This window comes from Pezoporus flaviventris, unplaced genomic scaffold, assembly GCF_033815535.1.
Source record: "Pezoporus flaviventris isolate CSIRO_AGI_PZ_B2104156 unplaced genomic scaffold, CSIRO_AGI_Pfla_v1 ptg000045l, whole genome shotgun sequence".
NCBI classification, from domain to species: Eukaryota; Metazoa; Chordata; class Aves; order Psittaciformes; family Psittacidae; genus Pezoporus; species Pezoporus flaviventris.
Window position 1 is genome coordinate 2,276,015 of NW_026892593.1, and position 243,956 is coordinate 2,519,970.

At 43.5% G+C, this 243,956-nt stretch overlaps 1 protein-coding gene across 4 annotated transcripts; it reads left to right on the forward strand.

Moving 5' to 3' along the window:
* The first annotated feature begins 1,648 nt into the window (after positions 1-1,648).
* On the forward strand, positions 1,649-224,203 carry CAMK1D (calcium/calmodulin dependent protein kinase ID). Of its 4 annotated transcripts, none has more exons than XM_061467236.1 (11): positions 1,651-2,443; positions 95,005-95,136; positions 132,782-132,856; positions 176,032-176,170; positions 179,369-179,495; positions 188,352-188,427; positions 198,630-198,742; positions 200,806-200,884; positions 210,654-210,741; positions 212,096-212,234; positions 215,912-224,203. In XM_061467236.1, the coding sequence occupies exons 1-11, from the start codon at positions 2,352-2,354 to the stop codon at positions 216,031-216,033; spliced, it is 1,182 nt and encodes a 393-aa protein (XP_061323220.1). In that variant the 5' UTR covers positions 1,651-2,351; the 3' UTR covers positions 216,034-224,203. The 4 variants fall into 4 exon arrangements, with proteins under 4 accessions (XP_061323223.1, XP_061323220.1, XP_061323221.1 ...); XM_061467237.1 differs by having other exon boundaries at positions 220,209-224,203; XM_061467238.1 differs by having other exon boundaries at positions 1,652-2,443; positions 220,235-224,203.
* Positions 224,204-243,956: the final 19,753 nt, after the last annotated feature.

A 243,956-nucleotide genomic window follows, 5' to 3' on the forward strand; every position in this document is an offset into this window, starting at 1 on the left:
CTGGATGATGAAGCTCTTTGGCTTCTGTCACTCTGGAGGTCAGGGCAGGGCAGATGATCACACTTGCCCTTTCTGGCCTCAAACTCTCTCGATCTTATCCAGAAGACAGGAGGTTAGCCCCACTCAGTAAGCCCAAATCACAGTGTAGCATTTTTGATACCGAGTGGCTTACGTGTGAAAAAGCGAGAAACTATCGAGGGGATGCAGGTTGAGGGGAAACTTGGATTTGGTGATCAATGACATCCTTTTAGCTCAATCATGGCTTTCATTTCCCAGGTGTGAAGTGGCATGGAAAGCCTGCCTGGGGACTTCTGGTGACACTACCATGGAGCAGGTCATGAGGATCAAGCAACAAAATAAAAAGCGTAGTGATACAATGGGAATAAGTCAGGAGCAGAAGGAAAGCTGTTCAAAACGCAGGTAAGCACCCGCTGTAGGACATCCCAAGCTCTTTGGTCTGCCCATGTTGCTGCACAGCCACAAAACATCAAAATAGAGAGGTGCGGCGCTGAATTGCGGGAGCTGGGACATGCAAAGCCGAGGGGCTCTGCCCAGCAGAGGGTAGCATTGCTCAGACACCCCAGCCTGTTCTCCAAGTTTAACACCTTCATGCACCTCCAAATTCCCACCTTTGCCACATCCTCTTTGAAGTGGGAGGCACAGCTCAGCCCAGACCCAGGGAAAGCCTCACAGGCTGATACCTTCTACATTCTTCCCATAAATTAAGGAAAATTTGGAAAAACAGCTTTGAAAGTAGAATTTTAAGGGGTCTGTTAAAGGACGCGATGCATGTTAAACAGGTATGTGTGTACAATCACATCTGCTTTTATTTATACAATAACATTAAGTAAATATTATTTAGCCGCTTATATTAGGATTTATTTCCAGGTACCTAATGTGATGGACAGGTTTGAAGCTGCCCCTGCGGCACAGGAGTGCCTGCACCTGCCAGCAGCAAGGCCTGTGCTTTAGTCGCTTGTGTCCCAAAAGAATTGCACTTTTTTAGTGCCCTTACATATTCTGAAACTGAAGGCTAAGCATTTATAAACTATAAATGTATATCTCAGTTAACCTAGGCTGTAATTTTCTCTGATGTTTCTGATGAATTCTGCCCATCACCACGCATCAGAGCTCAGCTGATGCCCGATGTGACAACACTAGAGGTCTCAGTGTCGCTGAGAAAAAGCTGCTTTTAGCAATAACCTCAGCGGGGCCATGAGTGTGTGCGTGCCAGGCCGATGTCCTGCCTGCCTCAGGACACGGTGCCGGGACTTGGGCTTCTTGACAAGGCTACACAGTGCCCATACACCTGCCTCCGGGCTTGGTGCTGCTCAAGGGGGTGACCCTGGGGTTTGGATGCCCCTTGCTTCTCTGATGGTGCTGGGTAAGGGGGGGTCCGTGAGAAGGGGCGAGGTTTTGCATCCCAGGAATGTGTGTATGTGTGTGCGCGAGGCAGGCTGGCACCATCACCTCCGCGCACCCCGGCGCATCCCTGCGCAGCGCCGCGCAGCGCCCATCCAGGCAGCGCGGCCGCTTGTGGTGTGGCTTTTTAAATTTTTTTCCCCTTGCTTTCCCTTTTTCCCCCCCTCTTCGCTTTCCCTCCCCTCCCGTTTGACGTGCGCGGTTTTGGTGCAATGCGAATTATCTTCAGTCATTCAGTCAGGAGGGGCAGCGCCAGGCAGCAGAGCAGCGGCGGGGCTGCCTCCTCCTTCTTCCTCCTCCTCCTCTTCCTTCTCCTCCTCCTCCTCCTCCCATTGCCATAACAACCGCGCACAGCCGCTGCGCCCGCGGTACCGGCGGCGCCGCTCCGCGCCGCTCCGCACCGCTCCGCGGCCGGGAGGCTGAGCATCCCCCGGGGCCCCGCAAGGGGGGTGGGGAAGAAAACAGTGGTATCCCTCCCCCCAAAAAGAGAAAAAAAAAAACAAAAGGGACTTTTTCGCTGGGTGGGTCTATCAGGAACCAAAGTGACCCCGACAGGCTGCGCGCAGCTGCTGTGCAGGGTGCGGAAAGAGGGAGGGACGGGGGAACCCCGCGAGTGACTCCGCGGGGCGGTGCGGAGGAGGGGAAAGAGGGGATAGAGGAGGGGGCGGCAGAGAAAGTTGGTAGGAAATAGCCCAGGAAAAGTGGCACTAGCGGAGCCCGCCGGAGCGCGGAGGAAATAAAAGCGGCGGCGGGCAGGAAGTGTGAGGAGGGGAAGGAAGGGGAGAAGAAGGAGGAGGAAGAAGAAGAAGAAGAAACAGCAACAGCAGCAGCAGCCGCCGCCGCGGCAGAAGAGAAAGCAAAAGCCGCGCACGGCTCGGTGCCGCTCGCGCCAGCATCCGCGGGGCTGCCCGGGGTTGCGCGCCGTGGCCATGGCCCGGGAGAACGGGGACGGTGGCGGCTCCTGGAAGAAGCAAGCGGAGGACATCAAGAAGATCTTCGAGTTCAAGGAGACGCTGGGGACGTAAGTGGCGGGGAGCGGCTGCGGGGGGTGGAGGGCGGTGGTGGTGTCCCTTCCCTGCGGGGATGCGCGGGGTCCCCTGCGGGTGGGTGCGTGTCTGTCTGTCTGTGTGTCTGTATGTCCTTGTGTGCACGCATTGGTGCTGCTCCGCGCACTGCTCATCCATCCGAGCAAGAAGTCAGGGTGATCTGGAAACACAGACAACTATATATATGTATATATATATATAATGAGGCAGGAGCGGGGCTGACACCCCTCCTCACCCCCCAAAAAAGAGAAAAAAAAAGGGCAAAAAAAGTGTTTGAAAATATTAACTGGGCGAGGAGATGGGGAAAGGCTTCTTCTTGGTAGTGCAATTGTAAATAAATGCGGTCTGACTTGCACGCTCTCCCCCAAAGCCGATGGCTGCATCTATTCGTGGACAGACAAGCAGAAATAATCGGAGTGGATTGGATGTCTTAACGGTTGTTGGGGTTTATTTCTGTTATTTATAGTGACGGGGCATGAAGATTAGTAAAACGTTAAGAGTTGTGGGTTTTTTTTTTCAGGAGGCTGAGAATAAACAGGCACAGATGGTGCAAGGGAGCGGGGTGCTGGCTGGTGCTTTTTTGGCTGAACGGAGAGTTTTATTTTTGTTAAAACAAATTTTCCCTTATAGGATATTGTAGAGGTAGAGAGCCGGGAGCGCTGAAGGAAGTAAGCATATAGGCTTCTGTACATATGTATGTTGTAATTAAAGTTCGGTTGTTTTGGGCATCCCCCTCGTTGCTCTGCCCCTCCTGCCTTAATTGCAACTTGAAGCACGTCTCAAACCGATGCGTTGTTAATCCCGAGTAGTGCTTTTCATACTCTGCGTGCCACTTTCAAAATACTGTGGAACAAGTTTTGACTGTAATAGTTTAGTTTCTTTCTGCTTCCAAGGGAGGGCTCCCTATAAACAGAGTATTTCTGGTTCGTGGGCTCACTGATTTCCTATGAACAGGCTGTGAGTAAGAATCAGGCTGGTGGTTTAATATGGAGGTGGTGGGTCACACAACTCTGTTGTGACAAGCACATAGAAAAACACTGACTTAGCAAATCAAATGCACGTCTGCCCAGGTCTTTGGAGAAGAGAAGTGCAGCAGAAGAACTGAGTGTTATGGTGTGTTCTCATCACCTTCATCAAATTTTTGCTGTCAGAATTCCATGCCAGGAGAGGTGTGGCCCTGCTTGTCACCTTAGGCATGCAGTTCCCTTCCTGAGAGGAGTGTTGAGGAGGAAAGTCTTAATGTGATTAGATTTGTTAGAGCAGCAGGACAGTTTGCTGTGGTTTCCGTTCTTCAACTCTGTCATCTTCCTGATTGTTGTGTATGAAGCCATCTGCAAGGGTTAATTTGTGCCACTGAAGAGGTCCAGAAAGGATTAATGTGGCCTTGATCTGTATCCCACTGAAGTTAATGGGAGCAGGTGTTGGTCCCAAGGAAGGTAAAGCTGATCAGAGTTAATAGTTATGGATATTAGCATGGTTGTTACAAATTAAATTCATTAAATATGGTCAATTAGTGTCTCAAACTATTAACCATTGTCTTAGCCTCACCACTGGGTTAGTAAGTCCTTAGATCTGAAGCAGTGAAATTCTTAAACTTGACTTTGTCAATCTGGAAAGTTTTAGAAAATGAAACTCCCTGGATCACAGACCTGTGCCTGTGTACAGAAAACAGAGCTGTTTTCCAGACATAACCATATTCATTATGAATGTATGTGCATTTATCAGCCTACACATCAGTTGTGCATTCCTTAGTTTCAGAGAGCAGGCTGATAATTAGGAGATTTGAATCTGAGTTTTGGTTCTGTCCTTGGCCACCCACCAGCGTAGCACCTGCAGTTCCTACCAGCTCTGGTGTAACTTACTGGGGTGTGAAACTGCTTAAAGATTTAGGCCATCACTGAGCAAATCATTAAAGTACTTGTTCCATTCCCACTGAAGGCATTGAAGGTCTGTTCACTGACTAAAGTAGCAGATGTACAGAGTGCAGGAGATGGGACACATCCTGAGTTATTGACAGTAAAGTACTTAAATAGGAGCTAAGCAAAAGTCTAAATACCTTCAAAGCATCTGGATCAAAATGTTTTCCTCTGGCATTATTTAGGAGGAGGGATAAAATCGGCTTTGATTCCTCCTGCACTGTAATGCTGAACCGTGTTGGACAGCCGTCGGCTGATCTCACCCTCTAATAGATTTTTCTCTAGCATGGGTGGGCTTGAAGTGAAAACCTTGGTGTGTCAGATGAGATGTACTGGATTAGTGTTGTAGCTGTATTTTGCATTTCTCTGCCACCTTCCATTTCAGGGTGCCAAAGTGCTAAAAGCATTTCTAACAGAAAAGCAGCCCTTTTTCATGCAGCAGTTTTAAATGCCTGAGGTAAAATTGGTTAGAAGAAAGAAAAGCATTAAATCAGGGAAGAAAGTGAAAGAGAAACTTTAAAAACATACTCTGTTTCAAGTGCATTGATTTGTGAATGTTAAATCCGTGTGTACAATCTATGGATGATTTGTTCTCTGAGAGGAGTCTTTAAACTGAATGAAAACTTTTCAGCAGATTTTTAACAAGGGAGAGTTGAAACTGCTGGAATTATTAAAAAGATCCCAGTTCAGTTAATCATGATATCATTTGGGCTTCAAGGAACCGCTAATGAGTACCAGCTCTCTCTTCCAGAGCTGGAAACAATTATTCACAGGTGCCTCTAAATCATGTCCAGCCACCCTGATACTGAAATAGGCATCTTGAATTGGATGTCATCTCCATGTGTAAGAAAACAAGTTTTTTCCACTCAAAGAATTGCTTCCTTTAATGGCTGAGGTCTGTGTTGTTTGCTCTGCTCAATGCTCTTGGGCAGTAGTGTTTTCCTAAAGCCTTTATCAGCAAGGCAGGGGCTGGTTCAGGTGGTACTTGGACGTGTATTTACTCTGTTCTGCATTTACACGTTTTCTAAGCATGTGCAATCTTAGTTTGTGGCTGCAATCTCTCAGATACCAGCATGTCAACAAAATATTTTGGTAATATTAAACAAGAAAATGTAATTTAAAAATACTTTGCATATTATTTTATATAAAATATATATAATGATCCATTCTTGGGCTGCTGCAGTTTGGTGGTGCCAGTCCATGCAGGACTGCAGGAACATGGTGATGAACTCTACATGTGTAGGTTTGGAAGGTCTCTCTCCTTGAAACTCAACCTGTTCACTACTGCGCCATTGAAAGCGAAATTACAGATCCTGAAAAAAAAGCTAAGAAGAATTCACAAAGTAAATCAAGGATAAATTAAAATCACAGCAGTGGGCCATATCCTCAGCTGATGCAATTTATAGTCCTATCCAAGTCAAGACAGGTGGGCTTGAGGAAAAAATAGGATTTATCTAACTGCTTATCCTTCTATGTTTCCGCAAATTTACCTGTTGTAGCTCTACTCAATCTGCAGGCCTGGAGAGGGGGATTTCTGCCCCAGCCCTTGTGAGATGTGAACTTTCACAATAGCAGGAATGTGCCAAGGAGTGACCACCGAAATATATGTTTTTTCCTCCTTATTTAAATGGTATTTTGTCTAAGGCATTTTAAACCTCAATTTTTGACGTTTCATGAAGTAACGAGATACACCATGTCATCCACCAGCTAAAGAGGAAAGCCTACAATCGTTTGGTCTGCCTAATCAGATCAGCCCCACATTTCTAAGGTGTCTGTCGTAGGCCTTCTTGACATTAGAGTTATGATGAAGCTAGAATATTTAGAAAGGCTGAAGCTTAGTAACTATGGAAATATTGGTGCTGTCCTCAAAAGTGATGCGGTGGTTTCCTGAAAGCTTAGTCATGATAACACAGTGTTGTATGGGTACCACAACGTGGTAAGAGCTGGGTGGGAAGACAAATACACTACTCCAGTACTTTCCTAAAATACTAAACAAAGTATTTATTTAGTATTTTATACTAAATACTAAAATACGGTACAGAGAAAACTTACATATGGTTCTGTTCTTCTCAGGAGCTCTACTGTAATGTTTGGTTCATCTATGTCCTGTGTCTCCACCATACTCTTCCTCTTTGATGGGTTCCTGGTACTGTTCATGGCTCTTCTACATTTCCATCTGTGCTTGTTCATGCTGTGGAATGAAGTAACTCCATGAACTGCTCTCACATCTATTTTCTTTCTCACACACACATTGTCACAAACTCTTATGTGCTGTCTCCTGTGTTCTTGTCCTCTCACATCTTTCCTGGTATCTTCCCCTGCATGCAGTCTCACACCAACACTCAGGCTTTTCATGAGGTGGCCCACCTCATGCTCTCATCTGTTCTCAGCTGCTCAGACCTTCATGGGGACAAGCCTACTAGAGATGACCTGCCTCAGTCCAGGCAGTCAGCCTTGACTTCCACCATCTAAGAAGATGCTTGTGGTAGGACAGGTCCTGGTGGATGTACCCTATGCATTTGAGTTGCTGTGTAGAGAGGAGGTGCTGGGAGGTACCATAAGGCTCAAGATCTGTTTGTCTCTGGTCAAAGATCTTCCCTTCTCATCGACAGGGTGCCAAAAACACTTGTGTTGGGTTAGACACAGTGAAACATCACTGTTTAGCTTGAGGCTTTATGCAAATTACTCAATTGTTTTTCCCTTTTGATTTTGGAAATTCTCAAGATGTAAAGGAACATGTTGGTGTGCTTCCTCTGGCTCCGCACCCCCTGTGAAGATTGAAGAGTCTGTCTGATTTTTGTGTTTCTGCTGACACTGCCAGCAATTTCTGCCTCTCTTTTACAACACCCCAGTGTGGCAGCAGTGGCTCTGTTAGAGTGTTTCATCCTGTCCTCAGTTCAGTGTTTTTTTGTTAAATTGCATTGAAGAAACATCATATTGAAAAGTGTCCTCAGGGAAGAATATAACCTTAGCCAAAGGGCTGAAGTTAAGGTACGTGATTTCAGGGGGAAGGCTGATGAACCACTCAAGCAAACTATGAAGGCGAGTGGTTCCCATCTCCTCTGGGATGATTTGCTGGGAGAAATCCTTTTGCCATCTGAAAGCTTTTGGGATTCATGCAGGAGTCACCAGGAAAGAGCCTCTTGTTCATGTTTACAGAAGGAGATGTTTCATGGTCATTTCTGACCTTCAGATCTGTAACTTGGGGAATCTTACCATCAAAACCATGTGGAGTTAGAGATAATTCATGTTAGGAGGTTCATGGTACCTACAGCACGCTTCTAGCATCTGTGGGAGGAGGAGGGAAGGCTGAGGTCCGGGTGTTAATGTTTAACTTAACACTGTGAAACAACTCAGATGTTTTAGTTTGTGTACTTTATACAGGGCAAGGAGGAAATTACTGTTAGGGCTCATTTAAGGTGACACGTTTGTTTTAAGCTAAGTTCGCTATCATGTGACATAGTTTACTATCCAGTATGATCTTGGAGGCTTAAAAATAGTGAGTCCCTACTATCTGCAACATGAATTGTAGTATCTTGTAACATAGATTGTTGGTCTTTCTTGAACAGTTACAGAAAATAACAGGTTTGAGTGTTCAGCTGGAATTGAAATGACAAAGAAAGAAAAGCAAGATGGCCAACGGATTTAAAGGCTGATGGAGAGGATTGGGAAAAAGTCTGCAGCCTTTGGTAAGGAGGGATTTTTGACAGCTCTCAAGTGTGGCTTATGTGTGTTTTGGACAGTGCTCATTTGAGGCAACAGTGTAACATAAAGGTCATTTTTCTTTCGTTGTCTGAAAATAAGATTGCAAAATACTCATCAATCAAAAGCTTTCAGATAAACACATCATTTTGGAGACGCCCAGTTTGCTGTGTTGTCAGCTCACATAAGTGCTCACTCTTTCTTCATGAGCCTTATTTTCTACTCGTTTTGATGCCTTACCTCTTTTTGCCCTGATTTATCTCTTTTTCCTGTGGCTGTTCTCTTCCAAGTGCATTTTTGTAGTGTCTGAGTTCCCTGCTGCTGGAGGATACCTGGTTACCTGCATGCCTGTGCAGCCAAGAAGTGTGCTTGACCGTCAGGGTGACAGTAAGATTTTTGGAATAGGGAATTTGGGCTTTTTTTCCCCCCTAATTTTTTGCTCAGGGCTGAGAAAAATGTGATCCTTGCCTAAGCCAAAACTCAGTGTGTTACTACTCAGGACCTCAGTATAACCAGTATTGAGTTTGCAATTGCTCTTTGTGTGAGCTGAGGGCAAAGCATGAATAAAAGTGTTTTTTGTCAGCTGCAGAGGTAGCTGATACCCTAAAGATTGCAACAAGGCAAACCTAGAGGGTCTGAAGACCTGGTGGAGAGGTAGTGGATGGAATTAAACCCAACTCTTTTGAGCCCTATAGTAATCCTTTAACCAAAAGTCTATTCTTCCCATCACAGCCACAACACAGTGGGTGTGAGAGCCTTCTTCGCCGCCGCTCCCGCCATCTGGAACAGCCTGTCTGCTTCCTTCACCCTCCATCTGCTTTCACATAGGAGCTGAAATATCTCTTTCTGTATTTTTTCCTTCCTTTTTGTCTCTTTTTCTCTCTACCTTGGTGATCGACCTCAATTTGTTGCAGTCCACAATTCTCCTGACTATGTGCAGAATATTAGTTGGAGTTATTTAATCCGTTCAAGCATCCAAGGGTGCAATTAATATTGAATAAAGTTGTATTGTTTTGGTTCACTTGACAACAGCAAACATTTATAATAGGGTTCTGAATTTATTGCCAGTAATGGTATTCACTTAACCTGTGAGTCACAGTTTATATTCATGATTACTTAATAGGACCTAATTTTCTAGTCATTTTAGATAGCATGAAAACAAGTTGGAACTAAACGGGTACTGTTAATAAACAGGTAATGAGTAGAAGGAGGGATAAAAAGTTTCTTGGGGCAGCGATCTATCACTTTCATTGGAATTCAAACCATCTTACTTGTCAGTGCTTTTCTGTGAATAATAACTAACAACAATAACAATAATTTGCAAACATGTGTGCGATTGGGCTGCTCATGAATGACAAATGGCTTAGGAATGAGGGTATCAAACTGTTCCTTAAAACTTTCTATCAAGTCTTAACACTGATGTTTTTTTGTTGCCCGACTTGGCGGTTCCTGTAATTTGCCTCTGAATGTTGTGTCAATCGTATTTTAAAAAGATAACTATAAATAACAGTTTGTTAATAAACTTTTCAAGGCCTTTCGCTGATGTTTTCATGTTGAAATCTGTATATTAAGTTTTATGCCAGAATTACTCACCAGACAGATTGTATGAGGTTCAATTAAAATAATACTCTGTAGCAGATTTTTTTTTTTTTTCTGAGTAAAAAGCCTTTTTTAGGGATTTTCTTATTTTTTTTAACACTGGATATTATAAGAGAAAGCTACTCGGAAGCTCTGTTTTGGATCTGATCTGTGTGTAGAACAGCCAAGCACAGGGCTGGAGGTCCCCTGTAATACTAGATCACTGATTTTGCTTGCTCTCTTCCTGGGCAGTGTCAAATGTCACATTTAAAATATCAACATTTTGGACAAGTGGACTACACAGCCATGAAGATAGTTCTTAAAATACCTTTTTCAAGAGCTGCAGGGGGAGAAGCGCTTGGGAGAAAACAAGCTGGCTTCCATCTACTGAGGATTGTTGTTGATTTTCTTATATTCCCAAATGGAGATAAACTAAACAGTTTCAGTCTTCTTACAGTTTCCAGGAGGAATGAAAGAGAGGTGCTTTTAATAATGCAAATTAACACGATCATTTGCCATCAGCAGCAATAAGGTGCAGCACTATGTATGGCATGTCTCTCCTAGACCCTTTGCCTTTGAACTTCAGTTCACTAAGGATTCTTGTGTTCTTGTCATTGTCCTGCTCTTATCTATCTCCCTAATTTATGCTGAGTATTTGAAGGTATGTTTTTATAAGCCTGAGTGCCCAGAATTTGGGCACACAAGCTTTGAGATTTAGATCCGATGCTCAGTTGTGAGAGTATAAAGAACATAGAAGTTTCATCTGTGGCAGACAGGAATAAATCAAGGTCAGGAGCCATGGAAAGTCTGAGGTCCAGGAGCCTTTAACCTCTGTGCTTGTTTTGGTGAGGGTTGGTGTGGCAGTTTGGAGGGTAAGGAGAGTAGTAGCATCCTCATTTGTCAGCTGTGGGGTATGAAGGTTTGCAGGTCTTCCTCAGAGCTCCAAATGAAGGGTTCCTCAGATGTCACAAGTATCTCCCTTAGGACAAGTATCTCCTGTGCTGCAGCGTCATTCTGTGACATTGGTGTGTTCTACCTGGGCAGTGTTTAAAGCTTGCCTGCTGACCTGATGGCAAGTGCACTTGAGAAATATGGCCACCCTCCTTCCACCAGCTATGGTTGCTTGTCACAGAAATGGATGGACTTTTGAGGGTAGTACAAAATAAAACAGCACAGCTTCTCATGCTTAAATGTAGATTTGCAAAGGCTGAAAAGCTGGTGTGTATTTGAGGGTTGGACACTAGCAAGTGAAATGTGAAGGGTCTAAAATACTTGGGGCTTTTATGACTGTGTCATTTATTGGCCTCAAATGAGATCAGGCGCTGTTGAGCTAGGACTATTACAAACACCAGAGTAAAAGACTGTTTGCACCCAGAAGGAGTTATACTCTAAATAAATGAGGCAAAAATGCTAACAGTTTTGTTAAAGACAAGAAAGTGTGTCACTTGTAAACCCAGAGCTGAGCCTGAATGTTAACTCCAGTGTTATGCAGTAGATTGTCCTGCTTCTTTTAATAGCAGGCACTGTGTCAGCACCGCTGTCTTCAAAAAGTACGTATTTATATGTGATTCACCCATGGTCATCACATATAATTAGTTTTCACTAGTTAAGGTTTGAAGATGCAAAGTGCTGTCTGTATGCTGTTGGGAGCAGCGCAAGCGCTTTATTACTGTGTTGTTTCTTAGGTGCTTGGAGTAATTGCAGTCTTTTCAGAGCTGAAAAGAGTTGGAGCAGACCAGGTGGTTCTTGGGGCAATGTGGGATTTCTCCAGTGGGATCCCATCCTCTCAGCCTGGTTTAAATAATTCAAGGGATCTGTTTTCAACCAGGCTTCAGCTTTCCAACCAAACTCATTAGCTGTGACCCCGTCACCCCCCCTGTGATGGGCAAGGGTTGACATGAGGGAAACTATTGGAAGAAAAACAGTGGAAAAACTGAAATGACACAGAAAAACACAAACAACATGGGAAGTTGCTGGGGGAGGGAGGAAGAAGAGCACTTAGAGGATTTGCAGCCATGTGGAAGACTCCTCTGGGAAAGGCACAGGTTGCTAATCAAATTCATCTGTAGCTGAGAGACTGGAGCATCCCTGGGTAATCCTTCACTGTTAGGTTGAGTTGGCCTGGAGATTTCCTCCCACTTCTGCTTCTCAGCATAAGTAAATCACTGCAATGTGCCCAGCCATGAAGCCTGCAGGATTTGAGAGATTTCAGGCACAGCAGAGTGCTTGGTATGCGCAGAAGATCCTGTGAACTAAACTTGTTTCATGCTCCCTACCCTGTTTTCCTGCAGAATACCTGAACAGGTTCAAAGGCTTTGTCTTTTACTTCAGGACACTTTGTAGCGGTGGCCTGAAGTAGCTGAAAGACTATCTAAAGCTCTGGGATCCTCATCCCATCCCATCATCACCAGCCTCATGCCTCTGCAACAATGGTATTTCTTGCCATAGGGGTGTAATTTATTTGTACAAGAGACACAATGTTTTTGAGGGGAAGATCTGACACTGTTGAGTTTCTCCATGGGCTGCTGCTGCTGCTCATCATAAAGACACCACCTCCTCCTCTGAGTCCAGGCCGTGGTATTTGAGATACCTTCTCTAGCATAATTACATAGCAACCTGAATATTGCAAAGCAAACAAGCTCTCCTTCCCAACAGAAAATGCTCCCAGACATTAAAAACACGCCCACAAAGCAGCACAAAAAGCCCTACTAGATGACTGCTGCACTTGTGTGCCTTTCTTTAAGGAGAGAAGAAGGAATCAAACAACATGTGGCTTGTTAGCCAAGTTGCTTGATGAACCACGAGAAGGTGCTTAGATAAAAACATTTATGGAGCAGAATAATGGTGTGACTTCTGTTGGCTGAATGACCCAGGCACTGGGGTACAAGAGGAGTAACTTAGAAAAAAGGGAAATGACTTATGTCACAGATTTGACTTATGGCTTATGTGTTTTAGGAAGCAGGAGGCTCCCCCAGCATCTAGCTGGGGGAGAATGTACCAGAAATAAGCTGAAAAAAAACCAGGGTTCTCAAAAGCACATAGACACAGGACTTACAGGTACTGCAGGCTGCAGGGAAGCTTCTGCTTTTGGGTATGATGAAGTGTATCTGGGGTAATTTTACTGACTAAATTTCCTGTCTGTAGCCATGTAATTCATGTGATGGATATAAACCCTGTGCTCTTCAGAGAGCCTGAAAAAGAATGTTACAGAGCTTTGTAGGCAACTGCATTGAATGAGTTTCTCTGATGAATCTTACATTTTTCATGGAAAGAAAATAAAGTGATTCTAAGATGACTGAGTTACAGCTGAGATGGTTTGTGTCCAGAAAGCAAACATGTGCCCTTCTGGCACTCCTCAGAGAACATAGCCAGTAGTAAAGCTTAGAGCATACTCATTCTGCAGTTGAATGGAGCTGCACTGAGGAGTGCAAGCCAAGAGGGAGGTCTGGGGCAAAGCAGAGCAATGGGATTCAGCTACAGGTAAATGCCAAGACAAACCCATCTAAATGGGGTGCTTTTAGCTTTATTTAATCTAGAGGCAGTGAGGTCCCTCTGCTTGTTCATGAGATACACAGCTGCAAGAATTCATAGGTGTGGGTCTGTGTTTCTACTCTTGTTCACCAGTCAGTTGCTTTCAGTGCTTAGAAGGGGAGTAGTGGCTTTCCTCCAGCCTGTCATCTCTGGCAGGGATGACTTTGGTAGTGCTTCACAGCTGGTGAAATAGGCGGCTTTTGACCTTACTGAGTTTGTAACTAGAGTTCATGGGAAGCTCTCAGAGGCAGTATTGGCTCTGTGATGTCCCTCTAACTCCATTTCGGAGACACTTCTGGTAGGTCCACTCAAATATCAGAAGGAAAATGCTCACTTTGCCTAATATTTACACAGGAGCTGTTCAATTAGCTAATGGGGGTGAGCCCCGTCAAATAAGAAGGAAGAATTTGATGGTCCTTTCTTTTCCTCTTCTCCACGTTCATGTTACATTTGCTACATGGAATCACTGCTTTCCATCTCCTGTCTAAATATGCACAAACCCATCAGTTTGTCCAGTGCCGTAGTCACATCCTGCAGGTGTGCACATCTGGGAAGCACAGCTGGAAGACAGCAAAGTGTATTCCTTTGGGTCAGTTAAGGCCTTTATTTGTTTAGATAAAGCACCCCTCATGTGGGAAAAATGAAGGTGTTGTGGAGCAGATGGAATCTGTTAGAGCTTTTTGGGTGCAGACATGACCACAGCAAAGTGCAGGGTGAATTACTAACATTGCGCATGGTGTTAGGAGCTCTGTCTCAGATAGCCTGTGAGGGGTTTCCCCTCTGTCAATGGCGTGACCGAAGTATCTTCACTGACCACATTTAATTCTGGTCTGCACCACTGCCTTCAGGGTTATGGCAAGTGCTTGTTGCCCTCTGGTCCTGTACTGTTACGGCTTGTCAAGTTGTGTCGATTAAAAACCCACCTTGCTAATGTCATTGTGGTGGTGGTACATAAGCTTCTGTAATCAATTCCCTTTTCTGCTGTTATTTAAGCAGCACCCCTTGCGACATGGCAATGGTTTAGATGTTCTGGTACTTTTAATGCTAAAGCAAAATATGGAAGATAGGGAGATTGGTAGCAAAAATACTTCAAAGTTTTGCTTTTAGGAGATGCCTGTAAAATGTCTTCTTAGAGGTCTCCTTGTATTTTGGCTTTGCACTCTGAATAGATCTTCCAGAAGTCAGGGTAACACACAAGAGCCCACCAGGCCTATTTCTCTTCTGTTTTTCTCTTAAATCATTTGTAGCAGTTGAAATTGACTGTAAAATTCTGCCTTTGATGTGCACAGTTTGGAGTAAAGAAGATTCTGTGCTACTCAGCAGCACACTGGAATAGCAGCATTTTATGTTCCTTATGCTCAGGTTTCAAACATCAATATAAAGTTACGAGGCTGTGGAGGAACAGGTTGCAAGTCCAGGACAGAAGAGGAAGGGGCTGAGCATGTCCCACGGGGCGGTTCGCATCTTCTACCAACTCAGTTGTTTGCAGGGATGTGCTGTGAATTTATTTGATAGAATGATGCAGGTTAAAAATAGCCTTCCAAAAAGGAGGTGGGGGAAGGGGAGCATTGCAAAGTACAAGAAGTTTTATTCTTTTCATTCCACAGATGCTATAAATCAGTAGGGAGGTCGGTTGCATTTTTTCTTTTACCATCTTGTGTCGTTAAAAAATCATCAGCCACTGAACTGAAATGGTTTTGCAAGAGCCACTTCACCAGAAACAATTTCTGACTGAGAACAATAAAAAACTGGTGGATGCCAGGTTGAATTCGTGTGTCAGCAGTTGCTGAATTCAACTTAAGAGCTGTAAATGGAACCAATCATCATTTCTTAATGAGATATATGAGAACAAAGAATCACAATGCTTGAATAATCTGTCACATCTCTATCAATGCTGCTTAAGCAATTACTCCGTTTGTTCAATGGTTTGACAAGGTAACATGACAAAATCGATTTACAAAGCAGATTAAATGTAAATATGCAGTGCTTTTTTTCTCACAAATGTCATTCTTAAAGCCTTATGTTTTTCATCCTTACAATCCCTACCCAGTCATCTGTTTTCAGTGGTACTGCTTGGATGAAGTCCTACATGGCCCGCAGTGACATTATTCACCAGATCATTTGTCATTTATCCATCTCTGGTCTAATGAGACTGTCGTCTTGACCTTGGTAAAAATGAATGATGAATTGCTCTAATATACAGAGTATTTTTCAGTGCTAAGGCTGTGTTTTTCTAGAGTCCTTAAAGCCTGGCCCTCAGTCCTTATTAACACTTAATGTAAATATTCCTGAATATTTTATTCCTTTGGCAGCAAATGTAGGAGAAACTTGGTATGACTTCCCCAGCAGCTAAATAATAAGCATTGTACAGGGAGGTGATTGAGTCATCTACTTTAATACTAGACATTTCATCATGTTGCAGTGGACTGTGACTAGGACGCTCCCATCCCTGTTTGTGGTGATGGATATCTGAAGTAAACTACTGATAACAAGATACAGGGGCCACCAGAGTGGACACCAAATGCCATCTTCAGCAGCAGGTGTTCACTGGTCCGACCCTTTTCTTCCATAAATGAGTTCCAGTACTTTAAATATGCTCAAGTAGTGTGGTGTAATGAAGCTGTGGCACAGAAGAGATTATCTTTTTTTCCCCCTATGAAGTGTTAGCACCTCTCATCTCCATGGGGAACTCAAGGATGTAAGATTTTTGTTCCCTGCACAAATAACTCTGGGATTCCCTCAGTCCATTTATGTTTTATATATTCTACCAGATGCCATCAATGTACCTGGCTGCATTTAACATGTTATGTTACTAGGTTCTCAGCAGAGATGTCATAAACAGCTTTTAGGGAATTGTGAGCACTATTCTTTTTATTTCAGACAAGGTGACAGGGTTTCCAGCAACCTTTTAAATATATGTCATGGAAGAGAATAGTGTTTCTTAACTTATCATTGCCATGTGACTCCCATTACTATAATTTCTGAGCAAATCACAGTCCTTGTAAAATCTGTGATACTGAAAACTCGTATGCTTATATTTTTGCTACATTTATGCATGACATATGGACTTCCAATATCTGGTTACTCAGTTTCTGCTCAACATTTGTATTTTCTGGTGACTGTTGAAGAATCTAAATACATACTCTATTTCCTTGTCTATTATTGGTGTTGCTGCAGTCTGTATCTTCTGGTTTATTGGCTAACTGTCAAGTACTCATGGCTTCATTAAGAAACAGATGTACAGGTCTACACTTTGTTTTTGTAGCTGCACTTTTGACATACTGTAAATGTCCTTAATTGATTTTGTTCAGGATAATACCATCTGCTGGCATCTGTTTCTGCTGTGGCTCGTGCTGAATACTTGTGTGTATTGTGGTCTGTAAGGACAAATTACAGTTTCAGCAAGGTATTATGTTGATTTATTTTTTTTCTGTATTGAATGAGAGCAGAGTTTGAACATTGGATGACCTTATATCTACATAATTTAATACCTAGATTAATGCAGTTTATTCCAAAAGGCGTGTTTCAGGCGAGAATAGGGCCCTGTGTGCATGTTGGTCTCTCTTAATTTATTGTTGGTGTGTCTGCAAACATACCAGAGCTCCCAGATTGGGAGAAAAGCAGTCTTTGGGTTTATATCTGGCTGCCCTTGATCATGGAGGGATGAGGAATAAACTTAGATCTGCCTGAAGCTTTGGCATGAAACTCTGTCTAACGAGCAATCAAGATAAGTCATCTTAAGCATCATTTACTGTATCTGTAAGGTTGATGGACTTCTTGTCAGCTTTTACCATGAGCAAGTGTGTTCTGATATGAAGCTTCTGGTGGCAAAAGTAGTACTGGACAGGCACTGGATGAGATGCCTGCCAGGATGCAACTAGGAAAATACGTGCTGTCTCCTTACAGTCCAGAACAAAATCCTCCTTTTGATGTAGCGTATTGTTATGTTGGATTAAGTTCTTCATCCTCAGCTCTGCCCTTTTTGTTAGATGGCATCAGCATTCGTGGTAGATTTTATTGCAGTTGCAGTGTCTATGTCTGAACTGTGAAACTCAATAGAAATTCCATTTCCTGGCACTCTCTGTCTCTCATCTCTGGCCATGACAAGTGCAGGCAAGTGTCAAAGAGTATCTAGGTTGCAATTTATTTGTAGTGGCCTAACTGCTCCCAATAAAAATAGTGAGAGTTGGCCTTTGATGTCAATGAGACAGCGTTAAACCAGTTTTGAGATCTTATGAAGCCTTTACCTCTCTCCGTACCAAACACATGCAGTGGTGACAGGAGAAGTGGGGTCATGCAGGAAATGGGACTCCTCCAAATACCACTGAAGACAGGGAGATAGATGTGCTTAGTTTTTTAGTACAAGTGGGTCACCGGTCTGAAATACCTGATGTCCCAGCAGGGCTGAACCAACCGTTGTCCTTGAACCAATATTGTCTTTGTGGTACTTCATATGGTGGGCAGGATTTAGTGGAAAACTTAAATACAGAGAGCCTTTCTGGCTGTACATGTGTATTAGAGCTCACGTGAAGGTAATTGCAAAAAGCACAGGTTCCTCTTTTACTTTACCAAGCAGTTTCTTTATCCCAGTGTCCTTGTAGTTGCTGTTCTCCCACTGTTGATATCCCCAGTATTGCTACCCCCATATTGGCACCTACTCAGGAATTGGACTTTGTAAAGTCATGAGCTTTGGAGATGACATGGATTAGTGTTAGAGTCATTTACTGAGTGGAGGAGCCCGAGGTAACTATTTGGGAGACCCGAGTTTTGCTTCTGACTGTGCCAGTGGCCCTTTTTAGGACCTTGGAAAAGTTGCAGCACATCCCTAGCTTGTTTTCCCCATCTGTCAAGCAGTCACTGACCTACTTTGTAACTCACTTTGAGATCTAACTGATAAAAGCTTGCTGTGCAAGGTGTTCAAAATGTACTATATAAGGCGTGTTTTTGACATGGTAATATGGTAAGAACCTCCCCTGATGGATCTAAGTATGTTGGAGCTTGACTGCAATACTCATATTTTGGAGATGATGCTTTTTTGTGAGGCATGCTTCTACCAGAACCTGTTCCCTTTCCTAAAAATACCACTGACCCCAAAAAGATGTGGACAATCCCATCTCAAAACCACTAGAAATGGGACAGGAGAGTAAACCCTACTGAAATGCATTTTGTTTTCTGAAACTGCTATATCTTTCAGTGTGCTGGGAATACCAGCAGGGCAGAAAGACCTTCTATGAGCTCTCAACTCCAGCCAGCTGATGGGTTCTCCAGTATTGGTTAACCAGTGGATGAACATTAGGGAGACAACTGGAAGGAATGTTAAAGCTGTGAGGAAGTTTTCCCCTCCTGTGCTATCTAGGTTATAAGAGGAACTCAGAAAATAACAGTGGTTTTAGCATCGCACTGCCAACGGAGTGGGATTTGCAGAGCAGTGGATAAGGATTTGTACTTCCCTGAAGAGCCCTGCGGTGATAAGACAATATGGTCTTGCCTTAAAGATACATCTGCAGCATTAGTGATGTGCTAGTTATCTGGTAATTATATTTATTTGCCATCTAATAATATTTGTGCCTCTTAAAAATCAGTAACTGAAATCAGCGTGGCGAGTAGCTACGCTGACCCTGAAGCAATAAGCTTTTTGAAACACCTTCAAAACGGCATAAAAGCACTCGGAAGAGTGTCTTCATTTCCATGTCTACATGGGGCAAAAAGTGAGATGCAACAGGAATAGAGTTGTGTTTCCACTCATTGCAGTGTTACTGTTTTAAAAAGCCTTTTTTGTAGGCAGAGTGCATTCACATATTCCTCTGATTCTAGAAAAAAAGTAAAGCTAGTGCATAAATTAGAAAGTGGCTTTCATTTAAGCTGCATGATTTAGATCTGCTGGTGAAGGCTGCTGCTCTAGAGCATTTGGCATTCATCAGAAAAAATCTCCAAGTCTAAACAGTTTTATTATGCAAAGTTATATGGTTGGAAGGTAAAAAACTCTGTTTTATTCCACTTTGAAGAACAGTGCCAGCTGATGGATGTCCTGTCAAATTCCTCATAAGCTTGCAGGGAAGGTGAAGAGCTGTAGGTCTCACTCTTCAACCTGTGGCTGCTATAAGCAAGGAGTCCTGAGGGAAAAGGATGGTTGGCCATGCCATGGGTAGGAGATCATCTGTGCTCAAGAAACTGTGTGGGTATTCTCAAATGATGTGTTGCACAAAGTGACAGTTAGCAAACCATTGACATCTTCATGAATTAGGGTCCCAGTATTTGGATCTTTCCATTCAGGTTTTATTAGCAGAGCTTTATGCTACTTCCAAGACACTTCCACTGCTCCACACTAGTGAAGCGTACAATGACTGTGCTTTCACATGAGTATTGAGATTTTCCTGAAGTGAATTTTTCTTAGTGATTTAGGGAAAATAATTTTCTTGGCGGATATGGACTGCTGAAAGGTGACCAATAACAGGCCTCCTGAGTGATTTTCTTGTGTATTTCTGTACATTTACACATAATGAAAGGGTCCAGGTTTGTAATCCCACCCAGTTCATCGCAGCAGCCATAAGAGCCCGTGGTTTGGGGTGGGAGACCTCTCTAGCTACTGCAGCTGGGATGGGAGCTGTGGATCAGACCTCAGCCCTGCCAGGACATTAATGCCAACTGGAATCACCACCAGTTTGCCCCAGCGGGGCAGCCCAAACCATGGGGACAGTGCTGCAGAAGCAGCCACATCTGGTGGGGTTGCCTGGCCCTTGGTGTGCTGCATCCACCCAGCTCTGAGCTGCAATGAGCATGAATCAGAGCCCTTTTAAGCCGTTTTGTAAAACATCACCACACAAGTATCTTGGCAGGGTGAGAGGGAAAAAACTATTTAGCTTAGCACGCTGTTGATGCACCATAAATATTTTCTGGATTCCATAAAAGCTGCAATAAGGAAACACCAGCCTTCATGAAATGCCCTTTAAAATGCAGTAAGAAAACTCAGTATATTAATAGGTTCCTTTTTAATCAAGCAATTCTTTAAAATTAAAATAAACTCTGAATGCTCCTTCACCACAGGCAAAGGAAATCTGTTGTTTTGTATTTTTGGATAGCTTTGGCTTTTCTGGGAAGAGGACTGTAGCAGAACAAATAACCCAATACAATAAATTTGGCCTTGAATAAAAACGATTTCTTGCATGTAATTTGGGTTTATTCTCTTCTGAGGCTGTGCTTTGGGTGGGCTGTATAAAACTTGGTGGTCTTTCAAAACCTTGAGGAAATACAAGAAAGGGCATGTTATCTCTTCACTTTGTGCATTGCTGCATCTGCAGAGATGATGAAAAGTACTGCTTTTTCAGACAAAATCCCGGGAATTACTGTTGTTCTGAAGGCAGTAAAAATGTGGTGGGATTCACTGCCCCTAAAGGTCTGGGTGCATTTACCTAGATTTAGGCATTCAGTGTCATTTGGGATGTTCCAGGGTATGTGAAACAGCCACATGAAGCCAGCAGGGGTGACACTGGGTGTGCTGGAGACAGGTGTCCTTTGGAAGCCGAAAGCTGGAACAGCAGAGAAGGTCCTAAATGGAATTAAATGGCACATAGGGATTGTACACATATAGGTAGCTCTATAGCATCCCTGGACACTGACAGTTGGGTCCTGAGGCAAATGGAAAAGCAGAGTCCTGCATGACCAAGGTGTCTGGTGGAAACACCTCATCTGAAACCAGTCTGGGATTGACATAGACCAAGAGTGGTTGCTCAAGGCCATGCTGGACAGGGCTTTGAGCAACCTGGTTTAGTGGGAGATGTCCCTGCCCATGGCAGAGGGTTGGAACTGGATGATTTAAAGTCCTTTCCAATCCAAACCGTTCTATGATTCTAAGAGGTGTTGCATCAGGGTGGGGGAGCTGATCTACTGGTTTAAGAAGGACTGAGTTGGGAGAATGCTGTTTGTAATATGAACACCACCATAAGGGTTTGTTCCTGCTGATTCACTGTCTTACATGCAAGAGTAAACATTTAATAGCTCCAGTGCTCAGCTGCAGTTGATTATTTGATCTGAAATTAGAGCAAAGGTACCTCAGACTGGGCCATGTTGGTCATCAGCCAGAAAATGTAGGCATATGATTTGTCCGTATTCACCTGTGAGAAAACTGGTTGTGTTTCATGTTTCTATCTTGCAGCACGTTGCTGGGACTATTGCTAGGCACTTAAATTGTAAGGTGGGCTGATGCCAACCTCATGAAGTTTAACCATGCGAAGTGCAAGGTCCTACGCCTGGGTCGGAGCAATCCCAGGCACAGCTACAGGTTGGGCAGAGAAGAGATTCAGAGCAGCCCTGCGGAGAAGGACTTGGGGGTGTTGGTTGACGAGAAAATGAACATGATCCGGCTTCAGTGTGCGCTCGCAGCCCAGAAAGCCAACTGTATCCTGGGCTGCATCAAAAGGAGAGTGACCAGCAGCAGGTCGAAGGAGGTGATCCTGCCCCTCTACTCTGCTCTTGTGAGACCTCACCTGGAGTATTGTGTGCAGTTCTGGTGTCCTCTACATAAAAAGGACATGGAACTGTTGGAACAAGTCCAGAGAAGGGCCATGAGGATGATCAGGGGACTGGAGCACCTCCTGTATGAAGACAGGCTGAGAAAGTTGGGGCTGTTCAGCCTGGAGAGGAGAAGGCTGCGTGGAGACCTCATAGCAGCCTTCCAGTATCTGAAGGGGGGCTATAGGGATGCGGGGGATGGAGTATTCATTAGGGACTGTAGTGAAAGGACAAGGGGTAACAGCTTAAAACTTAAACAGAGGAAGTTTAGATTGGATATAAGGAAGAAATTCTTTACTGTAAAGGGTGGTGAGGCACTGGAATGGGTTGCCCAGGGAAGCTGTGAATACTTCATCCCTGGCAGTGTTCAAGGCCAGGTTGGACAGAGCCTTGGGTGAAATGGTTTAGTGTGAGGTGTCCCTGCCCATGGCAGGGGGTTTGGAACGAGATGATTTTAAGGTCCTTTCCAACCCTGACTATTCTGTGATTCTATGATTCTATGAAATTCATGGCAGTTTAGCTTGTGTAGGATTGTTCCCAGGGATTGGATGCGTGTAACAGCTCCTTCTTTGTCAGATTCAGTCCTTTTACTGCATGTAAAATTTTCCATTAAATAACACTGGCAAAAGTGAAAATTATTTTGATTGGGCCTGGTTTTATTCTCTGCATTTTTCTTTGCTTCATTTGCCAGATTTCCAATTATCTCTGGAAACCTAAGACAACTTTTTTCAGTCCTCCAAGGGTGGCCGGTAGCACTGTTCTCCCTCCCTGGATTTGGCACAAATAAAACATTCCTTTAATGTTGGTCATTTGCAAATAAGCTCTTGCAAAGAAAAAGTAAAACCACACTCATCCCCACTTGTACCACATGGGCTGTTTTCCTGAAAAACCTCTGTTGTGAGAGTCTCATATTGGTTTTGCATCCCAGTGGGATACCTGTGTGATCCCCTGCTTCTGCTCTGCAAAAGCAGCATCCGTCATAATTAAACATTAACTCTACCTTTGCTTGAAAATAGCTGTCATCATTACTCTTTGCAGCTGTGAGGTATGTTTTTTGTGTGCACACTGATTATAAGCTTTTAAAACATATTCCTAATTCTTTATCTCAGTCGGCATTTACGCTGAAAGGTGATTTGGATCCTGCCATTTCATGTCAGTGCGGCCAGTCTGCTTGGAATGACTTCTGGGTCATTATGCAGAAAACCAGGATTTTTTTTGCTTCTGGATTAGTGGGTGGTGGAAGAGCCTGTTTGCTGCCTTCACATGGTAGGATAGGCAAGAGTGGGAAAATGGCTTCAGTGGGGTGTTTCCTTAGGGAAATGTGGGTTGTTGGCAGAGGCACAGGAGGGTGGGAAATGGAAACTCCAGCTCTGTAGTGGGGCTTCCTTCAGCCCCGTTTTCTCTGAACCATCCAGCTGAACAAATCTCCATCCCTCTGCAGTGAGGGGATGGACAAATGCGGGAGCGATGCCTGGTTTTGGTCAGCTGGTGCTCTGTTGTCTTTGAAGTTGTGTTACTGTTGTCCGTCTCTTGCATGAAGCCTTGCTGTGCTGATATTGTGCTGCCTGGGGTTTGTGGAAGATTGAGGGGCAGAGGGTGAGAACATACAAGAATTGGAAGAACAATGCCCTAAACCCCCAACTTGAGCCAAATAAAATGAGACGGGAGCGGGAGAGTAGGGGAAATGCAAGTCATAGCCAGATGTGCTGAGTTTAAATTGCTCCTTAGGAAAACCACTGCGCAAAATGGTTTTGTGGCCTGAAAAAAGAAAAGGAAAAAAGGGGAAAAAAAAAAAAAAGAAGGATAAAAAGAAGGAAAAAAGAAGGAAAATATTAAAAAGAAGAAAGAAAAAAAATAAAAGGAAAAGGGGGAAGAAAAAGAAGAAAAAAAGAAATAAAAAAGGAGAAAAAAAAAACCAACCCAAGAACCAAAACATCAAAAAGGAGAAGTTTAATCATTCTTGGATTACAGAAAAGTGAGAAGCACTGGTCAGCATCCTCATTTCCAGGGCTGGGCGAGCTCTGACCATGTCATTAGATGGTTTCCAGCTCAGAGCTGGCCAATGTCCAGCTGGCCGGAGCATGGCTGACAGCTCTCCTGTCTGTCTGTGTAGATGCACTGCCCTCCTTGCTTTGCAGAACAGCCTGCTCTGTAAGCAAGGAAAAAAAGCCATTCTGAATGATTAGAGGAGAAGCTCTCCCAAAACAGTGTTTGAACCTTGTATCAGAGGTTGTGATCATGGATCCATGGGTCTTTCTCTCCATAGACCAAGCTTGGCCTCCCCCAAAGTGCTTCTGTGGGGAGGTTTAATTCCCATAGCGTAGGGCTGGGAATGGGAACAGCTCAGACACGTGCATCTTTTAAGCAGTAGCAGCTGAAACAAAGAAATTAAGTTGTTTTCCAGATTCAACAGTAACAGCTGAGTACATTTCATACCTTCTGCTCCCCTAAGTTGGAAAATTTCCTTTAAGCCTGGGAAACTTGCACAGTGCAAGTGTCATTCTGCATACCGTGGGGAATTTGCAGCGATTTAAGTCCGAAGCAGAGGCTGTTGGTGAAGTGAGGCTGTTGAAGGCTCCTACAGCATTTAACAAGGCAGACGTGAAGGAACAGACTGGTTTTACAGACATGATGGGATTAGAGGCTGCAAAATCCACCCTGCTTCTGGCTCTCGTAAAATTAGTGAGCAACATGGGAAGAAGATGGGATCTGTGTGTATCTCCTGCGTGGCAGTCTGTAGAAAAAAAACAGCTGAGTAATTTCCACCATCCGTCAATGCTTGTTTCTTGCCATGTTTTGTATTTCTTTCCTGCACAGCTGTGCTGAGCTGTTGTGGGTTGGGGGCCAGCGCTTCTGCAGCGATTTGCTGTGCATCTCCCCTTGAACCAGGAGGCAGCCCTCCGGAGGGCGGTTGCTCTGCAGCATGAGAGCCAGAAATGTGCTCTTTTTCTGAGGGTTTGATGTTTAACCTGACCAGCAACAGCAGGGATTGAATTATCTTCTCAAGGAGAAGGCAGTTTCGTGCTCCAGCTGTGGTGCAGAGAGCAGCTGTGACTGCCTGACCCCGAGACAACTTAGCTGCGGTGCCTGTGCTGAGAAGTCAGATCTGCTTCATCTGGATCTGGTTGTAGGCTCAGTTTAATTAATCTTTTCTTCAAAGGAGATTAAATTGATTGTTTTGTGGGAAAAATAAAATTCCCTGCTGCCTTTTTGTTTTCATTAGCTAGCTGGGAAAAAAAAAAAAAAAAAGAAATTAGGTGGATTCAGATGCTTTTCACTTTTAGATCTTTATTAAAAATCCTCCAGTCTATCAGGTATGAATTAAGAAGCTGTAGTATAGACTGTCCCCTCATTTTGATGATCCTAGTGTGACATGTCCTGCAAAAGGAAAAGCAATAATGGAAAGAAAAGTTTGCTTTACAGCCCAGTAAATGAAGAGAGATGACTGCAGCTCAGAACAGCTCCATCCCTGGAAGGCCCTAACCAGACCAAATAAAACGAATTAAAGCACTGCTATTTCCATCTGGGATGTGTGCGCATGCACTCGGCTGTGCCGAGAATATCCCGTGCACCTGGGATGTGATGAATTTCCTACACTTGTCTGGAGCTGGGGTTTCACATGGATGAAATTGTACATTTTTATTCTTTTATTTAATGTTTGCACGTGAACTTCTGTGATTCTGGATATCCCAAAGTCTTGTGCAAATCGCCAGCTCTGTCTTCTTGCACTTAGACAAAATTTCCAGAGAGAAAAAAGGATCTCTGTGGGGAAACTCAGGGGGGAAATAACCTAAAAACCAGAGCGGGGACCAATGAATTTGGGCCAGGTGGATGTTTTTGTTAAGTTTTGGTACAGGTGAAATTGGGTTTAAAGTAAAATATTTCACCTGGTTTACTAATCTTTTTATTTTTAAACCTTTTTGAGTGCTGCAGAATGAGAATGTTGTTTTGAAAAGGGACAGTTTTGTGGATTATTCTTTTGAACAACTGATCTTTTTCTCCAAACTGAAACTAATTCTCATGGCCTCCAAACTCGATGGTCTGAAGAATCCAATATTCATTATTTTTTTTACCCTTCAACTGGTTTATTTTCTTCCATCTGAGAGCTGAGGATAAAGAACAGAATATTCCTCTTTTCAAAACTGTTCTGAATTCCACTTTAAAATGATCCTGGGCAAGTGCTGTGTGCAGTTGTTCACTGCAAGGAGGGATTCTGCAGGAGATCTGCCTGCTGTGGACATTTGATTGCGTTTTTTGTTAAGTTTCCATTTCTAGGTAACTTGCGAAGGGTTGGTAGATGATTGGAAGATCTTTTGAATAATAAATAAAATAGCCAGGTGGACGTTATGTCAACATTGAGCTAGCAACAGCCAGCTACAACCGCCTGTAATCCCTCTTACAGATGCTTGTGTTGCCATTAATAAAATGTATTGGCCAGACGTACTGGCCAGCTCTCCCAGTTCCTCTTGGCCATTTAATTGCAGGAATCAGAGTTTGGCCTTTGCCCATGTCTTCAGCTAATCTGCTGCCTTGCTCTTCCAGCCTGGGTATTCAGATCTGCTTTTTCATGCCATGCTTTCTCACTTAAGCTATTTAGGTGGAGTTAGAGTCTGAAAGATGTGTTCATCTGTGTGCTGGCTGAGAGATGTCATCCACTTCTGTCCTCCCATGGGTAGGGTACGGAGGTTACCTGCATCAATAGGAATATGAATGTGCTATGGGGATGATCTTCCATCCTGAGAAGTTGGCAAAGACCACTTTTCCCTGTGTGACCACTTACCCCTTCTAGTACATGTGAGCATAGTGAAGCAGGTCTCTGCCCTCTGTGGTTCATGCCACCCTCAGCTAACATAAATGGCCCAAGGCAAGTAGGTGTTTCCATACTGACAGGGATATATATATCCAGGCATAAAGGGATGAATTTATTCTCTTGTCTATACCTAGAGGGTCTACACCTCTGCTACACATGGGTAAACTTGAAATCCAGACTGCAGTTTATGGCTAACCGTCTCCTTTTGTGGCACTGCTGGAGCCTCATGTCCCCATGGAGCACCTGTCGAGCCCTGCCTGCTCTCAGTGTGACTCCTCCATTACAGCCTGAGAGAAAGCATTAAGGAGCTGTAGGACATGGCTGTCTTCCAGTTTCCTTTTGAAGGCTGGTCCGGGCTGACTTTTTGGCGGGAGATGAAGCATAGAGTCGCGAAGGACCTTAGGATGCTGCAGAGAGCTTTTATTCCCCATTCAGTGATGTTTCCTTCACCCAGCACACCCAGACTTTCACAAGCATCCTCCAACCTAGCACGTGGCTCTCATCCTGAGCATCAAGACCCCTCACATGAGGGTTAATCCTTCCCTGCCAGAGGCCAGGAGTGCTGATGGCTGCTCCTGGCACCCCCATTCAAACCTCCCTGGGGAAGACAACATGCCCAGGAGTCAGCATCAGGGTTGTGACAGCTAAAGATAAAAGCTCAAAAGTTCACAGTGGAAAAAGGAGTTCTTGCATGACTAAGGGCTGTCTGCTGCCCATAGTTTCCTATCGTGATAACTGCGGGGTGGGCTTATCTGGGGCAGGGACGGAGGAGGAGACGAGGGGGAATGTAGGGACCATGACATCATTGTATTTTCTTTCCGTGTGTTGTTTAGAGCATGTGGCTATGTTTATCTGAAAAGCTCATCATACCCAATGTAATTTGAGCTTAGTTTTAAGAATTTAGCGTGTTTGGGAAGCCACATATTAAGAATACAATTTATCCATGTAATGTTTTCCTATTTTTGTGGGACGCAGATAAAACTTGTTGGTGCAGGAGCTTGATGTTGAGGGAATAATTCAAATTAATGGAACTATAATTCAAATTAATATAACTATCTGTAAAGTCCTTTTTGTCAGCAGTACAAACATACCAGCTAAGAGGGTGTGCCCTGGCACTTTCTAAGTTCCAGACCTGCATGGGTCCCAAGGAATTTTAATCTCCTGTTAGATTCAGAAGGGATTTTATGAGCCTGTGCTTGCTATTTGGGGTGCGTGATGGGGTCTCAGCTGCTCCCCATGCCAGAGCATGGCTGCATTTCAGGTTGGGTAGAGATGACCAAGGAGATAATAGGGTGTTGAGTTTAGAGTCGCCTGGGAAACACTTGTGAGGAGCACTGAGAGCTGTGCACCACCAGCCTTGCTGCTGCAGGAGGGACAAATCCTGCTTTTGGTTGCCCAGGCAGAACTTCGGCTGGTTTCCAAAATACGAGTATCTAATCTCACTGTGGCTTATTGACTTTAATGGAATTTATTCTTTTATTTTTTACAATGGTGTAAGTGAGAGCAGAATTTGGCCAGAAGCCACTATAGTTCTGCATTGGCAAACAGAGCCAGTGAAATGTGCAGGAGCAAACCCACTGCAGTGCAATTTCAGGTTTTGTGATACCCAAACCCACGGTTACAGATCCAGGTTTCTCATTTTCCAGGACAACTAAAAGGGAGCCATCCCTCCCCAGTGTGGACTCAGCCTGCAGGGCCATGTGTAGAAATAGAGTCTGGGGCCTTATTCCCAATTCTCATTCTTGCTGTCATACCAACCGTTTCCGCATCCTGAGCTATGCACGTTGAGTTGATAAGATATGCTGCATTGTCAAGCGCTTCTTGACAAGACACATGCTTATTCTATCCAGGATGATAAAGACCAAATAAGAAGGAATGGACAAAGCTGTCATTCCTGTGCTAAAGGCCAGAGTGTGACTGCTGGCTCATGGTGACACATTCTGACTCCAGCAGCAGAGGCAGAAGAGCAGTAGCTGTGGTCTTTGGCAAGATAAGATTTTCTCCCTGGTGACACCCTCTTAATTTTCCCATTTTTCATAGAACCATAGAATGGTTTGGGTTGGAAAGGACTTTAAGATCATCCAGTTCCAACCCTCTGCCATGGAGGGGGGCTGGGTTTAACACAAAGCAAAGAGGTTTAAAGATGTAATGGAGTATGAAGTTGTGCTTGTAGTGGTAGTAGGAAAGAAGCTGTATATGTATGTGTGAGCAAGTGAGAGAGGAGGGGAAGGTGAGGACCTGGCTATACACATAATTTCCTAATGATTTCTCTTGCTATTTATGTATTAATTACATTGCCACTGCAGTCTCAGTAGCACTGTCTCTCCTCTTTCCTTGTTCCTGGCAGTGACCTCCATCAAATGCTGTGGAGGGAGGCATAGAAAGCAGATGTGTGGGTTATGATCCCTCCCTAGATTACCTTACTGCAGGTGCTTTTGATTGCTTATGCTTGAAAGACTGGCTTAAACCCTGAATGTGACCTTTAATATTCATTCAAAAGATGTTTAATCATTAGCCATAACTCCTCTTAGTCTTGTTATCTGTATGAATGCCCAGTAGTATCATACAGTACTATCAGTTTGGACATATAGTTAATTAGTTTATGCTTTATATTTGATCTAATGAGTTTTAATCCAGCAGATGCTGTTAGCTGATTAGTGGTTTTAACTTGGACATGGTCTCCCTCTCTTACTGCAAATAAAATGTGTTTATACTCATTGAACATATTGCAGTCCACACATACATGTACAACACGGATGTGCTTTTTGGGTGCACGGCACATGGGAGGCACCTTTAAGAGTGGGCCTTGGCTGCTCCCTGGGCTGTGTTTAAATGGTAGCAGTGCACTTGGAAGAGATTTCCTTTATTTGGCAGTCTCTGCTCTTTCGTACTGTTCCAATTTGTTTTCAGCACAGCCTGAATGTAATTGAATGGCCTCTTTTATGTCTATGTAAAAAAATGTCTGGTTTACATGCCTCCTGAGGGTTAGGCAGTGAATTAAAAGCAAGTGGTTTTAGAAAATCACAGGTAATACTTTAACCTTCCTCCCCACTGAAATCACTGAATGATTCTCTAAATAAACAGGTTTTCTGTCATATACATGGGGGTGGAATGAGACAAGAGTTCTTCCATCAGCTAGCCCCCTCCAGACTGTGGCTGGACCCTGGTGGCATGTGAAAGTTATTGTGTCTTTACCAGCAGCAGAATTCGTCCTCCCTAGTGATGGGGAGCTGCTGAATTACTTCACACATGGGTCGCCTAGTCATCTGGGCTGGTTTTATTTGAAGTTGCATAAAGAGTTTAGAACAAGACTGTTCCTCCATGGCTCTTTGACTATTTTTAGTTAATCTCTGTGACTTCCCTGCAGCTCTGTTCCCCCTAATGCAGCTTATACTAATAGGCAGAGACATTCAGTGGGGACATTAATGACTTGAGGTCTGTTGAGGTCTGTCCCTTTCTGGTGACTTACGTAGTCAGGTTGTTGGTTTTCTCCGTGCAGCACGTCAAGGTCCTTTATCTGAGCCTCCCTCTTGTCTCTCTGGGATTGCTATAGAGATTTGAGTTGCAGGTACACTTCATGGAACATGAAGTATTCTGCATAGTTTAATAGAGTGTTTCTTTATCTCCTCACACATGCCTTGTAGAGCCTCTTGTTGAGCAGGAGTAAAAACAAACCTTGCTCCTCTGATATCCAAGGGCCCTGTTAGGAGAGAACCAAGCAGGTCTTGTATTGTGAGGGTTTAAGTCTGTACGGATTATGTGATGGGTGACAAAAATACTGTGAGGAGGAGAGGTGCTGACAGTTCGGATGATGTAAGTCTTGTAGCTCCTGTGTTACTGCATTTCTCTTAAAGGGTCTGTCAACAATGCCCAGACTTTTGGATGATTTCCCTTCAGTCACATTTTACTTTTACATTAACCATCACAATGCGCCGTTTGGGAGAGCATCTTGGGAAGAGCTGGAGGATGCTGTACCTCACCCTTAAATGTTCTGGATTTTCTGAATGGATAATGCTGATTTTGCTTTTATTTTAAATGGAGAATGCCTGTCAGGGAGGTTTCCTTCACATTAGACAGAATTCAGGCACTTGGTAGATGCTACATAAAATTGTCATGGATGAGCAGACTACTACGCAGAGTCTCTCTTTTCAGTCTCTGTTGCCACAGTAACTTACAGTCCTGCTGCCCAGTTAACGCTGCTTAATTTGATTACTAAGACCAAGCCTTCAAGGAGAGACTTTCAGCTGTCCTTACGGGTTGAAACTGGGAGGCAGTTGATGAGAGCTTCCCCTACCATCTGACTCAGCAAGCAGATACTCAGCTTGTGGTCTATTACTATGCTGTATTTTACAACTCTTTAAACCTATAGCAAGGCCAGGTCTCTGCTTTCTGGCCCAGATACTCAGATTAAGTGGCTCCACTGATGATTCAGCTTTTCTGTGTATTCTGTGTCATCTATTCAAGTTGTAGCTGGATGTATCATGGTAGTACAAATCACGTAGCTAGTTTCTGTCATGTGTGGTCTACTTTTCCTCTCATCCTGGAAAGACAGTAGAAAAAAAGTTGAACTGATGTAGAACTGATAAAAATGGAGTACAGAGCTGTTGTCTTATACTGTATTTGGCAGCTAAAAATGTAGAGTAATATACCCACTGTAAATTGTCTTCCTTCTTGGATAAGTAGATTAAGTAGCAATAATGGTTTCAAGTCTGCCTGACCTTTAGAGAAATTTGAATATGAATACAAAACTGACTTTGAATTAGACAGTATAGCTCCTCTGTTGGATATAAATGTGAATCCAGATCTAAGCCTTGGGACTTCAGTCCTCTATCTAACCACAATGGCTCCTGAGAGAAGAAAGAATATAATAATAGAAGAAGCAGCTGCGTGAGAAACCCAGAGTGTTGTAATTACAGGGCCAGAGAGGTGAAAAGGGGAGGTTGATATGGCATTTTGCCTTGCTGCAGGAGGCTTCTGAGAGCAGGATGCTTTGCTGCTGTGGAGTGATTTCACCTCTCAGGTGTCACCTCCCCTCCATGTGAGTGTTTTCTTGTACCAACAATGCTCTGATAGCAGAGATGATCTACCAGGGTTGGGAGAAGGAAGTCTTTGCAGTGGCAGATGGAGCTATCAGATGTAGAGGGAGCTGGTGTCTGGGCTCTGCTGGGTGCAGGCTAGGAGGAGATAGTGCTGGTCCTGGGGATCAGCATGAGAAGGATGTGCTATGAGATAAAGTCAGGTTGCTATGTGGGGAACTGAAGTCCAGGCTCTCCGTGGTAGCACTGTCTGAGATACTGCCAATGCCACAGGTGAGTCTGGAGAGGTGGGCAAAGATCTGCAGTCTTAGTGCTTGGACGAGATAGTGCAGCCAGGGGTGCTCCTTGGGTCTTTAGGAACTGAGAACTTCTGGGGACAGGAAGAACCTGTAGATGGCTCATGTCTTTCTTTGTCAAAACAGATTAGGATTTGGAGCAAGGCTGCTGACACTGGAAAATAGAAGGGCTCTAGAGGAGCATCCAAACTGGGAGCTTGGAAGAAGGTGCAGAGAAGTGCCTTGCTTGGACTGGTGCAACCTGTGAGCTGGATGTGGTTGATGCTCAGTGCACATTTGCAAAGTCTAAGAGGGCTGCACGCAGCAAAACTAAGTGGGAAAGACAAACCAGACTGCCTGCAAAACAGTTGAGTGACATGCGCAGAACTAGGTGCTGGATTGAAGACAAGTGCTGGAACCTTATAAAAATAAGGTAGTGGAAGCAGAGGGCTTGGTGTCAAGAGACAACCATGGTATAGCAGGTTCCCCAGGGACCTGGTAGAAAGGAGATAATTCAAGGGATGCAGTGTTGCCAAGCTACCAGCTTTATAGGAGTGCTGGAGTAGGATGTATAGGCGGAGGAGTGACAGTGCAAGTGAAGGGTAATACAAAGTGCAGCAGTGTAGAAGTGTTATGGGAAAAGAGAAGCACTATAGTATCCTTGTGGGTGGAAATCCTAAATCTAATAGTAAGTGTAGTACTAGGATTGTACTACTGACACCCCTTTTTCCCCACCCAGGAAATACTAAGTGAGATTAAAGAAGCTGCAAATTTAGGACAGGTATTAATAGCAGGAGATTTCAACTTTCCACACACAGATTGGGTCAATGGCATAACAGGATGAGATGTAGTGAGAAAGTTTTGTATGGATTAAATAGTTGCTTCCTAGAACAATTAATCCCAGATCCTGTAAGAAAAGATGCTATTCTGGATTTGGCCTGGAGTGGTGCACAGGACCTGGTCCAAGAGGCATTAGAGACAGAGCTCCCTGGTAGCGAGTGCAATACAATTAGATTTAACATTTCAGAAGGAAAAAGCAGGGCACATAAATCCCATATGTGGATATTTGGTTTCAGGAGAGAGACAAGGTAAATATCCTGGAGGCTGTTAATAATACTGTGTTAGAAGCTAAGATAAAACTTGTGCTGCATCAAAAAACAAAGTTGTCCCCCAGATCCTGTGCAGGCTCAGTAGAGAAGTTAAACAGCCTGTTACAGGAGATGGCTGGCATCTGAGAAATGGAAAGCTTGTTCAAATGAAGAGAATGGGAAAGGCTGTAAAATATGGCAGGTCAAATGTAAACAGAAAATTGGATTTGCAGACGAAGCCAAGCTCCTTTGGGTAGTCAGATGCCACTTGGATGGTGAGGAGCTCCAGAAAGACCTCATAAAAATGGCTGAGTGTCAGAAAGGGGACAGATGAGCTTCACTGTAGATTTATGTAAGGTAATCCATCAAGGGAAAATAAAACCATGCCTTGCATGACGCTGAACTCAAGAACTGGGAGTTATAGCTTGGAGAAGAGACCTTGGAGTCACGGTTGGCAGTTGTTTGGAATTGCCCTTTCTGAGTGCATTGACTTCCAAAGAAGAAAACAACCCCCTGTGTTTGGTCAGGGAGGGCACTGAGCACAAGATGTGGGGTGTTACGTTGCCACTGTGGGAAGGGTTGGTGTGCCCATGTCAGACTTGGTGTACCCATGCCAGGGCAATGCTGTTTGCAGGTCAAGATGGAGGTAGAGGAGGTCCAGAGAAGGGTGGCTAAAACGACTGAAGGGATAGAGGAGCTCCTTATGAGAGGGGACTGCAGGGGCTGGACATTCAAGCAGAGGGAGAGGGCAGCTTGGGGATATGTTGAAACTAGCAGGCAGTTGGATTAATATCCAGTGATTTTAATCCAACTGAAAGTATCCAGCTGAAAGTAAGGAAGAAAAGAAAGTAATCCAGCTGAAAGAATGTTTTGTACTTGGCAGGTGGTGAGCTTCAGGAGTAAGTTTCCTCAAGAGGCAGTGAGCCTGCTGGTATCAGCAGATTCAGAAGGGAATTAGACCAACTCATTGACAACAGGTCTGTGACCCTAGAAGTGTCTAGTGTACTAAAGGTGCATGGAGCTTCCGTAATGTGTGACCAGCCAGCAGCCAAGTCTTTATCTAAAAGTCAGACTGCTGAATGATGGCAGCTGCTGATCCCTTGCAGCATGATTTGCCTTCTCATCAGCTTTACTTTACACAACGATCCCATGCAAATTAAAATACTGCTTCCCTTATTTCCCTAAAGGACAGAAAGGAAATGAGAGTGGAGGAGGAGAATGGCTATGAAAAGAGCCCTATTTATCCATATGAGAAGGGCAGATCATGTAGGATAGTGTGGAAGTAAATGAAATGCACTGGGTATGGTGGAGATAGTGTATGGAAAGGGTAGAGTGTGAAAGAAGTTCATGAGGAAGGAGTCAGAGAGCCCTGATGTGGGGCTGAGCAGGGGAAAGCAAGAGGTGTGTGTTATGGAGGTAGTTCTACTACATTTGTAGAAGCCAGCATGGTGTGCATTTAGGGCCATTCACTCCCACGCTAGACTATAGTGTGTATATAGCATATATGTGGTTGTGTAGTAAAGAAGCATTAGCTGATTCCTGAATAAATCAGGGTTTTGGTACCATGCGGCTGGGTGCTCTAGAGGCTCCTAAAACAAACTATTTTGGTGATCAGTGAAATCTGAAAAGTAAACATATGAATTCTGCCTAATGCTGAAGCCATTAGAAATCCTCCCACCCTAAAACTAATTTTAATACAGATAGGAAAGCAATTTCCTGACAAGAAAGCTCTTAATAGAGTGTGCTAATAGAGAACAGCAAGGAGAAGACTGTGGGCTCTGGTGCAGCTTAGCAACCAGGCTGGGGAGCCAAAGGAGACCGGTGTAATGAAGGGTTGTCCACAGCAGCTAGAGCAGGGGTAGCGTTTCAGGATGACCAAGACCAAGATATGGAAGAGACCAATTTGCTTTGTGGCTATGGAGATGGTCGGTGGCCTCAGTGGTTACTTATCACGTGCACTAGGAGAATAGCAGCGCTAGGAGAATAGCCATTGCTGTTGTGATGGCAGGGGTCAGCTTGAAGGTTCTTGGCCAGCCAGTGCAAGAGAGAAAGAGTAGGTATGGGTATGGGTGCATTTTTACCAGTGTTACAATGTTCTGAAATGCCTTTCCAGGCACGAGGCATCTCATTTCCCACTTATCTGTCCCTGGGTTTGATCAGAGGACTTGGGAGTCCAGCAGGCCAAGCAGCAGGCGATGGAAATGCTCCAGGAAACTCAGCATTTTCCCTTGGCTTCCCTGTTGTTTTTGCTTTCCTCCTCTCAGTTTGCAGCCGTTTGTGTTGGCAACTCTCACCCTTTGCAAGGGCTGAGGTGCTGAGGCTGGGGATATCCTTAGATCCTGTAGGAGTCTGAATTTGATGCTTCCATCTCCATTGAGGGGGCAGGACGCCTCCTGACTCCCTGTAACCTGCGTGGTATGGCTGACCTCAGACTCCAGGTCTGCAGTATCTGACTGGCTGTAGACCTTTGTCGGCTGTCTGGCTTTTGGTGGAAGCCCTCCTGTAAGAGTCAGCTTGCTTGTAATAAACTAATGAGTCATGCAAGTATGGAATTTTACAGGTTGTTGCATAAGCAGACTCCACATCTTTGACCTGATAAGGCTCTGGTTTGCTCTGGCATTTCTTCTTCTGTGGAAACCTTCATTCTTGTGTGCTTTTCTGAGCTGCCCCAAGAAATATACACAAAAATACAGCTCCCATGGGGCAGAGGGGATTTGCTCTGCTGTTAGTGGCTCCCACATGGACCTATCCTCTCCATACACCACAGAGCAGCAATGCTGCTTTGTGGCTTGCCCCATGTAGCACCTGTGATTCAATCTGTGCATCGCAGGTGGATGAACCCTGTGGTGAATGCCTGTTGTCCTGCAATGGAAATTACATCAGGATCCCGCTCTCAAGAATGCGTCATGGTGTCTCTATTTTGGGAAACAAGCGTATGGATGAGGGTTTGAAGAGTGTGGTGTACATGAAATCTGGGACACATGCTTGACTCTGGTAGGAAGGTGGAGGTTGGTTTACTTTTCACTATGGGGATGGGGTCCTTTGCTCATCCTTGGAGTTGTTCCCATGCAAAGCCCCCCACTTCTGCAAGGGCCGCCCCACCGCTGCTCCACAGAGAGCTGCAGGCTTTGCCTCAAAAGCAAGGAATGCAACAAATAATATAACTCCTTCAAACCATGTCCTAACCATGTAGGAAGATTGTTACCCTCCAGAAAGCAATGTGTCATTGTATATATTTATATAGAATCTTCCATTGTGGATGCTTCTTACTCATCTAACTTCACTTTTGGAGACGGTTCTGTCATTACATTTCAGGCCCAGGTTTTGGTTGACTTAGAGGATGGCAATAGCTCCACCATGAATTCATTTGGACACAGAGAAAAGGTCTCACAGGACTGAAGATTTCACCTGAGCTGGAAGCACCAACATGAATCCATAGGATTTGTACTCCGAAATCCTGTAGGGGATACGGCAAATCTCAGTTTCTTTCTGACTTGGTGCCCAGAGTGTAAAATGCAGTGGTACCTCTGGCCCAGGTGCAGCGGGCAGTGATGGAGTAGTGGGACTGTTTAATTAATCGGTAGTCTCTTAAGGCTATGGAGGAACCATATGTAGAGACGTGGAAATGGAAATGTGATCATAGGATCTAGAATTGAATCTGATGGCTACACTCATCCCAGACTATAAGCAAGACTTGCTTTGTCCAGCACAGGAAATCAGCCCAGTGCACTGGAGGCAGATGTTTAACACTGCCCTGCTTATGTTTAGGTTGTGGCAAGAGATGAAAACTTGGTTTTCCAGTGGAAGAACAAGGAGAGTTTAATTAACCAAATTATAGTGACCTAAACTTGGTTTCCTCAAGTCAGAAGAGACTGGTGCCAGCGAGGGTAGCACTCCCATTCCCTGTGGAGCTGAGCAGATTCACACCAAGCCAGAAGCTGGAAATGTGCATTCAGTAGAGAAAGTGTTACATAGGATTTTGGAAGGAAAATATTTTCTGCCATTTTTAGAAAAAGAAACCCAACTGTTCCGTGCATCACAAGTTGTGCCATACCAAGCCTGAGCTTTGCTCAGCAGAGCTGGGGCTGGTGGCTCACCAGACCTGGAGTTTGAAGTGGGAGATGAGCACGGAGCAAAGTCCCAGAGTGTCTGTCACTCTGAATTTGGCTCTGCTGCCCATTTCTTTTGCTTGAATCACAACCACAGGTCTGGCAGACCTTCACCTGAATGGTATTTGATAAGCTTAGGTCCCCAGGGATGGATGTATTTCAGAAACGAAAAGACTGCAGTATCTCCAAAGACAGGAGGATCTCCAGGGATCCCTCTGCCTGTTCTTATGAGGTGGGTTTTAATTCCCCCTCCAGCTTGGCCTTGGCTCCCACAGATGAGATTTCTTTACCTAACCTATTAAAAGCCAGATTAAGATCTCTTGCAGAGGTCATTTAGCAAACAGTGAGACAAATTGTCAGCCCTTCTCTAAGGAATACTTGTTTTCCTCCCATTCCACAAAACAATCTGGGGAATGCTTTTGGGGTTAGCCCATTTCCAAACTTAACCCTCTCATCCCCAGCAAAAACAGTCAGTGTGCTGCCCTTGTGCCTGGGACGGGGCAAGCAGTACTCCAGCCCTGGCTTCCCAAGCTGCATTGATTCTCTGGAGCAGATAGAAGGGTTTGTGTTGTGTGTGTGGGTACGCTGTGATGAGAGGGTGACTAAACCTGATGGGTGTGCAGTTACATAAGTCTGCATCAGCCTGTACGTTGTATGTAAAGCACAGGGATGACTCAAAGGCAGGAGCTGCAGTGGCACGTAAAGTCTGCCGGCTGACAGTGATTGATAACCTGGTGAAGCTGCCAGGTTGATGCTGGGTCTCGTTGGGTGTCCCCCTCATCTGCCATGGGTGCTGGGGGTGCTGGCCTCTGCCCTGTGGAGGTAGTAGAGAACACGGAGGGCTTAGTATTGAGCCTGTGGGGATGCAAACAAGCCAACCAGTGAGTCAGCATTAGGTGGAAATCCAGTATTGTATGTGCAGGCTGTTGAATGCAAAACAGCTGATAGGAAAATGAGTCCACCACTGCCCACAAGAGGTGAGATCATGTTTAGATGTAATGATAAAGGATGGGCTACAAGCAAAACTCATCTGCCAGCCCTGCTGGGCTTAGGATACCCCCCAAAAGCCTAGAGCATACCACTGTGGATCACTGTGAAAGATTTTGCTGGTAAGACTTCTCTCTATCAAAGCAAAAGAAAAGAAGAGAATGTTTTATCTGGGACTCAGTGTGTTCTTTATGGCAATCCTCAATATTGTACCTTATGCTTTCAAAACTGCAAGATGTATAAAAAGAAAATATAAATTTTTAATATTCATATTGATTTCCTAGGTTATGGAACTTAGATTTCTGTGCTTTAATTTTTTTCTTTCAGTAGAGGTCAGAAGCTTATATGACAAAAAAAAGCAGCAAGTAGCACCCCATCCGTCTTCCCCCACCCAGTTCATAAATTCTCACTGTATGGCTCACTCCAGGAGTCAGGGCGTTTGGAAAAGGACCAGGAATCACAGGACTGGGCAGTGCCGGCTCTGCCTCAAATCCCCTGGTAATAAACACACCGACTGAGGCCAGATGGTAAAAGTGCATTTTATAATGTTTTATGTGGATTAATGATTTCAATAAACATTTTTCTCACTTGTATACATTTGAGGCAGCATTTGCACGTCTGAGACAACTCACTGAGCTTTCCCTGGCTTTCTCAGTGGCTGCACTCGAAGGCTAAGTTTGTTTGATCTGCCTCAATCCCCTCTAATATGTCATCTGTATTAGCCACAAGACTGCGGTGAGACAGCGGTTGCTGATCCCTGAGGGGTCTGGTTTTTCCCTTGATGTGTCTCTAATTCCTTCTGTAATAATGAGTGTTATTTGTACATATGGCGGGATTAGTTAATGACCTGTGATGCACAATCCACTGGGGCACGGCTCTTTAGTGACTACTGTTATGTGATATGCTGGGGTGATTTCTTGAATGCTTTTGCCTTCATCAGTTTTCAGTGGTGGTAAAAATAAGTACCACTGCCCTCGCTTCAAGATGAGAAAACCGAATCATTCACTGTTTGGTGGATAAATAACAAGAGATGCAGCAAAATAAAGTGATTTACTATACGTATGTCATTCAACAAGACACCTTTCCTCGGGCATGCACTTGTAGGGACTATGGGTGTCCTTTTGACGGGGGCAGTTGCTGAGAAATGAGCTTAGCCTGAGAGGAGAGGTGATTAGGCTGCCGTAGGTGAGATTACTTGTGCACACATTTCCCATACTTTGCCTATGAGGTTCTTTGTAACAAGAGTGTTTCTAAGGCTCCGGTGTTGGATGCAGGAGCTGGTCTGGTGGCACGCTCAGGTCTATGAGGTTGGGGCTCAAGCCCATGCACATTGCCTGTGCTTTCCCCAAACTGTCAGAAATGGTTGGAGCAGTTACTGAGGGAGAGCATGGCAGCATGAAGACTTTGTAAGCCCTCATTTTGTCAAGGAGTTTTCCTGCTTGTTGTGCAGTGTCTGTGCTGGTACTTATACCTATGGTCACCATGTTGCATGTCCTGGGTTCCCCTCAGCCTGATGTAAAGTGTTCATCCTAGGATTTACTCTGAGGGTGGTATATAGTGTCTGGGAATGACTCATACAACCTCTGTACAACACATCTGCTCCTGGCCAGATGTAAAATTAAACACACTCTTTTAGTGTTATCTTGACCTAGACTAATGTTGCTATTTTGGGCTTTTATGTCAGAGGCACAAAAATCCTGGAAATCATTGATGGAACAGACCTATGTGATCATCCCTTCCACCCACAGGATTGTTCCCTGCAAAATATTCTCCATCGTTTTGTCCAAAGCAGTCAAAATTCACTCAAGCGAGGGAGATCCTAATGCTTCCCCAGGGGGACTCTTGTGCTAGGGAGGACTTGTTCATCCCCAGTCTACAGTCCAAAGTTAACTACTCTGTTTAAACCTGCCTGTCCAAGTTCAGGCCCCCAAGACTCTTCCTGCTCTTCCTGCTGTTTGTACCCAGCACACCGCAAGAAGAGATGACACCCGGTGAGTTGAGCACAAACTGCTCAGCCACCTGTAATGGGATGAGTTTGTAACCAGCTCTCAAATAATTGCCCAGGGGCTGTCACAAGGGTGGTTTAAAATAGCAATCCTTACATCCCAGGGCTGCATCTCCTCCTTCCCTCTGAGACAGACCTCCCACAGGGCATGTTTTTATTCCCCTGAAATATCTCACTTGCTGCTTCATAGGATGTACAGACCCAGACTGATAGACCTGTCGTGTTTCCTGTCAAAGAAAAAGGCAAAATTCCTACTGAATGGGAGCAGGCTGCAGTAAGTGGGTGGTAGGTACCTGGTGGTAGCTAGATGGATTGGACCATCTCAGTGTGTCCATATGGTGAGGCTCCTGGGCAGGGGTACTGGGAACACCCACCCTTCCCTCAAACTTATCATGTCTGAGATGCTGCAAGCTATTAACAGCCTCTGCTAACGAGTACTGTAACATCATTGAGAGGTTTATTTTTTATATAAAAAGCAGTTGTAAAAAAGAAAGTCTGCAAATAATGGACTTTATAGATAAGTTTGAAAAGAAAATAATCTGTGTCTTCAGGCAGGGATTTGTGTGCCAGGTCCCTGCTTCGACCCGGCTGTGTGACCCATCTCACTCTCACATCCCTTGGGAGTGGAAATGGAAACCTCTGTGCTGAGCTCTGGCAGCACAAGTGGATACCAGAGAATGTTTTTTGCCAGTACTTAGCAAGAGCCAGCTCTTGCTTCGCTGCAGCAGTTAAACACATCAGTGCACCGAGCCCGTACTGCCCTCCTGGCACTGACTGAATAGGTACCTGTGGTTTCGGAGGGGGTGGGGTGGGGTGGGGTTTGCACAGTGGTCATTTTCTTCCTGGGCTTCTGAGCACTCATCTGTGAAACATGAAATTGCCTGACTCCAAAACTCATCGCTGGGTTGGTGAGATCCATGAGCTTGCAGTGAACAATATTTTCCCTCTTATATACATGGGGGAGTCTTCAGACTGCAATCACTCAGCAGCCAGAAATTTTCAGCTGCCTTTCCTTTATGTTTCCAGTGGGATTTGAACATCTCTGAAAAGTGTAAATTTGCAGCCAAGGATCATAAAATGAGGCCCCGCTCTGTCATTTTCCTTGGGCAAGCTTTACATAGAGACCACAGTTTTCACCTCTGCAGCAATACCATGGCTAAAGGACCCATCCAAGATGTCCAGAACAGCTCCAGGCTGCACACAAGCGATGTGCCAGGTTATTCAGTGCCTGTGTGCACACTGAGGGGATCTCCTGTCTGATAGCAGATCCTAGCTAAACTGAAATCCCGGAGCTTTGTGCAGGCTGAGGAGCCCCTCTCAACCATTACAAGATGCTGATGCACAAGTGCTAGGAGGAGGGAGAAGATTCTCATGTCCATGGACAAAGCTGGTTTATTTTAAGCTTGTTACTGAAATCTGCTTGTCTTGCTTGCACACCCCAGGTCTTAGCTCTACCTTCCTCCATGGAGCTGCCTCCCACTAGCAATATTCCCACCTCTGACTCCCGATTAATCTTCCCATATTCATCTTTTACAAGTTGCTCCCCATTTGACTCAATCCAACTTTTAAAAATGAAATTATTCCCTGTAACAAAAGAATATAAACCTCAGTTCACATCAGAGTTTGAATCTTTAATAACCGAAAAATATGGGAGAAATATGCAAAAGTTCTTTTTTTCTACATATCAAGCTTAAACGCTTGGAACATATGGGGTCATTTTTCCAGGCTGCCACTGCCAGGCTTTACGTGCCTGCATCCATTTCTTACCACCCACAAAAGCAGCTTTCAGAGAAACCCAGGCTTAGTCATTAGTGTCCTTAGCTGTAAATTTTGCTCTTTGAGCTTCAAGCTGCTTCTTTGCATAGCACGTTTGTGCCGATTCACTGAAGCATGGATCATTTGTTTTATCGATACATCCACGGGACAGAGGACCAAGTCAAAGGGAGCCTGGGGTTGGGGTATCGAACTTGTGCCTCTCAAATAGTTGCAGCGTGCCCCAGGCTGTAGGGGATGGCAGCCATCCCAAGCCCATGGCTTTTGTGCAACGATTTGGAGGTCACAATTGCCCTTATAGCAGTTGGATGTCTATGCTGCAAAACACTCACCACTGGAGCTGTTAGAAGGCAGTATGGAAGATGCTCTACTCCAGGTCAGCACAGGACCTTGCTTTACAGGCTAGCAGCAGCATGCCTCTGTGGGAAAACCAGGGCTGGTTCTCTCTCCTGTGCCATGCAGACAGACTCGCTGCCTGTTGTACAGTGCAGACAGCCTTTTGTGATGGTATCATGAATTCTAGACCAATTATTCTGACTACACTCATGCAAAATTCAGAGAAATTGACTGTCGGAGCAAAGCCCTTCCTCGTTTCCCAACTAACAGTGGAACCATGAAATCTCTTGAGTTTTATTATAAAATTACTAAACGACCAAGAGGCTGAACCCTTGCTTTAAGTGGAAGTCTCAGTGCAGCCTCAGCTCTGAAGCTTCTCTCCACTTTTGCAATTACCCATTTATAGTAAATAAGAGAATACGATATAATGGACTCACAGAAACACTGCTGTTAATTATTGGCAGTGCTGTAGATTCAGCTGATATTTTTCTTTATTGAAGGAAGTGCTCAACAGCAGTGCAAACCAGAGTGCTTCTGGCTTGAACAAGGTCAGTGGAGCACCTGGTGAAGACCTCAATGTTTTCCCAAGGCTGTTAGCTACATCCATTTGTGTGTAACAGAGGAAAGAGTCAACCACAAACCCACCACACCTGTGGGAATGCTGATGCCCCCAGGAACTCCCATGCTGTCAAGACAGTGCCAGCATTTGTGGGGACACAAAGGGAGCAGGATCATGATTCTCATAAAACCATGGAATCTCAGACTGGTTTTGTTGGAAAGGACCTTGAAGCTCATCCAGTTCCAACCCCCTGCCACGGGCAGGAAAACGTTCTACTAGAGCAGGTTGCTCCGAGCCCTGTCCAGCCTGGTTTTGATTTAGAACCGGTGAGTTGAGCAGTGATGATTTGTAGCTTCCAAGGGCTTGTCCATGTGACAGACACAAGTGCTGCAGGGCCACCACCAGTCTCACCATCACCCCGACTGGTTGGCTTACAGCCCCCAGAAGGGTGTGCCAGGTTGGGTACCCACCCAAGGTGATGTAACTAAATTGCATCTGGAGTAAATGAATTTGGGGTGCCTTTGGGAGACCTCCCTCAGTTCTCCTGCAGAACAGGCTGTATCCAGTAGCTCACATGAGAAAAAGTAGTAAAAATTTGGCCTTTAGGTTCAAAGCAGGTGGGTGTTTTTTTCATAGCAGCAATGGTACTGAGGTGTTGGGTAAGGATTGATTGACTCCAGGGATTTGAAGCACCAATTCAAAGATAAACCTGTGCTGTTCCTTACCATTCAAGCTAAATAACCAAGATCTCTGAACAGCGTTCCCATATCCAACTGTCTGAGTGCAGATAAGTGCCATAAGACATGATTCCACAGTGGATTACTTTGTGGTGCAATCCCTCCTTGCTGTTTCACAACCTGGTCTTTTCTGGGCAGATTCTCTAATAGAAGTATTTATTTGCAGAAGCAAGAAAGGGCTGTCTCTCTGCCACATACTTGTAATGAATAGAGGAATGAAAGGCATAATCTGATTGTTTAATGGAAACAAAATAGAGTGTAAGTATAGGCAGAAGAGATGATCAGCCACAGACAATAGGGGGCATTTGCAGTGTAGTGCTTTATATAAATAAAATGATGCAGATAGTTCCTGTGAACCAGTGGCATAAACAGATGATTAATAACAATAACATGCCAGTTCCAGTTGGCAGAAGATGCTCTTTAGCACTGGCACATAGGTGCTGGGAGCTGAGGAACTGGGAGTTTTGCATATTGTGTGGGTACAAAGTCAAGATGTGGTTCTGTGGCTCTGGCAGGAGGTTTATTAGAATGCAACCCATCTTCTTTCTTTTGGCTGCATCGTTTAAAGGAGATAGGTGTGGATTGGGTGCTAGAAGATGTTAGTTTTATTTCTATTTCTCGCAATGATTCCTCACATTCTCATCTCCAAAAAGTATGATTGTTCACCGCCTCTATTTCCATGCCAATGAAATGGGGATTGCAATATCAGTTATCTCACAGCAGTATTATGAGCTAGAATGAATAACACCTCTGAAGTACTCTGAGGGTAGATGCAAAGTCTTTTCATAAGGGCTTATGATTCCAGCTAGAAAACAGTTTTGGGCAGTGAATGCTAGGGTTAAAAAGGTGTGAAGCCAATTTAGCTTCCAAATGCAGTGGGCCTTGATGCTGCCCCCGATAACCTGTGAATTCAGGTCCTTGATGCTGAATGGTTCACCAGGATGAGACTCTGCCAGGCACTTGCCGAAACCCTCAGGACTATGCGCATAGTAATACAACGCAGATAAAAATTCATGGGACACACAGGGTCTGTGATTGCTTTTTTATGCACCTCCTGTCATCTTGAAAGACAAAAATAAATCTTCAGGCTTTATGAACATGAGCTCTTTCGTTGGGAGAACCTCTTACTTGCTGATTGGAAGCTTTTTACCCTACAAAAACCAGCAATCATTTCAGGAGTTGTGGAGCTCGTCACAGCATTAGTGCTGGAGCAGAAGCTATTTTGCTGTTTGAAAGTTGGAGTTCTTCAGTGGGACCACGTGTTTGTGATGACTAATTTCCCACTCTTATCTAAGAGTTACTTAATCTCAGAGTTTGCAGTGGGATAAATGGAACAGGGATAAGGGTGATAGTTTGCAGCTGTCAAGGTGGAAAGAGAGAAAATACCCACATACTGCACTAGGCGAGCTCTTAAAAATGTGCTGCTTTTGCCAGGCAAGATAAGGGTTTCTATGTAGCTGCAAATTTACAAGAAAGATGCATGTAAATGTCTTAATGACACAGACATAGCCTTCCAGCCTTAGTTCCCTATGAAAAGTGGCAATAAAAGCACATTCCTATATCCTTTAGGATGCTTTGACACTGGGCTGGTGGCAGTTGTGAAGATATGCAATGCTGAGGTTATGTGGCCGTGGACATTCAAGGATCTAAGACAACAAACGTGTTTCTGGCTATTGCTCTTTTCCTTTAAACCCATTCCATCCCACTTGGGAAGAATAAATGCAACCTACGGATAACTTTGGTTCCTGCTCTAAGAAGTATGAAGCCATGAAAGAGGGAGTTACAGCTGCCTAATCAGAGAGTTTTGTGTTAGCTTTGGCCATAGTGCGATGGCCAGGGAACTTGTAGAGACTTAGGATGAGATTCATCTGCCCAAGCATGGGTAGATACCTATGTGAGAACTAGTCATCTTGGGTTCCCTTTGGAGAAGGTCAGAGGCAGCAGGTCCATCATGGGTGGGATTTTCCACCCTATCAGGGCTAGTTGGGATGGGTCAGATAGGTGCCTTGTTCTCTGTTGAACACAACGTGACCTGAGGGGGCATAGCTTCTCACACAACAGATGTGTCTTGCAGCTGCTACTGAGTTTAAATGCTGAGGATTCATCATCTTCAGGACATGGTGGTTATCCTTAAAACCACTGTTCAACTAACACTTAATCCCATGGACACTCAGGCTTCTTTCGGTGGACATAAATGAATTATCCCAGGTTCTGCTGTCAGCTAATGAGCTGCTGAAAGCCGTGGCTCCAGCAGAATCCCAGGGGTTCCTGAATTAACTTTTGAATGGAGCACAGGAATAAGGTCTGATATCGTGCCTATCATTGATCAGGTTAGACGCCATCTTCAAACCTGACTCTTTAAAATGAATTGGGACTGTCAAATTCGTGTTCCTGGCGTGAGGTGTGTTGATAACTGGTGTTTGTGTGGGTATTTAGGCCTGAATGTGGATTTCTCATTATACAAAGTGAAAAATTTTAGCTGATGAATCACAAAATGTGGCAGGCTCGGGAACAGCATTAGCTACAAGGCTGCTTGGTGTTGCACTGTGTTTCTCGGTGTACTTTTATAGAATACCTCATGCTGAAAATATAATCAATCGGAGCAGGGTTATCACATTACCAGCCTGACTAAATTATTTTATTTTTGGTGAAAAAAAATGTGTGTTTAAAAGTCTAAATGCTCCTGTTACAATGAGTAATTATCTCCAGAAAATTGAAAGCACACAAGAAATTATCAAGAAAGAACATTTAGCCGTCATCTGTCTTCCTAAAAACACTTGTCTGAATTTATTAAGAGGAATAGTATTGCAGCATGGATGTTGGCCATTTGGAATATATTTTTTCTGCCTTCTCTTTAAGTGCATTCTTGCTGCCATTTTTTTTTGATAGTGTCTGAATGGATTAAAGATTTATGGAATTTTTTAACTGGAATGATTCTCTGGAGAAGATTGATTTTCATGCTGTCTCAGACTCAGTTTAAATTTTGTGTTACTTATGAAATAATGAGAATATACGTCAAAGTAATGGGGAGAAACAATGGCACGGAGCACAGTGTGTGGGTCAACAAGGAGTCTCACCTCTGGTATTTGTAAACCATGACGGTATAGCAGGGATTACAGTTCGCAAAAGCAAACTCATTGCCAAAGCCAGAACTAGTGGAGCATACAGCCAGCCACCTATAAATCTGTGTACTCTTACTTTTTATTAACCGAGGATCAGGGTTTATTAATTACGTAGCACTGGGTGATGACATAACTTGTAAAAAGAAAAGAACTGTATTACGAAACTTGATAGTTTTACATTAGGCAAAATGGAGATGGGGCTTTTAAAACCCAGCATGGGTTTAGAAAAGCAAAGTTTACACCTGCTCAGGGGGTTTTACAAACTCAGAGGATCCTTAGGTTTTTAAATGGGAAGTCAGCAATGATTTAGCTCCACATCAGTCGTTTCCAACGGACTGAAAATTGCAGGAGGCAAATAAACAGCATCCAGTTCTTTCTTGGAAAATGATGCAAAACCAAAACAAGAGATGGACCAAAGGAACTCTATTAAAATTATGTAGATTATACAGGATGCACAGAAAAATCAGCAAACATGTCTTTAATGACCACTTTCCTGGTTGACACAGGGCAGAGCTGCCACTGTAAACACCACCTACAGATTAAAAAAGCCAAATCTTTGTAGTAGAGAGCAATAGCAGTTTACACCATCACTGGACCAGAACGGAAGAGAGGGCAAAGGGCTGGAAATAAGTGCTTGAGAAGAGCACATTTCTTTGAGGCTCCCGGCCTTGCTCCAAGAGCCATTGTACCATTGAACTAAACCCTCTGAGCTTTGTAAAAACTTCTTTCCGCTAAAATCTCTGGCTCATTACACAGGGCTCAATATCGCGGTCTGAATTAAATCCATTTATAGTAGCTTTGGAGGAGATCTGGGCTGGGTGGAATGCCTTTAGCAAGGAAACTGAATGTTAATAGCCAGCCCAGTGAAGCTTTTGCAAGCAGCCAAAGAAAATAACAGCAAAGTGAAAAAGCAAGTACCTATTCCTCCTGCCTTTGCACATGCAACAAGTCCTAGGTTCAGCTCTGCACTGATCCTTATGGTCTCACAATCAACGACCTAAGTCATATGTCTGAGCAGAACAAGATTAAGTGATATTTATTCTTAGAATAAATATTATAGATCTTAGAATATAATCTTTTGTTTTCTAATAATTTCTAAGACTTAGGAAAGGACTTTTGTTGCCCTGGTATAACTTTTGAGCCAGGTACTCTCCTAGTGTTCTCAATGCCTCCATCCAGCATGTTTGGATATGCTCATACCTAAAAAATTGGGAAAAGAAAACAGAAATCAGTGTTCAAAACACATTAATGTTCACACATAAAAGAGTAAGTGACGTTGTGAATTATTCTCACTTTTTTTTTCTAATTGTTAAGAAAGACTGCACTAAAGCCAGTAATAAATAAAACCCAACTGACACATTTTGGAATTACCGTGGAGCTTTTCATCAGGAGAAAAAGCCAAGCCCTGCTGCTGTAATTACATGATGCATAGCACAGTTATCTCACCCTTCTTTCTCCTTATATGAACAACAACCACTCTGTCATGCTTGCCGTATTAAAACAACTAATATCTCCAAATAATTACTCGGTGTTAATCATGCTCTTAAAGAATATTCATTCCAAACAGTGGCATCCCTTTATCATTTGTACTGCAAATGAAGATGCATTAGTTTCTGGAGAGCAGCACCGTCAACTTTCATCATGTCCTCTGGACGTAGTGGGTCCTGACATTCCTAATGTGCTGTGTGAACTTTCATTGAAGACCTAAACAGGCTTTACAGAGATGCTGCAGCTGTTCTCTGTTTTAGCGAATTAAGAAGGCTCCATAGCCACAGGTTGCTGTCTCTAAGGCCTTAATTTCTGAGCAGAGGAGATCTTTTGTCTGATTGTGTTTTTATATTGCCTGGCACGCACAGTTCTTGGTGTTAGTTCTTGACATTCACCATGGTTGTGGTTTAACCCAAGCCAGCAACCAAGCCCCATGCGGCCACTCACTCACTCCCCCCTGGTGAGATGGGGGAAAGCATTGGAAGAGTATAAATGAAAACACTCATGGGTTGAGATAAAAACAGTTTAATAGGTAAAGCAAAAGCTATGCAAGCAAAGGAAACCAAGGAATTCATTCAACCTTAGACCCCAGAGAAGGGGCAGAAAAATAATTCATTTTGGTAGCTTACAGATTGAAGGTGGGAAAGAAAGAAAGGCTTTTGGGGGAAAATTTGCCTAGATTGGTACTTATTCAAGAGGTCTAGTGCTGTTTTAGGTTTAGGACCAAAACCAGATGGTGCAGCTTTTGGCTTGTGACCAGAAGTGGCTGTGTTACCATTGTTCAGTGACTCACCGGTGTCAGCTGTATGGTGTCTTCATGGTTTCTCTGGCTGGTTTCGCTTCCCATTGTGGAGAAGTGACTGCACACAGCTGGTTACTACAGCTCAGCAGTAAGTCCCTCACTTCTGTGTGTACAGCTGTGCCCTAGGATTGCCATAGGGAAAAAGAAAACAACAGTTTGAGGCTCCCCATATGTCTGTGTCCCCCTAAATGTGCCCAGGAAAACAATACTGGAGGTGAAATGGGGGAGGCTCTCAATGAAGCCTGGAACATCTCTTCGGAGTCAGTGTGTTGCTAATTTGCTCTCAGACTAAAGAAATAACCTGTGGTTCAAGAGGCACTGAAGTAAGCAGATGTCTTCTGGACAAACTCTTAAAGACCTTTAAAGGCAGCTAAGCACTAGGGAATAAAGCAAACCAGGCTTGCCTGGAAACCAGTATCCACAAGTTGAATTTTCACTTTTTGGAGATGTGATCAGTTCATTTGGGTGTTTAACCATCCACTCCTCCACAGCTGAGTGCTCCAAAACACTAGGCATGTATGTTCGTGTCTACCGGCTTTATGTCTAACTTTTATTCTCATCCCTTGCTGCTTCATAGCGGATGTGAAGAAATACACAGCTAGTGTTATTAAAAAGCAAAAGTATTTACCATCATGCTTTCTTTCTGGAGTCCTGAAACCTGCTTTATTTAAAGTGTGAGCACCAAGCAGTTAAGGCTCAGCAAATTTATTTATGATGGGAAAGAGATGTACCTTTAGGTCGAGGTTGTGCATTTATTTATGATAGAGATCAGCAGAGAAAATAGTGGGAAAAAATTGTTTTGACATTTTCCCTCCCTTTCCACTGCATCTGTATTTCTTGCCTCTCTGTTTTGAATCCAAAACCCAGTCTTGCCTTGCTCGCCAAAGAATACAAGTCCTATCCTCCAATCTAGCTGTCCTGTACTTGTGACCACTGCCACAAAGCTCCAGCACAGTGAGGAGCAGAGTGTCCTGACTTTGGACACATTTCTTCCTCTAACCAGAGGAAGTTTTTCACATTCCCAACTAATTCTCTGGAGCCCTGAAGGGGGCCACCCCTGGCTCTTGCTGAGAGAGAGAAAAAAGCCCAGCTTGCTTACTGGTAAACTGCTACTCAGCAAAACAGCCCTGATCTGAACTCATCAGTTGAGAAGCTCTCGGTTTTCACTTAACCCTCATTTCTTCATGATGCTTTTCCCATTTGCTGGACCCACTTTTTCTCAGACAGCTCAGCTGAAAATGTGCTGTGTCTCCCCAAAATGCAAGAGCATTTTCTGAGCCCGACCATGCGCAGTTCAGTATCCCTCCCAAAACAAAAGGGCAGGGGGTTATTTGAACTGCATAGCACTGAGGGGAGCAGAGGCTGTGGACATTAAGCGGAGCATAGGAAAGCAATCTGAGTGAGAGATGGGGCTGGCTAGCAAAGGTCTGGTAGAAAAGCACTCAGGCTTTCCGCTAGGCATTAAAGATTCCCGATTTTATGAACTTTGCTGGAGTCATGCTAGCAAAGTGAAATGCATTTCCTGGTATAACCCAGCAGATTTCGGTTGAAAGGTGAATGTTGAAGCCTGGGGCTGGAGCTGAGAACAGCAAGTTTCCATCTGAGAAATGCTTCCTGCTCTCTTATTAAAGTCTGTTTGGAAAAAAAAAAATATGCTGGTTGTACTTCACTATTGCTATAGCGGGAGGATAAAGAAGGAAAGTGGAGAACGAGCCAAAAGGAGAGAGGAATAGGATCAGGGAATAGTGTGATCATTCTCTCTCTGTCTGGGATGGTGTGAGCCCATCGCCCATAAATCTCAGGGTGCCACAGCACTTTAGTAATAAACTCCATCTCAGGCAGTAAGACAAATGGATTTGAGGAATACTTTAACACATCCCTGGATTCAGACCAATGCTTTGGGTAGTTCTGTATTTTCCAGTGTTTCACTGATGGGGGTGGAGGAGATGGCTTCTGGGTAGGCTAAGGCTCCTCTCTGCTCTGAGTTAGTGACATGGGGTGGGAAAGGTTGGTAGGGAGAGGTGTATTAGAGCTGATTTCTCCTGTTCCTGGTTTTGAAGTGATGGAAGGGTAGTTTGGGTGCTTGGCAGAAGCTGGATTTAAGTAATATGGTCTGTGATGTGACATTAACAGCTAAGATCATTCTCCTCCCACTGTTGTCTGGAGGGACTGGTAACCAGTATAACACTGGCTAGTCCAGGTGCTGTTGGCCTTGGGCAAGCATTTGACAAGGTCTTCACCTTGGGTTCACCTTATGGCTTCAGTCAACCTCAGATAGGTACATGGCAAACAGGAAAATTGAACAGGTAGGAGAATCATGGGGCATGGCTGAAGACCGCATCAGTCACCCATAAATTTGCTTGTGTGGCATCATGATGGTTGTTCACAGTCTTCATGCCCTGACAGTGTCATATCCCTACTCATTTTGGGTGAAACAGGATCATTCCTGTTCAGCATGAAGGTCAGTTGGCCTCAGCTAAGAAGATTTTGGTGTTCATGGGCTTGTTGTTGATGATAATCCTGGCACAGTGGAAGGCACAGGGAGATGTAGTGTCTGTCGGTAGTATTTTACAGTGGAAAGGGAGGAAAACAATCAGACACATAACTCATTCCTAATATTATGCTATGAAGCTTTGTTCTGCTTGTTGCCCTGTGGATGTAATTAGCCATGAGAGCTCTTTTTTAGATGTAATTACATCATTAAGCATACTTTCACTTCAACCACAAAAATGCATGGTTGGACTCTGTAATTACACCACTTAATGGTATTACCTAATGCTACGTAAGAGTATATGAAGCAAACAATGTATGGCTCAGACTCCCTCTGACTTGCTGCTGCTTTGATTCTCAAAATGGTCATTGGGAGTGTAAGCTCCGAACCCTGGGTCTGGGTGAGTCGAGCTTGGAGAAGCCATTTTCTGCCCAGAAGCACTTCCACTGAGCACAGTAAGGCCACTCATGTTCATAACTCATTGAAGGATCTGGGCTCAAGTCATTGGCTAAGAGGTTTTTAAGTTTTGTTAGTGGTTTGGTTACTCATCATAGCCCTGTTACTGCTTGGGTTGGTGTTGCCAGGAAAGGGAGGAGTTTAAGGTGAGCCTGCTAAAGGACCAGAAATGTAAATAGATAGTGTGGAGGGGAAGACCAGGAGTGTAACTGCAATGTGAGAGCGTGGCCTTGGGGGGTTGGTGGATCTTTTCATGGTGATTGGACTGGTTGGAGAAAAGTGTGCCTGTCCTTGGCTGTCCTTAACCCAGTAACTACAGCTCTTGAAGTGGGCAGCACATCAGTTTAGAAGGGATAGCAATTTCACAATTGAAGTGTTCAAGGCCAGACTGGACAGGGCTTGGAGCAACCTGGTCTAGTCGAAGGTGTCCCTGCCTATGACAGGGGGTTGGGCATACTTGATCTTTGGGGTCCCTTTCAACCCAAACCGTACTATCATTCTGTTTCCTGAATGGCCTCACTGCCCTTCTTATCAAATGGTGTCACCCACCCATGTGGGGCACTGATGGGGCACTATCCCTGGTGGTCTCAGTGAGGAAGCCAAGGATGAATGAAGGAGTTGTCCCCACAACAGGAGCAGGGTGCCACCAGTAAATAGCAGTGGCTGCATGAGGAGTGCTCCCCCAGTGTTTGTCTGGCTCAGGGACGTGGAGGGATGAGACTGGGATAGAGCCTGTTTTGTGTGGCTTTCACCTATAGTTATCTCTTCCTGAACTAAAATCTCTTGGTTTCCATCTTCAATGTCTTATAGTTTTGTGATTTGTTTTTACTGCTTGTTTGAAAAAATGAAGCAAGCAAGCAAGCAAAATGATCTTTATTGTGTTTATTTAGTTATAAGAATCTAACGATGAGCCCAATCTTAAAAAGAAATCAAACCCAAACATGCACTGTACAAGTGGCTCACTTCCTCTGGGTTTCTAAAGAAGTACGTGTCCGTGAGACATGTTTTTGTTCCCGTTTGTTCTATACACAACATTGCGGAAGCTTTAAGTAAAATCTGTCCCTAAATAGGCACCCCTGGGATGTGCAGCTGCCAAAACAAAAATCAGGCAACAAAACTGAGCTCGTGTCCTGCGAGCAAATTCTCCTTTTTCCTTGCTTTTTAATCCCTTCCATTTAGCTTTACTGACACTGTTTTTAATCAATATTGTGCCTGGCCAGTGTTTCATACTCACTGTTTGGGAGACTGCAGCCACTTCTGTACCAGATAGGTTTTCTGGCAGCACCCATGTGAACTGTCCTGGGTAAATGCTCCAGCTGTAGGGCTGGATGGAGGGTTGAGCCTCCATGGGACTGACAACCAAAGTATTAGTTTTGTGTTTGTTGGTGACTTAACCCTGGTTCTGTCTCACAATTGCTCTCATAATTTTTAGGGAAATGGTGCAATCAAGGGTGTATTTGGGTTCATACGATTAAATTGCATATAGTTCTGTGAAAAAGCAAAGCTGGAAGTAAAACTTTGCAATAACAGCATCAGCTTATTGCATGTCTGCCTGGTTGCTAGAAGGACAGTTGAGGAAGTTCTAAATTAGTTAACTCCATCTCCTTCTAAAACCACCTGATTCCCTTTTCTAAGTTACATTACTCTGCATTTAGGCATCATGTAATCGTCTGTTCTTCTCACACGTGAGCAAAAGAAATATCTGCTTACACAGGATCACCCTTTTCACTTGAAAGAAAACTCTATCCACTGCTATTATTTAAAGGTCTACGTCACTTGTCTGTAACAGGATATAGATGTCTTAAAAGCATACAAACGCTCTTTTCCAACTTTCAAGAAAATATACTTTGTAGAAATGCTTGGATTTAAAGCAGATGTTTACTGAAGCCTATTGCTTTGTTTATCTTGTCATGGAAAGGATTACACTGCATGCCTCACATCTCAGAAGGGAGTGCACGGTAATGGACTTTTTATAGGCTGAGGAGACACCAATTCTGGATTTAGAGCCAATCTAATATTATTCATTATGATGTTTTCTCCATCCGCATTTTTATTATTGGCTTGGTGGCCTCTTTGTTCTCTGATTCTCTGAAATTGCCTGTAGAATAGTAGTTTATTAAAGACCAGAGCTGCAAGTCTGGCAGCAGGCAAGGACTTGAAGACAGAAGCTTATCTCTGCCATAGACAAGAGTTTCTTCTGTTTGGAAGAGAAGATGAAAGGCACAGAGGATGCTGTGCTACCCCAGCTGGTACCCTCTGAAATGCTGATGTGGAAGCTGGGACCACTGTTAGTGCAGGTGCCTTTTTGTTGCTCCATAAAAATAGTCTAATGGGCTCTTTCCTGTTTGCTGGCAGCAGTGCCAGGATGGACGTGTGTAGTTCACGGTTGTGTACTTGGTTGTGCCTATGAAGAACTGAGAATCACATGCAATAAGTAGTGTAAGAGGAAGAAAACTCGGTACAAAACTTGGTACTCTCTGCTGTGATCTATGGCTGCAGTTTGGGAGCTTCTGTCAAAATCCACAATGAAAAGTCATTTAGCACCTTTAGGACACCTCTTTGCATGATTATCACTGAAAAGGACCAAATTTTATGTGCACTAGCAATGCCAACCAGCAGGTTTCCTACTTAGTAATTTATGCCTGTGAACATTTTGCCTCTGCTTCTGCCTTTTGTACTGCTCCTTAGTGACTGTACCATCCAGTTCATGCCCTGTATCTGCTGCAGAAAATCTTTTCTGAGGTCATGGCCGTTGCATATAGGATTTTCCCAGGATGTGAATTAAAAGCATGGAATTTTTTGCTGCATTTTATCAGATCTCATCTATTTTCAAATAAATTTTAAAACTTCATGCTTTGACTTGGCTCATTTTGGCTCATGCTGCCATGAGAGGTGTCCAAAGCTGAGCAAAGAAGCAGGGCTGGGAGCAGGAAACCTCCTACATACTGTCCAGTCTGGAGGGGAAGGAGGTGACTGCTGTTTGCCATAGGGGTCATGAGATAAATTCTGTTCTGTGCCTTTGTATGTACCAAAAGTGCGTAGATGAGCATCATGTATGACAACATCTGGAAACACGAACAATAACTGGTTTGCTCTGTTAGAGATATATGGACAGAAACCCAGGAGAGCAGCATGTTACTATGGCACTAATGACGTTCTGGGATATCTAAACTCTCAGCTTAATTGCACCAGTCATATAAAATAAAGCAGAAGGAAACTTTAAGCAGGTCTTGGAGCAAGAAGCGTTAGTTATATTTACTTTTCTCTAATGGTAAATTGCATCCATGTTGGCTTTTCTTGGGAATTCAGTTCCCCTCTCTAGTGTCCTAAATACCTTCTGTAGATGAATGTGCAGATGTGAGGCAGGGGCATGGCATGTAGCCTGCAGATTCAGCACGGACAATTATGTGTCTCAGTTATTAAGCTGGACGCTGATCTAAGCATAGCTGATTTTCCAGTAGATGAAAAAATCTTAAGTGCAATCTCTTGCATGTAAGTTACCTTTACAGCATCTTTTTCAACTCCCCCCCCCCCCCCGCTTATAAATGTGTAATTTCCTGAAAAAATTTCCTGGACACATTTATTTTTGGGCTTGTGTTTGTCTCCCAGAATCAGAAGCCTGGCTAGATAGCAATTCAATACCCACTCATTGATTTCCTAGCTCTCATTAGCTTAAATACTTACTCGAAGCAGAGGGTAAAGAGGTCTTCATCTTTTATTTTAAGAGCGTTTGGTTTTTATCTGTTTTATCTGAATCAATTTTAAAAGGGATCATTTATATTATCATTCTCTTGAATGTTTACTTTTGGCATTATCATATGATTGTTTCTGTTTCATAGTACTTTGAAACGGAAACTAAGTTAGATATAGAAATTAATGAGCTCACTGATCATTTGCCAAAGAAAACATGACAGAGAAGATCCATGCAACAAATTAACCCCAAGATTTCCCTGAGAATTGCCCTTTCGTGTATCGGAAATGACAAGTGTGGATCAACCTAATGGTTAAACTTCTTATTTTGTTTCTGAGGGGTCACTGTGCCTTTTGGAAGGGAGTGTGATTTAAGGCAGCATTAGTAAACCCTGAATGCTGTTCCCACAATTGATTTTAAATGTCCTCTATGAAGTGATTTTCATTTTCTAAGCCTCTGTTTCTAAGCCTTTATGTTTGCCATCTATTACATCTAAGCCTCATTTTTTTTTTTTGCTATAAAATGCTTTGATTTGCATAGGAAAGTGCTCTGGAAGAGAACATTAGTGTCGGTAGCATGATTTGAGCCAGGCTTCAGCCTTTTGTCTCTTCTTGGGCAGGGAACATTCCCTGTACAGTCTATATTGCTAAACAGTATATTTTATCCTGGTCTGTTGTCATAGCATACTCAGGTCTGGCTAAGGCAAGGTTTTAGGGACAAAGACAGTCAATTAACAATGTATTTCCCTAGATGCAGAGACTGCTCCCACGTAGGAAGGTCCAAGAAGAAGAACTAGACAATGAATGTGGTGAAAATAAGTAGTATTAGGAAGATCTCAGACAGAAATGAGGAAAACTTTGAAGGAAGGAAATTAGAAAGAGGATATGAAAACGCTGTGGTCACCACTTTGCATGGTTTTAACACAAATCCTGCTAATTTTCTTAGACTTTTTCAATGAAGAAAAAGCATTTTTTCACCAGGGAACACAAAATGTCTTTGTCTGCTCTGTAATTTCAGTGTGTCTGGCTGAAAGCTGAGGGGTCATCAAACGTTTCGTTTGCAAGCTCCAACCAGCTGGCTAAAGGAAAAAGCTTTTTCTGGGGGCGGTGGGAAAATAAATGACACAGTTATAGAAAGCATTAGTTATTATTATACAGATAAATAAATTATTACAGTTTTGAAAACTTAGCTCCACAGGAAAGTTTCAAAGTCATGTCACCTCCCCCATTTTGTCAAAAGACGCAGCTGAACTACTGGGGCTGAAGCAAGCAACCCCTTGTGGTTACCCTTCATTTGCCCACCTATAGCTTTTGATAGTGCAAATACAATATTTACCAGTGCCTAGATGAATGCTTTTAAAAATGGGCTCTTGAGTGCAAATCTAGGGGTGTTTGCACATACTATCAGTGTATTTGATCTTCAGACACCAATATGCAAATATCTTTACTGCTAGAGCTCCCAGCTTTCTGTCCTTCCCTCGTCTGCCCATTTCTACCTGGCAATGATAAGAATGGGCTGCTCTGGGTCTCCCAGCCTGGGCAGTACCTGGGGTGGTACACAGAGCCTCGGTGATTGCTGGGCTACAGAAGGCATCTTAAATATAAAATCATAGAATCATAGAATAGTTAGGATTGGAAAGGACCTTAAGATCATCCAGTTCCAAACCTCCTGCCATGGGCAGGGACACCTCACACTAAACCATGCCACCCAAGGCTCTGTCCAACTTGGCCTTGAACACTGCCAGGGATGGAGCATTCACAACTTCCCTAGGCAACCCATTCCAGTGCCTCACCACCCTCACAGTAAAGAACTACCCCCTTATATCCAATCTAAACTTCCTCTGGTTAAGTTTGAACCCATTACCCCTTGTCCTGTCACTACAGTCCCTAATGAAGAGTCCCTCTCCAGCATCCCTATAGGCCCCCTTCAGATACTGGAAGGCTGCTATGAGGTCTCCATGCAGCCTTCTCTTCTCCAGGCTGAACAGCTCCAACTTTCTCAGTGTATCTTCATATACTGCAAGTTACACCTTTTAGTGAGCCTGAAGCTTTAGTATGGACCTAATGGTAGATGAGGAGATATCTTTGGATTGAAGCTTGCAGCGTTGGTGTTGATGTTGTTGGTGTTCAAAAAAAATGTGTTTTCTGTAAGCAACTATAAAAGGCCCGAGGCTCAGGTGTCACCACTTGAGATGCTCGGTCAGTCTATTAAGGAGCTTATATAGCAGCTGTCTTCAATGGCATCTATTTGCTGCAAAGTATAGAGGAAAGGAAAGGTGAGCAGAATGTGAAGGTACTTCTGCAGAAGGAGAATGCTTATTTTTGTCTGGCATTATGAAAATCACAAAGGTCAGGCTGCAAGTGAGAATAATTTATTACAGAAATCCTGCAGTAAACAGCTAGCCAGAATACATAAAACTTAACTGGGGGAAGATTTATTGAAGCAGCATGACTTTGACTGGGAGGATATAATTGCAAATAAATGCAGCACTCCATAAAATATTAGAAGGGCAGCATGGCATGCTTCCAGCTTTTAGTGCTGAAGTCTGATGAACAAATATTTGAACAGGGAAGGGGGAGGGAAGGGAGAAGAAAAGATCAATAACATTTGCATGGGCTTGCAGTTGTTATGTTTCAGTGGGGAATCGGTAGCGTCAGTTGTTTAGAAAATGCTGTTGACACAGAAATGTGGGACTTTAGAGAGTAAAACTCGGGTTCGTGTCTTGCCAACTCATCTTGTGATGCTGTCAGTCAGCAGCAGCTGAGAAGAGCCTTGCTGAGGATGTTGTTTGCTATGGTTTTATTTTTCATCCTGGAATCCTGCTTTATTTATCTTTATTTTTTTGGCTTCATAGTAAAGAGACAGTCCCCACCCCAAGGTCTAAATAAACAGAAGATGGATAAATGAATGCTAATTCACAAAGATACTGAATAGCAAAAGCAAATGGAGATGCTGGTTATCCCACCTCCTCTTCACCACCCAGTGTCCCAGGAGCTGCCACATATTATGATTATCTGCTTCTTCCTATAGCACTTGTGGTGCTTCAGGAAGCACCTGAGCAGGGACTGCCCCAGGCTCCTGGCCCTGCTAAGCTGATTCTTCATGTAAATCCTTCCTTCAAAGGAGCTGCTCAAGTGAATGGCATGTGAGGAAAGGCAAAGTCCACCTCTAAAAAATGAGCAAGTATAATGCAGCAAGAACAAATCTGTTTATGCATTTTGCATGAGATAGTCACTGAGTTCAAGTCAAACCAAAGAAAAAAGATAACCCGTATATCAGCAATCAGGACCGGCATCAGTTCCTCGCAAGTTGTTCAGATCGTCTCTATCTCCAATGCTCAGCATCTGAGTTTTGGGAAGAGGGATAAAGAATTTTGCTGCTATGGCACTGCCTTCATGGTGATTAAAAAGCTTCCCAGAGAGGTCTGGGTGTGATTCCCTTGAGCTAGGGAAATAGGATATTGGTTTTCCACTGGTGGTGTGAGTGGTCAGGTGGCCTTCACTCCCCTCCTGTAGACATGTTGGTTAGTTGTCAAGTCTAAGCAGGTTGTGTTTATGTTGTCAATGGGGAGAGAGAGGTACTCCCCATGATTAATTCTTCTATCCTTCCTTAAAATAGGGTGGATTATCTCTTTTCCCACAGCATAAACTAGATGCCCAACTTCAGACATCTATATTTGAGAGCTGAATCTCAACCTCCATATTAGTATCATGGGTAAAACAGGTGGGAAGGGACTTCAGTCAGTCTCTCATCCAACCTCCTGCTCAAAGAGGGTCAATTCTGATCAGGTTGCTCAGGGCTTAATCCAGCTGGATCTTAACATCTGGAGACTGCCCAGCCTCTTTAGGCAGCCTGCTTCATGTGAACCTGTACTTCATCTAAGTATTTCCAAAGGTCTGCAGCCCCTTTATAATACCTATCTCAAGCCACCTCTTACATGAATCACACAGTTCTGTATGCACAAATCAGAGAACTAAGTTTTGGTGGTGGCTGCTGTAGACATGCTCAGTGGCAAAACCAAGGCAACAGTTTCTGCCAGGAAATGCAGGTTCAGATGGCATTTCAGGTAGTGAAAGAGGTTAGACTGTGTTTCTTGGATCTCTGCTATTCTGCTACTTCGTCGTTGCTGTTCTATCTGCGTTGCACTTTAAGCACAAAGGGCTGTCATTCAGGAAGTGTTTAGGGGTGAATGCCGATTTTTAAGTGCACAGCTTCGGAGTGGATTTGTATGTGCCAGCCCTACAAAGCCTTGCACCATGAGCTGCTTGGAGAGCGTTTGCATTTTTTCATGCTGATGCAAAGAAGAATTGGGTCTTGTCCAGGGAAAGCGTTCCAGAAAAGAGTCTTTTGGGGTTCTTTAAAGGGGATTTTAATGCTTGGAAAGAATCACCTCCAAATGTCTCTCCTCATGCATATTCAGGGGTGGTGAGGCACTGGCACAGGTTGCCCAAAGACATGGTGAATGCCCCATCCCTGGCAGTGTTCAAGGCCAGGTTGGAGACAGGGGCTTGGAGCAACCTGCTCTAGTGGAAGGTGTCCCTGCCTGTGGCAGGGGGTTAGAACTGGTTGAGCTTTAAGGTCCCTTCCAACCCAAACCATTCTATGATTCTGTGGTATTCTGTGTGTGCAGATTCACTGCAAAGTGTCAGTGAGTGCAAACTCTGGAGCCCTGCCTGCCTCCCTGAGGGATTCTATGTATAGAAGAAAAAAAGAAAAGAAATAATCAATTTTAGTTTACAGAGAACTCATCAGGAAACTTAAGAATTTGGGCAAATAAATACTGCTTGGATTCTTTCTGTTCACTGCTTGACTTCTGAGCTTTTAAGTTTCAGGATTTCTAAGCTTCTTCAACATTCACTTGAGTAATTGAGAATTTCTGCTTTCTTTCCTTCCTTCCTGAAGCAACGGCACAGCAGGATGGTATGGAGAAAAATCCATCTTTAACCAAAGCCCCAGTCCTGCTATTTCATAATGATGAAGCATCCCTCATAGCCTAATGCAGAGCTGCTACAGGGGTGAAACTTGCCCCTGATTATTAGCAGTTGTAAGCTGTCCACTTACATCTATCTGTTTCTTCTGTATCTCCCAACAAGATATGGTAATTTAGGAATGGTGCGGGAGCCTACGGGTGTTATTCTTGAGATTGGTTTGCTCCCATGGTGGCATTTTGATCTTGTCACTCAGAGAAAGTTCCGTGGCTGCAAAGATTTACTGCTGTGCCAGATCTCAGCTGGATGCAGTGTAATCAGCAGCAGTTCCAGCTTTAGCTTCTTCAGGGAGAGAGAGCAAAGGAGAGATGCTGTTTGGGAAGGGACCACTTTCAGCTTTCAAATCTTCTTTGAGATATGAGCTTTGGAGTTGACTGTGTGGGAGATGAAGCTGGAGTACCCAAAAAGCCCCACACAATAAAGTAGTACGTGTATCAGGACAGAGAGTGAAGTGATTGCTGGAGGACTTGGTTCATCTCTGATGAAGGTCTCTTGCCATCTACCTGCCCAGTAGGCGACAGATGGGGCTGAAGTGGTCACGAGCCAAATGTAGCTATGGCAGTTTTGTATTCTTCTGAAATGACTTAGATTATCTTCCATATATACATTTTATATCATTACTTTGGTGATACCGAGTATTTTAAAATGCAGCATGTTATCATGCAAGTCTATAAAACCATGTGTATATATATATATAACCTTGTCTTGGAAAACATAAGACAGTGTTAGCTGTTGCAGTGCACTGTCACATGAGGTTGTCTTCTCTTTCTTGCCTTGTATGTTTTATTTCACTGGCCTTACAATGCAGAGTGCCTGGGCTCTGGAAGCATGACTGTCCCTGGCTGAGACCTGACCAGGACCTAGGGGTGCTTCCCATTTTGGGCTGTTCTTTAGAAGTCTCATATTTCCAGGTGCATTTGGAAGTGTTGGATGAGTCCCCAGTAGTTGGGACCTGGAAGAATGCTTGGCTTCAGACCTAAGTTTTCTGCAGCTCCAGTTATGCCTATTAAGTCTGTGTTTGACTCACGGAGTTGAGTGGAGTGTCCTTTGATTCAGCTACTGACACATTTTGAACCTGATTGCTTCCAGTATCTTTGGGGCCAGGCTTCTGCTTTCTGGAAGGAGCAGTCAGGAGCAGGGATGGATACACAGTACTCAGTACCAGTCACCATCATCAGAACCATTGCACCCTTCAGCCACAGTGATCAAGTCTGATTTGGATGCTCCTTAACTGCCTGTATAGCAACTAGCTTGGTCCCACTTGTGCTGTAGGTGAGGCAGACCAGGTCTGATCACTTGGTTTGCAAGTTGTCCCATACACTTGCTCCTCACACAGCCTGTATCTACTCAGCTGCCTCTTTTTGCAGTAATAGCCTCAAAGCAAGACTCAGTTTCTCTTTGGCTTACCTGAATGTCTGCATTGGGTCTAAATGTGGAGCCTGTGGAAAAGCTTCCCTTTTGACTGTCACATCCTTTGCTGGATGCAGGCTGTGTGTTTTCACTGTGGCTTAGTGGCATGTGAGGGTTTTGCTTGGGACCGTGCTTTTGGCTCCAGCTGAACTTCCTTCCTCAGGAGGACTATTGAAGAAACCAGCCCACGCATGGGCCTTTATGTGAGGGTTTATTGTAATTTGGTTTGAGGACTGAGATATTGCAGTGATGGGAAATGATGCCTTTAAAGGGCAGTAAAAACACCACTAAAACCGCAGTGAGCGCTTTGCCATAGTAGGCAGAGGCATGAGTCCCAGATGTGGGGATCATCAACTCTGAGATGTGGCATTCAAGAAGGAAGCAGAGCTCTAGTCTCCCCTGACCACAAGTTTTTGTGATAAATGTCTGGCAGTGAGTTTGGAGACCTGTGATAGCAAATCTCGTCTCCTTTGTATGGATGTGTCAAGTCCAGGGATGTCTGAATTGCTGCGGCGTGGTAATAAGGAGCAGCTCTGTCTCTGGAGCCTTGTGCTCTGGCATTTCTCTGCTTTGAGCTTTCAGTCCCCCTTGAGCTGACACTTCTGCAGAGGTGAGTGTCACCAAAGTGGCATTTTCTGCAAAGAGCAGGAGGCTGCAAACTGGTGTCTCATAACTGCAGCCCTATCAAACCTGCACAGCCACATACAATAAGATAGGTGCTTGCTTTGCATGCCACTGGGTGCTGATGTGACTTGCATGCGTCATATCCCAGCGTGGTTCCCGATAGGAAATCTACTTACTTGGGCTTGTGCAGGAGGAAGAATTTAGCACTATGTGTTTGTGCAGAGTTTGGTTTCTCATCGGCCTCCGTGTTGCGTCCTGGGTGTGGAAAATGATGTAGGGAAGCCACTGGGGATGAGCAATGGCAGCCAGCATGTCAGGCCACGCGAGGGCAAGAGGTGTCATGCAGAGAGGAGAAATGGGCATTTGTGACTGTGTTGAGTAAAAATAGCACAGTCCCAGGGGAGAAGCTGTTCAGCAACCTTTAGGGAAACCATACTTCTCTGGCAAGCAGAAGCACTGTAGGAAAGTGAAGACAAACTTATCCATGAATCTAATGATTTTATTGGGGTTATATGAAGAGAAATCTTGTCCCTGGGGCATGAGCCCTTTAGGATGGAAAACACTTTTAACGGCTTGGTGGTAAAGACAGGAAATGTTTTCTAAAACATTCTCAGGTTTTAGGTGAGTTTTTGTTGGAAATGAAAACTAATACTTTTTTTCTCACAAAAGTTTGTTAAAAGTTTAGTGTGGTTTTCTTATATATATATATATAGTCAAAATGTTCAGAAAACAAAATGCTATCAAGAAGTAGCCATTATTTCATATGAAGGTTTGTAGAAGGCACTCTTAAGCTTGCTTCAGTGCTGTCCTGCAATAACCTGTCTGTCTACTTCAGAAGCTCCACTGATAAATTCCATAGTTACATTCATTTCCCTTCCTTTCTAGCCCTATATTTAATTAAATTCAGTAACAGGAATACAAATCATTATCATTCAGTATCTTACCATTACTCTTGATCTTTCGAGGGATGATGGAAATAGAGAAATTCATGCTGGGCATTTTGATATACATAGTAGATAGATATTTTTCTTCAAGACTGTAAGTGCTCACATAGGTCTGTGCATTGCTTGCAAATTTAACTCTAAAAAGGAGTTTAAAGGAGTGTATGGAGAGCCATGAGAAATGAAAACCCATTGCTGTAAATACCTATGAAAAAAGAATCTTTGTCCCAAAGAGATTTCAGTGCCAGACCCAGGATAAACTGTTGAGGTCCTACTGCCAGCCGGTAACACAGTGGAATTTGGAGCCAGGTCTCTTGGGATCAGTCTTCCAACCATAAGACCATCCTTCATTTCTCACTGTGGTGATGTAAGAAGGCCAGTTTTTCCTAAGTGCTGAGCATCCAGCTGTTCCCAATAAGAAGAGGCATGACATGGTCATTCGTTTTAAAAATGGGGGGAAAAAACAGTCCACGCTGAATATAACCTTCCTGGTGATATTGGAATGATCATTTCCCGCAGTCTTTCTCAGCTACAAGTCAGTGGTTTTTGGTTAATGAAGTACATCTTCCTGTTGCACTTCTATCCCCTTAGAAACTGCTTTTTCTTTTACAAGCTGATTTCTGATATTGTGCCTTCGGGCTGTGTCCTGCAGACATTCTCAGACAGTGCTCCCTTCCAAGTCATATCACATAATGACTTGTGAATGAAAGATATTTCAGATCAAGGAAAACAGGAAAGTTCAGTGCAAACAAATAATAGCACAGTTCTCACCAATTATTTGAGCTCCAAGGGATTTGTGAAGGAAACTGTTCATTTATGCTTATTCTGCAGATGGGGAAACACCCAGAAGGTCCAGAATCACTCAGCAATACAAGAGTGATTCAGAACTACATTGTGGGTCTCAAATCTCCTGTCCAGTCTCTTACCGTGCCATTTTATACAATTAAAATAAAATCTAACAGAAGTTTACATGGTCATTTTTGGTGGGATATTTTTTTTTTCTTGAGTGAATAACTGTGTATTTTCATCATTTAATTGTCCCATTGAGTTTACCAAAGAGATGTGTTGGAAGATGGGACTTTTTTTAACCAGGGCAACTGGACAAATATCTGTCATCAAGAGGATGTCATTGGTGGAGTGTCAGAGGTAGGGAGAATATTTTACACACTGGGACAGAGTGAAGTATCAGCATCCCACAGCATACTTCAGCTGGAACACAGGTCCCAAGTGTGTCAAAGGGTTCTGCCAAACTGATAAGGCCTGAAAGTTGGCCAGGAAAACTATTTTGTACTATGGGTATTGCATAAGAACACATTGCTTCTTGTTTATTTATGGGAGGATACATACAAAATCTGAATTCTGTTCTGTGGTCCATGGTTGTTTAAAGGAAATGGGAGAAGGAGGGTGTAAAGCATCCTTCTGTGCGCAAGTAGCTACAGAAGAGAAAGCATTGCCCTGTATGTCCCCTGCATCTATTTTGCTTGGTATTTCTGGGGGACTGGCTGCATGCAGCCCTGGGTGCTTTGCTAATTCTGACAGCACACTCTGTTTAAGATAATGAGTAAGGAAGCTGTATGTTCATACTTGCACTTGTTTGCTCTGTAGGGTTGTAGAAAATAAAAAAGGCCATCAACTGCCAGGTTAACATTGGGTTCTCTTTCTTCTCCATGGCTAGCTGCAGGTACACAAACTGTGTGCCTCAGATGCTGCATTTAAAATAAGTCTTAACTTTTTTTTCAGGCTTTATATCGTTGTTTATCGCCTTGTAAAACCTGTTCAGTCCCATACAATTTACTGCTTGGTAGCAAAGGAAGGAAAAGTTGACAGCTTTTGCAGCCTCAGCTTCTACAGCCGTTCTTCACGTTTTCAGCACGTTTGTACCACTGGTAGTAGAGAAATATTGGTATCTTCTTCAGCCATGAGTATTCATTGGCTAAGGGAGCTTGTGTTTGTCCATGTGTGTGAAAGACAGGATTAAATTCACCACCTGAATCTTCTGAGGAAATTGGTAGCATTGGGTAATTCCAGTTTTGGGCACTCAGGCCTTTCTTGGGAGGATGGACTGTTGGGGCCATAGTGGCACAGGGCTTTGTGCATATCTCATGTAGCATGTGATGTGAAGGTTCAGAGTTATCTTTCTTCCTGCTTTTATCTTCCCTTCACCACCTTTCACTATTGCATGCTTTGAAACAGTTGTTCTCACACCATCCAAAGAAAGAGACCTTTACTATGCATAAGTAATATTTGAGCTCCTGAAGCAGGCTGATCACTGCCAGGGGTCAAAACATGCCCAACAGAGAGGAAGACAGTAAAATTAATAACATAATAGGTAAAAACTCATTTTTATGCTCAACAGATGATTCACAGGACTCATTGCCCTGAAAAGTCTGACAGAGCTGCTCAGCTTATCTGCAAGTTGTGGTAAATTGAAGAAAAACAGTGTTAGCAACATGGTGAACATGGTTTAAAGTTTACAGTGGGACTTTAGATTTTCCTTCCATATTTTTTAGCACATGACATTATGCAAGCTAACTCAATTTCAAAAGCAGGCTGATGAAGAATCATGTGTAGAAATTGGTGTTATGGCAGGGCTGGAGGGAGCTCTGTGAGTATGATTTTCTTTGCTATTAGTCCCTTTACTAGTTTTGAGTAGAATGATCAAATCTGGGTTTATGTTGATTTGGCAGCATCTAGCCAGCAATTAAAATTGGCTGAACAGCCAAACCAGTTTGAAATAAGCAGACCAGGGCATCTTTCCTATGTAATCAAGCCATGTGTTATGAGGAATTTGACCTGGGAGAGCTTATTTTACATCTCTCTTTGGTAGGCTTCCGAGGTTGCATTCTTTGAGGGGGAGATGTGCGGAAGTGTCACAGGGAGCAATAGCTTGCTTCCAAATTAATTACATGAGATAAGGGTTGTGAAATAGAGCTGTTCCTTTTGGAGCTGTCAGCGTCTCCCTCGTGCTTGTTCAGTGGTTGTGTTGCTTTTTGTGGATGCTGGCAGCGTCCCTGATTATTAAAGTCCCTTTTTGATTCATACCATCTATCCAGGGTGTAGAGAAATCTTGGTCTACTTGATGGCATTGAGATCTGGTATTTTTGTACCATGCTGTGATTATTTTCTCCATTTTCCCTGTTGTTGGAAATGGTTGAGGTCTGATGTGTTCTGAATATTATTGGTAAATTGGTCTGTCTGAGAACTCATGGGTTCATGGATTCCATAAGATAAATCCGGCCAGGATCTCACAAACACCAAAAAATGGTCACCCAACAGGTCTTGCTGACTTAATCTTTCTTCTAGTTATTTAACTGAAGTCACTCCTCGATTGCTCCCACATAGGCAGCTGATTTGGGAGTAGTTACTAAAAGTAATGGGGTAGTGGGAAGAACAATACTTCAGTATGACAGATTTGGAAGTTACATAATTTTAATGGTTTGAAGAGTCTGTCACCTATTAACAGCTTTTGAATAGCTTAAAAAATCGTGTTGAGAAAGCGAAAGGTTAAAAAGGTGAAGTTGGTGTCTGTTATTATTTTTATTGTGCAACCCCATCACCTCAGGCATGAACCTATCTTCCCTCCTCATGGGAACCTCCTTCGCTCACTGTCCCATGCAGTTTTGGGCATTTAGTGTCGGGTCTCGTACTAATATAGGATGTTTGATCTGTCAGTGCCTCTTTTTCAATCAGTTAATGGAATAACATTTGACTTCTTTTGAAAAGCACATTGAGACATGAAAAAAAGAAAAAGAGAGAAAAACAAAATACTGTCAATTATGTTTTTTTATTTAGTGTTTTATTGATTTAATGCTGCCTTACTGTTAGCTTCAAAGATTGACAGAGAGAGTTCCTAGAAATTCAGTATCCAAGAGGAAGAAAATTCACAGAGGACTAAGTAGTGTGAAAAAGTGTCCGAGATTGGATCTAACTAAAGGTAAAGATTCTTACATAGATTTCAAAATGTAAATCATACCTAGAGGACACATCTGAAGCTAATGCCATTAGAAGAGTGATAGTAACCTCCTTTTCTACTTAACTCCAATGAGACTCTTCATTGGGTGTCCCATTTCACGGATGGAAGAACTAAGTCAAAGGTGAAAGAGATTGTGCTTTTCATCTGTATCCTCGCTGGTGTCTGCATAGGATGAACATGACTTGGCCTCTTTTCTAGGGTTTGGAAGAAAGGAGATGCCTAAGATATGAATCATGCTACCATCCCTCGCTAGCTGTTGGTATCAAATACATTGTCAAATGGGTTAAAAGCAATTCTATTTGTTAACAGCCTTTAGGTTTATCCTTTTATGATTCAGATGTGATTTAGTTTCACTTATTGAAGTAAACATTATTTTGACAAATCTAGGCAGTTCCAACTCCTCTGTGAAACAGGATGCGTTAAATTTTTCATTGAAGCAAATGGAGGTGTGAATATGACTGAAATTTGCAAACACAAGCTCTGCTATATGCACATGTATCAATATATGTGTGTACACACACACATTTGCAAAAAAATAATAAAGCTGAAAATGCTTTTCTGCTTTTGTGGCCAAGCAACAGCCTCAATTTCTGACATTTGTAGTTACATTAGTAAGACTGGCTTCTCAAATTAGGCTTCCATTGATTTTGACACAAGAATCTTTCTTGCTAGGAGTATTTTTCTCACTCTCCTTTGAAAAAGGTGTGTTTTGAAAGTAAATGTCCTGTGCAAATATTTCTAAATTCTTCTGATCTGATGAGACATTATTTGAGTGACCTGATGAAATGATCTTGTTATAGTGATCAAAAGGAGCGTGACCAGTAGGTCGAAGGAGGTGATCCTGCCCCTCCGCTCTGCTCTCGTGAGACCTCACTTGGAGTATTGTGTGCAGTTCTGGGGTCCTCAGCATAAAAAGGACATGGAACTGTTGGAACAAGTCCAGAGAAGGGCCACGAGGATGATCAGGGGACTGGAGCACCTCCCGTATGAAGACAGCCTGAGAAAGTTGGGGCTGTTCAGCCTGGAGAAGAGAAGGCTGCGTGGAGACCTCATAGCAGCCTTCCAGTATCTGAAGGGGGCCTATAGGGATGCTGGGGAGGGACTCTTCGTTAGAGACTGTAGTGACAGGACAAGGGGTAACGGGTTAAAACTTAAACAGGGCAAGTTTAGATTGGATATAAGGAGGAAATTCTTTACTGTGAGGGTGGTGAGGCACTGGAATGGGTTGCCCAGGGAAGTTGTGAGTGCTCCATCCTTGGCAGTGTTCAAGGCCAGGTTGGACAGAGCCTTAGGTGACATGGTTTAGTGTGAGGTGTCTCTGCTCATGGCAGGGTGGTTGGAAATAGATGATCTTAAGGTCCTTTCCAGCCCTAGCTATTCTGTGATTCTATGGCTTTATTTTTTTTTATGGACTTTTGGTTGATAGTTTTGTTGCACTGATTCTGAATGCAGGATGGGAGAACAACAGAATCAATTTTATTCCAAATCTGTCTGCTTTCCCTTTGCCTTCAATATATGGCTTTGAAATTTTCTGTATTAACTGGTCTCCTTGACTGTCTTCTTGTAGGACATCAATTTACATTTAGTATTGTGTGACTAGAGAAATCCTCACCATGTCACAGTTGTTAACTGCATTTGTTTCGGTATGGGAATACCCACAGGGCAAAGCTACCACCTCCAGGAGGAGAAATTGCCAGCTCCGCAGGAGGTCTCTGCAAAGGGAATAAGATTTAAGCAGGTATAAAAAAATCACTTTTACAGCTTCCAAAAGAGGTTTGAGACTCACTGCAGGGGCTGCAAGAAGCTGTTGCTGCCTCTGACCAGTGCTGCGATGGGCTCATAGATCTTATCTGAGTGCTCAGTCTGGTCCTGGGACCTTGTCATTCCTGAGGCAGGAAAAAGTTAGAGTAGGGATGCGAGGATGGCATTACTGTGCCTTTGTGCCCTGTTTGGAGTGTCAGGTGTACAAACCCTATGTAGGTAGTTTGAAAATGATTCCAAGTAAAGGATTCAAAAATATGCTTTAAAAGTTAATTGAGCTCTTTGTTCATATAACGAAAGACTAGATGTGGAGAGCTTGCTGAGAGCTTTTCAGAGGTGTGCAAGGAATAATTGAAGATTCTTTGGTCTGTCAGACACGTCTCATAGACAATTTCTTGTGATACTGAAGCTAGACATATCCTGAAGCAAAATACAGATTTTGACATGGTCATTCATCACTGGACACACACCAAATAAACAATGTGTTGGATCAGACATGCCCTGAGAGTTGTATGTTCCTTCAATGTGTGATTAATTCAAGGAGGAGGTTTGATGTCCAGCCATACAGACCATCTTTTGGTCTTTATTAATGAATGCTCTTTGGTTTGCTCTGCTGAGGTGATCTTGTATATTGGAACATCAAGTGTTTTGTAATTTTTCTTTCTGGCTTTCTGGTTTATAGCCTATCATTCACCTAGATGGTGTTTCTAATTGTGAGTCCCCCTTTCTGGGGGTCTCACACTTGCCCCATCTGGGGTTCCTTGGCTGCAGCTCCTTTCTTCTCCTTTCATTCTGTTCCTTGCAAATGCACTCACACTCATGTTCCTTCCTTCCTAATCACCTTTATGCAGGTGAATTCTGGACCCTATAGGATCTTTCATATGAAGGATGGGCTTTTGTTGTTCCTGAGAAATCATCTGTGTGTTTTTTTCACTAGGATAAAAAGCTCAAATACAGCTATCTCTTTCTTAAATAACTGTTTATGAAATAGTATGAAAAACCAGCAAGGTTGATAATTTCAGTTCCTTGTCTGTTCATTTGGGGTTTGCATATATATTGTTGTTTATTTAGTGGTTACTTTCTACAGTTGGTCCAGTCACCCTGAGGTTATGGCAATTTAATTTTGAAATCCTGTTCCTGTAACATATGTGCGTCCTCATGTTGCAGAAGCCTCACAAACATGGACTCTTTGCCTGTCTCTTCTTCAGCCTTAAAATTATTATTCTTCAGCCTGTCACTTAGTCACTTGCTTTCTTTTCCATCAATTTTGTTCCCATATACGAGAACGTAACTCAAGATACACCGTGTGCACCCTCATGTATGGATTTGGCTTTTGGATGTCATGGGCATCCTAAAATCAGAGCAGACGTGGCCTGCAGAGAACACCTGTAGTTCCTTATTCTGCTCATATTTGATGTTATTTCTAATTCTGGTTAATTATTTAATGTGTCTATTTGAATCAAGGCAAATGGGTTTAGGAAGCTGTGCTAGCTGCTGTAATTTTTCGGGGATGGAAAAGGAAGCAGTAGTTTCCATCTGCCAGCTGAACAACCCAATGTGATTCTCCTAATCTTTTCACATTTACGGAGAAGTAACTAATTATATCACTCAGTACAAATGAATATTACATCATCATGTTTATCCATCTGCATTTGAGAGTAACGCGTCTGTACAGAAAGAAGGGAATAATGTAATTAAGGATAAGAAAGTACACTGACGCGAATTTGCCTTTGGTTGAATGCTCCTTGCTTGAGGTTTAATGAAACTTGTTTAATCTACAAGTGGCTTGTAAAATTAACTGGGGCCAAATTTGTCCCTCAGGTGTATGGTTGCATGGCTGATTGATCCAGCAGGTTAGACTTCAGCACATACTTGACAGCACGTGTTTTTGAGAATACAAGCCAGTGCTAACTCCCTTTTCCATATAGATTTGATTTCTTTGCTCAAATGTGCAAGCTCTATGGCAAGGAAGCCTGGGTCAACAGCTGAATAAGGATAATCCCCTTGGACCAGGATGTGCTCAGTACCAGGTCTTGGTGTTCACGTTCATAGCAGGAGCTGTGCCTAAGAAGAGTGGGAGTGAGATTTTTTTCTGTATTTCAAAGAGACTCTCCAAGGGGAGAAATGCAAAAGAAGGAAATAATGTTCACTCGTAAATACAGCAGAGAGAATCAGCCTCATCTAAATGCTGTGCAAATTTCTCTGCGCTGCGGGTGGTTCAGGCAATGCCTATTTCATATGTATTTCTTTATTGTTGCTGTTTTATGTTATTATGTGCTGCATTATTTCTGCTGCCATAGCACCTAGAAAACACGGCTCTTTCTCCTCCAGAGTAAATGCGTTTAAGCAGACACGATTTATCCCTTCAGGTGTGATGAGGCAGGACCACACTCACGCCAGCTTCTGTCACCCAGATGAGCAGTACTTGTGCCATCTCTTGGCAGCCTGAGCATACACTGAGGAGTTCACTCTGCTCATGTGGGGTCACAGTTTAAGATGAACCAGAAAGCATGCAAAAAGTCACATATTTTATCTCAGCTTCTCAGCATGTGTGCCCTCTTCCTTCTATAGAGTTTTCTTGGAATTAAAGAATTTTTTTAGTTGTGAACATCAGTTATCCCACCAGCTTCAGTTAGGAGCTTTGATTTAGACCTATGATCCTGTTCTCATAACTAATCAAAGCTTTTAATAACATTAGCTGTGGTGACACCCTTGTAACTTTGCTAAAAATTACCTAACAGCTGTCAAGAGATGTGTTTTGTTAACTTGAACAGTGGCAGGATTTATCCAGTCAGTAGCCAGTCATTCTCTAAAGAATCATTTCACTTTGAATGCCTACCCAGTTTTCAAATGCTTCGTGTTTGCGTGTGTTTCTCTGTCATTTGTGAGCAACTTTACTGCACGTTCTGCACCACAGAAAAATCAAATTGAAGGTCCTTATTGTACAGTGCTTGCAATTAAAATGAGAGGACCATACATAATGAGAGCTGGCAACAGACCAGGTTATGTGGAGAGTTATTTAGAGAGACAGCAGAAGAAGAGACAGAGTAATTCTGGAGAGAACATTTTTTTACAACAGGTACAGTTTGTGTTATGCCAAAGCCTGGATTAGGAGCATTCAATTGCAGCCAATCAGTGCTGGCATCAAGTGGGCTACGTGCATATTAACACCTTGGCAGTGCTGGGGTAAGGGTTGGACTTGATGATCTCAAAGGTCTTTCCCAACCTGGTTGATTCTGTGACTATGAACTGGGTGAAAATCTTGATCCTTAAAATTCGGTATTTTGTCCCTACTTCAGTTCAGTCTTTACCACTTTTATGCGGATGATTTTGTCCGTGACATCCTTGTCTGTGCAGCCTGGAGGATAGATGTGTGTTCTGTGGCTCTTCTGGAAGGGCGCTGCCTCCTGATATAGAGAAACAAACATCTCCCAAGCCCAAAGATTGAATCACATTCATTCCAGGGATTAACAGCCTGAAATCAGTAACAACCACATCTGGAGTTTGCTCTGTGAACCACCTCTTGGGATAAATAACCCCATTGTGTGTCTTCACCCTTTTTGCCATACTGTTGAGATCTTAAGGACTCATGGAGGGGCTGTGTGTTTGTGTGAGACCCAATGTGCTTGACGTTTTGGTTGAGCTCTCCAAGTATGATCATACAGTGACTAATCCCCATTGAGGGTTTGTTGTCATGCCATAACCTGCACTGAACTTTGTGGGAGAGCCTTGGTGGAGCTGCGTCTAAATTTGAAATACCAGTTTTTAAGAAAATAGATTCTTTATTCTTTTTCCTTCCTCTGAAGCTCCTACTATTCGTAGGGAGAGCAAGATCTTGAAAGGTGTTGTTCCATTTCTGAATACTCCCCAAAACATGCAGTGTATACCACTGGGCAGGGAAGCACAGCCCTCAACCCACTGCTGGAGAACAGTGTGGTGTTTCTTTCTTTTCTGTCTGTAATCTCCTTCATATATGCCACATACTCCCAAGTCATAACTTAAAGAGACAGTTTGGACCAAAGTTTCTCAAATCAGGGTAAGCTGAGCCTGGATGAAGGACTTTGCATGCTTTGAATATTTTCTCCTGCATAAATTTTACAGTAAAAATGAAGAAATTAATTCCTGTCCTATGTGCTTGAAAGTTCAGCCCTGCTCACACAGCTAGGGTAAGGTTTGGCACAAGCAGTAATCAGATGTCTTCATGGGTGCTGCCCAAGATGCACCGTGGAGCTCTTCTGGAATAAACTGCACTGCAATGTATATTTAATACCTTTACCTTTCAGCCAGGTATTGAAAACAATATGTCAAGTTGAAAGAGAAATAAAACCCTTTTTGTAAATACACCCAGAGGGAGGTTGATTGAACTGTGTATTACTTTTTTATTCCTGGTGTCTTGTGAGAAAAGTCTTTGTTGGTGAGGTGATGCACTGCTGGATTTTATAGCAAGGCTCCAACAGGAATTCTAGCAAAAAAATAAATGTGGAATGAGGGGGTTTTTCTTGTTTGTTTCAATTCATCTCAGGTTCTGTCTTTTAACTACACACTTCCATGTAATAGTATTATATATAAGATTCCTGATCAATTCATGTTAGCTTTTAGGAATCTCTCTTTGCTAATGCCTAGCATCTTTCTTGGGTATTCACCAGTGAGTTGAGTGTTGGAGGCAGACTTCCACCTTCCATAGACCCTGAATTTCAAGCTAACTATTGATTATGGATTGGATACCAGTGCTCTGGTTTTGCTCATTTTATACCTGTATAATTGCTTAGAAATTAATACTGTACATGCAATACTAGCTTTTGCCTAGTTTTTCTAATTTGATAGTGCCTAGATGCTCTGCTCACTTGACCTGAGGCAGTCGTTGTTAGGGGTAGAAGAGTAGAGGGATCTCATTGGTGTTGACTGCGCTGCTCTGGTGTCCTATGAACCGGGAGCTGTTGGCCTCCAGGTGAAAATGGAAGGAAACAGATCTTGAGCTGTGGACATTTTGCACTTGCATGTTTATTATAAGGAGCTGCAGTGTAAATGAAATTCAGATGCGAAACCTAACACTGCAGACAAGTCAAGTCTCGGAGTTAAAAAACCTCCAACATCTTCCAGTCTTCCCGGAGTCACAAAATCTCCCTAAAAATAGCAAGATTATGTAAAAATTTCAGTTGTATTCTTGATTTTGAGCCTTTAGGGTGTACTTGAGCCACACGATCAAACTGTTCCCTGTAACCCTGAAGGCAAACAGATACCAAAATAAAACGAAATAAAAATGAAAGCCGAGCCACAGCATTACTCACGGCATTAGAAGCTTAAACTTTACAAAAAAAAAGCCCACAAATGCCCAAAGACTGAAGATAAACTTATGAGACTTGGCAATATCATTTCTGCGATATGATATTGGAAAAGCAGAGAGTGAAGTTGTCTAGAAATTGATGGTGAACTTAGGTTGTCTGGACTGAAATGTGCAAAAAGAGAAGCAAGGGCATTATTAATCGTAAGAAAATGAGTCTTTTACAAAGTATTTCTTTATTTTTTTTTCCCCTTACATATGTATTTTAAGGTGCCATTTGGAACTTAGGAAAGGAAATTTATTTTATTTTTGAAGATACATTCTTCCCAACTTGACAGTGCCCTTTTCAATAATTCAATGAGATTGGTGGGCAGAAAAAAGGAGCTTGTAGTGAGTCAACTTTGCAGCTCTGTAATGAGTGAGTGGCACTGCAGCCTCAACACAGATAATAGAAGGGAGAAAGAAAGAGCAGGGAAGAGAGCCTGAAAAATGAATATGTTTGCTGAAACATTCCTTAGTGACAGACCTATGGAGCAAAGGGAGATGCATTATTTCTCTTTCTCCCTTTGCATGAGGAAATTAGGCCTTGAAAGTAGCCGGAAAAAAATTCATCATGTAGAGCGTTACATTTGCCTCTTGGATTTACTCTAATTTTTCTTTGGCAGTTATTCCTGTGGGAAAAATAGGCACCAAACTTCATTTGACCCATGTTCTACTTGGGTATTTTTCTGTTCTAAAAGTGTCCTTTCTTCTTCAGAAAATAAGGGAAGGAAAAGCAGCATGTGACCTCGGTTGTTGGTATGAAATATGACAGGGTAAGCAGTAGTACTAAAACAAGAAACTCCCCCCTTTCCCCTTCCAGGCACCAGAAAAAGCTCACATCTTCGTGCAAACAGTATATTTAAGGATTATCTCTAATTGGATGTACTGGACTGTGAGGTTTTAACCACAGTTCACTGAACTGATCAAAGGGGACGTTTTCAACAGCAAATCTGTGTCTCCTGGGCCCATCTATAATCACACACAGAAACAGGGTGAAAAAAAATAAGAAGCTGCTTCTCTCCTCTTGCCCAGCATGGATCAGTGTGGGAACTTGAACTCGGCTCTCCTGCAGCTGACAAAAGTAGGAACTTTGCCCTGAATATTTGATTTGGGGAAAACACTTTATTTTGCTGTTGCGTCCTGCTCCAGGGCAGGTTTATAGTGCTGTGTAATAGGTACTGGCTGATCCAATAAGACCTGCCGGCATGGAAGTATACTTCTGGTTAATGCTGGAGCTTCCCATTCTAAATATTTAACAGCTCTCCTGCTGACCTTACACACCAGAGCTGGGGACTGCAGCTGGCTTCCATGATCACATGATCATAGGTGACATAAATGAGAACACTGCTTTTATGTGACAGAGGACGTGTTTCTCTGGCTTACTCTGGGATGGAGGGCACACTTTCTAGTGAGCACATTAAAATTGCTTGCACACAAACAGAACCTGGAAGGACTTGAAATGGTAGACTCCGTTGTTTCTTGTGTTCATCCCTGGTTTGCAGCTTTGAAGCCCTTGCAGAAGCATGGGTGGGTTTGGAACGCACCAGCCTGACCAGGTGGAAGCAAAAGAATGTTCATGCTGCAGTAATATCCATAATGTTGGAGCCATAGAGAAAATATTGATACCTAAAGCAATCTGCCTTGTACTTGGTGCTTTTCCTTGGTGCTCTTCACATTCTTTCCCATGTTGCCTGCCGGGTTGATACTGGAGGGACATTGTCAGCTCAGGAAAAGGTGAATCCCTGATTGAGGTCCAGCTGCAGCCAGTGCTGTGACTTAGAATGCAGTAGATTGGGATAGCTGAAGGGCAAGTCCTGTTGATCTGCGTTTATTGCATGAACCAAGGATGCTCCATGCATCTCTTCCTTCCCCATTTCCCCAGCCATTGCTCCAGGCATCTGCCCTCTTCTCGTGTTTTGTGTCACTTGGGATCAGCTGTATAAAAGGACAAGATAGTTTGAAAGCATCAGCATTGGTGATTCAGAACTTGGTATGAGCTGATTTTTCCTCCTGCAGAACAAATCTTTTTCTAGTTCAGAACTAGCTTAGGTATCTCTGCAGTTGCTCTGCTGATGATGTACAAGAGGGACAAAACTCAGCTCATTCTTGCTTAGTTGGACTGACTATGCAAGAGAATGGAGTAAAAATCAACAAATCCCAATGTTTCAATTTTTTATTTTTCCCATCCTGGAGACGTTATTTGGGATGCAAAGAATGAGCAGGTCCGTGGAATAAGGAGGTACTTTTACAGATGCTTTCCAAAGAGCCACACTTTGAGTGTTTTGTTTAGGTTTTTAAATGTCAAGTTGGTCCTAGTGTTTAATTGAGATTTAAATATTAAATAGGTTCCAAAACAGGCACAGACTGTGCAGTGTCATGTCCAATATTAAACCTGTCACTCAGTTACTTGTCCTTTTCCATTTAGATGGCTCAAAATCAAGCATGTGTAAAATTTGGAAGGGTTATTTTAAAGGGTTGCCTGCATTCCCTCATCTTCTCTCTCTGTTAAGTACTTAATTATTTTTGTTGCCTTCTTGTCTATTCATAAATGGGAACTGCTCTGTGTCTGATGTGGGTAATTTTTCATTGTATTGTGTTTGCAAATTGACATTTATAAATTAAACAGTGGTGTACCATCCCAGAGAGAGCACCAGTGTGGTACAATTAGAATGTAATTGCACGAAGTCACCTGGGAGGCAGCTGGGATGGGGAAGGCATCACAGTTATCAGAGACAAGGATAACATAGGTAAAACATCGATGTGCAGAAACCTTGCCCAGACGATCCCATTAGGATTTCACTCGTCAGTTTGCTCTGGGGAGGGAGGGTGGAAAAGGCATTAGAGAGCTGAGTGCAGGGCCTGTATTCATTGAACTTGGATGAGGTTTTCCTCATTTGACTTCACCCCAAGCAATATATTGATTCTTAATGTAGAAATCTTAGATGTCTTATGCTAGGTATGGAGAAAACTGGAAAGAGCAATTAATTTCTCTCCTGCATGCTGAGACCCATTATTTGGGCAAGTCCTTGGAGGGGACAGGTTTGTGAGTCCCTGAAGAAGTACACTGTCACCTCATCCCCTTCCAGGTGGGATCTTCCCTGGATAACTTCACAAAGGGCTAACCTTTCCAGTTGAATCAAGTCAGATCTGAGCTTGATGAGCTTGGGGGAAACAGCTTGCTCCCTAAGCTCTCTAGAGTTGTGTTTGCTTCTGCTTTTATCACACAGGTTGGCTTGTATCCTTCTTTCAGATATGATTATCATCCTGATTAGCCCTAATGAGAACTACACGTGCAGAGGAAAGGGGATAACGTGTGTTCCTCTCTCCAGTCTTATTCTATCTCCAAATTACAATCGGAAAAGAAGATGTGTGTCTCTATCTATCTGTCTGTCTCCTCTGTATCACTGATGCTCTCATCATGACCTTCAGCCCATGAATGTGTTTAACATGTTTGTTTTTTTTAGCTTCTTTAGGCATATGAGGCTGAAACAAATAATTATGGGGACACTGGGGTCTATTTTTCCCTTTTTGAATTGGAGCTAATACTAAACAGGCAACTCTGGAGACATAAAGCTTCCTGCTGCTGACTGTGCTAGGTCTCTCCCTTGGGCTACCTGCTCATCAGCCCTGCCCCAGAAAAGGCAGACCTCCCATGTGAAGCCCCCTGGGGTGTTTGCAGCTTGCTGGCAGTGCTGCTGTTGCAAGGGACTGGTCTCCGTCCATGCTCGTGGGTTTTGCAGTGTGTGACTGGATCAAATCTGTCAAATTTGTTTCTTGCTGGGTAAACACTGCCTCATGGGAGCGTGCCAGGGACTGCTGACACTGGCTGCGTTTGAGCAAGTGACCTCCTGGGGAAAGGGGCCCTCAGCAGTTTTATGATTAACATTTTAATGGCAGACTATCAGGGAACTTTTTTCCCAGGAACAAATACCCGGCAACGCACACATCTTGACTGTTTCTCTGGTTGGAGTTGCCACTGCACATTTGTTAGGTGTACTGGGGGCTGTCCAGGCTCGGTGAGGAAGAAGAGGTTTCCCTGGAGCTCACTGAAGTTCCCCCTTATCAGTGGGAAGGGATAAAACTGCTTGCATGATTATACCTCTCTATTTTCTGCTTAAATAGAGAAGGGAAGAACTAGATCAATGAACTAGCTAAATGAACCAGATAAATAGTCCGGATGCTCTGGACCATTTATTAATTCCGGTTGTTGTGATTTACTGGATGATGAATGAATGGATGCCTCTGGTTTATTGAGTTTACATTGCATTTTGGGGTTGGGATTGAGAGGGCAGTGCACAGCCTGGGCTGTCAGAGCAGACCTTTAGGTGCTCTGCTATGGTGGGAGAAATTAGGTGCCAACCTTCATATATACATGCCATCTTGGGAGCAGGGGTCTGCTCTAGGCACTATGGAGCAGCAGTCAGAGACCATCCCTAGCACCACCATTTACACTGTGGGAGCATCAAGACTGAGAAGTGTGAAAACAGATGTGGTAGAGCACATGCTAAGGGACAGGAGTGGACCTCCCAAAGGCAAGGAGGTCCTGAAACCACTTTCCTGGTAACAGCAGAAGTTGCAAATGGGTAGTTCCTATAGAACTACCTGAGTGTAGTTCTGTACCCTCCTCAGGGCAGCAAAATTAGGCCTGGCTTATAGCACCAGGAAGCTTTGAATTGTCTCAGTCCTTAGTTGATGTTACTCAGCGTACCATAAATCAGCATAGCTCCATCAGCACAGTAACTCAGGTAAGTACCAGGAAAGGACCTGGCCCACAGATAACATAGAGGTAATATAGAAAGCCAGGGATGAATAATTTCAGAATACAGATGTAGTCATGGTAGTAGTAATAATAATATTTTCCCTAGTGGGAGAAAAATAGACCTTTCAGGGTTGTTGTGCCTGAAGCTATTAAATATGGATGAGACAGATGAAATGCTGCTTCTCCTATTACACAGAAATGAATAAACAGTAATTCTCAATCTCTATATGCATCTCAGGCTTAAAAAATACACAAAAACAAGTTAAATATGAACACCTGCTAACATTTGTGTGTGCCACTCTGAGGCTTTGGTCAACAAAGAGAAGATTTGCTTCTTTATAAAGACTGATGGCAGCTCAACCAAAGTGTATTTACAGTGCTAAGGTTAGGAAAATAGGTTCACTGTCAAACATGGGGGTCCAATAAACAAGCTTACGGAACTGTTGGAATCACAGGGTTCATGATGCTGCTCTTTTATTGCAGATTTAGTAGCGTATGATGTAGAAAGCAGGAAACACTTCTGAAATTCTTAATTTTCTCGGCAAGATGGGAGGGAATGATGCCAGCTTTTGCGTGAATCTCTTTTCCAGTTTAATATTGGGTGTTGGACTGGGGAGACCTGGGGTTTGTCTGTTTTATGCCCTCCCTGCCCTAGTTCCCACATACTTCATACATGTGATGGCACTGCCTAATCCATAAGGAAAATTGTTGCATGCCATTTAAGATGTTATAACTAAGTCTTGGGATGTGAGCTTTAGTTAATTAGCAGTAGCTACCTTCTAATCCTGCAGTGTCAATAGAAGACCCATTGTATGATTCACTTAAAACAAGAATAAAGGAAGACAGGGGTTATATTTATTCCGGAGAGATCAGTCTAAGAAGATCACAAAGGCTGTTTCCTCCATGGGTGTGTGATGCACCTTTAATAGCTGTGTTTTCTCTGGACAATTATCTCATGATTATTGTCTGCTGGTTTAATTCCTCTGAAGTCAGAGGTTGCCTTTACTACTAGGTGTCCTGACTGGGTTACTTAGGTGCAAATGCTCTTGTTGGAATTGGACAATATTTTGCATACACTTTCCCTTGCTTTCTGCCATGGGTTAACCCTAGAGAAGCTCCCATCTGTCTCAGTGATGGGCTTGATTCTCCATGCATTTTGCATACCCATTTTTTCCCCGTCAGTTGCTGTTGGCTGCTGCTGGCTCCACCACATTAATCAACCGTAGCAACAGCTGTACTGGGTCAGACTGAAAACGCAGCTCAGCCAGTGTCCTGTCCCTGCAGCCAATGCCAGATGTCTGGGGAGGAAAGTACAGATCAGCATTTAACAATAATGTAATTATTATAATAGTGTGAGCGCTCCCCTTGCATTCAGTGAGATTTGTGCAGGCGTTTGCTGTGATACAAATGGTGTCTTTAGTAGTCTGAGATTAATTGTATCACCAGTACTTATCAAGTTGTTTTCTGAATCCTTGTCAATATCTACTGTGTCCTATGGAAAGAAGCTGGATGTGGCGTTTTGAAGTGGGTCCTTCCTACCCTCATGTGCTCTTGCCTCATCCTTGCATTGGGAGGGATAGCGATCACCTTCCCTGCTCCATTCGGAGTTCTCTCCAATTAATTCCTGAATTGTTCCTTTGAATCACTTTTTAAAAACTGTGTCGCATAAACTGCCTTCTAATTTTTGGGTACCCATAAAGCTTTAAGAGAGAGATTTCAGCCCGTGTGTAGAGCTTCGGTAATTTCATGACTAAGTTCCCCTAGAATGATTGAGTCAGTCCAGTCTATAATCTCTTCTACCAGTCTTGTAAAGAAGGTTTCCAGTGTAAGAACCTCCCTGAACCTCTCTGCAGCAAGCACAAATGCCAGAAAGTCTTTTATAGCCATTGGTTTATTCATGCGGCTTCTGTACTTGATTACTTCCTGCTCTGTCAGTGATCCAGCTCACTTCTGGCTTCTGATACGTGCAAAACAGTCTTTATTGAATTTCCTGCCTGGTGCAACTTTTTCTTTAGATGCTTTTTCCTGCCTGTTGGAGTCTTTATATTTTACCCATTAGAACTTAAAATCCTGTTTTGTTTCCTGATTTGGACACACAACTTCTGATTTTGAGGGCGCTGTCTTACTTTTCATAGTTTCACTTATGCAGATCCTTGGCCTACCAGACTTCTCTTTCTAGAGCTTCTTTACATGGGGTGTATATTTGGTCTGGGTTTGAAGCATTGATGTTTTTAAACAGTCCTTACACCTCCTGCAAGTTTCAACTCTCCTGGTTCTGTCTGCTACAACCTTCTCAATTCTTGTATAACAAGCTTCCTCATTTTTATACTTCTCTCAGAATTAAAAGAAGTATTAAAAAAACACTGAAGTTTTAGCCCAGTATGAGAGGCTGTATCTCCTTTCCTAAGAATTTTAGGTTTGTCTCATGTATATCCTACTATAGATCCAGAGTTTCTCGCTGTGGAGCGCGAAGGGCAATCCTATTCTTGCAGACTCCTTTTGCTGATTGTTTCTAGCACCACTCTCTAGTACTGGTTTATAAAACATTTGTTCTATTTGTGATTAAAACCCGTTACTTGACATGGGAAAGCATGCGGTTACTTAGCATATTTTAAATGTGTTTTACCAGAGAGTTATGAAATGAAATTACCAAGCAGCAAATGTAAAATGAACAAGAACTGTTTTCTCCTGTAATTTATACTCAGTGGAGCTCAATTCTACAGGAGCCTGAAATTTAAAGGGTAAATGGCTTGAAGAAAATGAATTACACAGGTTGGTAGAGGATATTTAGCTAATAAATGATGGGTCAATCTCTTGAGTAGAGATCCCTTTTCTGGATCACTGATTGTTGAAGGCTATGGAGATAAATGGGGTAGTAGGAAGTCATATGCTGCATGAACTCCATATCTTACACTCTTTCTTTAAATAACTGTTAATGTCTATGACTTATGAAAAGACCCTGGACTGGGGAAACCCTGTTGCTTAACCCTGTTGAGCATTTTTTGCCTTCTTTATGTCTTCCTTTAACCAGGTAAAAAGGATACATTTTGTGAGCAAGACATGTGAGTTTACATTTTGGTATCTTCAAGTCTCTGTTCTTTTGGAATGAGATCTTATTCACTTAGAAATTGAAATAGTTTAATGGGGAAAAGGCTTTGTTTCAGAGAGCATAAAGTTTCTAATCAAATTTGGCTCTTACTCATAGCAGAAAGCAAAACTTTTCCCTAAGGAAGTATCATGCTTTTTCTGCTGTTCCAGCAGTTTTGTATGCATCCTTTTGAGCTGTCATGTTTTAAAGGACTCAAAGCTTATTGCTTCATAGTGAACCTCCCTGTCTGATAATGGTGGGGAGAGACACCATCGTATTTTGATCTATTCCTAAAATGACCCCAGGGATCAACTTGTGCACTCGCTGTCAGGATTAAGTGTCCAACCTTTCCTCCCCTCCAAGCCCATTTAGTGACAATGAACAGAAGCTCCCAGGAAGCCAAATTTCTGGAATCTTTCTAACTTTTCCCTTTAATCAACTTTTAACCTGTTTTGGATACTCTGCAGCCCATCTCTTCTGTGGGCTGGCTTTCCAACCACAGCACGTCTGTAACACACACAACTTAATGGCAGCTTTTACTGGCTGGACCAGGCTCAGTTTAGCATCTCAATTCACTGCCAGTGGCCTGCTGCTAATGGTATTTTTTGGGAACTGGCTCTCAGATAACCTTTATAGTCCATTGGGAGAGAGATTCCTGCAATCCAGTGTTCCTTGTCACTCTGTCAGTGTTCTTTTGCAATCCTTCTGGGGGGACTTCCATCTTCTGGGGTGCACGCAACCTGAGAGGACAATATGCTACATCGTTTTTATTCATGTTTGAAATGATGTGGCAGCTTCCAAAGAAACACAGAAATTATTGCTGTCAGGTTTGAAGAGCTGTGTCCCCCTCTTCCCACCCTCAATCCAGCTCCTTGGGCATGTTATGGTACCACTCAGCCCTGCTGTCCAAGGCTTGGGCTGGGTTATCTGGACCTGCATGAAGGCTGAGGAGCACAGTGGTGGCGATTGTCACTGTGCATGTAGCATGTCAACCTGAGATGGAAATGAGTTCTGAGAAATTTCATTTTTATAAATAGGTAGGGAGCATGGCAGTCATCTCCTAGGAAACTCGTTCATTGTGTTATGAGACTATAATGTACAATGATTGCATTTCAGATAAAGGGAATCAGTGTTGCTGTCAGATTGTTTCTGTTGAAGTTTTACAACACAGAAGGACCTCCCTGCACAGCACTTGACTTCGGTTGGTGTTTGTGAGCTGCTTGTGACACTGACATTGATTCCACCTGTGCTGTTGCTTACTGGAGAATGGAAGAGGAATACTGAGGCATGAGTAGCCCAGTGTTGAGGTGTGCTGGTACTGTGTGCTGAAGCTGCAGGCAGTCAGTCTGTCACAGTTCTGGGGAGCCAGGTGAAGCTCAGTAGCAGCAGATTGCCTAGGCAGATCTGGAGGTCTTCAGTCTCCATCTCCTTATCAGCAATGTTGGTTGTTTTCTATGAAGACTAAACTGGTTGCTATTAAACCAGGAATCTAAAGCCTTTCTTATGGTCAATAACAGAATCATCTAATGATTTGGGCTGGAAGGGACCTTAAAGCTCATCCAGTTCCACCCCCCTGTCACAGACAGGGACACCTTCCACTACAGCAGGTTGCTCCAAGCCCCTGTGTCCAACCTGGCCTTGAACACTGCCAGGGATGGGGCAGCCACAGCTTCTCTGAGCACCCTGTGCCAGCGCCTCAGCACCCTCACAGGGAAGAGCTTCTGCCTAATGTCTAATCTAAATCTACCCTCTTTCAACTTAAAGCCATTTCCCCTTGTCTTGTCCCTACAGGCCCTTTCAAAGTCCCTCTCCAGGCTTTTTTGTTGTCCTCTTTAGGCACTGGAAGCTGCTCTAAGGTCTCCCTGGAGCCTTCTCTTTGCCCAAGCAATAAGATTATGGGAGGAAAATTGTGCTGGTGCTGCATGTATTTTGTGAGTAACCTTAGTAGTCTCAGCACAGCACCTTAAACATGGAGCCACAGAGAAATTCCTCATTAACAGAAGCTGAAAGGAAACCCCTTTTTGCAGTGAGATTTGAGTGAGATTGACTGAGGCTCGTCCACCTGGAAGGTGTGTGGCAATTCTTTTGCGGGAGTATCCATGAGTTTCAGAAGTGCCTGGTAACTTCTGTGTGCAGTTACACTAAAATCATCTTTGCCAAAATGTTTATTTTCAAGCTTGCCAGTTACTAGGCAAACCAGTTTGCTAAGATTTCATAATGTTCCTTAGCTCAGACGTGAAACTGCATGTGGATACATGAGCAAAGGCTGGGAAGTAGGAAAGTAAACACTCTTCTAGTGTTTTAAGAGGTGGCCATTGGAAATAGGACTGCAGATGGACCTCTGGGTATCCTGTGGTGGCTTTTTTTACGAGAGCTATGAAACAGTTTATATTCCATTGTACTGAATTGATCTTATTTTTTGTTAACTCTAAGCTATGACTTGCAGTGGGCGAGGATACAAAGTACACATCATTTTTAGTCCAAATATTTCAAACAGATATGCGAGAGTGGCTGGCTGGGTAACAACAGGATGAGAACAAGTCAATTAGAGTTTCGTAGTGGCACAGAAGAGCTCTTACACAATGGGAATTGTTCAGCAGTGCTTGTGACAGCTCTGAACCCTGTGGCTCTTCTTTCAGTGGCTGCTCATCATGTTCATGGGAAGCACTTCCTGACTGGGGGCTGTAGATTGGGTCTAAAGGATTAAACTGGAAAAAGCAGATTCCAGGAGATGTGCCTTGGTTTCATGGTCTGATTAACTAATCTAAATTTGCCCCTAGAATAGGCAGGAGCCTTGCTGTGATCATAGGCGTAGAAGCATACAACTGCTAATCCTGTTATAAATATGTGGTTGTTCTGTATACTCAGGTCCTATGAGTTGGCAAGGAGATTTGTTTACCCTAGCTTTCAGTGTCCACACTGTAGATATCTTCATCTCTTCCCCTAGGCTCCTTTTGCACTCAGCAAAGACCAAGAGAAGTGTTCAGGGTGCTACTCATTTGACCAGTGTTAGGTAGTTAACCCAGCGCTGCTGTATTGGCCATCTCTTGGCCATGGGGGGAATAGCTTAGTTGTCAACAACCCACTGAGATGTGGTCAGAGAACTTTCTTTCTGGGTGGTCACTCTGGTTTCTCTGGAAGTAAGACTGGATCCTGAGGCTGGAAGTGATTTAACTTAATTGCAGCTGCTTAACAGGCATCTTGGTGCTAATGTCTATGCATCTGAGATGCGCTCTTTAACCGGAGCTGGGTGCCAAATGGAGCAGGGGATTTTTGGTTGACAGGGTTTAAGGATTCCTACAGAGTCATAGTGTGATGCCTTCAATGTATTTTTGAATGGTATGTAATCATCTGTTGGAGATGTTTCTCGAGTACAAAATGAGGGTGTCATTTTTAGATTATGCAAAGCTCTCAGCTTTTAAAATGTCAAAGTTGAACAAAAAGAATTGGCCCATGTGGTTCCTGTTCCTCAAGTCCCTCGTGTGTAGAATGGGCAATACAGCTCATGAAGGATGGGGTTGGTGTTTGAAAATCATAGGTCAATTAATACAATTGTTTGCTTATGATCACTGAGGAAGATCACCAGAACTGATCTTTGGCTTTGCTTTGTAGAGAGATAAATACCACCTGAAGGAGCGAGGTGGTGTGTATACTTCTGCAACTCGGATTTGCGAAGGTCCAGACACCTTTAGGCAAAACTCCTGACTAATTGGGAGTTTCCCATTGTTTAGACACAACATCGAAGTTACTTGATCTTTAGGCAGTTTCTAGTTTCATCTTAACTAAAACCTTCTCTTTAGAACGAACATAGGAATTGTTGCAAGCAAAACTATAGTGTCTGCACTGGCTTGGCTTTGCTTTAAAAGATGCACTGTCATCTAGTTGTTCCTTAATTGACCCAGCCTCTTGGAGAGTGCCATGCTATGCCAGAGCTTTTCTTAAGCTTCTGTGTGGAAGAAGAAACATGCTTTTTCAATTTGGTGTAATCTGCTTTAACTGGCCAGATAAGGTCTCCAGAAATCAGATGTGTTGTAATAGACGCTGCATAGATCAGTGTCAGAACAGGGAAGTGCTTTGAAAAAGATTAGGGAGATCACTTTTGCCTCAAGAAAGGTTTGAGGTCATTATTAGAAGAAGAAAGGTTATTTCCTCGTGAGAATGCAGCCATCAGATAAATCCTGGGAGACAATGAGCTCCTTTGGTCTTATAAGATGAAAGTGGAAAAAAGGTATTCAAATATTCACTTTGGAAAGAAAGGGATCATCGGTGGAGAAAATAAACTGCATAACAGCTCCTTTGTGAGGTGTATAATGGAAGGAATATCTCTGTACAGAAAGCTGTATGTTTTACTTGTGATTCTGGATAGCTTTACTGTGATTGCCACTGGGGATGTAATGTAAATGTAATAGGCCTGTAGAGACAATACTTTCCTTTGTAATAGGGGTCAGGATTAATAAGAAAGGAGCAAACAGTTCAGGAAAGAAGAGGACTGTAATAACAAACATGACTGGGGATCTGCGCTGGGCAAGTTTCCCTTTTTAGTATCCATGCATCACTGTCTCAGAACAGACTGCATAGCATCCTATTAAATTAGCATACACCAGGCAGCTAAAACAAATTAGTTCATCTCAGAAGGAGAACAGCTTCTGCAGAAACTTTTGTTTTTGGCTTAATTTCTGTGCTTCATGTGGTTTATTCATCTTTGAACCTAAGTTTTATGGCACTGAATGCTGTATGCCTTGCTCTGCTCTGCACGTAATGGCTTTTCTTGCCTGGGAGTCTCCTTGGCCCTTAATATTTTGGTTCCTTCACCCTGCTAGTGTATGAGTTGGAGTGCTGCAAGCACTGTGGGATTTCCCATCCCCATGGCTGGAAGCCATCCCAATAATGCTCTGCTCTCCTGCCTGCATTACAGTACAGGTCTCAAATGTGGCTTTTCCCTGCTGGCCTTCCAAGGAGGAGCTGAGCTGGCTCGTTGATGGGCCAGGGAAGTGCTCAGGATGCAACGGAGCAGTGTGGCACCTTTTCTGATGCCTCACAACATTGTGCTTGAAGGAAGAGATGGGAGTTTTTCAGTGGCAAGGAATGCTGGTGGTGTGTGCCATGCCCTGCTGTGAACTTGAAATTCATCCTGGAGTAAAGAACTGATTTTGACTGCAGAATGGTCTGAACAGTTTCCAGCAATTTTTGACTTGGGTGAAAATGATTGTTGGCCATTAACAAGGTGATTGTGTTCTGATGGAGGTGGTCCAGGGGAAGAGACGGGTGTGAAGGAAACCACCTTGACTATATTGTTATAAAGTCATGCTTTATCATGTGCAACTTTAAATTGGTCTTTTCTGGCTTCATAGAAGTCTTTCTCCTCTAAGTAGCTTTCCTTTAAGTAGCTGACATGGATTTTCAATCTTAATTCTATTTTTTTGATGTTTGGGTTTTTTTTTATTTTGATTTTTTTTTTTCCCTGAGAGTATGAAACACTGAGTAGCTAAAGCAGAAGAAATTATAAGCCTCTAATTGGCATTAAAATTCTTGCAGCTGACTCTGGTGACAAAAACTGTCAAAACACTAAGCTGCTGTTGTAATTGTAGATAATAGTACCCCAAAAAATGGAAGTTAAACCCAAACACTTTGGTGACTATGCAAGATGAAGGCTTTGTTCTGCTCATTCTATCACAGTGAGTCACCCCATCATGGAGGGAGAAAACCAAAGTGGTTTGGAAGGAGGAGAAGGAAGCTCTACTTTCAGTAAGATATTGTTGGGTGTCTCTGTTATGGTCATGGCTGTAAGTCCCAGCAGAGATCTGTGTATTAATGTGGCTCCTCTCTCCCCACAATTATATTAGAGAAGGAGCAGCAAAGGTGGTTGGAGAGATGAAGTCTAGACCTGGGGATGTGCTGCCCATCCCTGGGGATAGTGATTCCTGGGCTTTTCTCACACTGTGAGGACATGGCTGCTCATTGGAAGATCCCAGTGGTCTTATCTTAATACACCTTCTATCTTGGTCAAAATGCTGAGTGTATTGGCACAGGGCAATAGCTCAGGGCACAGAGAAATGTGATCCAGAAAGGTGGTCCAGAAAGGTCCAGTGCTCCTTGCTACAGGGAACACCATCAAAGAGTATTTTTGCCCCTTGCCATTGTTGTTTGAGCGTCGATCAGGCTATAGCATTTTGGCACAGTTGAAGTGCTGTTCATCATCTGCAATGGATAACAGCAGCCCCAGCCCTGGGCATCTCTGTGGGAATGGGGGACATCATTGCAGGTGGGGATCAGGGTCAGTCCTGGTGAAGGAACCAGGGTCAGACAGAGCCCAGGGCAGAGCCTTGTCTAGTGTTACATCAAACACTGGGCCCCAAGTTGGAAACCAGCATTTTCAGTAGTGGCTGGGTGGCTTAGTGGAAGTTAAATGAGCGGTGAGGCTAAAAATACCAATGTTAATACAGCGATCCTGATTGCTCTGCTCTTGCCCAGGCAGAGGAAGCATTCCCATAGAAGGGGCTGCATGGTTGGGACTGTGTGTTTGATGAATGAAAATAGCTAGAAAAAGCATTTGTCCTCTAAAAAATAGATAGCTTCAACCCGATTAGGCAGTGTGTGTTTCTCTTCCGATAAATTTATATTCACCTCTTGGGAATGCGTAGGGATATTTGACTTCTGTACCACAAATAATAGTACTGAAATCCTTCTCCTTTGCGCTTGGCTGGGTAAAAACACCCTCCACACTTCAGTTCTGTTAACTTTGAATTCGGACATCATTGGCCTATTGAAAAGTTTCATTGTAAATTCATTTTCACACAGCTGTCGAACATTCATGGACATGACTTTGGAGAGAAAAACTTCATTGACTTTATGTTGGGATGAGCCTGGAATCTGGTACAGTGAAGATGTGTGACAGAAACGACTGAGTAGAAAATTTAATAAAAAAATATAGAACATGACTGGTGCAGAAGAAAGGATTTAGTAGAAAACCAGTCTGGAGAAGAGAAGGCTACATGGTAACCTCATAGCAGCCTTCCAGTATCTGAAGGGGGCCTACAAGGATGCTGGGGAAGGACTCTTCATTAAGGACTGTAGCGACAGGACAAAGGATAATGGGTTCAGACTTAAACAGGGGAAGTTCAGGTTAGATATAAGGAAGAAGCTCTTTACTGTGAGGGTTGTGAGGCATTGGAATGGGTTTCCCAAGGAAGCTGTGAATGCTCCATCTCTGACAGTGTTCAAGGACAGGTTGGACAGAGCCTTGGGTGACATGGTTTAGTGTGAGGTGTCCCTGCCCATGGCAGGGGGGTTGGAACTTGATGATCCTTTCCAACCCTAACTATTCCATGATTCTATAACCAGAATCAACCTGGTATGTGCCGGTTATGCAGAGCCTGTGCTCATCCCACAGTTAACTCCTTGAGGGCCATGGGAAAAGGTGGGAAAATGCCAGAGGAGACTTTTTCTTACATACCTGCCTCTGTTTGTGGAAAGTAACCTTTTTTTGGGGAGCCAAGGAGCACAGTTTGTGTGTGGTTGTCAAAGCCATGCTACAGAAATGACCTGCTTTGGCAGTCTCACTTTGATTCAGTCAGTGTCCCATCTCAGGTTAATCTTCACTGTGGACATGGTTTATTTTTCCGATGATGAGCGTTTGCTGTTTTTTCCCCCTGTGGTTTGGCTGTGGCAAAGTCCACACAGAAAACCAAGTGTATCATAATTAAGATCATTAGCTATACACAGCCCGAAGATGTAAAATCTGTTTCCTAGCTATGTCTGTTGATTTAGTATGGCAAAGCACCTGCTAATGCAGTGGAAAACTGCTCAACGTGGAGGTCTCTGCAAATGGAAAAATTAAGTTTTATCCCTCCATCAACTCTTTGTCTTCACTTTGTTAGTATTTTTGTGACAGCAATTCTTTTTGAGAATAAGAACAGACTTGCTGTCACAGTCTATGTTGCTCATTGTATTTCAGAAATTAAGTGTTCATATTAAATTATAGTTCAAACAGATGAAGGAAAAAGTTACTTGTCCTTTATTTTGCTTTGATCTGCAGGATAGCCTAGCCTTACAGCCATTGTTTTCTAATAGAAAATCCAGTCTGTTTAGGTATGAATGGTATTTGTATTCTAATGTTAATGTTAAAGTCCTAACCTTTAAATCTAGATTAAAGAAAATAACCAGATGAGAAATAATTAAAACTATAAAAGATTGGCATCTCATAAGATCTGCATGGACCAGATGCATGATACATGCAAAAAGGTGAGAAGTCTTAACATCTTGATCACCTTCTAGAATTTGCCGTTATCTCAATGTCACTCATCAAGTCATTTAACCTCTCCCCCCCCCATTGTTCCTAATCATATTAAGAATGATCTAGATCATAAAATTATTCCATGCCTTAATTAGAAGTTTGAAAAGAATGGATCCTGTAGAGTAAATGGTAACATGGTCAAAACTTGCAAAAATAGGTTGTTGTCACGCATGTATCTCAGCAGCTAAAGGTGGTTTGATTTTGCAGAAGTTTCTCACCCATTTCCATAGCTGTCCTACTTCCTCAAAACCGTGATGTTTTTTTATTTATTTGCTATAATGTCCAGCCAGGACAAGGAGAGCTCCTGAAGGTGTTGAAGCCTCTCTTTAGAGAGGCAAAGGCAGGGTCTACAGGCACCTTGGGAAGGTTACAATTACCTCTCTCCCAGCTGAAGAGAATGAGACATTTCAACCATTGTAGATGCCTTTAAAATCATAACTTTTAATCACTTAACCTCTTCTCCTTATTAAAAAAAAAAAAATTGTTTCTGTATCAGAGTGTGAAAATATTTTTTTTCAACCATATTTTTTGGGGGAGGAAGGAGAATAAAATTCACCAAATATTTTCACAAACACCTTCTCAATATCTCAGTATTTCACAGAATAAAAAAATATCCCTGTTTGCTTGTGGCCTTCACAGAAATGGTGTTTTCTCCATACATGAAATTCCAGACAAAACCTCCTGGTTCAAAATGCAAGATTGACGAAGAAGTTTCTGAATCTCTTTCTGGCTCGGTGCGATGACCATGGAGATACTGGCATATGGGTTGCAAATAGCACGTCTTGGGAACAGAGACATGTTGTAGAGACATAGGGCACCTCCTAGGAGAGGTTGGGTTTTAATCCAGAGCCCTGTCTGAGCTGCAGACATGTATCATTCTGGTTGTCCAACATCTCCGCTATAGTGTTTTCTTTCTTTTTTTATCATATAACATGGCTTGATGATGCTTAATGGAAGCCACATCCTTTTCACAGGAAGTCCTGTCACTTTGATGGTGTAAAATGCAACATTTTCCAAATCCAAACTTCTCTATAGAACTTTGTATGCAATTAAGGTTTAATCCCTAATAAAGAATCATAGTAAATTCTTAGAGATAAATTGCTTCCTTCATTAATGTCTTGATTTTAAAGGCCACATTAATTCTTTGGGAGGAAAAAAAGTCATCTTTAACAAGCCTGCCGAGTCAGTAGTTCCAGGGTTTTGAGGAGGCAGACAATTTGCTCATAGCAATATTCCTGGTCGCAAGAAAATGAGCAGCCTTGTCTTTCTGACTTTGTCTTTGGTATTTATCTATTCATGCATGAGTCAAGAGGGGTTTAGTGGGGGTCGGATAGGTTCATTAAGGGTGGATGAATTCAGCTGTATGTTTGAAATATGGTAATTGCTTGCCCATGTATTCACTATTATTTCTGACTCTCCTCTGACTTCACCAGACTCCAGGAATGTCTTTGCTGCCTTTTCCTTGCTGATGCTGCCTGCTATAATTTCTTTCTTCTTGCCCTATACCATTGGTTCCTCTCAATCTGTGTTTAACTCTTTGATCCCGTGTCTGCATCTGTTCCCTCCCTTCCCTTTCCTTCTAGCACTCCACTTATCTTTTTGTCCATTGAGTTCTTGCTCTCCCCAACCCCCTTACTCTGTGGACACAGGAACACATATACTGCACAGGATAGTGCAGACTGCTTGGCATCTCCCTCCTGCCTTCCTGGCAGATCCGCCCCCATGCTCCCCCGCCATTGCCTGGGGGCTCTTCCCAGCACCATCAATTTCATGCCATGGCCTCATATAAAATTCGATGTGAAAAAGCACCCTGTCAGTGCCGAGGGTTGACATGTGAGCAAATGCTTTAGCTGAGGTTCAGCTTATTTCATGCTTTAATGAGAAATATTGTTAAGGAGATATGGAACTGGGTTTTATGAGTATCTTGGAGCTCCTGAAAAAAATGTCATTTAAATCCACAGAGGCTGTTTCCAAGCACTGAACTGCGTGGCTGCCCTGATAAGTGAAGAAAGAAATCCAGCAACACAGTGAAGGCAGCTGAAAAAGAGGTGTTTCCCAAACCTGCCTTTATTGCATAGAGGGAAATAAAGGCATTTCTTTTATTTTGTTGTCTGAGAACACCAATGAAATCCAGATTGGGATGAGATTTCTCTGTGTTTTTATAATACTGTAAATGCTGGGAGGGTTGTATGATCAGTAAACGGTCGGTATGAATATGCTGCTTTTAATGGCATTTAACTGAAGGCAAAAAGCTTGTTCAAGACACAGCTAGAGTGAAGTGCTTTGTTGAAAGCTTAAGCAGTTGGGGTTTAAAGGGTTCATGAAATATAGCTGGGAGCAGTCCTGTATGTTTCTGAGCACCCTGGTCTGTAACCAAAGCTGATAAGCACTGAGAGGTCTTAGGGCTTTCCAGTAAAAGGGTTTTATTGCAGTTCTGGTCTGGCTGTCCCAAGCATGAGGGTCAGGATGCAAATTTCATTTGGTGACCCAAATGACTGGGACTGTTGATAATAAGAAAGCACACAATATGTCTTAAAAAAACAGTTTGAGTGGTTTGATTGCACAAGCCATTAGAATGAGTTGCATGGACTCTAAATTGGAGTCCATGATGCTCTGACGTGCCGTGGTAGATAATACACAAAGCAGAAAACAGCGAATCATTCCTGTAGTTAAGAGTGGTGTGAATGTGGTCAGAGTCTGTCTTTTCTAGCAGAAATGAGGCAAAATGTTCTTGGTTCAGAGCATCACAAGCTGTCAAACATCCACCGGAACCGTTTGCAAAAGTCTCTTTGCATCCATTCCTAAACTGCCCGTCACTATTTCCCTATCACTGCTGGCTAAAAAGGCGTTTCTGGGTAAGCAGGTGCTTGCTTTCCAAAGCAGCAGCCTCTTCCTTTTGCTTATCCACAGGCTTAATGATTCATTCAGTCGTTTTGCAACTCAGGAACCGTTGGTTGAGCCGCTTGGTTGTGTCATTGAAGTTCATGACTTAAAGAGGTGGCTGGTCAGGAAAGGCCATGCTTCTGTTTATCCACAAGCAGTTGTGGGGAGTGAGTCAGAGAAAGTCTGTGGTAGCTAAATGAGGCTGTGGTCAAACATTAACACCTTCAGGGTGGGCTGGAGTGTGGTTGGGTTTGCTTAGCATGCTCCCGAGCAGTGTTCACAGAGAGCTATGTAGTAGAGCAGAATAATCTATTGATGGGTGGGAAATAATAAAGGAAAGCTTTCTGCCTCTTTGTTTTGTATAAATAAAATATGAACCTTCAGGTGGTGGATCCTTCAGTTGTGATCTGGTTAGACAAGTCCTTTTCTCTGATCACTCTTGGACAAAGCGGGTGCTTTAGGAAGAGGTTTTGGTGAATAGGAGCAAAGATGTGCTGTTCCTCATCAGGCCAATGCTCTGTCTGGCCCAGTGCCTCACTGCTGCATCAGTAACAAGCACCGGAACATGCGAATGGTCCTAGTATGCCACAACAAAGGTTTGTCCAGACCAGCAGTGTCTAAATGATGCTTGAATACTCAGAAAGCAGGGTGAGAATAGAAAAAAATGTGTATATAGCACAGACTGTAACATTTTCCTGGCCTCTTCTCAGTCAGGTCCAGATGCTTTGGAGGAAGCGATGAAAGTGCAAGAAATAATACACTGTTATGGAATAATCGAATGGAGGAGAGGCACTGCCCACTCTTGGCAATTAGTGGCTGGCTGCTGTGATGAAGTTTCTTTATTTGTGTAATCCTCTCTGGGGTAACCTAGGGAGGCTGTTTGGACCTGTGATTTAATCCAATCCTTTGGCTTTAGCGGTTATACACAGCAGTTTGTGTTGTGGAATAACTCAGTACACATAGAGAAGTTCTGACGCTGCTTCCCTGTCTGAGTCAGGGTTGAGCCAAGGGTGAGGGGATGCTCTGGGCTGTCAGTGAGGACCGAAGTGGAGGCCCTGACCTCTTGTGGTCACTGAGGAACCGGGAGTACTCTTGGCACTGGTGTGTCACTGAGTCCTAGGGAATTTGTGCTGCTCCTCCAAAAACCTCAGGAAGGGAAAAAGTCCATCATCATTAAATCAGCACGGATCATGGTCCATGCCTTTGTGTGCAGAAATGGTACTTTCTGATCTTCAAGCTTTCTTCTCATACCTCTGCTGGGACTATGGTCCTTTATTAAAAGTGTTGTATTTGGTAAGCCTTTAGTGCTTTGTGTCAATGTGAATGTCTGTGTATGTTTGTAAAGGCAAAGATGCTTGTAATTCCATTAATGTGGTTAATAAGAGCAACTTCCAAAAGGCACAAGAAGAACTTTATTCAATGATACATTTCAGTTAACGGCTTCCAAACAAAAGGCACCACTTAAAACCAGGGTTTTTCTTTTCTTCTTTCAGGGGTGCATTCTCTGAAGTTGTTTTGGCTGAAGAGAGAGCAAGTGGGAAACTCTTTGCAGTCAAGTGCATTCCCAAGAAAGCACTGAAGGGAAAAGAAAGCAGCATAGAGAATGAAATTGCAGTCCTGAGAAAGTAAGTATCAGACTTTCATTTCTGCTTCTTCACTTCAATGGGCCTGTTGCATTTAAGGAGCAGGAACAGTGATTGACAAGTGTGACTGGCAGATTGCTCAACGCATCACAGACAGACAAGATTGAAGCTGAAAATATAATGGAAAATGCTATGGTTATCTTTTGTATTAATACATCCAGATGACTGCAGAGTGGGAAGAGGATTTAGGATGGAGTAAAGCCTATGATTCCATAAAAAGACCTTATCCACTGCTCTTTCCAGCAGCTGGGTCACTGGCGTTGAGGAGAGCAAGAGCAAGGTTATAATCTCCAAGTACTTAAAACAGTCTCTATACAAATTGCTCTAAAACTATGGCCTGTTATGGGTTGTTATAGGAGATATATAGGTGGTAACCTGTAACACGGAGAGGAATCTCTGTCACTTCTGGAAGGAGAACTTATCCTTGAAGGATTGTCCACACTGTGTATTTTTCCCTGACCATGTTTGGAATGCCTGGATAAGAAAAAGTAAGCTCATGATTCCACTTACTATGAATTCAGTGAAGTCATTAGGAGCTTGATCCTTACCTCTTTTTCATCTTATGCCCTGAAGGAGGGATTCACCTCACCTTACCTGAGATACCTGGATCTGAACTCACCACCTTTGACTTTCTTTCCAAGAAATGGAAAGAGATTGGTTGCATTAGGCTTGGTCCATGTAACTTGTTTTAAACTTCTAAAAGTACCCTCTTTTCTGATTGAATTGAAGGTAGTACAGAAGTTCATGATGGACTGGGGCATTCTGATTCTCACTGCACTCTATCTCTAGTGGGACTTCTTGGCCCAGCTCTTGGTCATGTAGGAGCTGATGTCAGCATGTGACAAAACTGGCCTTAAATCTTTAACTAGATACTTCTGAACTAAGTGCTCAGGCAGCCTAAGCTAAAGGAACAGGTTCAGGGGCAAACTGAGCCACCTCAGGAGGCAAAAGGGATCCTTTTCAATGGAGGGACATAAGTAGGACTCCAAACAGCTACAAATATTTCTTGCAGTTGCCTGCTCATTGCTGGACTTGTATCAGATCAGTACAATGTAAGCCCAGTGATAAATGCAGCATGTTGACTTCGTGTGTGGTGTTAATGTGAACCTCTCGTAAAGCTCAACTGTTGCCATTGCCATCGCCAGGTAATAATGGCCAATAACTGACAGCTTGAAACAACCTTTGTTCCCTGATGCTCATGTGTGGGTATAAGCGCAGCAATACTGGCATGGAGTAAGGATTCCTACAGTTAGATTGACTTGGTCTCTTGTCCTATGCACATTGTGACCAAGAGGGATTTATCCTTTTTTATCTCCTGATGTCTTCTAATTAGTTGTTGCTAATACAACCTTTGCATGTGATTGTATTTATTCTGAAAATAGACATCTTTGCTAGTAGACATAGTGTTGAATGTGTATGTGCCACCAAGGAAACACTTAGAAAATAACTGCCTGCAGTTGAGGAGGGGTTGGATATCAACCTGTTTCTCTGTTTGATGAATTCTCTGCTTCAAAAGCTGTCAGTAAAAATAGATTTTGGAGAGGTGGAGTGGATCCTGAGTGGCTGTTGCTAAGCTCCAAAGGTATCGAAGAGTCCTTGCTTTTGCTTCTTGTGGTTTAATACTGAGTGGGGATTGCTAGTTTGTGTCTGGTCTAAGCAGTGGGTAGGATGCCAGAGCCCTGGGCTGCTCTGCGTGGCTGTGAGGTGCTGCAGCCTTGCACTGACTGCCAGTTTTGAAGGGAATGTGCATAGAGGATGCCTGGCAGGAGGAATAGGTCCCTGTTCCCAGAGAGGAAGGTGTAGAGACACAGAGGATGGATGCAAAGCAAATACAAATATGCACGTCTGTTGATCCTCCTCTCACTTTCTGGTATTGCATTACGGTGAATGCTTAAACTCCAAAGGGGTAAAACCCCAAAGTACACCAAGCAAACTCCTTGTGATCCTTTAAGGAAGGATCTCTCATCTGCCACTGGACTTTCTGCTCCTAAATTCTGTCATTAGGTTTTTGTCTTCCTGCTGATGAGGTACTGACTTTCTGGCAGATACCTGCCAAGTGCCGTGAAATGCAGCTCTTGAGGTTCCTCTGGTTCTGGAGTGTGGGATCTTGAACATACTCTCTGCAGCTTTGCCAGCTCTCAAGTGAGCTGCTTGTGCCCCTGTGTGTCTTGAGCAGGTTTTTAGGGACAGTCAGGGATTGTATTGGCCATGACTAGGACTGGTACACACAAGTATCACATATGCTTTGTCTGCCAAGGCTGCCTTGGTGGAGGTTTGTCCCCTTCCAGTCCTGCCAAACGATCCAGATCTGGCAGAACCAATATGGAAAAGGGTTTGAATCACATTGTGTGTTGTTGCAGTCATATTTTAAATTATGATTTTTAATGTCAGAATTAAACGTTTATGCATGGAGTACTGTAGGAGTAGCACCTGATGATGAAAACATGAATCAAATGACCCTTGGTCCCCTCTCACTTCTGCTTCTGGCTTCCTGTGTGAACTTCTGTCACAGCAGTTACTGTCTGTTTTAATATTTATTGTCTGTGAAGCAGCCTTCACACTGCTTTCAAATAAAAAGACTTCTGAATGAAAAGTCTTACCTGCAGTTCATTTTGAGGTCATTTCTTGTGCCAGCAAACTCAGGAGAGTGGGTGCAAGAAGGGAGATCTCTGGGCTGAGCTTTCAGTGTGAAATGATTGTCAGTCCTTCTGTGTGTCTCAACTAAAAAGCTGTTTGAGCTATTAATCCAATGTTCTGTGTTGGGGAAGGTCAGCGGTCCCCATGCGGAGTACATGGAAGGTAGGAGATTTTGTGTCTGTGGGCTTGGATGCTCTTGCTGCCAAAACGAAGTGATACATTTTAGAAGCAATGTTCTGCTAACAGAGGAGCGAGCTGCCAGCCAACTGATCTGCATGTTTGTGTGAGTGCCAGAGTGAATCACTGCATACTCCATCATTTTATTTTTCCAGCCATGGCCAACAAATCTGTTCTTAAAAAAGAAAAAAGGCGGAAGAGCCGTTAAGTCAATATTTACGCCTAGCAACCTTAACAGGGTTCTTCCAATATGGACTCTTTTGTGTCCCGTGGAAATCCATGGCAACATTCCCCAAAGACTCGGATGGGTGGGGATGGAATGGAAGGAGCTCATTGTTGAGAGCAGTGCTGGAAGAGACTAAGTCTGCAGCCAAACCTGGAACCTTGAGCCTAACAAAGTGCTTAAGCACATGCCTAATTTTAGATGGTTACTCGTTCCAGTAGGTCGAGCTCACCTTGCTGAGCTCAGGCCTAAAGGGATGCTTCAGAGCAGAAAGCCCCACTAGGCACCTGTGTTTGGTACCACATCAGGAGGGCAGTTTCCTTAATGTCTTTGATTAGAGCCCAGATGATGTGCTAGTGCACAAGGGTTGCTCTTTCTTCTAGTTGTGTGCTGGCTGCCTGTAGGTGAACACAGGGCAAAATACTACATCTCATCATAAAACCAGGTGGAAAAGATGAGCTGCAGCATTTTTAGGCATTGAAATTTATTTCTTTTGCAGTGGAAAACATGCTATGGTTTAAGATCTCTGAGGAAGAAAACTGGGTCTCTAGGACATGGCTATTGCAGCTCTGATAAGTAACTGGCTGTGGAGAGTGACAGCACATGATCACCTTCCTGTGACACAAACCTGACCTGAGAAGCAGGGAGTTTCATAACCTGCTCTGGAAGCCATTCTTTTCTGGCTTCAAGCAGAAAGGTAAATGCAATCCTTTCCATTGTTTGCTGTAGAATAGAGGAAATTTCTTCCACTTACTGTAATTGTGCAAGTGTGAACACGCTGAAAGATGAATTGGCTGTTAGACACGTTCTTGAAGGCAGTAGGTGATGTGAAGAGTTGGGCTGCAGAGAAGCAACAAGCTGAGGTTCTAGTTAAATAGAAAGAAGACAATAAAACAACCTTGCAAGAGTCAGACGGAAAAATACGCCTGATCTGTTTGCTGTTGTTTTTCTTGGCTACACCACTGTGTATCGCAAGAAACTTTCTAGCTGCGTGGGTAATACCTGCACAATCATATAGATTCAGTGCTGAGTCAGAGCAAAGCAAAGGAGGAACAATAAACTGTGTGTAGCCCTGCACCCAGGTGTATTGATTACTTAATAGCAGTAACATGCACAAGTGCCTTGTTAAGCAAATACCGTTCAGCTTGCAAATCATATGGTGCTTTAGCTAGTTTCTGCTGAACAGGGATTTTAAACATCATTTCATAACTAGTTAGTTTAGTTAGTTATATCCTATGTTTACCTCTCCTCTTTATTCTCCCAGATCCTATGGGAGAAGCACCATTCAATTCCTTTTTACAAATCAGAGCTGTGCTAATTGCAGTCTGAAGCCTTTGTTAAACATCATGAAGGAACTGTTTCTAGCAAGTCGGCTAGAATTCTGCTGGTGCTTTCCCTTCCCATTTCCTTGGAAGAGGAAGGGGGGGGGGGGGGGGGGGCACTGGGAGCACCCAGGCAGTGATTCATGCCTGGGTAGCTGCCTGGCTCCTTGTATGCCTGCACCTACAGCCAGGATCTGCTGCTATAATAAGGAGCAGGAAGACAGAAGGGGTGACATCTTCCTGCAAAGTCTGGAAGGTCAGGGCTGTACCCACCTCAAAACTACATAAAAGAACAATGAAAAGTGTTCCTGAAGCAAGTGAAATTGTGGGAATTCCTGCTCTCCCATACATCAAATGATGGCCAAATGGTCCCCTTGCTCCATCCCCGGGGGTAGCACCATTCCCGGTATTAAAAAGGAACACCCTTCATGACAAATATGGAAAAATCACCTCTCCTGAAGATCTGCATGAAGGCTAAAGGGTCATTTAAAACATTGTACCTTTCTGCTCCTTTTCAGTAGCCCATTGACAAACTCCTCCTAAAACCTCTCTGTCCCAGATTCTTGCCTTTGTAAAGCCTCATCCCTCTGGGGCTAACCCAGTAGCTTCTAGGAAGGTGAATCCAAATTTAGTTTTGAAACCCCATTAGTTATCTCTTATTAAACACTTCTGTGCAGTTTAACTCAGAATCAAAGGCTACATTAATTCTGAATAAAATTGGCCATGCAGAAGTTTAAGGTGCCCTAACATAAATTTGGGCATTTCATTAATTCGGTTCCTGAGTGACTCTGTGGGACAGACCCATCTATTCAAGCCATAGCTGTGTCTGGGTCAAAAAATGCATAGCTTTCAGCACTGTGTGGTCCAGTACTCCAGTTTCCCAGTCTGCAGGCTCTGCTGGTAATGCTCTCCTATGGTAATTATTTTTCTATGTGAAGTCACACATCTGGAGTACAGGGCTGGGTGAGTTGGAGACACTCAGATCCTGCGCTGATAAGTGCTAACATAAAAGTGATGGTAATTAGATTGTGTAGCTGATGTACAAAAAGCTGTGAGATTGGGTTTTAAAGGGTTAATGGCTAATTACCTCTTTACACCCCTGCAGTAAGAACTCTTTTTCCTGTAAAGGAATGAATGTGATTGTTAGGAAAGGAAAGTATAAAGCAAGCACTTAGGGTCTCCAGTTCAGGTACCGTTATTTCTCTGAAGCTGTGCTTCCCGTATAGACAAAACAGGCTAGCTTTTTTCTTTCTTCCCTATTTCCCGCCCCCCCCCCCCCAAATAACAGTGAGAAGATGGGCTGCCTCAGCAAGAATTGAAGAGACAGCTGGTTGTTATATTAAGTAATCACTTCCAGAGAAAGCTTTTATGTAGATTTACTTGTTAAAACCTGGCTTGCTCATGCCACTGCAGTTGTGCTGGGGTGACAGGAGGCTGGCTCTGCCCTCTGCATACAGCCGTTCTCCAAGCCCTGCCGACTGCGAATCCAGGGCATCCCAAAAGCCGCTCCCCACTGGGGCCCTGCAGCCCTGAGGATGGCCTGGGGTGCCTGAGCATGAGGCTACCAGCCAGGGTGTGATACCCACTAGTACCATTAATGATGTTGATGTCAGCGGTTGAAGAGTAGGACCCTTCCAGATATATATGTTTTGGCATCCCACATGAATGCACTTCATCATTGCCCCCGTGCATCTGCTGGGCTGACCTGGGTGTTCAGTGGGACCTTGGTGCCTGCCCTTGGAGCCACCCTTCCTGCTGGGCACTGCTGCAGGCATCCCTGCTAGGGAGGAGGTGTGGAAAGGAGCCAGGATCTACAGAATGCTTCAGGGTAGGGGGACAGTTGGACATTGCTGAAGGCTGACATCAGCTTTAGACCATGAGATCATCTCCTGAATCAAGGAGATGCAGACTGGATGAATTGCCCTTCTCAGATTTCTGACCCTATATATGTGGGAATGGCATAAGACAGCTCTGCCTTGCACTAGCAGGTGACTTCTTGTTAAAGAAATAATTTCGCTGCAAAGAATTTATGTGAGTGAAAAAATGTGAAACCTGAAACAGAGCTGACACCGTTTTTGATCACTGAGATGCTGGAAACTTTGCAGGGGAAGACTTTGCAGCCAGGACTGCCTGGATTGTATTTCATGCCAGATTAGATGTAAACAGATGTAGGGAAGCAGATCAAGGCATCTTAAAAATCCCCAAATAGATTAAATGAGAGAGAAAATCCTCTCTCAAATAGTAAACACAAACAAAATCCCTTGTATCTACTCTGGTCTTACACAGTTTCACTTACATGCAGTGTGCTCCATAACAGGTTTAACAGTGGTGTGTGGCATTTGTATTTCAGCCTGCCTTTGTGCTGTGCATATGCTGATGGTTGTGTTCCTTGAAGTAGGTTATAGTGTGATGAGTCATTTCACTGTCGTTGCTGGGTGACAACGTGGCTGTCCTCTCTTCTGGGGTGTGATGGTTTACCAAATCTCCCTTGCATAACTGTTGTTCTTCAAGGTCACCTCATTCCCTGACTCAACTCAAAAATGGCATATCCATGTTGGGGAGGAGGGCTCAGGTCAGAGGGGATGGAAATACATCGTTTCTCAATGCTCCAGCTTGGAAAATAATTTGATGTGTTATGGAAGAAGCAGCTGCTTTCTGAAGTAGTTGCTCTAAGATGCTTTCAAATTACCAGGATGGGTTTTTCAGCCCTAGTCAGAGTCTGCTTCTGTGCCACGTGTATTTTGTGTGGACCCTGTCCTGTGCATAGCTGGAATAATAAAGCTTGGGGTCTATTCAGAACCCAGCTGAAGAATAAGAATATATACCCTATTTTCCAGTATTTATTACTGAGGAAGATGGTTACAATTGTGTTTCAGTGATGCAGGTATTTGATTATATGTGCTGTTGTCTGTTACCTAGGAGGAAAGAATTGTTAAGATGCATAAAGACTATTTAATAAGATCTAACAGTTTGACAAATAACTCAGCTTTGTATCTGGATGCATAAGGTCTGTCTTTCTCACACCCACATGTTCAAAGCTAAGGCTTAACTAATTTGCAAGCACATGCCTTCTGTAGTAGGAAAGCATTTTCACAAGAAGCCCAGATCTTCGAGGATTAGTTGGTGCCTAAAAGCTGCTGAAACTGTCTTTATTAGGCAAAATACTTCCTCTTCTGTTTTTCTCTCACAAGATTTTTCATAAGTAATTAGTAATATTTTGTCCAAAACTATTTTTTTCCCATGAAAGTTATTTCTTCATTTGGAAAAAAGTATAAAAGGGTGTTTAAAGGTCTCATGGCATTAGCAAAGTGAAGCTGTCCTTGTCAAAATAGTATTAACGTACTGCATTTTTCCCTGTCTTCTCTAAGTTAATCTTGAAATATTAACTGGAGGAATTCAGTGTTTTGTGTTAAGCTGTTGTGGTGGACTGTTGGAAGCCAGTTATTTTTTAGCCACAAGATGACCATATTTTGATGATGGGTAAGTAATTTAAATGCGTAGTCCAAGTACCTCAATGGATATTCCTTTGTCTTACTTTCATGCTATTAAAATCCATGGCATTAACTTATAAAACACTGGAGTAGCTGAGTGGTGAATGAGAATTATAATTCATGTAGCATTGCATAAAGGAAAATAAGTAAATGCAAGGTAGGATTTGTTTGGCCAGCTGGAAGCATCCTGAAGGTACACAGCTGCATCTGAGCTCCAACCTCACTTGCTGTGGAAATCATCAAATATGCATTTCTAAGTGGATCAGAATGTACGGGGAGAAAAAACAAGTATTCCAAAAATGTCAGTTCCAGAAGGTAGAAACAGAAATGCTATCAGAAATGACAGGTTTTGTGAGCACTCCTTGTCCAAAGCAGTTGTTTGCTTTCACTTGCATGCTAAAATGCTTCATGAATACAAGTATTTTTGGACTCCTTTGTATGAAATTAGATTAGTAATATTTTTGGTGGGCAAGTTTTTGTGATGTGCGACCCCAGTGTGATTCTAAAACAGCTCCATTGGCAACTTCTACCATCATTATAGAAAATGAATTGCAATTACATTTTCTGTCTCATTAACATCATGATTCTAAGTGTCTTGATCTACAGTTTGGCAGAGCAGGGCTGGATCTGACCATAATAAAATGGGAAAATATTTGCACTCTATCCCACTTTCAACTACAACTGGTTAAACCTAACAGCGACCTTTATGTTTGGAATATGTCCAATATACCCTGTACTGAGAGCTGCATACCTTAATTGGTATTTGGCCAACTAAGTCTGCAGTTATCATCTGTCATACATAATACATGTTGATTCACTTTGATAATGCTTACTCATACAACACTTTGTGTTCAGTAGGAGTTTTGAAGGAAAAAATCTGTAGGTACAGACTCTCTCTTTTGACAAAGACAGACATGCAAGTCACTCACTTCATCTGTGGGCTGACCTAGTGCTCAGATTGACTGAGGAAATGGTGATGGCAATTTTGTTCCAAATTAAACATTGATTTTATTTTTTTTAATCAGAAATCCTTTTTTTTTTAATTTTTATTTTTTATTGTGCCTTTTATTTACAAGGGATGAGCTTAATCAGACTATTTTTCATTCTGAATTAAGAGTGGCCACACTAGGGGACTGTGCATCTGCAGCTATAGGACTTTTAATGTATTAATCAAAACGATTTTCAAAGTAAAGCCTTATTTCCTTGATTGCATAGTTCTATATCTCTGACTACCAGAGACATCTCACTCTATTGCCTAGTTCTTAAATCTCTGTAAGTGCAGAAACCTGGGGGTTAGTTTTAATATTGACAATTTATATTTGTAAATGGACTATGAAATCATTTCCCTAAGAATATGTGACAGCTAGCTTTTACTTTGCCAGATGTTTTATCAAATTTAGATTATGGAACATTCCATTAAAGAGGGATGTTATTGCCTCCTTTACTTCCCTGTTTAATTTTTTATTCCAGGAGAGCAGGCATAGGTGAATTCAAGCTTTTTTAGAGACAATACATTCTTTTTGGAAGGCATTTGAAAATATGAATAGTACAATTGATTTATTTTTCTTAAAAGTTTGTTCAATATTTTTCAGAAGGGATATTAGCAAGAAGCTTTATATATATATAAATACATATATTTAATATGTATTACATTTCCATGCTGAATCAAAACCAACTGACAAACTCTGAGCAGTGAAGTGTGTCAGAAATGGTATACACCGGCACTGACTCCTTCTGAGATTAATCCAAAATTTCTATATATAATTTGTTTGGTTCACACCAAATAGAATGACAGCCTGCTTCAGATATCTTCATACCTTTGTGATATCTGCTGTCTTGACTGACGCACTAGGGATTAAACTGGGACCTTTTTGGACTTATACATATATATCTTTATAGCCTCAGCTAAGCAGCCGTTCCCTGCAGGCAACTGGAACGGATTCAGACATTGGTGGACTGGGCACTGAGTGCAATAGTTAAATCATGCTGAAATACTTGTTTGAAAAGTACACATCAGTGTGGGGTTGTTTTTCAGCTATTTAAACCTTTTTTAAGTGTTTAAGACTTTTTTTTCCCCTCCACAAAAAGCAGAAGAGTCCACATGCCGCAGCAATATTTGGCATAATACATTTTGTCAAGAAGCATCTCTCCAAAGCAAAGCAATCTGGTCACTCCCATGTCTGCTGTAAACTTGGCAAGTAGAGCAGAAAACGGTGGCTGTTCACAACTTTGCTCTTAAAATGATAATAGGGGTTTCTAACTGGAAACAGAGAGGAAAGGGCTTTCCCATTATTTTTTTAAATGCTCTCTTACGTGAGTCACAACAGATACGTGGATATGGCACCATCCGCAAAGATAAAGCCTTTATTGGCATTTATATAGAAATGCCAGTTCATCCCTTTCTACATTGCTGTACTCTCTGCTTTTATATTTACTGCGGTTGGTTTGTGGGAGGGAAATCGAAAACTTTGTTGAAGTTTGAAACTTTTCCTCTGTTGTTTTTTGGGCACATGAGAAAATTGCCGTTGAGTGGAGCCACTGCGTGTCCCACAGTGTTGATGTCTTGAAGGCATCTCCTTGCCATTTATGGTGTACAGACCACACGTCCAAGCCATGTGGCATCAGCATGGGTAGATGTACACTCGTCATTAACAAATAGACATGGGTAATATGATCTAATGCTATTCTGGTCAATAGGAAAATTCAAAGTCGTTGAACTCGGTTACATGACTCTTCGAGGCTCCCTTGAGAATTTCAGCCCAAAGCAAAAGTGGAAAGAAAGCCTAAGCTGAGGTCACCCATGAGAGTTACAGGGCTTTGTCTTGTGCAGTTATGAAGTGTGGACTTGAGGCTTTATCCATAGTAGAAGTGCTGCGCAGCCTCCTTTCCTTGTTTCCAACGGCTCCTGAATTACTATAGTGCCATAGCCCATGTATATGGCTTTACAGTTCCAAAGGTAGTTACTCCATCTTCACCCCCCTGTAACTCAGGCACAACTAAGCTGACACAAGATCCTGGCTTTCCTGTAGGGATAGCTCTCTGCCATCTCTGGATGATGGGTAGGAATAGTGGGCGTTTTATGGTGTTACTCCTCGTTTAGGCTGCCGTGGTTGAGGACAGACTTCACCCTGCAGAGAGGGGATCTGCCAGGAGTTGGCCATATCCCCTATACTCCTTCCATGTAGCTGCAGAGCTGCAACAAGGAGATCCAAAAGGCTACTTGTGTGAGAGGATGGGGAGCGTGGTCTGCATCTTCAGAGTTGGGTTTTCTGCTGCTAAGTCTTGCTGCTGGCATCAAGTTGGTTTTCCTTCTAGAAATTGAAAGACCAGGCACAGAGTTCTCCACCAAACTACACCCCAAAAGGATGGGGTTGGCACTCAGATATTCTCCCATCTTGACTCTGATTTACTATTATGGCCTTGAATTGCTGACTTTATTTAAAATTCCTTCTTTCATTAGAAGCATATGCTTCTGATTTTCTTTCTTATGATGACATAGTTTGCACTCTTATCCGAGAGCTGTTTTCTTAATAGGACCAACTATATTTGGAATCACTCTGAATTGCTCTTGAAATGGAAGACTGATGTCAGTATTTCTGGCAATTTTTCACTATTTTTCTTTCCCTGTAGTTGAGTATTAAATAACTGTTCAAGCTGGGAACACTGACACCACTTCATTTTATCATAATTTGATTTGTTTTATTTTAAGTCTGTATATACTCCTTGAGTAGCTGGTATAGGTAAACATACTAGCAGGATGATTTCTGGAAGATTTAGTAAATCACAGAAAGGGTATGACAATGAGCATGGAGGGTTGTGCTTTGCCTCAGTTTACACACAGGGAAATTTGAAAAGCTCTAGAGACTTGATCCTATGTAAACTCTGTCACATCCATGTCTCAGGTAGACTTGAGTGGTATTTTTAGAGCATCTGCACAGGAGAGGTATCTGGATCCCATTGAAATCCTATACCCAGGTGATGTTAGAAGACCTCATGGGTTTTCTTAGTCAGCTATATAATTTCCTGTATCATGATTATGCCTACAGTATCTTGGACGACAAATCAAGAAATGTCAGTCCTGTCTCCTAGGACCCAGTTTCTGGCTCTGTCTTCGTTAGCACTTTAATCCCTCTCAGCATCAGCCACAGCTTTCCGCTCACCTTTCTGCTCAGCAGGTTAGAAATAACACATACCCTGGAGCATATAAAAATACAGGGTTTACACTCTCTTTAGTACAGATTACATTTTTAATACAATTTACATGTCAGGACAGTTTTGATTGAGGTAAGAGTAAGGGTGAACTGAAAAATAGTGGTAGCAAATTTGGTTTACTTAACAGCACAGGCGGGTACTTTAGTCAGCACATGGCCATATGCACCTCAGGAGCATCCAGGTGTTGAGTTTTCTTCACCCAATGGAACAGTTTCTCTCCAGTGGATAAGGTGTATCTTCAGTGCAAGGGTGGCCATCCTCCCCTCCATCGTGCATCTCCCGTCCTTTCAAGAGAGACATGTCTGGTGTGAGTGGGAGCACTCAGCTCAATATGCTGCTTGGTCTTGGTCTTGCACAGTTTTGGAAATGTCTTTTAAGATCCTCTTGTAAAAAAGCAATATACCTTTTTCAAGCAAAAAATAGGACCTGAACCGCCCAAAAGTTTGTGCTCATTTTGGACTACACTTGGGGTTTAGGCAATTCTGAAAAGAGAAAGTCACTCCCCTGGTCTGACTTTCTGCGTCAGGCGGGCTGTGTTATTTCATCTGTTTATGCTATGTAGTTCTTGATAACTGGATTTGACTAATGCAAAGCAGTTAGAAAGGTAGCCAGACTTCGTGGAGTCTCCTCCCTATTCGCTAGAACTGCAGAATCATCCCCTGCATTCCTTCAAAAAAAATATTATTCCCATTTGTCTGGGAAGTTGTTTGCACTTAATTTCTATTTACTTGTTTCTCAATGTGTCAAAAAATCTGGTGTTTCTTTAATTTTCTGCCTATATAGATACTTGTTTTGTGTAATTTGTTATTAATAAGCAAAAATGAGTAGGGTTCTTCTTTATAGACACCCTTTGGCACTTGGAGAACATTTGGATCATTCCTTATGTGTACTCTGTAGCTAGCAATGTTCCCATGGTACATAGTAATTTATTGGAAGCATGGTGAGAGAAAAAAAAGCATTTTCAGAGTGGGGTAATCCTGGAAAGCGTGCTTGATTTGGGAATAGTCCTGATGATAATCCAGATTTTATCTTCATTTATTAAGTAAGCACCCTTGTGAGGTTTGGTTAATTGAGAGGTAGAAAGAGCTGATTTTAGGAGCACACCGATGCCATGGAGGCGAGACATGGCAGGACATGAAATATCTGGAAATGGGGCAAAAGGAGGGGCTTTAGGGGGGGAATCAGCTCTCTGACTGCTGTAGATGGTTTGTTTCTTGTGTTTAGGAAAATGAAAGAGCATAAACCCAAGAGCTTATTCTGGAAATGGCTTTATAGTAATGGTTTTCAGCCGTTTGAGGAGGCAGGTACTTTAATTTTTTCCAGTGGCCGGGCCAGCTCCTGTGCAGCAGTTTAATTTGAAACTCACGGATGATGGATTTACTTTTTTAGCTATCTTTTACAGACCCTGTGAAGCCAACAGATTCCCAAAAGTCTGCACTCCCCAGGGTGGAAACCACCCCTCTGAAGCATGGAAGGAATGAAAAGAAAGCAGAAGCTAACTGTGGCAGGTTAAAACTAATACAGAGGAGCCATGCTGAGGGCCTCCAGTAGCAGTACGTTGCGAAGGAGTTAGTATCAGATACGGTTTTCAGGAAATCCCTATATATTAACTTTCTCCCTAGTAGTTACTTGAGCTCACAGCATTTTTAATAGGCCTCAGGATCTCAGCCAGTCCTTGCCCATTCCTTTGTTGTGGCCATTCTTTAAGGGAGAGCATAGTGTCAAGGAGTTGGTGTCACTGAGAGTGTTGGTGTCTGTGTTTTTGTTCTTGGTCCTGGCCATGTTTCCTTTGTCCAACATGGATTCTTCTGAGCCTATTCCAGACTAAACTTTTCATTTGAGGGTCCTAAAAAAGCATTTCTTCCCCAAACCTCTTCCTGCAGCCACACATCCCCCAGGGTTTGTTGGGTGGTGGCAGAGACCCACTGAAATAACGTTTTTGAAGCAAAATCATAACTGTTGCCGAGTTACATAAATATCAGTACTTGGCACTATTATACAGAGCCAAAAGTATTGCTGGGAGAAAGCAGTTAATGAAAAACTGCTTTGCAGTGCTGTGCTTTTCCTTGTATTAAAAATAAAGTGGAGCATCGTGAGCAGTTGGGCTTGCTGTTTTGTAAACAGTTTTCCCCACACTTTCTCCTCTTTGCTTTTGATTTGAGGAATTACATTGCTGATCAAAAAAGCTGCGTGAAGTCTTCTATGGTGGAGCCAGAAGCTTTTCCATACCTCTGCCAATAGGACTTATTTGTCCTATGACAAGCAAAAATGCTCCTTGCTTGGGACCATTACATTTGTAGTAATCCACCCTTCCCTAGGAAGCATAACACACACACATTACTCTAAATAGAAAATATATTTAAACAGGACACATGGCCACATGGATGCTTTTATGATTGAGTAATCTGGGAGAAGGGGGGAACGGAGGAGATACGGGAGCAAGGCAAAAAGATTAAAGAAAGAAGTTTCACCAATTTAGGTGCTGAAAGAGTTTCCCAAACAGTTAATTCCTGCTGTATTTTTCCTGCTCCTCACTTAAAATGGGAAAAACCTGTAAGTGTTATCAAATGCTGGGAATGCAAATGGGAACTGTGAGCACCTTTGCAAACTTGCTGCTTGTTCGAATTTGCTTTTAGTATTTCATAGACAGTGGAATTTCAGAGGTAAGCTCTAAAAGCCATAAAAAGCCAAGTGAAAATATGTGCCAGATCATTCTTGCACTTGAGGAAGCAGTTTCCAAATGTCGTCAGAGTTGCATCCCTATGGTTGACACTCAAACCTTCCGTGTTTATTGCCTGAGTCAAAATCAAATGGGGATGAATAAGTACACAAGGAATGGGAGTTCAGGTTCTGGTACTACAAGCTAACGCAGACCCATTTTGCACGATGTGCATGATGCAGGGATGTCAATCTGCTGCTTGAACCAGCACTTCCTGTTCCTCCTGGTTCTGCAGGGAGATGCCCACGAGGATTAGGGTCAATCTGAGGAAGCTGGTTTTGTGTGTAAGCTGTCTTGTACAGAGCACAGTGTGCACCATATATTGCAAAATAGATTTGTCTGTAAACGATGCTGACCTTTACTGTGGTGCGGTCTGCTTGAAAAGAACGCCCTGAGGAGACACAGTCCACCAAGTAGCCAACACTGTGATTCCTGTAATTCATGTGTGATATTTTGACTTAGGAAAGGCTAAGCCATTTCAGTGCTGTCAGTCCCCACCAGATACCTTAACACGTTCTTCTCCAGGCTCTGGCTGGTAATTCTGCTTTACACCAAATTATTTCAGTAGGGATGGATATAGTTGTCCCACAAGAACTCCAGTGATTTTGCTGTTTCCTTTGGTTGGGGTTAATGGGGTTCCTCACACAACTGCCTTATCTTCTATGAGCAGAGAGGCCGCATGCAAGCTGTCATTCACGTGATGTGCATTGTGGTAGGGAACATATTATAAATCCATTTTTGTGTGCATCTCTTAGCCCCAAAGGAATATCTTTAACCATCATGGCTCATAGCTGACTCTCACCATGGTATTTTGGCACTGTGTTTGCAACACTGCAGGCAATGAAGTACAAAAAAAATATTCTCTGCCTGTGAAGAGGTGGAAGCATTTTATTAAGGTCTGTGGGAAAAAACAGGTCTTTCAGCAGATATGATGGTGGCAAGGGCATGGGTATTGATAGAACTCATTTGATTTGTAGTGGTGCTTGAGGAATCCGTCCTGGACAAAAATCTCTTAATAGTAATTGCTGTAGAAGACCAAAATATTAATTTGCCTGTACACATGTTATATTCCCTTCTTCAGGAAGCTCTTTCAGAGTGTTGGGTTAGCCATTGAGATATCTTTTCTCCTTTCCCTTTGGACCTGTTAAACCTGTTGTGTCTGACTATCATTGCTGAAATAACTGAGTTGGTAGAAAGGTGGATGCTCCCGGGAATAGCACAGACTTAACTTAGAGAGCAGGGAACCAGCACAGACTGGAATACTCTAGTGTGGTGCAGCATATGGATGTTTAATCAACCCATGGTGAGAATGAAACCAGGCAGTGAGCCCCGTTTGTTTGTGAACTCTTTGGTCAGAGACAGGCAAGGCAAATATGCTCACCAGGAGTCAAGGTTATGATCAAGTCTTCTTGTTTCCTCTCTGGGAACTGGAAATGGTCCCACCTCGCACAAGACATCATTACAATAGGATGCCTGTCCTTGAATGCTTAAGTGCCGAGGCTTGTCTGAGATATTTCCCTTTTCTGGGGAATGTGTTAGGCACTAAATGATGCATGAGCCCTGTTGGAGGGAAGAATTACATTCCATATGAAACTGTACACAGACTATTTATTTTTCACTGATGATTTTATTCTGGTAGGCAGGTGTGGTTCCAGGCTAACTTGACATGCTAAGCAGGCCCCAAAGCAAAGCAGTAATTTGTGTTTCTCTAAACAAATACATCCTCTAATTACTATTTTAAAGGTGATCTCACATACAAAGAAGCAATAGCAAATAATTGGATAGGGTGGGACACGTCAAACTGGCACTGGAATGGAAAAATGTCTTGAAGTTGTAATAACTTGTCTTTACACTTGGCATGTTGCTTTGCTTGCCTCAAATTTAGTAAGATCTTGTGGGTGATACTTCCTAGGTGAAATAGTTGTCTTAGGGATCAGTGTCTGTCCAAATTGCAAAAAAATATACTTTTCCTCTGCTTTACATTTTTGCTTTTAATTATTTGCATTTCCCCATGTATATTTTAACAGGTGAGCACTTGTAATGTCAGCTGGGGACTGAACAGGGTAAAGACAGAAGATGCTGTGGCCTAAGTTCGAAGAGCGCCTCTCTGCACGAATGGTTCTAACAGGCTCTTAGCAACTACACACAGAGTACAGAGAGGGATCCATAACACACAGCCAGCAAAGAGTTGTGTCTTGAGGAATGTGAAATCAAGACAAGCCAAAATCTCTTAGTAATTAAGATTGCAGTCAACTTTGATTACGAAGCCCAACTTTTGATCCTCTCTTCTCCCCCTGCTCATGGCTTGCAAAATTTAATTGCTGTCAAAGATGACATGTTTATTTTCAAATAGGCTGCTTTGATTTCTGCAGAGTGGAAAGGGAATTAATCCAACTCAGTTTTAGTGACAGACCACCAGACAAGTTGGCATTTGCCAAGGACCTGTGCATGTCCTTCTGAAGTTGCCATCCCCTACCTTTACAGTGCCACCAGCGGTGAAGGCTGGTGCGAGTTATGGGTCCTGAGCAACATCATTTTCTGCTCTCCTCCATGAGGTATAATAATGACAACAGCTTCAATTTGAGCTTACTTTGTTATTCTGTGTATTGACTAGCAGAGTTAGAAGTTCTCCCATACAGCATATGAGAGATGTAATTACTCTAAATTATTAATTGTCTGTAAGAATTTGTCAAATATCCTTTATGCTTTCACTCTTTCAAAAATCTGAAATGATTATATTAAAAATCAGTTAGATTACTAAATGAAATCTTCTTCCAGTTATCTAGGTTAAGGTTGTTTTCCTCTTATTTGTATGAATGTTTTGTCATTTCTGTTATGTATTTTGTGTAATATAAACCCCTCTTCTTCACACTCTGAGAGGAAAACAACATGCCTGGAAAAAACAAAGTGTTAGAAAACATCCCAGCATTCAAGATCTGTGCAGTCTGTATCAGTAACAGAGAATAAAGACTTCATCAAAAGTTCCTGTCATCTGACAACAAAACACATGCAGTATTACCACTGACTGCAGCCACAGCTTGCCATGGCAGTGTGTCCAGGAAAGGCCCACATGTACCAGCGCTTAAGAGAACAACCCAGACAGATACTCAGCAAAAAGCACAGGAATACGAAGAACAGAGAAGGGGAACTAAGGCTTTTTTCAGCTGTTCTGCACTGTATGGATCAGTACAGTTCATTGCCAGAAACCTGTTTAAACTTCAGAAAAGAAACACATGTTTAAGCAATTTCCTCCCATAAGAATTCAGTCAAAGGCTTCTTTGTTCAGACTCTTCTGAGATAGTTATTAATTCTTCATCCAAAAATATGTTAGATTTGTCAGAGTGAGCTGTAACATGCTTCAGCTAGCAATAGCTTGAGTTTGCATAGTAAAACGTTGCAGCCTCTGTATTGGCAATAAACGGTGACTTGAACAGATGCACGTTTCCTTTTCTAAGTGGGATTGCTTGTGATGCAGCATGAATTGTGTGCAGACTGAGAGATGTAGTCGTTGTTTGCATGAATATCATGCACAGCTGAGTTTACATATTTGATACGATCCTGTCTGACTCCAAGGAGATAAATGAAATTAAGTTCTCAGAAGGGAAGTAATAAACAGTGGCAAAGATAAGGCACTATGGGAGAAAATGTCCTTGAATACACAAGGGATGGAGGGGCTTTTTGTGGATAACACAGGTTTTCTTAGCTCTCAGTAGATTAATAAAGCTAAGACTTCTCAAAATGAAAACCAAAGGAGCTGCTACAGATCTGACAATCCTGGCTTTGGGAACAGAAGGAGCAGGTTGGTTGAGGAATGGTGTCAAGAAATCTCCATCTGAGGGAGATGCTCGGAGGGAGCTTTTCAAGTTGGGTTAGGGTCAGGCTTCAGCCTTTTCTCTTGCTTGCCACAGACTTTTGGGAAATAGTGAGGGTATTTCCTGCAATCAGTAGCCACAGAAAAAAAAGGCAGAAGTAGAGGGACCATCTGTGTGAAGATGCCAGGAAAGTAAGGAGATGGCTCATTAGAGTTTTGGGGCAAGAGGGATAATCCAACAGCCTTCAAGCCAGAGAGAGGTGGGAGTAGGGAAAGGAGTGCTTGGCAAAGTGCACTGGCTGTTGACGTGAATTTATTTCCTCTAAAATTGAGCAAATTCCCAGCCCTGAATCTGCGTTTCTACTGACTGAGACAACAGATTTTTTATTACTTCACCTGACCTTTAGTTAAACAAATAATAAATGCTACCACAAGGAAATGCTGGCTCACCTTCCTTTGAAATTATCTAATAGCAGAAGTTGTTTGTTTGGAGAATCAGGCACTAAATCTCTTTGTAGTTACGTTAGCTTTACATTTGTTTAATTATTTTTTTTTTACTTCAGTAAGGTTGTTTCTGAATTAAAAACTAGATGGATGTAATCAGCTATTAGCATGAGCAGCTTGCAAACAGGGCCAGTAGGATGCTGAAGGCTTTTTATATGGATCAGCCAGAGCATCTGGAACCTCATGATTATGAGAAGCAATGGCATATTTTATGTACAAATGCCTGAAAGTAACTGTTGTACAATCTTATCAGGTTCACATGAGCCATGGATCCTTAAAGAGATGGATATTGCTTGGTTTTCCTTTGCATGAAGATAGCATCATGATTGGCACTATGCATAGGAGGGATCCTTTTTGTCATAATTGATAATCATAATGAATCATATTTAATCATAATGAATCCTTACAAGTTATTTAAAGTAAGTCTTAGTCTTAAAAGGTGAATTAATACTGTGTACCAGTCCCCATTTCCAGGGCAATCACTTGGAAGTTGTGGGTCTCTGCTTTAGAAATCCATGAGTATTTGACTAAAAGAAATCAGGCTGTGGGTGAGACTTCTCAAGATAGTTGGGAGCAGATGGTCATGCTGAGGGACATGGAAGTAGGCACTTCTGCATCAATTCTGGACCATATTCTGAAGCTTAATAGAGAACATGGCCTCTTGATTTCAGCTGCTGGCCTCATTCCCTGCTGTGGATGGACTCTTCACCCGCACCACCACTCAGCCTGTTTGTAAAATGTTGAAGAGTAAATCCTGTTTGAAATGGAGGATTAATTTAGTCAAGGGGCTGCAGTCAGCAGTGAGGGTGTACAGACATCTGTCCTCTTGTTTTATACTGCAAACCATCACCATGATGTCTGAGTAATAGCTAGACTAGGAATTGCCAGGTCTCTGGGAAACTTAATGCTTTTGGGGCTATAAAATGCATACCTGCTCGATGTTTGGTAGCTAGTTTTAGTTTCCTATGTTTGAAAGTTCTTGGTGTTTCTGTGAGGGTGAAGGAAGTTTTGAAAGGATCTGTGCTCGCTATGTGAAGTCAGCATATCCTCAGGTTGCTCTGCTTCAGCCCTGTTCCCAGCTGGCATATCCTTCTCAATGGGTGCTGCGAGAGGTCTCAGTTCATTTCCAGGCCTGCAGTCCTCTCCTTTGGTGAGTATTTCCATTTTCAAGGTCCATTTCTACTTTAATAAACTGAAAGTTAAGTTCCTTTGAACTGTTAGATGTCTGTGCTCTTCCTCCCAAGAGGATTGTTCCTCTGGCAAAAAAAAGGAGATGGCGGTTGTTTATCTGCAGAGCTCTTTGGCCAAGTCCCACCTTCAAACTGTAGCATTGTTATTTGGAAGGAAAAAGAAACCCTGAGAGCCAGGGTAGGATGCAGATTGCCTTAATGTGGTCCAAAACCTGCGGAAATGATCCACGGAGAGAGCTGGGAGCCTGAGAGCAGCCCTTCAGAAGGTCAAAATGTTGGATGGAGATTTGCCTAGAAATAGGCAAAGGCAGTGCCTGAGCTCCTTTCCCTCCCCAGAGCTTGGAGAGCTACCTCTGAGCAGCACATTATCTGCCTCTGTTCATCCTGGAGCCAGACCCTACAACCCTTTCTGGAGGTGGGTGTCCAGCTGAGAGGGTCATACTGCTTGTGGTTGTGTGCTCTCGTCCTGATGGGGACACGTGGGCAGGTGACGAGACGCAAGTCCTATGTCCTGGATGGCTTTGCTGCCTGAACCTCCTGGGTTTAGGTGTTTTCACCCCATCCTAATGAAAGTGGCACTAGAGTGCAGGATTCGGGAGTCAGAAGGAGATCAGGCCATAGTATGATCACCTCATTGGGTCTTGGAGCAAGGAGATCCTTGTTCTGCTCTGCTTCATGGCTATGTTCTCTGACTTACAGAGATTGAATTTCCAGCAGAAAGATTCCTAATAACTAAAAGCTGTTCAAACGTGGTGCAAAAAGAGTTTGCACCATCGCAGGGGAACATGTTGGATGAGAGACAGATGCAGACATTTGAAAGAGCAGAAGGAATCAGGAAGAACATTATAATCTTCATGGTTTGGGTTAGAAGGGACATCATCTAGTCCACCCCCCTGCTGTGGACAGGTACATACAAGACTGGCCAATACATCTTGTCACCTTTAGGAAAGGCTTTCAGGAGCCTAGAAGGGTTGTGTGGAGGGCATTGGTGCTGGTGACTCCAAAGATAAGGAGCAGCTCCAAAATGTGTGGGCATCCAGAGTGTGTGCAACAGGCAACATAAAGGTACTTGTTTGAAAATCTAGTTTTCTTGATTAGCATCACCACCTTCTTAGAGGTGAGAAATGATTGTTCAGTATGATAGGTAAGATGGGGATAGACTAAGTCCTTAAAGATGGAGATTAATGTGTTATATTTCAGGGAATAGATAGTGTAAGAGCCAATGGATAGTGCATGGTTGTGCACAGTTGAAAACATGGACTAGGAAATGTGCTTTGCTGCAGTATGAGTGAATGGAAAAGGCCAGAGAGGACGAGATTGCAGTTACTGAAACACGCATGTTTAGGATTGTTCCCTTCCCTTTGTCTTATTCCTGATTGTTCCCCTGAGCAGGGTGTTACAGACGCCACAAATGAAAACACAAGCCTTTGGAAACTGTGTGTGACCTACTGTCATCACACGGCATGGCTGGCACAAATAGCAACCGCAGAGATGACGTGTATATGCAAGACAGCCTGCCTTGGAGGAGAAAAGAGCTTTCCATCTTCAGGGGGGCTTCTGACAAAGAGTAAATGGATGTGAGGAGGCAGCCGAAGCCAGGGGAGAAAATAAGATGTAAAAACAAAAACCAAAAATACAAATAAAACAGGAGACGCTGAGTAACAATTAGACTAATGCGAGTTTAATTTTAAGTGTTTTAACGATTCATGCTGAGTGATTAAGTGCTGTGAGATATGATGACTCTGATTATCTTCTCAGGAGTGTATTTATACCTGTCAAAAGCAAAATGATGTGTTAGAAACACAGCCTCACCTTCCCCACCTGTATCTGGTATGGAGTTTGTGAACCATTATTCAACAGTGTGTTAATCAAAATGATAACAATGAATTTGGTCTGAATTAAGCACATGCATGACTGATGCAATATTAAGTGCTCAGCAGATTTTGTACATGGGATTATGCCTGTGTGACTTTACTGGCGTTACAAACCTGTCTACGCCTTGGGGATTCTGCTTCTCCCTTGCATTGTACGTTATGGTGTCATCAGAACCAGCTCAGATGAACCACGCCAGCGTGGTGTGGACCAAGTCAGGTGTGAATGAGGACACAAAGTTTGCTTATTTTATCATCTACTATTAGACATCTGCAAGTGTATGTCCTCGGAGTAAGAACTGCCATTCTTCTGCCCGTTCCAACTGACTGGTTATCATTTCAGAAAGATACATAAGGTGACAAAAAGACATTCCTCAGTGTCTGGTGTCTCTGGAGGTTTCTATCTGGTTTCTTGGCAGTAAGTTTATGCCTCTCAATGTGCCTGTTAGTTGGCGTGAAGTCACACATTGAAGCCCAATGTATTTTGGAAATGTGGATTCATGGGCTTTTTTTTCTCCCTAAATATTTCCAAAGTATTTTTCATAACATTTGCTGGTAGCTTGTGCCAGCCTGAAGCCTGAGCACGTCTGGCTGCCTTTGAAATGCTCATAGCTTCTTAAACAAATTCCATTGGCTTTGCAAACTTTCATTTTTGGTCCTAGCTCAAAGGTGGATTTTTTAAAAGTGTGAGAACAGTGTTTCCAGTCCTGCTTCAGAACTCTGTGCGTGGGGAGAAATGTACTTTTTTCCTTATGCTTGGTTTGAAGGTCATAATTTCATGATGAAAAGTGTGAAGTTAGGAGGTTAATGGAAACTCAAAGCAGAAGCATTAACTCAGCAGGTAGCTTCCTCTCTCTTATGGTTCTATTGAGAATGCACAGAAGTCCTCCTGGCTGGAGGAGGTAATTATTTGCATCGAATATGTTGTTATTTTAAAATCCCACCAGAGCACAGAGTAACATGGTAATGCAGTAATATACAAGTTGAAGTGTAACTAGGTGGATACAGCAATAAAACAGGGCAAAAAGAGTAGGACAGGATGCCTGTCAAGATGCAATTTAGAGTTAAACCTCAAGGGGCATTGCGCAGTAGAGTATGAAATGTGGGAAGACACATAATTGACATGGACCTGTGCAATTCTAGGTTCTAAGCTTAAGCACAAATTAGGAATTGTATAGGAACATCTGTGCCTGTATCTGTGTTGCATTTGGAATGGAGATGTTCTGTATATTGTATTCCAAACCCAGCTCTTGAGAGATCACCAGATCACAGATGATAGGACCCATGAGAATGTGTACATTCATCTGGAAATGAAATTCTAACCTCTTAAGTTTGTGATGCCAATTGCATCACTGAGTACTTTCCCAGCAGTTTTTACTTGCGCTCAGCATCTATGAAGCGCTAATAATACACTTGCAGTTTGTGACAAGACACTGAATTCATTGATACCACATGAAGCTGAGATAATGATAAAGAGGTAGGTTTGATAGCTGTTTCATGATGTGTCATACATGAATGCATTGCTCCAGTTGAGCAAACAATAGGCAGGAGTGAATGCTATAAAATCACACCCCTGGCTTTGTAGCTCCTTTTTCTTTGTGGGAGAAGCCAAGCATTGAGTAGCCTCAAAGGCTGAGCTGGAGAACACCTTCTTCCCCAACACATGCTCCACCCAGCTCAAAATCATTGCATCCCTTGTGAAGCAAGATTTATTGTATTAGGAGTTCTCTAGCATCATTCTGACAGGCTCTGTTGGCAGATTGTGCTTTAAAGTAGATATAGCTTAAATGTATGAAATTAAATATATTAAATTCAGTATTATTTGTGGTGAGCAACACAGCTTTTAGCACAGCAGAGGAGAGGGCGATGTTACCAGAATGCCCTGTGTCCATCAGCACTAAAGGCTGCACTTAGTACCATTTATTTTAGATTTCATCTAATAGCTACCTTTCATTCTAAATACCTTTGAATTCATTAGATGTATTGCTTAGGAAAAAATGAGTCACTGTGTGTGACTTGTATGTGTGACTTGGCTGCATAAAATATTAGAAATCTATAGCACTGTAGTTTATAAGTCAGTTGGTTAGAAAACATTCTCTTAAATGCCATGAAACATCCCACTTTTTCATAGTGATTTCTTCTTAGCTGAGTGAATGCAACCAAGGAATTGACAAAGATAAATTTGCTATCATTGTCCTTTGAAATACATTCATTTATTTTCATACCTGTTTCATACCTGTTTCTGCTTCATCATGACATGCAAAAAGTTGGTGAGCAGTGGTAAAACCTAGAATGATGGAAAAATAGCCCATATGTTGTTGTAATACTGCTCTTTTGCCCTCCTGTTCCTACAGTTAGACACGCATTTATTTTACATCAATGATTTGCTGTCTTTTAACATTAATTGCTGCTTATGACATTAATATTCTGCTCGTTACTGTCTGAAATATTGGCATTGTCTCTCTGGAGGAAGACAGTGCAAACAGTGACATATTTAAAAAACACAAATTCCATCTGCAGTGGTTATTAGGGGTTTAAAACTATGGAAATATTCCAGTCTTCCAGCCCTTTGGTGCTTATATCCCCTTAGAAGTAATTTAGAGTTGTATTTTTAAGATATTTAGCTATCTGAAGATACTGGGGAGGATGTTTGGAAGTGCTTTGATGCTTAGTTTCTATAGGAAGTTGCTTGCATCCTAAGGTACCTAATAATCGTTAGAAGTCTTGTCCTTGACTACTAAGTGGGTGTTTTTAGAAATTATACTTCCATGACATGGGAAAAGAGGGAGCTGCAATTTAAAGTACTCTGCTGGGCAAGTGGCTGCAAGTATAGACCTGGCTTTTGGTTTAAACTCCTCTGCTACCTCCTCAAAGGTACTCTGGGGACATTTGTGAATCCAGGTTTCTCTTTCCTAAAAATAGAAACCTATAGATAGGGTCCCTGTGCTCCACAGTAATACAAGTAGCAGGAATAAATGAACTTCAATACTACTTAATTAGACCCCCTTCATCATATCCTTTGTAAAACTGGGGAGATTAAGTTTCTCAAACTTATTCTCACCTGGTTAAAAACCAATTAGCTGTTATACACAAGCCAAATGTGTGCTTATTAGCAAGAATTTCTGCTAATTATCTTGTTCTGGTTAAATGACTTTTCTCCCACTTGGTGTGTCAAGTTCAGGTCTACTTTGGACTCTACAGCCATGCTGCCAAATTTGAACCCAGCCAGGTGAGATGCCCAGTGGTTCTCCCTGATTAAAGATTTCAGGATTTGGCCCAGCTGAATTATGCCATGATTAATTCTGCCCATTGCTGGGAGTTTTCTCACTCTTCCTGAAGACCACATGCAAATCAAGCCTGATAGCAGTGGAAGTAGAAGGTGCATTTTTGCCTCCGGTATCTGGGAAGATTGAAAATAATGCAAGCTTGAACATCAGTAGCCTTTCCTTAAGCTGTAAAGTGGCAGGTTCACTTTATGGAGGACTGAAGCCGTATTTCTCTCTGTCATTACCAGCCATGCAGAAAAATGGCTCCAGGACATTCAGCAGTCCTACTGCTTTCACACAGGTGTCGGGAGAAGAGAATCTGCCTTTGAGTTTGGCTTTCTGTACTCTGTGGCTGGGGACAGTAACTCATAATGAACAGGGAGCAGTATGGTTGTCCTCCGAGATCAATCCCCCGCTGTGCAGAGCTTTCCACTTACTATTTCATGGTATAGGGTGTACATGACTCACACGAGGGCTATTGACACTTCCCACAGGCAACTGGGGGAGCAGTCTTCTGTGTAGGAGTGTCCTAATACAGTGATGATGAAACGTGGAAACCTGCCTAGCCTCTTCCTTACCCGTCTGTCTTTCTCAATAAATAAAATAGATTGGCTTCCCAGTAGCTTGGTGGGAAGGAGGGGGTTTTCTGGCAGGTTGCTGATGATGAGTTTGTCATGCGGCTTGTCCCTGCAGACCGAGTGTTTGAGTCAGACTGCTGCCGAGATGCCAGCTAAGGATTGCACAGGAGCTCTGAGAGAGCTGTGCTCCAGCATCCTGATCTGCGGGGCTTCACTGCTTCCTGGGCATGTGGCCCTGGGCCAGCCAGCTGGGCAGGGTGCAGGCAAGCACAGCTGATGCACAGTGGTCCTAATGGCACAAACACATGGAGAATTGATCAAGACTCAAACCCATATGTGCTCAGAGAAGCAAAGTGATTATTATCACTATTATCAATATACTTACAATTAGAAAGATGTGGACCTGCTTGAGCAAGTTCAGAGGAGGACCATGAAGATGAACAGAGGGCTGGAGCACCTCTCCTGTGAAGACAGGCTGGGTGCCCTGGTGTTCCTCAGCCTAGAGAAGAGAATGCTCCAGAGAGATCTTACAGCAGCTTCCAGTGCCGAAGGGGGCCTAAAGAAAATCTGGAGAGGGACTTCTTACAATAGCATGTAGTGACAGGACAAGAGGAAATGGCTTTAAGATAAAAGAAGGTATATTTAGATTAGACATTAGACAGACGTTCTTCCCTGTGAGGGTGCTGAGGCGCTGGCACAGAGTGCCCAGAGAAGCTGTGGCTGCCCCATCCCTGGCAGTGTTCAAGGCCAGGTTGGACATAGGGGCTTGGAGCAACCTGCTCTAGTGGAAGGTGTCCCTGCCTGTGGCAGGGGTTGGAACTGGATGAGCTTTAAGGTCCCTTCCAACCAGTCTGGGATTCTGTGATTCCATGACTCAGTCAAGGCTTGTGGTTTTCTAGGCTGCCCAGCAACAGTATGTAGTAGCCTGATCTGCTGAGCTGAGCATGCTCATCAACTTCATCAGGGGGGCAAAAGGGATGTCCTTTTATGCTCAGGATGTCATTTGTAGTTCGTTGCCCATTTGCTTTTCTGCTTCTCTTGTGGAGAAAATGCAGGTTTGAAGGATACACCTTTTGGATATGACTGTAGAGCATAGCCCTGCTTTGTGCTTTGGTTACGTTGCTGCTTTCTGAGTACACAAGCAACCTCCACCTTCATACTGCTGCTTCTCCTTATCATCAGCGTGGGTCCTCCTCCCTCATATGCACTAGCTTTTTAGGGTAACCCAATAACTGATGATCCTGTACAAGCCACAGCAGGGAGTACCAGCTCTATCACATCTCCTGGGTGATAGTTACATTAATTTCCCATATTTCCATGAAATACCTAGTTTTGTTACATCTGTCAATCCCGTGCTTGTCCAAATAGGCAGTTATCCATGTTTTTGTGTAACTTATACAGGTGTATGACTGGTATAGCATTCACCATTCATTAGTATGTATTCAAACCGATGAAGGAGATAATAGTAGACAGCAACATCTCTGTGTCTCTGTCAAATGGGTGTTTCACAGATGGAAGAGCTTTCTTTTGAAAAGTGTAGTATCTGCTGCCAGGTTTCAGATATAACTGAATGTATGTGTACATACTGCACTCATCTGAGAACTAGGAGGCTACTAAAAGAGTATTTATACTCATTATTCAGTTCTTCATTCACTGTAAACTAACAAGAGCTTCTTATTTTGTGAGGCAAAGTACAAGGATAGTTGCTTTGTTTCAGCCAGATCATGCTTCCAAGACTACCAGTCTTCATCTTTAGGACAATGCTTTCAAAGAGACCCTCCTTTTTCTGTTTATCTGTCATTGCATGAAATACCTTCAGAGCAACCCACCTCAGCCCAGGAGCTGATCGCCACCTTTAACTGCATGTAGCTCCTCACGTCTCCCAGGCCAGGGAGTGGGAATCAGCTATAATTACTGGCTGCGCATGTAAATCCACACTCCTCCACACTGGGAAAACAGGGCTGCTTCCAGCAGCTGCAAAATGGTTCACTGCTTTTGGCTGAAATAAATCCTTGCAGCCAGTGCTTTTATCTTTTTCACCTTTAATGATTAATTCATCATTAATCTTTGTTTTGATGTGTTGCAAATTAAACAGTCTGGAGGGTTTTACTCAGGCTTTGCAAGCCTTTTTGAATGCTGCCAGTTGGGATCCACCACTTGGAAACAGTTGTTCTGATGGCTTGGTCTGCTTTTGGTGGAAATCAGGGATATTCCTGAAATCAGGGTTGGCACTGACGCATGGATATTCCTGTTCCCTTAAATGGGCTGCAGGTCCTACTGTAGGAATCCAGGCATTTCAGAAGGTTATTTGGTCCTAATCTTCCCACTGGAGCTGTGAGTTATTGTGATAGAAGACCCGGAACTTGAACTTCTTTTCTCTTGAAAGGCTGCTGAGCAGCATTCACATGAAGATGCTGGAGATAAGTGAACATAAGGTCAGCACCTAACTCTGGGTGTGCAGTCTAGGGATCTCTCATCTGTATTCTCAAAGTGCCTGTATTAATTTGCTATGTTTGTGTGGTGCCTAGTGAAAAACCAGGCATCTCTGCTGGAGATGGTCAGCCTTTTTCTGAGTTCTGTTGTGATCCAGGTAGAAGGCAGAAGAGGGCATAACCTCAGCCTGTGTCCTGGGGAAGCAATAAGACTATAGACTCACTTGTTGCATGCTTGATGAACCAAGCAGCATGCTTGGCACAGCATCTAAAGTCAGCTGTTGTTTCAGAGACAGTCAGGATGCTGCCTCCAGCATCCTTTTTGCACCATGTTTGATGGCTAGAAAGTAACTCCAGGAGAAAATTACATGTGCTCTGGGCTTGAGGAGATTAGGTTCCTATTTTTCTTTCCCCTTCCCAATAGGGAACTAAGCTATCTTTTAACATGAGCAAACACCCCCACCTTCTTCAAGCTGCACTACTGTGCAGTGTGGTGCAGAAGGCATGCCACCACATGGAGTACAGATGCACCTGGCAGTGAAGGAGCCAGACCAGTCTCTGTTCACAGGATATGGAGAAATCAGAGATGAAGAGAAGGATTACACTGCTAGGGAGTATAAAATGAGGTAGGGCATGGATCAGAAGTTGTGAGGTGTATGTGGGTAGGTTTTGCCACAGCCAGTTAGTGTTTCAGCTGCTTAACTACACAGCTCAGGTTTCCAGCTGTGAAATGTCTCCAATTTGATATTAGCACCGTGAAATCTCATGAGGATATTTTATAAACTGGTATGTAAGGCTGGCGTTCACGAGGGAATACATGCAGTGCTGGGGAAGAGAGACCACTGAAATTGTTGGGAAGATTTCTAGGTATTCACCCTTGATTAACAGGAGATCACAGGGTAGGATATGAAAGATGAAATGGAGAGAGGTCAAGTTGTATACAGATGAGAAAAGCTCTCCTGACACCTCCCCATCCTTTCTTCTTCATGTGGTGGGTTATGCCACCATGTAAGCCCCAGAGGAGGAAGCTGCATTGATAGCATCCTGCTAGGACGCTGGCTCAGGAGAGGTCCCATTCTGGCTCATTTCTTTACATATAGAAAATTCCATGCCAAAATGAAGTGTTAAATCCTGAAATAACTAAACTGGCAAAAATTGTTAATTTTAAAATCAACTTAATCTCTCTCCTGAATTTTGGCTGCCCTAGATTCCTTTGAATGCCCTGCTCTGAGCCGCTTGCTGCTTGCTACCAGTGCTGGGGCTTTTTATCACAGTCTCCACTTCAGTCACAGCTGAGGGACTGTGTATGAAGTGATTCATCCCTCCACATGTACCTTTGTATCCCATCTTCTAAGGCATCTTGGGTCTTTCTCTTGTAACTGGTTTTCAAAGCAGACAGGACTGTATGATGATGTTTCCTACCCACTCCAATTAACCTGACAGGAGCACAGAGATCTTAAAAGATATTAGTAAAGACACTAATTTCCTTCAAGTGTTGTGAGCCGTCTGACCCCAAAGTTCAACTCCTTTGCCTTCCAGCCACAGAGATTTAGCTAATATGACCAGACAATCAATATATGGGCACTGAACCATCTGGCTTTCAGCTGGAATTAGCTCTCCCTTTCCCAGTCATTAGATCAAACAAGGCGAGATAGGCCATGTGGGTGGGCATAAAAGGTATCGTGGTGGTAGGAGATCAGAGGAGGTCGAAAACGCCATCTGGCTGGGAGACACAGCACTGTTTCTGTCTTTCTGCTCGTAAGTACAAGTTCTCTTTCATTTGTAGTGCAAGGGAATATTCACTACTGAATCCAGTAAACCTCCTCCAGCTCCTTGCAATAAGCAAATTAAGGAAGTAACTTCAAAAACAAAACAAACCAACCCCCAGCAATCTAAATGCAGGAGGAGAGAAAAAGCAGATGTTTTGGCTTTGCAAGCTCTGTAGAGCCACCTGTGCTAAGAGCAACTGACATCTGCCTGGTTTTGTTCACATCTCTGCTCTGTGTCTAGTTGAAGTTTCATTAACTCACATTATTTGCATGTGTGTTTGTGAGTGAGAGAGAGGGAGACTGCTTATCTAAGATGCTTTATACAAAGCCCTTTCTGCAGCCACAGAAGCTGTCACCACTGCAGTACCATGTACTTGTTGGCTGCAGGGGAGAGGAAAAAATCTGTAGGATATGAAATAGTAGAAATTAATCTTGGTGCCATTAAGCCTTCCTCTTTTCACCTAAAGCTGCCTCCAAAAGTATCTATTTCAAGGGAGGTTGGTTGACTTGGTGATGTAAATCTGGTAGCCTTTTATTTACCGTGGGCTGCCAAACCTCTAGATGAAATTAATCCAAAGGTACAATCCCTATGTTGGTGCGAGCATTTTAAAATGTATGATTTTCCAGGCTGGAACTTCACTTTTGTGTGCAAAAGAAAAGAAAATCAACCAGCATACTTTCATTTCCCTCTGCAAAATTTACTGCAAGCAGCCCTAACGTATGCAGCTGCTTGCTTCTTGTGAACTGCCTGGAGCCACTTCTTGTGGCTTCTTGGAGTCACCATACAGTGCTGTCAGTAGACTATTTGCTGGCATAAAAGGCATTCCTATTGAATGGTCTGAAATCATCAAGGAGAGAAAAAGGTTTCCATCTGATAAAAAAATCCCACAAGACAATTTGTGCAATGTTTGTGAGGGAAAGGCCTGCCATAAAGTCACCTTTCACAAGATACAAGATGGATGAGAAAGACCTGATAAATATCAGGTCCTAAATACCTGATAAATAACATGAGCCGGCTTCAGTGTGCGCTTGCAGCCCAGAAAGCCAGCTGTATCCTGGGCTGCATCAAAAGGAGCGTGACCAGCAGGTTGAAGGAGGTGATCCTGCCCCTCTACTCTGCCCTTGTGAGACCTCACTTGGAGTATTGTGTGCAGTTCTGGTGTCCTCAACATAAAAAGGACATGGAACTGTTGGAACAAGTCCAGAGGAGGGCCACGAGGATGATCAGGGGACTGGAGCACCTCCTGTATGAAGACAGGCTGAGGAAGTTGGGGCTGTTCAGCCTGGAGAAGAGAAGGCTGCATGGAGACCTCATAGCAGCCTTCCAGCATCTGAAGGGGGCCTATAGGGATGTTGGGGAGGGACTCTTCATTAGGGACTGTAGTGACAGGACAAGGGGTAACGGGTTAAAACTTAAACAGGGCAAGTTTAGATTGGACATAAGGAGGAATTTATTTCCTGTATGGGTGGTGAGGCACTGGAATGGGTTGCCCAGGGAAGCTGTGAATGCTCCATCCCTGGCAGTGTTCAAGGCCAGGTTGGACAGAGCCTTGGGTGACATGGCTTAGTGTGAGGTGTCCCTGCCCAGGGGAACTAGATGATCTTAAGATCCTTTCCAACCCAAACCATTCTATGATTCTATAATACCAACTGCGCAAAAAGAAAAGGTTTGGACAGGAGCTTACATCTTTTCTTTTTGAACTAGAAGGTCCATGTGGGAGGGCAACCTGGATGCTGGGAGAAGCGTCATGCTGAACTCCGCTCATGCAAATGTCAGTGAAGCTATATGAGGAATATCCATCTGTAAAATACCTGTTCTGGAGGATGCCCATGGCAGGGGGATTGGAACTGGATGATCTTAAGGTCCTTTCCAACCCTAACTATTCTATGATTCTGTGATTCTGTGTTTGAGGGCTGTGAGATAAGAAAGGTAAGAGGGTAGAGTTAGAGATACGGTGCCTCATGTCATACATGTCCAATTGATTTTTCAAAGGTCCACATTACAAGAGACCTTGCATCAAAGTAAGGAAATGCAATTCCGATGGGCAGCATCAGCATTTGAAAGTTTTTCCAGACAAGGAGATGTGGGAAGAGCTCTGCTGCAGTCAGACAGCCATTTCCACGACAGCCATCAATTTCCTTTGCTGTACCATCCCTTACCATCTCACCCTGTTCCCCTCTTAGCAGACTTGTCACATTTTCCTCTTGGAGCAGGCCAAAAGTTCCCATGTGTTCTCATATCATTCTGAAGAGGTTTTGATAGTTTTTGTTCATGTGGAAAGCAATCTGATGTGCACTCCATGGGTGAGACTATCCTAATATGTGTTGAAATTATTGACTCATTTCAACTAAGACAGCTGAGCAGAGGCAAGTTTCTAGTGTCCTCCAGAGCAGGAACTGCGAGTTAAACAATTCCCTTGGCCAACTGGTGAATTCATCAAGCCTAGTAACCCTCATGCTGCCGGCAAAACTCTCTGCAGGGTATGTGTGGAAATGGAGCATTTATTCGCAAAGACAGTTGGTTTTTCAAAGCCACAAATCCTTACAGACTCAGGCTTTGTTAGTTCTGGCTCTCACAAAATTATTTGTGTTTTCTTGTGGCATTTTATCCGTGACACGTGCTGTTCATGGAGGTGCAGCATTAAATGTCATGTCTTGCAAATGTAACACTCTGGCTCGGAAAGAGTTGTTGAAGAGGGAACCTGCCATACTTAAATAGCTCTCGTGTTTACCCAAGGTTTTTTGTATAGTATTCTTTAACTGATTCTAGTTTTCAGCATTAAATACGATAGATGTTAATATAAGTGATTCAATCGTAGTTTATAGCATGCCTTTGCAGCTGGGGTACTTAACATGCTCTCCTGGCAGCTCAGCAGCCAAAGCAATAGCAAAATCTGGTCCTCAGCTTTTATCTTTGCAGAATGCTACCCCTCTAATAAATGATCCATGGCAATATGCAATGAGTTTACTTTCAGCTCCTGGCCTTTGGGAGGGTCAGGAGCCAACAGAGATGTGCAGGGAGCTCAGTCATTAAAGGATTTAGTTTCCCTTATTGTATGTCAACTTGAATCCTTTGCTTTGTAAAAGCAATCTGAAGCCAAAGCCCATGGAAAATATTAATTTTATTTATTTATTTATCTATTTATCTCTGTAATTTTAAGAATATTGAAGTGAGTTTTGCCCATTAGGGCTAGTTCTGGACCTATAGGGCTTGTGCTCTTCTGGTGGCAGTAAGTAGGATGTGTCAGCTCTGTGAAGGCCAGTGGTGAGGGTGGATTTAGCATCACTGGAGAGCCACGCCATGTACTCCTCACTACTCCAGCACCACAGCACACCCAGTTTGACATGATGGAAACTGTCATGCAGGGCAAGTGCCACTCTTGGTCAAGTTGGGTCTTGTTTCAGGGATGAGTTTCAGATTCTTCAGAGGCAAACGTTTCTGTGTTTCAGCAGCACTGAATGCTGCAGCAAGGAGGTTAAAATGACAATTCTCCTATCAACGCTCTTGTGCAGCAACTGTACAGCAAGCAAAGGCGACCAGTCTATGCTTGGCTCTGAAACAGATCAAATGCTCTCCTGTCAGCCCTTGTTTGCACAGCTGCTGTGCTTGGAAAAGTCACTTCAAATCAGTTGCTCAGTTCAGTTTGCTCCTTTAATTCTTGGCTAGAAATGCTCGTATGTTAAAATATTGCTTAGGTGCAACATTGCCTTTGTTCATTTGTGTTGTTGACCCCTTTGTAACAGCTCATGGGCAGAATGATAGACCTGGAAGGCTGAAGGGGAGACTTGGTAATTTTGCATCGTTGCATCAAACCTTGTGGCTTGTGTCTGCCTGCATAAAACCAGTGCTGCTCTGAAAATGGTGAATCCATCATTTCTTTTCATAGTTTCTTACCAAGACTAATCACTCTTCATAATTTTTTGCATATTTAAATTTCCCTGAGTCTCACTTCTAGATATATTTTCCTCTGCTTTGTCCCTTGGATTACAGCATCTCATGGGCCTGGTAGGGTGAAGAGTCCTTAGCAAACTGGTTGAAGTATCAGCCTCTCTTTATTTGTATATTTATTTCTAAACGTCCTATATCTGTCAAATGGCCTCAGAATGTTCCTGAAAACAAACAAAGCTGCAGTGGTTGGAGGTGGCACCATGTCACAGATGGGGGAATTTTTGGGGACACATCAGTGTATGGGAGATGTGAGCAGCCCCTGGGGTTTGTCAGGAAGGAGGGAGGACATCAGGGAAAACAGCAAACATGAGGAAGGGGTGATTAGAAGAGTGGTCAGGGAGATTTCCTTATTTGGATGTTTCCTTGTTCATAACAATTTGCATAACTTGATTTAATTTGCTTTAACCAAGCCCATGTTTTGATCATACTCTGGGGTTAGGAGATCTGGTTTCTTGGCTCCCTCTGTCCCCCCCCCATGTTATTACAGATGGACATCTAGCTTTTCTGCATGCTGCTTTCCCTGTTGTGAAATGAGAGCAGCACCTTCTAAAAACGTAAACCCCAGCAGGTCTTGAGGAGATCAGATAGTCCAGTGAGTATTTCTGCTAAGCAAGATCACCGGTGAGGCCGAGTGGAGGCATTTGGAGGCTTAGCAGAACGAATCCTCTGAACCTTTGAGATTCACTTGATGTTTCTAGAGGGGGATAAAAGTGGACTTAATTAAGCCATTCCCAAATCCCTCCTGATCCGTGACCATTTCCTCAACTCTCGATGTACCCGAGCATCTGTGCAAGCCAGAAGTGTCTGTTAGGCTGTACCAGCCTGCTTGGCACTGCCAATCTGCTTGCAGGAGAGAGGGGCAAACTTGTCCCATTCCCCTCCTGGCCTTTGTGGTATTGATAAATGTTGTGTCAATACCACACGTGATTTCCTGAACCGGGGGGTGTTATTGTAATGAACAGCATTCAGCCTTGAAGGGTCCGTTATTATGTATTAGGACTGTAGGTGAGTGACCATGCTATGAAGTGAAGAAAGGAGCACACGCGTTTGGCAGCGGAGCGGTTCCTGCTGGCTGCAGTGACCTCTGCTGGGAAGCCCATAGCTGCTCTGGTCCAACGTCAGCACCACAACCCACATCTTGATCTAAAACCACAGGTTTCTCCCCAACCGATTCCTATTATTTTTAGTTTTATCTTGAATTCCATTTTCCTTTAAATAGCTTGTCATTTGATAGTCCATCTCAGTAGAGAAATGCTATGCGGGACACTTTGTTTGTGGGTGTGCGATGGGGACTTCACCAGGACACATCACCCAAAGGGACACATCATCTTCCAAATATCCTCATCCCTATGGGGGATTGTTCCCTTTTTGCTTTAGGGGTGATTCCTCTTCTTCTGCTGTCTTCTTCCAGATTACACTTAATATTGGCTGTCTCCCTGAAGCCCACGTGCTCACATCCTGTATCCGTCTGTTTTCAAATCAGATTGGCTCAATACAGAAGACCCCACAGTGGTAGGACTAAACCTTTTCTCCCCCTTTCACTTTAAAACTGAGCGAGTTTACTGCCCTTCAGAGAGCACAGTGGCGAAGTTCCCATTTGGTTTGCAAATCAGGAAGGGGTGAGGGTCTTGTGGCAACTCTCAGCACAGCATTGCATGTCTGATAAGCTCTTTTCTGGCCTCTGCCCCCCTGGCTGCTTGTCTTTGTGGGTAACACCCCCAGTAGCCATGTGTGTGACAGTTAGGTGTTCCTGGCAGCTGTTTCAGAGGGAGTTAAGTTAGTTTGGAGAACCTCTGAGGTTCTCGGAGGTAGAAATGCAAAGCATTAATATGTGCATGGTGAAAACCACACCACAGGCTAAGTTGGAGGCTTAAACAGATAACACTGTGGCAGATTATTTGTATTAAAATTGCCTTGATCATGATGGTAGGAGGTGCACAAATGAATGTGCATAAAGGAAAATGGTTAAATACATACAATTTTTCATTAAAAGTGACTAATGGATTGATATGTGATTTGCAGTGTCCATTCAACTAACTTAAGCAAGGCAAAACTGCCCTTGTCCTAACTGTAACCCTTAAGGGATCAGGCACTAAATCTGCACAACGAAATGAATGTTTTTAAGCATGTGCTGTGTAAAGCCAAGTGGGAAATGTATTGATTTCCTGTTGTCAATAATAAGAACTTAATTTATGATGCAGTCTACCTGGAAATTTTGCTAAAATATCACAGAGTTTTCCTGGTATTTATGTAGAGTGAGGAGCGTACTCAGGTATTTGTTGCTTTGACATCCTGTAGTGCATTATATTTGAGATCACTTGATGTTAAATTTCCTGTATGTGAAGGTCCTTATATGAATGCAGCCTTTGATGGGTGATTATGGGTGTTAATTCAGGTCAGTCATAAGCTTTCCAGTGAATTCAGAGGAAATTGGATTAGTCTGCATTCTTACAGGAAAGATCCTGCCAGGCACAGGGGACCTTCTGCTCTTCGAATCACATAGACTTGACGGCACTTGGAACAATTAAGGATGAGGTCATGACACATGATTGAGGATCTTAATTAAGCTACTCGAACCTTGAAACATGTAGAGTTTTGCATTTGCTGACAATGCACTTTTACTTTCTTTCTGAACATGTCCATCTGTTGTTTAATGAGTGGTCTTTGCTTAGCACTTCCCAGCTTTCTCTCACTCTTGAAATGATTGTCTGCAATTGGTGTAATTAATATTCTGCCCCTGGAGTTGTACTGGTCATCTCTTTAGGGTTTACATAAGTTAAGCGCATCCATTGAAAATTATTTGTAAGCATCTAAGGAGCAAACCCAGAGAGGCATTGCTCTAGTAGTCAATTAGATGTATGCTTGTAGAGATGATCTTTCTCTTCAGAGCTAGCATTTTGACAAGAGGCTTGGTGAAAATGATCGGGGGGAATGGTGATGGCTTGGGGCCATTGCAAAGGAAGTGCATGGTGTTTAATAGTGCTGCAAATTCCCTCACTGCTCAAGGGAAATTCAGGCGTCCAGACCAACAGTGACATTGGAGCAGGGTGAAGGAGTGTGGGGCTGTTGTATGGCTGCTGCCTCCCTTTGCCAGCTTCTGCATGGGGGCAAATCCCTGCCTTCTCCCTGCCAGCCAGCACCCTGACCCTGTCACTCCCTAGCACCCTCAATTGCTGCTGAGATTTCAACCTCCAACCACCATCTTCATTCATGTGACAGAGGAGCTGTAAACCTTTAATGCCCCAGATACTTAACCCTTAAACATTTTGGCTTCAGAGAGGACTGAAGGAATTTTCTGTGTGTAATAACAGCATTCTGGACTGTGAAGCACTATCTACTTTGGTCAAAATCATATTTTATGATGTTGGATAAAGCACTGACAAGTAGTGTCTAACTAAAAATAGCTTTTAGTTTTACAGCCACTTAACAAAATAAAAATCATTATTTCACCTTACCTTATCTTGTGTTTTTTTCAGGATCAAGCATGAAAATATAGTTGCCCTGGAAGACATCTATGAAAGTCCAAACCATTTATATCTGGTCATGCAATTGTAAGTACTGAGCCTAATGAAGTTTTTGTGTCAAAATCGCCAAATCTTCTTGTTCTGGTTTTGTTCTTTAACCCAAAAGATGGAATACATGGCAGGTATTTGTGTGCAACTGTCTGAATAATCCCTGGTAGGTGATTAGAAATGAATCTCCAGGGGTGTGTTGTTGTGAAATTGGGAATTAATGTTTTTTGTGAATAGTCTCACCCAGATCAGATCAGAGTGAAAAAGCAAAGGGATCAGAACTGGCTCTGTACATATGCAGTTGCCAGTTCTCTGACTCAACAGATACCGCTCTGTACTGAGCAAGAGGTGACCCAAGATGCCACCATGTGCATGGGTACATGGGTGCTGGATTTGCAAGAAAGCGTCATTCTTGCCTCATTGTCATACCATTGTTCTTGACATCTCTCTCTCACCAGAGCCCATCTTCTCCCCTGTTTTCCCCCTCTGAACCTGAGACCAGGTTCATGGCTCACCTGGTCTCATCTAGCTGGCAGGGAGGGGGGATAGGCAAATACTCATAGTGCTTCTCTCCCCCCCCCCCCCCCCCCTTCTGAAATAAGATCTCTAGCTCTAGTTTCTCTTTCAGTTATGAGGGCGCCTCAGACAAGAGTAGAGTAGACAGGCAGGGCAGAGGGATAAATCACAGCTGGGAAGAACCAGATGTGCCGTAAGGAAGCCAGGAGCATCTGAGAGAGGCAGCTCTGAGGTTAAATACCCCACGTGAAGACCTTGGGAGACTATGCCAGTCTGTTGTTAGTAATACCCAGGCATGGAGATGTCATCAGAAGCTGTTCTGCTGGCTGTGTTGGAAGAATAGTGCCCTGGTTTTGTAGGCCTACATTTCAGGCCAGAGTGCTGTAAAAGGACTTGCACAGGAATATCAGTATGGTACAAGTTCCATCAAACCAGCTGGGTTGTAGGAAGTACCAATTCCACAATCAGTTGATTAACAAATCCTTATTTTTGTTTAATTTCTTTAGAAAAAAAAAAAAAAATCATTATTATTCACACATATTAAGTTGTTTAATGTAGTGTAACCCCCATTTTTTTAAATTTCTTACATCCAGATCAATGGCTTATCTGAAATGTAGGTCTGTGGTCATAGGAGACACTGAATATATATTAATATGAATTTCTACATGCTCACAATCCAACACTCACCAGGGAATTACCCTTTCTGGTCTAGTTGTATTTGTAAACACAGCGAACTGATTTTCCAAGGGCCAGGCATTTAGCTATTCCCAAGGGACACAGCTTCACTGATGTCCACTGGGATGAGATGCCTGGCTGAAGTCAGCAGCCAGGAACCCATCCTCGGTGTTCAGGGTGGCAGCTCTGAGCACTCCCAAGCTCTGACAAACAGCTGTGCCTCGTGTAATGATGTAGACCAAAGACATCCTGTGTACAGCTGCATTGAACTGAGTCAGCCAGGGAGCAGGATCAATCTTTTTTACTATTCATAGTAAGAAAAAAACAGGAAAAAAACTCAAAATCCTTGTTTTAGTCTAAAATGGACACAGGCTTGAGTGCAATCAAGTGATAGCACTGTAGCAAACTCCCACTCACGTAGAGAGCCTGGGTGGTGAACCTCATGTGTGTGCATGCTCTTAATCAGCCTCAGCTATGGGGTACTACACATTAGCTGAAACTTATTTCATTCAAGTCAGTTGATGTTATACCAAGCTGTTGCTGTTAGCCCTCCTTGCTGCTGCAAATCAGACAAGGCAATGTTGTTCTGTGTTCTGCATGGAGTATTTCAGGGAACAACCTTTCTGGGCTTTCTTGGAAAAGGGTTGTGTTATCCCAAGGTGGAAAGGACAAATCGACCAAGTACTCACCTTCATCGATGTGGATGTTGCATTAAGGATGGTGCAACCTCTGCACTGTCTTTGAATTTTCATCAGTAGTTGGGATTGGGATCAATTGGCATCAACAGTTGGGTGGCAACTCTGAGAAGTCCAGAAGACTCAAAACCAGTTCTGCATGCCTCCTTTCCTGGTTTCAGTCTAGGAGGAGGCATGCATGGATAATCTCTTGTTTCCAAGGTAACACTAACTTGTTGATACAATAGCTGTGAACCATCACACAGCATGTGGTATCTATTTGCTTACATCTCTGCCCTATTTATTATTAGATTCCACATAGGGTTTTTAGCTTCTCATTTTTGTGTATTTCTCCTAAACGAGACAGCAGTTTCCTACATTTTAAACTGGGGTTTGATATGAAGTAGAAGGGGCTCTGATCAAGCAGCTTTCAGGAAGCAGCATTTAGCTTTAAAAGGGGGGGGGGGGGGGGAAGGATAAAATTAGGGCCAATAATCCTATCCTAGGGCTGCTAATCCTAGATCAGTATCATGGGCACAACAAATCTCAAAGGCATATGCCCTTCTCCCTGGCTCATTGCCTGCTAAGTGGGCACTAACTGGCGTTTCCCTACGGGGATTTTTTTGTTGCATGGATGGCATTTTCATTACCAGCCTTTAGAACACTCCTTGTGGAAAATCCACATTACAGCCCCTCAGCTTCTCAAGAGGAAGGCTTTTGGGGGTAGACCAAGCCTCCCTATTTATGTTTGCCGTCTGGTACATGCTTGTTAGCAGGCCAAGTTAAAGAATAAATATTGCACCTCATTTATTCTGTCAAAGATATGGACAAGCACAGGTACCAGTGTCTGTGCTGGAGCTGGTAGGAAAGGAGGTGAAGAGGCAGCTGTCCGTGTCTGCTTCACAGTTAATTTATTGCTGACAGTCCCTCTGGGAGCTTTCCCAGGGATATATAGGGGTTGGCGAATCTGTCCTGTGTTCCCTTGCCACGTTCGTGGGGAAATCAGAACTCTGGTTTTGGTTTCATGACCTTGTTGTCACATACATTGTATACAAGCCACCATAAAACTGTTCAAAATGGGACAATCCTCTCACTGCAAGCTAGACCAGAACTCTATCTCAGAGATGCCCAGATTTGACAACTCATAATTTCGTGTGCTATCTCAAATCATTAACCTGTTTCTTAGAAATGACTGGGCCATTTTTAATTTATTTTCCCAAAATACAGGATGTTGAAACCCAGTGCCTCTTAAGTTTGGCAAGGTTATGGACAACTCCATGTGTTTTTTTGCTCCAAGTAGTATTGCTCAGCTTTGGTTTGAGGTGGAGTTAATGGTGCAGCTACAAAGCAGAACACAGATGTAGTATAACCTTTGTCTGTCCTATGATGATTCTGCTAAAATTTTACAGGCAATATGGGAAAGTACTGTGGAACATTTAGATTTTGTCATATTTCTATTAGGATGATGTGCTTTCAAACCAAGAAAACACCTATTCCTTTCCAAGCTTGGATTTCCTATATTCCTGTGTTAAGGCCTACACAGGCAACAAAGACAAACAGAATATACTGAAAGTTTTATTCTTTGTGGATGCTGGGTGGAATTTGGACAAGAATATTGCAGAAAACAGGGGGAAATAAAGTGCTTTCAGAAACAGATGTTTTGTTGAGCTGTGTCTTGGTATGATAGTAAGCTTTGTTGTTGATGAGCAGTTACAGGACTTTTGGTGGCCATTGATAAGAATTACCCACCTGTATATTCTAAGCTATCTTCCTTGCTTCATGACGTCAGTATTGGGAAATATCCTGATAACTTCTTGTGACTAGTATTGTCAGATATCAATATTTCATTGGCATAATCAGCCTCCTTGGGTATTGATGATTCATTTTCTGCCTGCTGGAAAATGATGCATAAAATTGGATTTACATAAACACATAGAATCATAGAATTGTTTAGGTTGGAAAAAGATCTTTAAGATCCTCAAGCTCAACAGTTAACCCAGCACTGTCAACACCACCACTAAAACATGTCCCCAAACACCACATCTACACATCTTCTAAATACCTCCAGGGATGGTGACTCCACCACTGCCCTGAGCAGCCTGTTCAGGGCTTGACAACCTTTGTGGTGAAAACACAATATCCAACCTAAACCTCCCGTGGCACAACTTAAGGCCATTTCCTCTTGTCCCATCCCTTGTTACTTGGGAGAAGTGACCGACCCCCTCCTGGCTCCATCCTCCTGTCAGGCAGTTGTAGGGAGCGATGAGGTCCCCCCTGAGCCTTCTCTTCTCCAGACTGAGCCCCCCAGGTCCCTCAGCCGTTCCCCATCACACTTGTGCTCCAGGCCCTGCACCAGCTCCGTTGCCCTTCTCTGGCCCTGCTCCAGCACCTCAATGTCTCTCTTGCAGTGAGGGACCCAGAGCTGAACACAGGATTTGAGGTGCAGCCTCACCAGTGCCCAGTGCAGGGGCACAGTCACTGCCTTAGTCCTGCTGGCTATGCTATTGCTGATAAAGGCCAGGATACTGTTGGCCTTCTTGGCTGCCTGGGCACAAGCTACTTATGTTCAGCCAGTTCTTGACCAACGTTCCCTGGTCCTTTTCCGCTGAGCACCTTTCCAGCCACTCTTCCCCAAGCCTGTAGCGTTGCATGAGTTGTTGTGACCCAATTTAAGGACCTGGCACTTTGCCTTGTTGAACCTCATACCATTGGCCACAGCCCATCTACCCAGCCTGTCCAGATCCCTCTGCAGAACCTTCTTACCTTCCAGCAGGTCGATGCTCCCACCCAGCTTGGTGTCATCTGCAAACTTTACTGAGGGTGCACTCGATCCCCTCATCCAGATAATTGATAAAGATGTTAAACAGAACTGGCCCCAGTTCTGAGCTCTGGGGAACACCACTTGTGACCAACTGGATTTAACTCCATTCACCACCACTCTTTGGGCTCAGCCATCCAACCAGTTTTTTACCCAGCAAGCACCACATGCCATGACCAGCCAGCGTCTCCAAGAGAATGCTGTGAGAAACAGTGTCAAAGGCTTTACTGAAGTCCAGGTAGACAACATCCACAGCCTTTTGCTCATCCACTGAGCAGGTCACCTTGTCATAGAAGGTGACCAGGTTAGTCAAGCAGGGCCTGCCTTTCATCAACCCATGCCGACTGGGCCTGATCACCTGGTTGTCTTGTACATGCTGTTTGATGGCACCCGAGGTGATCTGTTCCATCTCCTTCCCTGGCACCATGGACAGGCCTGTAGTCTTTTCTGTATGAATGTTATAGGACCATTTGCAAATGCTCTTTCTAAATGTGCTGTCTGGGCAGGCCAAAGTAGATTTCAAAAGCTCAACACTGACTTCATCCATATTGTTCTCCTGCATTGAAGCGTGAAGCAGCAGAGTTTGGTTCCTGCAGATTTGTGTGTACCCTGTGCTAGTGAAAGCTGCAAGAACTGGGGTTGTTGCCTCTCTGAAAGGATATGGGGCCGCAAAATCAGTGAAGACATTAATTCCCTTGCTCTCTTTTATTTATCCATAGTTGCTTAAAATAGGTAGGAACTTAGTATTTTTGCTATCTCTACTCTTCTGTCAAAGTTGGTTAAGTTCACTCAGTGGGTCAGAAATTACTAAGGGCTGGCAAACTGGGATGGAGAGCCATTGCCTCACTGCCTTTCGAAAACAGGCTAAGAACAGGTCTAAAATGCATCTCCAAAACTTATGGAACTCATCTGCCTATCTCAGGGCAGGATATGCTGCCTGTGCCTTAGCAGATGTTTTACTAACTTGTTGTTAAAAACCTCTAGTCACGCTCTCTCCAGGGAATTGACACCATTGCTTAACATCCTTATGGGTATGGAGTGTTTCCTAATAGCTAAATCTTCCAGGCTGCAATTTTAACCTGCTGTGCTGGTTATTTCTGTAATTCCTCCTGAAGGTGACAAAACTATTCAATTGGGGAAAGATTACAGGAGCAGTCCTGGAAAGCACGTAGCTATGTAACTAGTGATTGAATTTGAACACCCACCTCTGAGTTTCTTTGCACTTGCTTTTTTCACAGTCAAGGATAGTGCCAAATCCAGAGGAATTCCTATTCATACCAGGATCTACTTAAAGAAAGTGAAAACCTACTGCCAGTCTACTATAGCTTTCCACCCGTTTGGGGAGTGTGCTCCCAAAGAGTGGGTCTGATCGTCTCGTAAGAGGGTTGCTTTGCCCATATCCTGTCAACTGGTGTTTCTGATTCTCCAAGCAAACCAGAGTAGTTCCCCTGTGTGAGGTCTTTTGAGGCTTTGACATCTCTGCTGAGAACAAGCTTTTAGGGTGAGCTGCCCAGTTCAGCCTACCCTGACGTGCTTCTCCCTACCTTTGGAAAAAAACCCAGCCCAAAATGAGCCTAAACCTTGGGGTTTTGGGCATCTTAACTCTGCTGAATCACACAGATGATTCCCATCTCAGAAGAGCCAAGATGATGGGGGCTCCTTCCTGCCAGGGGCAAGTCATGCACCAAGGAGAGAAGTTTGCAGGCTCAGAGGCCCAGTGCCCCATTCCTGCTATTTATCAACTATCCACCACCAGACACATCTGCCTTATAATCCTGTAATGTCTTGAGAGGTAGCTCAAGCAGCAGCTACAACCTGTAGCAAAATCTTCATCAACTTTTATTACCTGAACTACTTCCTTATGGTTTTGTTTTTCAACTCCATGTTTTGTAAACAAGTAAGTGGAGCGCTAAGTGCTGGTTAAGTGCTGAATTCCCTTTGTTTTTTGAAAGCCCAATGTCTGAGCACACTCCAAGAGCAGCCGAGCATGGACGGGGCAGGCAAGTGACATTTCAGTGAAAATACTCAGCCTCCAAGAAAAACAACAGACAATGCAGGGAAGTGCCGTGTGTGCCAGGTTCCTTAAGGAGTCTAGCAAGGATGCGCAGTGTTACAAAACAGCGATCTGCACACCAAGCCACTATCACCTCAGAATGCTAATTAAAGCAAAACATAGATCTGCTGCACTGCATTCCTTATGTGAGATTTATTATGTGTTTGTGGGGTTTGTGCCTTTCATGCACAAAATGTTGCCGTCATGCAAAAGGCAAGGAAATATCTCTGCATTCACAATGGGATTTACATGAATCATAAAAGCAAACTGGGTTCTTCAGCAGTACAAAATACTTATGTTCAAGCATCTGAGAAAAGCCCCCCAGCATCACCTTTTTCTGCAGATGGTGTGTTTGTTATCATTATTAGTAATAATAATAATGGTAACAGGAGAAACACCTCCAGTAATGAAGAACACTGGAGCTAACGACTATGGGCCAGGGGATTCAGTTTGATTTGTGGTACAGGATGAGAGCTCAGCTGCACACCCACAGACTGTTCTTCCTTATTTTCAGTATTCCTGCCTTGGATGAGGGCCAACCTGAATCAGTGCTCAGTAACCATTGAAAATACACTGGGTCAATGTCAAAAGCCTCCTCATGCTGGAGAGGATTAAAATGTGTGGTAGATGTATGTGACAGATGGATCTCACAGGGTTTATTGGCTAGGACATTAATGGATGGGCCAGGGAAAGACGTGTTTCCCAATTCCTGGTCAAGAAAATATACATAAATTTTGTATTAATCAGTTATTGGATTAATTGTTCACTTGGGTTTGGAATTGTTTTTTTGAGCAAATGTTGCATAAGCACTACAGTACCAGGAGGGCTGGTGCACATTTGACCACACCCGGAAGGAGCTTGTGAGGTGTCAAGGGAGCTTTGCTTGGTTTTGGTGCAGCTGAGCAGACACTCAAGGGCTTTACTTAGGCAAGACTTCATTTCCTTACAGCTTGAGGAGTGAAACAACAGTGATTTGGGCAAAGAAGCCTTTGTGAATCTGCAATGGAATAAGAAATAGCAGTGACAACACCTGTGGCTGAAAAAAAAGTCTTTTGCTGCTTCTGTGGACAAGAGATTTTTGAGATGAGGGGAGGGTGCTTTAGAAGGCACAGCTAGTGAATGTGGAAAGCAAAGTGGGACAGCAGCAACAGGGTTGAATATGTGCGACACGACAGGGAGCATCAGACCATGATTGTGGGAGAAGCACTCAGGAAAATTAATCTTGGGCCCATCACAGCCTTCGATGTGAACATATTGCAGACGTGGGCCCAAACTGCAGAGCTGGGATGTCAGATTTTGAAATTGCACATTGGGCATGTGCAATGCAGGTTTTAGTTCCAGTCCATTTCTAGTGCTTAATGCAGTCAAGTGTGTGGTCTGTCACTATAACTGATAGAGAAAAAATACCTTTAAAAAAAATCATGCCTTATCAAAACCTTTGAAGGCATATTGACTGAACAGCCCTGTTAAAAGGCTAAAGGAGTTAATCCCACTGTACTTCAGTACTTTTGCACTAGAGCTTTGCAAGCTGCTGACCGCACAATAAACTGACCCCTGGCACCATGCCCCTGGGAACCGGGTAGTAGCTATTAATCCAGTGTCGATTTCTTTAGGGAGAAAAGATTATTACATCAGCTGGGTTACACTAGTGAGTGTTCAATACGAAGGAGTATCTCCACTTTTTCAGTGGCTGAGAGGTTATGAGCAGAGTTGGAAAGATTAATGTTGGGGTAGAGATCAGGGCATGGGCACATTTGTTGGTAACAAATGAAGAGGCCACAGAGTGATCACCACATGACTTTAGACATCTTTAATTGTGTAGATAGTGTACGATCCTGAAAGTGTGAATGTGCTCATAAGATGGTCCTACCTGCCCTTAGCACTTTGGTTTTTCTTCTTTTCTGGCTATGGCAGGACTTCTGGCAGCTCGCACTCCAGTGTCCTCTCCAAACACAACAGCTTCTCCTGGGACCATCACCGAACAGCAGCCCTTATGGTTCCTTGTGCTGTTTCATGTGTAAGGGCTTCAGCTGTGGCTAGGAGGAGGTGTTTCAGAGTCTGTGGGCATCAGTCCAGCCTTCCTACAGCAGCACAGGAATGGTGAGAATCTTCTTCATTTTAGGAACTACAAAAGACTTTCTCATGATGATTTCCAAAACCACTTATAGGCAGTCACCTTCATCAGGTGTAGATGATTGTCAGCATCCTTGCTCCAAACCTTGCACTCATTATTGTTAGGTTAGTCTGAAGTATCCCAGTATGGACTCATTAGCAAGGCAACACTGAGGGTTGTTTTTTTTCAATCAAAGTGCTATACTACATCTGACAGAGTGTTTTTTCCCCCCCCCGTAGCCTTGGGAATCAAGAGATAATGGAGACACATTTCCACATTTTCATTGAACAGACACATTATCATGTTGTTTGTTTTTACAGTTGAGATGAAAATGGATTATTTCTTTAAGGTATCTGTTATTGCAAAGCTGCTGTTGTCAATAAGGAAAACAAGAAGTTTTGCCAAAATCCCAAATAATCCTTGTTCTAATGTATTATTCTTTAAAGTTACAGAAAAAAAAAAATGAAGGTCTCATAAATCAGACAAGCATATGTCATTATTTTCCTATTCTGGTTGAGTACAGTAAGCAAGTACTTTCTGGTCTTATATCTCTATTTGATGTAATGTCCAGTTCCCAGCAAGGGCCAGTACCAAATCCTTAGAGTAAGAGTATGTGCCTTGGTTGTTTTTTTACAGCAGTAAATTTTGGCAGCATCAATGTTTCTTCCTTCAGCCCACCGTCAGTTCTCTTGCTAAGTCCTCAGTTAGGGCTCCCTGTTGCAGCTGGGCACAGGGCATATGTGCCCATGTTGTATAGCTCGGTCTAGTATAGGCATTTCACAGGGCAGCACTATAGATCTGCCAGTAATCCTGTGGAATATCACTGCTTCCCTCAGAGCAGGAGTGAGGTCTTTCTCTGCAAACAGCAGGCAGATGGCTATTTAGAGCCCTAGCAATTTTCTCTCCATTTTATTGGCTTTGGATAACCATCACCTTCCTTTTATGCTTTGCTCAGAAGTTTCATTGCTGGTTACTTGATGTTTGCATAGTCACTGAATGAGTCTTTTACATTTAGTTCCACATCTCTCAGTACCTGGTAATTTACACTGCGGTGCACTGAAATCAATTAAATAGCTGGCGTTTAATTCAGGAGGAAGGAGGTTTGCAGCAAGGCAGATAATAGATGTTAAATCCATATATGCCGCAGTATGAGAATTCATTATGATACAGTAGGATCTCTCTCAGGCACAATGTGGAGGCATTCTGATTAAATGGTTCCACTCATTTAAACAGAAAAGCACTTTCATAACAACCTGGAAAGCTTTGAAGTGAAATAACATGTTAGTGAAGCAAGATGCAAAATTAACATTGACGTTCACACGTCCGTTCTTTTACATGGTGAAGCCATTATTAAAAGTTGATTTTTCCCTCTGGAATTTTCTTCTGGAGGAAAGTTGTGCAGACTGTGGTGAAGGGGACAGTAGTAGGCTCACAAGTGTTACATATCAGTGTGTAACAGAAGACAGGTTATGATTTTGTGGAAAAAATAGGCTCAATTTCCCAAGCACCCTCATATCTTAGCTCCAGCCTTTGTTCTAGGTAGTATAGTCAGGCAGGTTTCTCTGGTCAAGAGTCTGTAAGTGACTCCAGAGTCAGTTATGTTTGTGTTGTATTATCCAGAGGTTCTGCGTACAGCTTCTAGAAGAAGAACCTATTAAGAAAGGTAATGATGAAACGTTATTGTCCCATTCACATTCATGCTGAAAGAAAAGACCTCATTTTACATTTTGTCTTGTATTTGCCCCAAAAATCTACATAGGGCATATTTTTAAAGCTGGGGAGATTCATATGGTTTTCTGTAGCTGGGCTGAGGGTCAGGGCTTTAAACAGGATTGTGGTAAAGTCTGGAATGTTTAATGGAAATACAGGTTGCTGTTTGAAATCCTGTTTTGACTTTTGTAGTGCTGTGGTTACCTCTTCTTACAGAAACTGTTTTCATAGGACTGCAGAAGTTCTTGCCATAGTTTTCGGCTTCAAACATTCTCCCTGGAAAATTATTCAATGGAAAAGAAATGTGGAGGATTTGGGGATTTTTTTTTTTTTTTTTTTTTTTTTTTTTCTGAAGCAGTGGTTAGCTCTGCTGCAGCCCAACTTACTTTTTTAAGCATTTTATAGAAAAAGAAAATACTGCTGCTGGTGAAGCCTTTCTTTGATGCATTTATAGAACATGTGCTCATTTTATTCTGATTCATGCTGCATGGTTATATCTTAGCCTCTAAAGGCTATTTTTCCCCTTGGATTGGAGGAAAAGTGTGTTCAGAGACCCAAATGCTTACATCAGCCCTTCCCTTCTCCAACCCAAAATTCCCATCTGGGGCTGTGTGATCCTGGCTTAGCTGTAAAAGGCTTTCTTTGCTAGAGAACTGGAGATGGTTTGGAGGAGTTTGGTGTTTATTCTGTCTGATTATTCTGTTGGTTAGTAGCATTTAACTGCTCTTTAATTCTATTTCTTCATCCCTCATTGATGATACTCTGAGGAGCACTGACATCCTTAGACACAGTAGAGCCTTTAGATGTCTGTGTGTTCCTGAAGAAGGAAGATACCCCTCTCCAAAAAGCATTTTAATGAAACAGAGGTCAGAAATATAATTTGAAATGCACTGACAGCTGAGTGCTGACAAAGAGGCAGCACTACTAAAAACTGGGGTTGGCATTCTTAGTATTAAGAGCCAGTTAGCAAACTAAAATTCATGCAACTATATATTTCTGCCTTAGGGCTTTTGCTGTTCAAACTCTGCTGTGAGTCTCTTACAGTTCTATAAAAGGGGTTATTCCTTTAGGAGAAAGCAAAGCCAAGCACCCATCCTGCCATTGTTACGAAGCTCCTTGTTGTGACTGTGGTGTTAGATACACTCAGTGCTGAAGATCACGGTCACCATGTTGCAAAACACCCGGTGCCAGCGGACAGGAGAAGTGTAAATATAATTAAGTGATACTGAGCAGAGGGAAATTACCTCTCTCTGATTGCTCACCAGGCTTATCTGTGGGGATATTTATCTCACCACAGCCCAGGGTCTTTTCCATTGATTAATGCTTGTTTCCCTGGAAGCATGGGGCAGGACCAAGTGCAGAAAGTGCTGCTGACATTTTGCTTCTTGGGGCTGGGAACTCTCTGTCAGAAGCTTTTAAATCTGCTCTCTTCAGGTGGTTTTGCAGCTGGACTTGGTACGTAGAGGTTTTGCTCTACACTGGTGCTGTCTTGCCTAGTTTGAAGGGTGGCAAGGGAAACAGCCTAGATTTTTGCTACTGAAGATTGGGTCAGTCAATTTAGACCAGATTAAATACGTGTTTTATAGCAGATTTCCCGGGGAAAGGCATTTTATCTTGCACCCTCTTCTCCCAAGAGCTTAACACGGTTGTAGTTGGAGTACCTTTCCTCACTATTGAGATGTGGCCACTCTTAGGACAGCCACAGCAGCTCCTGTAAAAAGCATATGGGAATGTTCTGGGGAGGAGCCATTCCTCTGCTGTGTATGGGCATTTACTTTATAATGGAGTGGCAGTGAGGGGTGCTGTGAGCAGGCAGGGCTGCTGCCCGCAGCACTTTCCACGGAGTTGGAGAGATGTCTTTTGAACACTCTCTCCTTTAATCCTGGCCTGATGTGAGCAGAATTAACTCAAGAAATTTGCTAGTGTACCCATAGCTGTGTATATGCAAAAGTTCAGTGCAAAAAGGCAACTGTTAGCACGACAACACAGGTTAAAAATAAAGGGGAGGAAATGAAAGAAAAAGAAAAAAACATTTAATTGGAAGTCTAGAGCTGCTCTCTATCCTGAATATCCTTTTCCTTGGAGTATGCTGTTAAGTGTGACCAGATGATAGTCATATAGTAGGTTATCACCTGTGAAACCTTCTTTCCTGGCTGCATGTGTGCTCTCAGTCCGCTCCGCTTGCCCATATCATGCCACACAGTTGGATATACTGCTCTCCAAAACTGCAGCAGCACAGCGAGACAGAGACGTTTCAGAGGGGATTGTACTTGATACTCATCTCATATTCTGCTATAGGTCACCTAAAGCCAGTATGTTACAATGCCTTGGATCCTGGTGGGAGGCAGGCACAGGTATATTTTGTTCCTTGTTTGATTTTCCAGGTGTGTGACAACCTCTGGCACAGCAAATGATGTTGTGAAGGACCACTGCAAATCCCTCTCAGCTGTTCATGCGTGAAGAAGGATTGTCTGGCTCTAAATCTCAGTATACCACTGTGTGCACTGCAGGCACAGCTCCTGGAGCAGGAGCTCCTGGTGCAGCCGCAGGGACAGTGGCAGAGGAGACAGCTCAGAGCTTGGGAGAGGAGGAGGGAAAAGCACGAGCTGAGACATATGGTACAAAAGTAGAAGCAGACACAGTATCTCAGTGGTAGGTGCTCATTAGACTGTCTCTCTTGAGCTAGGGAGACTTGAGTGTATTCTGCTAATGGAATTGCAGTGTTTTTCTGTAAGCTAAAAGATGTAGCACTGCAAAGTAGGTAAGGAACAAGTCTCTTTATGGGAAAATATTCTAGCCTGTTTACTAGCAATGTGTAACAGGAACAAGGGGCTGCTGCTCTCTGGAGTCTTGCAAAGATGTTATTGTAGTTAGAGCACACAGGTCTGAAAATTTTGAGCTTTTGTCTTACTCACCATTGATTTACATTGTGATCTCAGATGATTCTGTCTTGTAGTTTCTCTGCTCACAGAAAGAGAATATTTTCCTAATTAATTCTCAGTATGATTAAATGGTTGTGTTTTGTTTGGTTGGTTGGGTTTTTATTCTCAAATCAGTGCTCTTCTTCATGCAGTAAGTTGTTAAAAGAAATGAGTACTGAAGTCTGGTCTCTAGCATTGTCCACTGAGGAGCACTGAGGTGGTGCATCTAGGAATGAGTAAAAGTTTGTCTGCTTGTCTGTTTGTCTTGACCAATTTTGAAAAACATACTCAGGTATGCCTTAATCCCCTTCAATGTTTCCTTAGGCACCCCATGCTGTGCAGTATCTGCGAAGGGGTTTTATCCCTCTATGCCATCCATATCTGTACAGAAACCTATACAGAAGATAATCCAGGCTGCTTGGTGACTTGGTGTAACAGCATGACCAGTGATGGCCATCATCATTGCGCACATTTATTTATCCTTATGGGGTAAATATGTGGAAATCTAAAGCAGCAGAGGTGCAGCATCCAAAGTTAAATATCCACTAACATAAAGCCAGGATTTCACCTACTGTGCACGTAGATATGGATGAAGCCAAATGCATCATACCAGCAATGGAGTGGAACAAAAAGAGGCATCAATTAAAGCTTGGTATGGGAGAGCTATAAAGCAGCAGTTTAAACCCAGGCTGAATAAAAAATGAACAGCAGTATTCTTGATTTTAATATCCACTTCTTTATGCTGCACGTAGGTGGAATGGTTATTGCAAATATGTGGATGAAGGAGTGATGTGCCAAAGCACACAGTACAGCAGGCTAGCTCCATCGCCTCCCTCTACTTTGGGACCATGACTCATGCTCCCCCTGTGCAGCAAGAGTTCACTGTGCCTGGATCTCCATGGGGGCAAGGTGGGGTGGGTGATTTGGGAATCCCCAGTGTGCTCAGGTACCCTCCAGGTCAGAAAGAAAAGCATGCTGGGCCTCTTCCTCATCTCTGTCTTGTTCACATGCAAAGGAGTAAGCTCAAAGTGATGGATGCTCCAGGATGCATTGCAATAGCTAATCAGCTCTAAGTTTGAAATACTTACTGGCCTCAATAGTAAACACTAGAAAGGGCCTTTGCAGGAGGATTCTTGTGAGCATGAGAGCATTAGACCTGATCTATAAGCCTTCAAACCCTCCTAGGAAAGTTGTCTGGGTGTGCTTGGGCATCTTATTGCCACTCTGGGTCCTTCATTCTATGAAGAACCTTTCTCACTACATCTGTACCAGCAAATATAAAAGATCTGTATCAATGTTATCCACTGAGCTGGTCAGGAGGATTGGTGGCTCAGGGTGAACCCAGGGGAGCATGCCAGCAGCCCTGACAGCATGGGGGATCCTGTTCCTGTTCTGGCAGACCAGGCATAGCCTCTGAGCCTCTGCCCCTCTGGGAAGTGGGAATAAGAGTCCTTTCTGCCATATGTGAGTGCTGTGAGGATAAACATGTTAAATTCTGTGAAGTTTTGAGATAATGATATCAGTTTAGGCATGTAAGTGCCTTGAACAAATATATTGAGCAAACACCAAGTGATTTAAAGTACAACTTCTGGCACAGCGATGTTGCTTAAAGGGTAGTTTAGTTTGATTTCAAAGGGTTTCTCAAAATAACTAGTCTGAATCCTGCTCCCTCTGCAAAAATATGAACATTGTTATCACAAAATCCATTAAAGAAGAAAAACAGAGGAGCTGAAAGATTTCTTCTCCTTTCTTGACTTTTTAGATTTCAAAGCAGGACACATCAGTTCATCCATTAAGTGTTCTTGGTCTAGCAATGGTACCACTGTCCATCACTCTGCAGCACAAATCACTGCTCAAAAGCTTCTTCACTTTTTTCAGAGTTTTCAGAGTTTTCTAACACAATTTGAACTTCAGTCTCACACTGGCATGAACACGAAGGAGGTTAGAAGTAGTTTGCAGAGCTATATTCTATGACCGACTTCCCAGCTTGTTTAGCCACAGGTACGTGGTGATTAGGTCTCTCTTGAATGCAGGACAAGGAGAAGAGGAAATGGGAGAGGTAAACTGAGCTAGCAGCAGGAGAATTAACTCTATGGCAGAAGAATTGATGCTGCCTTCAAAACACTCTCTTGTGTACCCTCAGTCATGCATGTGCCATGCCCTGGGGCTGTTAATGCAAAATCTACTTTCCTGCTGTTTACATAATCTATAGCCTCTTGGTAGTAAATGATATTCTTGGCCTCTGGGTCCTGGTCCTGTTAAATAGCCATTCACAAGGCAAAGGAAATAGGTACTGTTTTTATTCTGGTTGGACTTTGAATGCATAAAATAGTAATTTTTTTTTCATTCTGAACACGCCTGTGCCCTTTAGAATGCAAATATTAGCATTGCTTTCATAAAACATATTTTCTTTCCAATGCATTACTTCTCATGTAATGACCCATTTTAGAGAATTTGGTATTGTTTATGCTCTTCAGAGAAATTCCTAAAACAAAAGGTATCCTACTTTCCTTCTTAATGAGTTCTCACTCAGTAGATATCACGCGATTCCAGTGCAGCTCTGTCTTGTACAATTAACCTGTGAAGCCTTTGCCTTGTAAACCTCATTGGCTTGTCAGGTTCTACTTCTGGCCATATATTTAGAATTTCATTTGACGATTCTAGGACTTTATTTTCTGATAAAATCATAGGATCACAGAAAGGTTTGGGTCAGAAGAGACCTTTTACAGATCATCTAGTCCAACCCCCTGCCATTGGGCAGGTACATATTTCACTACAGCAGGTTGCTCAAAGTCACCGTCCAACCTGGCCTTGAACACTGCCAGGGATTGGGCAGCCACAGCTTCTCTGGGCACCCTGTGCCAGTGCCTCAGCACCCTCACGGGGAAGAGCTTCTTCCTCATTTCCAATCTAAATCTACCTTCTTTCAGTTTAAAACTGTTGCCCCTTTTCTTGTTACTATAGGCCCCAATAAAAAATCTCTCTCCGTCTTTCTTATAAACCCTCTTTATGTATTGAAAGGGCTTGGTAAGTTGTCTCGAAGTTTTCTCCTCTCCAGGCTAAACACGCCTAGCTCTCTCTGTCTGTCTCCATAGCAGAAGTGCTCAAGCCCTGACCTGCTCCAACAGATCCATGTCTTTCCTGTACTGAGGACCCCAGAGCTGGATTCAGTACTCCAGGTGGGGTCTCACAAGAATGGAGTAGAGGGGAGAGAATCACCTCCCTTGACCTGCTGGACAGGCTTCTTTTGTTGCAGCCCAGTATACAGTCGGCTTTCTGGACTGCAAGCACACATTGCGAGGTCATGTTGTGCTTTTCATCCACCAGTATTCCCAGTGTCGGCAAGCAGCAGGTCCAGTAACACTGCTTCTCTGGTTGCACTGTCTATCACCTGGGTTAAAAAGTTATCCTCAGCACACTCCAAGAGTCTTCTGGACTGCTCACAGCTTTCTGGCCGGTTTTGCAGCAGATGTCAGGGTGGTTGAAGTCCTTCAGGAGGAGCAGAGCTTGACATACTGTGGTTGAAATAAGGATGCTACATCAGCATCCCCCTCTGGATAAGTCAGTCTGTAGTAAACACCAACCATGAAATGTCCTTTGTTGGCTTGGCCTGTTCATTACTGTTTTTCAGAGACAGCTCTGTGCAATCACTCCATGTTTTTTTTTACATAGAGGGCAACCCCACTCCCACTCCTTCCTTGCCTGTCTAGATATATAAATAATGGATAAAACCATTTGCAATAAAAATGTCCTATTCCACACACAGAAAAATCAAAGTTTAACCAGCACCAGCAGCTAAATTTGACATAATGAGACTTGTCCAAAGTTCCTTCACCAGTTCCTTTACTGGAGCTAAGCCTTTGCACCCTGGCTGGGCTGTGGGATCTGCCTGTTCTTGGAGTTCCTCTGGCATACATGACATACACAAGACTTCCCTTTTAAGCCAGTCTCTTAATTATTTGTCTGGGTGTGTGGTGGGGACATTGCCTTGGCTCCCACAAAAGGACAATGCAATGGTGTCAGGCCACACAGGGTGTTCCAGCCAGGCTTCTGCACATGAATCATATAAAAGACTGTTTTTGAAAGATTGGGCTCTTGCATTTGATTCACTGTCCTTGGCGAGCTGAAAATAGTGTGTATTGTTCTCATAATCCTTAGCAACTTGAAAACTGACATAAATTGAATACTTTCTAATCTTTACCTACAGCAAGAAAGTAGGCTAATTCAGTTATTCCTGCAGTTACTTAGCTAGTGCTAATTAACTGAGGTTTTGATGGCTTTGGTTTTTTTTTCAGCAGTTTTGTAAACATTTCACCTATCATTTCAGTGAGTCCTTTACAAATCTGAGGCATAATGAATAGACCTGTTTCTACTGTATGAATTATTAAGTCAAAACAACATGTAAAAATATATCTGCCTGGGAAAAAAAGACCCTCTCCCATAGCCTCATAAATCATAGATTATTAAGATTTGAAATAACCTGGATATGTTTTTTTTTTGCAGGGCAGTTGCTTACAGTCATGTCATAAGACAAAAATTGATTAAGGTGATACTGAGAAGTGGTACTGCACATTGGTGGTGCCCCGTATTGGTAGAGTTGTAGGGTACATACAGATGCTAGAGGCCCACCAGACCAAACATTTATGCCCAAAACTGATCTGGAGGACTGTGAATTCCAGCTTTGGCTATTTTGAGTGCTATTTTGAGCTGCACTTACTTTATTTCCCCTGCAATCAGTTGGGTTACAAGCAATTTGTTGAATGGCTTATGTGTGGTCGGACACATTGGTTGAAAGCTATATGTAGATAACTTCAGTTTGATAATAATTGCTTCAAGGTTTAAAGGCTGTAGTGCATCTAGGAAGATCATCTCTCAAATGACCAGTAAAAGTGATCACCCATGTTGTGTAAGGCAGAGAAGCGCCATGTATGTGTCTGCATAATGGCAGAATTTGCCCTCAAAAAATGTGGAATGGTGTTTGTGCATGGCTGTTCTGTGGCTATGATGATCCAGTGCTTACCACCAGTTTGAGGAGGGGTTGCAATTATGTCTTGAAACCCTGTTGTCCCAGTGATTTCTGCCCTTATCCAGCTCCTGGGCTCAACTGCATTGAGCAAAGGCTTGCCTCTCATATCAGAACTGTACTAAGCAATGAACTGATGAAAATTAACAACCATCAAACCATCTAGGACAGTTAGATAATCTCATTCCACGTTCAATAAGGAATGCCCTCCTCCTTTTACTGTAGAAACAGAATGCCTCAAAGTCATCTTCAAGGACTGTGTGGAAGGACTAGAAACAAGACAGAGAACAAACAGGACTAGCGGGATGAGGACAGGGTGATCAGCACTGATCTGCTTTCTATGCCCAACTAAGGAGTAGGTATTGGTTCTGACACTCCCTGGGGCTTTCTCTAGTCTGAGGGGTGCAGAAAGCATGTGTGCATGCTCACATCTAGAGGCACAACATGCTGTCCATGAGTTCAGCTAGAACTTTTCTGCTAACTTTGATAGGATCAGTGCCATAGTTGAAAGATGAGGTTTTGCCTCTGGATAGAGCTTTAATAACTGAAAAAAATGAGCATTGCTCATCTACCTGGGACGGTAGAGTGCTTGTGATGAGCTAGGAAAAAAAACAACTTCCGCAAATAAAATTCCTGGATAAAATAGCTAAAGTGTGAGAATGGACCAAACCTGATGTTCACAGCAAAGAATTCTTGTTCATGACCCCTGGGCCAAGCATTTAGGACAGATTTACAGTTACCCTGCTTATGACCAGTGTGTTCTGCATGTCAAGTATATCCACACCACAGGCTCTTGGTCTCCTGGAGGCCATAGATGGTGCCATGATGGCCCTCATGCATGATCAACGTGCTGCTTGTCTTTCCTCAGTTCAGAGTGTCTCATAGGACATGAAGGACCATGTTGCAGTCTACCACAACAGTGCTTTTATAGCGTGACACTGAGGGTGTGAATTGCATGACCTGGGGACCAGTGTGGGAAGCTGCAGGTGTTAGAGTGAGATCTCCTTGCAGTGATCACAAACAGAGCTGGGGTGTGAGCTAGGAGAGGATCCATAGACTTCAGTTATTTCATGCTTAAGTGAGTGCTTAAGCTCATTTCCTGGCCTTAATTTAATTGGCATTTATAGATGTGTCCTACATCTTCCTCCCAGCAGGAGACCCCCAAAACCTGAAATTGTATCTGCATGGTCAGCTCCTCAAGCAAATCCAAATCTTAAAATGATCATCATGCCTCCCATCCCAGGCAATGTCAAGATCAGGGAGGGGGGGTCTTAGGGCTGGTCTTGGTGCTTCTGGTCCTGGAGGCTGTGCTGGTTGCTACCCTACCCGGGCAGAGAGCCCTTTGCTGATCCCAAGTGAAGTGTAGCATCTGGTGGGTAGGAGTCAGTGCTAAGGCAGCATCCTGTGCTTCCCTGGCGGTGTGAATTGCTGCTCGGTGGTGAGGGAGGGAGGAGGGAGTATGTTGGGAGGAAGCTGTCACGGATCTGCCTTGCATTGCTGCTCACAGTCCTACGCTGGCTGAGTCAGAGCTGGCGGGAAAGGCGAGACACGCGGGTGGTCTCTGGGAGAAGTCCTCACTCAAAAACAGGTTTGTGAGGCAGAGAGAGCCAACAGGACCCAGGGCTAAGGGCTGTGAATTTCAAGGGCTGTGCCTGGTGTTACAGAGTAGAGGAGGGTGATAAAGACTATGCTGAGAGGCTGTGGTGGGCAGGTTTGATGTGCCGTCCACACTGCCAGGAACTGTGAATTTGGTTGGCCATTAGAAAGATCAGCCATCAGCATGGGCTGAGAAAGTTGGAGCTGTTCAGTCTGGAGAAGTTGTGTGGAGACCTCAGACCAGTTTCCAGTATGGGAAAAGGGCTACAAGGATGCTGTGGAGGGGCTCTTCATCAGGGACTGTAGTGATAGGACAAGGGGTGATGGGTTCAAACTTAAACAGGGGAAGTTTAGATTGGATGTAAGGAGGAAGTTCTTTACTGTGAGGGTGGTGAGGCACTGGAATGGGTTGCCCAAGGAAGTTGTGAATGTTCCATCCCTGGTGGTGGTCAAGGCCAGGCTGGACAGAGCCTTAGGTGACATGGTTTAGTGTGAGGTGTCCCTGCCCATGGCAGGAGGGTTGGAACTGGATGATCTTAAGGTCCTTTCCAACCCTAACTGTTCTAAGATTCTATGGACCAAGCCACCATATTCATGCTACTGAGAGAAAACAGGCAAAATGGTACAATCTCCACTACAGCATCCAGTGAGTTTCCCTTCCTTGCTGCCCTTCAGCCCTAGCGTTGTGGGCTCATCAGCACTCACATGTTCATTCCAGCACACACAAACACTGCTCTCATCAGTAACACTTCTAAAAAGTTCTCCAGGAGCTGCTTAAAGTGTTTTATGTCGTTCTTGGCTCAGATGTGCAAAGCCAAACAGGGTGAAATCCAGCTTATGTTCGGCAATAATCCAGAGAAGAATTAGCAAAGACTTCAAAGTTAAATTAGCCAAGATAGCATGTCAAGCTATTGAGTTTCAGTTTAGCAGCGTGCCAAAATGTCTCAAGATGTCTCTTATGTATTTCATTGTTCCTTATGAGTAGTAGGAAAGTGATTAAAAATAAGACTGCATCCTTCTGTTTCTCTTTGATTTACTGTCTAAAAATTCAAGATGTTTAAAAAGGTATTTATACTCATACATTTAGGCTTCTGCAGTCATTTATTTTACTATGCAGTTTGAAAGAGATTCAGTTAGGCAATTAAGGTTCTAAACTAAATTGTCACCTGCAAAAAAGGATATTTGCATATGTTACTTATGGCATCCATTTCAAGCTGATTTCCCAGAGAGAAACATGGGTCTTTTTCTGTTTCTTCCACACATCTTTCCTAATAATTTTTGGAACATTGGCTAATTTGAGATCTATCTGATGGAGGAGTTCTTGGATTTATGCGTATCCCTATGAGTTTTCTGACAACATCTCTGTGATAAAGAGAGAGCCTACAAGTGCCTTCAACAGAGGGAAATACACAGTCTTGTGAGTTTTGAAAGTGGTATCATGTGCCCCATAAACAGCTCAGCATTTCACAGTGGCTGAAACAGAGAGGTGTTTCCTTTTCTAAGTATAGAGTGGTTATTTTGAGGGCTTGACAGGGGAATGTAGAGTTTCATGCATCACCCACGATGTTTGAAAAAGCATTATGATATTGAGACTATCTGTGACAAGAGTACAGAAATGATTTAAGAGTCTGGCAGAAATGCCTGGGAAGAGCTTAAAGAGCTCAAGAGGTTAGTTTGACCAAGTGATGATTAATACGGATTGTGTTATGCACAGTATCTGGTGGATGCAGACTGCCAGGGCGGGGAGATTGGCTGCTGTTTGAAAACTGTGACAGACCTTTTCTGATTGCTCACCCTGACTGCAGGTGTAAAAGAGCCAGGAGCTGCATTTCTGCAGCTCTGTTAACCTGCAACAGCAAGTACAGCTCTGTAACCTCTCTCTTTCTGGAGAAGACACAACAGCGAGAACTCAGTCTAGGATAAACTATGCTCTGGAAGGATGTTTAGGCTAATAGCTGGCATGTGCATGTAGGACGTTGCTCAGAACCATTGAAGTCACTGTGAGTTTTTCCATATGCTTAGTGAGCCGTGATTCAGGCGCTTGCTGAGGTGCGGAGAAGGTATCCACTTTTTTTGCAGGGAAAAGCAAATACCGTCTGCAGAAACTTCTGTTCATCAAGAAATTCCAAAGAAAACTTTGGAGCTCATCTCTCCTGTGACATTAAGTTATGGTAATTTTAACATATTCTTCTGAATTTTAACAGGGAGTAACATGTGCTCCGTAAACAGCTCAGTGTTTCCCGGTGGCAGAGAAAAGAGGTGTTTGTGATTTCGGTACTAGTGATGGAGTTTCCATACACCCTCAGAAGGAGGAGAAGAAGGTTCTGACAGGGTTTATGTTACAGCAGCACTGCTGATTCCAGTGAGAGCTCACAGAGGATGAGCAGGCAAATTTGGGAAGGGTTCCCCTGAGTGCAAGGCCTTAGAAAACAGCCATCCAAAGGATGTCAAAGCTGAGGTTTCTGTGGTGGTGCTGGTGTTGAGACATCTACCTCAGAGAGGGTAGCAATGGGCATGACAGTTAGAGAAGAATGAAAGAAAAGGAGATTTTTATGATGGGTGTGAGGACATACTTCCCTAATAGTTGAAGATATTCTCTGAATGAAGTGTGAGAAGATCTGTCACTCAAAGCTGAACAGGACAGAGAAGAGGGGTGCAATGCTGCATCTTCAGAGGAAACAATCAAAAGGTTGATAGACAAAATGATGCAAGAGTTTTTCTCCCCAGTTCTGTCTTCTACAATTTGAAATTGCCTCCAGTGCCAAGAAAATTAGAGCAGAAAACTCTCCAATATTGTCGATACTTTGGGTGTGGTTACCTGTGATCAGTAATGGGCAATATAATGAATTTCCTCCTGAAATTTTGCAGAGCATATTCTATATTTTAGTGATGAAAAACTGGTCTCAAGTTTATTCTTCTCTGAAGAGTAGGAATTTTCTGAGTTACATTTATCTTCAGGTTTTACCACATTTTATAAATGGCTTTGTTCTGTTTTCCCAAATAGGAAAATTCACTCTGTAAAAGAAAATTCTTTCAAGATGTAGCCTGAATATAGAAACTACTTCTGTGAAAATTTGAATATAAACTTAAGAGACAAACCTCTTGAGGGTATTACATCAATCTCAAAGTTAATAAGCTGGAAGAGAATGCATTTTAGATTTTATATTAACTTCCTCCAGGCTGAGAACCATTCTTCCTTGCACATCGGTTTCCATCTCATTAATTTATTAATAATTAAACACGTGAAAAATAACAGATCTGTTATTTCTTATGTAACGTCAGTGTATAGATTTCTAATTAACCAGCCTTAGAGTGGCAAGAAGCAGTTCCTCCAGCAACTGTTGCTACTAGCAGGAAATTTTAGTGACAGAAATAGAGTTTAACTGTTTTTCTGTGCTGGAAGAGAGACCAGAGGCCAACTGAGATTTTGCTTAGCACAAGGGCTGCATTTAAGTGCCAACCCTGGGAACAATTCCTAGCATCCTGGACCCACCTTTGTGCTCCAGGTGGATCCTAGTTTGTGGGGCGATGCAACCTATCCTTTGGGGCATGGATGGGGAAGGATCTGTGTCTGCTCGCAGACTGGCTATGGGGGATGCTGCGATGCTCTGTGCTGGGTTAGCCATAGCACAGATATGTTGCTGTAGCCTCAGAGATCTCACAAGCCCTGGAGCTCATGGATGAGACAAACAGCAGAAGGCAATATGAAAACATTCAGAGAAAAAAAAACATGCTTTAGGGCACAGAAGGAGCCTATGGTGGTGTCAAAAAAGAATGCAGTATCTTCAAAACCAAGTTTTGCCTGTTTCCAGGATGAAGCTGTCTTACTGGCCACTCTCCAACACATAAGCAACCTCCTGTGGTTTACTGGCAACTAAGTTGTTAAAGGCATATTTCATCTCATGATCCTGAAAACACTCTCTGATGTAACTTTGCCCCCTTAAATAATCCCCTATACAGGGAACTGAGAATCACATTCCCAGATTATAGCTGCCAATGCACCAAGCGCCTCTGACTAAAAATATTTTAGTCCATGAAAAATATCCCTAGAAACTCCTTGCAGGTTGATCAATATGCTCTTTTGGAGTCAGTTAAAAGGGATATTTCCTGGCTATTAACTGAAAGAACAGCTGTAAATATAGGGTGAAACTGCAAAAGCTCTTTGATCTCAGATTCTGCCTCTTAGAGTGGTACTGAGGCTCCTCCTGTGGGGATCGCAGAGAAATACAAAAGATGAAAATACTGGAAGCAAGTAGAAAAAGTGGCTGGGAAGGAGGAGGAGCATCACCAACTGACTGCTGAGGGGTGAAAGTCTTAGCAATGAATCATATAACGTCCCTGCTAAAAGTATAGACCAAAACCAGTATCTGTCCTCCCCTTGCTATGAAGCTTCAGAAATTGCTCGTTTGTTTCTGAGTAACTTTTCTCCTCTGTGCTTTTTGTTGGAAGCGGTGTCACCAATTCAGCCTGAAATCAGGGTCCTGTGGTTTGGGCTTTTTTTCAGGCAGGTTAATGGTACTGCTTGTGTTCTTGGAGAGCCCTGACATCCAGGGTTCAGGCTTTGCTGCCTTCCAGAGAGCAGCACAGTATCACTTTACTGGGGGTCAAGTGTAACTCCTGCCACCTTTTCTGGGAACGGCACCTACTCTGGCCTTCTGAAGAGGACATACTGCCTTGTCATGATTTTTCCCTGCTCTTAATTAAGACTTCTCCGTAGTCAAAGGTGCGGTGTGTATAGTTACTAATGGGACCTATGCAGTGAAACTCTGCAAAATTGTTCTGGTGTAGCCAAAAAACAAAAGCACATGGATTTGTTTGTCCAATAAACCCAGTAGTGACCCTGCTCCAGACTGGGATTAATCATGAAAATATATTTATCATGGGAGTGGAATTACACAGCTAATCTGGCCCTGTCTGAGCTTCTGATCTGGCAGTGAAACTTGCAGAGGCACGTCTGTGCAGGGATGGAGAGATAAAGGCCAAATGTCAAGAGGGACTTGGACATCCAGAATTATACCTATCTGGAATATGAATCCAAAGTTGCCATAATGAAGACTTTCAGCTGATGCCATCCCTGAAGGTGGGAAGAGGTTCCTAAATTGCCTGTTGATATTTGCTCCAGTCTCTGAACAGCAACTCAGCACTAACCTAATTAGCCTGATTATCAAGTTTCTCTTCTGCTGAGCCCTGGAGGAGCTCAGTTTGGCAGCCAGACCTTGGCACACTTAACATGCACCAACATGGTTAGGTCCCAGAGCAAACTTGAGTTGCAGCTTGTGCTCATTTCAGATCTCTGCTCTGGGAGATGGTGTCAGGCTGTGACCTCCACCCTTTCCGTAACAGCTTTGAAGTTGGGTACCTTTTCAGAAACTGGTGATGGGGCTTTGATTCCCTCCTAGAAAAGATGCCAAGGGAATGCCTGAACCAGTAGTGATGCTTAGTTCCAGCATCTACTTTTTTCTTCTTTTCTTTTTGTTTTCTGTATTTCCAAAGCCACAAATATATGAAGTTGTGGGGGGGAATGGTGAGGCTTCCTAAGAAACAAAACATTGATTCCATAGAAATGCAACATGAACTTGTTTAATACTTTGCTTATGTTTTTCCATCATGGGAGGGATTTTTTTTTTTTTTTGGTGGAAGTTTATTCCACTTCTAAACTTGTAATAAAGAAATCAGAGAGTAAATGCATCATTCATGCTTCGTGGGCAACTCACATTTATAAAGCAATGGCAGAATCTCATCTGGAATTCCATATACTCAAATTTTGCTTTCACACATCTTATGATGCTTAATTTCTCCTCGTATATGCTCTGGACCAGCCAATTTACCTCAGCATCAGAGGAAGTCAATAGCCCAGGAGACGAATTGTAATTAGAAGGCAATCAAGCCACCAGATGGCTCTCTGATGTCTTAAATCTCCACTTGGGTGAAATAAATTGACTTTTCTCGAAAACAGCGCTAGAGTAAATTTTAAACAATGCCCCCAAGCTGAAACATAAAGTAGTTTTTGCATAGTTGTGAGAATAATTTGTAGACTCTGAGGCATTTGTCAGAGTGTTTTGTTTGTTTAATAAAAAGCATTAATGTCTGAATCACTGCTTGCTTTCGTGCTCTGCCCCGTGAGCTGTTCTCAGCATGGCTTTTGTTTAATAACATCTGTAGTGTTTGGGTTTAGTTGTACCAGATTACAGACAGTAAAAAAGTAAATGTATTCCTCCCAGTTCTTGGTTTCGATGTTGTGTCCGTGATGAGAGCAGTGGCAGTTTGTGGTCTGAACCCCCTCCAGCATTGATGGAGGTGGAATGGGTATTTACCAGGTGGGATGATGAGGGAAAGGGGACAAGGTAACCTCCCAGAATCAGCAAATTATGAGCAGAGGTGGAACATGGTACAGAAGCAAAGTTGTGAGGTAAACTCTAAGCATCATCAGTACCCTAAACCAGGAGAGGCCAGAAGGAGGAAACCTCTATCAGAGTGGAAAGGGGAGAGCAGCATGGCAGAGAGGAGACCTGGGAAGTCTGTCATACCTGATTCACTGTACTGGGACCTGCTGAAATCACTCATGTATTTTTCCTAGGTGGTTGCTATCATTTTTCCCTGCAGCTGGGGTCCTTTGCTGAGTATCTGTGGGATCACATCTTTATGCCATGTCCCATCTGTTGCTTGAGGACCCTAGGGCCAAAGCCTCTTTGTAGTCAGGGTAGAAAATGCCTATTGGCTGCAGGGATTCAGCATTCAGCATCTTGTGCTCTTCTCAGTGTGAATATTGAAACTTGCCATCTTGCCTTGGTTGGTGGTTGTGGACCAGGTGCCAGCAGATCTGCGTCCTCCCGCCCCAGAGCTGCTGCCCTGCTGGGTTTGCATCTCCTGCTGCAGGAAGGAATATCCTAAACCATGGCTGACTGTTAGGCAGAGGGTTCAGCTGCTGTATCTCTTTTGGCAGCTCACTCTGAGTTTCTAAATGATCTACATTTCTGTGCCTAGAAATAACGACGGCAGCAAAAATCGTGACTATTGTTGTGCCGTCTGTCTCTGGAGCAAGCCCAGTCTTGTGATCCAGCTGCCTCATCAAGGAGCTGCTGCTTTTGTTGCATTTCTATATATTTCATATCAACCTCATCTCCTGCCTGCACTACTGGGAGGTCCTGGTGTCAGGGTGACCAAGGGGGACACTGCAGAAAGCTGTGGATCCCTGGGGATTCTACACTTGGAGGGATAACCTGATTGCAGCTGCAGTGCCATTGCCCCTTCTGCATGGCTGGGACAGGTTTGTGGTGGTGTCTGCATCATCTATAGTGATGTCTGCATCATCTGTATGGGGCACACACATGATGGTCATGCAATGGACATGCCAAACTGTCTGAGATCCAACACCTGGAGTCTCTTGTACTAGACCCTGGGGAGCTGGGACCTGTTCTTGCAAACTGAGGTGTTTTGGGCTATGTTTATCATTCTATAACAATATTGTCAGTCCATTGTTTTGTCAATGCCTGCTTGAATCTGAAGACACTGCTGTTTGTAAGATGTGTTACTTTTAGGTCTGTGTCCTTAAGGAAGCTGAACCATGATAAAAATTATAATAATGTGGCTTGGTTTTGCATCTTCAAACAGGGCTTTGATCAGCTTTGAAAGTCAAGATCAGCTGGTTTTGTGTCTGAGCACTAGGATAACTATTCTATAGTTCTATGATTGTATGATTCTGTGATCAGGCATTCCCTTTGCAGGAGGGTTGGGCACTTCCAGCTTCAGCGTTCAGGTGGTGGCAATGAACCTGGGCACATAAGGCAGGACATGGCAGCAAAAAACAACAATTGTAACAAAACCCCCAAATCATAAAAGTATAAGCTCCATTTTCTCAATAAATACTTTATTTTAACAGAGTATTATACAGAGGTGCTTTTAACATACTGGAATAACACTTTAACAAAAAGCACTTTAACCAGCAGTTTCAGCCTAGTGCTTAACAGCTACAAGGGGGGGGGAACATTTGGCATTTCTGTTTTCCTAACCTCCTGAGAACACACCAGCAAGATTCCTCTTAATTGAACCGTTAAACTTTTAATGCAGTCCCTGGACTGATATGCATTTGCCATATGTTTTACTTAGCTGTTAAATGGTTGACTAAGGCCTTTACTTGGCCTGTTAAACTGAATTGATGACATGTTAATATTGCACAGGGAATACCACAGCCAAATAGAAAACAGACATGTGGTGCTGAGACCGGTCAACTCTGGTGCTGGGCTGAGGAGCCGGACCAGGGAGCTGAGTTCTTGCAACCGGAGCAGCATAAATAACACAGCAAGAGCAGGAGAGTGTTTTCAGCCGTGGTTTTGGATGTTTGTACCTGGTTATAACTCATTCTTTAAGAGCTGTCTCAAAGCAGTTTATAAATCTTCAGCGTGAAATCCATTTTCCAAACTGGTCTGTAACAAACAGCTAAAGTGAATGGCTTCTTCCACTGCATAAATACACCTGGTTGCCTGCCGGAGAGGCAGATGAACTCATCTTGGTGATTTTCCAGTTAGCTATGGAAGATAGAGGCTAAGATTACCATCTACTAAAAGCAGGATGAACGTATTTCTTGAAGGGATGAATCTGGCTCCCTCTAAGGGTTAAGGGAACAATTGACATTCATTTTAATGGCCCCCTTTACTAGTCCATGACATTAGCATCCATAAGGCAGTCACAGTGCTGAGTAAGTGCTATGGCACTGAGGGAGTCTCAAAACTATTTTCTGAGAGATGGAACATTTTCAGAAGGAAGTATGGAAAACACCCTGTGGTTTAGGGCACTTTCCAAGAGTTGGAGCTATTGACTTGAATCCCCCTCTCCTCTCTCCCAGCTGGAGTGGGGACTGGAGTTTGTGTCCCACATCCTGGGAAGTTTCCTGCTGGCAGTTGGCTGGATGGAGAGTCTTGACTTCTTGGCAGCAGCAGTACTGGGTTATCTGAACCATGCATTTGATCGTAGATGCCTAATTCCCCCTTGAGGGTCCGAGGTCTCTTTTGAGATTCATCCTTCAGTGGCTTGCCTAGGGTTGCAGAGGAAATTGCTGGTGGGGCAAATGTTGAATGCAGCTCTCCAGAGTTGAAGTTCTTGCCTTAGTGTTTGTGTTTGTGGGGGAGTGCAATGATCCTGCATGTCTCACACCTCCCTGCTCACTGACACAAGGGTCCTGGGGAGAACTATGGGGTTATGTGGCAGCACTTGTATCAGATGCAATTACTGCAGTAATATTAATTTCTTTGCCAGGGCAGGTGTTAGTACTTGCTGGATATACAGGCAACCAAAGATTGCCTGATGAGATCTGAAAGAGGTCAGACTATCTAGCTGTGGATATTTACCCTCTTAGCACTTTCCTTTGGTCTCTTCCTTTGGACCAGCACAATGGCAGTTTACTGACTTGAATGCATTGGCTTAGGGAGACTCAGTGCCTCCCTGGCAGTGCCTGGATGGGGGACACTGAGTTTTAATGCCATTTCCTCTAATTTCAAATCTCAGAATCACTCCCATGCAGATAAACAGTTGTAGAGATAATTTTGCCCTAATATTTGTGCATCAGTGTGCAGACTGCAAGGTGCTGGGAGACAACTGCTTGCCAAAAGCAGGGATCACACTAAAGCTGTCTTGTGTTATATGCACATGCAAAGCACAGACTCTTTAAAAGCTAAAATAGGGCATTCTTCGGCTAAGTGCATTGGGCAGGCTCTGTGCTGCTCAGATCTCATCTGTACCGGATGGCAACTGGAGTAGCTACTATAGATAAGTTTTTTATAGATATGTTCTTAGCCAGAATAAAAGTCACTTCAAGTAAATTGCTCTGCTATACAAATTGCATCATTACCTTGCCAAGTGTTTCTTCATAATCTTAGGTGATGGTGGCCTTGCTTCCTTGTCAAACCCCAGTTAACTCCATTTGGGTAAAATCCTCTCTGCTGTAATCAGTGCACACCACTGACATGTCCAGGTCTGTCCCACTTGGTATTTGCCCATTGCTTGTCAGACGCTATCACCAAATGCAGGTCACTTGGAATGTCTGGGTAGCCCTGTAGCCAAAGTCCACGTTTCATTTTTGTCCATGAGTTTTTGCAATGTGTTTTGACTACCATATTAGCAAAAATCTGAAGTGTCTGCTGTTTTCTAAACTTCCTGCTATCCTTGGCGTATAAATCACACAGCCCAGCAGTACGGTGAGGGTTACATTTACTACATTATTGTTTGGGTTTGATCTAATCATTAGTTTTGGTTTGGGATGGAGGAGGAGCATTTGATTTTAGTTTTCACATAACTCTGTTTATAACATATGGAACAGATGCTGAAGAGCCAGGATTGGCAATTAGGAGTATCCCTATAAAATGTAAAAGGAAGATTAAGACATATTTTTTTTAACCGTAGCTGAATGCATGAGATTGTGAGGTCATGTTTTGTCAGCAGGAATGCCCACCATCAGATTACATCCTATACTGCCAAAATTAAGTAGACAGCAATTAAATGGTGATGCCAAGGATTCCCTATGGGATGTACTGAGTTATTACAGTGGCACTTCAGACCAGCTCAGCATTGCACCCATCAGCACAACTCTTTGCATCCCCCAGGACTGGGATACAGTCCCAAACCATGTGTGCTGCCTTACACCAGCGTTCCTGGCAGAAAACATGCTCTTCTGGTGATCTCTGCCATGGGCCTCCCCAAGAACAGCCAGGCTGAGCTGTGAGGACCAGTTTGATGTCTGTAATCTGAAGCTGGACCAGGTTTACAGCTTGTATTTGTGCTGTTGCTTGGGGCTTACTCATGAATGGGGTTTTATAGGGCAGTTTAAGTATGAAATGTGAAGCATGAGGGAATTACATTCCTTATGGCCCCCAGGAGGTAGAGCTTAAGGAAGAGCTGTGCACAGCGTGTGGCAAATAGTAGGAAGCAACAAGTTTGTGTTGAGGCTTCAGAATAGACCTATTGGATGCTTTGGCTTGAGGGAGATGAGGACCACGTCCTCACTTTTAACCTATTCTGCTTCGGGGTGGTCCTTTCCAGGAGCTGCCTTTCCAGTGCCACTGCTGGGAGGGGGGTTTCTGTGGGATGGACAGGAGTGTCACTGTGCCCTTCCCCAGCACCACCACAGTCCACACACTGATGGTATGACTTTGAGAACATGACCAAGGAGTTTGCTGTGAGATGGGGAAAAGTCTTTGAACTATGCTGTATTGGGCTTTTGGTGCTGTATGTGGCTCCCACAGACTACAGCATCTGACACAGTCTGGGTCATTCTTTCTCCATTGTTCCAGCTAACTTTGATTATTTGTTGTATCAATCATGGTTTTGCTTTCTTCAAACACCAGCTTTTATAGTTTGCCACTAATTTACCTATTAAAAGATTGTAGAAATAGACACAGCGATGGTAACAGAAACTCATAAAATATTGAGCATGAACTGTAAGGGTTTGCTTGTTGGCATTGATTTGCTCTTCTGCCTTGAAAATAAAATTCCCGTGGAGCTACTTGTGTTCATTAACGAAGAATTAGCTGCAGACTTTGGCTTTTTGTGTCAAGGCAACCGTGTAAAGTGCTAGAACAGACAGCAGCCTTGGAGCAATAACATATAAGTGGATATTTAAAATCTCTCCCAAGGCTATGGGATGGTCCCAGTAAGAAAAATAGAATGACTGGCAGTCGGCCAGCCTGGTTTGTTAAGATACAGGAGCAAATAGCTACCTTTAAAAATAACAGATGCATAAAATCTCCCCCTTTTGCTGGAGTCCTCATTATTAGCATGAACATGTGTCTGTTTTCATCTGTGTGATTAGATTCTTGGAAGTTGTCTCTGTGATGAATTGTTGATTTCCATTAGAAACATCTCAATGGCCTGGGCTAAATCAGCCACCAGTAAAGCAATAATTGAGGAATTACTATAATAAGCCCTGGGGCACATTTGTTTTCTGTAGGGCATTCTGGAAACTTTCTCTTTTGTGTACTATGCTCCTACTAGATCTTTTAACAAATATTTTCCCTCCAGGAGGAGTGGGTTTTTTCTTTCAAAAGGCAGTAAATTCAGCTATTTCATAGAATAAAATCGATAAATCTGTGACTGTGGTACCTGGTTTTAGTGCTGGACAGCCAACATGGACTGAGCAAGCACAGGGTGTCGTCAGGATCGCTCTTTCTGCTCTCTCCATGCCCAGCTGTTTCACTCATGATTTTCCAGCATTTTTGGAGGCCATATCTTCAGCTGGCCAGTTTTGCCTGGTCACTTCATGGGCTGCTGGTGGCACCTCATTCTTCCCGTCTCTCATGGGGATGCCATGGACTGCATCTCCTTGAGGAGCTCATCTCATGGTAGTTGAAGAGCAAAAATCACTTGAGCCTTGGTGCTTCACATGCCCAACTTCTGGGTGTTTTGGAGAATATCAGAAATTAGGACCAGATGCCTTTTGTACATCATAAATCTTCCCTCAAGGCCATGAGAGAATATCTGTGCTGCCACCCTCCAGCCAAACCACAATAAATCAGAGGGTTCTCCTGGTCTCTGCCGTGCCTTATCTGTGCAGAGGGCCAGCTTGGAAATGAGCTGTTGCTAACAGGAGAAGGCAGCTGGTGATCTGCAAATAAACACAAGTTTTAGCTGGGAGTGCTGTTGCTGGCCTGTCAGCAATGCACAAGCAGCGTCATGAATCACATCCACTCACAGGCATCATGCACGGAACTAGGAAAGGATGGGTAGTGTGCAGAATTGCAGTTCATAGAGTGAAATTCTCAGGTGGGATGTAGCATAATGTGCTCAGCACCATGGATTGCAGTGGGGTTGGAGCAGTGGAATTTAGACCACTGTGTTTACCATAAACAGCTTTTAATAGCTTTGGTCTGGTTGTGTATGCTGCTCATCCTCACTCACCACGGACAGTGTCCCTCTTTAAAGATGACTGAGCAAGAGATTAATCAAGTTGTGTACAATCCTGAGGTTTCCAAATTCAATATTTGTTCCCCCGGTTCTTGCAATTGCATTACAAGTGCCCTTGCAGCTTCTGTTGAAACTGAGTTTACTAGCTAAAGATACAATATTGCCCTAAACAGTCACATATGTTGTATTTAGCTGTGATTGCATTGAAGTTGTAAGAATTCAGTTTGATGTCTCTCTATGCTGCTCACAATTAGAGGAATTCACGCTCTACTGTGGAAGATGGGGATAGCTTGATTGAACAGCAGTGAGATAAAAATCATCAGAGGTAGCAGAGTGAACAAATGATGTTCAGAAGAGAGTGATAATTGGAAACTCCATGTTCTGTTTAGATTATATTTGATTCAGTATTGAAATTCAGATACTTAGCACTGGTCCATATCTTGTCCAGGAATGGCCAGATCATTACTGATGCAGAGGTAAGTGAAGGTACTTAACATGGTAATTTAAGTTTTCAAATGGAAACCTGGAAATGAGCATCACTCTATATGTACTCGGCTTCTAATTAGCTCTTCACAGAGGCTGTGGAAATAGCTGTTGAATATCTTTTTCTTTTTTTTTTTTTTAGAGAGAGAAACATCAAATAGAAACAGGAAAAATGAAGTTACCAAAACCTAAAAAGAGTAAGGTTGCTTTAATATAGCTAAACAGTCTGCAGGTGGTGTTGAAAGGGATCCAATGGTGGGACATCAGAAATTATCATTAGAAAAACCCTCAGTGTAATTAGTTGGTGTGTGTAATTAACCACTGGACAAAGCAGACAAAGGATTAGTGGTATCTACTAAGTCAAGCCTGGCTACACTGCTAAGCGATAGCCTTTTGTCCAGCCAGGAGCTACGGATCTGAGGCAAAAATTGTACAGTCTTTGTTTTGTCTGGGGTCAGATTAGATTATCATACTGGCTTTAAAATCTATGAATCTGTCATATTTGATTTAAGTGAATGAATCAAAATATCCGTTATTATGGGTATGCACATTCAGACCAGAGTTGAGTGAATAATTCAATAATTAATTTGATGAGCACAAGCATAAGAACATGAGCACCGTTTCATTGGGTCATACCAAAGATTCCTCTGCTCCAGAATTGCTCCTCAGATGACAAAGGCTTTTGTCTTAAATCCACCACCTGCTAATTCCACAAGGTACCCCATTTCTCATCTGTGGTGTGAAATAATTCTTTGTATTTCTCTTCCTATGCTCCATCCTTTTTATGACTTTGTAGAGTGCTTTTGTATCTCCTCTCATTCTTTTATGTGTAAATGTGATCTCTCTTTTCATGGATAAGCTCTCTGGTGTTGCTTGCTTTTCTTCTCCCCACTTTCCCAAGTTTGATTATACTTTTGGCCAGAGCATCTTCGGGTCATCAAGTTGGAATTTGTCTGAATGAACACAGAAATGGCTGTTTCTGTTCCTCACACCCTGAAGTGTGCCCTTAGCAGCATCACAACCTAGAAATGTTTCCTTCCTTGTGTTGACTGAACAAGATGGGGGTATTGTCTCTCATACAGGTGCTTATTCTGTTAACTTGCAAGTTTGGGTAAGATGAACTTTGTCAAAAATGTTGAAGTTGTGAGTATACCATGGATGCTTAAGGGTACAAATTATTTTCTCCTTTGCACTCAGTTTTCTCCCAAACCTTCTGCTTGCTTTTTCATGGCCACAGAGCATTTTAGGGAACTGTCCTTGATAACTCCAACACTTATTTCCTATTTTTTATAGATATTTTATATTCTAAAATTGTGTATATACCAGAAAATGGGCTTTTCCTTGTATTTACTTTAGTTACATTAAGAATACTTCATTATAAGCAATTAGAATTTTGTTTTTTTCCTTATCAATTCCCTGCAAGTTTCCCCACACTTTCTCAAAAGTCGAAGAACACATTAATGGCTTTTTAAATATATATACAGTTGTAACTTCAGAGCTCTTTCTGCACTGAGGCAAGCGTTACTCAATATTATCTTAACACTGGCTATTTCCGTGATGACATCTGCCTGCAAACTTACTTGTGAGAAAGCATGTGGAAATCAGACTCAGAGAAAGGAATATGCACACAACAGCAAATTTCTATTGTTATTCAAAGAAAAATTGAGCTGTTTAAGCTCCAGCTGAGACTGACTTTATGATCCTTTTCTGTGCTCCTTTGTGATATTTAGGTCAATTCTTAGTGCTGCATTCATCTTGGATTTCATAGTTGTTTACTATGCATCGCTAATTTACAGTTTCCTCCTACAATTGCATTGGTTCTCATTAGTTTTAGGTTTGTTCTTCCTAGTTAATGCTGGCAGGACATTGAGGTTGGTTTCCATTGGAAAACAAGTCATAAGGAATACAAACCCAGCCTATTAGTCCTGAGACATGACCTACTTTTAAATTGCTGTCAGGTGAGGAATCTCCTCCAGGTTTTAACTATCCACTTATTTTATGGAGAGCTGGAGGAATATGACAGCAGTTAGGAAATACATTGTTCCAGCCTTCAGATACTGGAAAATGTATTTTGTGTGGTGGTTTGTCTACAGAGCTCTACTTCTTTGTTTTCTGGAAGCAAAGTGAGAAAGACTGAGGCAACAAAATTGCATCTATTTAAATGTGTATTTATGTACATACAATGAACGTGTACATACAATGAACAAGAGTGATTGCGCTGATTTGCTGACATCTCAAATAAGGAAATCAATAAATCAGAGAGCAATTCCTTCTTTAAAACTAAGCTTTTGAGTTGTTTAATGGATACTGTGCATATTTCAATTACCCTTTTTAATGATTTTTTTTTTCCACAGTACAACCTGTGGTGAATCCATTGTATGGATAGATTCACATGTGGTGACATCAAACTGTTGACTGACATAGTGGGCACAGTTGAAAGTCACCATTGCTGAGCTTCAGCACTGTCTTTTCAATTTAATGCAAACCAATGAAGAAAACCAGGCTGAATAGCCAGCATATATGTCATAGAATCAGAGAATGGTTTGGGTTGGAAGGGACCTTAAAGTTCACCCAGTTCCAACGCCCCTGCCACGGGAAGGGACATCTTTCACTAGACCAAGTTACTCAAAGCTCCCTCCAACCTGAACTTGAGCACTGCCAGGGATGGGGGCATCTACCACTTTGCTGGGCAACCTGTTCCTCTGTTTCACCAACTCCATAGGTCTTTTTTAAAATGGTAAGGAGCACACTTGAATGCGATCAAGCTGCTAATACTAGATGATTCCTTGGTTCCTGTGGAGGTGCCAGTCAAACTATAAGAGCTCAAAAGAGTGGAAAAGATGTGCCCATCATTATATTTATAGACCTCAGCAGTGCTGGAGATGTGAAAGTCTGATACAGTATTCCTTAGTATTTGATTGCGTGGTAGGGTTATCAGTAGAGGTTGCTTTACTATAGAGATGTGCCTCATAAATAGCGATGCCAGCACTGTGGGAGTGTTCTGGTAGCTGGCAGGTCCTAGGACTTCTCCACACATGGCTGCCAGGGGGAACAAGCAAGATGGAGGCAAATGGACTGCTGGCATTTGAAGAGCTGTCATAAGCTGTCAGTCAGTAACATTTAGTCACAAAAGCTTAAAAACCTCATGTCCTTTGTCATTTTGTTGCTATGAGTTCTGTCACACTAGTTATAGCTGATGGAACCAGGGAGAATTTTGAATACAATGTCAGATATTGGAATATGGAATAAAATTTTGAATAAAACTAGACAGCATCAAACTCAAAAAATCATGGACCTTGAAAGACCTCAACAGTAGGGATTCTGTGAAGGAAAATGTGGCCTCCAAAGATTTTAGGTGCCAAACTCCATAACATCCCTGAGCTGAGTTTACCAGAGACTTAACTGTCTTGTCCCAGTGGAAATAGAGGTCCATTCACCAAAGCACAGCTGCTTTCAAATCATTACAGCTGCTCAGCAAATGTCATATGGCACTTCTAATGCAGGGAAGGAGCTATTGTGGTTTGCCCAATTTGGTTCTGAGAGACGACCACAACATTTGTGCACAAACTTTTCCAAAACAACCCCTCAGGATGTGGAGTATCCCTCTGGTGCAGCCACCATCACACTGGTGATGAAGGGCTGAGGAACCATCAGCCCCCCCCCCAGAATAAATCCCATAGCAATGTTGCATTGAACAGCACTATCAAAGGAGCAGGTGCTAACACCCATCCATCCCACTCCACCACAGGCACACACCTGTGTCCTAGTAAAAATAAGCCAGAATAAATCCTGCTCTCCTTCAGTGGTGGCCTTAGAGCTTTTTGTTACCATCAGTTTTAAAAGTGGGTGATTTAAAGCTATAATAACAAGGAAAGTCCTTGCCTTGTTCAAGCTGTATATTTTATGATGTGCTGCAAATGAGAAAGCCAGTGCAGTTTGCTGAGATGTATACTGGAAAAGGAAAGTCTCTGTAGGATATGCAGTATTTCTATAGTAGTATCTGTCCCTGCCTGATTAACACCTTAGATTATTGGCACAAGGAGAATTTTAATCACGTACTTCTATTTGCAAGCAGTCAGGCTGAATAATCATAATGTTCCTTTCTGGGTTTAAAATCTATTAATCTGTTTACTCGTTTTATTTTTATGTGTTACGTTGTTTGAACAGTGAGATGAAGGCAGCCAGTTTCTCTTTCCTTTTGAACAGAGAGCTGGCCAGATTTGCTTTCTGGTTCTCATGCATTTACACAATACAGAGAAAGTCTAAAGCCAAACAAAAAAGCCCCCCATTGAAAACAAAATACATTTAAAAAATGGAGATATTTTTATTAATAGGAATTGCTTCATTAGAGTAAAGTAATTTTCAAAGCCAAAACTTCCCAGGAATGGTTCCTTCAGACTTTCTTATATCACCTCATACTTACAGCTTCATGCCCTGGTGGCTGAATTATGTGCTTTTTCTGATTTATATTACAAGAAACTGTGAATGCGTAACTCCTGATCAGTAGGCTGTTCACAATTGTAGGGTAATGCTTATATTCAGCTTATTTTTCATATTGATTTGGGACGCCTCCTGCTCCAAATTTCTTTTCATTAGGCATCCCTCATCTGCAGGTTTTAACAGTATTAGTGGGTCCCTAGAAACATCTCTGCCTTTCTGTGCTGGTTCTTCTAACCCAATGTGATGGTGCTTTCATGACTTGTCCAATGGAGGCTGGATGCTGGCTTGCACTGCAGTAAAGCATCAGGTGAGCTTCTTTACACACTTCCAGAGGGAAAAGCCTATGAGTGCTGAATACCTTTAATGGGATTCTTTGCTTGAATCCGTCACTGCTGAGTTCATCAAGAAGACTTTTGATAAAAAGCAGTTAAACTGTCAAGCAGTAAGCCATCGAGAGCAATTCCAGCCTGTACTCCAAGAGAGAGAGAAAAGGAAAGCATCAGTGTTTTGCCAAATGGCAAAGAAGTCAAAAGAATAATTCAGAGGGTGCTATTTTTCAAGGTCCTAAAACAAGCAGAAACACTTGATAACAGTGGGGGATGCATAGGTGAATAAATAAAAGGATATATTCTGTACACACAGGTGGCATTAGCAAGAGAAATAAAGATAACATGAATTCATTAATATCAATACATGACTAATATCTTTTTAATTTCAGCATTTATTTGTTCTTTTATTCATTCACATATTTATTTACCTGAACGTAACATATATAGGGTTGCTCCCTGCCAGGCAGCCCGGCTGTGATAGTGATCTGGCAGGTACCTGGTAGTGACCTGCAATGTGCAGGTGCAGGTTTCTCACTGCAGGCAAAAACATCAGAAATCCAGAGAGACTGGCTCTTGATTTGTGCTCATGAAGGAGCCTTAAATTACAATGGAGTTTTTATTTGGTGCTCATCTTTCATCAAAGTGTGCCTCTGAAACTCTGCACATTCTGCTTTCCTGATGGTATTGCAATGAACTTGGTTCCTTCAGGAAAAGGCTGATCATATCCTTTCTCCATACCTGCAACAGGGGTTGTTTTCTTTGTCAGTTTGGCTCTTTCCTGAGGAACTTGATGGGGAAATGGGTTAATGTAAAGTAAAGGTGTAATACTAATGCTGAGAAAGTTGAGACTGTTCAGCCTGGAGAAGAGAAGCTGCGTGGAGACCTCATAGCAGCCTTCCAGTATCTGAAGGGGGCCTATAGGGATGCTGGGGAGGGACTCTTCATTCGGGACTGTAGTGACAGGACAAGGGGTGATGGGTTAAAACTGAAACAGGGGAAGTTTAGATTGGATATAAGGAGGAAGTTCTTTACAGTGAGGTTGGTGAGGCACTGGAACGGGTTGCCCAGGGAAGTTGTGAATGCTCCATCCCTGGTGGTGTTCAAGACCAGGCTGGACAAAGCCTTGGGTGAGATGGTTTAGTGTGAGGTGTCCCTGCCAATGGCAGGGGGGTTGGAACTGGACGATCTTAAGGTCCTTTCCAACCCTAACTATTCTATGATTCTATGAAATGTTTCCTCATCTCTCCCCAGTTACATCTGTAAATTAGGAGTTGCAAAAATGTAGAAACTGTGTAATGACAAGGACTGAATAATATTAGGACACTGTTAGAGTGCCTTCTTCTTCACCTACAATGAGGATTGTGAGCTCTTTGGGGGTCCTTTTATCCTGTCTGAGCCAGCTCAGCTCCTTCTCCAAGTGCTGGGCTTTCTCCGTGCTACCTGGTGAACCAGGGGATAGCCATTGTTTGGTGACCAAGCAATGACCACTGGATGGAGACACACACTTTGCAGGGGATCCCATCAGGCATCCATGCAGAAGATGCAGTGGCAGCCTTTTCACATATTTTTACTCAGCTCTGAGTCCCTAGGCAGGGCAAGTACAACTCAGGATCATGGCATGACACTTGAGCTGTTCCCAGGGCTAAATGCTTTTCAAGTAAATGCACTTGGCTACTCCTCCTTTGACTTTTCCTTTGCTGGGAACCAAGACTACAGTCAGCAGGGAAAAAGGTTCCTTGTGCTGTTGTTTGGGGCAGTGTGTCCAGCTCTGTGAGCCAGTGCCAGCTGCAAGACAGGAGCAGTCCTCTTCCACTGATGAGAAATTCCTCCTACCCTCTCTTAATGGTCAGAAAATGCTGTCTTAAATTTCTTGAAGACAAAGACCCAATTCTGCTCTTACTGACTGAAGTTTCAACTCTGCCTTCTGTGCACTGCTCAGATTTGCCTTAGAGAGAGCAAAGCTTGTGCTGCCATTAAAAAAAAAAAAAAATAATTCCAGAATAATAAAGACTGGAACGAACAAATTGCTTTGTGAGTGCCCTGCGCTGCTCAGAGCAGGATGCCAAGTCCTGTCTCAGCAGGGTAGAGGGGGCTGGGCTTAAAACCGGCTTTGGACAAAACAGGCCACATCTCCACCATGAGTTTAGAGCTCAAATGCTCTCCCACAGCTGCCCTCACTGGTTTGCTCCTGGAACAGCACTGATTTACGTCAGTCCTTGGGCACCATACGGGGAGCAGTATTCACAATGACATTACGGTTGAGTTAACCTTCTTTTGGAGTAGAAAAGCCATATGGACATAAGCTCCATATGGAAAGTAGCCATGGCCTTGGGTGCTGAGTTGCAGAGCATCCCTGGGAGGTGAACCCCAGCCACGACTCTCTTGCCCAGAGCAGGAAGACTCTATAGGTGAGCGCAAACATGCAGTGCAAATCCCATGTACCGCAACACAAAGTCACAACACAAATAAATAGGAGCACAGGACCCTCGGCTCTTTGCATGTACCTGGAATTCTGTTTTCAATCTGAATAAGCGAGTGGCTGCAAACTGACCGCCTGTTCCTCCCAAGTCCTTGGATTAAGCTCTGGTTTGCAATGCATCATTTGAGTGGGTGCAAATATTTTCCGTGTTTTGAAATAAAATTATAAGCAGATTGAGCCTGGGTACAGTAAATGCACTGGACTCAATTTGACTAAGAAAAGCTTTCAATTTAAGAATGAGGCTTAAGGGGGTTGTGAACGGGCATGGGGGGAAATTCTGTCATTTTATGAAAAGCAATTTGTGGAAGTGTACACTGCAAACATTGAAGGAGTCCTTGTGCAGGAAAGCACGTGATGTAAATCAGTATCTACTAAAGCAGTGTGTCTCTTGACTATAACAAAAGTAACTGTATGAAATGCAAACCAGCACGCACTGCATTTTCACGGGGAAATGTGCTGCATTCAGTCATGTTAATGACTGCGTGGGCTCCATTTTCAGTGCAATCAATCCATGGGAAACAAAAGGGCTGCAGGGGAACTATAAAGACAGCCAGCTAATAGGAGCCAGATTCAATAAAACTGTATCTGCCTTCAGTGAATGGCGAGGCAGAGTTGTGTCTGTTGCCTCTGCCCTTGGCAAGGCACGCAATGGGTTGGGTAAAGGGTGTAGGGCTGAGATGTGCTTGGAGCAATACCCTCTGCATATGCATATCTGTGAGAAATGCAACTCCTGTTGTGAGAAGCTAGTGAAGAAGGGGTTCTAATTCAAGTTTTCTTGTGCAATGTTCATATCACAGCAGGTTATTGTGTGATGGCACTTCTACAGTCTCTGCCATGCCTCCTTCACCACTGTGCCATAAGTCATGGGCTCTCCAGTTCAATATGGTACCAGAGGCTTTCTCTTGCTCCACTATCATCCCACTGCTTCTGCTCCATCCTCTCTCTGCCAGCAGCAATCCCCAGGGCTGCTGGTACAGCCAGGGGTCTCGTGGGTGGACTTCAGACCCTGGGTGAACTTCACCTTTACTGCAGAACTTCAGTTTAATGCCAATATTTCAGCAAGCTGTTTGGTTTGTTTGCCTAGCACATAATGGGAGGATTATCTGGTTTATTATTTCTTCTTGCAAGGTTGCTTTTAATTTTTGAAGTTGAATGTGTTCATTTTCAGCTGTAGCCTTCTCCCCCATTCAGGCTTCAAACTTCCCTAGGAAGTGACTTCATGGCATTATTCAAGCAGATTATTTCTTGGAGTGGCTGAGTTACCCAGTGTTCATATAATTGCAAGGTCCCAGTTTATGTGTGTTTAATGACTGTAATCATTTATTATTTTCCCTTTATGAGGTTTGTTTTTAAAGAAAGTTTTACTGTGCTATTTATGATATGCTAAGTGGTGCAACTTGTTGAAAAAACGCCTGTCACATGCATTTCATTTTTTTTTAATAGGTTTTGCTTGTTAAAATGGAAATCTTTTATTTACCCTGGTAGGACAGGTTTTTGCTGACAGTTTTATTATTTCAATTACTCAGACATTTCTTTCCTCTTTTGTTTCCCCAGATACTCCTCCAGGGAGTTTTAATGTGTCCATTCTTTATTTAAGATTGGGTTTAGAATGTGTTATTTCTAGCAGGGCTGAGGAAAAGTGTAATATAGCCGACATTAAGTAGTGGGATGTCAAGGTTTTATTTTCTTTCCTCTTTTGAGTTGTGGAATCCTTTCCCCATTTGTGTCATCTGGTGATTAATTGCACTGATAATCTGTGCTCCCTCTTCAGTAACAGTCTGTTACCAGTGCCAGGCAGAGGCTGTGCTCTGCCTAGAGTTTGTGGCTGCTGATAGATGAACATAGATATAAGAGTAAAGGAAGGGCACCTCTGAAAGCGTTCAAAATTGCCAGAGAAGCAGAATCCTTTAATAAACTAATGCTCTATAGGTATTGGCAGCAACTACCGTATGCATTTCACTCACCAGTGAAAAGAGGGAAAAGAGAATCATAGAATGGCTTGGGTTGGAAGGGACTTTAAAGCTCATCTAGTTCAAAGCCTCCTGCAATGAGCAGGGACATCTTCAACTAGACCAGGTTGCTCAAAGCCCCATTCAGCCTGGTTTTCCTCCTGTAGCCTTCCCAAGCCTTGATCAATGAAGTGAAAAGTGAACCCCAAGGATCATACTAGTAGCAAGCCTTACAACCTCCATGGGCCAGCACCAGCGGGAAGGGCAGACTAAATTCACCTATACAGTGTAGGAACCAGTGTGTGCTTCACTGGCTCTTGCTAGGGTAGAGTTGTGATTTCCCTCTGCAAGTGCTAGTGAGTCTTTGCCCACTCTCTGGTGTGCAATGGATTTTATTTTCCATTATAGCATGACCAGTCCTTGGTCTATGAGAAAACCAAACCCAAATCCTTGTTGGGACAGTGGGGAGTACTCAGAGCTCCAAAGGTAAAAAGCATATGGCAAACCATATCCTCACACTTCTGCATCCCATCATGTTTTCCAGAGTGTCTGGGGGAGAGCTTTTTGACCGCATTGTTGAGAAAGGGTTCTACACCGAGAAGGATGCCAGCACCCTGATCCGGCAGGTCCTGGATGCTGTCTACTACCTGCACCGAATGGGCATTGTGCACAGGGACCTCAAGGTAAGACCACAGCGTGACTCAGTCCTCTGAGAAATGTTAATGAAGGTTGTAGAATTATATGAGTCTAAGATATTAAGTCCAGGCCCCCCTGGGACTGGCTGTTTCAGGAAGGTTTTGCTGTAAGAGGGATGCTCTGAAGCCTCCCCATGTAATTGGTTTTAATGAAGCCTTTGCAATTAATGCTGTTACAATGGAAGTTCTGCACAGATGCGTGTGGGGAAAAAGTCATTCATTAAGACTTGAAATGTTCCATTAAGGCAGGAAACTCAGCTGGGATGTAAGTGTTTACTGCTGTAAAGTATTTTGCAGATCTGCTGGGCTATATTTACTTTTACTTAATAATAATTAGTAACAATAAACAGTGTGGGAAAGTTGAATGATTTCCTATTGTGCTATTTGGACCAGTGTTTTTGAAGACACTGTTAGCAGCAAGGATTCTTCTAAGGATCATTGGGTGCCAATGTGATTTTTAGATAATTTTCCTTTCAGCTGTACCATGTTATTACATAAAAAAGCCCCAACCGAAACCAAAACATTATTTCTTTATTGTTTCCTTCTTAAACTGCCATTAAGATAAGCAGAAAGGCTTGGATTTCATAACACACAGCTAAGCCTCCCCATCTTTAGTGTCTTAAATGATTAATTAGCAGAAAACATTAGAAAAATATGCAAATGTTAGAAGAAAACCGTGGGTTCAGTTCCTGAGCTAGTTAATTCCACCAAACCTTACTGCTAGAAATTCAGAATTCAGTGAACAAAATACTTCTGGTTGTGTTCTGGAGGGATGCTCCGAGCAAGAGTTTCCTTGGATGTTGATGCTGTGGCCTTCAGATGTTCTGTAGTACAAGCTCTTAATAGCATTCCTGTCTTTGTAATTTAAAGGGAAGCTGTAGCTCCCACTTTAAAACATTAATCTTATTGAAAAGTTCCTATAATAAAATATGAGGTGTGGTAATTGGGAAGTGGACTCATCCACAAATTACTTTCAGAATTTATGTAAGGACATGCTGAATTTAAATCAAACCAACCTTCTCCAGGAGTATTTTGGGGCAAAGTCTTGCTTTTGTTCTCTCTCTTTCTTTTGCTTGCAAGTCTTTGTCAGTACCATATCAGTTCTTAAAATGGCTCATAAAATATGGTATATGAGGAACACCTGCAGAGAATTTCTGTTAGCACAAGCATACCATGATGGCAAAAATAGGGATAAAATACCAAGATAAGCATAAGTTTCAAATTGTGATCCCTAAAATGAATTTCTGGGAAAGAATCCATTCTATAAAAATACAACCCACGAAACATCCATAACAATTATTTATTGTAATTATGTGTTATTCAGATACCAAAATAGTACTTGCTGTAGCTGGGAAGAGCAGATCTGGGCTCCAAGTCTCTAATCTAAGTAACACAGCATCAGATAACAAGTGATGGAAGCACATAGGGTCCAGGGAAGTCCAGAATGTACAAAGCGACTGAAAGGTTCAAGCAACTCCTCTTGGTACAGAGCCACTTCATTAACGCTTTTTGAATGAGCGAGCTTGAAAGACCAGAGGGTTTTAAACCAGTTTTAAACAAGTTTAGGTTTTCAATGGGTAGGTTTCTTAGCCTAGCTATATAGGAATAAGTGGGAACCTGAGGTGAGTTAGAAAAAATTGTTAGGAAATAATTGTCTTTCACTTAATACCAGCTCTGCCGATCCCTCAGCAGGTCAGAAGTGCACTAGTAAAGGTCAGGAGTAACTTAAACCAAAGGCAGACCATGGCATAAAACTGATATATGCAGTGCCTGAAAACAGGGTCAGCATTGTAACAGCCAGTTAAAGCACTGAACTCAGGAGCTATCATGAGAAAGAAACATAAATGGCACAACATCATATTAATTTTTATGAACAGAATTGTTTCCCTGTTAGCCTCAGTCCCAGCTGGCTCACAGCTGTGGGTGCAGTTCGTAGATCCTCTCAAGGCCATTGTGTCACATGGATAAAACCATCACTACGTGGGTTCATGTGGGGGCTGGGGTGCCAGAGAGTGCTTGAACCTCCACTTGAAGCTGAATGGGAACCTCAGAGTAGAATAGGGGCAGCGTCAACCGTGACACTTCTTCGTCTCCCCTTTCCCCAGAGCAGGAGATTGTGGCAATGGAGGAGGGAAGACAGATGCTGGTGCTGTTGCACTGCCATTATTCCTCCTTACAAATCCAGGCTTGGATGTGTCCCAAGGAGTTTGATGATGCTGTGTGGCTGCAGCTGGAGCACACACCAGGATGATAGACAAAATGTGTTGCATGGCAGTGTGCATTTTTATCATCTTCTGGGCAAAACTCTACACCAGGGTTATGTTGAAATACTGGGTATCCATTACTTCTATAGATGAAGACCGCAAGGTCTGGGTGGTGCAGTGGCACCCCGTTAGCAGCAGGCTGTCAGAGTGCCACAGATGCTGGACCTTTTTGTGAGCCTGGATATTAAGTAGGGGAAGAAGTGTTCTCTCACAACACCTAGCGAGAGCTTTGTAGTGTAGCAGTGGTATTACAGATGGAGGACTATGGTGCAGCAAATGGAGGCTGGTTGAGCTCTCCAACCTGCCTGACGCTGCTATAAAGTCGCAGGGGTTTGTGGCCTAATTCTTGTTTTCTCTCAGCATAAACAAGTTGCTGTACTTCTTAGCGCTGTAGGATTTTTTCCTAATTGGCTCTAGTTCAAACATCTTTGATGCAAGTCTGTTAACTGTAAAGGCATTTCCTCTCTCATAACAGTTTATTTTCAGTGGAGAAGATAGAAGAATTCTGTAATAGCTACTGTTTTCCTTTACTTAAATGCTGTATAAACCAATTTCATTACACTACCTGGATTTACCGTATTTACCTGCTTCAAATGAATCCATTTTATCATTATGAAATGACAATTTGTCAGACATCTCACAGGCAACGCACAAGCCTTAGTTCTTACTTGAGGTGCTAAAGGAGAAGTTTGTTATCCCAGGAAGGTTACTCAAAGCCCAAGGAATCAGCTTCTTCCATTAGTTGCCATACAAAAGTCTGGAGAGAATCTCCATATAAGAGCAGGTTTTTAGGATTTAGGGGAACCAATTTTTATTAGTGTATGATGTAACTAAGGATTCTGTTAAATGCAGGACATAAGCCGGCAGATGTTATTACTGAACTTTAATATTCAAAACCCATTTTGCTTGTTCTCCTTTCTAGCCCGAGAACCTGCTTTACTATAGCCAGGATGAAGAGTCAAAAATCATGATCAGTGACTTCGGATTGTCAAAGATGGAGGGTAAAGGAGATGTGATGTCCACAGCCTGTGGGACTCCTGGCTATGTTGGTAAGAGGTTTGGTTATATTGTCTGTCCAGTCCTCCCAGCTGCAGTACAGACACAGAATGAAAAGAAATAATACTTGTTTTCTAATGCCGCTACATAATGAAAATGAGGTTTTACAGATGTTCATTAGATACCAAAAGTTGCTGGTCTTCTGTCTTTTCTCCTTGGGGAGAATCCTGCAATCCAGCTCTGCGCTTTTAGGGTTGACTTCCATGATTTTTATACATTGCAGAATGAGTCTTCTCTAAATCAGGACACATGAAGAATAGCCTCAAATGTATTGATTCTGCAAGCACATAGAAGACCAAAAAGCTTTACATAGTGTAACATATTATTTTAAGCATAAAGGATAGCATATCCAGATTCCTGTGATAGAAAGCATTAAAATGTAAGAGCTAAATTTCATAGAATCATAAAATGTTTTGGTTCATCCAGTTCCAACCCCCTGCCACAGGCAGGGACACCCTCCACTAGAGCAGGTTGCTCCAAGCCCTGTCCAACCTGGCCTTGAACACTGCCAGGGATGGGGCAGCCACAGCTTCTCTGGGCACCCTGTGCCAGTGCCTCAGCACCCTCACTGTAAAGAACTTCTTCCTAATATCTAATCCGAATCTACCCTCTTTCAGTTTATTCAGACATGTTTTATTTCCTGTCATTTATTCTTTGCTCTTTTGTTCGTTCAGCAGTGGTTGTACCAGGCTTCTAATTAGTAGTGTGTTTACCAGCATCCTTTTAAAAAGTTGAAGTAAATGAATGTGAGAAGGGTCTGTTTGAGCAAACGCTATTTAAAAGACTCATTTTGTGCACAAGACATCTGGAAAGCCTGTGTCTCCTACGATACTGAGCTAGTCAGCTGAGACTGTAAAATGAATCTCAGGGGTATCCATGAAATCTATGAAACTAAAATTACAGTGGCTTTCCCGGGGATAGATCTGTCTCATACCTTTCCAGTAGGAAAAACTTAATGTTTTCCAGCAGTCAGAGCCTCCTTTTGCTTTTCAGCTGCCACCTCACCTGTTTTCACAGCTCTGATGATACCATGGTATGAGAACTCAAAAAGATAATGTAGTTACGACACAGTGATCCGAATTTGTCTGAGGAATACCTTTTTCTGGGCATTATCTTCACACTGCACAGACAAACTCTATAGCATCAGGCAAAGGAACAGTTTTCTCTGGTTTCCCATTTTATGAAGCCATCAGCTCATCATTTTATTTTAAGCCATGTGAGTCAGGATGCACTCTGTAGAGCCTGAATAGCTGTCATGTCTAATCACACCAGACTGGAAATCTTCTTCCAAAGCACTAGAAGGAATTGAGCTGAGGCAGCAGTTTTCATAATTTTAGCTCTCAGCTCTTCTGTCTTTAATTAACACACTTGATTTTGTTCTGAAATGGGCACTGACTAGAATAAGTCTGCAGACACAGGGAAGCTCAGATGATATCTGCTGATGAAAATGAGGGAGCGTGACTCTGCTTGGGCACTGGGTGATCTCATGGTCTCTCTGCGTAGCCATTTACTCAACAAAACTTGCTATTTTGGAGAGGAAGCTCTCGGAGCATGTGACACAAATTGTAGTGCTTTGAGAGAGGTTTGAGAGCGCCCATTACTCATGGTCTGGTCACTGATAGCTACACAAGTGCTCCAGGCCTGTTGTTACCTTACTGAACACAGGATTTTATTCACCATGGTTCAAGAGGTCATGGATGCTTATTTCTGAAGTGCTGACAGGAGTTTTCCCCCTCTCTCACAAAGAAAACCTCTTTAAATATTTGTTCTGTTTCTTTATTGAACAGGAGACAGCTCCTTGTTAGTGCTGCCTTTATTATTTATTTTTAATATATATAATTGATTGCCCAGACAACATTTTCCAAACACAGAAAATTTTGTTGCTGGTCACTGTGGTGATGCCCACAGATGTGGTTCCTGGTGACATGGCTTCTGCATACGTGGTCTGCGGTTTGTCCACGTCTGAAAGCTTTCCTGCCTTCCAGCATCACTCCAATTTGCAACACCTGCCTAATGCCCCAAGTAAATGTAAGAGTCCTTCCTCCTAATGACACAACATGAATATGTGTCCTCATCTGGATTGGGGCACATGCCACAGTGCTGGCCCATGCAGTGTCCTGTCTGCCACCTTTGTGTAGACTTTTTCCAAGCCATTTTGCATAGGGTGGAAGTATCATGCAGGGATTCATCACTTACAGCACATTTCCTGATGCTTTTCTTTACAGATATGTAGAACACCCATTTTCTAATATTTCATGAGGAATTAATTATTTTTGTCAGTTTAACCAGTTTGCTTTTAAATGGTGTAAGGTCCTTTCCAACCCTAACTATTCTATGATTCCATGACTTGGAAAAAAGTAGGCACATATCACATGTCAAAGGCACCCAGGGCTCTGTTAGGAAGTCATCAGTATCTGCTACTATTTATACTTCATCTCCAGAAATGGATCCAGTCAGATCCAACTGTGTGAAGTGCTGGACAAGCTTCTGGCTTGGTAGCAGACCTGCTCTTAACTCATGTCTTCTGGCAAGTATTTCCAAGTGTGTAAACCCTCCTGTCATTTCTATCTGATTTCCCCAAATAGGATGTACTTTCAACTCTTTATTTCAGATTTTAACTCAACTTTTCTTGGTTTCACCACCAAAGAATAATGGTACCCAAGTCACTAAAGTCCTGTTTATGTGGTTCAGAAATTCACTGAGTAAGGGAGAGTGTAATTATGATTAAACTTCTCAATAAATATCACTTTCTGAAGACAAAATTATTACTTATCAAATTAGAGTATATCTATAATGTGCATAACCTGTACTTCATTAGCACATTAGCTTTTAAAGCTCTGCCTTACAGATTAAATTACTGTCAACAGTTCAGGGATCTTATTCCTTCAAGGGTTTTGTCAGATATTTTGGTCCATTATGGTTAGGATAATTTAACACAACTAGTTGAGCCACTTTTGTTAAGATGCCAATCTAAATGTTTACTCACTGAAGAGGGGTCTGATAATGCAGCTTCTTATGCTGAAAAGGTCTTCCATTTTCTTGCCTGCTTACCACTCTTAACTCTCTTTCTTATGGAAGGAGTCTAGGTGGTGAGTTGGGACTAAACACCCAACTTTTAGGTAGCTCCTATATTGCCTCATATAGATGAGGCAGCTTTTGTGGCTCATTTGATTGCAGATTAGGTGTGTGGAGTGGCTTGCTTGGATCCCACCCCATCATTTACACTGGAGAAGTGGTGTTTTTCAAAACCCTGAGTGTGATTATGGGCAAGATCTGTGTAGGCCATAAATGATTTATCAGTTTAAACATTATAGATTTGGGCTACTCAGCTTGAGACCATTTATAAGAACCTGAAGAAGCTGTTCAAAACTGCCTGAAAGTGAGTTCATCCTTGAGGTGTGTCAAGTTGGGCACTCACCAGGAGGCGAATCGAGTCACTCAGCAAATTCCTTCCTCAGAAGAGATTTTGCTGCTTGGGAATTGGGTCTCACTGACTGACTTTCTGTGAGAGCTGGTCTCTTAAAACCTTCAGTTACTTCTGTAGATGGGACTTAGACTTGCAAGACATTTAGGAACATTGAAAACTAAGGAAAAGACGTTAGAAAGCCTGTCTTGGGCAGCCTAATCTCCTTTGCAGAAATGCTAAACTATGTGTTTTTGGCTGGCTGGTATCTTAGTCCTACTGAGATTTAAAATTCTTGCTCTGACTCCCAACCCAACTTCTAGTAAAATATTCTTGCATTTCCCTGTTGTAGGAATTGGGCTGGACCCAGGCTGTGTGGTTTGTCATAGAATCATAGAATAGTTAGGGCTGGAAAGGACCTTAAGGTCATCCAGTTCCAACCCCCCTGCCATGGGCAGGGACACCTCACTCTAAACCATGTCACCCAAGGCTCTGTCCAGCCTGGCCTTGAACATCGCCAGGGATGGAGCATTCACAACTTCCCTGGGCAACCCATTCCAGTGCCTCACCACCCTTACGGTAAACAACTTCTTCCTTGTATCCAATCTAAACTTCCCTTGTTTAAGTTTTAATCTGTTACCTCTTGTCCTATCACTACAGACTCTACCTCACTCACTGCTTTTATTTTCTGCAGTGAGTGAGGTCATTTCACAACTGTCAGCTCTGACAGAACTCCAGTAGCAATTTCAGAATATACCAGAGCCATGCATTTCTCCTAGCCCTGTGCAAGACCAAAGCATTTAGATTCCCATGTTGAATTTTGACTTACTCAGTATACTTTGAGTCAATGGTTTGAAAATATTTAATAAGCCTTTGAAATATCCTTATTAGCAAAAAGCAACCCCAGGAGTTGTTTAGGCAGTAACATGAGTAATAAAGAAAAAATAAAGCATGGGAACTGCTGTCACCAGGGTTTGCTCAGGCACAAGCTTGTGACAGTGGAATTGCTCAGCTCCATTGCCATATCCTGAAGGAGGGTTTGCTTGATGTGGTTGTAGCTGCATTATGGTCCATGAAACCTATCTGGATCTGACTCAGCAACATGAAACAGGGACAACAGAAGCACAAGAAGCCAGCAACTTCAGGCTGCACTGAAACTCTGCTGTCCTTCAGGAACAGCCCCAAACCTCAAAGTCTTGGCCAACCAGAAAAGGATGAACACTGGAGGACTTTGTGAAAAAAGGGAATGAAGTCGTTTTCATCCCAGGAGTCAGTGAAAGAGGGTCTCTGGTATGGCAGTGAAGCTGCTTTATATGCTTCTTAACCTGTTTGTGACTGTGAGGAAGACACTTTGTATTGTGGCTGAGGAGCTCACACTGCCCTTGCACCGTCTTTGGCTTCAGGAGAGGGGCTGGGTTAGCCTTTCATGCATCCCGTCATCTTCTCAGTGGTTGTTCCTCTCTGTTCATCTTCTTGAGGCAGTACCTTAGAGTCCTAAACCACGAGGCTGGCACTATCTCCCTTTGCTGTCCCTTACAAACTCAGCCTGTTTCACATCTTCCCTCTTGGATTTCTTGGCCATCTCATACATGTGCAGCCCACTCATGTTTCCCCTTCTTTACTTAGAGGATGTGCCTACATGATGGAAACTGGCACTAAAATAGTTACCAGCTGAACCATCAGCTGTGGCTTGCACCAGGCCAATTTGTGTCACCAACTGAGCCATGTGCCTGCCCATTTTACCCCTATTTAGGTCTTTATATTCCTCCTATGTTTATGGCAGCCTGCTGATATGTAACTCCTATGGGGATCATCAAAACCTTCACCCTTTGTTCAAATTCATGGTTCCTTCTGGCATGCAGCTTGTGAGAAGCCATATAAACCACAGAAAATAGCATTAGACTGAGTTCTTATGAGACAACAAAATCTGCTGGGAGCAGCATCATCCTGGGAGTGAAGGAGAATCACTTTTAACTATAAGGCTGGTATGAGAACAGGCACCCTCATGACTTGTACAGTTTGTTCATCAGGCTTAAAGTATCAGAGCAATCCCCACCACCTCAGCTTTTTGCAGGAACATGGATTGCTGGTTTTGGCATACATCAGCTGCATTTTCAGGGAGCTTATTAGCATAGCTGTGCTCACTAGGGGTATTGGCACAGTGCTCTGAAAGTTTTCCAAAGGTCCCTGTTCTGTGCCTTTTCTTAAAACCTCCATTTGAAACAAGCCTTTTGTTATTTTTTTCTTGTGTTAAAAGCAAAATACAACTTAACAAATATAAAAATAAGATGATAAAAATGTTATACATAAAAATAATATAATAATATATATAAAAATAATATAAATAAAAAAAAAATTCTAACTGTGAAACACCACATCATTTGGCCTGGGAAGCACATCTTCATGTACCTGCAGGTGGGGTGAGGCCCTGGGACTTTTACCCAACACTTTACCTGCCACATGTTGCTAGTAGCAATGCTGATTTGGTCTGAAACACAGTTCCCCAATGTGAAGGAAGGGTCCAGTTTTGCTGTATTGACTTACCTGTCTCTGGATGACCATTGGGTTGCATTTGAGCCCACAGCCATTCTCTGGGAAGGTGCAATATTGGAAGCCTTTGCTCAGCTGGCATCACCCCAGCACCAGAAGTGGGAGCTTTGACTTTCCCCTTCTCCTTACTGATGTTTTGCCTCCTCAGCCATCTGTGTTGATCCTTTAATGTCATCAGCTCATGCATTTTTTTCACTGCATCTTCTGCTTTTGCCTCTTGGCACTGATCTGCCATCATTTCTGAGAGCTCCTTTGACTTGTTTTTCAGCTCATTAAATATTTCTGTCTTCATATATCAGAGACAGATGATGTTTAGCTATGTTCTCCTGTTCCTGTTGCATGTCTGCTGCTTGGAACAAAAATCAAAAGCAGACATTTGGCCTTAAAGCAATTATTTAAACCTCCAGCCTTTTTTCCATTTTAGTTTACCAAAGGGGATGTAGTAGCCTCATGTTTGCTTCAGGCTTGATCCTGTGGGGTTCTTACCTGCTTCACAGCTACCATCCACAGCAGCAATTGTTTCAGTGCTCTTAATTCCTTTAAAACTGAGAGAAATGCCCCAGCTCAGCTTTGATGCTTTAAGAAGGAGAATCTTTATATAGTTCACACCCCCTTGTCTCAGATTTGTTTTCTGTTATGTTAATGTGCCCTATCTGTATAATATCAGGAGCTCACTAGGATCTGAGGTGCTCAGGATCTATTTGCATAATATTTTCTTTGGGGATAGGAGATGTATAATGTTTACCAGTCTTGAAAATGGTGCAAACACAAGTGGACAGTCAAAGAGAGAAGTGATATGTGAATAAAGTATTGGGAATTTTGCGAGAGTGGAGAGTTTGAAGACATCTGATCACCTAAGGATGGGGGAAATTTAACTCCCTTTGTCTGCATATTTTGTCACAAAATTCAGTCATAAGGGATGGAACAAAAAGGAAACAGAGTCTCAGAAACGCCATTTGATGCGCATTTTGAAAAAAGGATTCTTTTTAGAGGAAAACTTGGAGGCAAATTTTGATGAATCGGGAAGGAAAGAGTCAGATTAAGGGACACAAAAGCTGTCTGGGAAGGTCATCTTGAGCAACTTTGAGCAACAACTATTTTATACAGGAGAAATGTAAATTTGGCAGACTGTCCCAGCTTGCCAGGTTATCTGGGAGGCAGTAGCAGGCCAAACAGGATGGATCTTTGGTGCTTTATTCTTCTATCCCAAGTTTGTCCTCAAATTCAGCCCCATCAGACCGACTAGCAGCAAGCTGACACACAGACCCTGACCCAGCCGTTAGGAAAGGAGTTACATTTGTGCACCAGCACTTTGGGTGCAACTGTAGATGCCTTCTGTATTTCCACAACTCTGTCCCCTATTGTAGCAAGAATCGTTTAACCTTTATCTTGGTGCATTACAGCAGCATGCCTATGTTCTGGAAGGAGTCAGGGGCTTCTTAGGAATTGGGGTGCAGGTTTCTGCCACCGAGGGCCAGGTGAGGAGACTTTCATGCAAGGTACAGTAGAAAGAAACCTCCTTTGGCATGTAGTGGATAAGTATATTCACACATTACAACAGTGGTTTAGGATTAATATATGAACAGAACCATAATTTTAACTTCTGCAGTGGTCCCAGTTTTCTTGATGATTTGAAAACTGGGGTCATACGTAACCTGCGTTACAGATTGGGGCATATCCCAGTCTTCAGGTTGTCATAATCTGTCTGCCAGTTATATTTTTACCAACATTCCCCTGTGTTTTCTTCCTCTTTACAATGTGTGCTCAGTGTGACTTCACCCTTTCCATCATTCCCATTCCATGTGCACTGTCTTCCCTTCAGTCTTATAAATTCTTATGCCCATGAGCCAGAAAGTCTTTTCTGTTTCTCATTATTGCTTTCCTGTTCCCTCCCTTGCTGGCAGTTTTGACCTTAGTTATATTGACTTGTCTAGCTTAAAAAGATAACTCTTTGAAGAGTCCTTACCAATACACCAAAGCATATGTAGCAGCTAAATGTGAGGCTCAAATTTTGATACATTTATATGCTTCACAATTCTGTTTTGCAGTCCTTCAAGTACCTGACTGCTTTGATGTTGGCAAGACTCCTAGCAGAGAAAGATGTAACCCCAAAGGAATATTTTGCTGGGACTTGCCCCTTCATGATTTCTTTGCACCATTTAAAATCCAATGTACTCAGAGGAAATACTGTGCTTTTTAAAGCCCAGTGTGGCATGTCTGCATTAGGAATGCCGCAGTCAGTGATTTCTTGCATTGTTGTGGACATTTTGCTTTGAATAAAGCAAAAGCTTCTTTACATGAAAAAGATTATAGGCTCACAAGGATTTAAAAGTTAGGTTTAAGCATTTGCACTGAAAGGTCCCAGCAGGGAAAACATAATACTCCAGGCTCCCAAACAAAAACATGCATCTTTTTAACTCTCACTGGTGTAAGATAGGAAAGCAAACCCACAAAGAGTTTCAATAAATGTCCAGGCTCTCACTTCTAGCGAATTCAGACTATGGTGGCTGAAATCTATAGCGGCAGAAGGCTCAGTTCCTTTGAGAGGTGTCTGTGTTCCCAGAGGTAGAGGACAAATTACTCCCTCTCAGTCTGACATACATCAGGCTTTGGAAGGCTGCCGTTGGGAGGTATGGTGACAGCTCTCCTTCCTCTCCTGCAGATGTAGTTTATTGGGTTGGCTTTCTGTCCTTAGTCAGAAAATGGGGAATTTGCTCCACTTCAGGAGTCGTCCTTGTGAATATCTTCAAAAAACTTCAAAAAGCTAGGGATATTTACAAATCCAAGGGCTGTATGTGGAGGGCAACTCAGGGAGCTTCAAGTTTTAGGGTCCTACCTCTTGACCACTTGCCAATGCTTGGTGTTGTAACGTGTTCACTTGGCTTTGTGTTTTCAGCTCCTGAAGTGCTGGCCCAGAAGCCCTACAGCAAAGCTGTGGACTGCTGGTCCATTGGGGTCATCGCATACATCCTGTGAGTATCTGTTGGGTTTTCAATCATGGGTAACATGCTCTTCCACCACATTGTTCCCCTCTTAGTCTGGTCCAAAAATGTTAATCTCTGGCAATTGTGACCCAAGATAACAGGAACCCTGGACACCTTCCAGTTACACAAAGGCTGAAATTTGGACAGAAGTGGTAGGAAATGGCCGGGATCCTTCAAAAGCTGAACTAAACCATGTGCAATAGTATGGGCTTGCTCCTCTAATGGGGCTATTTGCTGCTTACAGAAGTGGGGACTGGTTGCTTGAGAAAGCTACAGGACCAGGACTTCTGTGCATTTTCCAGAGTGGTGGATAGATCTCGCTACTCGTGTTTATGGAGATTTTAGTGCCTGTCCTCACGCAGTACCTGCCACCCTTCTTCAGAATGAGTTAATAGGGTAATTCAGATTGAAGGGAACCTCAGGAAGTCCTGGCCTTGAAGTCAGACCAGGTTGTCTCTAGGGCTTTATCAAGTTGGGTCTTGAAATCCTTCAAAGACCAGACTCATACCCGTGAAAAGGGCAGCCTTCAGTACTTAAGCCGTGAAAGCAGGTAAGCCACCTCCTGCACCAGCAACAACTTGGAAGGACTGGAGATGTGTCCTGGCTATTGTGATAACAGGGATACCCTGGTACCAAGGGTCATTAGTACTGTTCAGAGAAGGGTGCCCATAACATTTCTGGACACCATGATCTGAATCCAGCTCTGTGTGCATGAATATATGAAATATATGCATGAATATATGAAATCACTGCTAGTATTTGGGTTGAGAAGGAAATGCAGAACTTGCTGACTGTGAACCTGTCTGGATGGGGTAGTCTGTGCTCTTGGATCTGTGAGTCCTTGCATATCATTCAAATAACAGTTGCATAGGTTGCATCTACATAGCCTAGCAGACTTTGAAGGAGGACCTGTTCATGTGGGTCTTTGAGAGGAGGTCAGGCTTTTGACTGCGTAATGCACAAGAAGCCTGTTCCTTTTGTGCAAGAGAGCACAGAGCTGCTGTGTAGCTGTTGACTGCCACAGAAACAAAAGTCTTTTCATGCCAGCGTTACCAGTGCTTTCCCTTTTTTTCTGTTTTTCCCTTTTACACAACTGTCACAGTTACACAAGACTGGAGGAAAAAGCAGCTCCAGTGAGGCACAGCATTAAAGCATTCCTACTTTGTTCCCTTTCTCCTTATGCAAACATTTAGTGGCTTGTGAACATGAATAGCTTTTCGATGGTGTGGTAGAACTATTTTTGCTAAGACAAACTTCATTGCTCTATTATCCACTCTGTGCAATGTTTATTCTTTACACTTTCATTTAGTCTTGATCATAAGTTATATGCTACCCAAAGTAGCTTTTATATATATATTAAGATAGTAAAGGAACGCTTCATTTATTTGCATGTATGTTTGTGTATTTAAAACCAAGTCCTGCCTAAAAACGTCCGCCTTATGAGTGGCTTTCCAACCTACATGAATATTTGAAAACTCTTTGAGTACAAAACTTTGCAAGGGGATGGATTTATCTTGGAGCAGCCATGAAGAGTAGGATGCAAAAAGCTTTTGCTAAATAAAGCAAAAATCAACAGTGCTGATTCTGACTTTACGGCAAAGCCCAGCGGGACATGCTACAGCTGGGAGGAAGACAGTAGGAATGCCACAATACCTCAGAGGCTGCTTCACACAACATTCCTGAGTTCTCTTCTGTAGGATGGTGTGTGCTAACCCAAACTTACCATTTCCCACAAGCAGACCTGAGCATGGAAGGCCAAAGGTTTGGGATTTTGACTTTTTGGTTCTTGTAAGCCATGGCAGGACAGTCAGATAGAGTCATTTGTGTTGCTTTTGTAGTACTTTGCTGAGTACCAGCTTCAGAGAGTGTGAGGAAGAAGGATGCAGGTGGAAGAGAGCAGTATGCTGCCTCACTTCCAGGCTCAACTGCTGCCTAGGTTCCATTTATTGTCAAATATCAACATGAAAAACTGCCTCCATCTGGCAGCCCGCAGGAGGGCTGTGAACTGTTGCATCCTGGTTGCCTGGAGATAAACTTGGCCTTGCTTTCTTCCAAGCTTTCAGTCCCGTTCAACCACAGCTCATGCCACAAAGGTCTTTTTTGCTGGCAGACTTCTTGTTATTTGATTTGTTGCTTTTATGTGTCTTGCTGAGGAATATGGGTGAGACAGTGGTAAGTAATATGTCCTCCACACTCAGTTTATGAACACATCTTTGATCAGTGGATGGCTTCAATCTCATCATACTGCATGGTTCAGCTCAGTCTTTTCCTTCTCTGTTTTCCAAGTCAGTGTGTGCTGGGGTTGTCAAGCAAGGCATATGCTCACTCCTTAAATCTAAATTCAATTCCTCAAATCTAAATTCCCCATTTGTACAGGGAATTCCCAACCCCAAAGGCTTAATGCAGTTTAATAAGAATGAGTCTCTATGAATTCCTGTTTGCAAGACAAGGAAAGGTTTTCAGGGTTTCTGTGCTTCATGTAATAAGGACTTGATTTGTATTATGTGCACTCAAAATGAATGGCAATAATGTGTTGCTGTACAAGGAGCGTGGTAATGTGTTTGCCAGACTTTTACTCCTTGGGTGGGATTGTGTCTGAGATCAAACTACCTCCCTAAACATTTCTGCATGTGAGCTACATCCTTCAGTCAATGGCACTTAAGGCTCACTTTGGTTACCCTAATGTAGGTACTTAGTGCTGTTTCAGTCACATACAGTGTCCTACCTGCTCTCAAGCTGTGGCTAAGACAGTCCAGCCCTGCATAGCCCCATATCATATCTGCCAGCTGGGAACAGGGGTCCTGTGCATTCAGCATCTTCTCCAGTGGCACTGGGCTCTACGTGTGGGCACCTCAACCCAGCCTGGGTCAATGCAAGCAGTCATTTCACCGGCAAATGCCATTCAGTTACCAAGAATTACATGTTTAGTGCCACACTGGGGTGTTCGGGACAGCCACATGGGTTTGGCAAGTGTAACCCATTGCAGAGACCTTCCTTCTGGAGTGGCAGATGGAGGCCAAGTGGGAGACTGTGGACTGTGTCGATTAGCACCAGATGCCCATGCTGAGGCTACTGGATCACATCCTGCTCCATACTCAGACCCCTGCCTTCACAGCATGGTTTCATCTGCTTTGTGGTACATTTGCATCACTTTCCAGTCTCCACTAATTCCACCTCTGTTGAATGCAATGGGAGCTTAGAATCCCAGCCAACATCCCATGTGCTCTAATCTTGAACTGGATCTCATCCTTGCTTCCAGGAATAGAAACTGCAGACATGGCCTCATAAGAAAGTGGAAGTCAAGGGTACAGTAAAGATAGAGAGGAAGAGGGATCCTTCCCTAATCTAGAAGGAAGTAGCCCTGCTGGGGTGTCTGATAGTGGTGGGCGCAGGTTTAACATCTAGGTTTGCTGTCTCAGGACACTGGAGGTAGGAAAGCCAACATACTCATAGTGCGGCATGGGGCCATACGCATCAGCAGCATAGCCATCCTGGTGCAAATGTTGGTGGTTAATCCTGACCTGAGCAGGAGTTATTAATTCCAATATAACACCATACCCATGTGGAGATATCATTTCTAGCTCCACAGCCAGCACAGTTGGAGCTACTTGCACATGCCCAAAACAGTCAGAGACTTATTTATGCATGGGGCAATCCAAGCACATCATCCTCCATCACCTCCTCACCTCTCCCACAGATCCTCACAGCCACTCTGAACAAACTGTTGTCATTTAAGAAGATGGAAACTCAAGGGAATCTAACACAGAAGCCAGGCATAAATTAAAGATGATTTGAGCTATTATTACTGCAGGTGGTTTCAGTGCCTCCAGACACAAGATCAGTTTCACATGAGAGCCTGCAGTTTATGACACTGGAAGAACAAACTGTTTCTGTGGTACTGACTTTCTAGACAAATATTTGTTTCTGTGATGTGCAAGGTGAAGGATATCTTTTAGGAAAAAATACCTTTGTTTCAGTGCCAGTCTCTAATGCTGCTTGTTAATGACAGCCAGATTGCAGAGGCTGCACCAGTGGAGTTTTTATCAAAGCCTGTTTTGCATGAGAAATTATTATTCGCGCAAATTAATTTTAGCAGCCTGAGATTTCCTGTTATTCCAGTTGCAGTACTTCTCAATTTGAAACAGCCTCACTGTTGGGCTTGGTTTACTACTTATCACAAGGTAGTTCTGATAACATGTTCAGCTTAAAAACATAAAGCATAAGAAGAGCAAGAAACTTCACTGGTTTTCCAGCAGATGGATTTTGGATCTGTCTGGGTCACATGATGGGGGAGCTTAAATACTGATCTCATGCACAACTGATACAGAGAAAATTGATAATTTATGCAAAAAATAGAAAATCATATTCCAAAGCTGGAATGTGATGGGGCTACAGAACTGATGGACAGGGGTAGAGCAGCTGATGTCATCTACCTGAACTTGTGCAAAGCGTTCGACACTGTCCCACATCGCATTCTTGTCTCTAAATTGGAGTGACATCAATTTGATGGATGGACCACTCAGTGGATAAAGAACTGGCTGGATGGCTGCACACAAAGAGTTGTGGTCAATGGCTCAATGTCCAGCTGGAGACCAGTAACGAGTGGTGTCCCTCAGGGATCGGTGTTGGGACCGGTCTTGGTCAACATCTTTGTCGCTGACATGGACAGTGGGATTGAGTGCGCCCTCAGCAAGTTTGCCGATGACACCAAGCTGTGTGGTTCGGTTGATACGCTGGAGGGAAGGAATGGCATCCAGAGGGACCTCGACACGCTTGTGAGGTGGGCTGATGCCAACCTCATGAAGTTTAACCATGACAAGTGCAAGGTCCTACACCTGGGTCAGAGCAATCCCAGGCACAGCTACAGGTTGGGCAGAGAAGAGATTCAGAGCAGCCCTGCAGAGAAGGACTTGGGGGTGTTGGTCGATGAGAAAATGAACATGAGCCGGCTTCAGTGTGTGCTCGCAGCCCAGAAAGCCAACCGTATCCTGGGCTGCATCAAAAGGAGCGTGACCAGCAGCAGGTCGAAGGAGGTGATCCTGCCCCTCTACTCTGCTCTTGTGAGACCTCACCTGGAGTATTGTGTGGAGTTCTGGTGTCCTCAACATAAAAAGGACATGGAACTGTTGGAACAAGTCCAGAGGAGGCCACGAGGATGATCAGGGGACTGGAGCACCTCCCGTATGAAGACAGGCTGAGGAAGTTTGCGCTGTTCAGCCTGGAGAAGGCTGCGTGGAGACCTCAGAGCACCCTGAAGGGGGCCTTGTAAGGATGCTGGAGAGGGACTCTTCATTAGGGACTGTAGTGATAGGACAAGGGGTAACGGGTTAAAACTTAAACAGGGGAAATTTAGATTGGATATAAGGAAGAAATTCTTTACTGTGAGGGTGGTGAGGCACTGGAATGGGTTGCCCAGGGAAGCTGTGAATGTTCCATCCCTGGTGGTGCTCAAGGCCAAGTAGGACAGAGCCTTGGGTGACATAGTTTAGTGTGAGGTGTCCCTGCCCATGGCAGGGGGGTTGGAACTGGATGATCTTAAGGTCCTTTCCAACCCAAACCAGTCTGTGATTCTAAGATTCTATAATGTGGAACATTATGCAAAATGTTCTTCCTCAGTCCCTGGTTATTCATTGTCAGCATTTCCTGTCTCTTCTGTACTACGCTGAACACATTTTCCCCTGTGTTTTCCCCTGATTTTGCTCACTGGTAGGACCAGAGAGTCGCTGGTTTGTTATTTATGAATCATGACTATCTGGAGATAAATCTTGGATCATAGTTTCACACTTTGTGACCAAGTTGCTTTTGATTTTCAAGTAGATGTGCATGAATCATCAGTGGTGTTTGTATGGAAGGATTAATCAAGGGCAGTGCAAAGAGTATTATGCCAGAAGTTTTCACCATCATCCTGCAGTCGTACTTTGGAGCAAGCTGATCAGTCATCTTGCCTGCTCGGCATCACACACAAGCCTAAGCAGGGAGGTGAGGAATAACTTACTTGTTTGGTACTGGAAGGAGAATTATTGGTGGTAAAATGTACATGGGAATGTTGGATTGCTTAGGATAACTCAGATGCTGGAAAGACAACCCCAAATGATTGCTCCTCATCACTTGCTTCTTAGTTTATTTTATATTCCCCATGCTAATATGTCCTTGTCCACAGCTTCATAAGGGCACCAGTGTCAGCCAGTATGAGGGTCTGTTTCTAAAATAAGAAGAAATACATGTGTTTATCCCTATAAATAGCACTTGGATGACTTCCCACACCACACATCTGAGGTTTTTAAGCACTTACTGAGTTCTTTAATCACTGTAAAATTGTTTGTAAAATTAACCCCAACGTCTCTTGTATTACAGGCTGTACACTGACCATGTAAATGGGTGATATAGCCTCTAGTATCACCCCCAATATGTAATGAGAGCTTGCAGGGTATTTCTTTCTCTGCCTGATGAGGAGAAGCTGTTTCTGGTATTCCTCTTGCAATCTCATTGATGGCTTCTAGAAATGACTCCTGGCAATATCTTTCTTTTGTACATCCACCTCTGTTTTTCTTATCTGAATCCCATTCTTTTTAAGGCAGGACTGGGAATAGGAGGTTAAAGGAAAATCTGTTGCTGATTTGATAAGGTTGCTAAATAATCCCGAAAAGCTTTTACTTGGAGGAACTGCGAGAAAATGATGACAACCAAGAGCTGCTGAAGCTCCCCCAGGACAACGCAGGATTCTTTCACACTGAAGACAGAGGGGTTATTTTTGTCTTTCTGCATATCTGAAGAAAAGCAGCAGAACCTCTGATAGTGAGGTCATTTTTTTCACACAGAAATGTCCCAGCAGATGGAAATGAAGTCGGTGGGATTTTGATTCTGTAAGAATTAAATAAAAGCTTATTATGGACTTTGGAACGTGGCCCAGTTGCTGGAAGTCCAACAAGATTTCCTCCAGCCATAAATTGCATGATAGGGTAGTTTACTGGGGCTTTCCCATCCCTTACTGCAAAGCCAGTAACATTAGAACATTAAAGTAAGTAACATTAAAATTTCAGTCTCTCCCTGAACTCTGGTTTTAAGGGAAAAGACAGAAAAAATGCCTATTTTTTGGCTCTCAACCTCTCCCTATGCCAGGATGCCCTGGTGTTCCCCTTCTGCATGCCACCTCCTCTGTCCTAGGGAGCTTGCGCCCTTCTCACTTGCTTTCTGGTGTAAGTCCTCAGAGATTTGCCTCCTGGAGGAACATCCTTGGGTCCCCATATGCAGGACGTTCAACCCCATCATGACCAAGCTAGGACCACTGTGCTCTCAGGCAGGGGCTGGTTTGGAAGGATATCCCTGCCCATGACCTGTAATAGCAACTAACACGTCTCAAGCTCTCCCTAGCAAGGGAAAAGCTGTGCTCAAAGAGGCTGTTTTCTGCCCTGTGCCCAGCTCCCAGCAGTATGGATACCTTCCTGCATGACGCTAACTTTCCTCATGTATCAGCCTTCCCGGCAAACACACCTGCAATAAACTCAGATACCCCAGACATGTAGATACTCAGGCCATACAGAGGAGCAGGGGAAGAGCTGGATGCCTGCAGGAGAAGGATTGAAAGGCTCTGGAGAGGCTGAGGCTTTTGCAGGGGTTCATGTCTCTCTGCTCCCCTCCAGCAGGGTTATAGCCCTGCAGCTCTATGCTGCTCAGTGGTTTGCGCCTACCTTTTGCTGCCACGAGCGTGTATAAATCACAGCAGCCCTAACTTGTGCTCTTGTACCTTTGCCAAGGTAATTAGCACAGTGCACATTTTAAGAGAGTTATTTCTCTCTGGAGCAGCCTGCCAGTGCCTGGGCATGCACAGCGCTGTCTGCTCGCCGTAAAGTGCTTTATCAGAACATTTTGGGTTTGTTTAAATAAAGTGCTGAGGAAGGCAAGGAATTAATGAAGGGCTGTCAGGCTTCTCATACAGAGCCCCTTGAGTTCCCCAGGGAAGAGGTTCAGGCTCCCAGTGCCTTTGGAGGAGTTGTTTTCCTCCATCCCTGGCATCTCTACCCCAGTGGCCATCCATCTGCAGTGCTGTCAACTCCAGCATTTCCAAACCCCTCAGTAAAGCACCCAAAATCTTGAGGGTTGTGACAAAAGAGGAGGAAGGTGAAAACCACTTTGTGCATTCCCCCACAAGACTGTAGGGCTGATACTCATTACATTGAAGCAAGTTTCTTCATAGCTACCTACAGAGCTGAATCCTGGTTGTGGATCCAGTATCTTCATTAAGTTTCCAGATTTTTCCTTCATTATCCAGATGTATAGTGGCTTTTTGCTTAAATGCACCATTTTTAATGGACCTTCTTATACGCCACTTCCACCACCGGGCTTCACGTAGGAGTTGCTGCATTGAGCCCCATACACAAGCTTGTGCCCATTAAGCAGGCATGCAGCCCTGCTCTGAATGTAAATGGTTGTCTGGCATGAGGTTATCTTACTTTATTTTGATCATGGCAGTCATCCAGTGTGACACAAACGAGGACTGGCTCATCTGCTTTGCAAGAAAAAGAGACATTTCTGATTCACTTGAATCACAGAGTTTCATTATAATGGTGCAGATTTCAGTAGAGTTCTTCCAGGTCAAGATGGACCAGATGCAGATCAACATCTCCGTATTTAAATTATTTATCAAGCACACTGGCTCTTCAGGGCTAACAAAACATTGCTCCTTTCACCCTCAAGTGTTGAGTTGGTTCAAATAACCTCCAGGGCAGCCAGCTGGCTTTGGGTTATAAATAACTTAAGTATTTCATTTCTTACAGTTCTCCCCCCATGCTCTGTTGTTGCTACAGTGTAGTTTTTCAGCTAGATCTTCAGTCTGTTTATAATGGCTGGCTCTCTCCACTGAAATGCTTTGTTGAGGTTGATTAATTCAGGGTTTAAGAAAACTGTAGGGGAAAATCATTTCAGTATCAGTGCAGAATGTGAAAGAATGATTTGCACCATGGATTAGAGATAAGAGAAAAAAATGCATCATCTCTATATGAGACAATAGGGGCAGAAAGGCCTGTTAACTGTGAGCAAGATGGGTTTGCTAAAACCTCGAACAAGCCTCAGAGGTAAATCTGGCACTTAACCAAGGTTGGTATTAAAGTTTGAGGAAGGGGTATCTTTGCTGGCATGTCTGTACAGAGGGGGCATGAAGCATCAGCTGGACATGAGGGATCTCCAACACATGAGTTTTATGGCTGTGTTTCCTTAATGCAGTGCTGGATCTGGTTTTCCCATGACTGGAGGAGCCCTATATTGTCCCAGTGACTATCCTGCTGTCTGCAGTACTGGGAGGATGCATCCTGAGTATTTTAGCTCAAACTTGGCAAATGTTCAATGTCCTGCTTGTCCCGGGGTAGGTGTCCTGAGAAATCTGACTATAAATGCTGAAAACCAGGACAGGACTGGGGTTAGCCACAGGCAAGATAGGCAAATAGGTGTGGGCAACAAAATCACTTGCAGACATGAGAAAAGGAGAGGCTCTCCATGTGCCTCTGCAGCAGCAGAAGCAGCAGGTCCATGTGCAGCCCATGAAGGCTCTTCTGCAGAGGTGGAGTGACTCCCAGACGTCATCCTCATTGTCCCTGGGGATGCAGAGCCCAGCAAAACCTGCAGATGTAGCCTGCCCTTTGTCTGATAGTTCTGTGTGGCTCCTTGTCCTGCTTTTCACCAGCTATTCCTTCCCAAGAAGTCCATGCGTTGTCCAGTGGCTCCCCAGTTGCCCAGCAAACATTCCTATACAGCTGTGGTCTCTTGCACAATGTTGAGATCATGGGTTGTGCTCCAAGCCAGCCTGATGCCACTGGTGCCCTGTGGGTGTAGCCCATGAAAGCTCCTCTTACCACATGTATAGGAGAGGACGGAAGGGCTCCTGACTGTGTAAAATAGCTCCTCTGGCTAAACACCCAAAAGCATGCAGAGGCAGGCCAGGATATCTGCATGTCAGTGTAGGGTCAACAGCACCAGGTTACCATGCAGAATTCCAATTTGTGCAGGATAGGGCCAATCTTCAGAAGTGGGTTTACACATCCCTGAACAAAACTCTGTCATGGTAGAGCCTGCCTGCTTGAAAACTTATTGGGACAAGTCTTAAACAAGAACTTCTCCTTCTTCTCCCTCCCCCTTTCTCACATTCTGGGCAGAGACAGGTCCAAGGGTCACATCTCTCTTTTCTTGTCCTCCATTAGGCTTTGTGGGTATCCCCCTTTCTACGACGAAAATGACTCCAAGCTCTTTGAGCAGATCCTTAAGGCGGAGTATGAGTTTGACTCTCCGTATTGGGATGACATCTCTGAGTCTGGTAAGAAGCTACTGCTCATTTAATTGCAACAACCGTGCATGCATGTGTGCCTGTTGCAGATATCCTCCTCTGGGTGTGAGAATGCACCATCCACCATCTGTGGAGCTTCTTTTAACTGAAAACTGTTGGGAATGTACATTTCTTTCAGCTGAAATAGTTTTGCAGGAGAACAAATAAAGTACCATTTTGTCCAGCCCCACACAAAGCACTAAACATAGCTGGAATAGAAGATGGAGATAGCAGGAGACTGCCAAGAAGACAAAGCAGATTAATTTCTTCATCATATCCAAATAAAAACCAGGTGGTTTATGTGTCAATAATAAGGTGGCAAACTAGTTTGGATCTGTCACTGATGCTGCACTGCAGGTCCAAAGCAAGTTTGCAGTGTATACAGCAAAGAACCCAAGAAATTAATGGCTTCCAAATGAAGCAGGTAAGCACATTCAGAAACTGGGGTTGCTGTCTGCGTGGTTGGATCCAGATAGTTGCCCATGTGCTTGCCAAGTGCAGAAGACATGTAGCCAATACCTTAAAGGAGCCAACAAGAAATCTGGAGAGGGACATTTTACAAGGGCCTATAGGGATAGGACAAGGGCAAAGGTTTTAAACTGACAGAGGGTAGGTTTAGATTAGACATTAGGAAGAAATTCTTAACTATGAGGGTGCTGAGGCTCTGGCACAGGGTGCCCAAAGAAGCTGTGGCTGCCCCATCCCTGGCAGTGTTCAAGGCCAGGTTGGACACAGGGGCTTGGAGCAACCTGCTCTAGCAGAAGGTGTCCCTGCCTGTGGCAGGGGGTGGAACTGGGTGAGCTTTAAGGTCCCTTCCAACACAAACCATTCTATGATTCTATGAACCCATAGTGCCCGCCTGCCCTGGCTCTAGTCTGTCAGAGAGGCAGATACACCAACCTGTTACAGGCAAATGTGCCTATACAAGCTTCTGGCTCCAGCATGGCTCATTGTCTACCAGCATCACTGTCTGTATGTGGCATCAGGGACATGTTCAGCATTGCACCCTGCATGTGCCACTGACGTGGTGTGTGGTCTCCAAGAGGTCACGCAAGCTCAGTGTCCTTGCTTTGTCCAACCCGTGGGAATGTCTGTCATTTCATGCAGAAGAAATGAATTCTAGGAATATTTTATCATATAGAAATAACCCTAAAAATGCAGTTTTCTGATGCATTAATACTACTGATTAAGGCAGGGGAGATATAAAAAGAAGTGTTTCATTTTGAAGATTATATATCCTGTTATCTCAGCATAGAACAACATTTCATGCTGCTTGCATCTGTTGTCCAGATATCGCTGTGATGGATTGCCTAAAATTATATGTGATGAGAAGTGTTTTTAAGCCCATAAGGGATTTCAGAGAAAGTATGAAGGTCTGCTGGCAGACCCCTTTGCATATTGGGGCAAAGTCCATCACCTTAATCAGCACAAAGATTTTCCTCCCATATTTGGCTTTGCTGTGGCTCTTTCAGGAGCTCTCTCCTGAAACTACTGGATGCATGCCATGCTGCAATCTCCCTTCCTTCCATTAGAGTGTCAATTAAAAGCACACTACCTCATGCTCAAGGGAGTCCGTTTTCCTCAGTAACTTGTTTTTAAATCTGCTGCATGTCCTTGAAGCTGCCAATGCATGTGATTGCTTGGAGTGAGCAATGAGAAGTGCCTCTTATTGTGGTGTTCTCTTTGCCTTTCCCACTCTTTATCAGCATCTCCAACAGCTGTGGCCATATTCAGACCACAAAGTTGGTCAGAGGCAGTTGGCTGACCAGGGAGCTGGCAGGCTTGTACTCTGCTGACTCTGTATTACCATCCCACTCCTAAATATACCTGCAGGCATAGATGCCTTCAGGTTTCATCTGCCATACTAAATAGCCTGGATTTTGTCCTAAGTCACTTCAGTTATATCCATGCTAATAAATGACAAATGACTCAGGGCTATTCCTGGTGCTGTGGCCAGATGGCAGTTGGTAGCCTGATCAGTGCTGTTGGCTGGTCATATGGCAGCAGAACTGGGCACCAAACCTACTGCTTTAAATTATTCTGTTTTTTTACAGCTAAAGACTTCATTCGGAATTTGATGGAGAAGGACCCTAATAAAAGATACACCTGTGAGCAAGCAGCACGGCACCCTTGGTAAGCTATAGTCTGCTGTGTGAAACCCTTCAGAGCAGAGAGCATCATTCTACATTCATGGGTGGAAGTGACGTCTGTCTCGTAGTATGCTAACCTCTACTAAATAACTCTGGGTTTTTATTCTTACAACCCCCACTTTTGTCCTCCAGATTTTCCTGGAAAACCATGATGGATTTTAACCTCAAGCACCAACCTATTGAGTCTCTGTACCACAATTCAGTGAAATGCTGAATTATGTATGTTGACTATAGTGGAGCAGTGGGATATGCCAAAATGGTTGAACCGAGAAATCATATTGTGGGGCAAAAGGTCAAAGTCTGCAGATGTACAGCTGGGTATCAACCTGCTCCTGAGGTCCTTGCTAAAGTAGTATCAGAGCACTTAAGAGCACCCCATGAAGTAGAAAGTCCTCATCTGTGCTTCACAGGTGATAGTACACCTCCTCCTTGCAGCAGGGGGCTGATTTCACATGCTGTTATTCTCTCTTGTTGAATGGGGGAGATAGGAAACCCTAAAGGGGGGATAAACTGAGGCTGAATTGAATATAGCAATGCTATCTCTCTGCAGCGACTACAGAAAAGTACGTGGTCTGACTCTATTTGTAATTTAGACCTTAGCTAAGTGCTTTAAATCAGATGGTGCCTTTGCACATGGATGACTTCACCAAAGTTACCCAAGGATTATGTAGCTGAAGGAAGAGTGGCTCATGTACTTTTGACCAACCCTGAGTGACAAGAGTATCACCCCACACTACCAGCTGCACCTGCAAATGGGCTCTAGATGTAAGCCTTTTAGAGAGGGATCATTATATATGAAGCTTGATATTATTTTGGTTGTTATAATAGTGGCAACAGAAGGGAATCAATGGCACGACATTTTCACCCCAGGTGCACATTAGACTGTGTTTTTATGTTATCACAGTTACCACAAATACCATTTCCTTTCTGCAGCTTCTGGAGCACTGGCTGGATAAAAGCATTAGGCTGTGCATTTTCAGGGCAACAGGTTTTCTTTAGTGTCCATAGCCTCTCAGAAAAGCAACTGGACCAGAGTCATAACTAGCTCTACAGCCTGATGGACCTCAAAACCATCTTCGTGATGCAATTTGAGCACAGAGATAAGCCTCAAGTAGTGTAGTTGAGTATAAAGTGCATGGTAAGAAAAGCGCAGGCATAGAAATTGTCAGTGTGTTCTAAGATAGCACTGCTTTCTGCTGGGATATGGAGACATTTGTTTGGAGGATGGAGTCTGCATCCCTTTGAGGCTGGGGAGATATATCAGCAGGGCTCTTGTCATTTCTGCCTCCTTAACAGACATGGGTTTTGGATACACTCCTCAACCTTTCTGTCCATGAAGGGACAGAACTTGGTACCCAGCTTAAAATTGTATTAAATTTCAAAGCAGAGTAAAACTTAATGGCTGTAGCTCTAGAACAAGTACTTAGTTGTGGTTTCAGAGGTTTATGCTTCTGTCTCTGACACTCACTGATTTGTCTTGTCTCATTGCTGTTTTCAGTCCTGGGACTAGATGTAAATCCTTTCACAGGTTTTTACCTTCTGGCTTGCTGATGAATTACCCCATCATTAATTAATGATTTGACACTCATGAAGGTGTTCAGTAAGTAATGACTACACAAGTGGTAGAAATACAGTGAAATGGCACTGATTTCTTCATAGTGGGAATGATGTACCACTGTCTGACTGCAGACTGTCACTGTGATTACAAATTAGGCTGAAGGTAAGATTTAGCCTCAGCCTTTAAGAATTAAAAAGTTTTAGGAAAGGCTTGTGATGCAGAATGCAATATAAGTCATTAAGAAAAGCAAGGTTCTTGGTTTCCATCCCCCATGCCAATGACAAGGAGAAACAAAAGAGACGTTTTTTAGCTGCATCAGTGCCTGGCATCAATACAAACAAGAGATGAGAAGTCAAGGCCTGGGCCTGCCCTTTTCCCTTGTCTCATCAATAACTCCATTGTCTGTGTGACAAAAAGGAAATTTGGGAAATGAAATCCAGGTTTCATGAGATGAAACAAAAAGAAAGCCTAACCCCAACAACTGAAGACATTTTTATATGATACTGACCTGAGCCTCAGGAAATTAAACAAGTTACAACAGTCAGTATTAGAAATACAGAATAAACAATGGGAATGCAACTCCCAGCAGAGAATGAGGTGACCATTTGTAGAACTCAGAGGCAGATTTTCCAAAGCCTTACATCCAAGATACATAAAACACTAAGCATCCAGCTCTTGGCCCCACTACATCTGTGTTGGTTGCTGGAGTGCAACAAAGAAACGTGGCACTTGTGACACACATGGCTTCTGGGCCCTCCTAAAGGAACAAAATGATAAAAAGTATTTTCATTCCCCTTTTTTTCTTTTCATTTGCATGTCATGGCCAGGAGCCAATGGAAACTCACAGACTGCTCCATAATTCTTTATATTTTCTACAAAATCGAATCTTCCATTTAAAAACAACTCACCCAAAAAGGGGTTTACCCCATTTCTGTGGCAGGGGATTGTCTTCTGCCAGGCTGACTTTGCAAAGCAGTGGTTCACATTCAGGGCTACCTCTCAGCCATGCAAATCACGGGTCAGCCTTTGAAGTGCCAGACATACAAATGGCACTGCAGTAGGGAGCCTTAAGATATTCATCACGTCTCCAATTCATATCCCAAATCCGCCTCCCTTCAACACAGAGACAGTATGTGCCACTGGATTACAGAAGGACAGTTGTCCAGTGAAAGCAAAGTGGAGGTTTCCAAAGATAAAGCTTCAGATCTGCCTCTGTCCTCCCTAGTATGCTCTTGAACAGAACTCAGTGTCTCATTCCCCCTTGCTCTGAAAGGCTTCCTGTAACACTAGTGTTGTAGTTATCGACATCTCTGGAGAGCGATTTTTTGGAGGGTTTGGATCCTACAGTGATAAATGCCTTTTTGGATAATCAATGCTACTCACCTGGATATTATCTGTTATTTTAGAGTTAGTGATAGGATCTCCTTTTGCCAAGCCATTGCTCAAGAAACGTTTTCTACCCAGATTGCTTATGCCAGGAAATAATGAGGTTTTTACTGCTTCTGTCTTATTCTAGCCATTATATCTGTTGCAATGACATCCTCCTGTTTGAAGGAGAGGAAGGCCTTTTTGGTAGAGGAGGAAGACAGCTCTATGCTTCTTCTCAATGGTCAGCTACAGTGTCAAGTAGCACTTAATGGCATCTCATAGAGGTGTCTGCACAAACTGGTTCTGTAGATCAAGGTAACTGGAGAAGCATCTTTGAACCTTAGAGTTTGCAGGAAGTGAAATCCTGATTCCACTGAGGTTAATGGGAGTTTTGCCACTGAGTTGGGTATTGTCTCCCCGTCTCACCAGCAGAACAGAGAACATCTACCCAAGTCATTGGTACTGTGCAAATGGTAGATAAACATAGAATAGTTTGAGATGGAAGGGACCTTAAAGCTCATCCAGTTCCACCCCTTGCCATGGGCAGGGACACCTTCCACTAAAGCAGGTTGTTCAAGCCCCGTCCAACCTGGCCTTAAACACTGCCAGGGATGTATATGATGAACTGACTCTGTGTAGTGACATTTTCCAGCTTACCCTTTTCCTTCCTCCTGTGAAATCTGCCCCTGCAGTATCAGATCATTGGGATCAGCCACAAATTAGAAAGAAATCTATTAAATCGTAAGTACTTAACACATGCATGTTAATCACAATCTTACTGTGATAAAAGTAGTTAACTGCATGAGAATTTGTTGTTTCAATATGTAACATTTGTGAAAAACAGACTGATTCCAAAACATACCTCTTATTTTAATTACCATGGTTCTATTAAGACTTCCAAACAAGGCTTGCAAGAACTGGATTTTGCAAGATGTTACTTTTGTGCCTTTAAGGTTAATAATCTCTTTGAATTTTGGGAAACTGCTCTCGAATAGCCAGTTATTCACATGACGAAATGTTTGTACAGGATCAGACCCTAAAAAAAGTAAATACTTCTTCCCAATGGCCCACTTTTCTGGGCTGTATCTGCTCCCCACATGCTTGCATTTACGTGATGTTTTGCTATTTATAATCAAAAGACCTTGGCAGGGGGACGGTATGTTAAACTTGGAGTTGGCAGAAAAGGAGTCTAATAATTGCAGTGAAGTATTGTAGTGGAAACAGTACAATGTGTAAGACTTATTGGTATAATGATTACACCCCGGCCTGTACAATCTGCCCATTTATACAGATTTCTCCAGTTGAATATACAGGTGACTTATGCTTTCCATTGGAAAAGTTATTTACTTTATAGCATATCTTTCACTGATGTTTGCACTGTTTATGGTGTGTTGCAGAGGTGCAATGTTCTGCCTAGCTGTTCCACTGTGACTTTTCAAAAAGGATGTGGAAAATGAAGGTAACAAAAGAGTGGGGTAATTTTGCTGCAGCTTGATACATTTTAATGTTTCCCTAGCTTGTATTAATGGCAGCAATTAAGTTTATTAAATATATTGCCTTGTCAGAGCCCACATTCTGTTTAGGGCAGTTGCTCAGATTGCAGTGATTAAGGGCAAGCAGCAGGAAGCTGGGGACCTGTTTTTTTCCATAGCTATAGGATCACACTGTGCTCCCTGTCAGGTCAAGCTGGGTTCTACAGCCCCAAATTCAGCCTCCAGGCTCAGGTCAAAGGGAGAGAAAACAGTTTGGGGGGGGGGGGGGGGGGAAGAGAAAAGTCCAACAGTTAGGAAGCCAGTGTAGGAATTAGGTGTTCCATGAATTTGTCTCTGTCACACATTACCCAAGTGACCTTAAATGGGATTTAGAGCTGTGTGCTGAAGCTCATTATGGCATCAAAGGCAACTTGGGACATCTAAATTAAAGGGTGTTGTATGTATTGTCTCCCTGTAGACTGTAAAGGGGAAAAGGAGATTGTGGCACCTAAATTAGACACTTATGTCCGCAGGTATAAGTGTGGCCTTCGCCTCTCCCCACTGCTTGTGCAGGGGGGGAGCAGATACTTGGGACCTGCCAACATCCATCCCGCCTACGCCGAAGAATCACAAAGCTTTGGCAAGGACTGAGCCTCTGAAAATTGTGACCATGACCCCGAGTGTTTATTATGTGCCAGAGAGCATGAGCCAGATAATAATTTCCACCCAGGGAAAGGACATGGTTTACAAAGAGCTCAGTTCTCAGACTATGTTGTTTGAAGTGTGAAAAGGGCTTCCTGAAGGGAACTGCTGATGTTTACAACATTAAATCAAACTCTTATCAAGCTTGTCCCTGCACTCTATTTATTTTGGAGCATCACTGATAGAGTATGTGTGTGTGTATATTTATACGCATGCATGTGGGGTATGTGTGTATATATATGTGTGCGTGTGTATGTATAGAAGAGTTACGATCCTCCGACATCATCCATTACAGCTAACTCCATGTTTCCTGTCATCATGCTCAAGAGTATTTCCAAGTACTGTTTGGCCAGCACAACATTTGAGTTTGCTGCCTTCTATATGAATGTTCAGAAAATAATGGTAGATGAGGGACTTTGTTGGAGGTTCCTCTCAAAGCTTAGAATTAGTATGGTAATACTAATACATTGATAAATCGCTGTGATCGCTTTGAACCCAGATAGAAAGTTATAATAAATTAGATACTATGAAATAATATTTGATCATTAGATTAGATGCCTCCCGCATGCAGGGCTAGATTTCTTACGGTTATTCATGAGAAATACTCTTCTTAGCTTCAGTGGAAGTATTTGTGACAGAGAGTTGTTAGATTGTGGCTCTTGGTATCCAATTCTGTGTGTTGAGACACATACATTTACAACTGGATGAAAAACCAGCTTCAACATGAAGTTCCCCTAACCATTGTAGCTGCTTTCACATGCTGCAAAATGGGAACACCGAGAGAAAAAACATGTTCCAGTTGGGCTCATCAATCTTTGCTTGATTCTAGATGATGCTCAGCATGATAGTGAATCATGCATTATTCTGATCTGTTTAATTTTAGGTTTGTAGATGTGTGTGGTAGGTAGAAGTAGTATCTCTTACCGGCCAACTGGAATAGTTGGTAAAAGCAAGCTTCCATCCTGACAGTTACCTTCCAAGTTAAGCGGAAAGCCAGGAACTGTTGCTCAGGGTTTGACTAGATATGCATCAGTTTGATCATCTCTGAAACAGAAGGTGGTGGCTGTTTCTCAGGAAAAATGGAGCTGATTCCTGAAGGAGAAGCGTATGTTGTCCAGGGGAGGGAGTTAAAAAGAAAGTTGCTAACTTTTTTTTGCCCTAAAAGGAAAAGCAAGATGGGTTATAGCCTGTGGACTTGGAGAATTAGAGAAAGGTGGAAGGGTGATTGTGATGTGCTCTAAAACCAGTATCTCTATTAAATTTCATGCATTATCTTGTCAGCATGGGAATTGGAGTTCATGATTAAATACCTTCAGTATAGATGTGATAACGCTCATGAAACCCACCTTGAGGTAGGTTTCTGTGCCCAAAAGCTTATCTCAGTTTTCAAACTCTACCAGTCGATGTATAGAAGATATGACTTATACCTGCTCACCTCCACCTCTCTTGCCTCTGTCCTTAAAGCACCACATCTCCAGCAAAACATCAATGGCAAATGAATGTTAACATTTCTTCTGTTTTCCTAGAAGCAAAACTACACTATAAACACTATAATACTGCAAGTATTTTATGTAAGTTTCAAGATCCTTCAAGTACAGAATACAGTATAAAAGCACAGTCTTCCTGATACAACATTGCACCATTAACAGGACGGTTCTTCAAAGGTGGCTTGGAGAACAATCCCACAGCCAGCTTGGGCAGCTGGGGCTGTGCTTTAAGCCATGCTGTTTGTCATACCAGCATGTGTTTGAATGGATCCTGCTACACTAAATTAGACCCAACACTGATGTTATTTTGCTCGTATTAAAAACTAGCATCTGCAAGGTGCTAACGCTGCTGAAGAGGTATTAGATGTAGGATGGTCCCCACCACTGTAGCATCTGAGGGCTTCATGGACTGTCTGTCCATCTCGTTCTTAAGTAAACAAGTACTGTCCTGCCTATTTGGGAAACACCAAGACTTTTTTTCTGGGATTATGAGAATTGCATAGTGAACATAGAGTTAGTGGAGGAAGAAGACACTTTGTGAACCACTGGAACCAGCAGTTTCTTATAGAAACCATCGGCATTTAAAAAAATGATCCCTAAAACATCTAGCCTGTATTTGAGCTACACACCCAGTGAAAATTTTCATATAGCAAAAATGCATTTGCAAGTATGGAGACTGACAGGAAAGATCTTCTGGAAGAGCTGGCAAGGCTATCATGCCCCAAGAACTTGTTCTGTCTCTGTTTCCAAAATAGAATTTGACAAGTGGGAAACTTGATCTGTGCTTTTACATCTTGTTAACCAACTTGTTCATAAAGCCAAATGCTTCATTCCTTTGGAGGGAAAATGTTCTTTGCAAATATAAGTTAATTTTCTCTTTGCAGTTGGTCTGTTTGATCAGTTACTAAATGGATGCTCTGGCTTGCAGCTATGCATATATTAAGTGCTTATCTTCGTTTTCATCTACAGATCTGTAGTATGATGGTCAGTGCTCCCAGATGGTATGTGCTGAGGGCACCTGCCTTCACTGAGGAGCTGTTCTTGAGCAGAGCATAATGTTCATGGCATTTTGGACTAGCAGTCTGCATTCCCACTGGGAAACTCTGCTAGGGCCTGTCTGCAGTGAACATGATGCTTAACCTAGATGCTGCCTCACAAGATTTTATCTGCCTTCCTCCAGTGGGAAATCCAGACCAATTTACCTTACTGTCAGAGAGGAGATCAGAAGGAATCCTTTTTGAAGCAAGAACTGAAGATCTCCCAATTTTCTGTCAAACACCTCCTAATCTCCATCAACAGCATAGGGACCCAAGAGAGAATGTCAAGCGCCATTTGGGAGCCATGCTTTGCTCATGGTACCAGTTTTTCTGTCTACTTGACATAGAGATTATGTAGCAGTGGCAGTTAGACAAACAGTTGGAGGTGGGCTACCCTGAATGAGAAACCTTGCTCCTTCCTGCCCACAATCCTGCAGGCTCCAGTACTCTTGAATAACTCAACACTTAGCTGCAGCAGGATAGGATTAGTGGCTCTCCACTGTTGGGAGATAGCAGTTTAGTCCCTCTTCTTCCCAAGAGTAAGTAGTTCCTCTCATCTCTCTGACATCCTGGGTGAGTTTTGCCAGCAGGAAGGAGGAGAGCAATTTGAGAAGACTGGTCCCAGAGACCACTTGTTAGATGTGCCATTGACACAAAGGTAGAAAAATCTGCATGTCCTTTGAAGAACAGTGTTATAGTTTGGGATGGTCTTCACAAAATGAAAGGAATGTCTCCAATTCAGGGGACACATAAATGGAAATGGCAGGCTGTGGTATGTAAGCAAAGTTTCATCTTTGAAGAAACACAAAGCAATGCTACCATTCTGCTGCCTTAGTTGGAAAACAGCGAACAGTTTAGGTACTGCCCTCTAAGGAAGACTAGCTGGAGAAAGTCCAGAGGAGCTCAGTAGATCAGAGGATTAGGAAATATGAGTTATGAAGAAACAGTGAAAGACTCAGTTTGTTTAGTCTAGAGAAGAGAAGACGGACAGAAGACATGATAACAGTCTTCAAATATGTGAAAGGATGCTTCAAAGACAAAGAATAAACTATTTTCCATGTCTTCTGGGAGACAGTGGGGCACTGGAATAGGTTGCCTGAGGAGTCTCCGTCTTTTGGAGATCTTCAAGGACTAGTTAGGCATATATATCTCAGAATTATTTTGACAGAGCTGGGGGAGACAGGAAGAATGAGGTAACCACTGTGTCCCCCACATCCTCTGATTATTTTACTGGAGGTCCCCAGGCTGGGAGATTCTTAATGGATTATTCAATTTCTTGTAGTTTTTTATTGCTAATGGACATTGGTTTTCTACACTGTGGATAAAAAATTGATTTCTGAAAACATCACATACAACATAGAATGTAATCTTTATTACTGGCATCACCCAAGTTAGGTAGCATTACCCCAGCACATGGTGCAAAGTCAGTTCACTCTGATGCTTACTCTTCCAGCGGATCTCATGCCTTGAGGAGTTAAATGAAACAATAAAATTCCCTTGAAATAATCATGTTAGTGGAGATTTGAATGTGTCTTTATCTGTTAAAGAAACTATACAGTATCTGTCAATTTTTTAGGTTAAGTGTTGTTCACCTTCAGCTATTTGTGCAGCCTGTGCTGCTGCTGTAGTGACCATCCGTGTATCTGCTCTACTGTAAATCTACATCAGTCATGATAAATGGCTATGTATATTGCAGGGTGGCAGGAAAATCTCCAGTGCAAACAGAAATCGGACAGGTTGGAGTGGCTCTGGAAGCTGCTGCATGGCTGAGGCTAAAAGTAGTCCCAGCCTGTTGATGTTAAATCCTCAGATGTAAAGAAAAAAACAGGTAGAATGTTTTCATCTAGGGCTGTAATGGTGATAGAAAGCAGCCATGCACCAACAGAATAAGGTTGTACCTCTTTGTAGCTGCCAGACCTACAAGCCTTATCTGCATTTGCTTTTATTGCCCCAGATTTTCCACCACTGCTGCCAGCAGAGACAGTGGTGGGAAGTTTGAGCCCTCATGTGAATGAAATCATCATCCCTGAAGGAGAAATCACACCTATGGCCGGCCTTCTCGGTTAAGGAGAAGAAAAAGAAAGAGAGCAAAATATGGCTTACAATTTGTCTGGTCTGTTCATTTCAGGATTGCTGGGGATACAGCGCTCAACAAAAACATCCATGAGTCAGTCAGCGCTCAGATCCGGAAGAACTTTGCAAAAAGCAAATGGAGAGTAAGTAACAAATCCTCAGGGATGACACTTAGACACACAACTCTGCTAATGCAGCAGCCATACAACCACCCCTTCAGCATGCTAGTGTGTTTGTGGCACAAAATTTTGGTCAAAATACTCAGCCCAGACTTCAGTTGCATGGTCCTACAGGGGATAAGAAAGATGGGGAGAGACTTTTTAGCAGGGTTTGTTGTGATAAGATGAGGGGTGATGGTTTTAAACTGAAAGAGGGGAGATTCAAATTGGACGTGAGGAAGAAATTCTTTACAATGAGGGTGATGAAACACTGGCACATGTTGCCCAGAGGGGTGATGGATGCACCATCCCTGAGAAATTCAAGGCCAGGCTGGACATGGTTCTGGGCAACCTGATCTAGTTGAAGACGTCCATGATCATTGCAGGGGTGTTGGACTGGATGGCCTTTGAAGGTTCCTTCCAAGCTAAACTGTTCTATGATTCTATATAAAGACAATGAAATAATGGGGCTGCTAAAGCACTCATTGTTATATGTGGAGTTGGGGTCAGCACCACAGGACACATGATGCAATGCAGACCCCCCATGTGCTGGTGCAGAGCAGAATGTGTTGAATATGACTTTCCTTGTAGGCAGCAGCATCCCAACCGAGTGCTAGAAGGGACAACACGGAGAAGGACCAGAGCAGAAATGTATATGGTTTGATATTGTTGTTTCTAGCTTAGAAACTAGAAATCAAGAAAAGTTTGAAAGGTAGAATCATAGAATCACAGATTGGTTTGGGTTGGAAGGGACCTTAAAGCTCCTCCGGTTCCAACCCCTGCCACAGGCAGAGACACCTTCCACTAGAGCAGGTTGCTCCAAGCTCCAGTGTCCAACCTGGCCTTGAACACTGACAGGGATGGGGCAGCCACAGCTTCTGTGGGCACCCTGTGCCAGAGCCTCAGCAGCCTCACAGGGAAGAACTTCATAATTTCTAATCTAAATCTTCACTCTCTCAGGTTAAAGCCATTCCCCCTTGTCCTGTCCCTACATGTGCTTGTAAAAAGTCCCTCTCCAGGTTTCTTGTAGGCCCCCTTTAGGAGCTGGAAGACTGTTACAAGGTCTCCCTGGATCCTTCTCTTCTTCAGCCTGATCAAGCCCAGCTCTCAGCCTGTCTCCAGAGCAAAGCTGCACCAGCCCTCAGAGTATCTTCATGGTCCCCTCAAACAGGTCCACATCCCTCTTGTGTTGGGGGTCCTAGAGCTGAGCACCGAGGGAAGAATAATCAGATGATGTGCTCATTCACTTCTGACAGCCATGATCAGCTGGTAGAGGAGCAGAAGCAGCCCTTCCACCTCCCATGTTGTCATCCTTTCTCTCTTGTTCTCTTCTCCCCAGCAAGCGTTTAACGCCACAGCCGTCGTGCGGCACATGAGGCGGTTACACCTCGGCAGCAGCCTGGACAGTGCCAGCACCAGCGTCTCCAGCACCCTCAGCCTCGCTGCGCCGCTTCCCGATGCAGCCACACGGAAAGATTGTGAGTAACCAACATCCCAGGAAAGCTCCCAAGGAAATTCACGGGACACCCGTTTTCCCCCTTTGACCCCCAGGCTGCAGTCCTCGCTGCCAGTTGGTTTGGCTTTGTGCAAGCAGGTGTTTAAATCAGGGCTGAAAAGGAATAGAGGCCTTCAATTTTAGCTGGCCAGAAGTTTATGCACTAAATACAAGGTTTTGGTTGCTTTCAGTTTTTAGAGAAAAACACTGTTTCTTGTGAAGAAAAAAGGCTTTCACTTGGGAAAAAGACCCAGAAAAAGAATTTCTGTATTTGGCTGAAAACTGAAAAAGTTTACTCAAACTGTTTATGGTTGAGTTTCCAGTATTATGATAAGACATTTTTCTGTAAAAATTGGCTCATTTTCCGTTTCTGTTTACTATGGAGGAGACTGATCCTGCCAGGCTGAGCCAGCCTAAGCTCCTGTACGAAGAGGCTCATTTGTCTGAGCAGGACTCAGGCTCTGTACACCACAGCGGGACTTGGCCTCCTGCCTTGTTTGTTACATGCTGTAGTTGAGATGTGCAAGCTGCCCGATGGACTCATGCTTGGGATATACACGTTTTTTCTGGATGCCAGGGAAGGAGACATAAGGGAAAATAGAAATGTGTCTTTTGCAATGAAGCCTGTATAATCTCTGGCTTCTGAGCATTTCTTTTATTTCCATCCATCTGTAGACATTTTTATATCAAGAAATGGAGTGATGTGGACTTTACAATTAGAGGAGATTATTTTAAGGTTCAGCAACAAAAAGGAATCCTAATAGCTTGTGGAGTTAGAAGTCAGTACTTGCTTCACTGGGGACTGAAGTGGTCATTTCTTTACTATACCCTGCACTATTCTGGAGCTGAAAGCACCTACTGTTTGGAAAGGAGTTTGGATAGTGCTGCCTCTCCCCTGCCTCTTGCCAGTCTCTGCTCCTTGATGAGGACATGCCACCATCTGCAGTCCCCACAGCTCTTTATGGAAGCTGTGGTTTCTTTCCTATCATGGGTACAGTTGGGGTGTGATCTGCCTTCTGGGTGCTGCACAAGATGTTTTTGCCAGCCTGGGCTGTAGCTGAGCCAGAGGAGAGCCCCTTCCCTCTGCATCCTGGGCCTGATGGGGATTCATGCCCAGTGCCAAATCCTACAGCTGCCGCCAAAAAATCATCACTGTGCTCTCGGCACACATCTGGCACCTGCAAAGGGGTGATGAAGTGCTGACCAGCCACAAAGCACTTCCAAACCATGCACTGGTAATGCAGCAATGTAGAAAACCCTTTACAGAAGAGAAACATGACTTTATTTTAGTTCCTGCTGCAGTATGGCTAAGCTGGACCCCCATTAGATCTAGAACATCTGATGGCATGCTTTGCTGTTAGACTAGTGGGTGATTAATCTCTCTCCATCTATTTGATTAATGTCAAATGGTGTTAATTAATAGCACTGCGTAGTATGAAGAGTAATGGAAAAACATCTGTGAACAAGAAGGGTGAGAACAAAATAGTGTGTTGAACCACTACAGAATCCAGCAGGTCTCTGTACAGAACCCAGCCATATTTTGTATTGATGGAGACATCAGCAAGCATAGAAAGAGTAAAACCAAATGTGTTAAGATAAGTTTTCTCATGTTAGAAACATGAGGCAGAAAAGTATTGAAAGATTTCCAAGCATCCCAGGTTAAGACCAGCTTGGCAGACAATATGGAAGAGCTTCCCTTCCTCAAAGTAATCAGAGTTAGGAGATGCTGGAGCCTTAGAGAACTAGTGAGAAGAGCTAGCAGGAAATACAGGAGTGACGTTAAGAGGGAGCTGACATATCCAATGCAGTCCACCAAGTACCTCCTGTTGAGAGGATTCTGAGGTCTCTGTCCTGCCTCTTTCTTTCTCAGTGGTTTCCTCTGGGGACAGATTTCTTGCACAAGATAGATCCCATGTGGCAAGTTACACAAAACAGCTGTGCCACCATTGCAAAATATAAAGCTGCCTAATGTTATTAATAGGCATTTAATAAGCTCTCCAAATCGTTTCAGATGCAGTAATTTCACATCACTGAAGACAATTAAATACAGCTTTCGCCTGAGAGTAGGTTATGTCAGGCTGCATCCTAATTCTGTTCTCTGTATTAGGGCAAAGCAAAGATGATGCATTAGGCTGGATTATGCTACCTGTCAAGAAAGTCTAAGTGAATCAGTCAGGAATTCTCAAGTGTATTTGCCTTATTCTCTGCCTGTGCTTGGTTTATTCTGTTAAGACATGACTGGACTGGCTAGGTTAGTTACAGGACCTAGATCTCTGTGTTTTTAAGGTAATAGATAAATTGCAACGTGAAGCCAAGTTGTCAAATGTCAAAACTGCTGGGAAGCAGGATGTTCACTAGTGTAGGTACCACATAGTCAGCCCTGAGGTTGAAATGCAACCTTGAAGCACGGAAAAGTAGTTAAAAGTCGTAACAAGTATCAAAAAATCCTAAGTAGTCAAGGGGCCATATCAAACTCCAGTCCAAGAATATATTAATGTACTTTTCATCTGCCCTTTATTCACTAGGAAAAATGAACTGTATTTCTAATCATTGTGAGCCTGCATCTTACCAGAGCAAAGTGGCTGTGCCAGGTCTCCCATTCAGCAGCTTTTCTTGCACCAGAGCTACCTTTGCACATCAGTGCCTTGAAGGCTGCAAACTGCATGAAGAGCTGCATGTGCTAGCAAGGTCTAAGGATCATCTCTGTGGGGTCTCCACAGCTGCTGGGAGAGGGGCAGCTCACCTGCAGAAAGCTCTAGTAATGATGTATTTTATTTCTCTTCATTAATGCTGGCATGCTGGAGTAGCAGGATCTTGAATCTATCATTCAAAACCCAGCTTGCGTTGGGTTTTCAGGGGTTATGCTTTGGAGAGGTTTGGTTTTTAGAGCTGTGGTGAGGGGTCCACAGGAAGCGGACACTTTCTATGAATGTTTTATTTTTGCTAAAACCCCTTCTTTTCATAGAAAGATATCTGTAAGAAGTCTTTGATGAGTTCAAAAGGAACTGCCTGGGTAAATTATGAGTCCAGATACTCAACCTACATCAACCTACATCTCTTAGCTGGAAATCCTGGAGAACTACCAGCAAAACCTGGAGCAACATAAGCTGTCACTAGAGTAATGCCCAGATCCCACAGATTTACATTCCTTTTAGGTTTACTGGAACTCAGCGGTGAATTTGACCCACTGTACCTTTTTATCAGCAGCTTTCCACGATGCCTGGGGAACTTTCTTTAGTCCAGATGCACAGTCTGTTCGTTTAGCTAGATGGCCATGATGAGAAGTTTAACCATCTTTAGCATGCCCACAAGGAGAATTATTCTAAGCACTACAATGCCAGAGGGATTGCTGAATCCCACAACTCTTTGTCTTCAGCCCCAGAAATGTGGAATCAGTCTGGATGAACTCATACCAAAGCTGGACGTGTATTCATTGCAACATGCATACAACTGCTGGTGGTGACAGTAGGCAAATGGCCATTGGGCTAGGAGGGCAGAAGATGCCTCATGGATGTACCCAGCCTAGCCACAGCTGCAGGAAGAGCAGGAGCGCCGTCTCCAGCTGCGGTCCCCTCTGCTCTGTAGCGTGCTACGAAAGAAACTCAGCTTTCCCACCTCCAACCATAACATTTCTAACTGTGTTTCTGGCTTTCCTTTTAGGTATGTCTCCATCCACTCTCTGTAGTTTTGTTTCATCTGCTTCTTCAGGCGTTTCTGCGGTAGGAGGGGACCGGAGACCCAGACCCACCACAGTGACCACAGTGCACACAGGGAGCAAGTGAGAGCTGGGGCGGCGAGGAGCAGGCAGGCAGCGGGGCTGGCAGGTTGCCCCTGCACATCCCACCCTGCGGTGCTCGCTCTGCGAAGGACTAGAAGAAAGAAGATTTTTTATGGCCATATTTTATACTGCAAATTCTGAAATGTTTCATTTATCACAAACTGCAATGACTCCAGGGGGAACGGATCTAACAGTCTCTGGTGCTGTACATATATATACATATATATATAAATATATATATATGTGAGTCTAGCGATGTTCTAACCAATGAACACTCATTCTTCTCCCCATTGATTTACTCTTTTTCTCAGTGTAGGTAACAGTATATGTTGTATTTTTTTTTCCATTAACTACAAACATCTCAACTGGATTATTTAAATAGAGATACTTTTCTGAGCATTATATTTTTTTTTTCTTTTAAAAAGTACTTCCAGTAATGTCCCTCCTTCCACTTTGCTGGAGGATAGGCTATTTCTGTAGGTAGGAATTGACGTTACCTTTGCAACATGGGAGTATTTCAGTGGCATGCCATTTCTTGCTCCTCAAATTGGGCTGTAAGTCTGGCTTCAGCAGAGCTGTTACTGTTCAGATTAAAGAACTGCTGCTTTCCCTCCCCTCGTCCTTCTTGAAAGCCATGGTGAGAGTTAAATTGCCACCAGCTGGGAGCCAGCTCATCTTTGGCCTCATTCCTGTAGTGCTGGGGATCTGCAGCACCCTTGTTTCAGCAGAGAGGCAGATACATGGTACCAGTCAGGAGCCAACCAGAGCTGAGCAAAAGAAATGAGAGAGCACAGTCTCATCCTACAGCTCCTATCTCCTCCGAGTCACTGTGAGTTATGGGCAGGGTGAAAGAAAAGGAAGATGTAAGGCCTAGAGCCATATTCATCACCTGCCACTGACTCATTTGCCCTCTGGCAAGACATTTAATTCACCAATCTCCTCCCAGCCTGGCCTCTGGTATGGGGCACATCCAGTCCGAGGGCTCAGTGCCAGAGGTGCTGAGCACCTGCAGCTTCTCAGGGCTTTGCCTGGCATTGCTGATGCTCAGCACCTCCCAGAGAGGCCAAAACTGGGTATTGAAACCAAACAGAAAACTTTGGACCTCAATCTCTGTGTGCCTGGTTTCACCCCCAGGAGAGGGGAGATGCTTGAACCCTTCTGTGAATCACTGGCAGGTTCTTGGATGCACAGTGCAGGATCTGGTGTAGCATTGCTCCATCACGCCTAAGGCTGTCTGAGGGCTGTCAAGGAGCACTGAGCAGGACCTCTGCCAAAAGGCTTGGGCACATGCAGGGGCAGTGGTGGCACTGCCTCCTCCTCCTCCCTTGAAGCTCATAGACAAAAGCAAGCTCAACTTCCCTGTTAATGACTAGGTACATGCACTTCCCAAGCTCCGTGTGCTGGTGCATCCATTAGGAACAGCCACTGTAACTGTCATGCAGCCATGCATTAAAGCAGCATGAAACAGAAAGGAGAGAAATATCTGCCCAGAAAAGCTCCAGGTTACTTCTACACCATTCCCAGCTGTGATTTTCCTTTGAGGAGGAGAGAAGGGAGGCAGGCAGCAGAGGCAGGCAGCTTTCCCTGGCCACTGTGAGCCTCTTGCACCCCAAACAGGTCCATCCTGTGCCATTCCCTGCAGCATGCTCCACTGCCATGCTTGTCTCATTTATCCTGCACAAGAAATTGAGAAAGTCAACCATAGACATAGCTGAATATATCAGGCAATAGTGACCATGCTGGGAAAAGATGATAAGCATTTTTCACTGAGACTTCAAAATCCTGCTTCAGCTTCAGTCAGTTGGCCTCAACTGGCAGAGCCAGGATTTCATCCATCATACTTTGAGTGCTGAAAGCTGGAAAAGCAGGTGGCAGTGAGCACTGATTCTGTTTTAAATAGCCAGTCCTTTCATGCCACTTACACCTGTTGTACCAAATAGATCTCAGTATTCAGCTGCTCCCCACTTTCAGAGGGCTGTGGCAATCTGACTGAGCCCCTGGGAGCCCTGGTTGCCCCCCACCATGTTGCAGATGGCATGGATGCTCCTGCAGAAAGGTTTCAACTTCAACATCTTCACCTCAGAGCAGCCTTCCAATATCTGAAGGGGGCGTACAAGGATGCTGGAGAGAGGCTCTCCATCAAGTGACTGTAGTGATAGGACAAGCAGTGATGGGTTTAAATTTAAACAGGGGAAGTTCAGGTTAGATATAAGGAAGAAGTTCTTTACTGTGAGGGTGGTGAGGCACTGGAATGGGTTGCCCAGGGAAGCTGTGAATGCTCCATCCCTGGCGGTGTTCAAGGCCAGGTTGGACAGAGCCTTGGGTGACATGGTTTAGTGTGAGGTGTCCCTGCCCATGGCAGGGGGTTGGAACTGGATGATCTTAAGGTCCTTTCCAACCCAAACCAGTCTGTGATTCTATGATTCTGTGATTTTAGGAAAGATGCCACATGGTGGTCTCTTGGGGGGTGGCAGCAAAACTCTGGTGAGAACTTGTGACTGAGATTTGGGCACACTGAAGGGCAGGGGATCTTCCTGCTGCAAGTCCCACTCCTTGACCCTATCCCCTGGCCATTGCCATCATATAATCCTGCCCACTAACAAGGAGCTTGGTTGGTATTTACCGTCAGAACTCTTTACGTTTTGCTGCAAAGGTATCTGAAAAAGAATATAAAACAATTTAAAGTCATTCTAAGGCCACTTTATTTTGGCAGGCTCAATAAGGAAGGTTTAGTTTAGGAGAGTCTCCTCTCCCAAGAAATTGAAGTTATTTTGAAACCCCATGATTTTGTAAGCCCGGCTGGCCCTATTCTGCTCCAGTTGCAGGGATGTGATTAGGCAGTCTCCCAGTTTAGCATCAGTGGAGTTCCCCATGTTTACACATGTGCAACCAAAACCAGGATTTGGTTAGGCAATAATTTGTCATTTTAGAATGGTTTTAAAGATTCAGGTTCAAGCGTTTCCTCTTTGCTTTCTCTTCTGAAACCTGAGGTCTGGTTTGAACTTGACGTAGTTGCTGAGGCCTCTAATCAAAATACAGCCTCCAAATGTATCTTGCAGGAAAAAAGGAAAGCAAATGGATTTCCATCTGCAAAACAAAGAGCAGTGATGGAAGCAAAGGCAGACATGCTGTCCTGCAGATGCGGAGGGCTTGTTCCCGTATGCTATGCTGCCTCTCCTTGCTGGATGCTTCCCTTGGTTTTTATTAGGAGGGTATTCTTTCCTTCCACACTTGGAATTAGAGTGATTTCTCTTCCCTCCTGCAAGTAATATTCTGCCTTAGTTGTGTAATTTATCGTCATTCTCTTTGGCTTAATATCAACTGCTGGGATCTTAACACAAGAAACAGAAGCACTTAAAAGCAAAATTAGTTCTTTCTGCTACAGTTTGGGTGCTGGGAAGCTCTGCTTTTATATCAGTGAAACACAGCTGGAATCCTCACTGGAGTTCACCAAATGCTTAGAGATCTCTCCACTGAGTCCTGAAGTATCTCTTGGTTAAAATTTCTTAGTTTAAGTCTGGGTAAATCTGTTAAGTGCACCCAGGCCCGATTTATGGAGGGGGCAGAACAAAAACTCCAGCATTGCTTGCCAGGGATGCTCCAGTGCCTTTGCGTGTCCTTCCCCTGCTCCAGTCCACCTCTGCTCAGCCACTCTCACACACAAATGCTAAGCCAGAAGTCAGTAATGTGTGCATGTGGAGAAGGGGCTAAGAGACCCAAAGGAGAAGATTTAAATCAAATCCCCAGCTGGCCTTGTCATGAAGGTGTAGGTAGAAAAATCCCTCTGGGCTCTTTCCCAATGGACCATCCTACTAAACAGTGTGTGATTTACACCTCACATAGAAGGAAGAAATTCTTTACTATGAGGGTGGTGAGGCACTGAAATGGGTTGCCCAAGGAAGTTGTGAATGCTCCATCCGTGGCAGTGTTCAAGGCCAGGTTGGACAGAGCTTGGGTGCCATGGTCTAGTGTGAGGCATTCCTGCCCATGGCAGGGGGGTTGGAACTGGATGATCTTAAGGTCCTTTCCAGCCCAAACCATTCTGTGATTCACATGAGGACTTCAGCCTGGGCTCACCTGTCTGTTACCCTTCCCTGCTTTATTTTACTGGTACCAATGTGCTTTTCCTTTGTAACTCATTTTCCTCAGCTCCTTCCCCTTCTTTTTCTTTGCTTGCAGCTTTGATTGTTGATTTTTACCTCCAGAGTCACAGAGGCCATCTCTGATGCCAACAGCAGTGCACTTGCTGGGAGAGCAAACAAGCAAACCAAAATCCAGAAAACCTCCAGCTGGCCCCTTAGCCTGCAGAAGAAGTTGTGAGGACAGGCTGCCCATGTGAACTCTGCGAGCTGAAAGTCAGTATTGTAGTGGCAGGGGCTTCTACTGCTGATTTTGCATGTGACTTCATTCCCAGTACATCCTAACTTTCTGCTGGATCACCCCTTCTGCAGCATGGAATGGATATTGGCCCCATGGCACGGCTAAGTGGGGAAGTAGAAGTATAGGGAAAACCTGTCAGTGATGCTTTCCTGAGACTGTGTTACTCTGCTGGTGATGTTTCTTTTGTCCTGGTTGCTATTGTAGAGGTTCCATTAGAGTAGTGGGTACAGAAAAAAACAAGTAGGATTTTACCTATGCCTTGTGTGTCTGTTATGGTTGTGGTGCTGAAATAAAACCAAGCAGTGATAGAGGTTTGTTCTTGAAATGAATAAAACAACAGAAAGTGTGTCAGCCCACTGGTAGACACCTCCACGTAGTTCTGCAGTAGGGATTAGTGGTTTCCACTGTGTATGTGTCCTCCATACCTACACAGTGATTGACCGCATTCTTATTATAACCACTTCTCCCCTGCCTGGCCCTGAGGGACTTTGAGGCTTGTCCAAAGCTTTTCCCAGGCCCAGGAGCCAACACAGCCCTTGATCTCTGACTTTTCTCCCCAAATCCTCTGCAAACCAGAACATGGACCTCCAGGGTGCCCTAGAAATGCAGTGGAGCTGATCGTCAGGCTTCCCCTTCCTTAAGTGTGACCATATTTTTAGGGAAACAAATCCCCAAGGAAAGCCAGATCGCTTCCAGCCATTGGCAGCCAGTGAGAATATTGTCCTTTGATCTGAACTTGGCATTGGCTCGATCAGATATAGGGAAACCTGTGCTGTTATTTCCCCCTGTGGTAACAGTTCCAGGCCTGAGCAGCACTGGGTGAGCACTGCATAAAACCACCAGACTGACTTTGCCAACAAGATCATGCAGACTGTAACCTGCTGCTTTTGCTCTTTCCAAAGAGCCAAGGGATTCATCTACTGGCAAAATAAGTTTCTAGACTGAGCCCTGAGGTGCAGAAGTAGCTTCCTGTCAGTGTACAGAATTCAGTGGGATTATTTGCGTTCTTTATCCCATGCATATTTATCCATCTGAATTGGTGCCTGAATGCATCCCAGAAATTATTCATGGGAAGGGAGTTTTGCCTTCATTATCATGCTTATTTGCACCAGAAACTTGATGCTAAGTGTTACACTCATTCAAGCAAAAAGTGGAAACACACAGAGACGTTGGTATCCAAGGAAAACAGCATCAAAACCAAGCGTGGAGGATTAGTTGGCAGATCCCTGCCAGCAATGGCTGAGTGAGGAAACAGCAACCTGCTCACAAACGCTGCATGAACAGCTTCCCCTAGTCAATCAGGCATTCCATATTTCCGGCCCAGCAGCAAGTTTTACACAATCCCTGTAATTTTACCCTGCATCCCTGCAGCTGAGTCCTGCCTTCCCATCCTGTCCGCTGGGGTGGTTTGGTCTCCGTGATGCACGTGTGTGCATGTATGTGTGTGTGTGCGTGTTGTGGCCCCAGGGATGACAGATCCCTCCGGTGGGAGATCAGGAGTTGGTTCAGGGTTTTTGGCTTGACTTTGCATGGTTGGGTCAAAGCTGTGTAAATAGTTTATAGGGCAGGATAAAGGATCTTTAGCCCAGACTCTGGTTTTCAAGACCCCTTCCCACCGCGAACTGTGCCACTGGTTTGTTCAGGTAGCCATTTTTTAGCCCCTCTTCGTAAATGATAAGGTCAGAAGAGTGGCTCTTACATTTTTTCCACGCTCCAGAGTGGAATCAGGGCATGTATGCTCACAAGCATTGTGAAAAAAATCACTGCTGAACTAATGATGACACAAATGTCCAATAAATGCATGATACTGCACTGCATGTATTAAACTGCTGTTCACTGTTTCTGTATTTCCCAAGCCTTTTCTTTATTCACCTTCAACCCAACCTTTTCTTCGAGGGGTTTACTTCTACGTTTTGCTTTTAAATGACTCAATGTATCTGTAACTCAAAATCCATCTTTAAGTTTGAGTAAATGCAAAAGCTGATGTTTTGTAAACAAGATACTGCAAAGCCTGGTAATATATTTTGTCTTTCTGTTGAATGCTCTGCAGCATGTACAGGAAGAGTCACCATCCAGAGCAGCTTAAAACTATGCAGCAGTCATGTACACGTCTAGAAACAGGGAGTCGGGGAGGGGAGGTTCCCTTTTTGAATATAATGCTTAAAAACTTGATCTGCGTCAAAAATTCCTTCCTTGGGCTGCTAATGCTCAGGATTACCAAGAAGCATGTTGGTGTGTCTCTTTGTTTTCTCTTTTTTTCCTTTGTCTTGTTTTTCTTAGTCAGAATTTAGACCGGTCCACTCAATTCTTAGTATTCTTTCTCTTCCTACAAGATAGTTCTTTCTCACCTGTTGCAGAATGAACTGCATTTTGGGGACCAAGATGCTGCGATTCTTTGCCTGCACAAAATAGGGCAGAGAGCTGAGCTAATTATCCCATCCTTCCCAAAGCATCACCACTAAGACAATAGCATTTGATCCTTGAACCTCCATGTAGCACCACCATTTATCCATGGAAGTGTTTGATATGGTATTTTTCTTTCTTCCACATGTCCTTGCCTCCTCTTTCCTTGATCATTCACACATTTTAATTTGTGCTGGTCTTCCTAAGGCAGGGTACAGGATGGCCACATGCTACTTACTTGTAGTAGCTCTGGACCAGCCCTCTCATGGGTATCAGCAGGGCAGTGGTCCCAGCTCCTAAGTGGTTGCTGTGTTAGTGCGGGAAATACTCAAGTTCCCAGTACGCAAAGCAGAGTCATCTGAAAGGGCGGCAAAATTGCTCTAGATTCTTGGCAAGGACATGACAAGCAGAAGGGCTGGAGAGAAAGCATCATACTGGTGTCACAGGGAGCAAGTATCAGTCCTTGGGAATTATGCAAGGACTACTCCGTGGTGGCTGAAAGCAACAAGAAGCCTTGAGCCCGCCTTCAAGGCTGGTGCTCAGCCAGGATACTGTGCCATTGCAGAAGCGCTACATGGCAGCATGAAAATCATCGTTATTAATGGCTGTAAGTCAGCCTGAGTTCAGATTGCTGAGGCAGCACGTGGTGCAGGGCTCCATGAAGAGGTGGATGTGTGCTGTGGTTCTGGGTGGGTGGGAGCTTCGAGGGGTGTGCTCAGAGTAGCTCTGAGCTTTTCTATCTGTCATCTGCATCCCCTGAGCAAGCATGGCATCACTCATGCTATGTCTTACTAGATCAAGCTGTAGCATGACCCCCAAAATGAAGAGCGTGGAAGGTTGTAGCTCAGTAGGAGATACAGTGTGACATGTTTCTGGTCAACACAATGTCAGTGTCCTGTCGTACACTGGCCCCTAGTTAAGAAACAGCATTTTGGTCAGTTTGGACATTTTTTAGACAGATAATTTGATTTGGGTCAGCAAACAATGAATAAAAGCCTGGTCTGCCCAGAGTAGTGACTCCCCAGATATCCCCAACAGCAAAACATCTTGGTTTCACTCAATGAAAACGCAAGCATGTTTTCTACAAAGGCTTAAATCTTAATCAAGGAATGTCAGTGTGCCTAATATTGCAGGTCTTGTGATTGATACAAGTTCATAACAGCATCCATGTCCAAAAAGAAGGGAGAATGTGTATTTACTCCGTGCATGTTTTAAGGCATCGCAAAAGTTTTATCTGCATAATGAGTTTGCAATACTGCAAATTGTTAATGGGGCTACGTTGCAAGTGGTTCTCTGCCTTGACAATCATGTATACATATCGAGATTTCTATCATGATGACAATTTAAAGGGATGAGTAATTGTTTTCCTCTAATAAATCCAATTAAATCACCTTGATGTGAAGTCTGATGTTTTTGAGTGCCTGAGTCTCCATCCACATGCAAGAAAGGGAGTGAATCATTCCTATGGCTGCTCCATTGCTCCATTGTATTTTATGCAACAATGTCCCTTCGTATCCCAAAGGAGGGTGGTGAGACTTTTTTCTCCCCAGTTCACTCCATGGGGAAATGGATAAAACAGATTTTTCCCTTCAGGTGTTTTGTAAAGCTGCTGTTGGAAATGATGCTGAGTGTCAGCATATGGAGATGTGGCTGTCTCATGGGCATTAAGAGTGTCTGTGTGGGGCTAGGGAAAGGAGATGCAGTTGTTGGAGACTTCCTTTGCCTTTGAGCTGGTCATGGTGACTTACACAGCCTGTGGTGGGAATCATGACAGGAGGCAGGATTTGTGCTAGTGTTTCCAAGCCCCTTTGCATTCAGCAGTGGCCTCCAAATGCTGTTGTGTGTGCTCCATCATGGGCTTTGTTTTCCTTCAAACATGTTCCCAGTGTGTTATGACTTGCTTTTTTATGTTTCCCTCTTATTTAAATTTTCCCCACTTTCATTTCTGCTTTCCTGGCTGTCACTCAGTGACACACAGGAATTCCTTCCCCTTTAAAAATAGCTGGAAAAATCACTACACCCAGATGAGTGTCGTTGGGCACACAGCAGGGAGGTGGGCCCATGCTTGAGGTCAAAGCCAGGTGATTTTAGGAATCTGGTTCACTAACAGAGCTGAAACAAGCAACAGTGATAATGGGCAACTCACAGCAATAAAAAGGTAAATGACTTCTATAGTTTTTTACAATGTAAATGAAGAAACAACCACCAGAACCAATCTGATTCCTATTTCAGAGCTGTGGTATGCAACTGTGGCCACAGAACTAAGATTAGATGCTGGGCTGTATCAGAAGAGAGATGACCTCTCATTTTGCTCTGGAAAAACACATCCATGGGAAGCTACATCTTTGGAAAAGCACATCCCTGTACAGAAAGACTGGCAGGGGGTGTGTTGGAGGTGGAGTGTGACACTGAGGCACAGACACATGATTTGCAGTGTCAGGAGGAGCAGCAGATCCTGTAGAAAGACCCTACACTTTTCCCATACGACACAAACTTGAATTCTGACCATCCCTTCATATTCAGGACTATACTCTCACCTGTGTAAGTCAGTTTGGTTCTAATTCTCCCGGTTTGGCTCAAGTTCTGCAGACTTACGGTAGCTGAAGGTCTATCCCACGTTTCACTATGAAATTAAGATCTCAGCCAGAAAAACCTTCTCTTGTCCTGATTTTACAATCAGGAGCTCCTCTGTAGGCTCAGTGGTCACCCAGTGTGCACTAAACTTTTCCTAGCTTCCATTGAGACAGGGCAGAAGACCACAGGAGCACTGAAATCCTGGTGCTCTAAGATGGGCTCTTGATGTCGTGTTCAGTATTTAGTTGATCTTTGTGGTTTTTTCACTGTTATGAGCTCAGCAACAAATGAGATAAAACGTCAGTACAGACAAGCCAAAGGGACAAGACCAAGATGCAGCTACAGAAAATACACTTACAACCTCACCAAGATCCACAGACGTGTTTGCAATGAAGGGAAGGGGACCGTCCTTATTTTGAAGGTTTTCTGGGTGTTGGTATACACTGAGGCTCTCGCTTATGCCATACCTCAGTCTTTCTTCATGCTATACCAAGCTCATTTCTCAGCTCCTTTGCTCTTAGGCACTATCCCTTAGCAGAACCAGGGCTCCAATGGGCATCATTAGGCTATGGGCAGCTCTTTCACAGTCAAGAGCTTTGCATGAGTGACAGCTGTTGAAGCAGAGCATGTACAGGTGCCCAACTTCAAAGACCATCCAACCTGAGCAAGGATAGACCCCCTGTGGTTTAGGGCCCTCATGGCCAGGTGATGCTGAGAGGAGACATTCTGCACACCACTTGTTTCCTTGCAGTGGACACAGTGCTACAGTTTGTCTGGTTATGCCTACACAGAATTTCATCCTTAAAGCAAAGCCTATTCCCAAGTTTATCTGTGCAGCCACAAACCCATATTTTCAAGTATGATTTTATGAGGATCCATTTGGGGAATTCATGAGGAGAGAACAAGGACCTGCGCTGCCCCAGCACAATCCCAGGACACTGTAAGCCGCCACAGGGACAAAGGGGACATGCTGTTCCTATTGTATTACTCCTCCTCCCACCTCTGGACAACCCTCAGGGAAAAGGTCCACCTTCACAGCTGTGAATGTGGCCTGCCCAGCACATCTGAGTCCCTGTTTTGGTGGGGCCTCTCAACAATGCTGAATTACTGTGATGATAACCGTTTCTTATAACTGTGGGGGTGGGCAAGAAGGACCATCTGGATCAGCACTGTAAGTATTCAATTGAGTATTTCCAGATTGTTTGGCATTTGGGCTCTCTGGATTACATCGGAATAAATTCCTGACTTCCAAACTCTGTTTACTTATCCTGAATTCAAAAGTTTCCTTTCTTTTCTTTCTTTTTTTTTCTTTTTATCCTTGCATTTTTTCATTTTATACTTGTAATACTCTGATAAAGTTGTGGTCAATTAATGGTTCGTTTACCTTCTTTATGAAAGTGTTTTCTTTAAGGAAACTAATCATAATAACAGAACTGAGAGGCAATTTGGTGTTCCCATCAAACTCACGAGCTTTATGCTTTCTTTGGCGCCATGTAGGCTTTTGTATGTTTTTCATTTTCTTCCTTTAGGGCAGAAGGAAGAGCTATGTTCACATCCATGCCTCAGCTTGCAGTCTAGCAGTGACCAGAAATGCGTAATACATTTCAAACACACACTTTCTGCTAGATGCCAGCTAGGCAGGTACCCTCCATACTGGAAAGTCACAGATCACAGTTGTAGCAGAGCTCAAAGTAGCATCTGAAGTGTAACTTTCTCTCCCAGTCTCTGATCAACCACAGCTCAGCATAGCACTTAAGTGAAGGTCAGTATGGGTCTATCATGGTTAACTTTGGTGGCACAGTTTTTCCCCACGGTGGATCAGGGATTTTAAGTGCTGTGCTGAGCTGCGGTGGATCAGATACTGGGATGGAAAGTGTAACTTTGGTGATGGGAGTTGATGGATGAACTCCTGTTCTCAACAGATAGAACATAGGTATGCGATGGACACATACTACAGTTGTAATATATGTAATACCATACAATGCCATTTACCAGTACAGTATATATTATACTAGATTATACTATTATAATATCTCTGTCAGACCAAAGCATAGGGGTAACATGGCATAAACTGAAGATTTGGGACTAGGCTACTATGTCTTTCAGTACTCAAAACAGTAGGATTTTATCATGTATTTCAAGCATGGAAAGAAGAAAGAGGACAATCTTTCAGGTACTTTCTGGTCACAATATTTAGAGAAGGAATTCAGCTATGATCAGGCTAGGACTGATTTCTTAAGACAGTGTTTAACTTTACTGCCACCAAACATGTCAACACCAGAGTCCACTGCTGAATCAACTTACTCTCTGGTTGTGGGCTTCACCAGTCCAGGGCAACATTTACCAAGCCTTTGCTAATAAACCCAAATAGTTAAATCCAGGTTAATTAAACATCCCAGGCAACAAAAGAGGAATTCAGATTTTCCTTTAAACCTTCACCCTCTGTTTTCCTTCTTTTTTTCTGTGGAGAAAATGACCATCTGTGCAAATATGTATTGATAAAGTCAGCAGTCTACATGCTTTCCTCAAGGACAACTTGCCACAACACTGCTAGAGCATCATTTGGGGTAGAGAAGTCACATTATGCATCAGGTGCCACATGTTTGAGTTTACCAATGGTTCACATTAAAGCTATGGACAGATCCAAATGTTCAGTAATTCCACTGGAAAAAAGACAAACACCTTCAAGCTGGGGTTAAGAAGGATCTATTAGCAGGACACTGGAGGGCTTTACTTACCTGTGCAAATAAGGTGGTGACAGACAGTGAGATGATTTAGCTCCAAATGTGGCTGAAGAGATGGGCAAGGTCCTGACACTTGTGCTTGGAAGTCACCATGTCCAGGGCTACATACAGCTAGCACATGGCCTTGGAGGGCTATTTTGCTGTGCACCCAAGCAGTGCTCACCAGAAGGCAGATGTATCTGTATCGGGCTGTGCCCATCACTATGAAGTTGGTTCTAATAAGATGAGCTGGGGATATCAACTGGAAAGTATTTCATTCTTTAAGTTCTCCTGTGGCAATTTTAATACAGTAATTCTGTTTAGCATCAGCCTCATAACTTGTTTTGATTATCTATGGCCTTATGGTGGTGATTTAAACCTACTGATTTATTGATTCAGTCTTAATTGGGTCCTGAAGTGGGTCATTGCATCATTCTATCTTTAATTGCTTTAATGAAAGTCTAGCAAATTAGGCTGGTAATATGATTGCTTAGAGGGATTTTCGCCTGTTCATGCTTCTTAATGAAATCCACAATAAGTGAAAAGGGAATGAGCTTATCCTACTGAATTGCCACTTGTATCATGGAGTCTGATTGAAACTCAGAAAATCAATCTGCAGTGTCGTTCTTCCTCCAAATACATTGCTCACAAAAAGAAAACTTAGCACATCAGAAAACAGAAAAAGGATGGATGGAAGAAAATAGCAAACTGTGAAACTAAAACCCGGGTTCCAGTTCCTGCCTTTGATGTTTCCTTTGACTTTGCATGCAAGTAATTTAGGAGACAACCTAAAAACCTACTTAGATCCCAAAAATGAACTTCAGCCCAATGCTACAGCACTCTCTGGTAATCCCTCCTGTTCTGGTAGCCCAAATCTCTGTGGGTTTGTAGGTCTTTTTTCAGGTCACAAAAAGTTTGTCTCTTCTTTCCCAGCAGCCTGGTGACCAGATGAACATTCTGGGCAGAGGACTCAGCAGTACCTGTGGAAAGGGTCATTTTCTCCCTCCTGTCTTCCATAGCATCCTGCCTGTTGCCTGCACAGGTCCTTACAACCTCTTTCCCCACTGGATTTCCAGCAAGGCTGCTGCATCTGCAATGCATTTCCTACCCACTGGGCTAATGAGCTGTGTGTTGCCAAAGCAGCCTGTAACTTCTTAATGTCCCCCTGGTTTATGGCTGTAAATATGCTGCTTCCTCCCACTCTTTGCTCATCAGTGAAGACCATACATTGTGTCTCACTTACCCTGGCTCCTGCTGCAGAGAAACTATCATTACCTATCAGCAGTGCAGAGCCCCCTGCCAGCCCTGCTCATACACCCCGAAGCCTATTTCTAAAAGGAACACAAAGAATCTGTTTTGAAACAAAAGTAAATCTGCAGTCAATTAAAAATGAGAAGTAATCATATAGCAGATGAGGAGTACGAAGTTCAGATCAGCTTGATCCCCAGGGTGACAATTCATTCTATTTTATCCCTTTAGTAGAACAGGGATTTTTGTCTCTGCATGGGCTGTAATGATGGGGCTGGAAAGCTTCCACTGTCTTTAATTAAAACAGTGTGATTACTTATTCCTTTCTCCAGCCCATTTAGCCCCTGAATCAGTGCACAGAACAAGGTACCTGTCATGCCTGCTCTTGAGTACAGCCCTAACCTCTCTCCATTGACCAGGGCTGGATCTGGAACCCTGATAGCCTGTCCCTAGGCTGTCCATAGCTCTAACTGTAGTGCCGTGCAGTCTTAGCTGCCTCAGTGCAAGTCAGCTGTCTGCATCTGAATTCACAATATGCATTTTAAGACAGTTGCAGGTGGTTTAAAAAGCCTTCTACCAGGTCAGACCCACCAGATCAGAAGGAGATAGATACATTATATTTGCAAAGCCAATGCAGTGCATGGCCATTTAGTTTTGCCTGGAAAACAAAGTGGGCAAATTTTGTGTCCACTGCATGATGGCTTCATATTTGCTGCCTTTGTGTGATGGATTTAGGTCCTTACTCAATGTGGTTTGGGAGCTGTGTGAACAAATTTTAGTGGTAGGACAAGGAGCAATGGGTTTAAAATTAAACAGGGGAAGTTTATTTATAACCTTATATCAGGTTAGATATAAAGAAGAAGTTCTTTACTGTGAGGGTGCTGAGGTGCTGGCACAGGTTGCCCACAGAAGCTGTGGCTGCCCCGTCCCTGGCAGTGCTCACGGCCAGGTCGGACAGGGCTTGGAGCAACCTGCTCTAGTGGAAGGTGTCCAAGCTTATGACAGGGGGTTGGAACTGGATGATCTTAAGGTCCTTCCCAACCCAAACCATTCTGTGATTCTATGATTAAATGAAGGGAGGATGGGCTTGCTTTTGCTCCATGACTGCAGTAGCAGGTAGTTGAGACAACATGCTGGCTTTTCATAGCAAACAGCATCCATGACAGAGATGTTCTGGGAGGGATATGGTATTGTGTGAGTCGTATGTAGCTGCAAGGCTGGACATGTAAGATTGCACTTGCAAGGATGGAGCCAGGCAAGAGATGTCTGAGGTCTTGGAAAGCCACCTATTGCCTGGCATCCTGTGGCCAGTTGTGCAGTGAAGGTGCTCTGAACCTGGGGTTTTTCTCCTGCATGCCAAGGCACTGGTGAGGCTTTGCTGGAGGTATGAAGGACCACTGCCTGAATGAGCATGAACCAGATGGATCCAGTGTAAGAGGATGTATGAAAACCATTTCCCTCCCCAGATACCCTGACAACCTGCACGCCTGCAAGGAGGGCAGCCCCTGCATCTGGCATTTAAGGTTCAATAGGTCCATGTCAAGCCATGTGTTATCTCCTCCTTACACTCGCCTAAGTAATTGTGCACAGGCTGTGAAGGCTCCTGGCAGATGTCAAACACCTCATTAGTGGTGCTGATGTCTTCTGCCTCAGGCTGTATCTCAACAGGTCGGATATTTGTTGTCTATACTTGCCCAGCATAAGTATAGATACTTGCTGAAGCATTCATGCGTGTTGCAGCACATGAGTGTATGTTATCCTCCAGGTCCGGCACCTTCAGGATTTTCATCTGAATATGTGCACTCACCTGGAAGCTGCCAGTCCTGGCCCTGGATGTTGCTCATTCCCCTTAAATTGTTCTTTAATAAAAACACAAAATGAGCACCTGAATTGGGCTTTGCTGTGAAGGTTTCCCCTGCTTTGGTCAGTGTTGGTGCCACCAGGCTTCAAAGCCATGCTTCTCACAGCTTTACTGAAGGTTTGGGTGAATGGTTACTTCCCAGCCTGGGGCTTCAGCTGCAATGGACAGCTTGGTGAGAAGGATATATGCTGAGGAGGGTGTTGAACCATGGTTTCTAGCTTCCCATGGTTCATGTGTGCATAGCCATTTGCTAAATTGCATATTAGATCACGTATTATAAGCAGGCCCTGTCACCAAGATGGCAGAATTGGCTGGCCCCAACCTTGGGGGCTTTTAAAAACAACTATATTGTTACAGATATTTGTCGTGGTTTAAACCCAGTCAGGTAACTCGTTCGCTCACTTCCCCCCTGCCTTTCTTGCCCTCCCCCTGCTCCTGGAGGGACGGAGAGGAGAATCGAAAAGAATGCAACTCCCACGGGTTGAGATAAGAACAGTTTAGTAACTAAGGTATAACACAAATCACTACTGCTACCACCAATAATAATAATGATAAAGGAAATAACAAGGGAAGAGAATACAACACCTCAGCACCAGCCGACCGATAACTTGCCCCCCCTCAGCCCGACCAAGCACCGACCGATACCTCCTCCAACCCTGCAGTCTCCCAGCCCTTCCGGCTAACTCCCAGTTACATCCTGGGCATGACGTGCTGTGGTATGGAATAGCTCTTTGGTCAGTTTGGGTCAGGTGTCCTGTCTCTGCTTCCTCCTGGCTTCCCCTCCTCCCTGGCAGAGCATCAGGCTCACAAAGTCCTTGGCCAAACCAAAACATCTCTATCAGCTCTGTTCCCGAGCCGAAAGTCAAAACACTGCACTGCACCAGCTACCAAGGAGGAGAAACATGACTGCTACTGCTGAACCCAGGACAATATTTTAAAATATTTATACTTTAAAAAGATAGATTATTATATCTATTATATAATTAGATTGTGTTAAGCAGATATATTTACTACTACTACTATTTCAATTTTGTAGTTTACTACAACTGATTTTGTCACTACTACTGATTTTAATTTTGTTTTATTATTATCTTACTTTTCACTTTTATTATTATTTATTCTACTTTTATTTAATAGTATTTATTTATCATTTTGTTTCCTTGGGAACCCACTAAAATGAAGTTATCCCAGTAATCTCAGATGTCCCTTTGTCCCAGAGAGCTGCCGTGCATCTGTCTATAGGTACGACATGTGGCAGCTGCCTCTGCTTGTGCCCACCCATGCCAGCTGTGCCCTCTACATGGTCTCTATGAAAGCACTTGGTGATGCCTGGGTAATCATCCGTCCAAGGCTCTGCTGGAATGGACAAGTACAGCAGGGTTTAGCCCACCAGCTCAGTCTGGCTCTGCAGGGTCTTGTCTTCTGCAAGGTGAATCCCCAATTTGGGAGGACCTTTACTGCCAACAATTCAGTGCCTGCAATGACCATCTAACATTGCCCAGCCCCTGGCAAAACCCTAACACTCTTCATCAGTCCCCATATCTTTTCTGTGGGGTTTGCAATCTGCTCCCATAACCAGCTCCTGATCTCAATCAATGGGAAATCCTTTCTCATTTCTTGTCTTAAATGACCTTGTTGCTGCTGAAGTGGTTGTTAAACAGCTATCGTGTTCCAGATGTGCCTGCATGGCTGGGCTTTAGTGATAGTTACCAAACACACTGAAGGAAACATGAGATTATAACATATCATAAGCTAAGCATCCCTTAGTGCGCTTAGCAGCTCATTGTGTGCCATTCCCTGTGATCAGTGTGGCAACTACTATTGCAACAGGGCTCAGAGACGCAATATCACAGCTACCTTGTGGAGGTGAGTTGATACAGGGGATGCATGTAATTCTGGGTCTTGGATGGATTTGTTATACTCATGAGGTCCGACTGATACTCAGGACCTTGTCATGACACATCTGATCCATGTGCTTTATTGGAGACATCTGTCATGGGGGATTAAAGGTTCTTCTCTCAAACTGCTTTTACCAATTTGTCTGCCTTGTTGGCATCACCTTTATGTGTCTTCCTGCTGCCCCATCCAGTAGCTCTCTCTTTCATGGAGGAGATGGATTAATTTATTTCATCTCAGCCACTCTCTGGCTCACAGCTGTGTTTCATGACGGGCAATTTAAGTGCAGTATCATTACTGCACTGAGTGTGCAGTGGTTCATAGAATCATAGAATCATAGAATGGTTTGGGTTGGAAAGGACCTTAAGGTCATCCAGTTCCAACCCCCCTGCCATGGGCAGGGACAACTCACACTAAACCATGTCACCCAAGGGTCTGTCCTACCTGGCCTTGAACACTGCCACAGATGGAGCATTCACAACTTCCCTGGGCAACTCATTCCAGTGCCTCACCACCCTCACAGTAAAGAATTTCTTCCTTGTATCCAATCTAAACTTCCCCTGTTTAAGTTTGAACCTGTTACCCCTTGTCTTATCACTACAGTCCCTAATGAAGAGTCCCTCCCTAGCACCCTTATAGCCCCCTTCAGATACTGGAAGGCTGCTATGAGGTCTCCACACAGCCTTCTCTTCTCCAGGCTGAACAGCCCCAACTTTCTCAGCCTGTCTTCATACAGGAGGTGCTCCAGTCCCCTGATCATCCTCATGGCCTCCTCTGGACGTGTTCCAACAGTTCCATGTCTTTTTTATGTAGAGGACACCAGAACTGCACACAATACTCCAGGTGAGGTCTCACGAGAGCAGAGCAGAGGGGCAGGATCACCTCCTTTGACCTGCTGGTCACGCTCCTTTTGATGCAGCCCAGGATACGGTTGGCTTTCAGGGCTGCGAGCGCACACTGAAGCCGGCCCATGTTCACTTTCTCATCGACCAACACCCCCAAGTCCTTCTCCGCAGGGCTGCTCTGAATCTCTTCTCTGCCCAACCTGTAGCTGTGCCTGGGATTGCTCCCACCCAGGTGTAGGACCTTGCACTTGGCATGGTTAAACTTCATGAGGTTGGCATCAGCCCACCTCACAAGCATGTCAAGGTCCCTCTGGATGCCATTCCTTCCCTCCAGCGTATCAACCGAACCACACAGCTTGGTGTCATCGGCAAACTTGCTGAGGGCGCACTCAATCCCACTGTCCATGTCAGCGACGAAGATGTTGAGCAAGACCGGTCCCAACACCGATCCCTGAGGGACACCGCTCGTTACTGGTCTCCAGCTGGACATTGAGCCATTGACCACAAATCTTTGAGTGCAGGCATCCAGCCAGTTCTTTATCCACCGATTGGTCCATCCATCAAATTGATGTCTCTCCAATTTAGAGACAAGGATGTCGTGTGGGACAGTGTTGAACGCTTTGCACAAGTCCAGGTAGATGACATCAACTGCTCTACCCCTGTCCATTAGTTCTGTAGCCCCATCATAGAAGGCCACCAAAGTGGTCAGGCAGGATTTCCCCTTAGTGAAGCCATGCTGGCTGTCACCAAGCACCTTGTTGATTTTCATGTGCCTTAGCATGCCTTCCAGGAGAATCTGCTCCAAGATTTTGCCAGGCACAGAGGTGAGACTGACTGGTCTGTAATTCCCCGGGTCATCCATTTTCTCCTTCTTGAAAATGGGGGTTATATTTCCCTTTTTCCAGTCATCGGGAACTTCACCTGACTGCCATGATTTCTCAAATATGATGGCCAGCGGCTTCGCAACTTCATTCACCCGCTCCTTCAGGACCCGCGGATGGATCTCATCAGGACCCATGGACTTGTGCACAATCAGATTTTTAAGATGGTCTCGAACCAGATCCTCTCCTAGAGTGGGCCCAAGGTCTTCATTCTCACAGTCCCTGTGTCTGCCTTCCAAGACTTGGGTGGTGTGGTCAGAGCCTTTGCCAGTGAAGACCAAGGCAAAGAAGTCATTCAGAACCTCAGCCTTCTCCAAATCCTGTGTAGCCAGTTCTCCTGAGAGCTTCCAGAGAGGGCCCAGGTTGTCCCTAGTCTGTCTTTTATTCTCTATGTACCTATAGAATCCTTTCCTGTTATCCTTAACACCCCTAGCCAAGTTTAATTCTAACTGGGCCTTAGCTTTCCTAACCTAGTCCCTAGCTTCCCAGACATTATCCCTGTACTCTTCCCAGGCCACCTGTCCTTGCTTCCACCTTTCGTAAGCCTCTTTTTTCCTTCAGATTTTCCTCAGCAGATCCTTATCCATCCAAGGATGTCTCCTGGCCCTCCTGCTGAACTTCCTTCTAGTTGGGATGCAACAATCCTGAGCTTGTAGCAGGTGATCCTTGAATATCAACCAACAGTCTTGGGCCCACTGCCCTCTAGGGCTGTATCCCATGGAAGCTTCCTAAGCAGGCTCCTGAAGAGGCCAAAGTCTGCTCTCTTGAAGTCCAGTGCACTGAGCTTGCTGCACGCTCTTCTCACTGTCCTGAGGATCTCAAATTTGACCATCTCGTGATCGCTGCATTCAAGGCTGCCCTGGAGCGTCACATTTCCAACGAGCCCTTCCCTGTTGGTGAGCATGAGGTCAAGCATGGCACCTCTCCTTGTTGGCTCCTCTATTACTTGCAGAAGGAAGTTGTCTTCCACACAATCGAGGAACCTCCTGGATTGCTTGTGCTGGGCCGTACCATCCCTCCAACAGAAATCAGGGTGGTTGAAGTCCCCCATGAGAGCAAGGGCCTGTGAGCATGAAGCTGTTCCTATCTGTCTATAGAGTGCTTCATCCACAGAGTCATGCTTGGTGCAACCATGATCTAGTTGTAGGAAGCACATGGATTATTAGGACAGCATCTCAAACAACAGGGCTGTGAGCAAAAGCAGCTGATACTGCCATGCCTTCTTGTGCCACAGACACAAAAGAGAATAGGAGGTGGGGTTTTGAGCGAGATGAGGTTTCCTGGCACAGAAACAGCCTTTTTCCCTCAGATCTCAATGGAAATGAAGCCAGGACCTTTGTTTTTTTGACCAGACTCTCCATCTTGGAGCAATTCCAGGTCTGCGATGCTTTTTATCTCCACACATGCAAGTGTGTGGCCACAGGAGGGGCTTCCCTAGTGGTATAAGAATGCATCTACAAGCAATACTCTGGCAGAGACTTTTAGCAAGTGGCACCACTTGGACCATCATATTTCACTGTATTTCTGAGCTGTGGTACAATGCTTGGAATCCCATCAGTGGCCAGTGCTAGTGTGGTCCATAAGAGTGGGACAGTGAACCTGGTTAAGAGGAAGACTTGGCTGACTGTCTGCAGTTGAAGAAATCTTAACCATTCATTATAACCTGCCTGAACTGGGGTGGATTTTCCACAGAAATAACAGACTTGACATAAAAATATCCGCATTGGGCTCCAGCATTTTGCTCCAAGGATGGAGATGGCAAAAAAGTCAGCAAAAATATTTAGAGGAAAATAAAATGTTTTTCAGTTGCAGAGAGCCCCAGCAATGGTTGACAGCTTGGAAACAACTTTTTCCATGCACGGAGGCTGAGAATGGCAGCAGCATGGAAACTTTCAACCTGAACAGTGTAAATACAGCTACTGGAAGTAGTGTAAAATCACAGCTGTCCCGCTCTCCTGGCAAGCAGTTCTGCTTCCAGCTGCAACTATAGGATTCATTTCTTGAAGAAGGAATTAGCTCTTCGTCTTTTGTTTGTAGGGAGCAAACTGAAGCCTTCATTTTGTGACGGAGAGGAAGAATAGACTGTAATCCTAAAACAGAGCCGGAATCACCTACATGTGCACAAGAGAAGAGAGATCAAGTTATGAGATGTTTTCTTTTACTACTGAAAAGGTTTTCATTGCTGCCAGCTTCCAACTAACATGCTGTACCTATTGGTGCATTGCAACTTCTAGCATCTCTGAAACAAATAATATGAAGACAGCATGACCCATGATCTGTTTTCCTCCAGCAAAGGAAAGGACTTTGCTTTTCCTGGCATCAAGAAATGGGAAAAATAATTTATTGACAACAGCCTGTGACATTTCTTCTTCCTTATCTCTCGAGGCCAAGTCTCCAGCTAGCAGGGTATGTCAGAAATAATCATAAAAGGAATAGTAAAAAGAAGAAACCCAAACAATTGCCCGGTTCCCATGGAAATGCATGGGAACAGTTCAAGGGAGCACCTCTTTGTGATGCACTCGTGTTCGTCCTCAGACGGTGAGAAGAGATCAGGCATCCCATCCCATCCATCGTCTGCCTGAGCTTTACTGGCATGGCAGATATAATCACTTTTGCTTTGGAGGCTCTCTGCTTTTCCCTGGGCAGGCGAAGTGGAACAGAAATGTCATCTGAGACATAAATAAGTGGTTGGGACAACTTGCTGATCTGCACTTTCCTCCTCCGTTCTCAGCTGGTCCAGCCTTTGCCTCATGTGCCCTGATGAGGGTCCCTCTCTCCTCTTTGCAAGCTACCAGTGACCCCAAGGGATCATCTCTAACCATCAGACCCACTTTTTCCTCGTGGGTGAAGAAATGGTGCTGTGAATGTTAAAAGAAATGTGGCCAAGTTGAGGGAGGTGATTCTTCCCCTCTACTCAGATGTCCTGTCACCCCACCTGGACTACCTTGTGCAGCTCTGGGGCCCCCAGTATAAGACATGAACCTGTCCAAAGGAAGGCCATAAAAAAGATCAGGGGGGTGGAGCATCTTCCTGTGAGGACAGGCTGAAAGTGTTTAGCCTGGAGAAGAGGTTGTTTAGCCTGGAGAAGAGAAGGCTCCAGGAAAACCTCATAGCAGCTTTACAGTATTTAAAGAGGGCTTATATGAAAGATGGGGGTGGACTGTTCATCAGGGAGTGCAGTGATAGGATGGACGGTAATGGTTTTAAACTGAAAGAGGGTAGATTTAGATTAGGTATTAGGAAGAAATTCTTCCCTGTGAAGGTACTGAGGCCCTGGCATAGGCTGCCCAGGGAAACAGTGAAAGCTCCAACCCTGGCAGTGTTCAAGGCCAGGTTGGAAGGGGCTTGGAGCAATCTGCTCTAGTGGAAGGTGTCCCTGCCTGTGGCAGGGGGCTGGAACTGGATGAGCTTTAAGGTCCTTTCCAACTGACACCAGTCTGTGATTCTATGAATAACCTGAAACACTTTTCAATCAGGCTGCTGCTCCCCTCCTACTCTCTGAATTCATGAGACAGCCCACAAGCCCCCTTGTTGCTCTGTGGGAAGCCAATGAAACTTCTCTGATGGCATTTTTCTGCCCAAGGCCTCATACCCACGGAGCAGCTTTGCTTTACTGAGCGATCAGCAGATCCAGGGCTGCGAGAGAGGCTGTGGGCAGAGAGCAAAATCCAGGCTCCATCACTGACTCAGCTGAGCAGAGCCCTGGCAGAAGCAAACTTTCCCTTTGAAGCCTGTGGGATGTCTGCATGGGCAGAGGGAGCAGAGCTGGTGACAGGACAGATACTTACAAACATCAGAGACTGGATTTGACTGAGTCCTGTAAAAATTATGGCTTGCATTAAGGTGTATCTGCTGAGGTAAACAGGACTGAATAGGGAAAACAGAAGTGCCAAAACTCTGCTCTGCTCTGCAAAGAGCTTGTTTCCTCTGCAAGGAAACACTGAGAAAAAGCAATGGGTTTCCAGCCTCTGCTTGTATGGGGAGCACTTGGAGAGCTCTTTGGGAAGACTGCAGGCAGTGGCTTCCCTGCCCAAGAGCTAGTCATCCTCTGTGCATGGCCACAGCAAAGGGATGACATCCCCATGGTTTCTATCATGACAGATTCCCCAGTCTGCCTTCTCCCAGGCAGCCTGGGCCTATCAGAAGTGCCAACCTATGGCAGTATCCTGAAAGACCTGGGTTCTCTGTGGGGACTTTTAATAGCAGAAGGCCGTTGAAAGAGCTCTTGATGCTGAGGAGCAGAAGAGACCTCCCTGGGCTTTGCTCCAGCCAAGAGCACATTTGTCTCATTGCTTTTGTTCAGCTAGATGTGATCCTGTCTGAAAAAGTGATCCAGATTTTGGCACCTAACACAGACCACTCTGGTTCATCCTCTGCAGGCTGCTGCATCCCCTCGCTGATGTGCGGTTGGCATTTAGATACTAGAGCAGAGGGCAAAAGTTGAGGATCCCTAAATTTTCTTATGTAGGCCTGCTACTGAACTGCCATATGAGTTAAGTGATTTATATGTGTCTTGGTGCCTTTGCTTCACTTAGAGTGGATCATGCAAAGCCTTGCTTAAAGTATTTTAAGTACATTAAGGAGACGAGGTAGTCAGTGGAAAGGTGAAGTATTCAGTTGCCTTTGTTCCCAGACTGTGATCTATGGGCTGTGCTTTGGCAGCTGGTGGCCCTCCAAAACCATGTGGTTTTGGGTTTCCTTTCAGCTCCCTTTCTTGCAGAAAAGATCCCAAGAGCCTGTAAGAGCAATTAGAAATGGAGAAAAGGAGCCAGGCCACTTTGTGTGCTCTGGATGTTGGCAGCCATGGGTTGAGCTCACCTTTACTCTTTACCGTGCTGCCAAATTGCCACCTGAAAGCAATCCTTTCAAATCAGCAGCAAGCTTGCCTGGATTGCTCCCACCACAGAAGTGACCACTTATTCATTGCTGTCCATGCTCATGCTTTACCTGGATCTAGAGCTGGAGCTATGCAGCTCCTGGCCGTGTGCTGATACAAAACACAAGTAATGATAAAGGGGTCTTTGCCAAGGGCTGCAGTGAGCTCGACCTTCCCCAGTCCTCTGCCAGTCTGGTTTTTAACCAAATACCTCCTCTTCCCTCAGTGAACTGCCAATGACACAGCTGAGCCCTTGCCAATGGTGGCCTTTGTTCGGGCTCTCTCATGCAGACCCTGGATGGACAGTGTACAGCAATGACCCTCCTTTTTGCAAGAGTCCCATCTAGGCACTGTTGAGCAACTCTGTAAGACAAGTTCTGGCCCTGGCCCTAAGGGGGCTCCAGTTTGTTTCTTTCCTGTTGCTACTCCTTATCTCACTTGCAGCACTGTGTGCAGTGCTGGTGTCCTCAACATAAAAAGGACATGGACCTGTTGGAACAAGTGAAGAAGAGACCACAAGGATGATCAGGGGCTGGAGCACCTCCTGTATGAAGACAGGCTGAGAAAGTTGAGGCTGTTCAGCCTGGAGAAGAGAAGGCTGCGTGGAGACCTCAGAGCAGCCTTCCAGTATCTGAAGGGGGCCTATAGAGATGCTGTGGAGGGACTATTCATTAGGGACTGTAGTGATAGGACAAGGGGTAATGGGTTAAAACTTGAACAGGGGAAGTTTAGATTGGATATAAGGAAGAAGTTCTTTACTGTGAGGGTGGTGAGGCACTGGAATGAGTTGCCCAGGGAGGTTGTGAATGCTCCATCCCTGGCAGTGTTCAAGGCCAGGTAAGACAGAGCCTTGGGTGACATGGTTTAGTGTGAGGTGTCCCTGCCCATGGCAGGGGGGTTGGAACTGGATGATCTTAAGGTCCTTTCCAACCCTAACTGTTCTATGATTCTATGATCACCTTTCTGAACTCATTGGAGCACCCTTGTCCTTATGGCAGCTCTCTGCATGCACAGACCATTGCCTTCCCCAGCATAGGTCCCAACCCCAGGGCACTGCAGAGGCCTCCTTGAGCTGGAGATACAATAAAAACCTGGGTTTATCTGCTCTGGCATGGGCTGTCTGTGCTGCTGTCTGTGGCAGCTCGGCTGTCCACTTGGAATGATGACCCAGGACAGGCCCAGCTTCATTAAGGGCATTTGCTGTGTTTTTAGCCATGAAGCACTCCAAAGCTTTGCTGAGCATGTGTGCATTGCAAAACCAAGACATTTCAAAGGCCTCCTGCTGGTTTCTCTTGGGGCAGCAGGGTATAAGGATGTGAGCGGACTTCTGCCAAATTTGTCATGACTCCAAAGTGGGAGCCTGCCAAAGAAAATGTCTCTTCCTGGATTAAATTTAGTGTTGCAAAACAATTAAACAATTATTCAGCACCACCACCTTGTTCTGAGAAATGGCTCCTTGTTTCTGGAAAACTGCAGTAAAAAGAAAAAAAGACACTATTCATAGGCAGGTAACCAGAGTGGGAGATGCCATGGTGGACAACTAGCATTAACCAAAGCAGCAAGTGATTGCTAGGACACTCTCATCAGAAGTAGTCAGGCACCTTGAGAGTGGCGTGATGCCACCAAGCCCATCGAATGGAAAACCAACCAAGTCATAGAATTATAGAATCATTTAGGTTGGAACAGACCTGTAAGATCATTGAGTCCATTCCCCAGCACTGCCAAGTCCACCACTAAACCATGTCCCCAAGCACCACACGTCTTTTAAATACCTCCAGAGATGGCGAATCCACCATTGCCCTGGGCGGCCTGTCCCAGTACCCTTGTGGTGAAGGCGTTTTCCTCATATCCAGCGTAAACCACAACTCGAGGCCGTTTTCTCTTGTCCCATCCCTTGTTCCTTGGGAGCAGAGCCCAGCCCCCTCCTGGCTCCATCCTCCTGTCAGGCAGTTGTAGGGAGTGATGAGGTCCCCCCTGAGCCTTCTCTTCTCCAGGCTGAACCCCCCAGATCCCTCAGCCGTTCCCCATCACACTTGTGCTCCAGGCCCTGCACCAGCTCCGTTGCCCTTCTCTGGCCCTGCTCCAGCACCTCAATGTCTCTCTTGCAGTGAGGGGCCCAGAGCTGAACACAGGATTCGAGGTGCGGCCTCACCAATGCCCAGTGCAGGGGCACAATCACTGCCCTGGCCCTGCTGCTGCACTGGTGCTGATACAGGCCAGGATGCTCTTGGCCTCGGCACAAGCTGCTCATGTTCAGCTCCATCAGTCAGCATCCCCAGGTCCCACCCAACTTGGTATCATCTACAGCAAACCTTGACCTACCAAAAGCTGATTCCTCAGAAAGACAGCATCACTCCTGCCCCTCTACCTCTGTGTTGTGCCTGCTTCCCCAGGCATTAGTTCCAATGCCACTTGGAAAGTCCCTGCTGGGACGACTTGGTCTGGTTTCCTGCTGAGGCAGCCAGAGATACTGAGCCCTCCTATCCGTGCCATGTATGCTGTGACATGCTGTGCTGCTCTCCGTGTTTGGTTGAGGGGATTAGAAACATGCCTAGAACCAAGTGCATGTTGGAAAAGATGTTTCACACACAAAGTGGTCTGGTCTGGAGGAAAATAGCAACGTTTATTTGATTAAATGAAAATAATTGGGGTTAAATGGGAAGGAAAATGAATTTTCCTTGCAATTACTTGGATTTATTATATGAAAGAATGACAGACCTTGTCAATTTTATCTGCTCTCCACAATTAATTTGGGGTCTTTTGCATCATTAATGAGAGATTACCTAGCTAGGTGAGAAGTTTTGAGTATTAGAAATGGGCTTTATTGATACAGCTTTGAACACCACTGTGCTCTTCTGGTCCGAAAACCTCTCCTGCTCAAACTCAAACAGAGTAACATGGCTATTTCCTTAAATTATTGTTCAAACATATGGAAGTCATTCTTTTCTCAACAGTTAGGGTGTTAAGGAGCAGAGAAAGCTGCTAACATGGTTTGCTCTCCATAAATCCTGCTTTACTATATAGTTCTTCCTGAACTACCCAGGTAGGTTTGTTAAATCAGAAGAGTGCTTGGGATTTAAAAGAAAATTATACAGTTTATTTGCTCTATAAGCAAATACTGATTTTATATTATATTATTTATATATATATATACTATACAGTACTTTGCTCTATAAGCATCGACTTCCAAAAAACCCATCAAATCCTATTGTATAGTCTAAGGACAGAAGGTGCTTTTTTGGGTGCAGATGAGCACCTGAAGTATCTGCTTCAGCTCTGGTGAGACACACAAACCTTGCAAAAGTTTAACCAGTGACTGAAGTAGCACAACAGAGGCATGTGGTGAAAAGAGGACAGTCCCCAAATTTCCACTGTCCTGTTTCACCTCTGTCATTCTCCTCTTTCTCCTCCAGCCCAAAGTCCTGGAAAACATGGTTGCTTCTCATATGAAGCTACTTTGTTTTGGGGATTTTTCTTGTTGCCTCTCACTATACCTTTCCTATTAGGCACCTGTTTTTGAGACATGAAATAACGCACCCTTCATCCCAGAAGTAGGCATCCCTCATACTTAGCAGTGTAATTATGGTCTCTAGCCCTTTCCAAACAATTTCTACCGCTTAAGCTCCATTTTGATTGCAGCTAAGTGTTGAGGTAATGTTTTTATTGAATATGATGCAACCTCTCTGTCATCATGATACTAGATTGATTCAATCTATTGACTAATTTATCACGAATTGTATACAATGATTATAGCTAGCTGGTGCCAGCTCAGAGCATCTCCTTCTGTGTGAAAAGATAGGCCTGTTTTTATTTTCTCCCTTTAATATCTTTTTACATTACCTACATTGCATCTCACTTTTGTTGTCAGTCACTCACCCAGCATCACGCAGCTAAGTCTACTCTTTGTTACTGTTCATACCTTTTTGCTCTCTGTCCTTGCAATTTATCACTATTCATTTTGCTCTTTCTCCTTGTCATCCTGTGGATCCATGAGGAAAAACTGATTCAGCCATTGGAGCATCCCTGAATTCCTCCAAAGTGAACACAGCTGCCGAAACCCCTCTCCTTGCCTCTGGTTCTGGCTTTATCTGCTCTGGGAACCCCTAGCACTGGCCCTGCAGACATTCTGGCAGTCTTCAGGCTCCTGGTGTGTTTGCAGAAGCAGATGTTATTGATTTGTACAGCATCTTTAACTTTTCATGGGAGGCTGCCACATATGGTGTTGCTTCTAACCAATTGC

Coding starts and splice junctions, on each gene's coding strand:
- CAMK1D (XM_061467236.1), top strand. CDS start 2,352: ATGGCCCGGGAGAACGGGGACGGTGGCGGCTCCTGGAAGAAGCAAGCG. Junction 95,137..132,781: donor GAAATTGCAGTCCTGAGAAA/GTAAGTATCAGA, acceptor TGTTTTTTTCAG/GATCAAGCATGAAAATATAG. Junction 176,171..179,368: donor TTGTGCACAGGGACCTCAAG/GTAAGACCACAG, acceptor TCTCCTTTCTAG/CCCGAGAACCTGCTTTACTA.